Here is a 288,358-nt window from a genome sequence, read left to right as displayed (position 1 = left end):
TCACAAAAATATAATCTAGTCTTAATTTCTAAATTGCAGTCCAAATATTTAGCTATTATATTGTTTCACCAGTTATTATGGTTCAAAATTGTCATGCATGTATAATCGCCTAAATATTCATTTTATTATTTTCTATGTGTTTTTGAAATATTATTTATAATTATTTAACATTGTTTATAATCTTGAAGTCGCTCATGATCATGCTGTTTATGCGACTGTTAAATAAACTAAAATAAAAAAAAAAAAAAAAAAATCTTGAACGTAATCTAAAAAATTTCTTATCGATCTAGTTTATGAAGAGGGTTTTTGAAACATGATAGACTAACATATTTTTATAAGGAATTAAAAATATAAGAATGATATATTTTTTTGAATCACTGTAGTGTATATATCTAAAGATATATCTGTAATATACATTACAGAAATTAACTTAAGAAAATAGATATTTAAAAATTTAAAGTGCATATAATCATAAAAAATTTTTTTAGCACTTTGAGAAGTGTAGAGGCTTTTGACCCAGCAAAAAAAGTTTGGAAAAAAATGCAACCGATGAACATCGCACGTTTTGGACTAGCTGCTACGACGTTCGAGAATTTAATTTGGGTCGCTGGAGGAATAAGTAATTCAATCACAGATCCTCTGTTGAAAGAAGTTGAATGCTATGATCCCTGCAAAAAATCGTAAGCAAATAACTAAATTTATTATACTATAAAAACTGAATGGCTTAAAAAATTTTTTTTATTCTAGATGGACAAAAATAGAGAATATACCATCAGCAAGATGTTACGCATGTCTGTGCGTAATATCTGACAATTTGTTCCTAGTTGGGGGAGCCGGAAAATCTTCAACTGATGACAACATGACGGAAAGTATCCAGACAGTTGACATATGGGTGCCTAGCTCCCGAAATTGGCAACAAATTAGCAAAATGTCCACCGCTAGGCACAACCACTCAGTCAGTTCAATCGGTTAGTACATATTAATTTATTTTTTTCGTCTCTTTAATTCTTGATTCTGCTATCCGATAAAAGATAAAATAAATTTTTGTAGTCAGTTAACATATTTTTTTGATAATCAATACCTAGATAACCAGCTGCTTGTTATTGGCGGCGTTACCACAGTTCACATGAAAACATTGAAGTCCGTCGAGTGTTTTTGCTGCAGACGTAACAAGTGGATCAAAGGTGTGGCTTCGTTACCTTATCCCATTTTGGGTCATTCTAGTGTTTCTTTGCCACCTTTGGATTATTTTTGTAACTCTTGAATCTTGTAAAAAAATAATGCATAGATAGATAGTTTTTTATATAATTATATTTTAAATAAATAAAAAAAAAAAAAATTAGACGTTGTGAAAATTGTTTTGAATTATTAAAAGTTATATTGGACAACTCATGATGCGAAGCATTAGAGAGTGCTTTACGATCGAAAAATTTTTTTTGCCTCATTTCGGCAACTATTATTATTATAGTCTTTTTAGTTCACGGAATCAAGATATTTTGCATACTATCGTCAAGATAATTTAATGGAGATTAATTTGACATTTTTTAAAAATTGATTTAGTGCAATAGAAATGGAAAAAAACATCAAAATAGGTCAAAAATTTTTCCTGTCCGTCATGTATGAAACTCCGGAAACACTGTAACTTGTGAAAAAATGCATTAATTGAATAAAAATTTTTTTTTTTTAATTCTTTGAAAGAATTGTAGGTCACCGAATGCAAATGGCTAGATAATTCAGTGTCGTTTATGTACAGTTAAGGGGGGAAATACGTGTAGAAGGCCGTTTTCATTAATTTTTTTAAGGTATAAAAAATTAATATTATTTATTGAAACTATCAGGTTATTTTATGACTATTTTTTCGTATTAAACAACAATATAAGTTAACAAATAGCGAAAAAATCAGCTGATACACATCGTAGGTTGTCATCCGACTTAGCAGTCTGTGTGCAGTATGGAAGCCACAATTTTTATTTGAAATCAATGGCACAGAAAAGTTACTTCATTTATATGTTTATCTTCCAAATGAACCTCAATTCCAAAAAAAAAAATTATTAAAACGGTTCACCCTAAAGGCCATCCCTGCAACTTCCCGCTAATTCCATACCTGGACGCTTAAAATTGTACTTATGACGTTTTTGAGATTTTTGAGCTCAAAATATAATTTATGTGATATTTTTAGCTCGCTAATCTCAAGGAGGTAGTATTTCTATGCATTTGAGCTCTTCGAGCTCAAAAGTCTGATAGAAGTTTCATAGAACACTACTTTTGGAATTTTCAAACCGCAATAACTTTTGAATGGATTAACCGGTTTTCACGCAGTTGGCGGCATTCGACGCAGTTTTATCATCCTCATAAGTTATTTTCAGGTTTTAATTGATCGAACCAAAAATTTCGGAGTAATTTCGAAAAAACACTTTTTTCGGTTTTCTTTCGTTCACGATATCTCTCGAACAAATTCACCGATTTCGACCAGCTTGGTGGCGATCGACGTGGTTTTTTACTGTCTAGAGCTGATTAGTTTTTGAAATCGATCGGTGGAGCCGTTTAAAAATTATCCAAAAAAAACCACATTTAAAAAATTTTTTTTTCTTAGCTTTTTTAAGATTTCTCAAAATCTACTGATTCGAATCGGTCCAAATTACACTCAAAATCTAAGTTTGGCCAAGCCCTTTCAAATGGCACCAACCGCGATAAAATCGGATGAGCCGTTCAAAAGTTATAAGCGATTCACATACTTTCACACACACATACATACAGTGACAACCTCGCGGGAGTAGTCAGGGAAGCTTCCTATGACCTTCAAACGTCGAGATCTGATGAGAACTCGATTTTTGCAAAACGGGGTGAAAACAATAACTTCCCGATTTTTGAAAATCTTCGATTTTCTTAGCGGGAAGATAAACAAGTAAAAACTTACATTTTTTAGAGGGCTGTAAAATCAAGTCGTGATTTTTTATCACTTTTTCATACATTGTTTATTAAAAAAAAAAATAGTTTAAATAAAAATATCGCTTTCGATTGAGGTTCATACTCAAGGCAATTGTATAAAAAAAATTATAAACCATATTGCAAGATGATTGGCTTAAAACTCTTTGAGCTAGACTGCACACAGTTTTGAAAAAACTCGTTTCGAGAAAAACGCGTTTGAAAAAAAAGTGACAGAAAAAGTTAATGTAAAATAGTATTAAAGTAATTACTAAATCGCTTATAACTTTTGAACGAATAGGAATTTTGACTTGAAATTAAAAATCTATATTTTTGAATAGTTTTACAAGCGATTTATAAAAAAAAAAGAATTTTTTTAAGCCTGTACACGTATTTCCCCCCTTAATAAAATAAAATAAAAACCAGAAGACTGTATATTTACATATATTGTGTACATTTATCCCACTAGAGGCGATTGTGCATTATCGCGCTATTTTAGCTGTTTTATATATTTTCTTTCACACTTTTTATTTTATTAATATTTCATAATTAAATGAGCATGATGAGTCGTTCACTTTTGGATTTTCTAAACTTTTTTTATATTTTATTAATTTAACTAGCTGATACCCACCCGCTTCGCTGGGCATACAATAAAATTTTATGTTGTAACCTAGATGAAAAATATAAACAAAATGATTAATTTCAAAAAGATAATTAATATAAATTTTGAATTAGAGAAAAGTGATTGTTTATGATAACCGGTGTTAGCGAGTATTAAATATATGAGAAAAGTATTTTATTATTAATAATCAATCAATCAATGGGTCAGTTAGTCAGTAAATCTGTCATTAGACAGATTTCCGCATCACCCATGACGTACTGTGTAGTGAGATGCGTTCCCATTATAATAATGTTATCCTAAACATTTAGTCTAGACCGGATAGGTCAAATGGTAGAGTAGCCGACATGTCACCGGAAGGTTCTGGGTTCGAATCCCTGTCCGAGCTATCTGAATTTTTTCTCGCATATTCTGTAAACTCTTATTAAGAAGGTCCTTCCTATTTCTTTCTCAATCTCTTCCTCCTCCAATTATTCTGTTACGTGAATGTTGGAACGATTCACGTAATAATTATCCGTAACTCCTATTCTTTTCCGCTTCATAGTATTATTTAATTTTAAAAATGTCAATAATTTTTTAATTTTAAAAAATGTTAATAATAAAATACTTTTCTCATATATTTAATACTCGCTAACACCGGTCATCACAAACAATCACTTTTCTCTAATTCAAAATTTATATTCATTATCTTTTTGAAATTAACCATTTTGTTTATATTTTTCATCTAGGTTACACCATAAAAATTTATTGTATTCCTATCGAAGCGGGCGGGTATCAGCTAGTTATTAATAAATTCATAACAAATTAAGTGGTATTAAAAATATATTTATTATTACTCATTTTATTAGAAATTATCTTAAATCGACCGTTTTTATAATAATTTAACGATATCGTTGTAAAATTTTAGAGAAGACGCATCAGACACAATTTACCATTTTAATTTTAATCATTAAAATCAGTATAATCATTTAACAATATCAACTTGATAATATTTATGTTTAATTTATCTGTGTTATGATATAATCGAGTTCATCCTTCATGATTATTCCAATACATATAAGTTATTTCAGTTATTAATGATTTAGCTATTCTTTCTTAAAAACGTATGATTATGAATTCCTACTGTCCCAACAGTCAATCGATAAAATTTAAAATCAATCATTTTGACAGTTATTATAGCAACGGTAACCATGATAACGGTAACCATGGTAACGGCAACCATGGTAACGGTAACCATGGCAACGGTAACCACGGCAACGGTAACCATAGCAACGGTAACCATGGCAACGATAACCATGACAATGGTAACCATGGCAACGGTTGATTAGCGTGGGTGGTTGTAGGGGGGTTGAGTTCGATAATTTACGGGTGCCACTGATGGTTTCTTAGATTAGAGGGTCAAAATGATATTTCGCTCCCAAAAAAGAGAGAGATATAGGGAAGGGGAAAGATTATAGGGCACGGAGGGAGGAGAAGAATGAGAGGGAGGGGAGGGAGGGCATATGTGATGGTAGACGAAAAATTCATTTTGGCTAGGAATTGCGTAAAATCCGTTCTTAGTGAGCGTCTACATCACGAATGGAGTAACTATGCTAAATTTCAAGTCAATCGGGCGAATAGTTTCGAGATCTCGTGATGAGTGAGTGGTATTTCGCTTATATATATATAGATTATCTTAAATCGACCGTTTTTATAATAATTTAACGATATCGTTGTAAAATTTTAGAGAAGACGCATCAGACACAATTTACCATTTTAATTTTAATCATTAAAATCAGTATAATCATTTAACAATATCAACTTGATAATATTTATGTTTAATTTATCTGTGTTATGATATAATCGAGTTCATCCTTCATGATTATTCCAATACATATAAGTTATTTCAGTTATTAATGATTTAGCTATTCTTTCTTAAAAACGTATGATTATGAATTCCTACTGTCCCAACAGTCAATCGATAAAATTTAAAATCAATCATTTTGACAGTTATTATAGCAACGGTAACCATGATAACGGTAACCATGGTAACGGCAACCATGGTAACGGTAACCATGGCAACGGTAACCACGGCAACGGTAACCATAGCAACGGTAACCATGGCAACGATAACCATGACAATGGTAACCATGGCAACGGTTGATTAGCGTGGGTGGTTGTAGGGGGGTTGAGTTCGATAATTTACGGGTGCCACTGATGGTTTCTTAGATTAGAGGGTCAAAATGATATTTCGCTCCCAAAAAAAGAGAGAGATATAGGGAAGGGGAAAGATTATAGGGCACGGGAGGGGAGGAGAAGAATGAGAGGGAGGGGAGGGGAGGGCATATGTGATGGTAGACGAAAAATTCATTTTGGCTAGGAATTGCGTAAAATCCGTTCTTAGTGAGCGTCTACATCACGAATGGAGTAACTATGCTAAATTTCAAGTCAATCGGGCGAATAGTTTCGGAGATCTCGTGATGAGTGAGTGGTATTTCGCTTATATATATATAGATAATTGATAATTTTATCTTATTTTAACTATTGAAATAATACTAGAAACAGAGGAAATTATAAATCATATGAATGCCGAAATTATTATACGTAAATTTAACCATTGATGTTTGTCATTGAGGTAATTTTATCAGCGTATTTAAATTAGTTTAATTTGGTCTGTTAATTAAATTATTACTAATTATTCATATCTCTATATATAATTAAATTGTAATTATTATTACCGTCTGTTGTAGTACCTGAGGAAGCTGCAAAAGCGGTAAAACGTTGTATGAAAATTAAATAAACATCAAATATTAAATATCCTTAAAACAAGAACCGATTGAATGAAAAAAAAAAAATTATTGGAATCAAAAATTATTCAGTAATTTATTATTTATTTCAATTAAATTACACTATATTTATTTTGTTTTTAGACTCAAAATTATGTGACATCAAACCTGATTAATTATAATATAATAATACATTAAATAATATAATAAAGTTATAAAAATTAATTATCATTAATTATTTTTATAAAACAAAAATAAAAAAAAAATTACATCCGTTATTGTCTCGCATATGGAGATTTACAATTGTCCTTATCAATACTTATCGTTAGTTAATTAATATTAATTATAACATAATGATACTAATATTAATCATATTAATTAAAAAAAGTGAAGTCACTCAATAAATCGGAAGATATCAAAGAAAATCATCACTCAACTGATCTAAGTTAAAAAAAATATATATACACACATATATTAATTTTATCTATATGTGTGTATATATAAATATTTTTATATATATATTTATAAATGTTTTTTTTTTTTATAATTAGGAAGATATATCAATATATAATGAATGTCAGTATTTACACTTAATATTTAGTCAATAACAAATATTTTAAAATAAAAAACTATCTGCATAATTTATATTTCAAAGACTTAAGAATAAAGTGACTAAAAATTTGGTCACTGTTTTTCATTAGTCCCATCAATAATTCACGGTGAAAAATAAAAATCATTAAGTCAAACTTTTAACTATTTTCATGAATTTTAACGTAGTGAATCTTCATGGCTTTAATATTAGGGTAAGTAACATTACAAACTGGACAGACACGTCCTTCAGCTCCGTGAACTTGATAATTGCTCAAGTCAGTTTTTTTATAAAGGCTTTTTTCAACACTAGACGAGTATTGACCTTTATGCTCAGTAGCAAGGTGCTGAATCATCGCACTGCGCTGGAACATATGACGCGCACAGATAACGCACCTGTATAGAACATTCATGTGCGCTTTTTCATGTAACTGCTTAGCCAAGGGCGAATTGAAGTACTGATTACACCCGTCAGCGCTGCAGTGGTACTTGTTCCCATTACCGTGAACTTTAGTCAAATGCTGCTTCATGTTCGACAGGGTAGAAAATTCTTTGTCACACTCGGTACAAGGAACCCGAGATTTTCCGGGATTTTCTTCCTCGTTCCTAGAAATAGAGTCGTTCCTGCTGTTATCTTCGTTGTTCTCCAACGATTTGTCAAAATTTTTATGGACGTTTTGCCGATGTTTGTACAGCGAGCTCATACTTGGTAATAATTTTTTGCAAATTCCACAAGTAACCGGTTTTTTATTACTATTACTAGTACTATTACTATTATTATTACTATTACTTCCACCAGCGGCGTAACTACTTGGCTCAAGATTGTAAGCCTTGCGAATAATATCAAAATCTAATTTAGGTCTCTTGGGCTTAACTTCACCTTGATTAATCGACTTTCGCGCCACCTTTGTCGTAACAATAGGCGCAGCAATGGTGCGCCGCGCGTAATGCGCAGCCGCTTTGTGTTTCTTCATTGAAGTTTCGTTCCCGAATACTTTCCTGCAAACTGGACAAGGGAACTGCGAAAGCGCAGCTTTTTTAACCGAAGAAAACTTCATAGTAACTCCAGTTTTACTGTGCAGCTTCTTGTGCTTCCACAATGCTTTCATCGAGCTGTAAAATTTCCCACAAACATCGCAAGAAATATCTACAGCCCTCGGCAATCCATCCGACAAAATAGGATTGTCTTTGTGCCACTTCATGTGTTCCTCTAGACTCTTTTCATCCGGTAAAACGTTGGTGCAAAGTTCGCACTGCAGTGAATTTTCTTCCATAAAAGATTTCTCAGATTTGTTCTTCGCACAATGTACATCCCACAAATGCTTCCTTAAATCATGAACATCCGAGAACTTATCATCGCAAACCTGACACTTTAATTCCGAAGTCTTCGGCGAAGACGACCTTCGGTGAGTAGATTTCTTCCGACCAGATCTGGGTGAAGCTATCTCCACTGACTCGTTCATCTCAACCTGAACTTGATCCATAGGATGCGGCATGTTCCGAATACTGAGCCTTGAGTCGCGCCGGAAATGATGTCCTCGATGAATTTTCAACGAAGTTTCATTTCCAAATTGCTTGCCACAAATATCGCAAGCCAAATTAATATCATTGACCCCATGGGCGGTCTGCTGATGCGACTCCAGAGCACGATTATTGGAGAACTTCTTTTTACAGAACTTGCAACGATGGGTAGCCTCAGTATGCGCGTTCTCATTGTGTTCAGCAAGTTCCGCTTCGCTGGTAAACGTCTTGGAACACTTGGAACAATTGAATCTATCATCACCAGCATGAACCGATCTGATGTGTCTCCGGAGATTCGGATAATTCGCGAATACTTTTCCGCAAACAGTGCACTCGGTACTTCGAGCTCCAGGATCTGTGTTAACCGACCAGTTACTGGTGTTTGGAAGTTCATTACTCTGGTCCAGGAAGTCCAACGCCGAAATATTAGGGTCCAATTCCGGAGAATGGTCCTCGCTCATGTGTTCCTTAAGCGCCTGAGAATTACCAAACATTCTTCGGCAAATGCTACAGGAGAAGATCTTAACCTTCAAGTGAGTCGTGCGATGATCAGCCAACTCAGCTTTAGTATCAAACTGCTCCGGACAAACGGCGCAGCCGTATTTCATGGTAACAGTTTTGTTCCAGTGGTTCATCGCATGGGTTTCTGCGGTTTTGTTTATCATCCGATGCTTCTGATGGTGAATTAAAAACTCATTTGCGTACCGAAATTTGCTGTTACAAACGAAGCAAATGAGCTCTTTTTTATTGTGTTCCGCAGCAATATGAGACTGGAACTTCTTAAAAACCAGGAAAGTCATACCGCAGTGAACGCAACGGTAGGAGGTTCGTTCCTCTGGAGGCAATCGCTTGCAAAGGTCCTGGTGCTTTATCATATTTGGCTTGTAGCGGTAAATCATCCCACAGAAATCGCAGGTGTGGTTATGAGCTGGGTCCCCATTCCGGTAGGGTCCAATTGTGGTAGAAACAGCGCTAGAAGTAGTAGACTTTGCTGGAAGTTGACCAGCAGAATTGGAACTGACTGGCTTCAACTTGGGAGGTTTCTTACCGGGTGCGGTCAACTGCTCGTACTGGCGATCCGAATGCTTGGACAAGTGAGCAATCAGCTCCTTGCGGTTCGGCATAGGTCTCAAGCACATGTTGCAGGTGAAGTACTTCTCTGTTCCGTGCTTGGGAACCACCAGGGCGATCTTCATGGCACATTCGAAGGAAGCGCCGCAGTGGAGCTTGTAAATGGAACGATCGGGGAACTCGGTAAGACAGGCAATGCAGGTGTAGGGTCTGAGGTCGGGCATGTGCTGGCGGATGTGGTTCAAAGTGCTGCGACGGTCGTTGAAGGACTGCTGACAGGCGTAGCAGGAAAAGGTCTTAAGCTGGCTGATAATCGACTCCTGGACCTGGGTGAGAGGAGCGTCTTTTTCGAGACTGACCAGCTCGTCTTCGACGTCCTCGATTTCTTCAGCTGCTGACTGCGCGTCTTCGCTCGGGTAGGGGACGCCATTGTGCTGGGAGTTAGGGATAGAATTAGAGAGCTCTGCTGTGGGTCCATCGCGGTGGTACCGGTTTATATGCCGGGCGTAGGAGGATTTTGAGTGGAGAATGTGCTGGCAGTCGGGACAACGACGCTTGAAGGTTCGTGGACCGCGGAAGTGGGTGTGGGGACCGCGGCGTACTTTTTTTCTGACTGCGCGGACGTTGAATTTTTGGGTAGAGTCGGGTTCCATGTTCTTGTTCGCCCCCAGGGCCATTGGGTTCAGTAACAGTTCACTCTCGGTCTCGTTCTCGTTTATTGATTCCACGTCAATGTTACAATCCAGGTCCTCCTCGTCGTCGGTTGGTTCTGCTGTTTTTTAAAGATTTATTGTTAGAATTTTAAATTATTTTTTTGGAGAGGCTTTTTAATTGATTAATACGAAAATTGATAAGGTAAAAGACCCAGTTATTGACACTGGCCTAGTTATTGAGATTTGCAATTTTATTTTAATTAAAAAAAAAAGAAATCAAATCTAATAAATTAATAAATATAATTTTTGATTGATAATTGTTTTTTTGAGAACATTTTATTTTTCTAACTAGAATAAAATTGCAAGTGTCAAACAACTGGGACAGTGTCAATAACTGGGTCTTTTACCTTAGATAGATACTAAAGAATTTTAAGCTTATTAATAAGTTTTTTTTTTGCAAATAATAATTTTTTCAACTCCTGTGAACGATCTCTACAGAAATAAGAGGGTAAGAATTTTTTTTGCTCTAATCACTCTAATAATTTTAGCAATGTAAAAATTTACTGAAAACATAAGATATAAAATTTTTTTGAGACCAAAAAAGTGTACATAAAAATTTTTAATATCATTTTCTAACTTTCTTTTTTAAAAATTTAATATATCGAACTTCTAGCTATGAAAATTGAAAATAAAAAAAAATTACTCTTAGGACACAAGAACGTCAATATTAAAAAAATTTATTTATAAAAATTTGACTGAATTCAGCAATTTTTCGAATTTAAAAAAATTTCCAATCTCTATAGCCAGACGTTCAATTTTTGAAGCAGAAAAACAGAACATAAAACTAAATTTGTTTTAGACCTTTTTTTTTTTTTTTTCCCCACAGATTTATTCATTACACACATTTTTAAGTTGATTGGAACAAAAAAAAAATTTTTCTACAGCCACAAGAACGTATTAAAAATTTTTTGGCTTCCAAAAAAAAACTAATTGATTTTTTAAAAATCCTAATATTAGTGCCTATAACTCTTCAACGAATAAAAAATCAGTACTGAATTTTTAATCTACAGTTATACTTGTAAATTATAGAACTGTATTGAAATTCAAATATTTCATAAAAATTTAAGAGTTAAGAAGTAATTTTACATAATTATTGTTTCGTTTTATACCTGCGTTGTTGTGTAAACTAATGTCCATCCGGTTGCTCGCACGGGTGGCAATTTCCGATGGATTAATATTATCATTTGGTAGTTCGTGGTTTAATTCATCTTCGGACATTTCAACGATCTCGATATTGTCTTCGTATATTTCTATGTCCAGTGGCTCGTTCTTTATTGCTGGCATCTATTTTCATAAATAGCATATTATTATATTTATTTCATAAATATCAATTATTAAAAAAAAATACCTTGAAACTTTCTTTATGCATTATTTGCAAAAAAACCCCCAAAAATTATTTTGAAGTTAGGTAAATTTAATATAAATTTTTATGACACTAAAATCAATTTATTTTGTTTTATTTTATTTTATAAATACCTAACTTTATTATTGTTTCATTAAAAAAATTAATTGATACCAAAAATTGGTTGAAAAAAAAAAAAATTGACACTTATAATTATTTAAAATTTCTACTCATAGAATTTTTTCTTCAACTTCTTTTTTACAATAATTTATTTTTCAAAAAATCTGAAAACTATTCAAGCGTTTATTTTCAGTAGGGTAAACCGTCCAGTCCGTGACCGCCCACCAATGAATGACCGGTAATGAAAATAATGATTATAGAAATCCAAAAATTTAGTTAACAGTCAATGCTCAATCATAATTGTAATCTTACGTATATTTTTCAATATTTAATTACCACGAATTAAAATAATTTAAAAGTGTATTTTCAAAATTCATCAAAATTATATCGAGAATCCGAGAATTTCTACAAAACCATAAAATTTTAACTAAAGTTTGTGAAAACGGCTGCTTAGAAAACTATGAATTTTAATTATAAATAATTACTTTTTGTCCAAAATACAAAATTTATAGATATTTGTGTTGATAAACTAATATTAAAATTGACCTATGATCGATATAATTCAACTTAAAAATTTATTAATATTAATTTGACGTCGATCATTCACTGGCTTATTTGATAAGTGTGAATGACCGTACGTTTATTTTACTGTATCGTCTTAAGTGTCGAGGTTAGGAAAATGGCAAAGTTAAAACTTTCTGCTATAAAAAATAAAAAAATTGCTAATAAAACCGATTTAAGGAAAAATAAAGTGAAAAAACGAAACTCTGTGAACAATTCTAGAAGAAAATACACGAGATTTGCATACACTATTGATGCATTGAAAGAAGCTATTGCCAAAGTGATGAGTAAAGAGTTGAGTGCGAATAGAGCTTCAGTTTTGTATCAAATCCCAAAAGGAACGTTAGATCCTGAAAGTGATGCAATTGTCTTAAATATCGATGACGATGAATTAAGTCAACTACCCGGGAAAAAAGGTTTAGATCTGACCAGATATGGGATTTGAGACATAATCAGATCTAGTCATATCTGATCAGATCTAAACAGGTATAACTATACCTGAGTTGAAAAATACATCAGGCATGATCAGATTTGGTCATATCTGATCAGATCTAAACAGATATAACTATATCTGAGTTGAAAAATACATCAGACATGATCAGATCTAGCCATATATGATCAGATCTAAACAAATATAACTACATCTGCGTTGAAAAACACATCAGACAAAAGAAGATTTTATTATATTTGGCCAGATATAACTATATTTGTTAACTATTAATAAATACTTATAAACTATTTTAATAAATATACTTTCCTTCCAAATAAATATTTATTGAATGTTAAAAAATATTTATTTAAATTTAATAAATTAAATAATTGTCTTCGAATAAATTAATTTGTTAATAGTTAATAAATCTTTCTATCAGCGTATATCGATAATTAATAATTTGCAAATTTGATAAAAAATTTTGTTCATTACGCATCGATCATTCATATATATGTAAACCTTTTAAACGTCAATTATATGTTAAGTTTATGGATACTTTAATTTAAAGTAAATATGTTGAATGTGCTTGATTTATTTTAATTGTACTAAATAAATACAAATTTTATTGTTTTATAAACAATCATTAGTTTATCATTCATGTTAAACAAATCCCTATGAAAAATAATTTTAAAGTTGTAATTTACAAATTTGCACATTGGTCATTCACTGGATTGAGCCTGGTCATTCACTGGGTTTTGTATAATCAGACTCATTTTATTAAATTCGTAAAATATACGAAGACAAAGAAGACAATATTATTATAAAAATCGAAATAAAAATAATTTATGAATACAATTAAAACGATCAAGTTAAGTTTTGAAGTTAATTATGACTACAATAAGCTAAATTATCAGTACCGGCAACAAATCGGTCATTCACTGGTAGGTTTACCCTACCATTAATTTTTAAATTTCTAAATAAACTTCCATTATTAAAACATAATTTTTTCAACTTCTAAAATGTCAATATTATTGAAATAAAATTTTTAAAAAATTGAAATGAAATTTTTTTTCAAATTAATTTTTATAAAACATTTTTAGAGTAAAAAATTATGAAAATTATAAAAAAAATTTTTTTCACAATTATTTACTCATTTAAAAATTTTTTAAATAATTTAATGAACCAATAAATGAAATTTAATAAAAAAAAATTCACGCGTGGAAATATTTAAAAATCATAAACACACTTTTCAAAATTTTTTTTTCACTAATTTTTAAAAATAAAATGATCAAACTTCTGCAACTTTTTCATCATAAAAACAATAAATAACAAAAATAAACTTACAGCGACAGTAACTTCTGCTTGCTTGACAAGCCACCTTTGCAGCTTTTCCTGGGACTTGAGACATGATTCCTTATAATTATGCCACTGATTGACGCTTTTGAGACACTTAAGGCAAATCAGCTTTGAGAATTTGTCAGTCAACAAAATCTGTAAATTTAAAATGTTTGATAACTCAAATAAAAAAAAAAAACGATGGTCGGACTTCATTTTGTAATTGAAGGTGAGACTATAGGTTACAGCACACCACTCGAGACTAGACTCAATACTCACGTTCAGTACCGGATCAAAAAGTACTAAAGAAAATAATACTTATTACACTTGAATAGACTTTAAAAGTTACCTCGATTGATAGACATGCTTGAATTTTATCCGCCAGTGGGACCGACGACTCCTGGAGCCCGAATATCGGAGACTTGGGGTCGTCTGATGATAGACATAGTCTGCAGAGATTTTCAACGTTATTCAGCTCGACCACATCATCATCCATTGTGGATGATCAGACCACCACGATCTACGGTTTTAATATTGTTTTATTAATATTATCAGTTTACTTTACCAGGTACTGTTGTTACGTCAACTTAGTTAACTATTTTTTTAGTCTAACTACTGTTAAATAATTACATACAGCAACAATAACAATAACAACAACCGGGAGCTTTAGCAACACTTGGAAGCAGATATTGGCGGCAGGTTAGGGACGCAACGTTTTGTTTGCAGGCCGACATTTGCCGAGCCGACAGCTTTAGCTACAATTTGTGTTTAAAAGCGACATGATGGACCAATGGTTCTCTTTCACACTATTCCGGGTTTAGAACTAATTTGAGCGCCTCTATCCATGTTTGGAGGTACCAAGTTTAGCTTTGAAAAAACGCGGGAAATTTTTAAATTTTAATAATTCTAATTTTAATAAAGAAGAAATATTTTATTTTTTAAAAATTTTTAGAATTTTTTTTTTTTTTAATGAAAAAATTATAAAAAAATAAAAAAAAATTTTCATTTGTAAAAAACTTGAAAATTTGTAAGTACAATTTTTAAAAAATATTTTTTTGTATTAATTTAATTATTGAATAAAAATCAAAAAATTAAAAACGTCGGCTAACTTAATTTTAATTGTATTTTTATTTATTATTGTGGTTTTTATTATGATGAAGAAATGATAAAAATCAAGAAATTTAATGAAAATTAATTTAGCAGATATTTGATCATTCTAAGTATTTTTTTAATAAACAAATTATAACAAAAAAAAATTGACTTGTAGAAATTTAAAAAAATTAAAAATGCAATTTTTTTTAATTGATTTTTTGGGATAAATTTGTTAAATAAAATTAAAAAATTATCAAGTGCTAACTTTAACGTCATAGAAATTTAGTGCTACGTCTTTACCGACAAGTAATAATGCTTATTTTTAATTCTTGCAGTTAGATGGCGCAAGCTGCTTGGCTTGGATTCGAGAAATATGTGACAATTAAAAACTCATGTCAGATTTAAAAAAATGATTTATTAAAAATACATAATAATAGTATAATACACACCTAGAGAAGTAAAGTAAGAAATGTCTCAGATCACATGTAATTGTTGGCCGAGGCGAAGCCGAGGTCAACAAACATGTGATCTGAGGCTTTCTTATTTACTTCCCGAGGAGTGTATACTATTTTTTTGTCCAACGAAGGCGGAAAGCGGCAACTTAGTTTAGCGCAGCGGGACGAAAGTTGCCACTTTCCGCCCGGAGGGCAAAAAAAAAATTTTAAAGATCAGATTAAATTAGAATTTTTTAACTGAAAACTAATTAGTTACTATAACAACAGAATTTTTGAATAATTCTTTTGTATAATAAAAGAAAAATGGACTTGATTAATGAAAAAACATCTTGGATTAAGAGAATCATGGAAAATTTTTTCATTTTTAATTTTTTTTTTTTGTTAAAGTAAACTTTACTTAGTCCAAAAACTTTTCTGCTTGATTGAAAAGACAAAAAAGTTTTTTTCTTCTGAGTACTTATCAAGTTAAATTTTTTGTCAGAGCATTAATTATGACTTCTTGTATTAATTATTTCTATGATTTTTATTACAATAAGAATCATTTTTTTTGAGTTTCGCCGTCTTGAATCAAGAAAAAAATTTTTTTAATTCAGTAATTTTTCTTAGTGTAAGTAAATTCCTCTTGATGCAATAATTGTTCTTCTCGATTTAAGAAGACCCTGATTCAGAAAGATAATTCGAAATGATTACCGTCTTGTTAATTGTATATCTATATAGTATTAAAATCCGATGCTTTTAAATCATTTCAAATTAGATTTCTTAATCAGGGGATGGAATTCTCAGAAATATATTGTTTTTTTTTTTTTTTTTTATTTAAGACTTTTGTTTTAAAATTAACTATCAAAAGTATTAAAATTTATTTTATAAATGATGATTTATTTATCAAAGTTCTAATCATCTAATTAGCAAATTATCTGACTATATTTTTTAGGAAGTTATTCTTTGAAATTTTTTAGATAGTAATCCAAAAAAATATTATTCGAAAAATCTAGAAAAAAAATATTGTACATAATTTCCTTTTTCTCGCAGAAATGAAAGATCTGCTGAAATCAAAAAACAATTTGCTTATTAGAACTTTGATACATCATAATGATTAAACAACAAATAATATTATAAGGTACAACATAAAAAATATAATTTAAAATAATTATTTTAAAAAACAATAAATTGTACGAAAAAAATTAATTGAAACAAATTTCTTTATTGATATTTTCAATATAAACATTTCGGTAAATTAAATTACAAAATTATTTGATTTGATAAAAAAATTGAATTAAACAATAATCTTATTTATATTTTATTATATTTAAAGCTCATTTTTTATTTTTTAATATTCATTTTGAGATAAAACTACAACATACATATATTCTTTTTTCTAAAGTTATATAATTCTGTTTAAAACTTTTGTTGCTTTTATTAGTGGTAACAAGATAAAATTATTATAAGTTATAATTAATTACAATTTGTGGAAAAATAAACAAAGTTACTTCATTATACTTAAACTTAAGTGAATAAATTTATAATTAGTAACTAACAATTTTAAATTGAAAAATTAAGACAATTTTTCACAAAATTTTAAATCACAAATTATTGAAGTAATAAAGTATATTTTACTAATTATTAATTCACGTGAAATTAACTTCAATTAAAGTACAGCAAATCATTAGAATCCCATTAATCTAATTATAAATCAGTAATTTAATTAATTTTTAATAAAAATTATCTCCATTTATCGGAATATGTTTGATATAATTCCTCGAATTCAACAAAATAGTTGAATAACAGAGTGATAAAATATAAATTTGTTAACAACATAATAAAACGTCCATTTATTATGTCAAATATAAATATATATTATTAAATTAAATATGTGTGCTTTGTTTGTCGTTTCTTTTGTACGCTACGTATTGTATTACTTTATCATCTATAATAATAATAATAATAATTATTATTATTATAATTATTATATTTTTAACATATCTAATATCTCATGACTGTGACAATTGTGATCATTTAAAACAATTATATAAATTTTATTATAAATTATAATGAGAACCTTGTACGCATCTCTTGTTCAAAGAAAAAAATGTGAAATGAAAACTAAAAAGCTCATGAGATATATATTTTCATAATTTGATATTAACTAAAACTAAAATTTACTTATTATGATTTATATATTTCTATTTTTATAGTTAATAATAATTATATTATTAATTTTAATTATTACATATATATATATAAATCCAAGAACCTGTCCCAGATTTAGCCTCCGTATAATTTGAATAATGTTGAGTATATAATATAATTTAATATATATTTGTATATATATTCATATATAGGCATCCTGCACCTTGTAAATTTATGTGTATATACATATACAATTAAAGTCTTGGAGTGTTATATTCATTACAAGCCAATGAATACTAATACGTGATTCCTCGGTTCCTTATATATTTATAACTAATAATTTTTTTTTCTTTTGATAAATGTTCAACAGTTTAAAATTGGATGTCGGGTATTGAAGCGCAGAATTGCAATGCTATTGTTCGCGCGGATGTAAGCACCATTCTTTATTACATATGTGTTCATATATATATATATATATATATATATATATATATATATATATATATAGAGAATGAAATAATTCAGGTCGTCTGGCAATTTGAACTGAAGCAGGTACTTCTTTTTTGTTGCGATTCCTGTCGTACATAATCACGTACATTGAATTTACTGTCGTCTGGATTACCACTTTTGCGGGCTTTTAATTGCCTAGAACATTAGATAAATGTTTTGTTGTATATTTTTGCTGTGTTTGAGTTACTTTTGTTGTCAATAATAGAGAATTGTGATAAATTATCTGGCAGTTGATCGGTTGATATTGATAAGTGTCACAAAATTTACAAAACATCTCATAGGCGGAAATCAGAAAAAAAATTTTTAAATTATTAAATATTGATGAAAAATTTTTTTGTGGTTCAAAAAAAAATTTTTTTTTTTATTTTAATTAAAAAACATTTTAGATTTTTTTAATTTCTTTTTCTAATGAAAAATTAATTTAAAATATTCAGAATTTTTTTTAACCAATAAATTTTTTCTTGATTTTTTACAAAATTTTTATTTTACAACAAAATAAACTTGATAGTTAAATTGTTGACAGTATTAAATAATTATTTAGAATCAATATTTAGACTTATTACATCCAAAAATTGAATTTTCAACTTAATTAATCAAAAAATTTTTTAATTTATTATTTAAAAAAAAATTAAAAGAAAAATGAACTGAAATGTGAATTTCATTTGTTTGATCAATTACACAAATAAAAAAATTTATTCTAAGCTTTATCTCCTTTAGATTGAGTAATTAATAAATAAATAAATAAATAAATAATAATAATAATAATGAAATTACTTAGCAATAGCAAGAAAAGCCAACTCGACATTGAGGCCAGTCTTGGCAGAAGTTTCCATGAATGGAACTTGATACTCGTCCGCTAGCCGCTTGCCATCCTCAATCTTGATTACACGTTCATTACCGCAATCTGACTTATTACCTAAATATTTTTAAAATAAATAACTTGCTCACAAAATTATGCTTTTAAATAAAGTTTAAGTAACATAACGGGAATAGCTGTTTGACCATGCAATTGAATACTTAACTCTAGTTGGAATGAAATTTAAACTTTAACATGTGTAATTAAATTAAAGTTCTCGGGGATAACATTACCAAGTACATGGACCGTACTTATGAACTTTATACTACTTAGTTATGATATTACTATAATTTAAGCCAACGCACTAACCGAGGAGCATTATGACAACGTCATTCTGAGCGTACTCCCGGATCTCGCCAAGCCAGGCTCTGATGTTATCGTAGCTGGTCTTGTTCGTCACGTCATAGAGCAAAAGTAATGCTGGAAAATCATCAATCATCAATCATCAATAATTTATCGTCATATTTATTGATTGTTCAAATTTGTATTTATTAATTTTCTTTTGCGTTACTATTTATAAGACTGAATATCAAGAGTATATCTTTCAAGGAATTATCAAAATTTTTATGAATTAATAAATCTCGGATATAAAATTCTGGGCAAAGAAAGTATTTTACAACCAAAAAATTCCTTGAAACTTTGAAACTCCTAAAGAATTTCTTTTATACATAGATAAAAAAAATTGACTCAAGTAAAAAGTTTTTGAACTAAAAAAATCATTATAAGGAATTTGATCTTGAATTAAAAAAAAATTTTGAATTAAGAAATGTATTCAAACCAAGAAAATTTTTTTTCTTCAAGAATTTTTCTGCTTGATTCTAAATGATCAAATTCTTAAAAATTATTTTCTTGATTCAAAATTTTCGCTTTTAAAATAAATTAATTTTTTATCGATGGATATAATTATTAAAAAAAATGTTTGAAATTACTAAAAAAGTATTTTATATGCTACCAAAAAATTTCTGAAAGCTCTCTAAAATTTAGTTAATAATTACCTTTAAATATTTAAAAGAATATCTACTGCACACTGAAAAAAATTAATGATTCAAGAAAAATAATTCTTGTAGTAAATTTTACTTGAATCAATAATTTTTGACCATTGAAGATAAGGAAACTCTTTAAAATACGGTTCTTGATTCGTAATTTTTTTTCTTGAATCTAATTTATTGTTTTATCAATTCAAAAATTTTTTAGAACTTATTAGGGTCTAAATCTCGAAAGATATATTCAAAATTAAACAAACTTGACATAAAAAAATATTATATTTGAAATTTAAAACTATTTTGCTCAAATCATAATATTTTATCTATGTGATTGCATTTTTTGCCCTTTTAAAATTCAGATCCTGATTTATTATAAATATTTACACTACAGGTTTAATTTTTAAGTACACAGGAAAAAAAGTGTTCTTGAATCAAGTATATAATTTTGAAGAACTTGATATTCTTGATTTAAGCAAATTTTACTTGATTCAAGAATTTTTCTCTTGAATCAAGTTAATTTTTTTTTCAGTGTAGAATTTTAAAATTCAACTCAAAATTCAGTACAATATACATTGCATTGTTTTCTATGATCCATGCAAATGTATATAAATAAACAAATAAATGATAAAAAAAAGTATCTTACCATGGGCGTCTCGATAATACGCGTGGGTGACGCTTCGGAATCTTTCCTGGCCTGCAGTGTCCCATATCTGTAGTTTTATTCTCGTATCACCCACGTTAACCACTTTATTCTGTAATTATGTTTTCATAAGTCAATACATCGCGCACATTAATATTTATTAATTACAACTATAAATCATCATATTATGCGCTGTAATATTTTACAATTAATCAAAATTTAGTATGTACACATAATATGTACCTGACATAAATTAGTGAGCAATGCATTTAAATTTCGTAAAATATAGATCTTACCCTGAAATCAATTCCAACGGTACTAATGTGATTTCCAGATAGAAAACGACCGTCTCGAAATTGTGTAAGTAGGCATGTTTTACCGACTCCGCTATCGCCCAATAGCATTATCTATTGTAATTATAATTAAATTAATGTTTATTACATTAAAGAATATGAGGTATGGATCAATAATTTTCGCTATTACTTAATTTCACGTCCACGAGTAAAAAAGAATAGTTGGATTTAAAAAAATAATTAATTTATTGTTTGGTAAAATTATTGAATATGGAACTTTTTTTTTATCCCATAAAAAAAATGCAAAAATTACATTAACATTGTACCATGGAGCTTCATAAAAAAAAAAAAAAAAGTTAGTTTTAGATTATAATTTTAACAAACCGTAAAAAAATGTAATTTTTGTATTTTTTTTCCGTGCAACTATATTTTCTCTTCTTGATTCGGCTCGTAAATTTCTTGAATCAATTCAAACTAAATACAGTGGACTCTTGATAACTCGAACTTCAAGGGAAGTGATAAAAACTTCGAATTAACGAGCTTTCGACTTAACAAGATGTTCAAAATTTGCAAGTAGATCAAAAAAATTAAAAAAACACTTGATTTGCAAGAAAATAGCTTAGAGAGAAAATATACATTACAAACAAGAATATAAGAAGCATTGAAAATTCTTACAGGAATTCAGATTTGATTGCTATAAGCTTGGACAATTCGGAGAAGAACGTCTTTATATTTTACTAACTTCGACTTATAGTTTCACTTGTAAAATTTGAATTATAGAGTATAAATATCCTTTATCGATACTGGAAGGGAAACGATACTAAGTTCGAGTTACAGAGTCTAAATAATTCGAGTTATCGCGTATTTAAGAGTTCAGCAGAAGAGAATACAAATTTTTTTCGAGTTACTGAGGATTTCGACTTAACAAGGTTCGAGTTACCGAGAATCCACTGTATCTCAAAAAAAGTTTCAAATTTAAAAGCTAATCGACGTTCTAATTAGCAAATTGTTTAACTCCACTTTAGAGAATCTTCCATTTGTACAAAAAAACAATTAGTTCAAGATTTATTATCACTTTAAAAAATAATTTAATATCTAATAGAGGTATAATATGTTGGTTTGGATCATTCAAATAATTAAAAATTGGACTATTGCTACATTAAAAAGTTAAAAAATCATCCTCTAAAAAATAAGGAGTTAGACCAATTGCTAATTAGACCATCGTAATATTTTGCTTGAATTTTTTTTTGGAATTCAATGTTAAACTCAAAAGTTTTACTACCCCACTACACTTAAAATAGGGAAGATTACGATAACTACGACACCACGATTTGAAAGCGGAATCTTATAGATCTTGACGAAAGAAAACGAAAAAAAAAAAAAAAAATTTTTCGATATCTCGCTTAGTTTAAAAAATGTATAAAAACACATTCAAACCATGTTAAAAGGGCGCAACACGATGCCTATATTGGCCTATTGGCGCCGCAGTTATCATAATCTTCCTCTAAAATGTTTTATTTTATTTTTGTTCATAGTAAAAATGATCATTTTTTTTCCAATATTTTAATAACATATCTCCAAATAATTCTTGACATCTAAATCAATAAATAATTTTATTTTCATCACAAATGTCAATCTAAACTGAATATCTCGAAGCAAGAGTAAAATTTTCTTGAATCAACTAATTTTTTTTTTATATCAAATAAATAAATATAAAAACATAATTCAACGCAGTGATAGAGATAAAAAAAATAATTCCTTGAGTTATATAAATGAGTTAAAACTCTGACATAATATCGCGATTGAGTTAAGAAAGATAGGCGATGCAAAAGACTTATAAATCTCGCGGTAACTCTTAAAGCCTTTTCTGAGAAAGGATCATCGTAGAGCGGATAAGTTATTCCCACTTATAAATGTCTCCAATAAACTTTTACTAATCCATCCTTATTAAACGTAAAAAATAATCAAAAGGAAAAAGACATATCCTAACAGATCGATCACAATAAATCATAAATTCTTCTTAAAAGTATATTTAAAGTCTCAGCATAATATAGTTGACTTAAAACCTTTATTCTTTAAAAAGTAACGATAAATAAAACGTCTCGCAAAATTAGAAAGGAATATCAGGAGTGAAGAGAGACCTTGAAGTGAAGCTCATGCGTTGTCTCGGGTTGGGCCTGTGACGAATTGGGCCCATCGTCGACGGTAGATGCCTGTCTATGCACTGACCCGCGAGCCCCCACTCCCGGAGCGATAGCGGTGGGGGTTCCTGGGCCCTGTGAGGCCGACTGGGTCTCTGTAGACGACCAATCAGAAGAAGCTCCTGTTAAGCCGCGGGACCGTGAGCCGCGACTCGAGTCCTCCATTCGACTCATGAGTCCCTGCTACCAGGAGCACCAATTTGCTCTTCTTCTTCTTGGCCACTCCTCGTCGCCGCCGTTGTCGTTGTGCTTCTTTACCGCTTTTGCTCGGGGTCAATCAACTCCAAGCTACTTACAGTTCAAACCATGTCAATCTTATTACATTTAAGGATAAAAAAAAAATTTTTTTTTTTTCAAACGGTGAGTTTTAATTTATAATATTTGGGAGCATCAAAAAAATAAAGTCTTCTATTTACAAATAAATTTGTGATTTTGTTAATAATGAGACAATTACTGGGGGAATGCTGCAAACATATTAATGATTCGAAAGTCGGGGAAATCGGCTAAACGCTGGAGAATTAATTTATTAACGGAAGTGATTAGTAACTTGACTTGTTTTAAGACGCTCGTTTGGAAAACTGATGGAATATTTTGTGATGCAACTAATTAGTTAAATAAATCAATTTTAATTTAACTGACTAACGAATGCAATAATTAGAATTATCATTTTATGTCTGAAGTGAAATGTTAGAGCAGAGTAGAGCAAAAAAAATAATTATTCTTGTTTTTTTAGTCTCCTATTAAAATTACACTGTAAAATAACTAATTTCATTCAATAAATAATTTTAAGCCAAAAAAATCATCTTGTACTTTTTTAAAGTCAAGTAAAATTTATTTTAATCAAAAAAAAAATATAAGCGACTTTGATATTCATTAAAGTCAGACAAAACAATTATTATAACTATATTTAAATTAACAACTATTTATTCGGCATATCTGAAGAAAGTTTTTAAAATTTCGAGCGACCGGTAAAAATTTTTTTATCGAGCTTATTTTTGTAGATGACCCCTAAAGCATCATGATAAACGACACAAAAAACAATTAACGGTTCAAGAAAAAATTTTACTAATCTAAAAAGTAATTTTAAATCAAGCACAAAAGCTCTTGAATTAATTAGGGGTGTCCTGGTAGAAAAAAAATTAAAAAATTTGTTAGTATTGATATTTAAAAGTCGCTCAAAAGAATTTTGAGTTCTCTACTTTGAAAGTTTTTAAAACTTTGAACGACACAAAAAAAAATTTTTAACGCGTTGATTTTTGTTGGCTTTTAAACCACGATAAACTGCCCTACTTTCATAGGAAAGTCAGAAAATAAAAATATTCCTTTTTTTTGCGCCACCCTCAGATCATATATTTAATTTTAAAATTTATGGAAGAAAAATGACAAAAAAAGCGGAAGTCAACGTGATAACAAGCAGGATAGGTTAATTTTAGGGATTCAAGGCGGGACTAACCCGGCGATTTTGGGTCCACCCACGTGACAAACTCACGGAGAAAGGCTGAAAGAGGTTGTTGGAAGATTTTTTAAAGATCAGTGTTGAGTGGATGCTACTGTAGCAAGTATTATAGTACTAGACTGTAGAGTGTAAACTGTAAGGTATATAAGATACTATAGTAGTGGTACAATATAATGATATAACCAAAAAAGAGAATTGACGAAGAAGCGACCCGACTAGTGGCGCCCTGACCCAACGTTTTCGTACAGGACTTTTTATGTCGAGGGCTTTGTACTCGGGCACTGACACCATCTTATCACGTGATTCATGCCTGTAAGAACGTGCTGTTACGTCACACGCTGAAAAATATACCGATCGGAGTATACCACTCTCACCTTTTTTGTTTTCTTGTCTCTTGTTCTTGCAAAGGGAATTCTTTTAAGTTTTTTTTTTTTCACTTTTTTATATATTTTAGGCTATTGATTTTTTGTACTTCTTTTCAGTAATTTTATAAGATCGATGGAATTTTTATTTATGTTAATTAAATAAAACAGTTTTCATCGATCATTTTGATATTTTGCCCCTGAATTTTTTTTACCACATAGAAAAAAATTTATATATGAAAATATATATGCTGAAATAAATTTTTTTTACACAAAATATTTATTGTTTCGAAATATATGCTGGTATATAAGTTTATATCTATATAAGCATTTGTATTGCATACGCGCACATATATGTTAGAATCTATTCAAAGATAAATCGACGATCTAATTAGCAAATTGTCTAACGATTCATTTTAAAGAATTTTCCATTTGTACGAAAAAATAATTAGTTTAAAATTTATTATCACTTTAAAAAACCATTTAATATCTGATAGAGGTGTAATATTTTAGTTTGGATCATTCAAATAATTTATAATCCCCCATGAAAAAAAAAAATATATGTCGAAATATATAAAAAATATATTTTAAATATATTAAAAATCTATAAAAAATATGTAAGGTAAATATATTTTTAATAACTAACTTTTGGCCGATTTTCATATATATTTTATATATTTTAAATGTTTTAGATATATTCGAGATATATCTTAAAATACATAAAAAATACATAGCTAATAATATAAAAAAATATATTTTGAATATATCTAAAATATATTTGAAATATATAAAATATATATGAAAATCGGCCAAAAGTTAGTTAATAAAAATATATTCACTACACATAATTTATATATATTTATATATTTTTTATAGATTTTAAATATATTTTTTATGTATTTCGACATATATTTTTTTTTATATTTTTTTTTCATAGGGGATTAGACTATTGCTACATCAAAATGTTAAAAAATCATTCTCTAAAAAATAAGGAGTTAGACCAATTGCTAATTAAACCGTCGATATTTTTACTTTTATCGGAAAATATATTGGGGCATATATTTATTTTGCAAGTATATTATTTACTATAAATGCCACATAGATATTTCGCTTATATATATTTCCATATGGAATAATCTTGGTTAATCAAATTGTTTTGTTGATATTGTTAGTTTTATTTGATGTAAACTTTGTTATTATTATAGGTGATATTTTAAATTCGTATAAAAGTATATAAATCAATTGTATGTTATTTTAAATCGAAAGTTTATTTTCAATTGCAATTGCGAAACAAAGATGAAGAAACTTTAAATTGACTTTTAGTTCTGTATTTTGTACAAAAGTCCCTTCAAGGATAAAGGAGTTGCGACTTTCGAAGCCCGAGACCGGAATTAATCGGATAAGTAAATTAACCACTAATTACAAACGTGTGTCCGCCATTATGAAAATTAATCACGCCCTTTCAAAGCCCGCTATTGGTTGTTATACACGCATCAAAGTTAGGTCATTAACAATACCATGAATGGCAAAGCTATATGTATACGTACAAGTGTATATATATGTATATACAACCAGCCTGGACGGGGACTCGTCTCTCGTCTCCATAAGTACTTATTCTGACGGACGATGAGATGCAACGACAATGAAAGGATACATGTATAGAGTGGTGTTGAGTACACACACGGTTGCCCGAAACTGCCTTGAAATATGTACAGAAGTGCGACGTATATGGACTAAATATCGAGTCCGTCTGAAACAAGATTGTTTCGCCATCCGACACTCAACTTACTTGCATGTATTAAATTACATGTGTGTTATTTATTATATGTTATAGGTGGATATTATAAGTGTATGATGATTGAATGTAACATACAATTAATTTGAAGATAGCTTTTAATGATATTTTTAATATGTGTAATATATTACGTGTTGTACATATCTGATATTATACATGATACGGTACGAAAAATTACACATGAATCCTATATTCATACAATGTAACACATGTGTGCATATTATACAGCCATACTTGGATGTATTTTTTATATGTCTATGAGTATCAAGATATTGTTTTTTTAACGACACAGTAAAAAATTTTTCTTCAAGTTTAACACAAAAATTTGTGTCGATGACTTTTTTTACACAATTTGTGTTGAAACAACATACTAAAATGTTAAATTCTACACAATAAAATGTTAAATTCTACACTAACATTTTTACACTTTACACAATGACGAAAAATTTTTTACTGTGTAATCATTGTTGAAAGATTTTTAATTTGAGAGATTTCTCAATTTTTTTGTCTATATTAAACGACGCTTATTTGTTATAACTTTAATTATTCACAATTATTCCTAATTTAATGTTTCGAATAATTTTAATATCTTTAATTAGAATTGCCTTAATTGAATTAAGACTCGTCATGATTTTTGAATTTCGTCATTTATTTAAGTGCAAATATAAATTTTTATAAAAATGAGTGAGTTTACATTAATTTTTAAATATTCAGTATTTTTCATATTATGAATTTGTATCTTTGAAATTAAAATATAACAAGTGTTTGTTAAGTATTACTTTTGTTCTATATCAAACGTTTTAGAATCAGTAACTAAACAGAGTTAGAAGTTTAAAAAAAATTGTTTTTTTTTTTTTTTTTTTTTTTTTTTTTTTAGGGAATAAAATTATTCAAATGTTACTTTAACACAGAATTTAATGTGTTAATCTTAATATAGAGCTGTGTAACTTTATGTATTGTGTTGAATTAAGGTAGTTCTTTCCCAACCTATAGTTTATGCTACTGCTGTCTTTTTTATTCGCTAGTGTCGCTTATCTTACAGGCTATCGCTCATTTACTTCCTCGTATGACTTTATTTGTTTACTTTACTAGTTTATCAATGATAAATAGTTTTCTCAAAAACTATGTGGTAAAGAATTCCAGAATTTTTTAAGGTAATTAAACATGTATTAATCTAAGTAATATTAGTTTTTCGTTAAATTCTTAAAATTTATTCAATAAAAAAATAATAAAACTTCGCGGTTTTCTATCTCTTTTCCCATACCGACTGTATAAAAAATGTCATTTTCAATTGCAATTATCTTTGGTTAGAAGTGGTAAATCATCTCCAAATTTTAACAGCATGTGCATTATGCATTTAATTATTTATATATTATAAATTTGGAAGGTTCCTTGAAATTTTGCTCGCACGACCCAACTATCTCAACACGACTTTTGTGTTTAAAAAATCATCAAAATAAATTTTTGTGTTAAATTTAACGAAAAATTTTTTTCTGTCTAGTTACGTCTAAATTTCATAAGTTCTGAAAATATTATTTAGTAAAATTTTTAGTGAGTTATCAGAATCCAAACTTTTTCATTTCGACCGAATAATTGCCAACTGATTGCCAACAAATCAATAACCCCAACTTTATATAAAATGTAATACATTATTTGTGAATAATACACTGTCATAATTGTAATATTACATATTTTACACATGTAATGTTAAATATATGTAATGTGTGAGTGATGTAATTAAATTCGCCATATATATTATTATGCAATAAATTTCACATATATATTTTATACGTAGATCGTGAAATATATATGCTTGCATATTTACAATATACATCATAGTATGACAATTGCATGCAACACAATAAGTTTGTATAGAGTTTGTAACAATATTAACATCATTGTACACAGTAGAATTCTCTTCAATATATATGAGTTGATAATCAACGTACTAATTAACGCGTGATTGTACCGCAAAGTCGACACATTGTCTATACATATTAGTCTAGTTTGAACCGTGGCAATCTATTTGTAGGGCATGCATATACTATATTCCTTACAATGTCTTGTCTTCTGCCTTCTAATCAATTTAATTCTACGTATATAACGGCAATAGTAAATTAACATGCTTCTGATCGAGATAATCATGAAAAATAATTCCACACTCAGAGTAACTATGACAAAGCAGTTTCATAGATCAACTAGATTCAATCAGAACGATTGGAATCATTTGGTGTTAACCTCCGCGATGTTATTAAATCATCATCGTGTGAAAAAATAAATGTCAACAAATAGTAGTCTGCGGTGGGATTCGAACCCACGCTGGAGAGCTGTGTGGTTTCAAATACCAACGCTCCGGTTGTTGCGCCAACCAACTCTTGAAGATAGCTGTATAAATTTAAAATAATATACCCAAGTATATAATATAGTAAAATATCAGAATACACTCATTGCTTTAGAACAAATTTTGCATGCAATCGAAAATTTAATTTTAAATTGTTTTAAAAAATAAATAAAAATTTTAAACAATTTATTGAGTATAACACTCACTAATTTAAATTTTCAGAGTAGATTTTCATAGAACTCTTTCACCGTTAAAAGAAGTGAAAGAGTTTATTAAATTTTGATTGTAAACAGCCTTATAATTTAATTAAATACTGAAAGTATACTAACGAACTTTGATGTATATTTTTGTAGAGACGTTTTAATAAATAATTTACTTCAAGTGTTCACTTTTTTTCGCTTCTATTCATTGTTAATACAGTTTTTTAATCAAAACGCCTTTAAATAAGTTAATTAAAAATTTTCTCAATTAATAATTTGTTTATTTAATATTTAATATTTTTATAAATAAATATATCATAAAAAATAATTCGCGTTTGTATTTAAAGTTAAAAAAGAAACAAGTATTTTTAAATGAATGTTTTATAATTGATCTTTAGCTTGATAAGAGAATTTAATTAACGTAAAAAAATTTCTGACGGCTGATTGGGTAAAATTTAATTACAAAAAAATCAATGCGATTTTATTTTTTTATAACATTCGATCGAATGGATTATTTAAATTAATTTCTTTCCAATTATTATTATTTTATCTTATTCTATTGACATTCTTAGAAGAATTATATACTAGATGTGTATATACGCATGTAAAATTTTTTTTTAAGTCAATTCGAAGTTAATGTAAAAATTTACATTAAAAATAAATACAAATATAATATAAAGATAACTTGAAATGCAAATTTGATAAGTAAGATTTTTATTTATAAATATTTTAGTAATATTTCAAAGAAGCATGATCAAAAAGATTCTCATATTTGCTTAAGTAAAATTTTTTATATTTTATTGGATGAAAAAATTATGTGTTCATTCGTTTCATAAATTTATAAATATAAACATTATAACGACTTCAAAAGAAGTTTTACTTTTTATGTACAATAATATGACATGCAGCTTTATTAATTCTAAAAAATTGGGAGTGAATTCGGAGAGAATTTTCACTCACATCACTTGAAGTATCGGAGTGAAAAAAATCAAACATTCCGCGTACAAAGTAAATCTAGAGTTGTTCTTAATCTGAGTGATTACGGAGTGAATATGGATTTTCATCCGAAAAACACTCAAATAAATTTTATTAAATTTAGCTGAAATAAGTTTTATATAACAAATTGCTAACAAATACTTCAATCAATTTATTTCAAGTTTAAGCGTGTGAATGTTAATTATATTTTTCTTAAAATTTGACTTTTTAAAAAAATTGTACGAAATTTTCATAAAGATTATTTTATTTTTGAGACTTACTGATAAATCTTAATGCAAAAAAGTAAAAAATTATCAATTATTATCATTACTACGTTTGATTAAATAAAATGAATTAACTTAATTATACAAAAATTAACCGACATATGGTGAAGTTTATGATTTCTTATAAATTGTTGTAGAGAAAATTCAAAAATGCTACTTGCAGAAATTAGAAAAAATAGTATTTAATTTAATTTAAATATTAAAATTCATTTGTTAAAACAAATTGTATTAATTTTTAAATTTCTAATTATGCATTTTGTAATTTTTAAACGAATAAAACTTATTTTTTTAATTTTATGCAAAAAAAAAAACAATAAAGAATTCACTCAGGGCCGTTTGTTTTTATTAATAATAAAATAAAATCCTTCTTGAAATAAATTTCACTTCAAAAGGATTGAAACAATTAAAAATTATCCACTTTGTATTTAATTCGCAAACTTTTTACAATGCAATAATAATAATAAGAATATTTACGCACTTGTTTTAAATATAAACATATATGTCAAGCTTTAGAAGCGCCTCACTTAAATCTTTACACAGAAAAAAGGGTTCACTTGAGCCAAGAAAATATTTTTCTTCCTAATTATTTTTTTGGGCGAAAAAAAAAATATTTTTTTTGACATAAGAAATTTCACTTATTTCAACAAAATTAATTCTCTTGCTTTAAGAAATACGTATCTTGATCCAAGAAAATTTACAAGATACAAGGTCATTTCTTAATTATGTATCTAGGGATAGAGCATTTTTGAATGCACCCTAAGTACTTATCATCATAAATTGACTATTGGTGAGAATGATATGAAACCATGAAAAGGCCCAACTCCAGGTCAAGACTTTTCCAACGATACCAAATTTAATCATAAAAACCCATTTTATCATATAAATACACTGGCCACAAAATTTTGCTTATTCTCTTAAAAATATAGATAATTCGACTATCATTTTTGAGAAATAATAAAAATTTAATCATTAACATATGTATACATAAATATTATTAATTGTGTTTGAATAAAAAATGACAACGACCTCTTTTACAATATAAAAAAATTTTTTGATAACAGAATGTTTAGCAACATTAAATATTTTCTGATGTAACTTTATACAACCGTTTCTAGATTATTAAAATTACATACCAAAGTATATTTGACTATTTGTTTAGATGTTGAAATAGAATAACTAAATACCACGTGAATAGAATTTTTAATCATAAAATACGCACACGTACTAATTATTTCATTTACACTTACTCAAATAATTACTCTACGCAATTAAAAAAACCGTAAGGTTTATTTAAGACAAACTTTTGCCTGTTATCTAACAACTACAAGCAATATTTGACAATTATAAAATTAATGTTAGTGTGAATATGTCTAATCTAATATTAGAAATAAATCTAATATTCATTATTATAGTTATATGTATCTCAATGCTTTTTACTTTCTATGGTTTGCAGAATCGAACAATTATTTTATGTGACTTAATTTTTTTACCTAATTTTTTCAGTTAAAACTTTAATTTTTAGAATATTTATTTGTTTATTGTTTACATTTCACGAAATAAGAAATTCTTACTCATAACTAACAAGTTCAATTATTGTTTTAACATAAATTTCACTTTTTTTTTTTTTTTAAGTGAATTTCACATTTTTTTAATGTCATTATTACATTGAAAAACTGTAAAATTAACATTTTTAGATTGACAGTTTTCACAATGTGAAAATAACATTTTTAACTTTGTAAAATTGACATTTTTGGGTTGACAGCGGTAAATCTGTAAATTTGACAGTTTTTTCTGTAATTTTGACAGTCTTTTTTTCCGTGAAGTATTTATGATAATTTGAATTAAGAAAAAATTACTTCCACCAAGAATAGAATTTTAAGAAAAATTTTTACTTCAGCCAACACAACTTCGGTCTTCCTTCAGGCACCCAAAAATTTTCTTGAGCCAAGAATTTTGTTCTCCAGTCAAGAAATTTTTCTTTCTATGTAGATATTAAGCAAACAAATAAGACTGCACGTCCCCTATTGATGCTTAAAATAATACTTAAAAACAATAGTTTTCTTATCATAATAATAAAATAATTAAAAACAGTAAAAACTAGCTTTGCATTTATAATATAATAATATATTTTATATGTCAATTTATTTCCGCACTGTTTGACTATATTATGTATCATAAACACCCATTTATTTTGCAGTGTATAAAATGTATAAAGTTATAATATTCACGATAGATTTTTTTAAACGTTTTTTTTTTCTTTAATCTCTTATGATGCGAGAAACGTTCCACCCTCTATAAATAAATGATAAAGGGCGATATTCACCCTTAGGGGATATTATATGTATATATGTATATATAGACAAGGGGAAGGGTTTATATTACAGAATACTGGTATTATCAAATGTACTCTAATATATAACAATCAAAAAAGTTAAAAAAAAGTTAGCTTCTGACAAAAAATGTATTCGTTGTTATTATTATATTTCTCATCAGTAGAGATAAATATAAATATTCATATTTATTTACAAATATCCGTTCAAATAGAAAATATCGATGATGAACATAAATATTTACTCATTTCATTGTACACGGGAGCGAGATTTTTTTTATTTTACCTTCGGGTATTTGAAGCAATTAGTACAATTTTTTTTATTAAAATTGTCAGAGCATCTACATGATATATGATAAATAAATATTAGTCTTGTACGTCAAATAATAAAGAAAAAAAGTTCAAAATAGAGAAATAACATTAAAATTTTAATTATTTAACGAGTTAAAAATTTCTAATATTGAATCAATTTTCATATATAATTTTTTAAAAATTAGTTATTAATGTTCAGAGTTCAACTAAATTTATTTTCACATGTATAAGCTTTCCCCTCACGCAACGTGTAGCGAACCGTGGTAGTATATTGCGTGAAATACGTGTCTATCACGAAAAGTTTGCACATCAACGGTTACCGCGGGACAACGATAATTCATGTAAGGAAAAATAATGTTATTAACGTAAATTTATAATTGGAAGCTATTCATAATATAAGATAAGCTCTTGTTCTGTTCTTAATTCCATTAAATTATATAAAATTTATTTTAAGTAACAACCTGCAGTAACCATATAACTACCCAGAATAGTAAATTATGAATAACAAACTTTTGCTTATCGATTTCTCGATATTTTCAATAACAGTATACATAATTTGGATACTTGGAAAATAAATTTTTAAAATAATAATGATATAACTGATACATTTACCAATAATTAAAAATACGACAGAACAAACTTATAGAACCACAAAATTATCAAAAACTCCAAAAACTTGATATAAAAAATTAACTATTACAAAAAAAAAATATAATCGGAAAAAAGTACAAATTCATGTCATGACCTTTCTTATAATAGCAAATTTAAATGTAAAAATTTCTTTCAAAATAAAAATATGCCCGTTGCAAAATTTTACTTACTCTATTGATTATGTGAATTAATTGATATTAATATTTGACATACAACGAAATTGACATGTACAAAGCAAAATAAATAATACTTCATGTGTAACTGTTGTATATAGAAACTACGTTGGGAAAAATATTGAGTGAGTTATTTTGATTGAAAAAATTTATTATTAATAATGAATTTTAACAAATTTCGTGTACCTTGCATTGATTTGCAGAGTGTATTACAATTTAATGTTTATTGTGCTGAAGTTTAGATAAGTGAAGTTTAAATAAAGATATACTGCACTAAAAGAAATTTTCTTTCAAAATTACCGTTAAATTTACGGTAATTGTGGGACGGATAGCACGACCTAATGATTTGTCGGTAAGTGAGATAATTTTAAAATTTTTTTCAACAAATTTTACCGTAGTCTGTTGTAAATTTTATTAGGTTTTCGATCAATTTTATGATCCACCATAAAATAAATAAATTTTATCGTAATTTTTATTTCAAAAATGGTAATAAATGAAAGGGCCACATTATGTCCGACAATTGCAGTGAATTTAACGGTAATTTTTAAAGAAAATTTCTTTCCGTATGAAAAATAAAAATTTTATTGTATATGTCTGCATTTCTGTTATAATTTTAAAAATAAATAAATTTTATCTGGTGTAAAATTCAAATCAATTTATAACTATTTCAAAAGTTTATTATAATAAATTAACTATAGGTGAAAAACATATAAAACCTTGAAAAAGCACAAATTCCGATCAACACCTTTACAATGATACTAAATTTAATTAGAAAAAAAAAAAAAAAAAAAAAACGATTTAATTACATAAATATTTCGGAGACAAAATTTTCAGAGTTCTCTTAATTATACAAATTATTTTTTATTATTGTGATAAAACACTAATAAAATGTGACCAGAAACGTCAAATTATAAAATTGAAAAATGTCAAAATAAAGTTTAAAAAGTTTTTCACAGAAGTCAGGTGATCTATAGTTTGGATGTACGTGAAAAAAATTTTCAATATTGGTCGAACATTCCCATACATCCAAATATAACTTTTATAATGTGTACAAAAGAATGTTTAATATGAAATCGGTGAAGATAATAGGAAATACGAGTATCGCTGGTTTCGTTCGAGTGAAGAAAAATGCAATTCCCAAAGGCGGTCACGTGGAAATTGTATTATATAAATGAAAGATCACTTTTTGTGTCAAGAATTTATGAAATAAAAGGCTGGAGATGAGTGAAAAAAAAAATTAATAATGTATGAATTATTTATCAATTTTTAATTAAAATTTTAGCGACTTTGAAATTTAAGCTTGAATAAAAAACAAAATTAGTTATATGATTTATATATAATTTACCCCATCAAAAATTAAATTTCACATAATTACACATTTCACTTTTTTACTAAATTTTAATTAAGTAAATTAATGTTTTGTTTGTTGTTAATTATAATTATAGTTGTTTTCAATTATTAACAAATGAAATAATTTAACAATTTGTCGACTGTTGTCCAACATTCACTCGCGCTCGGGCTCGAGTTATATCGTTTACATTAAACAAAATAAGGTTGTAAAGTTTACGAAGGAAGTAGCGATAACGATGAGCCGGAAGTTTGTATTCGTTGTGTGTGTACAGAAGAAATAAAATTAATTAGTTTTGAGCGGAGAAGAATAAACTTAAACTTTTAGCCCGGGCGGAAAGTGGCAACTTTCGTCCCGCTGCGCTAAACAAAGTTGCCGCTTTCCGCCTTCGTCGAGCAAAATAGTATACACTCCACGGGAAGTAAAAGCCTCAGATCACATGAGTCAACTCGGCTTCGCCTTCGGCCGACAATTACATGTGATCTGAGACATTTCTTACTTTACTTCCCTAGGGTGTAATATACTTTTAATATAGTTAGTAAAGTATAAATTATTATCAATATTACATATTCAATATTAACATAATAAAAACAACTATCGCGTCAGTTTTTACATAGAAAAAAATTTTCTGTTAAATTCAAGAGACAAATTATCGGACTGTGTATTATAATAGGAGACTGTAAAAAAATTTTTTTTTTCGCGTCTATAGACATTATGAGAATATTTATCAACTACATTAATTTTCTTTGTTTAAGTAAATTTTGCTTGATTTAAAATAGTAAATTTTGCACGACTCATGATGCGAAGCATCAGAGAGTGCTTTACGATCGAAAAATTTTTTTCGCCTCATTTCGACAACTATTTTTATTATTATAGCCTTGTTAGTTCACGGAATCAAGATATTTTGCATACTATTATCAAAATAATTTAATGGAGATTAATTTCATAATAAAAATTTATTAAGTACAATAAAAACGAAAAAAAAAACATCAAAATAGTTTAAAAAATTATCCTGTCCGTCATGTATGAAATCCTGTAACTTACGAAAAAATCCATGGATTGAGTCAAATTTTTTTTTTTTTAATTCTTTGAAAGTATTGTAGGTCACCGTATGCGAATGGTTAGGTAACTCAGAGTCGTTTATTTGCAATTAATGAAATTAAAAAAAAAAAAACCAAAAGACTGCACTGAAAAAGAAATTAACTTGAATCAAGAGAAACATTTTTGAACCAAGAAAATAATTTTAAAGAGTTTCATTGTCTTGAATCAAGACGAAAAATTCTTGAATTAAATAAAATTTACTTACACCATTCTTAGTTTAAGAATTTTTCTACTCAAAACAAGAAGATGAAATTCTATAAAATTACTTACTTGATTCAAGTTTTTTTTTTTCTGTGTATATCTATAAATATTGTGTACATTTATTTCACTAGAAGAGCTTGCGCATTATCGTCTTATTTCAACTGTTTCATATTTTTTTTTCACATTCGCTTTTGCACGACTTATGATGCGGAGTATTACGATGGAAAATTTTATTTTATTATTTCATAATTAATTAAGCATTATGAGTCATGTACTTTTGGAATTTCCAAATTTTTTTAAATAATCTCAACACCAAAAAAATAATTCTTAAGTATAGAAAAAAAATTTCTTGGTTCAAGAAAATTTTTATAAAGATAAGAATTATTTTAGATAGAGTCGAATTTTTTTTTTTTTTGTCGAGAAAAGTTTTACTTGCACTAAAACTATTTTGATGTTACTTATCAATTTTTTTCGCTCAAATGAACCTGTTTTTTCTGTGTATCAGAAATTTTTATGAACATCTTGCGAATTCGTATTAAACAATCGCTATAGTCACTAGTCAATTGTCGTAAAAGCTTCATATCCACACAAATTACCTCCGGAAACAATAACCCGAGAAAGTGTCATAAATTACAAATTATATGGGGATTCACAGAGTGTTTCTAAATGGTATATGCTCTGTATGTATAATAGCATAGGATACAGTTATTCTAGTGAGAGAATTGTCGAGTGTAACGAATTACACATTGCCATCCAACATCCAACATCCAACATACAGTCCAAACCATATTATATTTAGAGCGAAGCTTGTATAACATAAAAATTATAAAATAATTTATTATTTATTCTGGAATGAAATTCTTGCACAAAAATAATTTTATGACTGAAAAATTTATGTAAAATAAATTTTAATTAAACTAAAAAAAAAATTTTTTACCAACAACATTAATTTATTAGATTATTCGACGAGTTAAAAGACAAATTTTACTGAGTTATCATTTTTTGTTTTATTAAAAAAAAAAAATACGCTCTACCAGAGGGAATTAGTGGACATATGAAATAAAGGTTTTGCATATGTTACATTTATGTTTATCCAAACTTTGTAGAAAAATTATAAAAATTACAAAAGTAGGTAATCTCTGGGCACCCACTATACGTTTAACTATGTAATGACATGACTATTCCAACATTTACGTTTCTCAAGTGGTTGTATAAAATAAAAGGAATAATCAGTGTGCTTGAAATAGTTAGAATATAATCCTGTCTTTCAGGTAAATTCTTAAACTTATTACGAGAAATTTAGTCCACTACAGAAAAAAAAACTTTTTAAATAATGGGAAATATTCTTGATTTTTAGCGAAGAAATTCGAAATCCATATAAAGATATAAAAAAACATCATGAATCCGAGTATTTTTGGTTGTATAGACTTGAAATAAGTCGGTTACATTTTGAATCAATATTACTGCCTAACTTAATTTGAGAGAACGAAATTCTTTAGTGAAATTTATCATATTTTGTTTGAAAATAATTAAGTGGTTGATTGAATTTCAAAAATTCTTGAATTAAGAAGTTTTTCTCTTTATTCAAGAGTTTTATTTTCTTGATCTGTAGATCTCATAAATACACAGAAAAAAAAACTTACTTGAATCAAGTAAATAATTTTGAAGAACTTTATCTTCTTGATTTGAGTAGAAAAATTCTTTATCTAAGAAATTTTTCTTAATTTAAGTAAATTTTACTTAATTCAAGAATTTTTCTCTTGATTTAATGTAATTTTTTTATCTGTGTATATACAATAAACAAATTTTTTGAATTTATTATAACTGATTATCTCGAAAGAAAAGTTAAATTTTAAAGAGAATTTTTTTTTTAATCAAGTAGTTTTTTTCAGTATAGATTATTTGAAGCCGAAAAAATTTTTTTTTCCAATTGAATGTAAATGTTATCATCAAAAATTAATTTCACACATAAAAAACTTAATTGTTAATTATTAATTGTTAAGAAACTTCTACTGATTTTGAAAAACACGATGAAATTGTAAACTAATAAAGGTATAATGGTAAAATTATCTCTGGTCGTTCTGTTCTACTTAAGTGTCATTAAATTTATCAGTATACTATTATAATGATTGAAATAAGTTTTTTTTGTTCGATAGTTATACGGTACCAAACCTACATATAATTTTTTATAAAATTCATTTCGATTAAAAAATTTATACGAATCGACATATTGTAAAAAATTTGACAAAAATGTCGAGTATAATGATATTGTTATTTGTAATTTTTGGTTTAAGTCATGCTAATGTGTTACATGGTATCGACCGATGTATTACTCATTTGGATTTCGTAAGTATAATATTTTTATATTAATAAATATTTTAAAACTTTAGAAAATATGTATTTAAAAAATATAAGACCTAATACATGCATCAAAAATAAAAATTATTATTTTTTTATTTGTGTACAGTTTATTTTTTCTCAAAAATATTGACTAATAAATCATTTTTATAATTATTTTTCTAATTACTTATAATTTTTTTTCATTATTTTCTAAATCTTAATTTTTTTTCAGTGTGATGTTACGTTTGATAACCAATGTTGTAGTGGATACGAATGCAGACCAATTATCAATGAAACTAAATCTCTCACAATATGTTTAAAGAAAGGTATTTTCTATTCTCATGAAAAAGTTAACTTGACTTGGAAAAAAAAAATCTTGAATGTAGAACATTATTGAGAAGATATTAATTACTTTGAATCAAGACAAAAAAGTCTTAACCTAAGAAATTTTTCTTGGTTCTAGAAATTTTTCTAATTAAAGAGTATTTATAATGATATTTAATTTACTTAAAGTTTCAGCATATCTTGGAGAGGAATGTATAGACAACCAAGATTGCTTGGAACCCGACTACGCATATTGCAGTAGAAACAAAACATGCCAATGTAAAAATGGTTACACTCGATCCTATGAGATACTGTGTTCGTCGCTGTATTTGGGCGCACATTGCTCTATAGACATCCATTGCAAAGTTGATAATTCTGCATGTATTAATTTCGAATGTAAATGCGCTGAAGGCTTCCAACCGTTGTCTAACAATCAATGTATTTCCAGTAAGTACATTGACTTGTTTCTTTTATAATAAAATCTTATACTTAAGCATAAAAATATACCCGTAATAAAGTTTTGATTATTCTCTTAATTATTTGATGATAAATTGATTATCACCTAAAAAAATATCAAGCCGTGCAAAGACATTGATTCGGATTACGATCTTCCGATGGTATCAAATTTCACAATAGAAACCCATTTTATAATAAGGATATGCCAGTCAAGAAATTTTCCTTAGTCTTTTAATTAATTATATGAATTAATAATTTTTGCACTCCAGCGCGAAGCATTTGAAATTGTGCTTTATTTTCATTTTGTCAAGGGAGAGCAATTTTCTTAGCGCAATTCCATCTTCACTGAGAGAAAGAAAAATTATTGCCAAGAGAAAGATTTCTACTTGGTTCAAGAATTTATTGAAATGAACTATTAAAATTAATTAATTTTTTTAACAAAAAAATATTAATATCTTTATTATGAAATATTTTTCTTCCTTATGATGCGCGAAGAGATTTTGTAGAAATTTAATGTTTTAAGTCAAGCATAAAAATTTTTGAACTAAGTAAATTTTATTTAAATCAAGAGAAACTTCTAACATTTCTGCTTGCATTAAAACAATAAAATTTTTCAAAATTAGTTTCTGGGTTTAAAATTTTCTCTTGAATCGAGATTGATTTTTTTTATCAGTGCATATGCTGACAAGAGCTATTCGCTATATGTTGATTTAAACAAATGAGTCATTAATTCAGATAACCGGATTGTTATTTTGACGAAATGTTATTTTAGGTTCCGTTGAGTGGTCATTTTACCAAAATATTTCTCTTTCCTTGTATAGATAAATATTCTCAATAATTTTTAATAATATAATATGTTTATGTGTCAAGAAAATTTTCTTAATAGTATTTTTTTTCTCAGTGTATTAATGCATGTAATTTTATTGTTTTTAAAGAGTTTTTAAAAAAATCTTGCGAGCACGACGAAGATTACGGGAATCCGATGCATGTAAAATGTTCGGAAATAGACTGGATGAGTTAAATACACTGTTTTAACAAATAACTCAACGTGTCACTCATTATTGGGCTGGTTCTGCGAAGATGATAACCAGTGTGCAGTTAAAGATTCTGTTTGTGTGAATAATGTTTGCCAATGTGGACATGATAATATACCTTTATCTAACGACAGATGTGGACCTTGTGAGTGCTATAAATTTTTAGCCTACACAATAAAATATATAATTTTTAAAAACTTTATCATTTCAGACCCTCTTGGAAAAGCATGCCGTCTGAATAAAGATTGCGAAAATTTAGTGTTCCATTCGAGATGTTCTAAGGAATATTTGTGTACTTATGAATCGTGCAAGGGAATGTATTAAATATCATTATGTACGGAAAAATTAATATTTTTATTTTGAACTTATATGTTTTTTGAACTTATTGATGTTTTTTCAAAATTTTATTAAATGTAACGCAGTGAAAAATTTTGAAAATATTTGTCTAAAATAAAAGAAGTACCTTAACAAAAAATTTTTTTGTATGATAACTTATGCTTGTATTTTTCAATATTAGGATTAAGGAAAGGATAAAGAAATGAAGGATAAAGTACATATTATATTAAGGCACTGATATGAAAAAAAAGGAATGATTTGAGGGTGAGAGCGTGCCCCGAGGGTGGTTCGAGATAATACTTTAGGCCGTTTAAATTTCATAAACCAGATACTAAGTTCAGAGCTGTTTTAGATAGTTATATATAACGATCAAAGGTCGTCGGTCTTATCTTTACTTACTCAAGTAATATAAAGGAAGGTCAAACTTTACGACGTGCGAAGAATGATACCCTAACTATCGAACGGGTGCACAAACATGCTTACACTGGATATTTGCAATTTTTATTGGAAATTATTTTGTAGAAAAATTTATCAAAACGTTTGCTAATTGTTGTTATTATTATTATGATTATTGGAAATATGCACTTGTGAATATTGTATTTATTTGGGAATTAATATCGTAACCTTTTAATTATTTCATTACCTCTCATCCATTGGCACGAATTAATTGATACGCAATTATAAATAATTGATTGCAATTAGAGGTGATGTATTTTACAGATCAAGTATTATTTTTATGTATTTATTATTATTATTTTTTAAATAAATTAATGAATTGAAAAAAAAAATTTTTTTAATACTCTTAAATTATTTGACTCAAAAAAAATTTTTTTGACAAAAATTTCACTAGAAAATAAAATTAGTAAAAATTCAAAAATTTTTTGACAAAATTGTCATTTAAAATTAAATAAATAACTAAAATTTTAACAATTTTTTAATAAAAAAAATTTTTTTCCTAAAATTTCACTTTTATAAAAAATTAATATCCACTTAGTTCATCACTAAAAATTTCTATGAAAGGAAAAACTTTTTCATGCAGTAAAAGAAAAAAATGTTCCGCGTTAAAAGGAAAGTAATATACTGAAAGACAAGATATTAATTCAAACACTATGTGGTTAGTATGAAGCACGCGGTTCGGAGAAACGGTTGAGACTGCGTGACGAGAGCGATGAGAGTGTTTTCCAACCCCCGACTCACTGCTCTACCTGAAAGCAAAGCAGCAGCAGTAGCACCAGGGGATCTCGACTATTACTGTACTATATACTACCACATAACAACCCTCCGCGTCTGCTATATATAAAATCGCACACTTCTGCAGGGTATTCCATCTCGCCTGCGTTCTCGAAGCGGCAATTAATGCCATGAAAATCCGCGCGTGCCAACTTACTCGCGCATGTCCATTATTTCGAATAATATCTGTCTTTTTTCGATAATTATTTCTGTCATCTTTGTAAGGTGAAAATATAATTGTTTAATAAATTATTCTTCTTTTGTTCAATATATGATCGATTACCAATACTGTTATTATATTTATATTGTTTTATAAAAACAAAAGACCATTCTTTCTCTGTCAATAAAGTGAATACATCTTGTGGAGTATGGAAATATTAAAAAGACTCGAGAAAAAGATTTCTGGTGAGACACTATAGTATACAGAAAATCTCAAGGGAGGAAATTCCTTAAGACGGCTTATTAGAATTAGTCTTTTTTCATGAGTGTTGTTATAGATGATAAAATAATGATGTGATATTATTGTCAGAATTTCTCAAAAATAAACCGATCTTATTGAAATTTTATCGACTTCTTCAACATAACATATCTTGTACTTGAATAAAAGATTTTTTTTTCATCACAAGTAATTTTACAAGGCAGTGATGCAAATCTTACTAAAAAAATGGGGCTTTTTGTTCACAACTCAGCCAAAAATTCAAATTTCTATTTTTTTTCCTTCGTCCAAACATAAACTATACATTAGGGTGGCCCAAAAAACTGACTATTTTTTTTTAGTCTCGAGTGAAAAAATGTTAGTTTTTTATGTTTTAAGAGCCCTCTCCAAAGGACAGCTTAAAAAAAAATTTTTAAGAGGTCACTCCAAATTTTTTTAAATTTCAAAAATCATCAAAAATCGAATTTTTTTTTTTTTAATTTTTTTTCTTGTTACGGTATAATTTTATAGACTAAAGAAAAATAAGTTTCTGAAAGTTTCAGTTCAAAATTTAAATTTTGAAAGGTCGCTCATAAATTATTTTTTCTATATTGCACGGAGAAAAAAGTGTTGCTATTATCACGATACAGTATAGTGATGATCACGATCCACGTATGACTATACTTTAGATGCGCATATGTCCAATCTAGTGGATCGTAATTATCACGATCCACATGGATTCGGATATCGAATGTCTATATTACTACGGTTTATAGATGATTATTAGTTGTTTTTGATTAAATGTTAATTATATGTTATTGCAGATGATTTTTTTTTTTAGTTTTTTCGTATATTATTGTTATAAACATAAATACGAATTCCTTGTATAGCTTGATTAGTTAAAAATTTTTGTGTAGTTTATATTACAGTCAAGAATTAGGTTAGGTTTAAAAATGTTTAAATAATGCCTGACAGCAGTTGGAATTTATTTTATATGACTTTTTTTTTTGATTTTTAAAAATATTAGCCTAGAAATTTGTATTATTGATATATTCATTAAAAATACGCAATTATTTTTATCATAAGAAAAATATTTTTTAATGGAATTTTTACTTCTTTATTACTCCATGTACTTTATAAAAAAAATAACATATTTTTGCGTAAAGTAGTATAGGATCAAATTATTTATGCTAAAAAGACCTTTTACGAAAACACAAATGTTATTTATTTAATACAATATATAATGTTCATTGTTTTTCTTTATCAACGCAGTAGAATTATATACAATAACAACGGACACAGCATTAAAAATTAACACAGTTAACATAGGAAGATTTGTTTCTTTACTAGACCTTCAAAAAACGATACGAGTTTTTCAAGATTCTGGATCGCTATAATAGCAATACTTTTTTCTCCGTGTGTGCTTGATTTTTAGTTTATCTCATAGTGTATTTTTATCGATTATTGTACTAATCAAAAAAAAAAAAAATGCATAGAATTTTAATTTGAATAGTAAAAGGTCGCTCGAAAAAATCTAAACTAATGCACTAATAAATTGAAAAAAATTATGAGCAACCTTTCAAAATTAAAATTTTGAACTGAAATTTTCAGAAACTTATTTTTTCTTAGTCTATAAAATTATACCATAACGAGAAAAAAAATTAAAAAAAAAAAGTTTGATTTTTGACGATTTTTGAAATTTTAAAAAATTTGGAGTGATCTCTTAAAAATGTTTTTTTAAGCTGTCTTTTGGAGAGGGTTCTTAAAACATCAAAAACTAAAATTTTTTCACTCAAGAATAAAAAAAAAATAGTCGGTTTTTTTGGGCCACCCTACTATACCTACTATACACATATGGACTAAAAGATAAGATTTAGTTTTTTACTTACATACAAATCCATCATGAAATCTTGACAACGTCAAGAAAACTTTCTTTTGAAGGTTCCAGGGGAATGAAATCCCAATTGGTGAATTCTCAAAGTTTTTAAATAAAAATTTTACAAATTACCTGTCGAGTATGTATTTTTCATATGCTAAATAGTTTGATTAAAACGTTTCGTTCAATACAATAGAAAAAAGATTGATAAAAATATGTTTTTTTTTAACCTTCGAAACCCATCTATAAATTTCTCGACAAGTTTCTGTTAATAAGGGTTGATATTTGCAGTATAAAAAATAAAAAAAAAGAATTTCAATTTTTTTTTTAGCGGGAAGTTAAAAACTTTGGAGAAAGAAATTTCCTGCGAAACAATTAATAAAAGTTAAAAAATTTTTAAAATGCACCGTTTATATATTGAGAGAATTTATGAACCGTTAATCTGCGCTATATTGGTTCTCAAAAAACATAAATTGAACTTTTTTCCAATCGAGCTAAAAAAACTAGTTAATAAAAATAATAGTGCACTGAAAAATTTAAAAATACAACTCTGTATTTTTTTATATGCGCGAAAAATTTAGCAACGCTTTTATTAATAAAATATTATTTGTAAATGTTTTATCAAAGGGTACTTACTAGTACGAGAACATATGACTTTATAATGAGGAATAACAGTATGTAACACGTGTAACGTGTAGAGTAAATTAAGAGCTTTGAAGTTGTAGTTTTAAACAAAGAACAAAACGGAATAACTGTGCGGTAATTATGAAGTAGCACACAAAGAGACATACGATATACTTTTGGAAATTATGCTTGTTTCTATGTTAAAGTATATACTAATTATAATCATTAATTATAGTCGACGTTTAACATTCTCAGAACAACGAAATATTTTTGTCATCCAAGTTCCTAATTTACAAATTCATCAACAAAGAGATATTTGTTTATTTTTTTTTTTTTCTTAATTTACAGTGAATAATAATTAGTTAATTAAAAAGAAATATTATTGATTCATTATAAAGAACTAATTGTCTTGACTTAACAAAACAATGTTAATTATTTTTTCATTGAAATTGAATCCCCAATGTTTAAAATTTATAAAAAGTCAAAATGTTTAGTGGCTGTTTTAATTAATAAAAATTAAAAACTAAGGACTTTTTTCATTTTATTTTTTAGATTAATTTTTTCGATTAAATTAATAAATTTCTTGAATCAATTTGAATTAAATATCTCGAAGCAAAAAATAAATTTTGAAAAAATTTTTTTTCTTAAATCAAGTAATTTTTTTATTCAGTACCAGATTTTGTATTCTAATGAATTATCAACTCAGAAATTTAAAGTCTACTTGTACTTTGAACAAAGATAGAGATGGAAAATTTGAAGAAGCACGAGAAAGGTACTTTATCTGACATATATTTAATTACATTCGCACAAGTTTCGCTTTGACAAACGACTGAATATATGTCAAAGATATTATATTCTCTATAACTTCACGAGAGTTAGTAATGTTGTAGTTTGGAAAATTACATTCTGTACAATGGTGTTCAAATGACATTTAATTAATGACCTCGTACCAAAATTGGCTGTCGCCATCAAAGTTTCGATTTTTTGATGAAATTTTCACATCACTGTAATCATTTACTCATCATGCATATTATTAACTACCCATCGATTAACCCAACATATAAAATTAAAACTTAAGTCTTATCAGTTATGACTTTTTCGCTCTAGTCTACTCAGTACATACTATTTTTTCCTGCAAAATATAAGCACTTATGACATAAGTCATAATCATCAAAGTAATAACATGTAGCATAACGGCAGTATCGCGTGTGGATTGTTCACTACAATTAGAATATATATTTTAGAACATATACATATTAAATATTAAACACGTTTCTTATTTCTAATTCTCTTTAAAACTCAACTTTCTTAGCGTATTTCTTGTTCATACCAACTTTTATGCACCGAGCTCCATCCATCACATACTCACACACATATGGATATATGTAACATATAACATATCAGTCGATTGTACACGGAAAGAAAACTGAAGGAGTTTTTACTATTTTACTATTGTAATTTTTACTAAATAAAATAGTAACGGTGGACTATACTTCTAGACTAGCAAGAGTCTTAAAAAGTCGAATACTATAGAGCAAATTATACAATATGTGTTTGTGAACTTTACAATTCAACTATTGTAAAAATTCACAGTTGGTTTTTTTTAAAAGAAATATTAGGGAGGGAGAGAGATAGAAGGTTGGACTAATTGGTACCTGAACAGTAATCGAAAAAAGAAGCCGACTTTTTCGTGCTATCTGGGAATCGAACCCAGAACTCTGTGTTGGGAGCCAGAGACTCTCCCTCTACGCTATCCGATGTAAACTAAAACCCACATCCTCTAACATTTACATAAGCTCGGAGTCTAGCGCTGTGCACGGCCATCACTCACACTAATTAAGAAACATTCCAATTCGACTATTGTAAAATTTGCTAAAGCTCTATTGGATAGATACAGAGGCAGCACTGGAAATTTTCATCTCTTACTTTTTACAATAGTAATATCGTATTTTTTCATGAATAAATAGTATTTTTTCTTCTAAAATATTTGAAAATTAATAGTAATAAAAGTATAGTCCAGCTTTACAATAGTATCGTAAATTTTCCCAGAAATTTTTTTCCGTATACTCAATGATAACTTTTAATAACTTTAAGCTAACTTCCAAAGTTGCTGCTACTTGTTACTTAGAGAACATAAATCGAACAATACAGCGCATATCTGTAGAAATGAGTGCAAAGTGTAATCCACATGAAAGACCTACACAACATATGTAGTTCGATAATAAACGGACCCTGGAGCCCGGAACTGAGTTTATTAGCTGAAACCCTCTGCTCTATATATTGCATATTGCATTAGGAAAGTTATCGAGTCTGTGATTCATCCGAACGTCAAACAACCCTTTTACGCTCGAATTAATCCATTAACACCACATTGGCGCTCAAGTTGACAATAGAGATCCATCTATACATTCAAGATTCATCTAGTTTATCTTGTGATTGTTTAAAATTGAATTTTTTTGCACGAGGTTATTCGATGGATTTCGATTAGGTTATGTAATATTCAACCCTCAATACAACTAGATTCCGAACGGTGTGGTTGATGTTTTGATTGACCAAAATTCAATTTTTTATCATATTTCGAAGTTTATTTTTTTTTGCACTGATAAAAAATTTAAGTCGACTGAGAGAAAAAAATTTTTTCAAGAAATTGATGATCTTAGATAAAGTAGAAAAATTTTTCACTCAAGTAAAATTCACTTTTTGTTATACTCGCTCCAAAAGTTCAACTTTTGAGCGCTGGGTGGCATCCGAAAAGATACTCATTTCTAGAGACTCTACCATGCCGCCTTTTTTCCGCGGCCTAGGCCGCAAAGTTTACTTCCCCCTTTTTTTCCGTACTGTCCTTGTGCAATCGGATGAACTTTAGAATGAAATAAATCAAATTCTAGTATACCGACCGATGATTTTGAGTAAATTTTAAACTTAGTTACTATTGAGTGGCGCTAATTATTTCTCTGCTGGCAGTTTATTACGAAGCGGACCTAATGTTAATAAAATAACAACCACGCCGTAATTCAATATTAATAAAAAGACAATTAAAATAAAATTAAGTTTTTTTGCCCTTGTGAAACTTCATAAAATTTGAATACGTTATTATTTGCCTCCTATCCCTCAAAAGTTAAACTTATGGAGCAATAATAACAAAAAATATTGTATGTCATTTGGCCACTAAGTGGTGATTTTGACAACGACGATTTTACGATATTCACTTTAAAGTTTGTGACGCGAATGTACGAAAACGAGCGAAAATTTCCGTTAAAATTACGCCCGTTTTCGTACATTCCCACCACGAACCTTAAGCTCATATCGCAACATCGTCGTTGTCAGAAAATCGTCACTTTGCAGCCATATGACATAAATTACTATTAATTAAGAGACATTTCTTGGCTCCAAAATTTTCTAGCTATACTCAAATTAACTTTTTTATCAGTGTGAGAAACTAGATATTTTATACTCAATCCCATTTATTTGATAGAAATTTAAAAAAAGTTTTCTTTTCAGATATTTAGATGGAATTTGCAAAGAATTATGTAACGTGATAACTTTATGCGAGCTCACAACTGTTGAGTTATCGAAAATTTTCACTTTTCATTAAATATTGAAGCTTTGAATTTCATTTTTATATAATTAAAAATAAGTAGAATTGAGTAGAACTTAAGTATTTATTTGATAGAAATTTCAACAGTTTTTTTTATTCGTAGAGTTTTGGCAACGAGAGGACTTTTAACGACTTGGTTGCCTAAAATTTCAACTTTTATTTAATATTGAAGCTTCAATTCCATTTTTCCTAAAGAATATCGAAAATATGACGATGCTGATAGCTCATTAGTTCTTCAAAATTCCGAGCATAAAAAAAAAGTTTACCGGGAATATTTACGAATATATAAACGACAAATATATTTAATAAAATTAAATGCCTCCCAATAAAATAAAAAAATTTTGGAGAAGGGAGTCTTATTTGTAAATATAATTTATAATTCATAATTCTAGGATATGTACATGGGATTGAATAAGATAAAGCGGCTAAGGATTAATGTATGGCGCCATACCAAAAGATAAGAGGAAAATGTTCAAAGCATGAATGCATAATAGTGAAAAGAGATTTCAATTCAGAATATAAACTAAATACATATAAATAATAATGTACGTGCAAAGAGAAATCATAGAAATACGAATATTTCACTCCATATATATAATATGTATAATGTATTATGCGATATATGCTTTGACTCTCTCGTCCTGTTCTACTAATTAACTAGAGAAATATCCAGAAAAATTTCATTCAAGTATATAGGCACTCGCGATGTATTTAATCAACGTCCGTTTAATTAAGTCGTACGCAGAGGCATTCCGATCGACTTAACCAGTACAATCTAGCAAATTAATTCACTTGATGGTTTAATATAAACGCATTCATTTATAAAGACTGTTGAAGAAATTAACTTGACCAGAAAAAAAAAAATATTTTTAAGAATTTGATCATTTTGAATCAAGCAAAAAAATTTTTTAACTAACATTCAAAATTTAAGAATTCAATTATTTAAAATAAAAAGTTATTGATTTTAATCAAGTTATTGATTAAGAAAGTACCATGTTTAGATTTTTTAGCTTTTTTTCACAGAAAAAATGAACGTGTGGCAAAAAAAATTTTGGGAAGACTAAAGTTATTTTTGAGTAAAAACAAATTTTTTTGGGTCAAGAAAATTTGACTTTATTCAAGAAATATTTAATCTTCCTTAATATTTTCTTAACACAAGAAAATTTACCCTCGACTCAATAATTTTTTTTCTGTGTAAGCGCTCAAAAATTAACTACAGTTTAAACTCTGCACGCAGAAAAAAATTTTGTTAAAATAACTTAAGATATGTTCTAGTAACAAATGCATTTGTTAACATAGGGATAACAAATTATATGTTAAAATAACAAAATTTAGATTATAGCAAGTTATTAATATGTTATAACAACAAAACAATTTGGTTACTATAGCAAAATCTTTAAGTAGATTCGACCAAATAATTCAGTTAGTATAACAAATTTTTTTGTTGAAACAGCAAAATTATTCTATTAAAATAACAAATAAATTTACATTAAATGTTACATTAAATTTTATAAGAATCCATGATTTAAGAATATGCTATAATCAGTGATATCTGATTTGGAAAATATTTTAGCAACAAATTAGTTTTGTTATTGCAATAAAATGATTTCGTTAGGACAACAAATTGATTTGGTAATTTAACAGACTGGTTTGTTAGTACAACTTGAAACATTTTGTTAATGCGATTAATGGATTTGTTACTATAACTAAACTCATTTGTTACCAGAACATATTTTTTAGTTATCCCGTCTTTTGTTATTTCAACAAAATCATTTTTATGCGTGTGTACAGCGAAATTGAAGAGACATCAGTATTTCTATACATTATAGAGAGTTTTCGTTAAACGAGTGGTTTTTATTCTGACAAAATCAAGTTATAAAATTGTAATCCGTTATTTTTATTTTTACTTTAGAAGTATTTTTAATTACATTTTTAGTTCTATATTATTTATATTTTGGGATATAGTGGGATCATTTTTGTTGAATAAAAAAATATTTTTCATAGAATCATTTACATCGTCTTATTTCTCCTCATTTTTCTTCACTAAATCACACAAATTTTTCTGTCGTCGCTTTTATGATCAGCTCTAGGCTTAAATTTAAATCTTTAAATTTAGATTTTTTATTATTCAAAGAATTTTCTTTAATCTCAACCTGTAGAAATTTTTCTTTGTTTTTTTAAATAATAGATATAGCTGAAAATTTTATTATGGGTGCGAAATATTGACGACTCTGTATATAAGTATATACTAGACATAAGTATTATGTTTTATAGTGTTTTAGTGTAGGATTGCCAATGCAAACAATCTTAAGCAATTATAAATTATGGGTTGTTTTTCGTGTAATTAGTAAATTTTCGAGAGGATTAACAGTTTTTCAAGATTTTCCTCTAGAAACAGAAATTTATTCATCAGTTTTATGAAAAAAATGAATAAAAAATGTAGGTATTATTTTAATGGAAGATTTTCATTCGAAATAATGATGATTGAATCTCGGGTCTTATTATCTTGGAGGAAAGATATATAAAGAAAAAAATATTATAAAAAAGGTGAAAAGAAGCCTGCTAGCCACTAGTCCACTTGCTACTGTCAGACTCAACTTGATTTATTACCCATCGCGCCCTTTTTGCTTTTGTACCTCTATTTTTCTTTCGAAGATCTCAACATGTCTCTTTCTTCTCTATCCTCCACACGACCATACCTTATATTGTCAATCCTAAGGAAAGATGTATTAAAACTTGAGGAATCGATTTTCGTTCGATGTTCGATGCTCGATGCGGTATTGAAAAAATGTAATTAACGTTCAGATATCTTCTTTAGAGATTGCTCTTTTATTAATTTTTTTCCACTGATGGAAAAATTTAATTGATTTAAAAAAATTTTTTTAAAGCAAAGATACATAAAATTTATTTATAATATTACGAAATATTTTTTTATTAAATTGGTCGAAAATTTCATAAATGCATTGCTCACATTTTTGTATTATGATAAAAATGACCAAAAATTTCAATGTAAATGACGAATATTTGTTATACGAGGGTTGCGAAAAAAAATCCGACTATGTTTATTTTCCGAGTCTACAGTGAAAATATTTTCGTTATAAATATTTAAAAATCTCTCTGTAAAAATCAAATCAATAAAAACTTTATTAGGGGTCGCTCCAGTTTTTTTAAATTTATAAAATCGTCAGAAATTGAATTTTCTTTTAATTTTGTCTATCGGAATTCTATTTTTTTATAGGTTAAAAATTATGTGCACTCTGAAAATTTCAAGCTGAAAATTTTGTTTATAGAAGTCGCTCAAACTTTAAACGATTTTTTTCAGATGCCGGATAAATATTTGTTGGTTAAAGTACAATAGTGATAATTGTTTTGTCTGACTTTTATAAGTGTGTCAACTTGATAAATAATTTTGAGTTCGTTGATATTAATATTAAAAAGTCGCTTGAAAGAGTTGTAAGCACTTAACTTTTAAAAGTATAAAAATTTAAAACGACCCCTATAAATTTTTCATCAAGCTTAAAATATGATAAACTACCATATTTTAATAGAATACATAAAAAATAAAAATAGTCCTATTTTTTGCGCCACCCTAATGTTTATTTATTACAGAGTTTTGAATAATGAATTACTCTGCATTAGTATTTTTACTAATTATTAAATTAAATTGTTCAGTGGATCATTCTGTTTCATTAATTATTAAATTCATTTTTTTAATAAAAAATAAATGCATTAACTCACTAAAAATTAATGCATTTGCTCATAAAAATAAATTTTGTAATGTAATTATATTTTTATTAAACATTAACTTTAATTTGTTCGTATTAAACATTAACTTTAATTTGTTCGTATTAAACATTAACTTTAATTTGTTCGTATTAAACATTAACTTTAATTTGTTCGTTTTCCATTAAAAATTTCATTATCTTGATCTATTATTGATGGAAAATATATAAAAGCAAATAAAATAATAAAATGTACTCACCGTGAATCCGATCCCAACTGTAGCAGCGAAATTCCCCGAGAAACTTCCAGTGTCGAATTGAACTAGCAGCGATGTTTTTCCTACACCACTATCCCCGAGAAGTATGGTCTGGAAATGAAGAATATTTTTAAATGAACTCAAATTTGAATCTGATTAATTATCTGAGTAACTGAAAACTGAACATACGACCAGTGATAATAGACAGTAGATAGAATGAAACAAAGAAAACCTCATACGGCAGGTGCGCTCTGTTTGTAAAAACAACAAATTTATAGACGTACATAGTGAAAAACAAACATAAAATAGTACATAAGAGTTTTAGTGTTCGGACGAAAGAAATAAAAACAAAAAGAACGAGATCTCATTTTCTCGGGGTTTAAATTACCCAATCAGTCTTAAAGAATAAGTACTGTCGATTGCCCCGATACAGATGAATTGACGGTATTCGTACCCGTCAAGGTTAGAGTAGGTTAAAGCTCAATCTACTTTACCAGTTAATAGTACGGCTCACTGCTCACTAGAGACTCAACACTAAGAGTAAACTAAAGTTTTTCTTCTATTCCTTGATTAAGAGTTTTGTTTGCTAAGTTTGTTTACGTTTCAAAATTAACTGTAAATCGATGGTTCTAAAACGACAATAGATAAATGAAAATTTAGTGGGAAGTTTGTGGAATTCATCGTCTTTTAGTTCTCATTTCGAGGGACGTGCGGGAGCAGCGAAAAGACCGTTGACTTCCGGTTTTATCGTCGCGCGACGCGTAATATGTAATGCCAACGAGGTCACTAACCGCGTACCAGGAAGTCGCAAACTCTGTATTCTATGGAAATATGTGATATATGACATTTTTATCTTGTATATATCATTCAAAATCGTACTTTGTGGCAGTTTGGTCGCGAGACGATCTTTTATCGGTAATTTTTTTTATTTTATTAAAAAAAAGCAGTATAAGGTACCCATGGGTAATCAAGCTCTAGTGAAGAAATATTTGTAATAATAAAAAAAAAAAAAAATTAGAAAAACGGTAGACCCTGAAGGCCATCCGTGCAACTCCCCGCTCATTTCATACCTAGGTGCTTAAAATTGCACTAATGATGTTTTTGAGCTCTCCGAGCTCAAAAATACCATTTCTGTGTTATTTAGAGCTCTCTGAGTTTAAAGAGATAACTTTTTTATGCTTTTGAGCTCTCCGAGCTCAAAAATCTGATAGAAATTTGATGAAACACAATTTTTCAAATTTTCAAACCGCAATAACTTTTGAATGAATGAACCGATTTTTACACGGTTGGCGGCGATAGACGTGGTTTTTTTTATGTTGAGAGCTAATTAATTTTTGGAATTGATCAGTAGAGGCGTTTAAAAGTTATTCCAAAAAATGTCGGAGTTATGTTGAAAAAACACTTGTTTCCAAATATTTCGTCGAGGATATCTCTCGAACCAATCAACCGATTTTCACGTTCTTGACGGCGATCAACGCAATTTTTTGAGCTCCAAAAATTATTCTGTCATCAAAAACGATCCGATAATAAATGTCGAATATATGTCAAAAAAACAATTTTCTCGATTTTCTTTCGTTCACGATATCTCTCGAACGAATTAACCGATTTTGACCGAATTACCGGCGATCCATGTGGTTTTTCAAGCTTAAGGGCGGATAAGTTTTTAAAGTTGATCGATAAAGCCGTTTAAAAGTTGTTCCAAAAAAACCACTTAAAAAAAAAATTTTTTTCTTATTTTTTTGAGATTTTTCAAAATTTCTCAAATTCTATCGGTCCGAATCGGTTCAAATTCACAGGAAAATCAAGTTTGAGGGAACTCTTTAGAACGCCGTTTGGTTGGTTCCGATCGGTTCAGTCATTCAAAAGTTATAAGCGAGTCACATAGTCACACACACACAACCTTCTCCTGACCCAGCAATCAGCCAAGTCGTGAAGAAAAAGGATTTGAAGAAAAGCCCTCCGCAAGGAGCGGCAGTACGAAGCGACGAACAGGAAAAAGCGTCGGTTTGGCAAAAAGTTCAGTCCAAGAAAGAGCTAAAGCGACAGAAGAAAGAGGTGCTCTCAAAACAGATGACAAAGGAGCCCCGATCTGAACCCAAGCGAAAGAAACCGCGGAAAGGGATCAGACCGGATGCCCTCATCATCCGGCTGACAGAGAAAGCAAAGTACGCTGAGATCCTGCGCCGAATAAAACAGGACGTCCCTGATGATCAGGTCCGCAGTACGGTAGAGAAGATCCATAAGACCAATGCTGGAGATATGCTGATAACTCTTTCGAGGAAGAACACCGACAAAGGCCAAACATTGAGAAAGACCATTGCAGACATACTGAAAGAAGACGCAAGAGTAACCTGCAAAGGACCACAGGAGGTAATTGAGATCCGAGACGTCGATGATGACACAACGAAGGACGACATCCAGGGTGCACTACAAAAGGAAGCTGGAGATGGCTGTGAGATACCACTAGAGGCAATCAAGATCCGTAAGGCCTATAGAGGTACTCAAATTGCCACAGTAATTCTACCAGCAGTAACAGCACAGAAACTACTGGATGGAAGTAGCAAAATCCGGATTGGTTGGGTTCATTGCCGAATAAGGGCAACGAAGAGACCTATTCAATGCTTTAAATTCTGGCATTTCGGACATCATGGATCCCAGTGCAGAAGCAAGGTGGACCGGTCGAAGCTTTGCATCAGGTACGGACAAGAAGGGCACAAGATTGCTGATTGTAAAAATCCAGCCAAATGTGCATTATATGCTGAGATTGAAAGTGCAGAGAATGTTGCCCACCATGCCGGTACTTATAAGTGCCCGTTATTTCAGGAGGCACTCCAGAAGTTGACGAACAAACAAACATGAGGATACTGCAGCTCAATCTCAACCATTGTGAGGCAGCGCATGACCTGCTCATGCAATCCGTGCGAGAACTAGAGCTTGACTTGGTACTGATAGCAGAGCCATATAAACACCTGAGTACCCAACCCTGGGAATCTGACAGCACATCCAAAGCTGTCATCTGGTCATGTGGCAAGCTCCCTTTCCAAAATGCATTTGACAACAGCAATGCCGGCTTTGTAGCAGTATCAGTAGAGGGCATCCGCTTCTATAGCTGTTACGCACCACCTAGCCTCTCTACTGTCGAATTCACCGCATTTCTGGATCGACTTACCGAGGACGCGAAGCATTACCACCCAGTGGCAATAGCCGGGGACTTCAACGCCTGGGCAGTAGACTGGGGCAGCAAGCATACAAACGCGCGAGGAAAGGAACTACTAGAAGCCTTTTCTACATTAGATGTAGTACTGCTCAACAGTGGTGATACACCAACCTACACCAAAGGAGACGCAAGTTCTATTGTAGATCTCACTTTCGTCAGTAGCAGCCTCACCAGAGGTAATATCAACTGGAAGGTGATGGATATCTACACAGCCAGCGACGAAAATGCGATTCTCTGGGAAATATCAAACATCCAGAGCCCGAGAAGACCTAAAAAGCAACTTAACACCATTGGTTGGAAGGTAAAAACTCTTGACCCAAGTGCATTGTTAGTAGCTCTCAATAGTGACCAGATTATCGCGGGCTGCGCAGAAGAGAAGACCAAGGACCTGATGAAAAGAGTGACCCAGGCTTGTGACGCCAGTATGTCTCGTAGACGTGGCATGAACACAAGACCTTCCGTTCACTGGTGGAACGACCACATCAGCGCCCTTCGTAAAGAGTGTCATCAGAAGAGAAGAATATCTCAGCGTGGCTACCGACGACCTAACCCTGCGGAGCTGGTCGCAGAGTACAAAAAAGCCCGTCGATCCCTGAACAAAGCCATCAAAGATAGCAAAAGAAAATGCTGCAAGGAGCTCATCAACGAGGTGGACAGAGATCTGTGGGGTAGGCCGTATAAGGTGGTCATGACCCATCTGAAAAACCAGCTAATGCCATCACCCACGTGTCCTCAACTCCTACAGAAGATCGTAAACGCGTTGTTCCCCGAACAAAGCGAGTTTAACTACCTATTAGCGCAGAATGAAATGGATGACATTCCATCTGTCACGGAGGAAGAACTGATGGAGGCTTGTAATCGTGTAGGGAACAATAAAGCGCCGGGATTGGACGGGGTCCCCAATATTGCTTTAAAAACAACTATAAAAGCAGTGCCATCATTGTTCCTGGACATCTATGACACATGTCTCAAGAAAGGGATTTTCCCTCGGAAGTGGAAGCAGCAACAACTAGTACTACTTCCAAAAGGGAAAAAGCCACCAGAAGAACCGTCATCTTATCGACCACTTTGTATGTTAGACACGGCAGGTAAGATATTTGAGCGTATAATCCACCAAAGAATAGAAGCAGTTGTCGATCCACTCCTGGCAGATAACCAGTATGGTTTTCGAAAAGGACGATCAACTCTGGACACAATCAATCTGGTTGTTGCAACGGCCAAGGAGGCAATCGAAGGGATCAGATGGAAGGGTGGAGCGAAGAAGTACTGCCTGGTGGCCACTTTGGACATCAAAAATGCCTTCAACTCCGCCAACTGGGACTGCATTATGCAAGCCCTTGAAGAGAAAAACGTACCAGGATACCTACGTAGGATAGTGGCTAGCTACTTCACGGACAGAATCCTGAGATACGACACGAAGAATGGTCCAAAAGAGTATGATATTACCGGAAGTGTACCCCATGGTTCCGTTCTGAGTCCACTTCTGTGGAATGTCATGTATGATGGCCTGCTGAGACTCTCTTCCAAGAAGTGTCAAGCTTGTTGCATATGCAGATGATGTAGCTGTCGTAACCGTTGCTAAACACCTAGATGAGATAAACCACATATTCGGTATCACCTTTGAGAAAGTTAACCGGTGGATGGACTCAATGAATCTACAACTGGCTAAACAGAAGACTGAGGCTGTGCTTATTACCAGCAGAAAAGTGATAGAGACCATAAAGCTGAAAGTCGGATACCAAGAAATCACATCACAACCATATATCCGATATCTGGGAGTGATGCTTGTTGCCCGACTCAACTTTAAGCAGCAAGTCGAACACGTGAGTGCAAAAGCATCAGCAGTGGTAGCTAGCTTGGCACGACTGATGCCAAACGTCGGAGGCCCAAAGCAGAGCAGAAGACTACTGCTATCATCTGTAGTCACATCAATGCTCACTTACGGAATATCTATCTGGGCGGACGCACTAGAGAAGCAAGAATCATGGAGAAAGGCTAGACCAGTCTACCGTCTGAGAGCCTTAAGAGTAGCAAGCGCCTTCCGCACAATATCTATGGAAGCAGTGTGTGTAATTTCTGGAACTTTGTCTCTCAGAGTCTCAGCTGAGGAAAGACGGATCCTTTACCAACGAAAGAAGTCAACCACACTAAGCGCTGAGGAGCTTAGAACAAAAGAACGGCAGAAGAGCATAAGTCGATGGCAACTACAGTGGGATGCCATAGTGAAGGGTAGGTGGACGCATCGTCTCATATCAAGGATCAACGTTTGGCTAAACCGGAGTCACGGTGAGGTCAACTATTATCTTACGCAGATATTATCAGGATACGGCTGTTTCCGGGCGTATCTCCACCGCTTTAAGCATGATAATTCCCCAGAGTGCCCGTCCTGCCTAGGAGTCAATGAAGATGCAGAGCACGTCTTCTTTGAGTGCCCACGATTTTATCCACAGCGAGATGAGCTGGAGAATATCCTGAAGAGTAAAATCCAACCAGAGACAATAGTAGAAGCAATGCTGTCATCAGAGGCTGCCTGGAACGCCACAAACACGTTTGTCATGGGAGTCCTCTCAGATCTGCGGTCCATAGAAAGAAGAAGAACGAATGACGCCAATTAGAAGGAGGAAAGAATAACACCTTAGCCACCAGAAGAAAGAGCAGTAGCTAGATCCTCCCCTCACGAAGTAATGCTTGACGGCGGTTTCCATGAGGGATTAGGGGAAAGAGGAAAAGGGGTTTAGGGTTTAGTGGGTAAGGGCGCTAGCGTCGTGTTTTAGTATGACACTGCGTCGAGTCGCCACATATCCAGGCCAAACAGCTATGCCTAGAATCCGTAAAAAGGATTCCCCCCCCCTTAAAAAAAAACACACACACACACAGACATAGTGACAACCTCGTGGGGATAGTCAGGGAAGCTTCCTGTGACCTTCAAACGTCGAGATCTGATGAAAACTCGATTTTTGCAAAACGGGATGAAAACAATAACTTCCCGATTTTTGAAAATCTTCGATTTTCTTAGCGGGAAGTTAAAAAAACGAAAAAATTTATCAAGACTCGCTAATAAAAATATTTAATTCATTTACAAGAGAAATTCTAGAAATTATTCATGATTTAAAAATTTTTTTTCTTGATTCAAGACGATCAAGCCCTCCAAAATGATAATCTTGGTTCAAGAATTTTTCACTAAAATTTGATTAATTTTTTTAATAGTGTCTTCAGAATTATTTAAGTGCCGATCCCGTCTTTTTCTCGCATCGCACTTATGGCGAGAAACGGTACTATCCTTGTTGCACTCGTGATGATAAAGCTAATTGCAGTTTTATGTTTTTCTCTTAAACAAATGAGAATTTCGAAAAAAACGCTCAGCTATAAAATAGATAATTAAAAAATCTATTACGTAGCTGAGCGTTTTTTTCGAAAATCTTCTTTGTTTAGACGAGAAATGAAAAGCTGCAATCATAGGGACCGGCTCTTAATGACATTTTCTATTTTATATTCTAGAACATATTCTACGAATAAACATTTAAGATTATTTTTTTTACTGTTTTAAAAAAATTCCCAAAGTTGAAAATAGGACGCAAAAAAATACCTTTTTAACTTCCCGCTAAGAAAATTGAAAATTTTCAAAAATCGGGAAGTAATTGGATTTAGCCCGTTTTCCGAAAATCGAGTTTTTATCAGATCTCGACGTTTTGAGGTCCAAGGAAGCTTTCCTGACTATTTCCGCGAGGGTGTCACTATGTGTGTGTGTGTGTGAGTGTGTGTGTGTGAGTGTGTGTGTGTGAGTGTGTGTGTGTGTGTGTGTGTGTGCATGCGTGCGTGTGTGTGTGTGTGTGTGTGTGTGTGTGTGTGTGTGTGTGTGTGTGTGTGTGTGTGTGTGTGTGTGTGTGTGTGTGTGTGTGTGTGTGTAAGTATGTAAACCTCATAACTTTTGAACGGTTGAACCGATTTCATCGCGGTTGGTGCCATTCGAAAGGGCTTCGCCAAACTTAGATTTTCTGTGAATTTGAATCGATTCGGACCGATAGATTTTGAGAAATTTAGAGAAATCTAAAAAAAAATAGGAAAAAAAATTTTTTCAAAAGTGGTTTTTTTGGGATAACTTTTAAACGGCTTTACCGATCGATTCCAAAAACTAATCAGTTCTCAACCTTAAAAAACCACGTCGATCGCCGCCAATCCGGTCAAAATCGGTTGATTTGTTCGAGAGAGATCGTGAACGAAAGAAAACCGAAAAAAGTGTTTTTTCGGAGTTACTCCGAAATTTCCAATTTGACCAATTGAAACTTTAAAATTCTTTATGAGGCTTAAAAAACTGCGTAGAATGCTGCTAACCGCGTAAAAATCGGTTCATTTATTCAAAAGTTATTGCGGTTTGAAAAAATAGTGTTCTATGAAACCTCCATCAGACTTTTGAGCTCAAAGAGCTCAAAAGCATAGAAAAGGTATCTTTTTGAGCTCGGAGAGCTCAAAACAACACATAGATTGTATTTTTGAGCTCGAAGAGCTCAGAAATTTCGTACGTGCAATTTTAAGCGCCCAGGTATTAACGAAATTAGCGGGAAGTTGCAGGGATGGCCTTTAGGGTCAACCGTTTTCCTAATTTTTTTTTACATTAACGCCATTTTTCTTTTCTAAGAATAAATTATAACAAATTGATTTAATTATATTTTTATTTATGGAAAAATTAACCAATTTTTATTTCCTTTTCTAAAAAGTTGACTGCGAATATTAAGCCGTTTTACGTCACTTCTGGACCTTTTTTACCTGGTTGTTGATTGGTCAACTGAGATAATCGCAAGATTTTTGAAAAAATGATGGCGAGCGAACCGAGCATGATATGTTTTTATTTATTTATTTATTAGATTTAAATGCCACGGCACGAAGCCGAATGGCAAAAATGATATATATAAAATTACAATTCACAATTGTACTGTAAGTACAGCCAATACATACATACACACATATTAATAATATAGAATTTACATGATAACTTAAAATATAAAATTTACATAATATTTCAATGGACGTAATGTTTTTAGATATTATAAAGTAATCATTTTAACCAGCTCACTATTTTTCTATTATTTGAGATTTATAAGAAAATCGAATACTCTTATCTTAAAAGATTCTAAACCAAAAGAATTTGAAATTTCAGGAGGTAAATCTTGCCAAAACCGTATAGCATATAACAAATGAATGCTCGTAGGTTGTAGTGACAAAGTTTGATATTTTGAAAGTGATGTTGTTATTTTTGTTTGCAATTCTGTGCGATCGTCTGATGGTAGGGTCTTCTTCAATAAATAGACCCCACAAAAATTTTGGTTCACCTGTTGACAGCAGTTTAAAGAATAATCAGGCTAAAAAGTATAGCCTTCTTGACTTTACATCGAACTAATTTAATGACCGTCGATATGGTGTGATGTGTTCACCTCGCCTTAGATTATAAATAAATCGAATAGCATTGTTAACAAGTTGCTGCAATTTGCAGTCAAGTTCATTCGGTAAGTTGAGAAACACTAATGAGCAATAGTCAATAATGTCTACATGGAGAGAAAAATATGGAAATCATTCCTATAATTTTAATGAAATGTTTTTCTATACCATTTTAGGAGCGATTACTTAAATTGTGGGAATTGTACCCATAATAATTGTACCCTAATAATTGTACCCATAATAATATTGAGATATTTATCATTATAACTCAAGTTATTTGTGACTTCAATGACCACTTTGAAGCATTTGAAATTATTAATAATTTCGATAATTTTACTTGCTTCCCAATAACATCATTTGAAAAATGTAAAATAAGTAATATTGTTCATATATAAATAATAAAAGTTACATGCCCAAAAGGTGGGTTTAATAAATATTCAACGTATGTATTGTAAATAAATAATTTGTTTTAAAAATCAAATGAAATTGTAAAAATAAACAATGAATTTCCATATCTACTTTGCTCCTCTAATTGTATAGTGAGAAAATATCCCTTTTATTATAGAGAAACTTTAGAATTGCTACAATATTTTTCAATATTATCTAACACGATAATAACTGAGTTGGAATAAACAATTTAAGATTAAGTACACACGTGAATAAAAATTATAAAAAAGAAATTTTTTCACTCTAGTGAAAGATCAATTTTTATTTACAAAAAAAAAATTTATTAGCAAAAAAATATATAATAATTATACTTTATATTTTTGATGTGATTGCTTCATTATTATGAACATAAACATTTTTCTATTATTATGTGCGTCATTCCCATAATATTATAGGAACCATTCCTATAATATTATAGGGACCATTCCTATAATATTATAGGAACCATTCCCATAATATATTGAAGCTATTCCATTATTGTATAGGAATATTTCCAATAAACTATGGGTATGGTTCTCATAATGAGCATAGGATTGATACCTATAATGATCATTTTATTATAGGAACCATTCCCATAATTTTTGGAAAGGTTCCTATAAATTTTTCTCCGTGTAGTGTTTTTAAAAGAAAATTTACTTGAATAATCATTGAAATGAAAACGTGTTGATTAAATTGGATATTTTTCATTTTATCAAAAATATTGTTTATATAACTAAGTCTTGTTGTCTTCCTGTCAATTAGTACAATTTGAAAGCTTAAGATAAGATTATTTTATTATAAACAAACTTTGTTATTCCGTCTCAGGTTACATTACAAATAAAGTACTTTTATTTATGTTTTGTTAATTAATTAATAAACATAATATCTTATGTTTATTGTAATGGTAAAAACAAAAAATAAAAGAATAAACTATTGAGAAAACTAGATATGCAACAACATTACAAGACAAGAGACATCCTGTATACTTTATACAAGGCCGTGATAATTTGTATGCTAATCGCAACTACCAAGTTTTGATCCACGCGCGTAAATGTTTGAAAAATAAAGCTTTTAAAATATTCATGCGGTAAATATATAATAATGATAATCAATGTTTTATTTTGTTTTACTTTTATTACTTACAAAACTTTATCAAAGACAAAAATAACATTATGAATTTAATTGTGTAACTGATATGAGTAGAAAGATAAAATATAAAATATATACGGTTGTATTATCTATTAAATGAGTGTTTTCCTATCAGAGTGTGGATATATACTCACTGTTTGTACGAAAGATTAAAAAATAATAATAATAACTCTGTAATTTATGGCAATATTATTGCGTAGAAATAATTTTTGAACTGAAAAAAAATCTGTTGGATTTAAAATAGAGTTATGACACTATAAATATTAATATTTATTATTATTATTATTATTATTATTATTATTTTTTTTTTTATTTATTTTATGAGTGTATGTAGGTAAAACAAAAGGTTAATTTTAGAAAAAAAAAAAGAAAGAGGAGGAGGAGGAGGTGGAGGAAGAAGCTACCAACAAATATAATAAATGATTAAAAGTATATATAGTAGAGTGATCTTTCCTTTGGACATTATGACGAGGACGCTAACTCAATTTGTATGCGGGTATGCAACTCTGCCAGATGCTTGCTTAAAACCAGACAGCCTTGCTCGAACCGATATACGATATATATACGAGTGTATATGTGTGTAAATACACGGTACACCTTTACAAAATGTTACTTGATGTATAATGGATTATTCTATTATAACAATGCCTCGATAATGGATTTTGAAAATTTTAGTTAGATGATAATAAGATTAATATTCAAGATAATCAATACTTGAATGTAATTAATTATTTTTTTTATTAGAAAGAAACTTAAGTAAAATACAATGTTTTTTATAGATAAACTTGCGGAAGTTTAAAAGAAGTTAATAAACTAAAAGTAATGTGGATCTTAAATTCAATGATCCTTACAGAAGAAACAAGTAGTTCCATTAACTAAAATTGAATTACGTGTTATGAATATTAATTTAGAATGGAGATATAGATAATAAGTTGCTATCAAATGATGTTTCATATTCTGATGTTTCTTGTTTCATATTCGGTGCGTCTGAAGAACAATGGGGCTAAACTAATGTGTATTAATATTGATGATCAGCGCTCAACCTACGGACTTATCAAATGCAAATAGACTTATTGGAGGTAAACCGTCTGGAATATCGGGAATACGGTAATAGGCTGACATGAGGTTATATAGATTGAGCGGAGGTAGAGTACATACTATTATATTACAGTGATATAGGCCATCATCAAAGATATTTTGCAGTTAACAGAAACGTTTGATGACCATAATCAGATTCCAATGGAGGTATTGGGCGTTATAGCCTGCTTAACACCCGTGTGTTTATCACCTCTTTATACTCAGCTGTTGAAGAATAGTTGTCATTCTTTGAATTGGTATCAGCAATTGAGTTAGGGAGAAAATTTGATGGGTTTGAAGTTTGTACATTTCGTAATATGATAGGAAAGTTTGGACAGCAAATATTTTGTTAAAAATATCATTTCTGAAATATCATTTTAAAAATATAATATGAAAAATACTTTATCAAATATATCATAACAAAAATATCGTATTAAAATTATCCTATCAAATTATATCATTGCAGTTATATTTTACCGAAAATAATATCATTTTAGAAAAAATTTTGCTGAAAATATCACATCAGAAATATGTTGCCAAAAATATCATATCAATCATATTCAGTCAAAAATATCATTTTGAAAATATGATATGAAAAATACTTTATCAAAAAAATCATAACAAAAATATCATACTAAAATTATCCTATCAAATATATTATTGCAGGTGTATTTTACCGAAAATATCATTTCAAAAAAAATTTTCCTGAAAATATCATATCAATAATATGTTGCCAAAACTATCATATCAATAATATTCAGTCAAAAATATTATTTTAGGAATATTTCAAAAATATCATTTTAAAAATATAATATGAAAAATACATTATCAAGTATATCATAACAAAAATATCATATTAAAATTATCTTATCAAATATATCATTGCAGTTATATTTTACTGAAAATATCATTTTAAAAAAAAATTTGCTGAAAATATTATATCAAAAATATAATATTAATAATATGTTGCCAAAAATATCATATCAATAATATTATTTTAGGAATATTTCAAAAATATCATTTTAAAAATATAATATGAAAAATACTTTATCAAGTATATCGTAACAAAAATATCATATTAAAATTATCTTATCAAATATATCATTGCAGTTATATTTTACCGAAAATATCATTTTAGAAAAAAATTTGCTGAAAATATCATATTAAAAATATGTTGCCAAAAATATAATATTAATAATATGTTGCCAAAAATATATCAATAATATTCAGTCAAAAATATTATTTTAGAAATATTTCAAAAATATCATTTTAAAAATATCCGTATCAAAATTATTTTGAAGTATATTTTTTTAAAACAATATTTTTTCACGAGATCTTCAGTTACACGACCAAAAAATTAATAACTCCAAACTATAAAAAAAAAACATTCCTTATAATAAATAATAATAATAATCTACCAGCGATTAATTATCACATATGAATCTGTCTTATTAATATGTAAATGATCAAAACCTCAGATATATTAAGTCGAGCAGCCAAGTACGCAATTACTGCTTATAAAACATCGGTGTAATACCCAGTTTTCTGTATCTAGCCAATAAGGAATACAGGATTGGACGATTGGAATTATATGGGCAGTCAGCGAGCAAAAGAGCAAGCCTTGTTATAAGTATAAAAGTACTATATTCAATACTGGTAATCTGTTACTGGGAGAGAGTGAGTACTAAGGATCAAAGAAGAGCAAATGAAAGAAAGCTTAGTAAAAACCGGCTCGTGACGATAAGGGACCCCCTACCGGTTCTATGCGCCAGGTACCCACTTTGGATCGTTCCGAAGAAGTCAGGATTTAGCGGCTTACGCCTCTCGCCTCTCTTTTTATCTGCTTTATTTCTCGGTCCGTATTTGTATGTTGTATATGTTGTATTAGTTGAAAGTTGAGATCCTTTGCTCGCTCGATCGTTCGCTGGTACAAACACACACTGGATAAAAAATGAACATGCGTGTGTTTTTAAAATATCGTAGTAAAGAGGAACCGACCGAGCGGCGCCCCTTGCCGAGGAAGGCCAAGGGAGCAGTACATAATCTCGATGAAATTATAGACGACAAGCCAAGAAAAAGGTATGTATGTATGTATATATGGTAAAGTAAGAAAATAAATGAAAAATAAGATAAAGAGTGAAGAATGGAAAAAGAAGAAGAAGAAGACGAAGAAGAAGAAATCGTTTACCGTGGAAACGTGCTGCGTTGTCAGACAACAAGGCGAAAGGCGAGGCTAAGGACCGACAAGGACAGAGATTCTAAGTGTGGAGTAGGAATTATACATACACACATTTATACAGAAGTTCAAGTATATGTGAAGGGAATTCAAGAAAAAGAATGAGAAAGAAGCAACACAAGGGAGAAGAAACAACTTAGGGGCCGTACCGGACGATCATGCCAAGTATTCGCGATCATTATTCCACTTGTTTCGCTCTATAACACCAGAGGGAATAACCTTGAAAGCTCGGAGAACAACAAAAAATGCTAAGCTGCAAGAATTTTCGTACATCAAGTCTTTGTTTTATTTTTATTTCATTCGCTTCAAGATCTTACGCGGAATATTCTTCCTTTCATATTAATTTCACATCGATGATAACATAATCTTCAATACGATATTCCAAATTACACAGCGAAAAAAGAATCGTTATCTTTCGAATGTTTACTGATAAAGAAGTAAACTTGATTTAAAAAGAAAAATCTTGAATCAAGAACATTATTTTAAAGAGTTTGGTTATTTTAAATTAAGTAAGGAAGTTCTTTAACTAAGAATTTTTTTTGGTTGAAGTAAATTTTACTTGATCAAAGAATTTTTCTTGATTAAAAATGATATATTTTTTCTGGGTTTGAAATTTTTGCTCTTATATCAAGTTAATTTTTTTAACAGTGTTTAAAATTGTTATCATTAATACACAGAGAAAATTAAATAGCAATAATTATCATCTACTTATTGTAAAGTTCATTTTATTTTGTTCAATAGAAATGAATAATTCTTAGGATATAAAATAAACAATGTGATTTAAAGTATCTACCAACTGTATGGATAGTCAAATTTAAAATCTTTGATATTAATATAGGAGTTGATAAATTTTATTTTAAAAAATATTTATAAACATCATTTATATTATAAACGTTATTATCTAATATTAACATTGTTTCTTAGAATTTACTCTTTAAATTCTTTGTATCTCGAAAATCTCGTTAAAATAAAAATTCATTAGCTGGATATTTTTAACCTTTCCCTTGAAATTTCTGTCATTAAAATCCCAAAGTGGCAATTATAATTTTCGGTGAGAAGAATACTTATAACAATCCAACTTATCCCTATTCTACAAATAGCTTCATTCTTCATTTTCTACATAGGGGAGGGTGAGGTAAAACGGGGTACTGAAGAAAGTACTAAGTTTTTGAAAACTTGGAAAAAGTTTTTAAGAAATGCGCTAAATCTTCTTTTTTTTTTAATTATCTCCAGAGTAAATAATAAAAACTTTCAATTGCTGCCAAAAAATTTTTTTTATTTCTTGCGGAAGAAATAAGATATTCCTTGAAAAAGTAAAATAACAAATTTATTTTCCAAAAATTAAATAAAATCAAAAGGAAAAATATTTTTTATCAATATAATTTAATTAATACACTGTAAACATTATTCTCGAAAACAACACGGTCATTTAAATTGGCGGTATGAAATTTTTCTGGTGTAAAAATTGTATTTGTGTATTTTTAACGAGGTGTTGTCACCGTTTTAACACTTTTTTGTGTCACTATATATTATTTTATTCATAATATTTTATGTAGAGGTCGCGAAGCCGAATTTTCATTTCCTAATAAAATGACATGGGAAAAAATTTTTTTCAAACATTGACAATTTATATCTCTTTCCACAAGCAACATACCGTGATAAGTATGCAAAATTTTTATTAAAAATTGAATAATCTGCAAAAAAAGTCTCTTATAATTTTTCGATAAACTTGCAACGATAAAGTCGTACATATTCTCATGAGGAAAAAAGTAAACTGTAATAAATAATAGTCGATTTATAAGTAGTGATCAACTGCTAAAAATTACCGTTTCAAACTAAGAATTTTGACTTCAATATTTATCATTTCGTACCTAAAAAATGATCGCATGATATGTAAAAAGTATAAAATAAAGTTACTAATTTTCTCATACAAGCAACGTCAATATTTACAAAGTAAAACGGTAAATTTTAAACGCAACGCTAAAAATGAAACTATAATTATTGACTTGCTGGGACTGGTAAAATGTATATTTTAAAAGTAGAATTTTTACTGTTTCAAATGTTAAATTCTCCCAGAGTGAGACCCCCTTCTCCTCATCTGAGTTCCCCTTCTCCTCATAGTATGGACAATATATTGAAATGACAATTTTTACTGTTTAAAACTGTAATTTTTTAGGATGGGAGAGTCGTTATTTACTACAGTGACAGCTACTAATCACTTATTTTCGATCACATGTTTATGAGAGGTCTTTCAAGCTAGTATGGACTCGTTCATCATACATTGACTTATTATTCAAGCAACAAAATTTATTTATGGTGATAAATTTGTTGCTTTTTTATTGCTAATTAGTTGCTCCATTTAGAATTTTGTTGCTTGTTTAGATTCCGAGAAATCAATAATAATATCAATCCATGATGGACGAGTCCATGCTAGCTTGACAGACCTGTTTATGAGTTAGCTGTTTTATGACATTAGCAAATTTTTTGTACATTTACATAAAATCGAATGAAAATTTTCAATATTTGTGAAAGTAAAAAAAAATTTGGATGATTCATTAAATACCTTGTGTGCAATATCTTCAATATCTCTGCCAAATTCACGTCTAGGACTGATATTTTTCGTAAAACCAATGTTTCTCTGATAACCACCACTCAGAACCTCAGCAGGGGGCTTGTAATCTCTGTACCCTGTTGGAGATGGCGTTGCTTCGGGGAGCTGGTCTCTCGGATTCAAAGAATGTGCGTTTGATTCATCCATTTCCAGCACTTCGTCGGTGATATCCTGAGTCATGATCTATTTTTATAAACAGAAAGAGAAAGATACAAAATATCAGTTGGTATTTTTCACGATGCAGGACAAGGGAAAGTTGGTCCTTGAAAAAACGATAAACTTCGTATTTTCGTTATTTAAGCTTTTGAAATAATGATGGATATATCCGTATATGTTTGTATGATCATATCGAGAAAAATGGGAATAATATAAGGAGCTTTGCATAGGATGTGAAGAGCCAGAATGTTGAATGCATAAACCGATAAACTTTTTTCCTCAGTACAGACTTAGATTGTTCTCTGGATTTTGCATTTTTCTTTTTCGACAGATTACACTGGATTTATTCAACGTCTTTCCAGAATCTATATAAATATATAAGTACAACCGACAAAAAATATACGATCATAAAACATATATTTTCCCGTCACCGTATAGTTTAATCATTGCATACAAATTTTTTGATCAATTCGGAGATCTCCATAACTCAATTTTATTTCCATAATCTGAAGAAGTAAAAATATTAATTGTACCGCGTAATTTTTTATACTTTCTAATGTTTTATTTAAAAAAGTAAACAAAGCTCTCTTTTAACCTATAGAACGCCATTTTCATACATAGTTCTATAGTATTTTCAATAAGGCAAAGATTTTATGTACAACTAGATGATTCTCGCCGACTTATCCGCTGAATGCATTATAAAATTGAATTTTAAAATCTAGACTTGAAATATTTCTTTTAATGAATAAGTTCTTTTACAAATTTTATGGAAACGTAAATTCAAATTTTTCCATCTGCAGATAAGAATATATTGAGGAAAAAAACTATAAAGAACAAACTTCATTCATTTGTGGATAGAGGAATTAATAAAATATTCATGAGATTTGAAAAAAATTTTTTCATCTACAGCTTCGCATATTAAGGAAAAAGTTCATGAAATTTAGATAAAAAATTTCTTTATCTGCAGATGAGAAGGTATCAAAAAAAAATTCATTAAAACTTTTAATCTGTAGAAATTTTAGTTTACAAAATTAAATTTTTCATAACTGATATCCTCGCAATTTTTTTTGAAGTCAGATTTCATAAAATCCATTTTTAGCTGATTTCTACATATGAGAGGTATTATTCCTGCCAAAATTTGATTTGAAATAGCTTTTTACCATGTCAATAATAATTTTTATCTATAAAAATTTATCCAATAAAAGCATGCTGGGCTCGTAACCTATTGAAAGGCTTATAAATTTGTTTTTAATGTATCTTATAAGTTTCATTAAGGGGTTACATGGGTTTCACGGTTTCAAAAAATCGACTTTTTTTGTCTTATTAAATTCTACAACATCTCTAGAATATTGTCCTAAAATTTCAAATCGATCTGAATAATAGTTTCGAAGATACAATTTTGAAAAGTTGCGCCCTCAAGGCGCTATTGTATTGTCACTCAAAACTTTAAACGCGTTTTTCTCAAAACTATGTTTTCAAAAACGGTACCCACGATTCCTCGAGAACTACTCAACTGATCTTGATGAAATTTTAGACAGGTCTTCGAAATATAATTTACAAGGTCTTGAACGGAAGATTTTTTTTTTCAATTACAACTATTAAAAAAAAAAAAAATTCCGCGAAATTTTAGCCAAATTTTCAATTTTTTTGTAAAAACCTCTGCCAAAAATCCAATTTTCATTTTTTTTTCTTCCATTCAAGACCTAGTTTGAAGTCTTAAGGTAGTACCCCCACGAAAAGCATATATATTTTTTTTGCACTTTAGATGATCCTACTAAGAGTTCTACTGATCACGCGAAAGCATATTTTTTCCGAAGGTTCGCCGGAAATGACGTCACATTAACAGAGTTTTTAATATTTTTTTTTCAAAATTTCAGTAATTTCTTATTAAACATGTATCTTCAAGATAGTAAAAAGTTCGAATAGAATAATTCATTTTTTCTATTAAAAAAAAATTGTTGAAAATAGGCCATTTTTTCCGGGAGGAAACCCATGTAACCCCTTAATGAAAAAACTCTCTCTCATATTTATATTTATACATTAAAATCATTGAATTTTTAACAACTTTTCTCGAGAATACATAATCCGTTTATCGTTCTTTAAATGAACGGATTTTTTTAGATTTTTAACTAAAAGTAAAGCTTTAAGTTTGAGACATGCAAATAATTTTTAAGTATCTATCAGCCGGCGAAACCGATCCTTCAGTGTGAACAAAAGATTTGCTTCTTAAAAGTGTGAAAAAAAGAAAGATGACTTATTTAGTCTTTATACGAAATCTGAGATACAGCACGCCACCGCCCTCCATTTCATTTCGCCCTTCAGACCGCCCCATAAAACCCCGGGGAAAATACAGGGGTGGCCCCACCTCTCTAAAAATATAAAACCTCGAGTATACTATAGTCGCTCTCACATTTATTTCTCAATTGCACTCTCCTGGCCTAACAATAAAAGTCAATTAACGACGGAGGGCATTCCTCCAACCTCCAATTAACTGTTCAAAAAAATTTCTCTCACTTGTAATTATGTATTTTTTTTATTTTTTTCTTTTCAAGCCACTGCATAGCTGGTTGGAGCTTCTGAACAATCGCAAGTGCACGATTTTTTTATTCGCGATAAATTATGCTGAAAATAGAACCTCAATACGAAGTACGTGATTGAAAAATCTAAATATCTCTCAATGGATGTATTTGCGACAATACTTTATTTGATGCATAATATATAATGTATGTAACATAAATTCATTTTATACATCCGTGAGGAATACAAAGATCGATGGATTGGGAATTTATTCACAAGAGATGAATGGAAAAAGACAAGCAAATATATATTTTTTTTAAACATATATGTTTATTTCATATTACGCTTTTGTCAATATTATGACGTAATATTCTATGGCAAATTTTCCGCATCGCTAAATGTTATTTTATTATTATCATTAACATTAAATAATGCGATTCGAAATAAATTTTTTTTTTTTTTTGAATGTCAGTTAATTTTATACGTATAATAAACCAATATGTAAATTGTTCGAGGGTTTGCGATAATGTTTTTTATAAATATCATTCATTTTTTTGCGAGATCGAGGTAAATTTAATTTGAGAGAAAAAATGAAATATCAATGAAGAAAAAACTCAATGATAATGGTTAAACTTTTATTTTAGACAGAATTAATTAATTTTTTTTTAAACTTACATCAGCATTTGCCTGCAATTGCATTCTTAAGGGCTTTTGTAAACGTTTTTAATTTTTTATTGGTAAGGATAAATGTTGTCAATATTATAGAAATTCCTTATTATTAGTTAATTTTCGAAAATAAATATGATTTTTATAGTAAAAAATTTTCCGTCAGTGCGTCAAAAAAAATTTGTGCATGAATTTTTTTTTGTGTCTATTAATACATCAGTAAGCGTTTATCAATAAACTATACAAAAATATATAGTCGTCATGCTACACACAAAAATTTTTTACAAAAAAGGTATTTGAAATGAAAAGGTTCAATTTACAGCCTATATTAAATTAAAACATTAACTAAGTCAATTTAAAGGATAAAAAGTATGAATTACTACTGATGAATAAAAAACTGAAAATATCTGTTGATGAAAATACTGACCCAGTGCAAGTAAAAATAAGTAAAGTGAATTTAATTAATCGATCATTTGATAACCGATATATCGTAAACTACAAAGGGAGCCACAAAATACATCGAGTAATATCACGTTTATGAACGTCAGAAACGTTTATCCAAAACCCGTCGATATTCACTGGGGTCGGATATTCGGATATTCGGATATATCTCGGATCTTGGACGGAATCGACCGCCTGTTGGTATCCAGGATTATCGGCATTTCCGGGCTGCGTTCACTCTCTTCTGTACTAGCTCACTCGGCATGATGGGATAAATTCTAAAGGGACAAAGGCTATAGAGGAGATAAAAAGAAAAAAACAAGTTAAAATACAACGTCGAAAAACGGACAACAGAGGACCCATGAAAAAAATGAAACAACCGGTGTAATTCCTTGTTCAATTAGTCTTTTTCATTTTCTTTGGCCTTCGGTCACCTTCGACCTAGTTTATTGTTCCCTCATAAAATAACCCTAGATCAAATTAAATTTTATTGTTGTTATTTAGAGATGAGGGAAATCTATCATGAGTTTTAAGTTTATAAATAAATTATTGCTTTACATTGCAGTCTCTACGTGGAAAAAAAATATAGAAACTTTTCCTATACATATACATTATGGAAATGGTTTTTATAATCATTTTCACGAATATACGTTCCGTGTCAAGAACATAAATTTTTAAGGGAAGTATTTTTTTTTTTCAGGGTAATATTTTTTCGAATGTTAAAAACAAATTCTAGAATTTTTTAACTATTATAAATTTTTTATAATGCTTCTAGCATGCTCATCTACAAATTACTGGAGACCGGAGAACCGAAATTCCTTCGCTGCATGTTCATAAATTAAGATTCTGATATTAGACGGTCTGATCGGCTTGCAGCTAAGAACAATTACATCTCTTTCAAAATGCCTAATTTCGCCACTGCCACCTTTGAGCACTCTTTTATTGTATCCAGTATTCGTTTATAGCAAAAATTACCAAAAGTGATATTATTAAGTTCTATTCCCTTGAAAGCTTCAAAAATAAAGCGTTTGAATTTTTTCCGAATCTTGAAGTATCAAGCAGTTTGTAATTCTATTAAATTTTTTCCAATTTGGCTTATTTTAAGTTACTAATATGTTACTCATATAAGTTATTGTATCGCATCTTATTATACTGTTTCTGTTTTATTACTCAATTACACCTCTTAGTTATTACTCATTATTTCATTAATTATACTAGACATTGTACAATTTGCCACCCGGCTAAGCCTTGGCATATAAATCCAATAAATAAATAAAATAATGTTTAGAAAATTCATAACATTTTGCAGTGATCAATTTTTAGTCAAATTTAAAACCAAAAGTTGTGTTGATGATTTTTTTTTACACAAATTTCATGTTAATTCAACACAATCCATGGGTAACAATGAAGTAACGCAGCTCTGTGTTTAAGTAACATTGAAAAAGTGATAACTTGGATGTTTTGGGGCCGGAAAATATCGTACATAGTAAAAATTTTTAAAAAGCTTGTATAGGGTGCGTCGTGGATTAAAATTGGAAAACCGAGACTAAGTTAGTTGCTGTTAGGTCTTAGTCCAATCAAGACGCGACTAGCAGCCCAATTGTCCTTCAACGTGACATTATATAGTCCAAAATGCCATTTATGTGTTTATAAGAAGAATTGAAGGTCACAGAAGAATAGAAAATTTTTATTAACGGTCATATTGACTTCGTTTTTTATTTTTAACGTTAAATTTAGGTCCAATATTTTGACTCGGGTAAACAATAAAAATTTAGTAATGTCCAAAAAGTAAAAGAGAAATAAATTTTTGTACAAAGTGGAGGTCTACGTGTTCCTATGACACGTATTGGAGACTTACACGGACACTTACATTAAACATGAGCACAGTATGATGGGTGCATAGCATTGTATCGATGCATTGGTATATAAAATAGTGTTAGTGGTTGCCTGCTTGGTTGATGCTCGTGGGCGGGCGACTCGGCTAAATATAGAGAGCGCTTTGATGGCGAGCTCCATGCGCTTGCAAGAGACGAAAGCGGAAAGGAAGAGACTCTATGCTATGTGCTATACTATAACGTCTGTGGCTATGCTGGTAGTTATATATGTGTATGTACACTGGACTCAACTGAAGCTTTATGTTACCGCTTCATGTTGCAGTCATGCATTCGAAGCTCGTTAGCCTTTTTTGTCATTGATCTTTCAACATACATACACACATTCGTATATCCACATATATACATACAGATACGTGTATGTCTGTAAAATGTATAAATTTATTTAAAGCAATAATGTTGCACTGGAAAAAAAAAGTACTTGATTCAAAAAAATATTTATCGATATTGACGTTATAATCTGATATTGAAAATCAGAGTTATTTTTTTTTACACATATTAGATAAAATAAACTAAATGAACAAATGTGTGCTTGAAGTATCATTGGCGTTGAACGATAGCTCTTTCGTTTCGATATTCGAAATTAAAATATGCATGCAGCCTGTCAAAAAGCCAATCGCGAATGCTTGAACCACGGAGGTATAACTTTTCAACCCGCACATATAAACTCGGATTATGAGATTTCATTTTAGTTTTGTTGATGTATATGTATATCCATATCATATATCACATGTGACATTTCGATGATATAAGCTTCTGAATAGTTAACGTGATATCATTCGCAGCCAATGAATATAAGTGACATATTGTTATTCGTTCTGTGAAATATAAAATCACAGAACTGATTTTATCTATTGAAATTTTTTTGGAAGACCTAAGCTGTTTTTGAGCTGAAAGAAATTTTGTCAAGATAAGAAAATTTTGATAGCTCGCAAGAAAAATTTACTTCAGCCAAAAGAAATTTATATTTTCCTTATTATGTTAACATTATTGAATCAAAAAAATCGTCTTCTATGAAAAAAAAACTTAATAATGAAATTAACTCACTGGTTACTTTTTAGTGTTTTAAATGATACATCGGAATCCGGGATAACATAATATTATTTATTACTAAATTATAATGTGAGAAGGAATAAAAATTTGAAATTTAATGGAAATTAAATTTTAATTGCGTTAATAGGAATATTTTACCTACATAATGTTTAATAATTTATTACAAAGATACATACATTTTTATTTTATATTATATTAATAATTACAACTTCCATGTCGAACATTTTGGAATTAATTTATCATAAACTATAAGCTGTGTTATAATAATAATAATAATAATAATAAATAATTAACAAGACTGTTTAGTTTCAATTAATTATCCACCCATTAGTTGGTGATCATAACCCTCTAATGAATATTACATATGTCGATTGTCATCAAACCATAAACATAATCCTTAATAATAAAAATTAAAATCTGTTTCATTTGCGCGACAATGTACAACCCAATTTGGCTTTCAATATAAATCATATAGTCGCTACTAATTAAAATTGAATCAATTATTCTATTTGAGCCACTAATCTCGACTATGGCGGTACCATACACCCAATTCATACAGGAATAATCCGTGCATATATTGGATTAATATTCTATGTCAAAGCTCAACAGATTCACATGATTCTATTCTATTCAATATTCTGATTTTGGATTACAAGATTATTCACGATTACCACGAGTGTTTTGTGTGATGATGTTCACGGGCTATTATATATAATATTCAGATTATTTCAGGTAATTATTAACATCTAATAAATTCATTGATAATTTCTGTTTATAGATAGGGATTTTTTCTAATAAAAAATTTTAGTAAAATTCTATGACGATGTAGTATATTGCATACTTAGGCCAGTAAAATAAAAAAAAAAGTCTCAGATCACATATCGACGTTCTAATTAGCAAATTGTCTAACTCCATTTTATAGAATCTTTCACTTGTACGAAAAAACAATTAGTTCAAAATTTATTATCACTTTAAAAAACAATTTAATATCTTATAGAGGTATAATATTTTGGTTTGGATCGTTCAAATAATTTATAATTGGACTATTGCTACATCAAAATGTTAAAAATCACTCTCTAAAAAATTAGGAATTAGATCAATTGCTAAATTAGACCGTCGATGTAATTGTTGGCCGAGGCGAAGCCGAGGTTGACAAACGTGTGGTCTGAGGCTTTACTTTTTACTGGCCAAGGTAATGAAGAGCTCAAAAGCATAGAATAGCTAACTCTTTGAGCTTGCAATGAAAGAGGGATTTCTTATTATTTATGAAGATTTCTTTGTATCTAAGAAATCATTTCTTGAACATCATTTCTTATACTGAAAAAAAATTTAATTTGAATCAAGATGAAAATTCTTGAACCAAGAAAATGATTTTGAAGAGTTTCATTGTCTTCAATCAAGACGAAAAATTCTTCAATCAAGTAAGATTTTCTTAAGTCAAGAAAAATTTCTTGGTTTAAGAATTTTTCTACTCAATTTAAGAAGATGAAATTCTTCAAAATTATTTGCTTGATTCAACTAAATTTTTTTTTCTGTGTAGTATTTAAAAAATATTTCTTAATATTTAAGAAATATTTCTTAAATACGAAGAAATATTTTGTAAACACTAAGAAATATTTTTTATATACTAAGAAATGATTTCTTAAGAGCGGTTTATAGTTGATTTTCAAACGTGTTTTTCTCATGTATGTGATAAAATTTCGAAAAAAAACGCTTCGCTCTTCGATAGATAATTAAATTATCTATCGAAGAGCGAAGCGCTTTTTTGGAAAATTTTCATTTATTTATGCATAAAATGCGTTTTAAGATTCCATTTGTTGTACAAGTATGACAGAGATACTTTCGTTTGTCCAATAGAGGGCGAGAGAGAGGAAAAATATAAACCCTTCTTTTAAATACAAAGAAATCTTCTTAAATGCTAAGAAATCCTTCTATCAATGTGGAGAGCTCAAAATAATACATAAATTATATCTTGAGCTTAAAAAATATTTTTGAAGAGCTCAAAAACGTCACAAATGCAATTTTAAGCGTTTAGGTACACTGAGAAAATAGTATATTACACCCCTTGGGAAGGAAAATAAGAAAAGCCTTAGATCACATGTAATTGTTGGCCGAGGCGAAACCGAGGTCAACAAACATACGATCTGAGACATTTCTTACTTTACTTCCCTAGGTGTGTAATATACTATTGCACAATTAACAATTTCTTGGCTCAAGAAACTCGCTGACGATCAAATATTCTATTATTATTAATTATTAATTTCTGAAGAGAAGAACATCAATATCTATCTTTGGATAGTAATTAAACAAAAGAATAGCTTTATTTAAATTAAGTAAAAATTATTTCAATCAATTTAACAATTTCTTGAACTAAGAATATATAGTCTTGAAAATTTTCAAGAACATAAATTCTTGTATCAAGAAAATTTTCTTAATGAAAATATTTTTTTTTCTCAGAGTACACAGTAAAAAAATTTTCGTCAAATTTAACACAAATATTTGTATTACTAACTGTTTTTACACATTGACAGAAAGATTTGTTTATAGTTAAAAATATTTATTAATATTTAACAAATCATTTATGAGAGACCACTTTTTAGTCAACAAATATTTCTTAGTATTTAAAAAGATTTATTAATATTTAATAATTGAATATCAGATTTATTAAATATAAACAAATCATTTTAAATACTAAGAAATATTTAATACTAAAAAGTGGTCTCTAATAAATGATTTGTTAACTGTTAACAAATATTTTTTAATACAAATAAATCCTTCTATCAGTGCACAAACTAATGTTAATTCCACATTCTAGTGTGTTAAATCAATACATAAGAATGTAAAACTATACACACTAAAGTGTAATATTCTACACAAAAATTTGTACACTTTTACACAATGACGAAAAATTTTTCACTGTGTATGGAATTAGCGGGAAGTTGCAGGGATGGCCATTAGGGTTAACCGTTTTCCTAATTTTTTTCCTTCATATAGTTCTTCAAAATGATCTTTTTATATAAAATTAATTTTTTAATCAGTCTACAAGTCAACAAGTCAGTTAAAACGATCATTAGCATTTATACAAAAAGCTAAACTAATAGGACATGAAATTATCTACCCTCAAACAGTATTTTAAACCGCAAGCATGCGGTTTATTAGTCTACCACGTTGATCCAATAAAACTCGGTCGGCAAGCTCATCAGCGCGAAATTGGATCGATGGAATTCTCTGTTTTTTCTTTTTTCCTTCCATATCCAGTGTACCAACGTATACTACACACCGCGCCTCTCTCAATGTCATTCGTATAATAAAATGTACAATTCATGTTAATAAAAATAAAATAAAAAAAAATCTCACAAATTAAAAAATGAAAATTAATAACTAATTTGGTTTTTTTTTATTATTTTGTAATACATTTTTAACCTCTATGCTTACAAAGTAATAAATGATAATAGTAATTGAGAAAACCACAAATCTACTCAACCGCAAAACTTGAAGGCAATTTTCATAATTTAGATAGGTTTTAAATGGGATAAAAATATTTACCTAAATATACCGTTCTATGGAATTCGGAGTACAGAAAATATAGGTCGAGGTTGCCTTCCGTCTCTTTCTCCTATGTCGGTCACGTGACACCAAACCCACTCACAATATACGTACACTTGACTGCAATGTTACTTTAAATTAATAGAAGAATGTACTGCTAAACTAAATCTGAATAAATATCACAGCGAAGGAAGCGAACCCTTCAATAATAAGTAAGGAGCTTATCGAGTAACAATAGCTGAGAAGCATGTCTTTGTTTAGTTCCCCAGATATTTAATATATTTATTTCTATAAAATAAGCTTTCGTGCTACTGAAGCTTGCGGCTTATTCTATCTCTATATTCACACAATCCGCGAAGGACGAATTGCAGGCATGCGCAGAATCCGCGAAACCTTAACCATCTAGTCATAGTATAACTCGATAGTCCGGCTCCTGCGTCACCGTTTGTTGCGTCATTTATTCCGTCACCAATTGCGCACGTGTTCCATGGGCGGGAAATTTATTTTCTTCGTTTGAATTTCAATTATTTTTTAAGATTAATTCTTACGGAGAAATTTACTAGAGGTTATGAATTATTCGTTAAAATTGACCTCTAACAATTCAATAATTTTCATGAGAAATTATGTAACTTTTTTTTTCAATCGAAAGATTTTTTTTTTCACGGAATAAAAATAAGATTTTATCATAAATTTTATTTCAGAATTTTTTAACTCTAAGTATACAAGATTATTAATTACAAAGTTGGCAATTTTTTGAACCATTTCCTATTTGAAGCATGTAAAACTCTATGCCCGCTTAACTATTCTCGACTATCTTATAAAAATGACTCGGCAGCATTAAATAGAAAGTAGTAGTAGAAAAGGATTTATTAAAAATAAATGAGAAAAAAAAGTTATGCTTCATTGTTTTGTTTCTAATCTAGAATAAAGAGCAGGAACATAAACCTTTTATAAGAACTATAAATTAGGGAGGTACAAGAAAACCAACTATTCAAGTTTCTTATGAAAATATGTTAGTTTAATATGTTTTAAAAGCCTTCTTCATAAATCAGATCGATAAAAATTTTTTAGAGGTGGCTGAAGATTTAAAAAAAATTTCTCAAATCGACAGATATTGAATTTTCTTTTGAATAAATATTTTTTCTCGTCATGCTATTATTTTCCAGATTCAAAATTATGTAAATTGAAAATTTAACATAGAAGTTTATTTATATAGGTCGCTGAGAATTTTAAAAATTTTCTTTAGATGCCGGATAAATATCTGTTTATTAAAATAATGTAGTAATAATTGTTTTGTCTGACTGTTATTAATGTCAAAGTTGTTTATTTAAATTCTGGAGTGTATCAAATTGATAAAAAAAATTTGAAGTTCGTATACTAATATTCAAAAATCACTCGAATGGATTTTAAGTACTCTACTTAAAAAGTTTTAATAATCTTGAGCGACCCCTAAAAAATTTCTTATCGAACTGATTTTTGAAAAGGGCTGTTAGAACATGATATACTAACACATTCTCATAGACACGAAAAACAAAAATACTCTTTTTTTTTGCGCCACCTTACTAAAAATATTTGATAGTATCGTGAAGCCGATTCTCTTCAATAACGACAATAGTGAATTTTCTGCCCATACTATATATATATATATATAATATATATATATATATATATATATATATATATATACCACACCGTCTACCTTAATAAAGTAAAAAATGACTGCAACAACGTATATTTCGATTATCATAATCATCACTTGACATCTATTGATGACCATTAACGATAAATAACTGATGATTAGTACAGAGTAGTTTAAAAAGTGATAACGATATCATTATCATTGACAGCAAAGCAGAGCGTTGGTAACCCTTCCGTGAAATATTGGCAACAGAGAACAGCCTGAAAGGGAAGACATGCAGATAATAAAGCTTTGCAGCCGATAAAATCACACTCCGTGACGTTGAATTACCAACCTTCAGCGCTGAGCGTCTGTAAGGGTGAGGGAAAACGCAAGTAGCGTGTGATAAGGATAGTTATAGTTTGCTGAAGTGAAACGGAAGCATGTATGTGGGCGGTTTAATGATTTTGACCTGCGCGATTCCATCAGAAATCAGATCCAGGTTCGCAAGCTCGACGGAAGATGGCAACTGTGCTTGCGTCGCCTCGACTCTTTGTTCGATCATCGTGGCCCTTTTTTCTCCAATGTTCCATAAAACTGTTATCTATTTCCGTTTTCCATTCGGTGAATTAAAACAATCAATCTTCATTACGCCTATCTGTTATCTTCTATCTCCCATCACTCATGAGGCATTGTCCATTTCCATTGTTCAATAAAACTATCGCACACATTTCAATCTCATGAATCACTTAATTTGTTTATACATTACAAAATACACCTATGTCTCTTCAAAGTTCACCCCAGTTCAGTCTCTAGCTTCTAACACAGTCTGGACTTGGAATTCCAGACATTAATGCAGGTTTAGAATGTTCGAGAAGCTCCGTCCACCTTCTCTAACAGCTCCTGATACCCGTAGAAATGGCGTCTCTGCTATACGCAAGCTTAGAGACATTTCAAGCCTGATCATTTATCATCAAGCACAATGATCCTTATCATTTCTGATGATCCATCAATCAAGCCTAAGATTTTCTGATGAATTCCGTCCAAATTCTAGTAAGCTTGATCACCAAACTTCTTCTGAAGGCGATTTACAGGAATAATGACTATCAAACTGCCAGAAAAAGATTTGCGATAATGAAATATTCATAGCAACCAAAAAATAATAAATTTTGACATAAAACTCGTCGATTATCAAAGGAGGTATTTCTGAAGAGGTAAATTTGGGTCCCCGCCCTCGAATCTCCTGGTTCTTCTCCCCTCGGCAAAAGTTCCCCTATTTCATCCAATATCGTTCCAACAAAGAGGTATCCAGCTCCTGGTGCCGCTTAATAACTTTCGATTCGCTGGATATCCGACAAATTAAACCTTTGGCTGACTGAATTACGAATCTGAGGCGCAAATCGGTTAATTGGAGCCCAATTAGGCCTAGAAAACTCTGCCTGAATTAACAGAAGCATCAAATCATTAGGATTTAAATATTGATTGTCATCATCATCATTAATGATTGCTTCACAAGAAACTGTTTTCTATCAAAAGACAGTGTCTTTTGATGTCAGACACGGTTCCTGATACTTCTATGCGGTTTTTTAGCGGGAGGTCTCCAGTAGAGCGTATATCATTGCAGAAAACATAGAACAGAATATTGGGCTTGAAACAGAATGCCCTGATACATTCTCCGGGGAAATCAAAGACAGAGCATAGAATGTGTTTTACAGAATGGAATAAAAGCAAGAGTTGGGTGATACCTCCTATATTAGGAGGGATTAAAACCGTGGGGCCTTGATACTTAAGCGGGGAACATACAAACAACGGCAACAGACGGCGTCTGCGTTAGTCATTTGTTGTAAAACGACGCGCCATCTTGCACGTCTGCGTCTCGCCGCCCATGTAACCAGGACAACATGATACTTCTGTGATGCGACTTGAGGGGCGCAGGTGGCGGCAGTGTTTCAAACTATCTTCGCTGGATATTTTTGTACAGTTTCGTCTGTACGCTTATGTTACTTGAATTATACTATATATAACGTCACTTTGTTAATCCGCTGTACGGTTTATTTTGTCCTTTTCTATCCTCGGGTTTCTTTTTTTTTTGTACTGGGAGCGACTCGTATCCACTCCAACCATTCTTTAAGTATATATGTATGGATATATATATATGTATATTTTTTTTTTTTAGTACATGGAGAGACGGTGAATTCTCGTGAGAAGCGACAGTTGGGTGCAAAGGAGAGATCCGCAAGCCATTTATGGAAGAAACGAGGAGAAGGCTTCGTAAGTACTCGGGTATCATGACGATGAGAAAGTTGTCTTTTCAATTTAAACGAATTGATATAGCAATTTAATCTCATAGAACCCACGATTTTATTCAAGGACAATTTAGTTAATACAACTAACTATGATTACTGTTATTTATTGCTGTTTTGTTGTTTTTATTTTGTTGTAGCGAGAGAATATTGTATATTGGATCGGGTTTTTATTTTAATGATATTTAACGTTTTCTCTTAGATTGTGCTGCTAAAGATGAAAATGAGAACTCGAGTTAAGTCACGATTCATGAATACACTCTGAGAAACCACGTGCGGGTAGATAATCGTGAGTTCTCCGCGGTACGCCGCGGGATTCTCAGCGGATGTCAGTGAACTCTGGATAGCAGATATATAGAAGTTTGTAGAGGGAAACCAAGGCCCGGTCTGATGGAATATCGATTTGTCTATTTGAGAAAAAACGCTTGCTTCTCGTTCTCGTCAAGTGCAAGCTTGCATTCTGGAAATTATATTTAAGTAAATTTTATTGTGGTAATTGATTTTCAATTCGTCAATTTAATGTTGTATTGTATTTATAGAACAAAATAATTAATTTCTATCGAAAAAAATGGCCAAAAAATGTGGCTACATTACATTCATGCATGGGAAAAACAAAAGTATAACAAATAATGATGGTTTTATAGTAAATAGTACTAAATAATAATAAATTTCGAGATATAAAGAGTTTTATTGCTCGAATTTCAACTCAAAAAGACAATTACAAAGTGCATTTTTCGGATCGTAAAGTAAAGTCATAGTTAAATAGAAATTTAACTAAAGTTTAACTATACAAATTTTTTAAAACAAATTACATCCTGCATTGACAAAAAACATTTACTTGATCCTTAAAAATTAAGTAAAATGTATTAAAATCAAAAAAAATTTCTCAGCTAAAGAATTCTCGTCTCGAATTAAGTTAATTTTATTTCAGTGATTTATTGCAAAGTAAACAGTATAATTACAAGAAATCTGTTATCTTCATTTGATTCAAGAAGCAATGAGCTCAAACAGCAAATAACATTCCTTCTGAATTCTTCGCATTCATAGTAGATACTGTAAGGAATACACCCTCATTATACACACACGGAAAAAACTAAACTATGAAAAATAATAATAGATACATAAAAAATAATAATCGATAATAAATATTATTTTAAACAGTAAAATTGTAATTTTAAAAGTTAATTTATGATATTTATTATACAAATAATGTTATAATTTAATAATTATATAAAAAAAGATAACTTCAAACAGTAATAACAGCTATATAAATGGCTAAAAAGTTTAAGTACAATAATTAATAAATTCAACTTCAATGTTAATCATAATAAGTAGAAAAATATCAAGAAAAGTTACATTAAAAAGAAAAGTAAAACAATAAATTTTAAACCCACCGATAAAATCGAAACTATAATTACTGACCTTGCGCTTTTAACCGTTTGAAACGATAATTTTTGAATAATAAGTCGTTATTTACTATAGTAACCGCTACAAATCACTTTTTTCAATATTAGATTATAAATTTTTATCCTTTTTCACAGTAAATTTGATAATAATCAATATTATACCACCCTGGCGTTCGATTTACCATTTGAAACACGAGAAAGTATAATCGGAATTTGAGTAAATTTTACTATTTAGTTTTTTCTGAGTGGACATAATCACTGGGATATATCATTGTTTTCATTTTGATACTTCATCGTCGAAAGTAAAATGATAAAAAAATTAACTTGATTCAAGAGAAAATATCTCGAACCAAGAACATCATTTTGAAGACTTGATCGTCATAAATCAAGCAGAAAAATTCTTAAAGTCATCAAAATAATCTTTAACAATAAATCATCAAGCTTCAAAATAATATTATTGGTTTAAGATTTTTCTTGAGTCAAATTAGTCTTTTTTATCAGTGTCGTAAGTTAAAATTGTGATTAAAATCCTTCAACAATTTTATAATAAAGAGATTTGTTCTACAAGCTAAATTTATTTTATTAAAACTACTATTTTTGGTAGTTAACTTCCAGAAATACGACATGGTAATCGAACCGTATTTTGTAGGATACCATTTAAAATTGGATGTCATCCAAAGTGAGTCTTTCCAAGTGATTACGTTCTGGAATATCGTCAAAATCCATAAATCTGTCAATACTTAACCTTCATAGATGAAGATATCTTACCACAATTATTAGAATTTAGATGTTTTGATAGCTCTAAATTCTAAATTCAAAAGAAGAGATGTTACAGAACAAAACTTTTTTACTTTTTTTTTATTGTTAATTTTTAACCATATTTGAGTGTATATACAAGTAAACCAGTAGCTTGAGATATCGATTCGCAGGTGGCTACTATGGCCCTTGAGAACTGCTTACAATACGATTTATTATGTGGAACCACCTGCTTGCTACTACTCTTTTCGAAATCTCAATCGACGCCGACATGGGACACAACTAACCTCCATTACATATATACGAACATTTGAAGATGAACTGGTATCATTTACAATACACATATTTCTTCTTTCTTTTTATGTTTGCATAGATTTTTGGTTTTTTTTTTTTTTTTTTTTTAATCTAAGGTAGTAATAATTAAGTTGCAGTCTTGCGACGTGAAAATTTAGAGTTAAAAATGTAGACTTTACTACTGAGAATAAAAAAAACATTTTCGACGAAAATACATTGAAACTAGATATATAAATGGATTCATACATTGTTTTTGGTTTCTGAATTCTTGCTTCAATCGTATAAGCTTTAAGATTTGAATATTAGAAAGGGTGTTAGCAAACGACAGCTAAATTACTAATGACATTGGTAAATTTTTTTTTTTCCAGTAGTAATTTTAAGTTTTTATTCTTGACGCGTTTAAAGACGCGTAAAAGACGCGTTTAATTATTTTTACAATTTTTATTAAATTAAATTTTAATATAATAAATAATGACTAGATGTAGAGATTTATTATTAGAGGTTAATAATTTATATTAAAGGTTAATAATAAAAAATATATAGATATATTTTTAAGCCGAGTAAAATAATAACCTGACTCAAAAAAGTAGAAAATTTTCCGTCAACATATGAATTAAAAAAAACTTGTGTAAAAAATGTTTATGGTTAATATTCAACACTTTTGCGTTGATTTAAAACAATTATATCAAAATAACGCACGAATGTGTTAAATATTGAATATAAAATTTTTTTAATACAATGACGGAAATCTATTAATTGTAAATCACTACATTAACATCTAAAAATAATAATAATAATAGATTTACAATTGTGTAGTAACATAAAAATTCATGAATAAATTCATCGCCTACTAAGGGGATTTAACGGTTAATTATTCCTCAGCACTCATTTTTATTTTTCCCTTTCTCATCTTAGAATCTTGAGAGGTACATACAAATATATTGTATATAATAGTGATCTTTAAGCTTTAATAAACGCATCTTTTGACTCATTTCCGGTAGGTTTATTCAAAGGACAAATCACTTGAACAATTTATTTCCTATGTAACACATTTTGGGATTATCTATCAAGAATAATTTAAATAAATTATCGTTATTTTTAACTTACTTTGTATCCGACTGAAAAGTGGTTCACGGCATCTGAGAAAGACTTGCTGAACTTATATTGGCACGGTAAATTCTGAGAAAACCTCAAAAATTCGAGTTTTAACCGTCAAAAAATGACGTCGATTGCCGTGAAACGCATCAAAGTCGGTTGATTCGTGCAATAAAGACATTGTTGTCGAAAGAAATCTCAAGAAAGTGTTTTTTCAAAATAACTTGAAAAATTTACTTAAAATGTTCAATTAATTTTTTCGTCATATTTCTTTATTAAGCTTAGAAAACGGTGTTAATTGCCGCAAACCGCATCAAAATCGATTCATTTTTTCGAGAAATATTTCATTTTTTTCAAATCAACAAAACATGGTTTTTCAATATAATTTTTTAATTATTTGTCAGAACGGATTTTTAACTTCCCACTAAGAAAATCGAAGATTTTCAAAAATCGGGAAGTTATTGTTTTCACCCCGTTTTGCAAAAATCGAGTTTTCATCAGATTTCGACGTTTTAAGGTCATAGGAAGCTTCCCTGACTACTCCCGCGATGTTGTCACTATGTCTGCATGTGTGTGTGTGTGTGTGTGTGTCTGTGTGTGTGTGTGTGTGTGACTCGCTTATAACTTTTGAACGACTAAACCGATCGGAATCTAATAAACGGCGTTCTAAAGAGTTCCCTCAAACTTAGAATTCCTGTGAGTTTGAACCGATTCGGAACGATAGATTTTGAGAAGTTTTGAAAAATCTCAACAAAAATAAGAAAAAAATTTTTTTTGAAAGTGGTTTTTTTGGAATAACTTTTAAACGGCTTCATCGATCAACTTCAAAAACGAATCCGCCCTTAAGCTCGAAAAACCACGTCGATCGCCACCGAGCTGGTCGAAATCGGTTGATTCGTTCGAGAGATATCGTGAACGAAAGAAAACCGAAAAAATTGTTTTTTCGAGATTACTCCGAAATTTTTGGTTCGATCAATTAAAACCTAAAAATAACTTATGAGGGTGATAAAATTGCATCGAATGCCGCCAATCGCGTAAAAATTGGTTGATCCATTCAAAAGTTATTGCGGTTTGAAAATTCCAAAAATAGTGTTCTACGAAACTTCTATCAGACTTTTAAGCTGGGAGAGCTCAAATGCATAGAAATATTATTTCTTCGAACTCAGCGAGCTCAAAATATCACATTAATCATATTTTGAGCTCAAAAATCTCAAAAATGTCATAAGTACAATTTTAAGCGCCCAGGAATGGAATTAGCGGGAAGTTGCAGGGATGGCCTTTAGGGTGAACCGTTTTTCTAATTTTTTTCTAAGAATTTTAGTAAAGCTCTCTTAACCACGCTAAATGCCGCTAAGTATTCTGAAATCAGATAATTTGTCCGAAAGTTATTGTACACTGAGAAAAAAAAAAAAATTTTTGTCCAGAAAAAAATTTCTTGGCTTAAGATGATAAAATTCAAGGCAAAAAATTGTTGAAACAAAAAAACTAGCTGTCTTCTGAATAATTTTCTTCGATCCAGATTATCTCTTTAAAATACAAGAAAATTTCTTGATAATCTTGACAAAGTACAATAAAAATAAGCTTTTTGCAGGGCCAGTGCAATTTAATTATTGGACCTAGTTCATATACTTTAATTGAGAACATTTAATGTTCTTAATTAAATTGCACTGGCCCTGCAAAAAGCTTATTTTTATTGTACTTTGTCAAGATAATTAAGAAATTTTTTTGTATTTTAAAGAGATAATCTGGCTCGAAGAAAATTATTTTAAAGACAGCTAGTTGTTTTGTTTTAACAATTTTTTGTCTTGAATTTTATCATCTTGACTTAAGAATCGTTTAAAAGAAATTTTCGTTTTTTGACAAAAGAATATCAATATCTATCATGATAATAAAATATTGGCATTAATTTTGATAAATTAACAAACGAATACGTTCACTTGAATTAAACAAAAAATAATTTGATTAATTCGACCAATTCTTGAAACAAGAAAATATATTCTTGAAAATTATCAAAAATATATATTCTTGTGACAAGAAAATTTTGTCAAGAGTAGTATTTTTTTTTTTTCTCTGTGTAGCTTGAATACTTTGAAAAAAGTGTTTCATTAAATACAAACTAGACGTTTGAGCTCTAAGAGTTCAAAAACGTCGTAACAGGTTAAATTTGGAGTGCTTTGCATTTGAAATTAGCAAGTTGCAGGGATCACTTGTAAGGTCAACCGTTTTACTAATTTTTTTTTACATAATGTGCATAGTTGCGAAGAAATCGTGGCACTAAATAAATGATACATACAATGAATTTAAAATTTAGTAGGATGCAATATGGCACGTAAGATAATAGTAGTTGGCCGAGTAGGCAGTCACCAAAATAGCTTCGTGATTTATTTTATGCGAGAGCTGCGCGCGCGTTACTTGGTAGACCTTGGAGGCTTTTTCAAATGATTTACTAAAATAAACCATATATTAACGCTTTTATTCCTCGGGATATACATTAAAATATTTATAATATTATTATCACATCTAATGTCCAATATGGACAAAAACATAAACATCTAAGCTTGCTAAACATAATGCACAGTATATTATTATTATAAATAAAGACAAAGCTTAAAAACGTATTTAAAAGTTAAAACATTTTAATACCAGTAAGAATATAAAATTCTAATGATGTAAAGAAATAGGATGAGTTGAAATCAGTAAAAGCGTGGGAACAAATCGTATAGGTGAATAAATAACTTAAATCTTAAATCGTGTGATACATCGATATAAGTAAGATGTGGACGAGTCGATATATTTATATGATTTAAATTTAACTATATATAGGATACTGACAGGTAACTATGTAGGTAGGTTAAAAGATATTTGTGATAAAATGAAAAATATCCAATTTAATCAAAGAGTTTTTATGTTAATTCCTATTCAAGGATATTTTTTTTTTAATGTTTGCAAAAAAAAGCTACTCTTACAATAAAAAAAATTAAATTGAACATTTAAAAAAATTTAATAACTAAAACTTAATTTAATGCAGTCGGATGATAACCCGTAAAAATTTGTTCATACATGTTCATATATATGGCGTGATTTAGTCATATACAGCCATAGCCATATTGGGCTATGTACAAAAATAAAAAAGTAATTTATTATAATTTTTTGTTTCATCTAAAAATGTGCATTAGTTCAGTTAACATGTTTTAACAGACAAAATTGGTTTAGTCATTAATTAAACTAAAAATCACATCAGATAAGCTCCTAAGAAGAGTCAACAAAATTTTCGTTTTCAAATTATTTTCATTTATTAATATCCATTTTTCACATTTTCATCATATATAGATATAATTTTACAATAATATTATATTATTGTGATTCCTGCTCTAAGGACTGAACTCACATTTACATTACATTCTTTTTATTATGATTTATTACTTTTATTTAATGAAAAATAACATGGATTCATTGAAAACAAGAAAAATTTACAAAACCTAATGATGTGTATTTTAGTTTCGTTAATAACATAAGTTTTATTTTAGAACTTAACCAGTCAGGGTTGTCTTTTGTAGGGAGACAATTTCCCGATCATATGCCATCTATCCGAGATTTCTAACACTAGCTTTGGTCAAAAAAATTATATTTTGGCTTTATATGTCTTTAATCTAGCAAAAAAGTTTTTTAACCATGAAATTTTTCTTACACTGAAAAAAAGTTTTCTGCTCTGCACTATACGAGATCACTACTGTCACGATTTACACGTTTACTATCTAGAAGAGAGTGAGGTTAGGAAAACTACACTAACGGAAGCAATAGTATCGTGAATGACACCCGAATGGGTCCTTACGGTCACTATTCAGACTGCTACTCGTAGCTGTACAGATTGGACCGGTAACGATTCACTCTTTACTATAGAGTATATGGTGCCGAGCAGAAAACTTTTTTTTCAGTGTAATTTAAGTAATTTTACTTGACTCGAAATTTTCTTTTTTTAATTCACAACAAAGTACTTCTTCAGAATAATTTTTTTAGTTCAAGATTTTTTCTCTTTACTGAAGTTAATTTTTTTTTTTTAGTTATTCTTCAAGGACTTATACTACTTAAAAAAACCATTATGTGAAATCTTTAAATGTAACTTTAACTCAAACGAATAATTCGAGAAAATCGAAGAAGAATTGTCGATTTTCATTATCATTTAATGCGATAATATGTAAGGGTGGCCGTTGAAACAAGCGCCGGCGCCAATTGGAGTAAAGAGAGTATAGAGAGTATATATATATATATTATATAGCTATATTATATGTATAGACAGTCGATAAACACTTGGAACCCCCTTTTACACAATCGACTGCAGTCGCCTGACTTACTCCCCTCGACTTGTTCGCTTATGAAATGAAAAAACTTGTCACCCCCGTGAAGCCTAATGACATCAAGCGCTGCGGGGGTGTGTGATGTGTTCTGCCCGCAGCATTCTTGATACATACACACATTTGCACTGATGAAATGCTTAATAATATGATAATTTATTTTTTTTTTAATTTATAAAATGGAATAAAATAAAATGTAAAGCAAGCAGTAAATCGATGTCATCAGAAATGTTAAATGCTAGAGCAGAAAAAAAGCAGAGTCGACATTGGTGCGATTTGAGAGAGAGTACCAGGACTTTGAAGTACTTGGTAACATACCTGTTTCTCGGGAACTCGAGCGCCAGGATATACCAGGAAAGTATGTGCAGAAGGACATCCTTGAGTGAGAAGGATGTTCAAGCTTGATGCTCGAGTGGTGTTTAATTCTACGGAGATAATGTTAAATATCAACAAGTGGGGAGAACACGTTTTCAGGACGACAAGGACTAGCGGTGGCGCCAACCGTAGCCTTTGAGGCGCGTAGGACAATGGAGTCCTCGAATAAGGAGCAGAGTAACAGAAAATCCGGGTAGTGTACGTGCAGAATCGCGTGCGCTACACTCTCTTTCTTTGCCCCCACGGTGATTTTATTGTGGGAGTTGAGGCGAGTAGAGGACGTGAGTGCGGTACCCAAGACACGCGACCGAATCATTGCATGCAAACAGACAAATCAAAATGTATATGATATATGTTCTGGGTAAGTTTAAAATGTTAGACTTTTAATTTAAACCCAGTAGCAACCTTCAGTAATATGTAACTGCCGAGAATTACGAATTGTCAATAAAAGAACTTTATCTGAATGATTTTTTTTAATTTTTAATCACAATATATGTAGTTTGGGTACTTTATAGATCATTTTAAAAAAGAATATTGCTATAACGGGATTCTTCATCAACAATGTAACGGACAAATGTCAAATAATAAACTTATGAGACCAACAAACTTTTCAAAACTTCTTTTAAAATTTAATTTCAAAAATTGACTATCACAAAAAAAATATAAATTCGTGAAAAAGCACAAATTTACGTTAAGAACTTTCTGATAATATCAAATTTAACTATAAAAATTCCTTTAGAAATAAAAATGCGCTAATAAAATCTTCTTGGTTTTCTTCAATACATGGATTTATATTTGACATGTATAAAACAAAATAAATAAAGAAACAAATTTTATGTAGCTAAAAATTCTAATCCATTTAAAACTACTCCGAAAACTTATCATTTATTATAATACTAAGAATTCAAATTGCGCGGATACGCGCGCGCTCTAATCCTGAACCAATAAGGAATCAGGGTCCATGTTTTTGAGTTATTTCGATACTAAGCTAACTTCAATCAACCATCAATTTTAATATATAGGAAATAAACTATTGCTAAAATCTATATAAAACTTTGATATCATCGGATATATTTTTTCAGTTCATAGAACTCAGATTTGAAAATTTGTTTTGGAAAATGTTATACCAAATTATAGAGAAAACGAAAATCTAACACAAACAATTGCACCAACAAAGAATCCAGGGCCCATAACCTGTTGACTCATACCTTTTTTAAAATAAAATGTTTCTACTCTGTACATATCACAATCGCATACCAGAAATGAAATAATTGTTAAGCTTGACACTTGTCGACTCCTGTCGATGAGAGATATAATCAAGGTGACACGACAGATAAATCACCGTCTTTTTAGATCTGATGCGAGTAAAGCCTTGGAGTATTGTTTGAGTTTGCTGATCCATGATATAAAAAATAGAACGCTAATTATGTAAAATTTAATTATGAATATGTAATATCTGTAATATCGAAGTGTTACGAGCGCAACTTCGTACACAGAAAATAGACCATTCAGTAACTAAAATGGAAGTAGATTTTTCGAAGTTACGCAGAAATTGCAGAATCATAAAAACAAATGCAATAGCAAAATTTTATCAAGTAATATGAGATAAATAGGTAATTATCTGTCTAAGAAATAATAATTTATGAAAAATGAAGCTTACTTAATAAGTTATCACATCTAAAATTTATTTTAAGAAAAACTGACAGAAGTGACTTATAAAAAATTAACAGTTCTTTAAAAATAACATTTACCAATTGCATTTTGTCAAATACCTACTACACTAATTATTATTGATTTTATTTTATTTTTTTTTTTTGGTTATGCATTAATAGTTATAAATACGAATTTTCCAGTTAAAATTTTGACCTTCAAATATCGTACGTGATTGCGTTAAGAAACCCTCGTCAATGTTATCGTTATTGATATCTCATTTTATTGGTCCCAATTTTTATAATAATAGTTAATTTGCTCTACATAGAATACAATCCTCAATACAAAGAAAAATTTATTAAGATTACTTAGTATATCACTATAGATAATAAGATTAAACACAATTATATTTAGAAATTTACAAATGATTGACTTGGAATCATACATGATCTATGTTTCTATTGTTAAATTGTTTCTTAGTGATAATATGACTTTAAAAGGCAAAATATTTTTATTGATCCCAATTGTTAGTAATTTTTAATCGATTGCAAATGATGATGTATGAAAAAACTATAAAAAACTACTATAAATGTTCGGGTGTGACTAACGTCTGTCAAAAATGTATCACCTTCCGAGGGGTCTATTGTGATAGATGTTTCTATATATATACTCATGGTCCTATATTGTCCATATTGTGTACGTCTATTTCTACTTTTATAATATACGGATGCTTCGCACGGTTCAGAAAAAAGTGGGGCTGGCTTTTAGAGTGTGAAAAATTAATGAGAAACTTTGAGACTTAAATAAAGTGGAAAAATTCTATAAATATTTTTGAAAGTTTTCTTAATCTATACTCACAATATTTTTCGAAAAAATTTTAATCATCAAAAATAATTATTTTATAACTATAAATAAAGAATAAAAAGAATAATTTTTAAAATAATAAAAAATGTTTCAAAATAATTTTTAAAATTTTTAATCCAATTAAAAAAAACATTTGTAAATTTTTTATAAAAGTGAGTGAACATTTTTAATAAATTTTTCTATATTTAGCCTGTATGTATATTAAAGAATCCGCGAGTCACGCGAAAGTGTCCAGGCATTGTATATAGAACCCAGCGAAGAAACTTTCTCAACGCTTTCACGTGACTAAAAATGTCGATCTCTACACTAATGTATATAAGTTTTACTATGTTGCAGTAAAACTTTTTTTTCGCACCAAGTATTACTAACTCATAAAAACTCTTTAAAAATAAATGTTAACATCAAATACTTATAAAACAGTTGGGGTATAAATAAACTTAGATATGCACAGTATAAAAAAATTTATTGATATATAATAGACTATTAATAGTGCAGCCTATAGCCTCGGGGGAGTGAAAACAATTAGTCGATCATAAGTAATTCATCGAACAATTCAATTCACGTGAATGTAAGTCATTGATTATCATCATCGTCATGTTTTAACGTATTGTGAATGTAAAATAGTCTTCTATAGTAGTATTAGTGTTATGCCGTGGATTCCAATCGGCAAATTGTCAGTTTTATCTGATTGAACGCGTGATTATCACGAGACAACCTCAATATAGGTGTTGCGATGACGATAACCACGGAATCAAGATACATATGTGTACAAACACATTATATATTACATGTTACATGTTATATATTAATTATTCATACCCGATTGTACGTACATTGATAGATTATATCGAGGATTATTCAAGTGACTGGCAATCTTTTGCATGGATAGTACGGGTATTTAACGATCAAGAGTAGAGGCTGCACTCGAGACTTGCATATAAATGAGGCGCCTATCGGAAAAAAGATGAAAGCTGGTTTTATGTTTTTAAATATAAAAAAATATTATTCATATCATTATCGACTATAACTTTTTATATATAACTTTTTCATTTGGGTTAATATTTTTATACAGAAAAAAAATTAGTTAAACGGTTCACCCTAAAGGCCATCCCTGCAACTTCCCGCTAATTCCATTCCTGGGCGTTTAAAATTGTACTTATGACATTTTTGAGATTTTTGAGCTCAAAATATAATTTATGTGATATTTTGAGCTCGCTGAGTTCAAAGAGATAGTATTTCTATGCATTTGAGCTTTTCGAGCTCAAAAGTCTGATAGAAGTTTCATAGAACATTACTTTTGGAATTTTCAAACCGCAATAACTTTTAGAATGGATTAACCGGTTTTCACGCAGTTGGCGGCATTCGACGCAGTTTTATCAGCCCCATGAAAAATTTCCAGGTTTTAATTGATCGAACCAAAAATTTCGGAGTAATTTCGAAAAAACACTTTTTTCGGTTTTCTTTCGTTCACGATATCTCTCGAACGAATTAACCGATTTCGACCAGCTTGGTGGCGATCGACGTGGTTTTTTATTGTCTAGAGCTGATTAGTTTTTGGAATCGATCGGTAGAGCCGTTTAAAAGTTATCCAAAAAAACCACATTTGAAAAAATTTTTTTTCTTAGGTTTTTTAAGATTTCTCAAAATCTACTGATCCGAATCGGTCCAAATTATACTCAAAATCTAAGTTTGGCCAAGCCCTTTCAAATAGCACCAACCGCGATATAATCGGATGAGCCGTTCAAAAGTTATAAGCGGTTCAAATACTCTCTCTCTCTCACACACACACACACACACACACACACACACACACACACACACACACACACACACACACACACACACACCGTGACAACCTCGTGGGAGTAGTCAGGGAAGCTTTCTATGACCTTCAAACGTCGAGATCTGATGAAAACTCGATTTTTGCAAAACGGGGTGAAAACAATAACTTCCCGATTTTTTAAAATCTTCGATTTTCTTAGTTAAAAATTAACTTGAATCAAGAAATTAATTTTGAAGAACTTTATCATCTTGATTTGAGTTGAAAAATTTTTAATTTTTATTAATTTAAGTAAATTTTACTTAATTCAAGAATTTTTCCTCTTCATTCAAGACAATAAAAATTTTCTTGGTTCAAGAATTAATTTCTTGATTCAAGTTAATTTTTTTTTCTGTGTATAAATTACTATTCGGCTGTCGAATTCCAAAACACACTGAAAGAAATTTTATTAAACAATTAACTTGGAAATTACAGTAATTGGGAAACATTCCGCAATCCCTGATCGAATTACAATTCTTTTAAAAATTATAAAGAAATACTCTATTACTGTGTTTTAAAATGAGGCAGCCGAATTGTTTATAACATGTTTTTCTATCCTCCCTATAGCCGCGTAAAATTCTAAATCATTTCTTCCCTGGGAATCATTTCAACAGAAATATATTATTTATTTTTTTTAATAGTATGTAAATAACTCCCATAATTATATTGAAAAGTTCCTGTATATAATATTACATTTTATCCTTTATATTCCCATATGGGAACAGAAACTTACATATAAACTTCTGCAATTATCCTCTAGAATAATGATAGGTAACCCTCGACACCAGATTGTTACCATAAATTATTCAAAGTCGGTATATTTTAACTTACAACTACGAGAAACAATGTACTTAATAGGCACTGCCTATTTCCCTATTCTTCACATGTGTATACTGATTTTCATTGTATTTACTTCTTAACCCTTCAAATGTTTTTAATCCCTATATAAGTGTATTCAAATGGTTCATTACAATTCACAATGTACTAGAAATTTAAGTAATATGTCATTATAGTATCATTGCTATATGCAAATAAAGGGGTAATGATCGATGAAATGATCTCTATTTAATCTACTCTCTTACTGTTTAAGTTATTGGTCATTCAAATTTACATATTGATAAAAAAATGAACTTGATTCAAAAAAAAAAATTCTTGAAACAAGAATATGAAAGTTTTAAGTAAATTTGACTTAATTTAAGAATTTTTAGGCTTGATTTAATATTATATCAGAAAATTTGACACCAGTATGTGACTTTATGACCATATCAGGACATATCTGGCTTGATGCATACCAATGTGACTTAATATACCCATGACAGACTTGATATACCCATATTTAATTTTTCGACCAAATCTAGTATTGAAAATATTCGATAGGAGGCGCATGGTTGCTGAACTGTCTCCCTACAAGAGAGTTCATTTTGGGGTATTGAGTTATAATATGAAAATCATCTTTGAACTTTCCTGAGGAGCTTATCTGACATTAGTTTTTAGTTTAATTAACCACTGAACCAATTTTTTTTGTTAAAACATTTCAATTTATTGACACGTCTAGAAAATATGGAAAATTATCGTATGTCAATGATTTATCTTAATATATAACCTGATACGGTCATACTTAAAGATTCTTTAACGGGAAGAAAAAATACTAGTAATTTATTTTTTGGTTGAAGGTTCCTCCTCTTGAATCAATTTCATTATTTATCAGTGCATTAACTTCGAAGAAGAATCTGCTTCTGTTTTAAAATATGGAAAAAAATTTTGAATTCTAATTTTACACACTTAAAGAAAGTAATCAAATAAAAAACGGAACTTTCAATAAATTCCAGCTTAGTTATTAACACGAAATGAGAAAAAAAATGAATCATACTTTAAAGTTCAGCGGATTATACAAAGCGTGCATCTCAAAAATAGACAATCAGTTCTCCGTGTGATGCTCACGTCATTCAAACTCGGTAAAAATTCTCCCCTCGTTTTTTTCCATCCACGCCGCGCAATTACAAATTCCCACAGTGCCAAGGGGGATTTTTGGCCCCATACATATTCTTAGCACATATATATTTATATTCATATATATATGTCTACACAGACAGACCCTTTGCACACCCTTGGCCATGCATGAAACGGGCAATCCGTTGTCCCGGGACCTGCTGATGTATAATGCAACCTCTAAAACTCGTACTCTAACTTAATCTTTCAGTTTTTCCTCCCTTATTTATGCTTGTCAAACGTTTTTAATATCGAGCACATAGCAAGCAGGTGTCAGGACACAATTAAATAACAATTAATTTAAATTGTTTCCCTAGGCGATCTTCACACTCGAAAATATACAAAAAAACTAAAGGTACTTTTATTTACCCAAAAAAAAAAATAATTATGGATAATTACTCCCGAATTTTTCATCTAAATAAATTCGTACTTGAGACTAAAAGAATTAAATTTTTATCAAAATTTTTTCAGCTCAAATTAAATTGACTTTTTTTTAATAAATCCAATAAAAGTCTTGTTTCTTCATGAAGAAAAGAGGGTGATGTGATATTTTTTAACAAGCTAATAATTAGAAACAAATATGAAAAAAACAGTGTTTTATGTACTCTCTCCGACTCCCTAGTTCTCATAAATTGATGGAGGGAAGGCGTAACCTAGATTACTGTTCACTGGACTATAATATCACGTGAATAGATCGTTTGGTTTGTGTAACGGGTGTCCGCAAAATAAAATAAGATTTATAAATATGTGCACAAAAAATAGTATAAGTACTTTTATTTAAGAATAGTTACATGGATGTATTTAAAAAATGAATTAAAAATATGTATTTTAAATTGCAAATTAATTAATAAATTGGTTGTACACAAAAAATTATTTTTGTTATTAAAGTATTTTTAAGAAAATTTCAGTAAAGATTTATTATACAATCCGCTTAATGTACAATTAATATTTACATAGGAATTTCGAAGTGACTTAATAGAACAACTTTGTGAAAGAAAAGTGAATTGATAAATATAGTATATTTCTTACCTAGGGCAGGAAAATAAGAAATGTCTCAGATTACATGTAATTGTTGACCGAGGCGAAGCCGAGGTCGACAAACACGTGATCTGAGGCTTTCTTATTTCCTGCCCGTGGTGAGAATACTATTTTTCTCCTCGACGGAGGCGGAAAGCGGCATTTTCATTTAGCGCAGCGGGCGGAAAATTTACGCTTTCTGCCCGGAAGGGAGAAAAATTTTTTAAGCATCTAACTTTGACCCGATAATTCGTGTTTTCTTATATGGATTCCGATAAATATTTAATTTTTAGTTTTATGGATAATTTTAATCAATTTTAGTAAAAATTTTCTTATATTTTATAATAAATCTGAATTTTCACTTTTTCTAACATTACAATAGTTGAAATTGAGAACGTCTGAAATTTCTAATATCTACTATCACTGAAAATTTGATAGAAATTTCACTAACTGTTAAGAATTGGTCTCATCTTTTCTCTTTTTGCACTCATCGAGAGAAACCGTAATATTTATGTGAAAATTACGAAAAAAATGCTCTGTTAGAAAATAGATTATTATAAACTATGCTGAGTAGAGGAGCGTTTTTTCTAAAATTTCCGCTTAACTCGAAGATACAGCAAATAGCTCCTGGTAAACATATACTGTTTGTCAAACAGGCAACTGTTTTGGCAACGTGAAGATCTGTATATAGCTGAATGTAAATAAATTTAACGTCTAAAATATTAATAATATTGTGCATAAAAATAATATTATTTTGTCAAAAAATGATTTAATTTAAATGGTTAATTTCAACAAATTCTAGAACCAAGCAAAAATATTTCTGTACTCTTTAAAAATAAAATAGCGAAATTTTCACTGATTTCAAGAATGAGTCAATTTTCACTATTAATTCAGTTATTTTTCAAAATGAATAAATAAACATTTCACTAATTGAATCAGTGAATTTCGATCTCTACAAATCTAGGGTTTTTCACCGTAAAATCCGCGGGAATTTACTAATTCGTTAATATTTTTAATATTAACTGGTGTTAAAATAATGATTTTCACTATGAACCCCGCGAACTAGCAAATTTTATTTCACTGATAAACATAGTAATTTTATTTTTAATTCAAGTAATGTTATAAATTAAAAAAAAAAAATCTAAGACCTTAAAATACAATTGTTTCTAATGATAATAATAATTTCAATGTAGCTGATTTGTCTTATCTTCATTTATTCTTTGAAACTAATGACAATAATTTTTCTTTCTCTCAGAGAAGGTGGAATTGAGCTGAGAAAATTGCATCTGTTAATAAGTTAAGAATAAACCATAATTTCAAATGTATTGCGTTGGAGCCGTAAGATTATTAATTTTTTATTATTTTTAATTGTTAAAACATTTTTGCTAAAAGTAAATTATTTAACAGTGGTCATATCGTTCAAGATTTATAAGTTGAAAATCAATGATTATTTAATTTTTTTCATATCGTTTTTTAATTACAACGGGTCTAATATATATTTCACATATAACTAGACGTCAACTAATGCAGTAAGATTCTCTGCAAAGTAGATAGGATTTCAGGTAGAAGGTAACCGTGCGGGGTGGGAACCCTCGAAGGTCTCGATTCCCAACCTCGCATACTTTTTAAACTGTTGGGTCTTTAAAATTTCCAATATTTCAATGGCAAAAAATTTCTTTTTATTCTTATATTATTATGCTTGTTATTATATGGATATGTATGGATGTATTTATATATCGTAAAGTGCACTGTGTGAACACATGAAGCATTTATGAAACAGACTTGTAAAAAATTCTCGTTGTCGAAGATGAGGGTCACGTTCTCGACCCAGATACTGTTCGAGTGGACATTCAGTATTCAGAAAAATATTTCATGTTTTAAGTGATTAACTTTATGTTTAATGGACCATATTATATTTAAATATTTTACTATAAAATAAAATCCAAATTTAAATATTTTTTTTACCGGTGAAAATTTTATAAAGCAATGTTGAAGGTTCAAAACAAATTTAATCATTTTATGATTAAAAAAAATTGTTTACAAATAAAAGAAAAATTGAAAAATAAAAATTTTGAAAATATAAAAACGCCTGAGTTCCCGAGTTAAAATTTAAATCTTAAATTCAACGTGTTGGACGTTAAAATCGTTATTTGAACGTATTGAATGTTAAAAACGTTAGATGAAGGTTTTCAAGATATTGTGAGTGTAAATAAAACCCATAAGGAGTGAAAATAAGTAATATCAAAACTATTCAGATAACTATGCTTTTAAACAAAAGTACAATAAAAAATGTTTCAATTCTATTAAGGAGAATTTCAGTTTTTTGGTTGAAATTTTACCATCAGTTCGATAAAAATACTCAGTCCGAATTTTTTACTGGTGGTATGATTTCCAAAATATTTTTTTTTTTTCGAAGGTATATGGCTGTTTGAGAAGACTAGCTAGTGTTTAATTAAAAATCAGTGGTACTTAGGGTATCTTTGAATTTATTCTTTTTTAAAAATGTTGAATCTATATTTTTTACGTCCAATACGTTAAACTGAAGTTTTAAACGTTCAAAACGTTAAATTTACGACTTGAACGTTTGTAACGTTCAACTAACGTTTTTAACGTTCAATACATCGAATTTACGGTTTGAACGTTCGAAACGTTGAATCTTCGACTTAAATTTCGACACGGGTCGTAATGCTAATTGAATTTTTAATTAAAAACATATTATATTGCTAATTGATAGAGCAATGTGCAAAACAAAGGAAATTAATTATTGTCAATTATTGAAGTAATTTAAATATTTTGCGATATTTTCCTGACTCAACTCGACTCCAGCTGCTATTATAACACGCATGCGCTTTAAGAACCAAATTTACCATGTATATTTTAATATAAGACTATAAATTTGAATAGCGCGCTACGCGCACACCTTAATTTTAACCAATAATGAATCGTGGCCCGTTTTTTGCGAGTTTCGATCTATGACTAACTTCAAGTCTTTCATGTATTTTAATTTAGAAGAACAAAGAGAGTACCAGTTTATTTTTCCATTAATAATAATTAAGCAACACCCAGTTAAATAGCAATTTGAGGTACCAATGTCTGAAATGAACAAAACAAGTCCATTAAAAAAATAATTATGTAAATAATAGAACTTTTATAAAATTATCGTGTTTCCAAGCTACGAACATTTTTCTATTGATTTGAAGAAGAACTAATTAGTCAATTTATTTTAACAATTTTTTCATGCCTATATTACACAATATACATTTTTGGAAATTGTTAAATGAATCTTCACTTAATTGTATTTTTGATTGCACACAAATTATTTTGGTTCCGCACAGAAAGAATAATTTACTTGAATCAAGTAAATAATTTTAAAAAACTTCTTTATTTTGATTTGAGTAGAACAAATAAGAAATTTTTCTTGGTTTAAATAAATTTTACTTGATTCAAGAATTTTTTTCTTCATTCGAGTTGATTTTTTTTTTGTGCGTGAACTGACAAAGAGTATAAATATAAAAATATTCATAAAGAGATGGTAGAGAAAAATTTTTCGATCATAAAGTAATTCCGAATGTTTCGTATTATGAGTCGTGCTGAAAATATTTTCCAAAAAAGCTACACAAAGATGTGATATGTTATGATATTGTGATTCTTGTGATGTTGGTAAATCAAGTTAGAGTCAATCAGAGTCGACATACGATAACATTAGACATATATGAAGGGAGAAGCGATTCGAAATGAGAGAAGCTTACACGCACTCATCTCTCATCTCTCATCTCTCGGCATCAGGGATGAAATGGGGCGGGTTTCTATTTAAACAGATTTATCGTGCTCGTTCTCATCTCTTCTCGTTTCCTCTGTCCTTTTTGGCGCTCTTCTCCGACATGCTTCCTTCTTCCTCTTGGTTGTGTATATAGTGTAAGCCATTATGTATATAATACGAGTGGGCTCTGATGTACAGCTACAGCTGTAGGAGAGTGACACGCACCAGCGCTTTGCTAATTCCATTAGTCGGATATGTATGTGACGATCTCCCCGCGCATCTAATGAAACCAAATAACCGTGCAATTATTACTTTTTTAAATCTTTTGTTCTCTCTTCGCTCCTTTTTCTATTTTCTCTTCGGTTTTTATATAAATATGTTTCTTAATACTTTTTTAGATTTAACACATCCTCAATAGAAAAAAATCTGGAAAACGGTTGACCCTAAAGGCCATCCCTGCAACTTCCCGCCAATTCCATACCTAAACGCTTGAAATTGCACTTATGACATTTCTGAGCTCTTCGAGCTCAAAAATACAATTTGTGTGTTATTTTGAGCTCTCCGAGTTCAAAGAAATAGCTTTTGTATGCTTTTGAGCTCTTCGAGCTCAAAAGGCTGATAGCAGTTTAATAAAACAGTATTTTTTGAATTTTCAAACTGCAATAATTTCTAAATTAATGAATCGATTTTCACGCGGTTGGCAGTATTCCACGCACTTTTTTAGAATCTATGATATACTTTTGAACACAAACTGATCGAACCGAAAATCTTAGAGAAATTTGAAAAATTCACTTTTTCCGAATTTTTTCGACAACGATAACTCATGAACCGATCAACCAGTTTTCACGTTCTTGGTGGCGATCGACGTGATTTTTTGGGCTCCAATAATTATTCCATTTTGTCAAAAATGATCCAAAAAGAAATCTCGAAGTTATGTGAAAAAACACTTTTTTCGAAATTTTTCGTTTTCGATAACTCTCGAACGAATCAACCGATTTTGATGGGACTGGTAGCAATCAACGTGATTTTTTAAGCTTAAAAGCTGATTAGTTTTTGGAATTGATCGGTAAAGCCGCTTAGAAGTTATTCCAAGAAAACGATTTTTTCAAAATTTTATTTTTAAGATTTCTCAAAATCTAGCGAACCGAATCGATTCAAATTTTCACGAAATTTAATGGCAATGATACTCTTTGGATCGCCACCTATTTCGATCCGATCGGCTGAGCCGTTCAAAAGTTATAGGAGGTTTACATACACACACACACACACACACACACACACACACACACACAGCCGCACGGACACCATCGCGGGAATAGTCAGGAAAGCTTCCTCGGACCTCAAAACGTCGAGATCTGATAAAAAATCCATTTTCGAAAAACGGGGTAATAACAATAACTTCCCGATTTTTGAAAATTTTCAATTTTCTTAGCGGGAAGTTAAAAAGAATCATTCGACAACACCCGCAATGGAAAGGTGGGTTTCTTAATTGTTCTAAATATTTTTTTCTTAAAATTTTAAATGATAATATATTGTAAGCATTAATTTGAGTACATTAAATTTTTCATGATACTTTTGAGCATCTTAATTAATAGATTTGAGAAAAATTACAATTTGAGGAAACTTACACATTCAATAGTGGAATTTGCAACTTTTTTGATTAGTTCTTATACACGGATTTTATGGAATTGCGATATGATGAGTTAGATCCAAAAGTTATGCCATAATAGTATTTTTCATATTATTGCTGATTTTAAAAACTGTAAAAAAAAAAAATAAAAAATTATCAGATAAAAAAATAAGATAACCTAATGTTGAAGATAATTATATGAACTTTAAGACAATTAATAAAACTAAATAATCACTTATAGTCTTACGTGAAAAAATTTTTCAACATAGGCTGATATACATATATGTATGAGGGTGCGGTCGTTAAAAATTGAATTTTTTCCGGCGTTCAAAAAAATCCTTCCTTTTGACGAAAAACTACGGGAAAAATTTTGCTTTTTGATTTTAAACAAAAAGAACACGTGCCGACGGTCAATTGAAGTTCATTTTTCAATAAAATTATATAATTTTTTGAAACATTTGTCACAATATTTAAATTTGGACAAAAAATCATGAAAACAGGCTTGTAGGAAATTAAATTCTCTACAAAACAGTTACTTTCGTTTTAGATGAAGTTCATATCCATCCAGATAATCTTATCAGTAAACTTATAAACTCTATTAAGTCGGTCATTTTAGCATTAAAAACTTTATTTTTCCGGAAATATGAACCATTCTCTCAAAATATTTTGAATTTTAGATATTTTCTTCATATTTTGACATGGGTAAATGATTCATGAAAAGGGTTCATTTTTAACATTGATTCAATGGGATTCGACCGATAAAAATATTTATTCAAAAATAGTTATTGAACTATTTAATTTAACCTTTAAATTTTTAATATGAATTGCATAATATTGTTATGATTCTATTTTTCAAAAAAAGTCAATTTGTCAAATTTTATGGGATATGACGTATTAGAATGGCAGTATCAATATCTCAACATAATTTGATATGTCCATATTGAATCTGATAAAATCTATCATTCCCAAATTTGATTTTTCGTTTAAAAGTAGTGTTAAAAATTTCCGATGGAAGGCACAATGATCGCTCAATTATCCCTTTACAAGAGAGTTAAGTTTTAGAAATTGAGTCATTGAGTAAAAATTACTTTTTTTAGTCTCTTATTTCATATTTGTTAATAGTTTAATCAACTACTAGGCCAATTTTCATTTAATCCAACGTGTAAAGTGAGATACACAATTCTAAAAAGATGAAAAATTATCATAAACTATTATTATTTTCTTACATGAAACCTGATATGACCATACATGATCAGATCAGGCTATATAGCCATATCATATATATAGCTATATATAGCCATATCAGAAAATTGTTTCATGGTTGAAATTTTTGCTTATAGAATAAATAAGTTTCATCAAGGTCCGTCGAGAATCGCGGCTGTAATCTTGTAGACACAACTGGTTATATCACACATAACTACATATAAACTTTCGAACTGATTCTATTTATCGGCACAACTCGAGAAAATAGAAATATCTTTGCAATAGGCAGATTTATAAAAAAAAAATTAGGAAAACGGTTGACCCTAAAGGTTATCCCTGCAACTTCCCGCTACCTCCATACCTAAGTGCTCAACAATTCACTTATTTTTTAAGCTCTTCAAGCTCAAAAATATAATTTTTGTGTAATTTTGAGCTCTCCGAGCTCAAATAAAACGCTGTTCTGTGCTTTTGAGCTCTTCGAGCTCAAAAGACTAATGCAAGTTTAATAGAACACTATTTTTTGAATTTTCAATCCGCAATAACTTTTGAATGAATTAACCGATTTTCTCGCGGTTTACGGCATACAACGCAGTTTTGGAGTTCTTTGAAAAATCTTCAAGCGTAAACTGGTCAGACTAAAAATTTTATAGAAATTCTGAAAAAAACATTTTTTTCAATTTTTTTCGACAACAATATCTCACGAACAAATCAACCGATTTTGACCGGGCTGGTGGCAATTGACGTGGTTTTTTGAGGTGAAGAGCTGATTAGTTTTTGGAATTGATCGGTTAAGCCGTTTAAAAGATATTTCAAAAAAACGAATTTTTGGAAATTTTATTTTTGAGACTTCTCAAAATTGATCGACTCAAATTTTGTAAATTAGTATCAGAATTCTAGGGGCGAAGGAATTCTTCAGAACGCCGCTTATTTCGATCGAATCGGATGATCCGTTCAAAAGTTATGAGAGATTTACACACACACACACACACACACATACAGACACGGTGACATCACCGCGGAAATAGTCAGGAAAGCTTCCTACGACCTCAAAACGTCGAGATCTGATGAAAACTCGATTTTCGAAAAACGGGGTGAAAACAATAACTTCCCGATTTTTGAAAATTTTTTTAGCGGGAAGTTAAAAATTATCCCAAAATACAAGATCTAAAAAATTGAAGAAAAGTAAAAAAAATTGGTTGTAAGGATATATAAAATAGAATATAGACTAGAATTAAACGGCGTCATAATACAAGAAAGTCTCGCACGGTTTAATTACGATTCAAGCCGGAGGGAGGATTAGCTCATGCAAGTATAATTCTCCACCCAGATACAGATATACAGCACAGAGTAAAGTAGAGACTAGGCTGCATAAGCATCATCCTTTGCCTGATATTACTTTACTCTCATATATATTCTTCTTCCTTTTTTTCTCTTCTCTTTAACTTTTGAATTCTTATACATATTATGTATACTTCTTTCTTGGCCCCCATCTCTATCTTTGCATCTATCTCACTTCATTTCATTTGCTGTATTATACATCCGTCTCTGTTGCTGTGTCGGTTTTTATTCCCAACATAAAAATCCGTCTTTCCGACTGCCTGACTGCCTGACTCCCAGACTCTTCTCCACCATTCAAATCATCTCAAGCTCCGGGTCCGCCCACGCGTCATTTCTCGCTTTTACACTCTCAACCTTTTGTTGATTACTATATACAATTATAGTCTCTTTGTTGGGTGATACACCGAAAACAATTCATTCGTTTCTTATTTATCACCTTGTCTTATTCGGAATAAAAACTCCCTTCGTCTTGTTAAACATGTTTATTTTAAATTAAGAGACCATAATCTTATGATTGTCTTCGATTCAATAATATTTTGGGTTTCTTTTTAAGCCTATCTTACTTTTGTTATCTTCTTTCGTGAAAACTAATATTTTGAAAATAAATAATATGTTTTCTATGTGTTTAAATACAATACCTAAGTCGAAATTTTGAACATATTCTAATCTTGCACTGAAAAAAATTCTAGATTAAAGAAAATTTCGATCTTGCTTTGAGATATTTAGTTTGAATTAATTCAAAAAATTCACGAACGAAATTAAAAAAAATATTATTAGTTCTTACACGGGAAAAAGATGATTTAAAAATTGCATCACTAATGATGTAAAAATCCGACTGTACGAGTGGCGTTAGTTTTGGTTTGAGGTGATACAAATATTGTATCACCGTGATATAGATTCCACATCACAGTGAAGTAAATTTTGAGTGCGCTTCACGCATGCGCCTGAATATTGTATAGGTTATATTTGTTGTTGATGTTTTGTGTCGTATGTATTTTTTTATTTATTAAGAATTTGTTATAAAAAAACGTGAAAATAACATGGCAGTTGACCTTGTATGTTCAATGCTAAAAGAATAATGTCTTGAAAAATTTATTTCAAGGTTTGAGGGTACGAATATTTCCGTCAAATTAGTCCCATTTAAAATACATTAGATACAAAAATTGTATCACCGGGTGATGTAAATTTAGGTTCACCTCTGTTGACTTCACAGGTGATACAATTTTTGTATCACCTGATGAGATTTTAAAGCCACTTTTTTCCGTGTAGATGACAAATTTTAATTAATTTTACTAATCTTACTAAGATGATAATCTTGGATGAAGATAACCGGCTCTTTTCAAAATAATTTCGTTCTTGGAACAAGAATATATCTCTTGAATCAAAAATAGTTTTTTTTTAGTGCGCAAAAATTATTTAAAGTTTTGAAGGATTTTAGACGGATTTGGGCAGCTGTAAGAAATTACTTGAACACTATTGGAGATTTCTGATTATTAAAAATTTGTGAGCACTATTATAGATTATTTTGGGCGAATGTAGGGATTCATAAAAATTATTTAGATAATTTTGATGTATACGTTAATCGAGGTTCTCTTCAAAATGATTTCTTCGATTCATGAATATTTTATTTTTTTAGTGTAAAATGAATATTTGCTACTGTTACCAAATTTCATTATCTATACTAATATTATAAAGAGGAAAGATTTGATTGTTTGTTTGTTTGTTTGTTTGTTTGCATCGAATAGACTTCGAAACTAGTGAACTGATTTGAAAAATTTTTTCACTGTTGGGAAGCTACACTATCCCCGGGTGACATAGGCTATATTACATCATAATTAATGTTGAAATTTTTGTTAAATACGCGTGTGAAGCCGGGGTGGACTGCTAGTTGTTTGTAAAATTCACTCGAAATTTTCAAAAAACTAAAAAATGTGTCTAGTCTATGTGTTAAAAAATTGATCTCCAATCGCTTATGACTTCCAGAAATCGACAAAGATTCTTACTCTGAAGGAAGAGAATCACGTTAAATTTTTTACCCTCAGATTTGACACACAAAAAAGAGATAACCGGGAGAGAAGGTATATAAGAAAGAGTAAAAAGATTCTTAAATATTGAAAAAGTCCAAAAGAGTTGTATTTACAAAAAAAGAGATAACCGGGACATTTGAGTGTACTCTAGCCCTCCTGTTGCGGTGTTGGATGCCGCGCGTGGGTTCAATGATGTGCGGAACGGGCCGACCAATGCGGAGGCACCAGACTGTGAAGACCTACACTGTTGTTGTACTTGTTGATTTATAGCCATCTACACCCGCGGAGTGCTTTGTGTACTTGAACGTACCTTGGTCATTATGTTCAGAATTCTCCAATCTCAAAGAACAAAATAACGGGCTCCTATTTAATTTTCAAAATACCAGACAGACATCAGACATCAGACGCTGGATTATTAATTCCCACATAAGAACAATCGGTATCAATAAATTATCAGGATAATTATTTTTAGAATGAAAAAAAGAATCTCGCCGGATTATTTGAATGACAAAATCAGTTTAAGTAAGAGTGTATACAACGCTAAAAATTAAAATTTGCTAAAGATCGCACATACTACACAAAAAGCATTTTTTTTTTTTTTAATTAACTGTTAAATTCACCAGAAAAGTTACTGTATACACAGTAAAGTATTTTTCGTCATTGTGTAGAGTGTAATACAAGAGTCTCTTGTGTGTAGAATTTCACATTCTAGTGTGTTAAATCATTAAATCAACACATGAGAATGTTAAATTTTACACAATGACGAAAAAATTTTTACTGTGTAGTGTATGTAATCGTGGGACTTCATGACTTGGCTTTACTGTTTGTTGGTGACTAAAATAGTCTTTAACGTTCTTTCAACAAATTTGACCAGAATCAACCGTAAAATTTTAATGTAGACCATAAAATAAACTTACTTTTTCGTAATTTTTATTAATAAAACGATACGAAGTTCAAGCGTTGATGCATAATGACTTACGATTACTATGATTTAATGGTAATTTTTAAAGAAAATTTATTTCATCAGAAAAGCATAATGAAGACTCTATATACCAAAATTTGAGCCCTTATTATTGATATTTAGAAGTTGTGATTCAAAATTGTCAAATTTCTACTTGATGAATAACATGGAAAAAAAATATTTCCAAACCACGGAATTCTATATCTTGTATTTAAAGCAACATAGTGGCTGCTTAATATATATTCATGCAGGAAATTAAACTGTGTGCAAAGAAAGTCTCTTATTATTTTTCGATAATTTTTGATTAATTTTACTTTAAACAATAATAATTTTGCAAAAAATGGAAGACAAACTGACAATTTAGGATATGTCAAACTTTAATCTCGAATAACTTTTTCAAAAGTAAATTCATCGAAAAATCATAAGAAACCTTTTTTGTAGATCGTTTAATTTTCTACTGACATATATTACGCACCCAAAAATTAGCTTGCAAGAGAAATGTAAAATTCCAAGGTTTAAAAATATTTTTCCTGTAATATTCAAATTGAAAAAAGTCAATTTTGACTTGCGATCTATAAATATCGATATTAAGAGCTCAAATTTTGACAAGGTATTTATTTAGGAAAAAAAAAATTATCCGGCTTTTTGTGCACCCTAATTAAAAATAATATTGATCACTTATATCTTAATCCCGTGAAATTTGATAAAATTAAATGCATTAAGATTGATGTAAATAACAGCTTATGCTAAATAATAAACCATTAGATTACCAAGTAAAAAGTGTGTACTAGAGCATTAAATAAAGTGTCTTCGTCTCGGTATAGTATCTCGTGATTCAAGTTCGTAGATATCAGGTATCCTGAGCCAGAATAAAAAGTAAAAAAGCAAAAAATAAAACGAGTTGGAATCGACACGACTCTGTCGTGTATCGAAACCGCATCGAGAGTTGGAGTTAGAAGACCAAGACCGTGCGGTTGGCGTACGTGCGAGTCTTAAGATGTTACGATCCGATAAGCGGGTCCCCTTCTCCTCCTCCCATTCCTTTCTCCTCTCTTCTCCTACTTCGAAGGAACGATCCTACTTGTTTGCCTGATGTTTGTCCGCCTTGCCGCTGGCGACGCTCAGCGTCAACTTTCTTCTCTTATTATTTCATTTTCTTTCTTCCTCTCACACGTTATTTCTCAGCGTACATGCACTATAGAGTGTTTACTCGAAACCCACGGTTAGAAGTTGGAAGACAAGAGTCCAGTCTTGGTCTCGATGGTCCACTCTTGGCCCCTTTCTACCGCAGAACTCATTCACTCCTTCTCTGTCTTTGTCTTTATCTCTATCTCTATCTCTGTTGCTCACTATCTATCCAACGACTACAAGCAGTAGTCACTTGAGAAGTAAGAAGAGGCTAAGACGAATGAAAAAGATTGAGAATAAGAAGAGATGCATGAATTCCCGTGAAGAACTAACCGGGCGGTTTTATACAAAGGCATCGAGAAATCACGCGACTCTCTTTGCTGCTATTATCAACGTTCCTCCAACGCTTAATTGCATCAAATGAATGGAATGGAAGGAAAATAATGTTTGAGATTTTTAACACACACGTTGTGTAGTTTGATGTTTAAAAAGCTTCGACTATTATATTCAAAATGCTATGCTGAAAAAAAATTAAGAAAAATATTCTTGATCCAAGAATTAAATTATTTTCAAGATAATTTTACATCTTACTTTATGAATTTTTCAGCTTGAAGTCAGTTTTCTTAGCGGAAAGAGATTCTGTACCTAAAGATAAAGATTATGCCATCAAATTCGACATTGAACAAACAATAGAATACATTTTTGATTCAAGATAAAGCAATTCTTCAAAATTGTTCTTTTAGTTCAAGATTCCTTATCTTGAAGCAGTATCAATTATTTCCAAAGTATCAATTGACATCTATTCAAAGACATGTCAGTTTAACATGAAAAATTGTTTACACTTGTTTAATAAGACCAATACAATAGTTTCCCTGCAATACCCAAAAATTAGTCAAATTTACGACAAATCAAAATTTGACCTTCAACAACTTAGAACGAGTGGACTTACCAGAATATGATACAGAACTTGTCTTTGTAGAGCGTCCAATTTCTTGCGAAAATATGTTTAGAAATTTTTTTTGTGAAAGAGTGTTAACTGGTAACACTTATGGAATATAAACAATTGACAGTGCGATGAGGGGTATTTTAGTGTCAAAATTAAAAGCTCATACTTTCACAGAATTTTTTTGGGACCTAAATGAAACTTTTACAGTTGTTTGTTAGAAATAAATCATCTTGATACATATATGCACGGATAAAAAAATTAATTTGATTCAAGAGAAAAATTCTTTAACCAAAAATATAATTTTGAAAAGTTTATCATCTTGAATCAAGTAGAAAAATTCTTAAATCTCCTGAATGAAATTAACTTTTCTATTAGTTCGATCCAACAACCGAAAATAAGAGCAATTGTAGCATTTTTAGTATCGCTGAAAAAAGTTGGAAATATCTTGAATGAATGAACCTCTATGAAAAAATTACATATAAAAATATGTGTTAAAACATGTATATAGTTTATGTTCTCATATACATCTTATTTATGTGCATGTGGAATCTATCTGTTCATAAATGAAAAAAAACAATTATTGGTATCGAAAACGGACTAAAACTGTCAAGCTTGAATTACCGCTATATATATTTATCACTTACCAAGTTTTTTTTCTCAGATATAAATTTTTCATGTTTTCATATCATATCTTGTTTGAAAATATAAAAATGCTTTAATAAATAGATAAAATAAGAAATTTGGTTCTGTTTATCCTCTTTGTTTAATTTTCTTGATTCAATTTGTGATGAATGTGATAGACGGAAATGTAATACTAAATACGAATTCCACTAAATATCTAGGAGTCCATCTCTCAAATAATCTTTCCTAAGATACACACATCTCATAGATATGACGCAAAGTTTATGGCTCACTAAATAGTTTAAAACATAGGAAAAATTTTCTGTCAACACAGACCCGCAAATTATTAGTTACTGCCACGATCCTTCCTATTATTGACTACTGCTCAGTAGTGTTTCTAAACTTATCAAATGAACTTGATTCCAAGCTTCAGCGACTTGTAAATAATGCCATTCGATTCATTTATAACTTGAAGCGTAATGAACGAATTACACCATATCGACGGTCATTAAATTGGTTAAATGTAAAGTCACGAAGGTTATACTTTTTAAACTGCTGTCAACAAGTGAACCAAAATTTTTGCGTGTTCTATTTATTGATGAAGACCCTATCATCAGACGATCACACATAATAGCGACCAAAAATAACAAAATCACTTTCAAGATACCAAATTTTGTCACTGCAACCTACGAACATTTGTTTCTCATATCAGCTATACGGTTTTGGCAAGATTTTTGCCTCCAGAAATTTCAAATTCTCTTGGTTTAGAATCTTTTAAGACGAGAGTATTCGATTTTCTTAAAAATCTTGAAGAACAATAAAATAGTGAGCTGGTAAAAATTGATCATTCCAAAATATTTAAAAAACAATATATTCCCTTGTGTATTATGTAAATCTTATATCTTAAGCTATTATGTAAATTTTATACACTGTAAAAAAAACGGTGTTAAAATGGACTCATTTTAACACCGCTATGTAACACCTGTGTGTTAACACCGGTGTAGCGGTGTTAAAAATCCGGTGTAATATCAGTGTAACCGGTGTAATACCGGTGTAACAGTAGAATAAATTTAGACCGTATCAGAATATGAATATTACATGATCCATAAAACACAATTAATATTCAATATTTATCAAAATGAGACAAGTAACATTTATTTAAGAATTTTCAACTTATAAAATTACGCAGAAATCGATTTAATGAATGTTATACAACAAGTTGAATAGTATTTACAATATTAAATGTTTAGGAACAATATAATAATTATTTTTATCGTAACCATGATGTTTCTCATAATATAATGGATGTTTTAAACATGACAAATCTACGGATGTGCAAAAATAAATTATCTATATGAAAATCATTTAAAAAACGTTCAAAATTGTTGTAAAATTGCTCTAAAAATATTTCAAATTTTTTGTAAAAACACTATAAAACTGTCCAAAAAATGTTCCAAAATTGTTTCAAAAATATCCGAAAAATGTCTCAAATGTATTCAAAATTTGTTCTCAAATAGTTAAAAAAATGTTTTAAGATTATTCAAAAAAGGTTCCACATAAGATTTAAGGACAAAATTTCAACTAAATTGCTTCAAATAAATTGCATTGATTCTAAAATTATCTTAGAAGTATTCCGAAAATCTTAAAAAAAATACTTAAAAATTATGAAATAATTACTAAAATCCACTATTTTAGAGTTTCCGATTATCTATATGATGTCCTAAAATTGTCCTTTAATAATGGTGTTAAAGTAACACGGATCGAAAATTTACACCGAGAGAATTTCACACCATTATTTCACACCACACGGCCATGTAAAGTACTCTGGGTCCATTTTTACATCGAAATTTTTTACAGTGTATTTATTTTAATCAAAAACTTTTATCTTTTTTATATTTTATTATTTTAAACTTTCTAAATTAAGTATTAACTTTTTTTTTATTATTTATTTTTAATTATTAAACATAAAAAGTTTAATTATAAAAATTGTGTTACTTAAAATATTATCAACACCGGAAAATTTATAACACCGATTTAACACCGAAAAAAAAATATTTACACCGCGACCGGTGTTGCTGCTACACCGATTTCGGTGTTGAATTTAACACCGGAATTTTTAACACCGTACACCGCATGGACTCACACCGGTTTTTTTTTACAGTGTATTTTAATATGTATGTATTAACAGTACTTATGTGAAGTATAACTTTGTACATAAAATTTGGCATTTAAACTTAATAAATAAATAAATAAATTTATTAAATTTATTTTAACTGAATATCTCGAAGCAAAAGTCAAATTTTCAAAAAATATTCTTCATGAATCAAATGAATTATTTTCAATGTATTCACTAATGACCCAAATCTCTACTAGAACCTAAACAATAATCTAAATCGGCCGACATTAACCGTGAAATCTCATTGTCGATAATCAGCGGCAATAGTCTATAGTGAGTCTTTTATGGAGTTACGACCGGAAAGAGGGCTACAAGCATAACTACTTACACTATTATCCAACGTTTTGGGTTTGGGTCGGGTTGGTTTACGCCCTTAGAAGTTAAGGACAAAGAAGACACCACAGGAAGGTCGAGTACGAGGTGGTCCCAAAACTCTTACTCGAGACCGGACTGACGAGACTTCTGAACCCTGATTGAGAATGAGAATGAGAATGAGAATGAGAATGGGAATGAGAATGAGCAAACAAAGAAAGAGCGTTAAGTAGAAAGAGACAGATAAGTATAAGACCAAAAGCACAAGGTCTATACTATATGTGCTAAGAACAGATGCAGTCATTCGATCCTAAGCTGTGTGACAGTTCTCTCATTTGCATAACTACCGCAGTCGAAATTCAACAAAACGCTTTCAATGTTACACTTCGTAGAATTTAACATTATGTTTTTGGTTTTGGCAACAATTTTAAACATCCATTCTTTATACTTTTACGTCATCATCGATTGCTATCATTTACTCCGGTAAAAAAAAGTTTTTTGGTATGGACTAATAAGACCAATTTTTATGGTAGACCATATCAGCTAAATGTTTTTAATTTTTAATTTTTAGACATTCCTATAAAATGTGTAGATTAATTATCATATCGTATAAGATAAAACTTAGATTGGTAGTTGATTAAACTAAAAACTATTGTTAGATAAGCTTTTTAAAATAGTGAAAAAAAAAAAATTATCTTTTCTTTATAACTTAAAAACGGAAGAAAAATTTTAGGAAAAATCATAATATTCACATCATCATCCAGAACCAAACTTCTAATATATTCATTTTCATAATTTGAGATTTAAAAATTTATGATGTTACATTGTAAAAATGTTACATCATAAAAGTATTGAAAGTCTGGTTCTGGATTAAAACGTGACAATTGTAACTTTTTCTACAATTTTTTTTTTCCGTGTACTAATGTGATCTATGATTAGGGAAAATATGCTAAGAATATTTGTATTGTGATACGATCGCGAATGAGTTAGATTTTAAAGCAAACTTGAGTATTAAAATAAAAATCAGGCTATTAAGCCACAGGTGTCCTGATGGGGTCTAATATGACAAATTTTCATATAAGGACCTATCTGAACCTTTTAAATCATATAAGAAAATTTCTTCACGGAGTACTTTTAACAATCTATAAACTATTAGCACATTGCTCGCAAATACCTTAATTTAAGTCTTATAGTCTATCAATAGTCAATAGTCAGTAATCTAGTGATTCAATTGTTGATTTGACGTATTAATATAACTTTTACCCTCAGGTTAAAACGGAGGTGGAGCTTACTAAAGACTTCCCCTGATTCCCTTTTATTTATATACATGAACCTCATATGTATATGTATATGTATATGTATATGTATATATATATATATATATATATATATATATATATATATATATATATATATATATATATATATATATATATTATATTCGGACCTCCTCTTTTATTGTTGAATCGATAGGGGAAACATTGGATGTTATCACCACCAGTACACATAATTAAATACTTTACATTATAATGAACATGACTCCTAGTAACAAGGTTGAATTTTAATGCAGTGTCAAAACAGCGGATCAAAAGTTTCATGATTATGGATAATTTGGTCTTAGGCCAACGATTTACGGTTTGTATTATGTTAATGGTATATAATACAAAGTTTACCACCTGTATTCATAGTTCTTTAGTTTCTTTCCGAGACCACGCAAAAACTCGTCGCGTGCTTAGCTAAACGTTTCTCGGCCTTGAAATATAAGTTCTCGATTTATTTCTGTTTCTTCAGGCTAATTTCCGATTTGGATTATTGTAAATATTTTTTATCATAACGTAATTGTGTATAGCAAATTTCGAACTTCGGGTCATATGAAAATTTTCAAATTTGTATTCTCTATAGATTTCATACATGTTTATCTGATTTTCGGTATTTACATTTTCTAAAATGAAACTTTCTGATGGTGGTTTTGGCTGAGAGGAATCGTGGATCTTTGGTGGGCTGTTATAAAAATTCCCAGGCAATAAAAAGTCTAGCGGTCGTAATTTAAAATATAAGATCGTAAAATTCAATCCAAAATGGCGGGCAACCAATTAGCAAGCGAATATAGCGATATAAAAAGTTGGACACTGCCTTGATCGTTAAATTTTTTTCTGTTACCAGAAGCTTTTTATTATAGTTGATGTTCGATATATTTTTGTGTTAGACTCCCCATGCGTAATGTTTGAAAATGTTTATACACAACAAAGAAAAGTAGGTTTTCATTCCTAGAAAAACGGTCTTTTGAAACCGTCATTGCTTGTATTATAGTCATCCGAAGGATAAGGTCTGGTAGACGTGTTGAAGTGAACGAATTTCTGGACATTTTTAGACTGAATTAGCTCGGAAGTAGTATTAGGAAAGGGAAGGGTGAGACGGAGCACTTAAGAAAATACTGAGTGTTTGGGAACTCACATGCGCTGAATCTTATTTTTTTTTTTTTTTTTAATTATCTTCAGAGTAAATAATAAAATTTGTTAGTTGCAACCAAAAAATTTTTTTATTATTTGGGAGAAAATTTGGATACCTCCTTAAAAAAAAAGAGTAATATTTTTTATCAATAATTCAACTAATACAGTTCAAAATCTTTAACCAAAAACATCATTTTGAAGAAGTTCTTCATTCTGGATTAAGCTAAAAATTTTTGGATGAAGTAAAATTTACTTTAACTAAAAAAAGTTTCTTTTTCAGTAATGGATTTTAAAATGAGATAATCAATTTAGTCGATCTAATTATCAGATACGATAAAAAATATCTCAAAAATAAATAGTAATTGCACAGTAAAAAATATTGTGTATTTGCGTCAAAAACGGTCTGTGTTAAAAAATTGTGTGTTAATTTGACACTTTTTGTGTGTTACTAGATAAAATGACACAAAATTAGTGTCAAGCGGGAAATATTAACACTAAGTTTGTGTTGTTGGCGCGTCCTTTCTTCAGTTTACGCGCCAAACGCATTGTTTTACCGGACAGCTACTTAACCACTCGGGCGTATAAATTATAGTGTCTAATTTTATGAAAAATAGTTTATTTAATTATATTTGATAAAAAAAAACCAGTTTGTTCACAATTAAAAAAAAGAAAAATTGATATTAATTAAAGTAAGTAAAAGTTTACTATATTTATAATTATATAAAATGCTCAACTAACCTCACTTTCTTATAATAAATTTGCTACATAAATTATTATTTAACGTTAAAATTTATAATATTTATTAAAAATGAAAGACTTTGAACAATTTCTCTGTTAGTTTAACAAATTCATAAAAAAAATATGAACAAATTTATTGATTTTATGTTTTTCTTTTGCAATTTTACTTTACATTTTCTGACACTAGTTTTATTTTTTTTTTGTAGATGACAGATAGTTCACAAGGGAATATTATGTTTATTTTTCATTGGCTAAATAATAAAGTTTGGGCGAAATTACAACTACCTGTTACATTAAATGATTTCATTTTCAAAGGTTAATTTCTATACTTTTTGACATTTATTTATCAAACTCATTCTTTATGTATGTTGTAAAAAATAATTATTTATTACAGCTCGTGAAGTCTTTCCCAGTTTGATTGAAACAGAGTTTTATTTCACTGATTCAGATGATGCTAGGTTGGATGATATTTTGGTCGACTACGTTCTCTCCAGTCAATTTAATTTAATTATTACCTTAATGTGCGTATTTAACGCTAAATATAAAATTAAAAAATTCATTGTACCTAAGGCGTGTCTACGTGATTTAAACCACATCAAATCGGCTTTTAATTTAAATATTTATTAACATTATAAAATAAGCCTGATCATTATTTAATCACAAGTACAATTTTAGTTTTATTGTATTTCATTTTTTTTTCATTGTCATTTTTTTTATATCTTTTATGTAAAAATTACAATTAAGAGCAATTACAAATTATTTTTGCTCATTCATTTTTATTTACTCAAATATTTTTTTCTCTTATTTTATTTATAAATTTAATTATTACCTTAATGTCCGTATTTAACGCTAAATATAAAATTAAAGAAATTAAATAAACTAATTTTCTTGATAAGCGTGAAGATTTATTTATTTTTAATTGATTTCCTAACCTTTATATTCAATAAACTTAAATAATAAGTGAGTTAACACTTTTTTGGTGTAAAATCAACACAATTCTAGTGTTAGATACAGTCGACACAAAATTAATGTTAATTTTAACACAATATTTGTGTTCAAAATTCAACACTATTTTTTGTGTTGAAAATTAACACTAAAATTGTGTCGACGGATTCTAACACTAGGATTGTGTTGATTTTACACAAAATTTTTTACTGTGTGTTACACTTCCGGAATGTGTCATACTTATTAGTAAAAGTATGCAGTGGGATCAAAGGCATAACACAAAAGCTCTAGGGTTTCGCCCGGTGATCCCTTTATTTAGTCCCACGAGGGTAAGGGTGAGAACTCCACCCTCGATTGGCGTCCCCCGGTTAACATATCTGGCGAATGCGAGATGAGCTTTACCACAAATGTTTATCATCTTCATCAATGCATTTTTTTATCGTTGAAATCCTCCACTCTCGATATTTCATATTTTCATCTCCTCTCTAAAAAGAGATCCAAGCTTAGCGAAGAGATATTTGAGTCAAATAAAAAACACAAAGAAGAAGACCCGCATCGATAATCATTCAGAGATCCTTCATCGTGATGATGCATCTTTTCTACAAACTTAAATTTGTTTAATTTTTTATTCATGCTTCTTAACACGACTATTCACTTATTCGAAACGTGATTTGTGATTTCCTCTATCATACCGTCTAAATCAATCATCATTTTTAATATTTATATTAAACAAGAGGTTGTGATAATCTCTGTGATTAATGTCGCATCTCCAATCATACAAAAACAAAATTACTTTTGCTGCGAATGCGAAAGATTAATCGCACAAATCAGAAACTGCTTTTTCGTAAATCATCCTGCTTCAAATTAATCATTATTGGTAATGTTTTAATAACAAAGTCGCCTAAAAAGGCGTATCAGTTTCAAATATCAAATTATCAAGGTATGCATTTTTCTTGCTTTGTTATTAAATTATTATCGAAAAAGCTGTGCTAATGCATTATGGAATTTTTATTATGATCAATATTTCTTCATATTTCACATATCCGACCGGTTTTATCGCAAATTGTTAATAAATTTCGATACTTATTGTTCTGCATTTTTTCCCGTGATGTAAAATTTGCTATTTTTTACACGAAGAGATTAATATAGAAATTGCAATAATTACATCGTAAACCAAGACTAGTCTTTCAATATCTTAACTTTTCTAATGTAAATTAATAAATTACATACATTAAACATGATACATTTTGTGAAATGTACACCTACTATTCCAAACAATAAAATATAGTCTGCATATATTTCTTAAAATCTCACAAAAATATCTTTCATTATTAATTGTTCTACAATGTGAGTGTAACATTTTTTGCGTAAGAAAGTAGAATTCTTTGCTTAAGGTAGTACTACCGTTACCACAAGAGTCAAATACCAAAACCTAACCTTATTTGATTAACGTAGTAAATTTACCCTATACTAAATCACGTTGGAGAAAGAGAGACAGAGATAAATTTTGAATGTTTTTTATTAATAAATATTCTCATATTCTTGAAAACCATACTGATTGTTATTAAATATGTTTTAGATGTTATTTTCTCTCGTTGTCTTGATTTTTATAAGAATCTGAACGTCCAGTTTTGTGAAATAAAATAAAGCCTGTGATTCTCCATAAGGATCAATGGTAAAAGCAAAAATATGTAGATATTAATATCTTTTTTTCAGGACTTGTCAGGCTTCCAAAAATTTTACTGCTTAATTATGATATTATAAAGTACCAACATGCCAAATTTCATCAAATTCTGAACGTAAATTCCAAAACCGGTAGTACTACCTTAACCAAGTGACATTTTTCACTAAAGAACCAATCTCATATTTCTCTCTGCTTGTACTCATTGAGAGAAACCGTACTTTTTTTTTACACTCGTACAGTAAGTGGAAACTTAGAACTCAAATTTCTCACTATCAAATGAACATTTTTCTTGATTAATCGATTTTTTATTTTATAAAATAAATTTCTTAGTTCCAAAATTTTTCTCTTAATTCAAATTAATGTGTTGTTTCAGTATTTAAAGAAAAGAAAAGTTTTTGAATCAAATAATTTCTCTTGGATTGAGTAAACTTTACTCGGTTCAATTTTTTCTCAATTTAAGACCAAGAAACCCTTTAAAATAATCTTATTGGTCTTGGTTCAAATTTTTTTTCTTTAATCAACTCCATTCATCTATCAGTGTACCTAGGCATTTTTTTGTTCAATTTAAAACTAACACTTAGCGAGTAAATAAAAAACGCATAAGCAGGAACCGAATTATATCCACACAAATGATAAATCGAAGTACTGTGTGTTAGCATCATATAAAGGAAGTGAATACTACGAATGTAGTATACCAGAATATATATATATATATATATCTATCTATAATTTGAGCATTTCTGTCCATTATATGCCTCCCCGGGGAACGTTTTCTCGTTTTATTCCTTTTCCTTTTTTTTTATATTCACGGCACAATAACTACGAACTTGCCAGCTGCCCCCCGTGACACGCGCCGTCGACGCTCACAGCTTGTCAAAATCGTTATGCAGGTATATGTATATAATATAATATATATAACATATAATATATATAAATTGAACATAACATATAACATATTTCCCTCTCTAATATTTACATTCTATTCTAGACACACACATACAGGATATATCTTTATGCTTCCTATAAGTTATACATATAAGCCAGAATGAGCCATTCGTCTTTCTATCGGGAACCGACGTCGCGTGCGCGCCATCACAGACAAAGGGATCCTAGATGTAGACCAAAGACGCACCTTGAGTAATCAAATGCTCTATGCAGTATATACACATATAACGTATAAGGTATACTGTTGGGTCTACGTTGAAAAAAACACCCCACATAGAACGAAACCAAGTTCCTATAAGCTCTGGATACAGCGAAGGTTCTAAAAGCTTAAGGACTACCTTGAATCTAAGATTAATGTCAACGACTGTATAAATCCCATACATCGGTTGATTTTGTAGGTATTATATATGAGCAAAATTGAAGGGAGACAGCAAAAAAAGACGAGCAAGTTAATCGGAAAGGAGTCAATGCAAAAAACTTACTCAACTGGTCTTCTTTAAACTTCAACGTTATTACCAGGAAGGACGATTTAGAATATTCATAATGATTAAATGGGATGTAAAAGGCAAAATTAATTGTGTATTGTGTCATTTATTTTTCATTCACTATTACAACGTAGCATTTTTTTCGGATTACCACGTATATATAAAATAAAAAAGTAATATCAGTTACGATTATTATAATAGTTGATCCAAAAAGAAATATCATAGCAATGCATACATAGTCCGCGTTTGTAAAAAAAAATTTTCAAAAAAATTAAAAAATACAGTTACTTAAAAAAAAAATTAGGAAAACGGTTGACCCGAGTCATGAATATTTCGAAAATCGGCGATTTTGATTCTATTAACATTGAAAAAAAATTAAGAAAACGGTTGACCTTAAAGACCATCCTTGCAACTTCCCGCTAATTTCATACTTCAGCGCTCAAAATTGCACTTATTACGTTTTTGAGCTCTTGAAGCTCAAAAATATAATTTTCTTGTCATTTTGAGCTCTCCGAGCTCAAAAGTCTGCCAGAAGTTTAATAAAACACTATTTTTTGAATTTTCAAACCGAAATAACTTTTGAATGAATGAACCGATTTTCACGCAGTTGGCAGCATTCGACGCAGTTTTTGAAGCCTTATAAAGAATCTTCAAGTTTAAATTGATCGAAATAGAAATTTCGAAGTAAATCCGAAAAAACACTTTTTTCGGTTTTCTTTCGACAACGATAACTCATGAACAAATCAACCGATTCCGACCGGGTTGGCGGCAATCGACGGGGTTTTTTGATATTGAGAGCTTATCAGTTTTTGGAATTGATCGGTAGTGCCGTTTAAAAGTTATTCCAAAAAAACCACATTTGAAAAAATTTTTAATTTCCCACTAAGAAAATTAAAAATATTTAGTTTAAAACTCAAAAATTACATGTGTTTTAAATAAAATATATGACATATTAAATAATTTTTTATAAAAAGTAAATAAAAAGCAAAGATTTTGCAAAATAAGTTCTGATCAGACGTTAAAGAGTTTCATAGTTTTGAACCAAGTGATAACTTTTCTGCCTGATTTAAAATAAAACTTTTTAAAATGATTTTTGAGTTCAAAAGTTATTTATTTTAAATAAACAAAGTTTATTTTTTCTCTTTTAGTGTATGTATATATATCTATTAGCTTTTCCAAAAAATGCTTTAAAAAGTTAAGTCTTTAATGTGTAACTCACATTTTTTTTCTAAAGATTTTTTTGAGAAAACGAAAATTTATTAATTTTAAAACCATATAGTTTCTTCGATATAAAGAGAAACAAACAAATTTTTTCGGTTGCCAAGTATAAAAATTAGACAGATTAATCATAAGATCAAAAAAAGTGAAACAATAACTGATTTTCCAACATTGAGTATGAATCATCAGTGAAAATTTTCAAGTGATACCTAAAATTCTAACTAGACAAAAATATTACGGATGTTTTCTTAAAACCTTTTGCTTCCAGGTACAATCTTAGTACCTTTAAAAGCATGAGTGACACCCTAAATCATATTTCTGTGAAAATATTAGTATAATCTCTTTCAATTTGTAAAAGATTACAAGGTTGTAATTTAGGATAATATATAATAAAAAAAAAAAAAATACTCAATAAAAAAGAAGTCTACAACGATATTTATTTATATTCTGAAATTTTCTACGACAATTTTGGCGCTCTAATTTGGTTTTAATTGAAACATCATTAAATTTACATTTTTAGTTCACCTGTGACTCATGACTTTTCAAAAATAATCTTAAAAAACACTTATTATATACTAAATACCTGTAACATATATAAATATCAGATTTATTTATACCCGGTTTTATTAGGTCATCCCAAGTATATGATCATTAATATCCAATAATAATGGCATTTCCATAATAATGGTCCTTAAATTCCTTTTCTTATCGAGAACCCAAAATAAATGAAAAGTAATAATAACGACCGGATAATAAAGTATAAATAAAATAAAATTACAAGGGAACATCTCACGTGGCATCATTATCACTTATAAAATCATTAAAATTTATTAACTTGATAAAAAGTTTTCTAGATTTTTATTAGTATGCGATGATTTATATGATTATATATCAAAATTTTAATGACTTACTCAATTAGTTACGCACATGACTTTTTTACACATATGTATGTGTTTATACATCATCACCGAAATTTAAAAATGTTTTTTAACATCTTATAATAGATATGTATTTAGAGAGAAGAAAACATAACACGTCGATGGTCATTTAAAATTCAATTTCTGTGGCATTTTATCTTCGGCGACCACTGAATCGATTCCGGACGACACACGTGACGCCCACGTGATCAGACCACAGAGGCACTTGTCCTCGGTAGCACACACACCGAACAACGAGTTAGAACCGTATATAGAGAAAGCATTATTTAGAGTCCTACATTGTATTTGTACATGATAACACATTGTCATATTAACCAGTCGAACTCCTCGACCCAGGATTTTCGGATACAGAGGTTGAGGTTAGCGCGTAGACACGTGCCACTGTTTTTTTATGTCTTAATAACATATGTATTCATGTGTTATGTTACATATGTGTGTATATATGCGTGTGAAGTTGGATTTCTCATTCAAAAACATGCGAGTTATATTTTTCGTCCTTGTCATTATTCTTCTCGCTTCGCATATGCACCCCCACTTCCCACTATTAGTAACGTATATGTTACATACATGTATTTATACACATATAGTAGCGACATGAGTGTAATAGACTCGAGCAAGGCCGCACCAGTCTATAGATACTGATCGACCGACTGAGACGTAATTTTCGTGGCAGGTACGTGCCACGAGGGAAAAGCCCATTGGCTAATTGTAGAAACATGTAAACACTGATCAAAACATGTTGTTGTTTATTTTTTTGGTACAAAATTTATAATTTTGAAATTACAAAAACCGTAAATGCATTTTTGTAGCAATCGAAAAGATTCTTGTCATTTTTGCGTAGCTTAATTCTTTGGCGAATATTTCGAACTTTACAGTTAAATGGTTAAAAATATGGTTGGCAAAATTTTGAAGCTCGATTCTGGGTCAAATATTGAAGATATCGTGAAATTGATAAAAAAAACTTTATTGAAAGAAATTTAATGAACAATCGAAAAGATTTTTCTCATATTTTTTCCGTATTTTTCTTCCTTGGCGAAAATTTTAAATTTTGAAATGAAATCACACACTGAAAAAAAATTAGGTTGATTCAAGAGAAAAATTATTGAATCAAAAAAATTGTTTTTGAGAGCTTCATCGTTTTGATTTAAGTAGAAAAATCCGTAAACGAATTAATTTTCCTCGGTTCAAATAAATCTTACTTGATTCAAGAATTACTCACCTTGATTTAAAAAAATGAAACTTTTTAAAATAATTTTCTTGATTCAAGAATTTTTCTTTTGAATCAAGTTAATTTTTTTTCAGTTTATGATCTACAAAACTTCAAAGCTCAATTCTGGATTGAATATCATAGATATGGAATAATCGATAAGAATCCTCTTCGTAGAACGTAAGATTTTCTATAAAAAAAGTTTCTATCAATTTCTTCGTATCTCGCTAAAAGTTTAAATTAAAATTACGTGAAAACTTAACAGTGAAAATTTTTTTTATTTAGACATTTGGTAACTTTAAAAGCACAATATGCATTGGAGAAACAAAGGAATAATAGAATAGAAGTAAAACTTTTTACGAAGTGAATTTGACACCACCTGTTGCGACTGAAAGAGAATTACGGCGCAAAAGAAACGTAGATTATTGTGGATAGTGGTTACCACTTACTTCGAGCTGTTCCAAGAATAACTTTTAAAATAATATTTGTTTTTTCTAAGAAAATGAGACAATATGTTGTTTTATATGAAATATTGTTAAGCTGCTTTAAAGTTTAAAAATTAACTCTATACTTTGGTATTATTCTCACATACGTTAGATACATACATTTGTCATGTATATGTACATAAAAGTACACTACAATATGATAAGCTGAGTTGTAAAGATATGCATAGTGATAAATTTATGACTAAAAAAATATTCTTTGTGCTGCGGATATATATATCACTGTGCTGCACTAGCAGTAGAAATATGAGGCCTTGATTTGATGATAAGCTGTGCATATATTGAAGTCTATATCTATACATATATATACGTATGCAGTATAAACATTAGTACATTTATGAACATATTGCAATATATTTATGAATTCAGTGTGAAGTAAAATAAAATGAATATGCAGTACAGAAGGAATACTATTCAATTAAAAAATCTTATCTAAGCTAAAGCGTGCAATGATAAGAGCGTTGTTCGATAAGCTGCACAAAATGGTAGTCTAATATAGTTTTAAGTGTTATACATTTACATGATAAAAGTGCGTGAACAATTGCTAGCTTGTGATTTTTCTAAAAATTTTGGAGACGCCAAAATTAAAAGAACTTATCTTCGCGCAAAAAATAAATATGTTATCCAATTTAAAAATCTACTTTTCATCGTTCATAAAAATTATACTTTGAAACTGTGATTTTTCCAGTTTTTCGGGAATCTACCCGAGTCAAAGTATCAGACATCAATTGAACGTTTTCAACGTTAAGAACGTATTGAACATTAAAAATGAAAAATGGAGTAATAATGACCGACAATAAAAAATTTTCTAGCCTTCTGTGACTTTTGGTTCTTCCTAGAATTACATATATGGTATCATCTTGGACCATGTAATGTCGTGTGGAAAGAAAAGTATTGAACTTTCCATTCGCGTCTTGATGAAATTTGCCCAAAAGCTAACACCAGCTAACTAAGTCATTGGTTTTACAATTTTATACGCATCCTATATACTATCTGGAAAAGATAATTTTCTTGACAATTGTAACGCATTTTAACGTTCAATACGCTTTTAACGTTAGAAACGTCCATTTTAAATTCAAAACGTTAAATACCTTCAATTTACGTTTAAAACGTTGAAAACTACTAAAACCTACACTATAAACTACAACCGTTCAATAATTTTTTTTTTCTTTCATGAAATCTCGTAATTTAATAAAAAGTTAAATCCGTTAAGTTAGAAATTATAAATGTCAAAAAGTGTTCAATAAGAAGCTTGGAAATGCCCGAAAAAAAGCATATCAAAGAAGTTTAGAAAGAAACAGGTATGAGGTTGGGTATGTATATTCATTGTGGGCAATATGATCGTAAAGAAAAGAAGCGGTACGATTGCCAGGTCCAGCTACTCGGGTTTCTCCGGTCGCCGTGTTTTTAATCCCTGTCGTTGATGCCATTCCTTGAGGGCCTAAAAGGCGTTGCAGGTCTACCATATACATATATACTATATATATTGTTGGATGATCGCACCAGCAGCTGCTTGCACGTTTGAGGATGAGAGACCAGATGGTTACGGCTCATTCCTTATAGACTTTTGCCCAAAGTAAAAGAAACCACCGACCAATGTTGCCAACGTACTTAGATACGAATTGCTTTAGGACTTGGTTTTTTAGTCCTGGAAGATTGGGCCTCTTGGTATAGCCAAAACCGAAGAACATACTATAAAGAATATACTATATAGACACTATATTATATGATCAAGAAAGAAGAGTGTAGTTGTGTTTATATTGTAGAATAAAGGAGATTAAAAGGAATAAAAGTTGAAGCTCAAGTCCCAAGTGGGCTGTTCTCCAAATAGCTCCACCTGCGCCTTCTTATTCTCATTTTTGTATTCTTCTACCACTTCTGACTTTTCGACACTCACTCCAAGCCCATTATGTATTTTCTTTACAATATTTATTGCGCTTAAATTCGCTTACTTATTCGGACGATATGTTTTGTACTTTTAGAAATAATAAATTTACATATGTTAACATTAGGTCGAAATCGCAATGTTTAGGGCGGTGGTTGATTACTGACTGATTGACGGTATTATGATGATAAATCGGTTATTAATAAGCAGTATTTTTATACAAGGTACAGTTTGACGTTTATTACATTAGATTCGTGGTGTAGAAAAAAATTTAAAGTCATAACTGCATGTCGTAAGAAAGTAACAACCGTCAAATCGAAAACGACACAATTTTGATGAATGGCCGCAAGAAAAATGACATGTGGATAGCACGTGCCGTGTGGTTTATATAGTTTAACCTTAACCTGAGGAAAAAACTTCTTTTTTCTGTAGTCGGTTCTTCATATATATTTAATGAAAGTATATTAAAATATCTTTGGCATAAAATAAAAAATTTAATTTAAGCGAAATCACTTTTTTTTTTTGAGACAGAAGTTGCACAAATATAGGAAAAAAATTGAAGAAAACACGAAAATTTTTCAAGTCAGGGAATTGACGAAATTAACAGTTAGAAAAAATAAATCACAAAGAAGAAAAATTTTAATAAATAATTATAACCAAATGATCACTTGACAGAAGTTCCTGGAATTTTTCTTTTAATAGGTTCGGTCTTGCAATATTAACGAATCCAGCGTGAAGAAGTTTTCAATAAAAATGAAATTTTCCGCTCCTAATTTGTTGACTCCATGGATTTTGAATGGAGAAACGTCAATGACATTAGGGTGATATGTCACCCTTGAGAGTTTTATAAAGTTAGGGGGTGTCATTGAGAGTGATCTCAAAGCGTTACGAATTAAAGGGGTACGGAGGGGAACGCAAAGCCACGCCCTCCCTTCTCTTAAGTTAAACACTCTCAAGCTCATATCAAGAGTTATCCACATATAATATGAGTACTAAATAAAACTTAACTCGACTGCATTCAGATTCATCGATAGCCAGCAGAGAGCACAGATCTCTCAGCACGGAAAGTTAATTAGTTCACAATCGTGACTGGTGAATGAGTCAAAGGCTCTTGAAGATTATCGTAGAATCCCGTAGCTTGCACGATGTAACAAAAATATATGCACTCGGTTCAGTTTAGTTTTGCTTAAATACTATATACATGTATAATGCTACACTTATTTTGTATATCGCCCAATCTTGAACTCTCGCTCCTTTGTAGGAGAAAGAACCTCAACACAATTCTATATCTCAATGTTTATTCTTATGTTTGCTTTCAGAACAAAACAACTCCTGTTATTAATTGGCCACGGCATTTTCATTCTTGTCCACTTCAAGTTCTCAATTCCCAGCTCTCAAGCCTCACAATAATGGCCCACGGATAACGCGACGAGTTATGCTAATAAGCCTCTTTACTTTAAAACTCTCTCGACACATGCGTTTCATACTATGAATATTCAAATTCTCTCATCTGATTACGTCAAGCTTGTAGTGTCGTTGACATATCGCGGCCTTTCCAGGCTACAAACACTTTGATGAGACTAAATTAGAAACTTTGAGCTTCAGTTCGGCTGCATTATTTCAAAACAAGATAACTAACAAGTTTTAGATTTTATAAGTTTATCTTGAAAAAAAAATTTAATAGCAGATATATTTGATACAGAGATTTATAAGGAAAAAAAAACTGGTTCAGTACTAAAAGAATCAAAAATGCAACAATTCAAACGGAATTTCATTAAGTTTCAAAATTTATCACTCAAGTGCTGTAAAATATGAACTGATAAAAATCAAATCTTACAAACACAACTTAGTGTAATGATTTTCCAAATTATAACACAAATATTAAAACAAGGTCCATGCATCGGGATATGTATTATTTTCCAGAAATTTTTCTGAAATATCTTCATTTCAAATAATTCGTAACCTGATTCGTAAACACCCAATTCGAAGCAAACAAAACAAAGATACTTAAAATCATATCATGTTTGCTTCATCACAATGAAATATTATTTAGAACAAAATGAAGTCCTCGAGACAAGAAATTAGTATCGTTCTAGATTCCAAAAGTAAAATAAAACGCTTTATGCTCCACACTCATACATTTGACATAACTTATTGCTATTAGAAAAAATATTAATTAGAAATTGAAGTAACACAACAAAAAGTCTACATAGAATGAGCTGATAGATTTTTAAATTAAGTATAGAACTAATCATTAGAAGTGAAAACTTTAGATTTTTAAAAAGTGATAAGTGAATTTTGATGTAAATTTTCATTTTTACATTGTAAAATTTAAGAAAAAAATGAAACAAATTACTCAATGAAAGTCCGATATGTAGCATAATTCGAAATCAGCCGGAAAAACAGTGTTTCAATAAAATTCAGTATAAACTTGACTAGACACAGAATAGAGTAAAATATTTCAATGATATATCGCTTAGAAATAGTGAACCTTCCATTTGACGATAAGAATCTCCAATAGATGTGCTACTAGACTAGCGATAACTCAACGCTATAATGTCACGATTCAGTGTAACATGCATTTGTATAAAACATTCACGCTACATACAAAATGTAATATTTTATATTACTATACTGAATTATGATATTTGTTCGCTTTCTCGAGTCAAAATTACTTCCGAATCTTGATCATTCCATCACAATTACAAATTCAATAGTGGTTTTAATTAATTAATAAAAGGATATGTCACGCATGTTATTAGTAATATTAAATCTGGCTAATCATGAATTCAATTCTGTCGATAAGTCAATTTTTTTGTTATCAATATTTTTATATGAAACGTGGTAGTTAATAATTGTCACTGACGTGCTGATAAGTACACACCACAAAGTATGTCCAATATCACAACTTAGTGGAGAGTAGTGACAAAATACAAGTCTCATTGGTAATTCAGTCTCCATGTAATAGTGGATATGATGGTATAGGGACCACCGGAAGCAACCCATCACTGCCCCACGCTCACGACTTCCGTTCCGGTGACTGACTTCTGGTCACGATCATACACTACAGTAGTAACTTCTTCAGAACTGGTTTCTGCTCCTAAAACTTTTAAATAATCCAAGTAAATAGTGTCTGTTAGTTATAACTTTTAAGTTATTCATAAGCATAAGTTTAACAACTCCAAACTCCAATCATCACTGGATCTACCTTATCCTTATCAGTCTCTAAAAGTGTTACTAAAACTTATTCACTTGTAGTATACACTTTGGTAGAACACTAACATTTCGAACTTGGAACGTCTCCAGGTGATTCCATTCGTTTTCCGGGAAGTTTCAGACTAAAAAAGAATCACTCTAATTTTGGACACGAAGAATATTTCGCTGCAACGAATAACTATCTCCAGGAATAATAAAGATATTTTGGTGAATTTGTATGCTTCAGACTATAATTCATGAATGCTTTTGGTTTTGGGTTTTGTTTAGATTCCGAATTCAAGCAATTCTGCTTGATTCAAGACGATGAAACTCGTAAAAATAATCTTCTTGGTTCAATATTTTTTTCTTTTGTTGAAATTCATTTTTTTATGAGTACAAGAACATCGATTTGAAAAGTTTGATCATCTTAAATCAAGCAGAAACATTTTTGAATCAAATAAAATTTATTTGAACTAAGAACTATTTCTTATATCAAGAAATTTGTTTTTCTTGATCAAAGTAAACTCTTCAAAAATACATTAATGGCTCAAAATTATTTTTCTTGAATCAAGAATTTTTCAATCAGTATATAACTTTCTATCCGATTGTGCAAGGTCTATGTTATTTCCAAGAACCATATTTCAAATTCTTCAAAAATGGCCGATTGTACTGTTGAATTAAACTTTGTTGAGTAAGTATTTCCTGTTTCTATATAATGCGCAACCATGAAATATTAAACTTCACGCTGCAAGAGTGTATAATATGCTATTATTAGATGAAAAATTTAAAGCAAATTTTCGCCAAGAAATCACGAAGAAATGCAACAAACTCGATAAATAATTCTTCTCTTCAATCTGCGTAAGCAATAAACTTTTATTATTTCGAATAAGTTTAATGTTTGTAACTTTATTACTAATAGAAGAGAAGTTTGTTAATTTAAAACTTTTCGTTAAAGTTAGCAACAGATGTTTGAATATGTAAATGTACATTTAAATCAAAAGAGTGAATCTACATTTTCGAAACCAATTCGCTGACCCGAATACTCCTTCTTAGCCATCTAAAGTCTATATTGAGATTCAATCATAAATAGAGATTATCTACTTCGGTTATGTATAATGATTTCTGAAGTTCGAAAATGTATCTTCGAAAGTGATAACATACATTGAATCCCGAAATTTTTGGTCCTCCTGCTCGAGAGACCAATGTTTTGCTCTGTTATTATAATTTCACAACTTCTTCTACAAATTGTAATTAACGAAAACCAAAAAAGTGTTTTAGAGGTTGTTGACTTTATGAAGATAAAAAATCTTGCCGCTTTCGACCAAACACTTTAAATTCTAAATAGTTTCTTCAGAAGTTTACTAATGATATTTACATCAAAGACGTGTCAGTCAGGCTTTCTTCTTGCTCTAGATCTTTAAATGGGAGAAAAGATAACATTTTGGTAAGATCTATCTTTTGGTAAACTATGCATACAGTACATAACTTTCAAGTCAAGTCTGCAACTTATAACTCTGGTGAACAAAATTAGTAGTAGCATCTTCAAATTTTGTGAAATACTTCGTACATTTCCGCAGAAAACACACATATATATATATATATATATATATATAGTTATATATATATATATATATATATATATATATATATATATTTATATATATAGATAAATATGTTTGACATATAAATAAAAACATAAAAAAATTGATATCCATTTTTTTTTGCTTGTCTATATGTTAGACACATATTTTACCGTGAGGGCGAAAAGGTAAAAGTTGATTATAAGTATTTTCTACGCAAATATTGACAATGGAATTACAGATATTAATGATTCTACTAGTATTTAAAATATTGTATTTATTTACCATTAAACTTAAGTTATTCTGTAAGTTCATAATCTTGCAGTACAGTAATTGCAATTACGACCGCGGTTCTGAGCATAAAAGCACAATTTATATATGATCTCGAATAAAAACCACAGTCATGAATCATTTCGTAGCATTAAAACTAATGAATACATATATATATTATTTCTTTAACATTTATCGATATTTTTTATAGCGTCTAATTTTAGAAACTACATTATGCCTACTAAAAAATTAAAAAAAAAACATTTATAAATTACAGTCTGTAGATAAACTTTTTTTTAGCTTATCGGAGCAAACTATTGAGAAACTAGCACGTCGGGTCGAAGAAACTATTCAATACTTCAATAGTTATCTGCCTATAGACCATGTGAATACAAGACCCGCAATTACAGAGTTCAATTATCCTAAATACAGACTAAAAGTGGTGTGTAAAGATAAGTAATATCTGTTCACAAACAAAACGGGATTGATTGTGTTGTGTGAAAACAACAAAATGAAAAATAAAGCTCTAAATCTTGAAATTCGACATTCAATACCTTTCCTATAATTTTCATGCCAGTTTTGTTAAAAATATAAGATGTATAATACTTATAACACTTATTGTCTAAAATAAAAGTGATTTCTCACCTTTATGCGCTGATTTTGATACCGTTATGCTCCCTGCAAACTACAACTGTATCATAAACGATATTATACATGTATAGACCTATCTCGATACTGGACTAAGCTACCCACAAGTATATATTAATATATACATATTGTGTGCTGTACATATATACTAAACCTAATACTGCAAGTGGAAAATGGAATACTCGCACTTCAGTGCATTCTACACTCGCAGCTGGTTCGCGTTTATTACCAATTATTTATCCGCGAGCTGAATGCATACAGGCATCAGTTCATTACCTTCACAAAACGATGCTCTCTTCTGTTCGTTATATTCGTTCTTATGACCTCTTATGAAGGAATATATTCATTTTAAATTTATTTTCAACTCTTTTTATTCATGTTTTTCTGCTATACGTGAAGTATTATAAATTATTTAGTATACCTTTAAACACGTCTTCCTAAGAATCGCTATCATGGAAAATTTCTTTTCGATCCATTAATAGCCATAGCATAGAAGTAATTTTCATAAAATGATGTACGAAATATCTTAGATTAAGACCAAAAAATTCTTAAGCTAAAAGTATTGAACGTCAGTGATCAAATTCTGATCGGGTCGAAATTCTATGATCTGATGTGAAGGATAAAGTTCAAAATTTTAAATTGTATTTTGGTTGTAGGATATGAATATTATCCAACGTTTAGGCAAACATAATAATGTGAATGTTTCATATAGTCGTAGTTCATCTTGAAAGTTGGTATTAAACACTAAACTTTCCAACACTTTATATATTGATCTTACTTATATGTTCTATATATCTTTGTCATATTTAGCCAAAAATTTTATTTCCTGACAGATTTTACACAAAATTTGAGTTTCGTTCAATTTCTAAGCAGTCCAAAAAATATTCTATTACGCCACAGTAATCAAAGAAAGTCTACATTATTTTTGCAGATTTGATATGAGATAAAATTGAAAATAAATTAAATTTTACAAGTTTTCATAAATATCTAAGGCTATAAAGATCATGAGGAATTCCGAGTCGAAACTCTCAAAATATTGTTCCGATTCTGATACTAAAACGAATCACTATTCTTCTCTTCATCTTTACTTTTGAAAAATCTTTATTGATCATTTATTTATAGTTGTACAAAATAAGTTTTGATGGAATAGTTACTTCATGATTCCTGATCATGATACACATCATTGTGTAATTTTATTGATAAATTTATATCTTTCCATAATTACGATATCTTTAAATTTGTTAAAAAAAATTTATAAGACTTAATCAGAGCTTTTCATCTAATAGATACAATGAAATGAACTTGGTCTCATCTTAAAATTCCATTTCAGTCGAAATTTGATAAAATTAAGTAATGATTGGAACTCAATAAAAAAGAAATATAATAATTTCTTGATGAAACGTGAAATGTTGTAGGCATAATTTTCGCGATTAAACCTAAAAAGCTCTAAAATTGTAGAAATATATTTTTGCAATAAAACTTTTTTCATAAAAGCAGACTCGTGAAATTCTTTTCTCATAGCAAATTTATTTTTTTACATAACTGCGAGTTAAGTCTTCACTTACATAACGTATCACGTAACCAGTGATTGACACGCTCTGCCTAATCCAGCGATATGCATCGCCCGAGGGACTACTACCAAATTATTACCCACAATTATTACCCATTACAATAAAATAAAAGACAACGACGAGATTTAATCGAGCACTAAGTACACCCTCAAAATTCCGAACTAACATATTTCTCATGTTTCATATGTACGCTCATCTTAAAATATATAAATAATTATCATCAACAATGACAACGGTAAAAATCGTTAATTAGTTGTATTATGGCGATATTGATTTTCATACAAAGCAAAAAGAGCTTTATACACATACAGTTGGCAGGAAAATCGCCGCGGGAAGCCGTCCGGGAGTCTGGTAGCACTCGCGGGTGCTCATCGTGCGGTGAAAGCGATAGAGGAAGAGCCTGAGTAAGAGCAAGGGGATAAATGAGAAAGAAAGAGAGAGCGATATAGAGAGAGAAGTAACACTCAAAAGAGAACGATAGGACGTGACGCGCCGCTAGAGACCCGAAGGCCTTTACTTCTCTTTCCATTCTCCATTCTTTCATCCACTACCACTAATATAAATCTTACCAATACCAATACAACGTCAGACTTTAACTCTACACTTACAATATATCTACACGACTTACACAGGCATCGCTACATTCCTCTATACTACATTTTCTTGTCGAGTCGCCACGGTATACTTCCATATGGATGGTACTAACACCAGCCAACCTCAAAGCCTTTATTTGTTGCACGACTCTAAGTAAAGGCTCTTACTCTTGTATTGTATCTGTATTGTATAGTAAAAACGCTCAAAGAACTGCAGGTACCGCGCATACTATACGACCAAATATATATGCATGTGTTTTAACGCCTCGTGCGTATTTGTACCCTCTTCTTACAATAATTTCTTCTTCATAAAACTCTCTTTTAACGTTTATGTTTTTAGAGCCATTGTTTTTTCAAAATTTGCGTCATTTACATATACGCACTATGTGTCCGACGAATGACAAACCCACAAGATTTATGTCTGCATGCGGGTCAATTTTTACTTTATGTCGACCGCAGACTAAACATTAACTTTGGCATACAATCGAAAACTGCCGGAGTTTGTTGAAAAAAAACTTCTTATTCTTTTTCTTGAAGGAAATCAATTCTTTGTGGAGAATAAAATTTTCTTAAACAAAAAAAAAATTTCAAGAAAAATTTTACTCAACCCAAAACTATTTGGATCTTTCTCGTTAATTTTCCTGGTTCTGAGCAGTAATGTGAGAATTTACACGATGATGGAGAATATGCAGGGAAAGGGAATAAAGCGAACGAGAGAGTAAAAAAGGAGTGTGGAAAAGAAAGAGGAAGAGGAAGGAAGAGTAAGGTAAAACGGGAGGTAAATGAGATCCTGTTGTCAGTAGCGCTCGGTAGGTATTTTACATCGTCGTCGTCATCGTCGTCGGCGGCGTCGTCGTCGTCTTTTGGATCGATACCATCCACGGTTGGACTTGGGGTGGACGCAGCGCGGGGGTGGCACAACCAAGGGGCGCCTCAGGGTGTTACCATGACAACCGAATTACCCGCGAGGGGTTACGGGGGTTTTGTCTTTATATTTTTCCTTACCCACTCATATTTATATATTACGTGTTGCATATGAAAAACTAATGTATTCGTACATTTGTATATGTATGTGTATATAAGGTATGTATTTTTTTGTATGTGTTGAGATTCTCTTGCTCTCTCTTGGCACATTGAACATGCCGGCTGAATTTTGTATAACTCTGAACTCTGTTTGCTCTCTCAGCTGCACTGATATGAGCAGAGCCTTTCCCTTTGCTTCGAGGCTTTACTTAAGAACGAACTGACTCGATCGACCGGTGGAGAACACCAACAGCCTCCAGAGACACTCCTGGTAGGCTTTACTTCTATATGAGGACATCATATCGTTCATTTCATTTATACGTTTGGGACTTGACTTTGGCTATAAGTTGATTTTATGATCTACCATATATCTATATCTATATATATATATAATATGCGTATTATATATTGTATATATATGCGTATGGAATTTTTTGTTTTATATACCTGGTACACTATATTACAAGATTTTACTCGCTGCAAGTGCTTTGTTTTCAACAGAGTGAGAATATTGTATTAGGCAGCCAGAAAGGTTAAGCAGACTCTGGTAAAGTTCCCAGGATATCGTCCGAAAGATTTTGCTTGTACCATTTGTTATATAAGAAATATTTCAAGAAATTTTTTCTTGTAAAAGTTAGATTATACATCTAATTTTAGATCCAAAAAAGATAAATTAACTATAGATAAACATTTGCTTTGAAAAGTTATTACTAGCAAATTTTTTAAGAAAAATATTTATACAATTGACAAATTGATTAATAAAGATAAAGCGTTTAAGATTTAATATTGGGCCAGAGATATTACAATATCTTTGATCCGCTACAGCGTCAGAATCGATAAATTTTTGAGAAAGTTTTAAATCGATAATTCCGATAATTACGTTCAGCAATACCAAGATGTGAAAAAGTGAAAAGTCATCAGTTTTCCATCGAGCGAACACAAGAATTTATCAAGGTAACTGATGAAAAATCCAAGTTTTAACTCGTTGTAATATTGATTCGAATGCTACGAAAGTAATATATTGGCTCAGGCTTCAAGAACGGAAAGTTCCACTGGCGTGAGAGGCGGCCAAGCTGCGCACGAGCTACACTAAAACGCGTCTGGTACCGCGCAAGAAAATATCGCTATTTTATAACTCCTCTCCTAATTGACGAATTTCAAAAATTGTTTTTTTATAGTAATCTGCACCATTTCGCAGTCCTACATTAATTTTTTCAAGAAAAAACACCGATAACTTTGCAAGTTATTGTCGATTGTTAGTTGGCAAAGTTTGACCGAGGTTCAACTGAAAAAACTTGTTTATTTAATAAACTATTTGTGGTATTAAAAAACTATTCAAAGTTTTGGATATAACAGTTAAGAAGTTTTTCGAAACTGATAAAATATTTTCTATGGAATTTTGTTAATATTGAATAACAACATAGTCGTTTTTGCAAGCCACGCCCTACTTTTTGGGGTGATGCAATTTCGAAAATTTTAACGATCACACTTTGGTAGAATATTTATGAAGGTACTTTGGAAACTGTACAGGGAAATTTACAAGTATTTCTTCCTTTTTGTGATGATTCAAGGTAGCGCGTCGCTTCTTTATTTCTCGAGGTATTTGCCGCTTTCAACTTAAAAATTCATTTATTTCGGAAGTTTCGGTGGTATTTTGAATCTAATAAGTGAAGAATCATTAACAAGTATTGAAATAATGAAAAATGATCAACTTTGCACAAAAGAGTTATCACAAATGCGGTAAGATTATCATAAGAGAGCGGTACATTTAAAAATATTTCGAGCGTATATACAGGGATAAGATAAAAGTAATATTTATCAGACGAAATCGTAACCAGCCTATTCTTCTCAATGTAAAATGGTAATAATTACTATCTTAGCATAGCCAGAGTCGTTATTAAGAATTGGAAAAATAACTCTGACAAGTAACTCATCGCTAAAAAATCCTTGTTATCATTGAACATATTAATGATTACTATTTCATATTGATAATATAACTACACTGATAAAAAAATTGACTTGACTCAAGAGTCAAACTCTTGAACCAAGAATTCCATTTTGAAGAAAATGATTTTCTTGAGTCAAGAGAATAAATTCTTGACTCAAGAAAATTTTCTTAGACCAAGAATAATTTCTTAGCTCAAGAATTTATTCTCTTGACTCAAGAAAATCATTTTCTTCAAAATGGTATTCTTGGTTCAAGAGTTTGGGTCTTGAGTCAAGTCAATTTTTTTATCAGTGTATTATCTTCTCTCTGTTCTCGTACTCGCACGAGAAACTGTTTTAAGACAATCAGACATCACGAAACTATCCAAAAATTGTTCTGGTACACTCTAAAAGATGTATTCAACAAAATGGCGGTTTTTGAAGAGAAAAATTCGGTAAATAAATACTTCGAAAGGACAATAAGTGATGCCTGAGGATTATTGATACAGAATGTGAATGACCAAGCTTTTAGTTGCGGCATACAAAATGGAAGGACCCAACCAGCCGGGTTTGTGAAAGATCTCAAGACCCAAGTCACTAAATTAGTTATAGCCCGAGTATACTATAGTAACGTCATAAAGTCATAACTCACAGTTCACAATCAGCTTAACCTTTCAAATCTGAGTACTTCTGGAACAATAGAGTTACTTTTTCCGAGAATTATTTAGGTACTTGTTAAAACACGCTCTGTAGGCGTTAATGAAACTATTTGAGTTGAGAATTCTTGCATTGCATTGTAGTTTGTGTTTAACTGCTGGAAGTAAATAAGTAGATGTAATTGTGGGTATATTAATGTAGGCTTTCTAGCTCAGCGTTTGTTAGCTCGTGCTATTATGCTACTAATAACACTGAGTAAAAGATATATACTGGGCTATATATGCCACAATAATTCGAGTTTAACGATAGTGCAAACAGCGTGCGATAACTATAATATACGGACCAAGTACTGTACGCAGTAAACATTTTCAATCGTGCATACAACCGTATTCTCTGCTTTGTTTTTATTGGATATATACATCCCTATGCCAGAGCACTTTTATAGAATGTTTTATAAAGTGATCGCTCGGTCCCGATATTTAGTATTGATACTAAGCGCGTGATTGTGTGTACTGTTTTTAATGTATCTGTAAACAAAGTTACAAAAAAATTTTTTGTAAAAATATTCTTGTCTTCTATATGATCATCTCAATGCAATATCAGTTCTCTCCTCTGTAAAAATCTTTAAAATTTATCCTCCGGAATATGGTCCTTAAATTTCCGTGAGAAATACGTGAGACAATGTCAGTTATTCTTTTAGATCTCGTTCAACATATTTATCCAAAGAAGAAGTGTTCCAAGTTTCATAAAGATCTCTCAAGAATTGCGAGAGCTATCGTGATAACAAGCTACGTTATATGCAAATGCAACAATTAAATTTTTAAAGAAATTTATTAAAATTGACCAATATTTTAACATTGCCAATTTTAAAATGTAAAATTATGAAAGTATAGATATTGAAAATATGATCCTGGATTACGGTGTGACAATTGTGATTTGTCCTATAATTTTTTTTTTTTTTTTCGTGTATCATTATACAAATTGGATGCTTCGAACAAAAAATTGGATGAATTGTAATTTGAATTTTTGCAAATTCGGAAGAAGTACATTTCAAAAACATAAAATTACATTTGAAGCCGTAAAAATTATTCCTTGGAATTTTATTTTATAAAAATATAATTTTTTCAATTTTTTGTTCGAAGTTTCTCTTATTACTACAGAAACTCTGATTTTTCAATGGTTCTTTTTGTAAACCAAACATTGTTTACAATAAATATTCAAGTACAAAAGCCGCAACTGTTAATGCAGATGCTAAAGATTAAAGACTAAAGACTTTTACCTCTAGTTTTCTAGAAAAAACGAATGTATCTTTAGTAAGATTATATTCACAACAGACGTGAGCGTGCAGTATCTTGCAGAGACGTTACCCGAAGATACACACGATACACCGAGCGCATAAATACATTGGCTGCATGTTAATACTCACACTCGCGGTCGTGCCTCAAGATCCAAAGGATAGCAAAATATCTACTCTTATTATGTATTATGGATGTGTATACGAATAAGTATATCAACCTGCAAACTGAAACCCATATACTTATACTTTACGAGCCACTTTTATGTGATCAATGATCATAATTACACTGAATTTCAAGGTTTCTTCTTCTAAAAGAAAGGTTTTATCGGTAAAAATAACAAAAAAAAATAAATAAACAAAAATAAAAATGAAATAATACCATTATTATTGTATATTGAATGTATTCTCAGAATTACGTCAATAGATCGATAAGTCAATGATTACGCCGGCGGAACTGAGATATACAGGCTTCATTGACGGAGCGAGAGAGACAGAATGTAGACAGCCGCCACAGTGGCGCGCGCTTAGCTCGGATATTTCGTCGTTTATTTCTCGCGCCTAGTTGCTCCCTCTTTATGAGCGTATGCATGTATATGTATTAGAGTCGTGTTCACGCGACGGTATCATACATATGTACGTACAATGCTGGCAAGGTACAGTCCCCACAAACAACCCATCCGTTCTTGTTATCGTTCCACTCCACTCTCCAACTCTTCGTTTATCAATAGTCCTGCTATATGCTACAAACAACTGTTAATATAACATATAACGCTAAAAGCGCTTACTTATTTTTTTTACTTGTTCTATTTCTTTTGTTTTATGGAATGTAAATTTAAGATGATTTTTTAATTCTACATTTCGCAAAACAAAAATGATACGTAGAATTTTTTTTGAATAATCACACATTTTTTCTCAACATTCTTAAAAAAATAAAATTTCACATTTTTGAAAAATTTATTTTTATAAATAATAAGCGGAAAATGTAGACGAATTTTATTGACGATTATTTGGTAGATATTTTAAAAATTTTTGCTAACATGAAAGGTGTGAAATAGAATAATTAGAAAATAAAAAAGGTTTCAAATTGTTGATTTTGCGATTTTGCAAAAAAAAAAAAGCAATGATTATGATTACTAAAAAATTACCAAATTAAAAAAAATTGATGATTTTGGTACCATAAATATAAATATGTATAAATTCAAACTAATTTCCAGATATCTAGATTTAAAATTTTTGATATAAAGATTAAATAGATAGCATATATAAAATGAGAACGTCTTATATGATTATTATCAGCAATAATTTGTGATAACGTTCTATAACTAAAATCTAATTTTCGATGTGTAAGGACGGTAATTCCAAGTTTTTTATTGAATCTAAACGTTGACAAATGATGGTCTATGTTCGTTTTATAATTAGAAAATTTATTACCGAATTATTTTAGAAGCCGTGACACGAAATCGGAGAGTCATAAAAACATTTGATAATTGTTTAAAAGCTAGATATAACTATGACGTTAACGCAGTAGGAATATAGTTATGTGTAATAGTGTAAAATAATGAAATATAAACATACATGCCTGACTCTATAAAACCATATATTTACTACATAACTAAATTGAATAGCAATTTAATCATATTAAATAATAATCTTCAGTAAATATGTAATGTATTTTTTTCTTGGTAAATAAAAATTATACATTCGTTTTTAAGAAACAATATTGCATCACTGTTGTTGGTACCGCATCATAGAGTCGTTTATTATATTGCTTCGGAGTTGTGAGCATAGTATGTGTGGGTCCAAACGGAATTTTCTTATTATGACGATATCGTTTGAATAAATTGAATTAATCTGTACACAGTAAAAAATTTTGCGTCATTGCGTCAAAAAATTTTGTGTTAAAAATTTAACACTTTTTTGTGTAAATTTAACATTTATTGTGTTAAATTAACACAGAAAAATGTTGAATTAACACAAAAAAGTGTTAAATATTTAACATAAAAATTTTTGACACAAAATTTTTTGACGCAATGACGCAAAATTTTTTACTGTGTACCAAAATCAAATAGCTTATACACTAAATAAACGAAAATATATTATGGATATCATGATTGAATTCAGAATTTAGAGCAAAAAAAATCAAGACAATTTTGACTGGAATGTATATATTTTTGTAATTGGATCCAAAGGTTGTCTTAAATCTTACATAAACCAAGATTTTTTCTTTTGAGTCAAGTTAATATTTATATTAGCGTTCTACTGTACATATAGTAATTGTTATCGAAAATCGTGTCTAGTGATCAGTATTACGTTTTGACAAAAATATAACATCTCTTGAAAGTTTGACTATTTTCAAGAAAACTCACATTATAAATATTTTATATTATTTGAAAGAAGAAAAAGGATGATGAAGTACCTATAACAAAGTTAGATCAAACGACAATAGATAAAAGTATATCAACATATAAAAACATAAAGAAAATCGTATATATATATCAGTAGCTTAAAACCTAATCAGTATTGAGTTGGTCAACATTTACTTAATAATACTGATATTGTTATGAATTCAATCACGCATATTGTGAATCACGTATTACAATTACTAAGCGACTTCCTAAAAAATTACAACGCGTTATTGTTAAATTGGGTCGATTTCAACGATTTTACAAAACATTAATTTAATATTGTCAAATATATAAATGTCATAAAAGCTGTTAAACACACAATTAAAACAAAGATATTAATGTGAATAACCGTATACAAATGATATGAATTAACTACTATACATTTAGCAGGTGTTTAATGTCACCTTCAAACAGACAACAAAGAAATCAGACGATTTTTGGCAAACACAAGTCTGCCAGAAATTAGATATTCGAATAGATAATCATCTAAAACATAGTTATTTAACGGTGTCAGCTGGTTCTTAAACTTTTGCATGTTTTTCAGCTTGGATTATAGTATCCCAAAGCTTAAAAAGATTTTATTCCATGCAATAATAGCATGTTATTGTATGAGTAAACAAAAAAATATTTCGAAAATCGGCGATTTTGATTCCATTTACATTAAAAAAAATTAAGAAAACGGTTGACCCTAGAGGCCATCCCTGCAACTTCCCGCTAATTCCATGTCTAAGCGGTTAAAATTGCACTAATGACGTTTTTGAGCTGAAAATGAGCTCTTCGAGCTCAATAGTCTAATAGAAGTTTCATAGAACACTATTTTTTGAATTTTCAAACCGCAATAACTTTCGAACGAATCAACCGATTTTCTCGCAGTTTACGGCATTAAACGCAGTTTTTTTATCTTGTTAAAGAACCTTAGAGCGCGAACTGGCCAGACTGAAAATTCCATAGAAATTCTGAAAAAAAAAAATTTATTTCAATTTTTTTCGACAACGATAACTCACGAACGAATTAACCGATTTTGTCCGGGCTGGTGGCGATCGACGTGGTTTTTTGAGGTTAAGAGCTGATTAGTTTTTAGAATCGATCGGTCAAGCCGTTCAGAAGATATTTAAAAAAAAACGAATTTTTGGAAATTTAATTTTTGAGATTTCATAAAATTTATTGACTCGAATTCTTAGAACTAGTATCAAAAATCTAAGGGCATCGGAACTCTTTTGAACACCGCTTATTTCGATCAAATCGGATAAGCCGTTCAAAAGTTATAAGAGATTTACAAACACAAACACACACACATACATACAGACATACAGACACCATCGCAAGAATAATCAGGGAAGCTTTCTAGGACCTCAAAACGTCGAGATCTGATGAAAACTCGTTTTTTGCAAAACTTGGGGTAAAACCAATAACTTTCCGATTTTCTTAGCGAGAAATTAAAAAAATTAACTCGAAGAGATATTCTACAACAAAGAATATCATTTTGAAGAATTACTTTGTCGTGAATCAAGAAAACATTTACGAATCGAGTGATATTTACTTAAGCCAAGAAAATTTCGTTAAAGAATTTTTTTATTGATTCAAAACGATAACTCTCTTCAAAAAGATTTTCTCGGTACAAAAATTTTTTTTTCGGAATTAAGTTAATTTTTACTTCTGTTCACTTTCACTTTTTCTCAATTTTTTGACTTGATTGATTTGTTTTAGTCGTTAAGTTGCGTTAACGAATCAGTAAGAGGGTGTCGAAACTAAAAGACCTGAAATTTAACAGTGAAAAATTCTTACAGCACCCACTGAGGTTCGAACTTACGCGTTTGCGCCTGACCAGCGATCGAGTTGAAGAGATAAAATCTTATCCTCTAAAGTCTTCTCAGCCATAATCTCCCGTTTGTTAAATATTACCACAAACAAAAAAACGAGAATTTTAATTCTCTCTTTTCTTTAGTTCAGCGTATTACAAAAAGTAAATAATACATCTCAACGTTTTAATATTTACTTATCCGTTTTAATTTTTCTGAGTCTCTACATCTCAAATTTTGTTGTAGTTATACTTGGTTTTCAACTGAATAAAATGAACTTTTAAACATGGTCATTTTTTATACAATGAAACTTTCTACTTGATGATATTCTTTGTCCATTTTCCGGGTTGGATGATTCAAAAAATTTTAACCAGATGATTTACTCAAGGAAATTTCCGAGTCTCAAATAAAATTCTTTTATACCCTAGCAAGGACAGCATTTATACACAAAACTGTTCAGGCCGAAAGATCGTCGGTCTGACACAATATACACGTGTAAAATCCGTCCATTCTGGTTACAGCAAACGGTAGGGGTTCATTAAACAAAGAAAGCTGTTGCCGATGTTATTTACTTAGGATGATTTCCGACATTGCTGAAAAGTTAAAGCAATAAAAACTAATTGACGGTCTATAATAGGGCTTAAGCATTTTTAATTTGAATGCGGATACACTAATAGACTTTTACGACTTTAAGGATTCTCATTAATAAGATTGCTTATTATTTTTAAAGTGAAAAAGTCATTAGTGTTTCGTTTATTATTAATCTTCACCAACATCTTAGAAAATATTTACTTATAATTTTAAAGTGTTGTATTTGAGTAAAACATTGCAATTATCGAACCTATATTATTACTCGACGATTTGCTCAAGCGACTAGTGCTTTAAACAAAAACTTTAAAACTTTATTTGTAAAATACCATCTGTTTAAAATTATGGGCTTAAACTCTAAAGCTGAAAGTGAGATTGCCAATTTTAATTTTACGATTGCCCATCAAGCATTCGGGTGTGGTTTTTTGTGTTCAATAATACTAATACCTTTCTAGCAAGTGACTCTCGTATACTTATATTATTTTTTAGCAAAAAAAATATAATTCTATAGCACACTTGTAGTATTTTTATGCATAAAAAACATGTTGTAGTATTTTTTTTTAATTTTATAATAATTATCTATTATATTTCCACTTAAGAGTTTCCATAATTATTTTTTTAATTAATAGTTCAAAAGAACGGAATTCCTAATGATTCTTTAGTGACGAAATCCCTTAATAGAAATTATTTTCTGCTATGTATTTTGATATTTTGTCTTAAAGTCTTCTATCGTTAAAATTCATTTAAAAGTAAGAATTCTCGGCTTATTTTCATTTCATATTATCGCAGTCGAAACCGAGACCATTGGATTTGCCGAAAAATCTCTCAAGGTAATTTAGGTATAATGTACAATGGTTATCGTAGGCTAGACGGACCTTGATCAGGGTCAAGCTTAAGTTTGTATTAAATTGTACGCCGTCGTAATTTATATACTATACTAAGAATATGTGTCATAAATTATGTATTCTTGCATTACGATTTACAGTTATGAAAAAAGAATTATGTATTTTAATTTTTTGACGTTGTTATATACTAGGGGATGCAAATAAACCGTATACTTTTATTTTTTGAGTTTCCTCTGAAAATAAGTTTTAAAAGACTTCTACAAAAAATTATTAGGGTTCACTCATGATTTTTAAAACTTTCAAAGTTGTACACTTAAAATCCTTTAAGTGACTTTTAAAAATATTATAGTCAACGATCTTTACACGGTGAGAAATTTCCATTATTTTTTATTCTGCATGGATTTTAGATATTACAATGGTGCATATTACTAGTGAACCTTATTGACTCAGAATAAAATTTTACAATGGCCCATAGTAATTTCCGAAACAAATGAAATCAGACATAGTAAATGGTAGAAATTGAAATGTATCATAGTAAAATGAAATATGCAATAATTTAAATTTCCGAATGTACTATAGCAAAAAAAATAAGAAAACGTTTGTAAAAAATAAAAAATTTTAGAGTAAAAAATGTTTTTAGCAATCAAAAAAAATATCAAACCAAACAAGATTTTTTTGTTTGCAATAATTTTAAAAATATTTTTTAAAATATAGTTTTTATTTTTTTTTTCATTTTTAACAATGAACGTAGGATTTATTTTGGCAGTTAATTTTATTATGAATAATTATAAACACAATATATAACTTTTAAATTATTTTTTATTATTATTAGAAGTGTCGGTTGCAGGTTAACCATCAAATGTGTGTTTTCATTTTAATTTTTCACGGTAAATTATTAAATATTTTATTATTTATGAATCTTACAAATTTTCATTAACTATTCATGTGTTGATGGATTTATAAACTAATATTTATTTAAAACTTAATGTTAATTGCAATTTTCATAACACCGTTAACCACTACTGATAGCGTCTGTAGACTTATGTTGACAAAACAAAGCAGCACGAAAAAATGAAAGAGCGCGCGTCGCGACTGACGCACATACGTTTACTATGGGACATTTGAAAATTTCCTAGTCACAATTTTAAATTTAAACCGAGTACACGTGACTAAATGTGAAACTTTTTTATAAATTTTTATTGTCGACTGAGCAACAGAAATTTTACTATGGAACTATAATGAAAAGTTTTAAGCACACTAACAGTTTTTGTTCTGTCAGTTTACGAAAATTTTTTATATATGTTTATGTAACAGTTGCATGGTCAAATTTACTATGGTCCCTGATAAATATTGATTGGTACAATATGATATTCTTAAATTTTTATGGTAATATTTTGAATTGAGTCATTAAGGTTCAGTCTTATTATGTATGCATAGTAAATTTCTACAGAAATTTCTCACCGTGTACATTTTTTTTATCAAGTTGGCTCACTTAAGAATATAATAAATAATTTCCTTTAATTACTTCCCTTTAATTCCGGTTAATTCACTTTGACCGTAATAAAAGTTAGACGAAACAATTATTACTACTATAATTTAATTAACAAATATTTATCCGGCATATCTGAAGAAAGTTTTAAATATCTTCAGCAATTTTTAAAATAAAAATCTCTACTTTAAATGTTCAGTTTTCGTAACTTTCAACATAAAAATTAAAAGAACAACAAGAATTTTTAAAATCTCGAGCGATTCCGAAAAAAAATTTTTATTGAAATTATATTTAGAGAAGGCTCTTAAAACATAATCACCTAACATATTTTCATAGGACACTCAAAAAATAACAATAAATTTTGGCGCCACCCTATTATATACTGATTGAAACAAATTAAAATCTCAACAATGACCAATAGTGAAAAAAAAAAATACAAAAATATAAATAATTTCACCCTGCAGATGTGATTAAAAAATAGACAAAGAATCAACATGACCTTTTAGAAAAATTGATATTGACATGAATCAATAATGTATAAATAAAAGTAGACCGGTGTCAGATTAAAGTTTGTACTCGGTTGAAGTCAATATTTATTTAATATCATAAGAAATGAATATAAATCAAAAATAAATTGAATCTCTCACTAAATAAATTACTTAACACCCATTAAATTATTCATAAATCTATCGATTAACCGAAAAAAACAATACAAAAATAATTTCTACAAGCAGTGTCTTAATAAATTATCAATTGCAGCGATCACATTTCATAGCTGTCGAGATAATCGAAAAATTCCGCCTAGAAGCGTCGAAACTCTCTCAGAAAAGAGCGAAAAACTACTAACTTAAAACTTCAATTATCTCGAAAACTACTGAAGATAAAAATCTGAAATTTTAAAGTTAAGCATGACAAATGGTTTATAACAATTTGCAAAAAACATTACATCGATATCTCAAGTAGTTTCTGAGTTATAACAAGCCCGTTTTTGCCAAGGAAGTATCATTATGTTCAAATACTAGCGCGGTATAAACTGCGCGCGCACGCGTCCCTTTTTCATCATTCTGTTCACTTTCATACCACATATACATAAAAATAATACACTTGTGAAATACATATGAGCTTATAATGTAATATACTGTACTTATCATCATACTGAATTTTTTTCTCGGTATTTATCAAGCGAGATGATTTCGAACCGACAATCGCGTCATTTTTTCAGGATAAAAGTTACGACTTATGACGAATCGGTCAATCGAGAACAAGGAAAACAACTGATTGTATATTACGATTATTATTACGACTTACAGCTTTTAAATCTAATCTATTATTAAAATCAAGTATGTAATAAGTATTAGCAACAAAGATTGTATGCATATAAGCGTGCAAAAAGAGCCACGCCCTGTAAATCTTACGATGGACGCTACGCATCGATATAAATCGCGACTGAGATATTAATCCATCGATCCTCGAACTCAATTGACCTTTCATCAGCATTACCTCATCTGTTAAACTTTTCATCAGTAAATTTCGAAGCTATTTCAAGACTGCGTTGATGTTCCTAGAGTCAAACTAGTCCATGATCATCGATCTATATCTTACATTAAATTATCATCTTCACCGCGGATAAAATTCTTTGCAGACAACTTACTGCTGTACAGACAACTCAGTATAAGTATAAAAGTCTTAGCGTCTATTGTTGCGTGACGATTCGGATGTTCGGCAATTTGCAGAGCTATTTTAAGAACGTCATCGACACTATTCACTCGAGCATTCGAATGTAAAGACGTCAATTTTTTATTATTGGTAGTATTTAATTCGTCTAGATAATTATGGATTGTTATTTGTGATGTTTTGCACGTACTTATTCTTTCACAGCTATGCAAACATACGTACATTTTCAATACCAAATTGGTTAACCATTGTGGATATGCATATATTGTAATTATTGTAAACGAAAAAGGCATTGGAATTCAAGATAATATAAAAAAAAAAAAAAAAAAAAAAAAAAAAACACGATAACGCTCATCAGTATTTTTATAAAACAAATAAAAGGAATTCTCGTTGTTTTTTGCTGACATCAAGCATTGAAAAACGAAGAGTTTACTGATAAAAATATAAACTCGGTGATTAAAGAAAAGAATTCTTGAATTAAAAGAATCATTATAAAGAGTTTGATTGCCTTGAAAAAGATTTTCTTGGTCCAAATTTTATGATCTTTAATCTCCGAGTTAATTTTTTTATCAGTATAGTTTCAGTTCAAAGAAATAACTTCAAGAAACAGCAAAAACGTGCAGACAATATACATGTATTCGAAGGCCGATTATTTCACGGTACGTGATTCGTGATGTGGTCCTTGAGGTCACGCAATATTTTTTTTTAAAACAACTGACTCAAAGAATGAGAGGCATACTGAAAAATTGACATCATTAAACCAAAGTTGCTTATAAATATCATTCTAATGTATAGATTTATCAAATAATAATCAAAACGTGGGATATTTTTCAATTAAAAAATGGCCAAAGCTCAAGAATCCGAGCACAAAAGCCATAAATCTAAAAGAGCAAGAGGACTTTGGGTTTAATTTTAAGAAGATACGATTGATTGTCCATCGAGAAGGCAGAGAAGAATACTTCAGCGATAATTTGCCGAAAGGTATCGAAGAAAAGAGTAGGAGGTACAAGAGATCAGAAGAAAAACAGGCGGGATGAGATACTAGAACGGTTGTAAACGTCGCTGGTGGGATACTTCATTTAGGAAGCGTAGAGGGGCTACACACCCAGAATCCGAAGGACTCGAACAAATATCCTCATGTTTCACATTTACACACACATCTATGTCTATATATCTTTGTACGTACAGTATATACAGTACTTATATAGCAGTAGGTAGAAGCCTTTCATGGAGAGTAGAGAAGAGACGCAAACCCCAACACTCTTGGGAGAGGTGAAGAAATAAAAAGAATGAGAAAAAAAATGACGAGAGAGTAGACCTGATATGAGAGCCGTGGTCGTATCATTCTCAGGGTATTGGGGGAAAGCAAGCGCAACAGAGACGAAATGAACTGCGTAGTGTTCAGTTGTAGAGAAGCGGCATCGTCGCACGAAGCTCCGGGGCCAGGATATTTCAATACCGACAGTCGGAAGAGGGGAAAGGCTCCCTTCTCTCGCTCTCTCGATCGTATCCTTCTCTTTTACTCTTATTAACTCAACTATCTTTATATATATATATATATACATATATATATACATATATATATATATATATATATATATATATATATATATATATATATTATACAAGTTCCCCTCCCGCAGAGAGCGCCCGAGGCCGACAGAACCCTCGAGCCGCTACGACATACGTTAAAACGTTGCGCCAGAACACGAGACCAGACCTGTAGCACACAACTCCGTTGTTATTCGGGTTCGTGCTCGTTATGTACTCACATATATGTCTGTAAGTGTGTGTGAGTGTGTGAGCAGTATATAACTACACACTACTTCACTATATATAATATGCTGCACATCGAGCCAAATATACCTATACTGGCACAAATATATAAGTGAAGTGGAATGAAGAGAGAAGGGAGCGGGAATGAATTCTAAGGGTATATGTCGAGGACGTCGAGGTCGTTAAAGGGAGAATGGGGAAGAAAACTTAGAGTAGCATACGTGAACGCCTACTCTCAGCCGTCGACGTGGGTTGTCGCTCTTCTGTCATTGGCTGGCTTCCTCGAAGAGGGGATAAATTGGCGGGACGCAGCACCCCGACAGCCAATAAAATAGCTTCTAGCCGATTTTTACAAAAGTAGATTTATGACGAAGAGCGGGACGTTGCTCGAAACTGAGGACACTCTCGTTTCGGGTTCCGTCGAGGTTACACGTACTTATGCTGTTCGCTCCGTATTTTAACAAATTGTACGCAAAGTGCTAAGGGATTTATCGTTACGGTCGCGCGCGCAGTTATCCGCTCGCGCAGACTCTTGGGATTTGCTCTTGCTCAGTAAGTACATACACAAGTACATATTTAACCGAGTGAGTGAGAGTGAGAGAAACTGAGGAGTTAATGTGATATGCGTACAAGTGTCATGTCACATACGACCTGATTGAGCGGTCTACCTTAACGCGGTACCGTCTCACCTCACTGTTACTATTACTATCATAGTTATAATTATAATCACAATCAGTAAAGTTATTTACTGTTACCGTGTGTTGTATCACGGCCTCGTCGCAGTGCAGTGCAGTGTTTATCGTGGAGGTTACCACAGTTTCTCTGTATCTGTACAGTATATAATATTAACATCTATATCTCTGTATATCTATGTATTATATCTGTACGTGAGCAGTGTACTCAATAGAGTTCTTCTGTGTCTGTGCTTGGTTACACACTAATGTTTAAGTGTAAGTATCTCTGAAAGTGTGAGTGAGTGTGACAGAAGACTGCAGACTCACGGTTGAGGATACGCAGTGTTGCCAGCTTAAGCGTAGCGATTCTACCCGTAATACGGCGTTGGATTTGTATGTGTATGTGTATGTGTGCGTACACGCGCATCACATAATATTCCGTGCGTGTTACACACATGGATGTTGACGATCGATCGATCCGTTGTTGGGAAACTAAAACTATACACAAGTATCAGGATACCTTGTGATCACGAATTTCATTTTGGATTTAAACGTGAGCATACGACTCTAAAATTTCATTATTTAGATTAGAACAAATGTAAATAAAAAAAAATAAATAAATTACCATACATATGTGTGTATTAAAAGTTGACTGTGTGTCAACCAACGTATGTGTGTGTTATATGTATATTACAATAGATTATAGATGGATATGAATATGAATATCGCAGCGACTTACGAGTAGACTGGTGACATTTGGTGGGACTATTGACTGGAACTTGGCAACCTCGCAACATCAGCTTGCTCTCACACACAAGGGGACTTGGCCAGCCGGTAGACCCGAGTTTTGTCTCGCTTTAACACACTCCAGCTATCGGGTGTCATCTTCCTTCACCACTACTACAAATAAAATACATATATATAGAAATATAGTATAGAAATACAGCACACTGAACTATACTATACTATAGACCATTACCATTACTGACATCTTCGTCCCTCGTCCCTCGTTTCACCCCGCTTCGCACGGCTTTGTACCAAGACTTGCCCCTCTCTGGAGCTCAGCGTCGGTCTTTGTCTAGCCCCCCAAGCGTATCCCAGTCCCTTGAACATAATATCCCCACGCAACCGGGTCGGGCGAGTCTACGACGAGTTTCCGAGGGGAGTTTGGTAGAATTCGAGACCAGTCCGCCGTGAACCGGAGTATTAACTAGACGTAAAAGTATTATCGCTCGGTGGTTACTTATTGAGAGACATTCTGATGGTTTAACGTTGGTTGTTAAGCCTCCGAACGATAACCTGAAAGTGTTATTAATTATTCGGTTGTTTTTAGTTAATTTTTTATTAATTTAACTCTTTTGAGGTACTTACCAGTGTATTTATCCGCGGCCATGTTTGGTGTTTACGAGACAAGGGGAAGCTGTTACTCTGACGTCACTATACTAGACTGATTTCACGGCAGAGGGCGGCACTTTAACGGCTAAAAACATACACATCAATACTCTTTACCATCGGGTGTTATTTGTTCGGCAGTTTATACTGTACATACTATACCAAATATTTATATTATAGTAATAATAATTTAAATTATTTTTTATTGATACTGAAAACAGCAGAGAGGATATTGTGTGGGTTTATTTTTATGTTATGTTAATTATATTTAGGTACAATTTATTATTTTTAGAATTTTTTTAACAAATACATTTTTAATAAAAACATTTTAATAATTTATTTGTTGAATTAAATTCAAGAATCGTCAAGTGTCTGTTGAGCTCCATGTCATTTTGTTTATAAAAAATTATCTAAAAATTTTTTTAATTTTGATTTTTTTTAACAAATAAATTATTGCAAAAAAAAATTATTTTGAATTTTAAGTTTTTTAATTTTAGGAGTGAGTTTTTCATAAAAAAATTTTTAATAAAATATTGAGTGCTTTCAGTATTATAAACATTAATATTAATAATAGTAATAGACATATTAATAACAGTAAAATTTTTCAGGTACAAAGATCCATGTGAAAGTTCAAAAAGCTGGAGAACAACACTACAAGACTTGCACTACTTACCAGTTATAAATTAAAGTGTAGTGCAAAAACTAAAGCGTGAGACACGCGGATTGGATATTGGATAACGCGCAGCATTGCTGCGTTAAATAAACGTCCCGATGGGACGTGCGTGTACGACTCTGGTTGTACTTGCCGGTTTAACTGGCCGTATTGTTATTGCAATTGAAAATACTACTACTACTATTGGAATAAATACTATTTCTGGTACTCCTGGTACTGCAACAACAACTACAGTAAGTACAGACCGTTCTGAAAATATAAACCGTTACGACGACGACGACGCAGTCGTCGCGCTGGTGAAATAACCGCTCTCTCTAATCATTGGCCCCGGTGGTGCGGCACGACCTGAGGCCAGTGCAAAAAACATTCAAATAATGTTTTAGTATTATCGCAAGATAAGGGCCGCACGTGTTAAAGTTTTATTTAATTCAATTAATTTATCATCATTATTGCTGTTATTAATTTTTAAAAATTACTATTTTAGACAGTGAAATTTTAAATTACAAGTCTATTAATAACACCACTGTTTACTGTGTGTTTGTTTTTACGTTGACAATCAGTGAAACGTACACTCACTTGGATTACGCGTGTGCTTGTGTATTTTCAGTTGTGTGCCTATATATGCATATGGTGTTTAAATAACCAGTGGTTAAATACATCAATGTGTGGATTAAATAATTGGATATACAGTGCTACATCAATGTGACGTTTGTGAGTTAAATTACTTTTTCGGCGGTAAAATTTTCATAAAAACAATCGAGTTTACTCGGTACTAACAGTTGTAAATTAATATATATTTATATTTATTAATTAATATAATTAAAGAAGTCATAAAAATGGATTTAGGAGACAGAGTTTACGCTGCTGAACGGATCACTAAGAAGAGAGAAAAGCGGGTAAGAATAATTATTACTGTTAACATTAGATGGCAGTAGCGGATAGAATGTGTGCTGCTTGTATGTGTTTTTTATTTGTAGGCTTATCGTTTTATAACTCCCACCAGCGGGTTATCAGGAGGAGCTACGAGAATACCTCCTCGAGTACGAGTATATTCCCCTCCTTTTCAGATATTGCTCTCGAGAATCTACTACTTGACTCGTTAAATGCTAACGGGGACGCTCGTTTTTTTTTTATCTTTTTATTGTCTTTTATATTTTATTTAGCTTCGTTCCATAACTTGATCCACGAATGGCAGAAAAAATGTCTGGGCCAGTTACATCACACGATTTATTGCGTGACGCGATGTTGTTTCTTCTTTTTTTTTTTTTTTTTTAATAACGATTGTTATAAATGTATGGATGCATGGACTCAGAAAGAAAAAATTATCTTGGTTGAAAAATAATTTTTTTGAGCTAAAAAAAATCTTTTACTTTGAGAGAATTTGATTTTCGATAAGAAAAATTCGTGAGTCAAGAGAAGAAATCTTTAATCAAGATTATTTTTACGAGTTTGATTATAAAATTTACTTGAAACAAGAAGAAACTATAAGACCAAGAATTTTTCTCATTGATTCAAGCTTGATAATTATGTTTTTGCCTCAAGTTGTTTTGTGTGTCTACACTGATAAAAAAATTAACTTGATTCAAGAGAAAAAAAAATTTTAAATCAAGCAAAATTTACTTAAAATAAGAATAACTTTTTCAAAAAATTTTCTACTCAATTCAAGATGATAAAACTCTTAAAAGTAATTTTCTTGTCTTGAATTAAATTAATTTATTATCAGCGTATGAATATATGTACACTAAAAAAAAAAATTAAATTCAATCAAAAGGAAAATTCTTGAATTAAATCAAATTTACTTAAACCAAGAAAAATTTCTTAGTTCAAGAATTTTTATACTCGAATCAAGAAGATGAAATTCTTCAAAATTATTTACTTGATTCAAGTAAATTTTTTTTTCTGTGTATAAAAATAAATGAGAACAATATATAATTAGATACTATTTAGTGAAAAATGAATTGTTATGATTGCAGGGGAAAATCGAGTACTTTGTCAAATGGAAGGGTTGGAGCAAGAAATACAATACATGGGAGCCAGAAGAGAATATATTGGATGTAAGGCTGATAGAGCTTTACGAAGAGAGTCAACGAGGAGGCGACGTTGTTACAAGAAGACCCAGACGGCGTGACACAAGATACAACGTAAGATACTGCTCTTTGTTGGATGATGAGATAGATGAAAAAGAAACAAGTACCAACGTGACTACTTTACATCAACAGGAGCAGGTTTTGGCTAGTTTGGTGGTCGAAGAGGAGCCTGGTGGTGACGAAAGAGCCGGCGAGGATAGTCAAGATGAAACTGGTAGTACTTCGGCAGTATCAGCGGCACCAAGTCGTTTAAATTCAGTAACAACCGCTGCTGCTGCTGCTACTGCTGATGATGACACATTACCTAGTTCACTTGATGGTCATGATTCTCCATCACCACCAAAGTTGCTGCCAGCGGCCGGAGCAGCTACTTCCTTTGGCGTCGACTCTGACAGCTCTAACAGCAGCGTTGACATTCCACTGTTGCCCAGAAGAGAGCCCGCTGGTACAAAGAGGAAAGCCGAGGTATTGAGTAAGGAATCAGGTAAAATCGGCGTCACCATCACCACCAGTCCAAGCAGCGGAGGCGGCAGTCCACCACCACCGGCTAATAAAATACCAAGGCTACTTCCTATAAAATCTAATTCAGCACCTTATCACGTGAGCTTTTTTATCTTTTGGTAGTTTTTCGGGGGATCTTTATTGAAATGGTTTTGGAATGTTTTTTTTTTTTTTTTTTATTTTGATAGTTAAAGTCTTTTAAATTATGATCTTGGTTCAAAATTTCTTCTTATGAATCGATATAATTTGGAGTATGCTTTTATTAGCTTGAACTTTATCTATCTATTTATGTAACAGAATCTTTCATTGTCATTTTTACCGACTTTGAAACGTCTAATTAATTTTAAAATTTGCACACGTATTTAAAGATCAATGACGATAATACTATTATTAAGTAACTTTATCCTATACTGAGAAAAAAAAAATACTTTTATTAAGAAAATTTCTTGATACAAAAATTCATGTTCTTGAAAATTTTCAAGAATATATATTCTTAGCTCAAGAACTTGTTAAATTGATTGAAATAATTTTTACTTAATTTAAATAAAGCTATTCTCTTGTTTATCTATTATTCATAAATAAATATTGATGTTCTTTTCTTCAGAAATTAATAATTAATAATAATAGAATATTTGATTGTCATCGAATTTCTTGAACCAAGAAATTGTTAATTGATCAAAGTATTTTTTTTTCTCAGTATAATGTTCTTACTAGAATCATTAAGATAAAATTGTGATAAATTTTACAGGTTAAATATATATAACATCTAAGGTAAAAGACCCAGTTATTGACACTTACAATTTTATTTTAATTAAAAAAAAAAATCAATTCTAATAAACTAATAAATATAATTTTTGTATTATAAATTTTAAGATAATTGTTTTTTTTCCAGAACATTTTTATTTTTTTGATTAGAATAAAATTGCAATTATCAAAAAATTAGGGCAGTGTCAATAACTAGGTATTTTACCTTATATAATGACAGTAAATATCGTTCTTTTTTTAATTAAGTAATAGTATATTACACACCTGTGGCAAGAAAATGAGAAATGTCTCAGAACACATATATGTTGCCCGAGGCGAAGCCGAGGTCGACATATATGTGATCTGAGATATTTATTATTTTCCTGCCATAGGTTTGTATACTATTTTTCTGTCCGACAAAGGCGGAAAGCGGCAATTTCGTTTAGCGCAGCGGGCCGAAAGTTGCCACTTTCCGCCTGGAGGGCAGAAAAATATTATAATCTAACTTATGATTTTGTTACACTAAAAAACTTGAAAATATATTATAGTTTGAAAAAGTAAATAATTCAGTTTAATAGAATCTTATATAAATCATTTAATACTTTTTAGTTTGATTTGCTATTAAACCGCATTTTAAAATTTTTTTTAAACACCCAAGCGGCACAAAAATTTTTTTGGTAATATTTTGTTGAATTTAAATTGACAATTTTCAAAAAGCCAAAAATTTTTTATTTGACGCTTGGGTATTTAATTTATTCAATAAATATAAAAAACAGTATTAAATCTATAAAAAATATGAAAATTTTAACATTTTTTTTAAGTTATTATAACATCCTCAATTTAAAAAAAAAAAAAAAACAATTATTTTTCTAACTACATTTACATTACTGCAATGTTAATAATTAATTAAAATTGATAATTTTTTAATAATTTAAAAATTGAAACTTTCAGCTGCTAAAACGGTAAAACTATAATTTATTTATAAGTCCAGCAAAAACTTCCAAAATCATCAAACTAAAGAGTGACCCATGATTGATGTAAAAGATTTAGCTCTTACAATCTAACAATTATTAATGAATTTTATAGAATCACAAATTAAATGGTAGAAGACCCTCGTCTTCGAGTGTAAAGTCGACACCAGAAGAACCTCTACCGGCAGTACCAACGACTCCAGCACCAGCAGTGCAGGATAAAAAGCGGCCAGAGGCTGACGTACCTCATGGTCCACCTCCGTCACTACCTCGGGCACAACCTGCCCCGCTATCACCAAGAATAGACACTCCTCTGGAGCAAGTTGAACACAAACCCAAGAAAAGGCCTCTGGAGAAAACAGATAAGTCTAATGGTACTGTCACCAACGGTGCCAATGGACATAAATCGCCCAGTCCCACAGATGCGTATACTAATAACAACAGGTTAACGTCTGTCGTAAACGGTCATCATGGTCATATTAATAATAACAATAACAGTAATCATAATAATAATAATAATAATAATAATAATAATCATAGTAACAATAACAACAATATCAATACTAGTAATAATAATATTAATAACAACAACAACAATAATTTAAGTAACATAAATAATAATAACAATATTATGAGTATGAAACAACCGGACATAATAAAATCAGATTTGTATATTCCATTGAGTAGTCCGGGTACTGATTACTGGCACGCGAGAAACCCCGTTGCTGATCAGGTATTTATTACTGACGTTACGGTTAATTTAAAAACCGTGACTATCAGGGAATGCAAGACTGAAAAAGGATTTTTTCGTGAACGAGATCCTAAGAGCGATATTTATTAACTGAGAAAAAAAAAACAAAATAATTAATAAATATAGTTAAAGATACAGTCTTATTGTAAATATAAATTATTTTCACACAGATATACTTGATCATTGAACAAAGTGACGGCTATGATAAAATAATAATATTACTATTTATTTTGTCAATTGATTTAAGTATTGTAACAAATATGTGGCCAGATATTAACGAAACCGAAGTATGTAATTGTTTTACACAATTGTTTCACTTGGTTTGAGTGATTGGAGACCTGGTTTAATCAGAATTGTAAATATCTGTAAGCTTGTTAGTCTTTAGAGGCGGGTGATTTGGTAAATATAGATTGTAATTTATAAAATTATCAATTGTATTTACTATTAATATTAATGTTACTATTATTGTAAAAATATTTTTAAGTTTTTTTTTTTTTAACAGTTGATACAATTTTCTTTAAACGGGCAAATTATTAATGTAATTTTCTAATTATTATTTGGGCTGTTAAGAAGGATAACTATTCAATTGGTTTCAATTAATTAACCAGCTAATAGATTTATTCATAAATTAGGAGTTGGATTCGTTGATTTTATTCGTATAATCAATAGTTTTTTTTTTTTTTTTCTTTTTTTGTTAAAATTTAAACGGTATCCGTCTAAATATATGTTAAATGAAAAATAGTTATCGTTTGTATATTTTTTAAAAATAATTCAAGTTATTTTCTTCACTTATTAAAGTTTGTTAGTGTTTTTTTGAATTAGAAGAATTTGAGATAAAGGAGCGATAATTAAAATAATAAAAACGTATTAATTGTTCCTTTTAATTACGTTATGTTTATTTTTAAACAATTTTTATATTGCACAATTCAGTTTTGTTTTGTTCAGTAATTGAAGCGACAAAAGGCGTAGGAGCTTAAAAAAAAATAAAACTAATAATTATTGTAATAAAAATAATTATTTATTTCTTTATATTGTTATTAATTTAACTGATTTATTGATCGTTGTGATCAGAATATAAGTCTTCATAAAATTTTTATTATTAAGTGAATCTTAAAGTTTTAATACAATAACCAAATTGTTATCAACTATATATTCAGAATATTATTATTATTATTACTATGATTATGTTTATAATTATTGCTATTTTATTTATAAAAAATGTAATATACACATGCAGAACCAGTGAATCCGTGATATAGATGATTATAGATAAATATTTTACATGCTAACAAAACAAAAAGCAACTATGCATACTGCTTATTTATTATTGAAAGGTTTTAGATTTATCAGTATATATTGTAATTTAATTATTAATCTCTAATACCAGAAGTTGATGATTTTTACACTTTTTTCATTATAATTTACTAATGCATTTATTTTTTGAATACTTTTTTCTAAAGCTCATAGATTTTTTTTTTTTTTATAATTAGACTATGGAAAGTCGATGAAAGTATCGATGAAAAAATATTTTGTAAAATTGTGTAAAAAGTCCGACATTAATCAAAAGAAGTTTTATTTTATAAAAATATTTCACTGTTAACAATTTTACTTAATGATTTGTATTGATAAAATTTGTATTTTGAATTTGTAAATTGTTATAATTAAGTTTTAAAATTATCAACTTCGAAAATTAATATCAATCTACGTCATCTAACACGAGAAAAATTTATTTAATTACAAATTTATTTTTATAATTTATAATTTTAAAACTATTGAATTTTCTAAGATTCGTAGTCGAATTTATTGAAACAAAGATTTATCATTTATTTTATTTTATAATTATTTTTTTTTTTTTTTTTTTTTTGTAAAACTTCTTTCCTCGTGTTATGATTAACTAACGACAATTATTTACATGTAAAAAGTAATAAATAAAAAATTAATTAATATATATTATACATAAAGATATACATAAGAATCTAATGTAAATAATTGTCATCTATTGTCAAGTAAATAATTATAAAACAGTGGATTGTACAGAGATAATTAACGATTAAAGAAAATCAAGCAACTGTTTTAATGTATAATTTATAATATTGTACATTTAAAAAAATGATAAATTGTATATAAAGTGTAAATAAGTTATGAATGAAATTCTCATATTCCTTATTGTAATTATAAGTGAGGGTAGATAAAATCGAGAGTAGTTGCAAAAAAGATAATTAATTTTTTTTTTATTATAAACTTTGTACATAAAAAATAAAATGAAAAAAAAAAAGATAAGTAGTTAAACGAAACTATCACATTATGTTGTATAATTCTGAAAAAAATTTTTTTTAGATTTAGATTTTGAAATAGACTGTGCGCGTACCTTGGATATTTTTTTCTGTACTTATTGAAGAAACAAAACAGTTAATGAAAATAATTTCATTATTATTACGTATATATGATGAAAAGTTGATAACAGAAGCGAAAAATATCGCAAGTGACTACGCAAGGTATATATATATATACATTATATGTGATATATATGAACCCCAGTAGTACCAAATCCATCAGTAATTTTAGTTCTGTCTGGTACAGATTCCTTATATTTCAATAAAAATCATTACTTGAATTAATTATGTATTTATTCATTTACCTTTTTGATTTTCAACGATTGATTTGCAAATTTTCTATGTAAATAATTAAAAAATTATTTTAAGGGTTAAGCATCATTTTCCATAGAATTTATTTGAAAAATAAAATCAGTGTTTTTCATTTTTAGATAAATGATTTTTTTTTAATTGTAGAATAGCATGATAAGTTAAAAATTTACTGCCAATCAAGTATAATAAAAAAATCAAAAAGTGATCTCTTGTTAAATTGTGGTAGATTAATATCGACCAGGGTCGAAATTAATAAGAAAAATAATTTTTATTTAATTCAGGTCCTGAATTAAAAACTTCATTAAATATCACTACGTGATACATACCAAGTGGACGAAAAAATAGGACAACCTTTAATTCAACTTTTTATTAAAAGATTTCCATCTTCTAACTGCCCATATATTGCATAATGAAAAATTATAAAAAAAAATTCTCATCTAAATAACCAGAAAGAAAATTTTGTAAGACTGTCTGAAATATGATAAAGTCTAATAAAAAACTTGAAGTGAATAACTGGATTGGAAGTGACCTACTTCATCTTTTATCTACGACTTGACTATCTGAATAATTGTAAAAATTAGTTCAGGTCATTTAATCTCTATGGAATTTTTAGCACAGTTTTCTTCGATCCCGAAGAATCTTGATAAAATATTTGAAGTGGATAGCCGGAACAGAAAGATTCCACTTTATCTCTCATTTACTAATTGGCAATATTGCCGTGGACAGCTCGGAATACTTTTTTTAGACCGTCCACGCAATTGGTGGCATTATTAAGGAAATGAAGGTAATTATTGAAAAAAAAGGTCATCGGTCCATTTTTAAGGTTCACAGCAATTTATCTATAAAAGAAGTTTATTTTAATAATTTCAATTAGTTACTTCTATTCAACTACGTTGAGCTCCTGTGACTTTAAGATAGTCTAAGCGCGTGTGATTTAAATCTCTATATTTATAATAAATATTTCATTTAGCCTCTAATTAGAAAAAAAATTTTAAGCAATTGATAATATTTATTTTCTTAAGAGAAAGAATTCAAACGTATTGAAAATATTTAGGAGTATTTAAAAGAATTCAAATTTCGTTATTTCCAGTTTTTTTTAATTCGTTTTTTTCATCATCGTCATGACAATTCGGCTCAACAAATTCGAGTTCTTAATTTTGTTAACTTACTAAATAATATTCTGATTAATAGAAACCCTTTCCACTAAACACCCTAATTACTTATTTACTAATACTAATAACTATAATCGGAAAGTTAATGAAATATTTGTTGCCGCAAAATTCTATAATTGGTTGTTTTTTACATCGCTACAGGGTACTGATGCTCCAGGATAAACTAATTAGTGATTATCTTTCAGATATAAAATTGTCACAGGGTTTTTATTCCTCGTGTGCGTCCGTCCCTGCGCCTAAATTTGGTAACAGATCCACACTCTGTGTGTCTCTCAATTTTATTATTTTGTATTGATTTATTAATTTATTTATTGAATTTATTATTATTATTTATATTTGAAATTGATGATATTATTGTTATTAGTTTAAGCATTAATTATTGGTAATAAATCATAGCCCTTACTCGCACGGGTAAAACCCTATTCTATCGATCGCGAGCGAAAGGACTAGTAAATTTTGGCAAACGGCTTGAGAGGCCCTCGTGATCGTAGACGAAGCCTCATGGTTTTTCGCGAAAATAAAATCGGCAAACACGCGGGAGCCCGCATAGTGCGAGGAGTGTGGATCTAGCGTCTTGGTTCAAGTCTTTTTTTTGGTAAGTACTCACAAGTTGAGCTGAATTAATATCCGCACGTCGCGTTGTCTTTTGGCTCATATAATTTGTTGTTAGAGAACATTATCTTTATCGAGTCGATCCCGTAGCGAGTAAGGGATATCGTAGAGAAATACCTGTCACCATTGTAGAGAAAGTCACGCGTTGGGTCCTCGAATTAGCCAGTGATCTTTTAATTTAAAATATTACGTCATTATTAATTATTATTACGTGGAAAATTAATACTTAAAATTATTATTTATATTATTTCACCTGTTAGAAACTTACAACGATTTAATTGGTTTATTTGACCTTTTTATAATTATTATTATTATCGAAGTTATGTTGTTAAGAACGATAATTAAAATTTATAAATTATAATTGAATTATAAAATCAAAATTTGTATCGAAGCTCAGAAAAATTCTGAGGAAAGTTATAACATATTTGTGAGTAAGAACTACGTAGCCCTCGTAGGAATTTGGTGATTGGCTATAATAAATTCTTGTTTTATTTTATTACACGCTTTATATTAGCTTCACTTGTATGTCAGTTTGTCAGTATGTCAGTAACTCTCCGTGGGTAATCTGCGCGCCTGCGGCCTTCCTTGGTTCTGGTAGCCGTTTCTCAGGCTCGCTCTCCGAAATCGAACTCTGATTCCCCGTATTTATAATATTTATAAATAATTATTTTTTATTAGCTTCACTTGTATGTCAGTATGTCAGTATGTCAGTATGTAACTCTCAGTGGGTAATTTGCGCGCCTGAATATTTTTGATAATCAACAAATAATAGTTTAAAAAAACTAAAAAATCACGCTTTTATAAATAAACCAAACTAAAAAGTAAAAAATAAATAATAGTTTAAAAAAACTAAAAACACGCTTTTTATAGAAAACCAAACTAAAAAATAGAAAATAAATTTAAATTAAGAATAGTGTTAAAAATTTCAATAAATATAAATTAATAATAGTCTAAATAAAAATGTATTTTATTTTAAAACGCGTGGGGTGCTTTTTAAGATATTATCAAAATGATAATCACTCTACTCATATCTGTCAATAAAATATTTATAACTATTGACACCATGCACCTCACGCTTTTTTTAAAATAAAATACATTTTTTTTATTTACACTATTATTAATTTATATTTATTGAAATTTTTAACACTATTCTTAATTTAAATTTATTTTCTATTTTTTAGTTTGGTTTTCTATAAAAAGCGTGTTTTTAGTTTTTTTAAACTATTATTTATTTGCTTTTCTTTTGGTAAATCTTTTGTGCCCGTTGCCTCAATTTACCTTAATCCTTTTCCTGTATTATATTATTTTATATTGAGTAAAATATTTATTAGATAGATTTAATATTATTTTTGTTTAATAATTAATTCTGTTTCCATTCTTATTTTTATTTTCATTTTTAATACTTATTCGCATAACATTTGAATCACTAATTGATTACTCGGCGCGGCCTCTGGACAATTTTGGAATTTTGGTAAATTTTATAAAATTATCTGGCGCCTAACGGGATTTCTAAACCAGCATGTGTGTCATCGGGTTAATTTGTTTATTTTCAGGGCAATCGTACTTTATTCTACCCGGCCAGTCATTTTGAATGAAAAAAAAATCAGTCATCTTGACCCCAAGCCGGATGGACCTACAAATAACAAATTTCATAATTTCATAAGAAGTACTCGATACAACCAAAATACTAGAAAACCAGCAGCAACAAACTTAATCATCATTATCAACTTAAGTTGACATGTCGCTACAAAATTTTCTAAATTTAAAGAGCTCTAACGATTGGAAGCCTCTAAGAACAATAAAAGTCACCTTACTCCAGAATTTCACGGATTCTCAGGGATAAAGCTGTGGGATCTTGAAAAATTCGGATGATTTTGTAGCGACGCATATAAAAACTCGTTCGAGACACCTTAATAAAGAATTCTAGATGGGTGTCGCTACAAAATTTTTTAAATTTTCAAGTGCAATTATTGACTCACCAACCTTTGCTAACATAAAATTTACTTATAGACTTATGAAAATTTATCCGGAGTCTAAAACAGAAAAAACATGGAAATAGATGAAAAAGTGTTTTAAAAAACAATGATTTCATATTATATACATTTTGTTTACCTCAAAACAACTCTTAACTTAACAGATGTTTTTTTTTTGTTTTTTCGTGTCGTTTATTTTCGAAATCCTGATATATCCTTGATCAATGAAAAAAATGAAAATTAAATGAAAATGCGAGTTTCAATGCCTGTTGAGCCAACCGAAACTAGACAATTTCAGAAGAATGCGACTGTGCCGGGCAGGAATCAATTATTTCTTCCCGGCGGACAGAAAATGACGATTTTCTGCCCGCGCGATGAAGTTGCAGCTTTATTTTCAATCCTATCAATTGTTTGTTTATTTTATACCTTAATAATTGTCATTCTAACCGTTAAATGTACTGACATATTATAATTCTGTTATTAAGCATAAATAAGAATGACAAAAGAAAACTATTCAATTTACGAATAATGTTTGATAAAAAATAAACCATTACTTTCTATTTTATTATAAGTTTTATAATAAAATGGTATTTTCGCTATTCGTCTGAAACTATCTAGTTCTGGTTGGCTCCAGACATTGAAACTAGCATTTTTAATGCAACTTATATGAAATAGTATATTACACCCCTTGGGAAGGAAAATAAGAAAAGCCTCAGATCACATGTAATTGTTGGCCGAGGCGAAGCCGAGGTGAACAAACATGTGATCTGAGGTTTTCTTTTTTACTTCCCAAGGGCTGTATAATATTTTTTTGTCCGAGGAAGGAGGAAAGCGGCAACTTTGTTTAGCGCAGTGAGACCAAAGCTGCCACTTTCCGCCCAGAGGGCAAAAAAATATAATGTGTGACGCGGGATGAAACACGATTTCAGACCGAGTGATGCCAGGCCCTCGCTTCGCTCGGGCAGGCAACTTCACTCTGGTCTGAAATCGTTTTGTTTCATCCCTAGTCACACAATATACTATTATGCACAATATAATATTATGCACAACTTAAAAATAGTATATTATTTTTACTCAGCTTCATAAAAACAGATTTTTCATTTCTTCATATCTTTGGAGCAGGTTCTTGTTATAATCCGTTAGAGGTTTTTGATTTATCCAATTTAATAAGACACTCACTATCAAGCATGTTCATCATTCACCTAAACGCGACATAATTGAACAATAGTTTTTATAAAATGTCGAATATCTAAAACGCAACCTAATAGAAATTTTAAAACACCATGAAAATTGATGAACCGAACATCTATCAACACCAACTTCTTTAATTAAAGGAATTTCTATAACTCTGCAAGCTGGCTAACATAACATAGTATGTACTCATTGACAATTTATATTTTCTCAATAATTTATGTCAAAGAATATTATATGGTTGATTAAAATAAAAACTATATCAACAAATTAAATGGAATGTCGACCGTTATAACTATATTCCCGGCTTTTTGTGCGGTGTATATAGAAAATGGCGTCACTTGGGCTTACTCGGCGCGCGAGAGCTGAGAAGAAAATTCGAATTTCTATTCAACTTTCATTTCCGATTCACACTAACATAATAATAGTGAAAAAAAATTTTTGACTTTTTGAAAAATTACATTCAATGAGAAGTCAAGAATTAAAAATTATCAACTTAACTTCAACAAAATCTAACATAAAAACTTTTTTGTACCGTTTGGGAAGTTAACATGCAATTGATTATAGAAAAAGTTTCATAAAAAATTCTGCTTGTCTTAATTTTAAAAAGACTATTAATGATTTTTTTTCTATAATGAATTATTTGGTAAAAAAAATAAAAAAAATCTTCAGCTGTCAAATAGTTTCAGTAAAGTTTTTTTTTACTATATCTGGTAGTTAATATTTAATAACTTCAATGGTAAAAATGTAGATAATAATAAATATTACAAAAAATTTTTTTTAATGAATTTAATCACAATAAATTAAAAAAAATAATATTAAATTTTTCTTGACGTCCCAATAATTGCTTTAATAAGATTTTTTTATTTAGAAGTGTCTATTCACACACAAAAAAGTCCTGATAAATCTACGTCGCGTGAATGTAAGGGCCTTAAATCCACGCTGCATGAATGTAAAAGCCCTTACATTCACGCGGCGTGGATTTATCAGGACTTTTTTGAGTGTGAATAGATATGTCCTTTTTATTTTTCAATTTATAAATAATTCCTTGTAGGAGCCCAGATAGCACAAGCGAAACAAAGTTCGCGTAAACCTGCGGCCGGGATTTCACATAAAGTTTACGCTAACAGTAGAGCAACAGTTGTACTTAATTGTATTCAGAATCTAAATTTAGCCGAACCCGGTCCGAATTGGTTCAAATTAACAGGAATATTAAGTTTGGCGAAGCCCTTTCGAATGGCACCAACCGCGATAAAATCGGTTCAACCGTTCAAAAGTTATAAGAGGTTTACATACTTACACACACACACACACATACAGACATAGTGACACCCTCGCGGGAATAGTCAGGAAAGCTTCCTAGGACCTCAACACGTCGAGATCTGATGAAAACTCGATTTTCGAAAAACGGGGTAAAACCAATAACTTCCCGACTTTTGAAAATTTTCAATTTTCTTAGCTGGAAGTTAAAAATTTTTTTCTCTGAAAAAATGAATAAAAATCGAAAAATTGCTCACAATATGGTGATTTTTGCGAAAACAAAGAATTTGAAGCTTCGGGGCACTATGAAAAAAAAATCGCAGCGCTTTAAATTTTTCAGGGATTTCAGAGGACACTATAAGGTTAAAAAATTACCCACGATATCCTTCGTTCATTCATTTTATCCAAAGTTATACCAAGTTATCCAAATATCCTTAATTATGCGAATTTTTGAGTTTTTTTCAGTCAAAATTTTCAATTCAAAAAAAAATTTTTTTCGTTAAAAGCCATCTATAGTTTCTTATAGAAAATATTGTGTCGTTTTCAAAACCTTCTTTTGATTTCCTATAAGATCATTATTCCCAGAGTTATTGATTATCAAAGTCAAAAAGAACTTTTTTATTTTGATTGACGATAACTCCGCGGCAAATCATCGTACAGGCGTTTTGATTACGTCAAATGAAAAGGTATTAAATTTTCTGAAAGATCTTTCAAAGGAAACAATAAAAAAAAATTTTTGAAATCCGTAGACCTTTTTTTAGATGAGAAAAATTTTGGAAATTTTTTTTTGGTAGCTTTCTTAGGATTACTCCAGACCTAAACATGATAAAAAATTTTCATGGTCATATCTGAAATCTATAGATACTTGGAGCTACAATTTACTTTTTTTTTTGCCGTCCCTAGCGGTATCGACGACTCAGAGTAAACTCGGAGTTTACACGGAGTTACTATGGAGTATACTCCCTCTTGGAGTTTAATCGGGGTATAAGCGGAGTTTACGCGGAGTTTTAGAGGTGTATGCAAGGAGTATTGTGTGCAGTTACGACACGGAGTCACAAAAGTGTATTATTGGAGTTTTTGAGAAGTTTTAGACGAGTTTTTTCGGAGTCGCTATGGAGTTTTCCTCGCGTTTTTGTCGAATATTTTCGGAGTTACAGTGGAGTTTTTTTGACGTTTTCGTCGAGTTTTTGTTGAGTATTTTCGGAGTTGCTAGGGAGTTTTTGTCGAGTTTTTTTCAATGTTTTGCGGAGCTTTATAAGAGTTTCGCTGGTGTTTTTTCGGAGTTTTGGTAGTGTTATTGTGGAGTTTACTCGCAATTAATAATACTTCACGGCATGAAAATTAATTTTAATTTCACAAAGATGACTATAAATAAATCATTTTTCAATTACGGTGTACTTTTTATTAATTAATTTATTTATTTACAAGTTGAAATATATTTATCTACATAGAATATGTTATTTAATAAATATATTATGAAGTTTATAAGTAAAATATATGATATATAAAAAAAATGACATCATAATGAAATTGTCAAAAGTTTACAGTTGTTACACTGAATCAATATTATCATAACTAAAATTAGAATATTATCAATACATAAAGCGATTCAAAACTTTTTCGGTTTTCGTAAGATAGACAGTGTTGTTTATTACTTGGTGGGTCTTATTATGTGACTAAATAGTTAATACTGATAATGTCTAAGATAGCTTGACCGATTGAGCCCTTGGCTAGAAATCAAATAGTCCGGGTTCGAGTCCCGGTCTGTACGAATTATTTTTTTCGGTTTTTCATTCATTATCCATCAAAAACTCCGATGAAACTCGCAAAATACTCTTGGAAAGCTCCACAATAGCTCGGTAAAGACGCTGACTAAACTCGACAGAAAACCCGTAAAAACACTGATAAAACTCGGGGAAAACTTCATGAGAACACCAGCAAAATTCCAACCAAACTCCGTAACGATCTCAATTAAACACCTATTAACCACTATCGTCTTTATGTGTCACAACTGCACACAATACTCCGAGTTTACTCCCCATATGCGCTGACTATACTCCGTCGTTACGCTGAGTTTCGGACGAGTTTCTACAGAGTTTTATCGGTGGCACCGAAACCGCTAGGGGTACGATTATTTTCGTCGGAGTTACAGCTCGTTGAAAATCACCTAAAAATTTGGAATTTTTTTTATATCCCTTAATTTTTGTGACTAGTGTATTAATTTGTTTAATAATTATAATTTTAGATGCAAAGAAGGAGTGCACCCAGCACGATTGCTTGATGTTGATCGTCATGAGTCACGGCGCGGGAAAGAATATGGTGCACGCTTATGATGCGGCGTATCATATTTTTCGATTATGGTCTCCATTTATACCGGACAAGTGTCCTACTTTAGCTGGAAAACCGAAAAATTTTTGTTTCCAAGTCTGTCGAGGTAAGACCCACGACGCGGGGACTTGGATTAATTCTCACATACAGTCCGATGGTGGTTGCGACGATTCAAATTGGATTCCACGCCTCAAAGATTTCTTATTTGCATATTCGTCAGGGTAAGGTTTCTATTCCATTATAATTATAAATTATTAAATAGAAAATACACTAGTTAGAAATTTAGGGATATAAAAAAAATTCCAAATTTTTTTTGAGTGATTTTCAACGAGCTGTAACTCCGAGGATAATGATCGTACATCAAAATAAAAAAAAAGCTAATTGTAGCTCCAAATGTATAATTTTTAGAAATGACCATAAAAATTTGGAATTTTTTTCATATCCCTTAATTTTTATGACTAGTGTATTAATTTATTTAATAATTATAATTTTAGCTGCAGAGGAAGACCACTCTCAGCACGATTGCTTGATGGTGATCGCGATGAGTCACGGCGAAGCAAAGAGTTTGGTGATCGCTCGAGATGCGGCGTATCGTATTAATCGATTGTGGTCTTTATTTACACCGGACAAGTGTCCAAGTTTGGCTGGAAAGCCAAAGATATTTATTTTGCAAACCTGTCGAGGTGACATCAACGACGAGGAGATATTAATTAATTCTAAAATACAGTCCGATGGTGGTTATAACGAATCATATCGGATTCTAGGACAAGCAGACTTCCTATTCGCATATGCAGCACCGCAAGGTTTCTATTCAATTATAATTATAAATTATTAAATAGAAAATACACTAGTCAGAAATTAAGGGATATAAAAAAAAGTCCAAATTTTTGGGTGATTTTCAACGAGCTGTAACTCCGAGGACAATGATCGTACATCAAAATAAAAAAAGCTAATATCATGATCAAAATGTAGCTACTAATAATTTAATTAATAAAATACAAAATATGGTTAAAAAGAGTATGATGAAAATTAGAGATTACAAGAAAAATAAGCCACGAAAAAATTGGATTACTGCAGGCATTATCAAATCTTGTAGAACTAAAGAAAAACTATATAATATTTGGAAAAAGAATGAAAATAATTGTGAACTAAAACTAAAATACACCAACTATCGAAAGATGTTGGACAAATTGATAAAGTCTGCAAAATTCAATTATGAGCGGAATGAAATAAATAATAGGCGTTGTAACAGTAAGAAAATGTGGCAATATATTAATGGAAAAATAGGCAAAAACCTAAAAAAAAATGATGATATTGATTATTTGATTAAAGAAGGAAGGAATGTCACGGACACACAAGAGGTAGCTAATGTATTTATAGGCTTCTTTAGTACTATAGGTACTAACTTAGCTTTAAAAATAGGAAATAATAGGGTAAGATCTGATGATAACATAAGTCTGAATCCTGAGGCTATCTACCTGTATTCGACGGATCACTGGGAAGTAGAAAAGACTATTAATAACCTAAAAGACAAAGCGGGGGGTTCAGACGGTATAACACCAAAGTACTAAAAGTTATTAGTCAATACATAAGCAAGCCACTTGAGCATATTATTAATAAACGTATTTCTACTGGTGTATGGCCACAAGCTCTAAAATGTGCCGAAATTATTCCCATATTTAAATCAGGCGACAAACATCAGGCAACAAACTATCGTCCTATTTCGCTTATCTCTAATATAGCTAAAATTTTTGAAAAAATTATCCATGAGCGCATGTATAATTTTGTCGCAGAATGTTAATTAATTACTAACGAACAATTCGGTTTTCTCAGGAAAAAAGGTACCAAGGATGCCTTAGCATCCATAACTGACTTTATATACTCCAATATGGATAAAAATAATCCTACGGTAATAGCTTTCCTTGATCTAGCTAAGGCTTTTGACACCGTTAACCATAGGATATTATTAGACAAATTACATAAATATAGAATTAGAGGAATTGCTTATGATTTAATTAAGAACTACCTAACTGATAGACTGCAACATGTTAGGATAAACTCTGTGAAAAGCAATAGTAGGAAAGTAAAAATAGGGGTTTCTCAGTGGACAATCTTAGGACCACTGCTTTTTATCCTCTACATAAATGATATCTTCGACATATTACCTAAAAATTCCGTGGCTGCTTATGCGGATGATACTGTCATTAAGGGTGTGGGTAAAACTTGGGCGGAAGTCCAGCAGAATATGGAGGTATATTTAGATAAAGTAGGTAAATGGTTATATAATAATTACTTAACACTTAATGTAGATAAAAGTTCTTACATAACTTTCGGATGTTACAGAGATAGTGTTCCTACTAACTTCGAACTATCGATATACAATCAAACAATTAATAGAGTGAGTAGCTGTAAATATTTAGGGCTAATATTCGACTGAAACATGAAGTGGGACTTACATGTAAAAGATCTCATAAAAAAAACCAAATTTTTCCTATTTATCTTTTACAAGCTAAAGCGGATAGCAGATAAGAAAACACTGGAAGTAATTTATAACACACTCTTTGAAAGTATAATAAATTATGGAATAATTGCGTGGGGAGGATGCTATAAAATTGCTATAAATAAACTAGTGGTAATACAAAATAAACTAATCAATGTGATAAACGAGCAAAACATTTCTAAAATACTAGGAGTAAAAGATTATTTTATAATTGAGTCAATGTGTTACCACTACTCAAAATGCAAAAATGTATATTCTAATTACCAGGGTAAGACAAGAGGTAGAGGAATAAGCATGCCAAAGGTCAATAAAAATATAGCTCTTAAAAACTCTAATTTAGTGGCAATAAAGAATTATAATAATTTACCAATCTAAAAAACTTACACCTACCAAACAAAAAAATTAGGATAAAGATAAGAAATTGGTTAGCATCTCAAAGATAGATAAGACCTTGATCTAAATATCACTAGTTACAATTTTTTTTTTTCTCTACTATTATAAGTTTAGATTAACTTTATATATTTATTACTCGTAAGAGTTTCTGTACTTTACTTAAAGTACATTACTATTACTACTAGTAATAGTAATGTACTTTATACTTGTAAGTGTTGTGAGATGGACAGATGTCAAGTTATGTACAGTTGAAAATATTGATATTGTATAGAATAATGTACTACCAGGCCTATGCACAGATGCTTAAGCATCTCTATAGGTATATATGTATGTATATATTTATGTATTTATATATGTTATAACCTGGTAAATAAATAAATAATTGTAGCTCCAAGTGTATCATTTTTAGAAATGACCATAAAAATTTTGTATCATGTTTGAGTCTGGAGAAATCCTAAGGGTTTTGAAACTACACGATATTCTCTATAAAAAATAATAAATGGCTTTTGGAGAGAAAAATTTTTTTGAATTGAAAACTCGGACTAAAAAAAAAAGACAAAAATTCGCATAATTAAGGATATTTGGATAACTTGGTATAACTTTGGATAAAATAAATGAACGAAGGATATCGTCGGTAATTTTTCAACCTCAAAGTGTCCCCTAAATCTCTGAGAAATTCAAAGCGCTGCGATTTTTTTTTCATAGTGCTCCGAAGCTTCAAATTCTTTGTTATCGCAAAAATCACCATACTGTAAATCCAAGTGTTTTAACAAAACACACGTAAAGTGTTTTGTTCCTATCTTGAAGCATTGTAGTCACTTTTAAAACACTTCCAGGTGTTTTAATTTCCTATGTTAAATGCCTATTTGTAGTCACTTTTAAAACACTTGAATTTACAGTGCATTATGAGCAATTTTACGATTTTTCTTCATTTATTTGATGAAAAAAAATTTTTCTCAAAATTCTTTATTTTTTTCTCAAAAATCTTTATTTTTTCGATTAAGGAAATTGATTTTTTAAGAAATTTGAAAAAAAAAAATTTTTAATTGGAGTATTCAATCAAAATTAAAATAACAAAATGACACTTCAAAAATTTTTTTTTTATCATTTTTTATCAAATGGCATGGGCCAGACTTAAAAATTAACTATGGCCCAGTTCTGGTTACCAGGCATGGGCCGGGCTTGAAAATGAACTGTGGCCCAACCCTGGTAGCCAGGCATGGGCCAGTCCTGGTAACCAGGCTTGGGCCAGCGTTATCATTCCAGACTTAAACCAAGACTGGGCCAACTCTGGTTTACAAGCCTGGCTCAGAGTTGTACAGAGTTGGGCCAGGCCTGGGCCCGCCATACTTTCCTATATGGGTATGTACAAAGCGAGAACTAAAAGGAAAATTTTGAAGTATATAGGTAAAAGAAAGGAGGGTAATAAAACAAATATAACAGAGCAATAAACAGAAGGCACGTTGTCTGGCCTGTTGATAGTTGGTGCACTCTCTATCAGGAGATGTCTAATAGTTAACGGCATGTTGTAGCTTTGGCACAAGTTTCGAAGCTTCTTAGAGATGAGAAAAGAGTGGGTCAGGTTTGTGTGGCCTATGCGGATTCGATATAAGATACACTGCTCTCGTCTACCAAAGGTTGGCACGTCTTCGTAGATATCTTTCCTAACATCGTGAAGTTTGGTTGGTGATTGCAGCCAATGGATGTTCCAATATTTTTTAACCACATTAGTAATCACAGTTTTAGCTTCATGAGGTGTCAGAAGAACTCCAGGGGGGTATTCTTGTGTCGTTGCAGTTTTCGCAGCTTGGTCTGCTCTTTCCTTCCCTTAAATTCCTGTGTGAGCAGGTGTCCACACGAAGCTGACCTGTTTATGGAGTAGATCAAGCTGGTCCAGTTTGTGATGTATGCGTTGAATGATAGGACTCACAGTGAACTGATTTTGAATGGCCCTTAAACAAGACAACGAGTTTGAAAAGATGGTACTGTTTAATGTGTCTTGGCGTATTTGGATTAGCTCTAGAGTGCCCCCATGGAAATAATATATATTTTGGATATATTAAAAATATATGTCATTTTATATTTTGAATATAAATAAAATATATTTATTATATACGTGAAATGTATAAAATATATTTCACATATATTTCAAATATATTCGAATTACAGTACTTTTGGCCGTTTTTTGTATATAAAAAATATATTTCTAATATAAGAAAAATATACGCAAAATATATTTTTTTTTTGTATGATAAATATAAATGTCGAATATATAAAAAACATACTCAGAATGTATTTTAAATATAAGCAGCTTTATATAATGAAAATATTTTCCAGACTATATTTTTTATATATTTTAAATATAATTAAAATATACGTAAAATATACTTAAAGTCTATAGGACAAAATTGACAGCCCGAGATTTTGAACCGTACAAGAAACTGGCCTAGTTTAAAGTTTTCCGGAACAAAAATTATAACCATGCACTGGAAAATGTTCTCAAGTTAACAAAATCCAAAATCTCGGGCTGTCAATTTTGTTCTATAGAACAAAAGGCGTAAATTGAATTCATGTGTTAGATTTATCTATAAAGTACCAAAATATGAACGTGTTACTCCATATTTCAAAATGTTAGGTTGGCTAAAGCTTGCAGCGAGAAGAGATTATTTCATTTCTTGTCTGTTTTATAAGAAAATTCGACTAAATTATCGGCAGCTATTCGGCTCAAAACTAGACTTTTTGCCTGTAGCACTGCGTAGAGGTGATGTCCGACAAGACTATCTTCGTATACCGCAGGCTAATTGTGTCATGTATGATAATTCATTCTTAATTCATGGCATACATATCTGGAATGCACTACCAGCTGAGACTGTGGCTGTAGATAATTTGGTTGAATTTAAAAATGCTTGCTTCAATCACTTTTTTGAACGTGACAATTAACAATTGCAATCTTTATTTTGAATCTTATTTAAATATTTTTTCTTGTAGAATTATTATGACTTTAAATTAAGTTATTTGTTTGTATTAAATAATCTATTTGGATTTTATAACATTTGAAATTAAATCTAATTGTAAACCTTTAATTAGTTAAGTAATCTTGTAACCTATGTAAACCAATGTAATTTAAATATTGATGGCTTTGAGGGAGCTTAGGTTCCAGAGCCAAATAAATTTTTTATCTATCTATCTATCTATAGACTTTAAGTATATTTTACGTATATTTTAGTTATATTTAAAATATATAAAAAATATAGCCTGGAAAATATTTTCATTATACATATCGATACTGCCATTCTAATACGTCGTATCCCACAAAATTTGATGAATTGACTTTTTTGCACGCCTCAGAGCGCGAAGCGCGTGAGGTTGTGCTTTATACTCGACTCATCAAGGTCAAGCAATTTTGTGATCTTTAAATGCCTCTAACGCAACCATATTACACTTATACAATGATATAAGTAGATGTACACCGAAAAAACACTTAAATTAAACCATCTCTTACTTTCTAAAATCATTTCATGTTGCTATTTTGAAAAAAAAAACGTTTTGAAAAAAATTTTACGTGGACGTCCGGATGTCACCCCATTTTGGATGTACCAACGATTACTCCCGAACAAATTGATATTTCAAGACCGGACCTTTTTTATTAGTTTAAGAATTCGATGAACTGGGTCCGTATTTCATATCAGTGGCCTAGCTGACGTACTTTTTTTTTAATTGAATTTTTATTAAAATTCACTACGATACAACCGTACAAAGCCAAACGAACTTTCTTATTTGTCACGTGAAAACTATGGCGCCACTTGATCAAGCTAGATTTTTTAAGATTGCGTGCGCATATGACAAGAAAAAACGGCGCCGATATTTAAAAAAAAAAATAAAAAATACTTTGTAAGAAATTACTTCATTATAATTTTTTTTTTTCTTTAATAAATTACACAGTTAATTTTTTTCTTAAAAAATGAATGAGCGTTATGAGGCGTGCACTTTTGGATTTTCCAAACTTTTTGAAAAATGGAATCATAACAATATTATACAAATCATATAAAAATTTTTTAAGGTCAAATAAATTTAATAACTATTTTTAAATAAATATTTTCATCTGTCAAATCCCATTTAATCAATTTTAAAAATGAATCATTCTTACCGTCTGCTATAAAATTTTCTAAACGTGGGATACGAAGTATTAGAATGGCAGTATCTCTCTGGCTTCAGCGTTTGGTTATTATTATTATTATTATTATTATTATTATTATTATTATTATTATTATTATTATTATTATTATTATTATTATTATTATTATTATTATTATTATTATTATTATTATTATTATTATTATTATTATTATTATTATTATTATTATTATTATTATTATTATTATTATTATTATTATTATTATTATTATTATTATTATTATTATTATTATTATTATTATTATTATTATTATTATTATTATTATTATTATTATTATTATTATTATTATTATTATTATTATTATTATTATTATTATTATTATTATTATTATTATTATTATTATTATTATTATTATTATTATTATTATTATTATTATTATTATTATTATTATTATTATTATTATTATTATTATTATTATTATTATTATTGTAGAGATATGAACTTAAAAAAAAATATTACTAAGTTGGCAGCACTGTCAAGATAAATCTTGAGTGAAAACTTGTTGTACAGTTCGCGCTGGTTTACTGTACACATCCGTGAAGTATTATAAATAAATATTGTGTTTTTTTTTATCGAATAGAATAGTTCTCTCTTACTAGCAGTTGATTTTAATAAATAGTATATAAAAAAATAAATAAACTGGCAAGGAATGTGTTAGTGACATATGTGCTGTACTAATCCCCGACAATATGTGGATAAAACCACAAGAAGTATTACTGGCAAATGCATTTTGGTAAAAAATAATATTAAATAAAATAATTCAATTGTACATACTTATGTTAGGATATAAGTAACATAATATACATTTCATTGTTATTTATCATAACATATCATTAGCATAATTTCAAACTGTTTACATTGCCATCTCTCATCAGCTGTCAAATACAGCTGACCACAATTTTTCAATATTTTTTTCTTTCCAGATTTATTTTCATTTTTTTTTCACCAATCGACATTTCTTCAGTCGACTATTTTATAAAATCACTTGTTAATATTTTTTTACTCTTTTATTGCTGATAAGTCTCGTTAGGTGTTACGAAATAAATTATTATACATTACTTACAATTCTTATTACATACATTTGAACTCCAAATCACGGAAGAACTCGGTCATTTTATCAACAATTTTTTTTATCATTTATTACTATTAGATTAACAATTCCAACTTAATATTGTTTTGTGAATCAATTATTATTTATTTTTTATACCAGCCTATTATTAGAGTTCAAGGACTTTATTTTTTCATTTCCACTGCTTTAATGATATCTAATAGTAATTAATTATTAATTGTCAAGTCTTATCTTCTGAGCAATTTTAAATTTTAAAAGTATATTTTCATTTACTTTATTTTTAACATACAATTAATTTTATAAATCACTATATAAAATTCAGATTAACGGCGTTACATTAAAAAAATCTATTAAAAAAATGTATAATGAATTTTTTAATATAATTTAAAATAGTAATTATAAATTATCAATTATTAAAAATTTTTATCTTTTTGTTTTTCTCTTCTTTTAGATCTCAGATATCTTAAATCTTAAATCTATCTTCTTTTTACAGATGCTATTTATTGTATAAAAACATTACTAAACATTCTGCACATGAAAATGTAACATATTTTTGTAAATTGCCGAGGGCGTTTCTTTACAAATAAAAAAATAATTTTATTTGGTGCAAAGCGCAAAATAACGAAATAGAGAGTTTGAGAAAAAATTTAATTTTATTGCTAAGATTTAACTACTAATAAAATAAAATTTTAATATTTTCAGGGTCACAGAGCAAGCAACAGTTTATTTTGTATTACAACGGCGTAAAGGACATGGAAAAAGTAAAGGACTGTCGTCAATATTGGTGGGAACGATTGACAGTGTTTTCGACACAAAACCACCGCCTTTTAGAATACTCCACCAAACACCGTCTTCAGAAGTCTATTGGGGTATTTAAATTAGTATTTTTTAATTTAAAATTTATTGATGTTAATCATTTATATTTAACGGTAATAAAAGTCATTAATAATCCATTGTTTTTTTTATCATTTGATAACGAATAGATAGTCTATCAATAATATTTTTATACGACAGCTGCTCTGGTGAAAATAAAAATAAATTTAATCTCGACCGTGTCTGGAGAATAAAAAAATAAATATTTATTTCAGCTGTCGCATGTTCCTTGACACATGAAGAAATATTGCAGAATTGGGACTGGTTACATTCGAACCTTATGGACACCTTGAAGAGTTTTGATAGCGAGGAAGAAATAACTGAGTTTGTTTGTTGTAAAATCCAGTCTATTATTGCTAATAATGTGCCAGATTGTCAGTTTGCGGAAGGTAATCAAATTTTTCTAAGAAATAATTTTATAATTATCGCTTTTTTGTAGATGTAAATTTTTTTATTGATTAATTTTTTTTTTAATTAATTATAGAAGAAGATCCACAGTCATTCAAAACAGCGTCATATAAATTTCACCAACTATTTAATTTACCGAGTGAAGACAAGCTTGTTAATTACTACTCATGTAGTTATTGGAAAGCTAAATTGCCTCGACAAGGGTGGCTGTATTTATCAGTTAACCAATTATGTTTTTATGCATATATACTTGCTAAGGAAACAAAATTAATAATAAGATGGGCTGATATTATTGCTTTGGACAAGACTAATTCTTTAGTATTTCCTGACAGTATTCGTGTCGTAACGCGAGACAATAAAGAGCATTATTTTTCAATGTTTTTGCATAAATCTGAGACCTACTCGTTGATGGAGCAACTTACGAATATTGCAATGAAACGGTATGAATAAATGTTTAATCTTTAATAATTTTATTTTTTTTTATCTATTATTAATCCGTAAATATTTTTTATTTTTTAGTCTGATTGATGAAAAGAGTGGTTTTAATGAAGACAGAGAGTTGTTAAATAAATTAAGGTATTCTTATGAGCCTAAAAATTTCATATTTAATAAAGTATTTATATTTTATTTATTTATTTTAAAATAGTAAAAATGTACCGAAGAAGCCTTCATTTTTAAAACGTGATCTTGATGCAAGAGCACATTCCGAGTCATATAGATTACAGTTTAGATTACCCGGAAACGAAAAATTAGATGGTAGTATTGACGCAACTTTGTGGACACCGTATAATAAACGTCATGTCTGGGGGAAAATTTTTTTATCACAAAATTACCTTTGTTTTGAAAGTCGTGTAAGTATTGTTTATTATTTAATTTAATATTATATAATGGTATTATAAAGGTGTGTCAGAATTTATTTTTAATTAAAATTATCAAAATTATTAATCAAAAAAAATATTTATTAATTAAACAAAATTAAAAAATATATTTACATTTTTTAATTAACTATATTTATAATTAGGTAAGACAATTAGTAAGCCTAGTAATTCCATTACGTGAAGTAAGACTAGTCGAACCAGCGGATCAATCACCAAACTCATCGACGTCAACGGACAAATCAATTCTCGTGACGACACCTCGTTCATCATTTTTATTTGCTCAAATTCACGATCGGGATTTTGTCGTCCAAAAAATATCGGAACTCTTGGCAAAAACTAAATCAGTTCAATTGTAAGTGTCACAAATAGATAAAATAAAACAAAAATTTTTAAAAAATCATTTAACAATTAAATTAGAAAATAAAAAATAGTTTTTATAGGAGTTCGAATCATGTATCGAATTATCAATCAAAGGAGGAAAACGATAAAAAAAATAGTTGGTCACCACAGCCACCACTGATGACACTATTCAAAGCGCCGTTGAGTACAGAAGCTGCTGTAAAGCAAGAGTCTAAAGAAAAACAATGGGAATTGCATTTTGCTGAGTACGGCCGTGGGATAACTATTTATCGGACTGTAGAAACCGCGAAACTAGTGATTCAAGGTGTACCACAAACTCTTCGCGGTGAAGTTTGGTTGACATTTTCCGGCGCTATTAACGAGATGGCGATGAATCCTGGTTTGTATCAATCATTAGTGAACCAGTCGCTTGGGAAATCGTGTCAAGCTAATGAAGAAATAGAACGTGATTTACATCGATCATTACCAGAGCATCCAGCTTTTCAATCTGATACGGGAATAAGCGCTTTGAGACGAGTATTGTCTGCTTACGCCTGTAGAAATCCTCAAATAGGTGAAAAAAATTTTTTTTTGTTTAAAAAGGGTTATATACACATAGAAGACCAAAAAAAACGGTTTTGCCTTTTTTAGTTTTGAATTTTGAAAAAAAGGTGTTTAAAATTGTTTTATCTCAGCTCAATTTTCATGCGACATGCTTTGAGACCGCTTTAGGTGTGCCAAATTTAAACTTCAGTGATGGACCTCTTAAAATTGGAATTTTGAGTTTTGCTTCTAACAGGCGTTGTGTTTGGACATTTCCTGAAATATTTTGAGCGTAAGGAATTTATTTGATTATCATAGAATTTTTTAACAAGAATTTTGTTTAGGCATTTTTGCTGAAATTAAAAAATTAAAAAATTTGGCCAAACAAAACTCCTGTTAAAAAATTATATGCGAATCAAATAAGTTCCTTACGCTCAAAATATCTCAGGATATGCCCAAACACAACTCCTGTTTAAAGCGGAACTCAAAATTTTAATTTTAAGAGGTCCATCACTGAAGTTTAAATTTGGCACACCCTAATGTGCATGTGCTTAAATAAGGTAAAAGACCCAGTTATTGACACTGGCCTAGTTATTGACACTTGCAATTTTATTTTAAATACTAGCAATCCGCCCCGGCTTCGCACGGGTATTTAACAAAAATTTCAAAATCAATTATAGTATAATATAGCCTATGCCATCCAAAGATAGTGTACTTCCCAACAGTGAAAAAATTTTTCAAATCGGTTCAGTAGTTTCGGAGCTTATTCGATGCAAACAAACAAAAAAACGAATACACAATCGAATCTTTTCTCTTTATAATATTAGTATAGAAAAAAAAAAAAAAAACAATTCAACTCTAATAAATTAATAAATACTAGCAACCTTGCAGTCACTGTGTGACTGCCGTGACTTGTGAACTATAAATAAATAAAATTTTGCTTTATTAAATAATGACTTTTGTTAAATTGCATTGTACTTTCTTAACTATTGGCGTTTTTAAAGATATAAGCTCATCCCGATGTTACATTCATCAAGAGCTTTCATTTGAGTACCCACATGCATTTTAATATATATTTTTCATATATACATATATAAATATATATAAATATATGAAAAATTGATGTGGGTACTCAAATGAAAGGTCTCGATGAGTCTAATGTCGGGGTGAGCTTATATCTTTAAAAATGTCAATAGTTCACGAGATACAAGGTCATTTCTTAATTATGTATCTAGAGATAGAGCATTTTTAAATGCAGCCTAAATACTTATCATCATAAATTGACTATTGGTGAGAATGATATAAAACTATGAAAAGGCACAACTCCAGGTCAAGACTTTTCCAACAATACCAAATTTAACCATGATTTTTTGAGAATATTTCAATTTTTCAATTAGAATAAAATTGCAAGTGTCTAACAACTAGGCCAGTGTCAATAACTGGATCTTTTACCTTATACGTTAATTAAAAAATGAATTTTTTTGTTAATTTTAAGTGCGTATAATCTTTTAATAAATCAATGAATAATTTTATATTATAAATAATCCAACAGGATACTGTCAAGCGATGAACATTGTAGCGTCAGTTCTACTGATCTACTGTTCAGAAGAATCAGCCTTTTGGCAACTATGTAACGTCTGTGAATCTTTACTTCCCGACTACTACGACAGACGAGTAGTAGGTGCTTTAGTAGACCAAGGGCTTTTGGAAGAATTAGCCGCCGAGCAGTTACCAACTCTTCACGCGAAGCTCCAAGAACTTGGCTTAATACGAGTGATATCACTGTCATGGTTTTTGACAATATTTCTAAGTGTGATGCCAACAAGCAGCGCAGTAAATATAATGGACTGTTTCTTCTACGACGGTGCTAAAGTAATATTCCAGATAGCACTCATGGTGCTGGAGTGGAATCAAGATAAATTACTGGAGTGTCGCGATGACGGAGAAGCCATGCAATTGCTGACAGACTATCTCGGTGGAGTTTACAATGACGAGGGGCCTGTTTTGCCACGACCAGTTGACAGCGCTGTTCCCCCAAGAAGTATATCAGTCCAGACTTTGATATTCGAATCGTATTCACGGTACGGGACACTGTCAATTGGCAGGATAGAGCGACTGAGATTGAAGCACAGATTGCGCGTCGTTCAGCATCTAGAGGAAGGTATAGAGAAAAATGTGATAAGAAGCGTCGTTGTAGATAAATTTATGACGAGCGAGGAGCTACAAGAACTGCTTAGTTTAGTCCGGGAAGAGTTGATGAGTCAACGTAAATCCGAGCCTGAGAGATACGATCCGACCCAGCCGCCTTACGAGGCATACAAAGTTGACTTTGAGCTATTTCGAATCCTCTTTGGCGGTTTATCGCCCTGGGGAAAGTGTTCGCAGGCTGAATCGCTCGCTGCGAGATTGTTCCGTCTGATGGATCGCAATCATGATGGGTATCTAAATTTCCGTGAAACTGTACAGGCTATTGGTATTACCGCGACTGCTGATGCTGCTCAACGATTAAAATTACTTTATACACTCCATTTACCGCCCCTGTTGACCCCAGTCGACATAGATTCGCCTACGCACTCTGATGGTGCTGAAATAGCTGCTGAGGCTACGGATTTTTTTGATACCATGGAACAGAGTGTTGCGTCGTTAGATTTGTCCATTAGTCTGGCTGAGGAGCCGTCTCCTAGTGGATTGTCACGCTCGGTTAGCCTCAATAGTCAACAAGGTGATCAGTCTTGGGAAAGTCAGAGTATGGGAAGCTTGAGGTCGATGCTAGATTCTAAAGAAAGTCCGTTGGAGCTGAGAAATGTTCCGAAAATGTCCCAGAGGCACTTCATTGCGCTTTGGAAAACTCTTTATGACATGTTTCCCACGCAGCCGGAAGACCAAGATATTTATCATTCAATTGCATCAATTGGTAATTTATGATATCAGATAGTAAATATCCACCAATTTTTTAGTTCCTTGATTTTAATATTTAATTGGTAATTGGGTAATTATATAGATGTGAAGCTTTATCGTTTTTTGGCCATAAAACATTAAAAAATTGAAGTATTGACGAATTTCTTTTTACGAATCATTCATTGTAAGCTTACAAAGTTATATATATATTTTTTTTTTCATAGTTTGAAAATCAAAAAAATGGAATTTGTCTTATTTTTCACTGATATTTTTCAAATATCAGTTTGTAGAGTAGCATAATACTTTTTTTTTTCTAAAAGAACATTAAAAAATGAAAAACTTGTAGAAAAAAAGTCATGATTTAAACATTTTTTTATTAATTTTTGAGAAATTTGTAGATTTTGACTTTCGATAAACTATTTAAAGGTGATGTAATAATTTTTTTACATTCTGCATTAAGAATAAAATAAATTTTTAAGAAATTATCAAAATCTAAAGTTCAATAATTTTCAAAATTTTGTAGAATTGATAAAAATTGGACCTGAAATTATGAAAATTAAAAAATGAACATATTGACTATGTTTTTTTTTAAAACTATTATATTTTTACTGTAAAGTTTGAAAAAAATAAGACTCGTTTACGGAAAGAACAAGATAACACTGGATGTCATCCCAGATTATACTGAGTGAAAAAAAATTTCAGATAGTAGCTAGTATAATCCAGATATCACGCGGTATAATCTGGATTTTTCGAGCTAATATCTGAAATTTTTTTTCACCACAGATATCACTGAGTATATTCTGGGACGATATCCAGTGTCATCTTGTTCTTCCCATGTATGCACTTTTTTTTACTTTCAAATTGAAAAATGCAAAAAAAAATTTTTTTTTTCAAAATTTTTCGAACCATATTCGTAAACCCACTGTAAAAATAAACAAAATACTTGAATAACTTAATTTTTTGATATTTTATGGTCAAAAAACGGTGGATCCTCACACATCTTAATATTTATCATTTGATTCAAAGCCACGATAATTTTTTATTATGTTTCAATCATAAAATTTGATAACATTCAATTTAATTAATAAAAAAATTATTTTATTAGGTACGTTATTGCTGCAGCTAGGAGATGTTGGTAAAAAATTTTATGTTGATCGTGAAGAATCTGAGGATAGTTTATTACTAACTGCTGATAGTCAAACAAAAGCGACTCGAATTGAAAGAGTAAGTTTTTTCTATAACTTCATTTCGGGTGATAAAATTTTCATACTCTGTTTTTTAAATATAATTTAAACAATTGATTTTTTTATCAGTCTCCAGACCGTAATGGAAACCCCTCGACGAGTATCTCATCAGCAGATCCAGACTGGTCAATAACTGTCGAGCAATTTCTCGCCTCGGCATTAAATGGTGCACCTATAACTGAATTTTTTAGCAAACGTGCTAACTTGAGTGAAGCTATTGCGACACTTCGTAATAGAAGATTTAACCGAGTACATTCATTGTCAGATACGCCCGTACTACATGTATAGAGTTACGAATTGATAATTTTAAAGAAACGAGAAAATTATTGAGAGATTTTTTGATAAACTTTGTATAAGGTTACATTAATCGTAATGCATGCAATGAATTAGTCCTATTGCAATCAAAAATAGGAATATTATCTAGTAAATAATTAAATTATTTAGCATTTTTTATATTTGAATATTAAGTATTATGAATTGTCAATGTAATGGGGCAGTGTAGTCATAAAAATTGGATTTTTTCAAAATTTTTATTTGCGAGAATACTCAGGGTAACATGATCATTGATGAAAAAGTAATAAGTGATTGATTTTATTTGAGAAACTAAAAGATTTAAAAATATTTTTTTCAAGTATCGTATTATTTAAATTCTTTGACTTTCTTTATCAATTTTTAAGTATAAATATATAATAATAATTGCAATGATAAGATAAAAATTTAAAATAGTTTTCCATGAGCCTCAGATTTTGAATAAATTTATAAAAAAAAATTTTTTTTTTCAATACTTTTTAAGTAATTAAATTATAGAATGTAATTCAATTTATTTTCACAAATATTGTATTTTCTAGACGAGTTTTATTTTTATATCGACGGTCTTGAGCAATTGTAATTACCACTATTTTTAACTCGATGCATAATTTTTTTGTTATAAGTTGATTATTGATGTATATATTTATGAAATATTAAATTCATTTCATTTACATTGCGTTGTGTTTATTAAATGTACTTTATGTTTAAATCTAATTAAATGGTTTATATCTAGAAAATTTTTTGTTGAATAGGGATTTGCTTAAATGAGAGTAACACAGAAATAATTAAGTTTTTGTTGATCTTTATTTTTTCATTAAGAAAAATTATCAAACGGGTGAGATAAATTAATAATTTTTAGCAATAATTCCATCTTTTTTGGCCAATCGGACGATGCAGTCATCAGATTCACCCTGTAAGGAGATTTAATTATTAAAATTAGAAATTTTGTATTCAATGATTAAAAGAAAAAGTAAAATATTTATTAAAAATAATTACCATACGACGAATAGATCCACAGATTGCGTACATCTTGTGTGTGTCAGTCATACGTCCAGTTATGGGATCAACGTCAGCCAAAGTGAGTTGGATAGACGCGTGATCTTTAGCATGAATAATTCTGTTGCTCGAGGAGCTGTCAAAAGAATGATTAATGATTATACGGACAGTTAATAACAGTTAAAATAAAGAATTGATTGTAAATTTATTTAAAGCTCTTAACATCTAATGATTATGTCAAAAAAAATGATTGTATTCTGAACCGCCAACTAAAAATTCTAACCTCAAATTCTTTTAAAGTAAATATTCAAAAAATTCACTTATAAAAAATAATAACTTAATTATGAAATCAGAAAAAAAAACTAAATAGTAATAAGTAACAATAATAAATACTATAAATTGTTGATAATTATCATTATTTAAAACATATTTATTGACAGAAAACACGTGTTACTAACCATTTCCTCGGCCAGTAAAGATCAACGAATTCTTTTTGGTCGTTTTCCATGTTATTTACCTAAAAAATAAAAACAAAGGATTTAACATCAATAATTTAATTATTTACTGTGATTAATATAGTTATTTAGATTATTTTTTATAAAATTTACTCACAATGGACACTCTATAAAGTCGAGTCTTAAAAGAAAAGAATTCGGGTTCAGCGTAGAGGAAACGCGTCGATTTTTCTCAGCAGCGCCAAAGTAATTTTTTGTAAACTCCACAGATGGCAGTATAAGTTACTGGAAAGATTTAAATTACGATTATATCATATGTTATAGCAAAAAATTTCAACAGTAGTTAATTGGGTTGTTTCTAATTGCTATTTATTTAATAATCTATTATTTTTAAATTAATAATTTATGGATAATAATTAAAATTATCAGTCGTAGATCAGATTTTGTTGATGTGACTAATTATATATGTTTTAGTTTTGTAACAACACAATTTTTTAAAAGAGCGGACCAATCCCAGTCAGCATCCAAGTCAGAAAGATTTCAGTATGAAGTCTTTTAAAAAACTTCTTATAGAAGTCCTAATGTGACGTCTTAAGGAGCTCTTTTTTAGGAGGTCAGAACTAAGAGCTCTTAATGAACTCATAAGTTTGGAGTCAATTTTCTGACATCTAACTGAGTCCCTTTTTTGGACTTCTTTTTGAGTTGCGTATAATAAGCTTATAGACATTATAAACAAAAACACAAATTTCTTTTTAATATAAAGCTGTCAAAATCTTATTCATTTTTCATTTATTACTTTCCTGATTGAGAAATTAAATTGAAAATGATTAAAAATAATTTGAATTAAATGATTTAAAACAATTTGAATAGATTAATATATAGATATACACTTGGCATAGGTTAACTCATTTCTCTTAATCCAGGTTAATTAAATTTTTCAAAAATTTTAAATTATATTATGAAGTAATAGGCAATAATGTTAAAATCTGGTTCGTAATCAAACTAATTTAGATAAAATAATAAAATTGGATTCTAATCTGAAAAAATTATGTGAACTTTCTAGATTTAAGGAGTACTTTGCATGTATCAATTTTAAACATTTTATTCGAATCTAACGATATCTTATAACTATATACTTATTAATTATTGTTGAATTTTTAATATTCATTAATTTATCTATTAGATTTTATATTGTGAAAAGTAAACAAAATTTATATAGACTATTTAAAAAAATATTACAGGTAGACTTTTGAATATTTTTTAGTATATAAATATTCGTAAAAGTTACTTTTTCTCTATCGATACACAGTATCAAATAGAATAAATAATATAGACAATGATCGCAACATTTCATCACTATATAAACTTAGCTTATAAGAATAATGAGATGTATGACGTCATATCGTTTGAACAGTGTAGGGGGTTAGGTATCGATCTAGCACGCGCGCGACTCGGGTTCGAATCTTAGTTACGGCAATTGCGATTTTCACTTTCTCTCTTTAAACCGACAATATTAGGTCTAACTAAAATAATAAACATTCGAAATCAGCATCGGCGCTTCATGAAACTCTGAATTATTTTTCATAATTTACTTTTATTATTATTATTATTATTATTAATATTATTTTTGTTGTATTCTTATTATTGTTATCATTATAATAGCGTATAGAGATAAAAAATCATTCATTTGTGCGAGTTCAGAAAAAGGAGCTCTTTAAGAGCTCGTTTTGATGAGTTCTTAAAGTCTACAATAAGCGGCGCATTCGACCTCTTCAGAAGGTCTTAAAGACGTCTTTTAGACGTAGACTCTGACGTCCAAATCAGAAATCTGAGCTCATTCGGAATAACTTAATACGTCATTTTGCTATCTGGGAATGTGATTCTGATAATCAATATAGTTACAATCGATATGTATTATCATGTTTTGATTTTAAGTATTACATACGCCTACGTGCGTTAATATCTCCGAACAAAATACCCCCCGATTTAATGGTGGGTTATCATCATCAACATCATATGATTCGTCCCTTTTTCCAGGAAAATACATTGACTATATTACACATTTGATAAGTAATTTGTGATACTTCGATAATACTGTAATTAGCGGACTTCTTACAATTCTTGATATTTTTGTAAAAAATTAGTTATTGTAAAACTAAATTTTTTTTAAATTTGAATTTATAACTTTTTAAAATTTCTGCATCCGGAATTTTTTTGCGAAACTTCGTTTAGTATAATTTAATTGTTATACAAATTTGTAAAATTTTTAAATATCTGTTAAATTCAGTATCATATATTTTTCACTATAAAATTGTTTAGAGCTTATTATGCAGAAACTTTTTTTTTCGAATTAAAAATTATTTATTAAGTAAAAAATTATAATTATTTATTTGTTAAAAAATAAAATTAAACTATTGTAAAATTTTGTTTGGTGATATTAACGCTCGTCATACACAGTAAAAAATTTTGTGTAAAATTAACACGATTTTTATGTTAAAAACGGTCCACACAATATTTGTGTTGAATTTCAACACAAAAAAAATATGTTAAATCTTTAACAGAAATTTTGTGTCAGAATTTTACTCTAGAGAAAAGCAAATAATCTAACACAATTTAAGTGTTAACAGTAACACAAAATAAATGTTAACTTATGAATGTTAATTAATCAACGCTAATTTCTATAAACAGTCCAATATCATAAAAAATGAAAGTTTTTTTGATAACAATTGATATGAATGCCGGTTTTAATTGAAAACGAAGATTAGGTGAATAATTTAAAATACAGAAATTCACAATATTTACTGCAAAATTAGATTTATTGGTAGAGTTAGTATAAGAACTTAATTATTATCATCACATATTGTTTAGTTATAAAAAATAGTTTGTAATTATAACTAAAGTATTTGCATATTGATATAGTTCCCAGCTTTTAGTATACGGTAAATCCATCACATTGACAATAAACGTTTCACATGATGGTTCAATAGAGTAACCAAAACAAGACGGTAGAATATTTTTAGTTTTCCAAGATTCACATATTATAAAATATTCGGAGTCGTTATTAAAGAACGCTAAAGTTTTACTAAAAACTGGTAAATCATCTGCGAAAGACGTGCAAATAAATTTATTAATTATTAATTTAGTTCCTCTGAACTCGATACTATTTCCAACAGTAAAAAACTTATTTGTAATATCAATACCATAAAAAAGATTTTTAATAATAGTTTTAAACTGGAAATTTTCAATCTCTTGTTTCTTAGCATTTAAAAGAGTAGGTTTTTTTTCAAAGGATGTCAACTGATCATTCCAGTATGACAATGTATGTTTTTGATGCCTTTCTGCCAAAGTGTAAGCAATGTCTTTAAAGTTTTTCAGTTTGTCGGCTAAACTTGTGAAAAAACCGTTTTTACTTTCATACCTCATTGTCCATTGTATTTTCGGGGGGCCCATTTTCAATATTACCAGGAAATAGTGCAGTGCAATATGATTTTTTGGCGTAAGATTAACTGAGTACTCTATTGGTAAAAGTTTATGATGCTCTTCGATAAGATAAGGTAATGTATTCAACATTGTTTGATTAATTTTAGGCGCAAGAACAATCTTTAATATGTTTAACAGTAGTAAAATAAGCTTCCACTTGTTATAATTTTTTTTTTCAATTTTCAAAACTAAATCAGCCAAAATTAAGGGTAAAAAAATGATTAAGCAAAGCGTTTGAGCAGCGTGTTGACCAATACTATTCGAAGCTTTATTCAAAAATATGGCACTTGGTTTGTTTGTACGGTTCTCTAAGCCATAATTAAACGCCTGCACTCGGTTGTTAATATCGTCTACGTCAGTCAATTTAGATTCTACACAATAGTTCAAAAATAGTTTAATATCCCTTTGACAAAGGCCTTCAAGAAAATCATGCATCACGTCTATGCTATAATTTTCGCAAATTTTAAAATTTGAAAGATCACAAAAAGGACTAACACGTTTAATGCCGAAAAAATTGAGTGTATCGCGGTTGGCACAACAAAGTCTTCTCGATAAGTATTTGAAACTTTCGGAAGTTCTCAGTTTACATTTATTAATTTCATACGTTTTTTGAGCATCACTTTTGTGAAGCGTGCAAATTCGACAATAATAATTAGAGGCAAAAGATTCGTTCATTCCCAATAATAAAGCACCGCCTAAATTATCGAATGATAAAGATACAAGTGTTCCTTTTATGCTAGAGTTTAAAGATTGTATAAATATCCCCTCAGTCTCTAAAATTTTGATGTCATGCAAAATGACATTCAAAACCGGATCAATGCCAAATTTTTTCACATCAAGGTTATAACACAATGCTAATAAATGAATGTGGTTTAAATTAGAGTTAACATATGATGGTAAATTCAAAATAGTGAAATAAAAAGCTCCAATTTTATGAACTCCAGATCTACTACCTAGAGGGTTGCAGACCTCGAATTCATCAAAATATAATTCATCGAAATAATGCTCCTAAAAATATTCCTTAATAGCATCAAACTTTGTTTAAAAATTAGCCGAAATATTGCATACATTCAAATCTGTTGAGAATGACTCAAACAATATACCAGCAAATATTCAATGATTCATACTTACGTATCCCAGATCTGTTTTCGAATTTCGCAGTTTTGGAAACAATTCAACAATTGCTGATGCATATTGACATTTCTCTGCCGCATAAAGGGATCTTTTTACTTGGTCTTTGTATTCTAACAGATGATTCACAACCAACGTAACAATAATTTTACGACTCGCATCTGTCAAAATACCAAATTGTTCATACTCATTTATTAAATCCTCACCATGTGGACTGTCAGAGATAACTTTTTTTAGTTTCTAAAACAAAATTCGGTATTAAATTATTATATAATAGCTTTACTCTATATACATAAAAATATTAAATTTTAATGCTACAAAAATTATCCAATTTCAAACGTAAAATATTGAAAAGATAAAAAAAATTCTTTGTGTTAGTTACCTCTTTCGTAAAAATATCGAATCTTTTGCACGGTTGTAGATTTGTTTTTTTAGAAGGAAGCTCGACTGTTTCTTCGTCAGGTAGATGAACAATTTCTTGAGAAGATGAGGCAGTAATCTCAATCAGTGGAAAAGAAAATTCAACTGAATCTACTGGATTTATATTTGTAAATTTGTACTATTCATTAGATTATAATTTATTAAAAGGAAAAAAAAAAAAAAAAACGATTTCAAAAAGCTTACGGGTTTTTGGTTGACTATCAACAGTTTTAATTTTTAAAGTGACCCCTGCAGGTTTGGAAAGAACATAGTCAATTAGAATCTCATCAAGTCTCGCACCATCCAAGTCAGTGAAATAGAACTTCGTGTTGAGTAATTGAGGAAATATTTCTCTAGCTGTAATAATAAATAACTTTATTAACGAACACAAAAAAAAAAAAACAGATTTTTGACCCTTTCTGAAGATGAAAATTAACCTTTTTGATCAAAATCAGCTGGAATTACGGGTAATTGTAATTTGGTCCATACTTTATCACTCTCCAATTCCATAATGAACAAAATATTCTTTTTTTTCTCAGAATCATTTGATTGAGAATCAAAGTTTCCAAGTGAATAATCATTCATCTACAAAAAATTTTTATTAAAAATATAACTAATGTCAACAAAAAAATTCAGACGAAATTTTACTAAATAAAAATTCGAAGTTGAATTTTTCTTTTAAATTTTATATTTCAATTTTTTTTTTTTTTTTTTCAAAGAAAAAAAAATATAAATTATTCAAAGGTTGACATGTTTGATTTTTTTTAATAAAAATGTGACAAACAGATTTTTTTATTTTATAGGAATAATGTGAAAAAGTAAGGTTATATGGAAGCATTAAATATTATGTAATTATTGCAAGCTACAACTTACTGTATTAAAAATGCGAACAAAAACAGTTTCACTGTAAAAAAAGTCGCGCCAAGTCCACGTTCATAAGACTATTAGGAAAAAAAATTTTTTTTTTCTTTACAAAAAGATACAAAATAAAAAAATAAAAAAATCCGAGTAACCGATATGATTGTTTATGATTTTCGGAAATTAAAAAAAATTTTTTTGTAAATTTAAAAATTAAAAAAAAAATTTTAGAACGTATTTAGTGTGCGCGGTTGCAAAATATTTTACTTTTAATGAAATTCGTAAAATCTATTTACTAGGACTTTAAAAAAATTGAAATACACAATGATGCACACCAAGTACGTTCTAAAATTTTTTTAAAATTTTTAAATTTACAAAAAATTTTTTAATTTCCGAAAATCATAAACAATCATATCGGTTACTCGGATTTTTATTTTTTATTTTGTATCTTTGTAAAGAAAAATTTTTTTTCCTAATAGTCTTATGAACGTGGACTTGGCGCGACTTTTTTTACAGTGAAACTGTTTTTGTTCGGATTTTAGTATTTTTTGTAATTATAATGAAAATTTACAATTGATAACAACTTAAATCTCGTGTTGACTGCATTTTTTACTGCAAACTATCCCCTTGAAGCTACAGTTTATGTAGATGTAATTCCAGTGCACCCTGGCGGCCATAGATGCAAGCTATGAATCACTTTTTTTTACTGTAGTTGCGTGTCTATAAGAAGGATTACTACACATTTTTATTTTATCTAGTCTGTGGCGCTGATATTCCCCATCGAAAAAAAGTCAGGATCGAAATTTCTGGGCTTACTATAGTTTGTGCTGATAAAATTTAATAATTTTAAGTGAATTAAGTGTTATAATTGATTATAATTAATTAATATCAGTAAAATAAAGTATAAATTACTTTTATAATATATCATTTTGGAAAAAGGAGAACCATATAATTAAATAAAATTTTGCAACCTCGAAATACCGTTCTGCTTACAGTAAACACAGTCGGTAGTCTGGCGCTCCGTTTACAACGGATTTGAACAGAACTTGGCGCCAGATTCTACCGAATCTGTGGATAAAATTTTGCAACCTCGAAATACCGTTCTGCTTACAGTAAACACAGTCGGTAGTCTGGCGCTCCGTTTACAACGGATTTGAACAGAACTTGGCGCCAGATTCTACCGAATCTGTGGATTTTTTTCTTCAGTAGTTATCTTCACTAAATTTCTTTTCTTCACACTAGTCAAAACTTTATTTTAAATAATTATACCAATAAATTAGATGGAGACTTTAACGAACGAAAATAAAGTAACAATTGTAATGGAAACGCTAACTAACCGTTTGCCGCAAATAAAACAAACACAAATAAAAGTGTCAAGTTAACATAAAAAAATCAACATAATCATTTCTAACACAGACCGTTTTTACACGCTTTATTACACGCTTTATATTAGCTTCACTTGTATGTCAGTTTGTCAGTATGTCAGTATGTAACTCTCCGTGGGTAATCTGCGCGCCTGCGGCCTTCCTTGGTTCTGGTAGCCGTTTCTCAGGCTCGCTCTCCGAAATCGAACTCTGATTCTCCGTATTTATAATATTTATAAATAATTATTTTTTATTAGCTTCACTTGTATGTCAGTATGTAAGTATGTCAGTATGTAACTCTCCGTGGGTAATTTGCGCGCCTGAATATTTTTGATAATCAACAAATAATAGTTTAAAAAAACTAAAAACACGCTTTTATAAATAAACCAAACTAAAAGTAAAAATAAATAATAGTTTAAAAACAAAAACACGCTTTTTATAGAAAACCAAACTAAAAAATAGAAAATAAATTTAAATTAAGAATAGTGTTAAAAATTTCAATAAATATAAATTAATAATAGTGTAAATAAAAAAAATGTATTTTATTTTAAAAAAAGCGTGGGGTGCTTTTTAAGATATTATCAAAATTATAATCACTCTACTCATATCTGTCAATAAAATATTTATAACTATTGACACCATGCACCTCACGCTTTTTTTAAAATAAAATACATTTTTTTTAACATAAATACTAAAAATTTTTTACTGTGTAATTTTATCAGTTTTTCATGCAACATACGTGTCCATAACTTTTTAACGATCGTAATATTACCACAAATTTTTTTTGTAATACAAATGATGATGATTCATGAAAATAAGGTAAAGGTAATTTGTATAAGTTAACAATTATTACTTACAACAATATTGCATGATAAAAATCAGATAAATGAACACACCTGTTGAAACAATAATGGCTTTAAGCAAAATCATGACATGATTGTGACGTTATATCTGATTTTTTCTCGCTTTATAAGCCCGCTCTGAAAATGCTCATATCATTACAAAGTGTATTCTTGACAAGTACAACATTACGTGAATGTGGAACGCTTTACGTAATAATTACCGTAACTCCTATTCTTTCCCGCTTCACAGCATTATTTATATTTGTAAAATGTGGAACGCTTCACGATTTTGCGTGTCATCCTTGCGCAGGGGCCATGCTAATCTGTCGGTAATATACTTATTAGATTACGTTACGTTGTCAACGTAATCCGAGCCCGGAAAGAAGAAATAACCATGAAGATTGCTTACTTCATTACTTTCTTCGTTCTGCTGATGCTGAGTGTGTCATCAGGTAAATTATCGCAGTTCTATTTTAAAACACAGTAACTGCTAAATTTTTAGCCTGTTTTTTTTTTATATTGTTAAATTTTTTTGTTTCTCAAGTAAGCAATATCATGTTTTTTTTTTTTGTTCAAAATGTTTTTGTTAATATATTTTCTATTGTTTAAAAAAAAAATTAGGAAAACGGTTGACCCTGAAGGCCATACCTGCAACTTCCTACTACTTTCGTAATTAAGCGCTCAAAATTGCACTTATGACGTTTTTGAGTTCGAAGAGCTCAAAAAAATAATTTTCGTGTAGTTTTCAGTTATCCGAGCTCAAAAGTCTGATAGAAGTTTAATAAAACACTATTTTTTTAATTTTCAAACCGCAATAAATTTTGAATAGATGAACCGATTTTCACGCGGTCGGCGTGAACAATAACTTCCCGATTTTTAAAAATTTCCAATTTTCTTTGCGGGAAGTTAAAAATTTATTCATCTAGAGTATTTTTTTTCTTTAATAAAACAAATTTGAAAAAATCTAAAAAATTTAAGTTACCGTGTTTGAAATACGCAGACCAATTATTTCAATTTATTTAAATTAATTTTTACATTATTTCTTATTTTTCTGTTATTAAGTGTATTTTTAATTCCATTAAATTGAATGTTGGCAGTATTCATAAATTATTATTTATACTAATTGAATTTTTGTTTAAAAATTGCAAGTAAGTTGATTTATTAATTACTGATTTACTTCTTTAGGTTTTGATTTACCCGCGGGTATATATCATCGCGATGATACTCAGTTTACAAATGGAAATGATATTACTGAAGGTAGAACAGAAATATTATTAAAAATAATCAAATAATATAATAACATAAATTATTAAAAATTTTACAATTTATTTAGGCAATTCACCATCGGCTGGCTTAAGTCTCATAAGATCAAAAATAAGTAGTCGCTGGCTTCGTTTGTGTGGGAGCTGGGGTAAATGATTTTATGAAATAAATATAATTGCTAAGCATTTATGTTTACCTGTTACAATCTTCAGTTCATAACACAGCAAAAATAAAAGTTTAAATTATACAAGATTTCATAAAATGTTTATAAATTCTAACTTGATTAATTTATTTTTCAAATTTCTTCTTTTGTTGTTACTAAGAAAAAACTTTTTATTGTTAAAAATCGAATTTTCGAGCAAAATATGTCAAGTAATTTAAATAACTTAATATTTTAATTTAAAAAAAAATGTATAACTTATTGATTTATAATATTTATTAAATTAAACAATAGGGGAACCTGGGGCACGACGGCCCCCCTCAAAAATTAGGTAAAAGATTTTTTTTTTCAATTTCCCTCAATTTATGACCTCTATAATGTTCTTATGATATTTTGGGCCAATATGTGATATATGGGGCATAATGGACCACTCGACAAAAAAATTTTAACGAAAAAAAATTTTTAAATTGTGATAAATTTGTGGTAAAATGAATTAGAAAAAATTTAATTGAAGTAAAAAAGTTAAAAAAAAATTGAATCATACAGGGGAGAGAGGTACACGACGGTTCCGGGGATAACGGCCCCTCTCATAAATTAAGTAAAAATTTTTTTTTCCATTTTCCGTCAAGTTATGGCCTCTATGATGTTTTTAGATATTTCGGGCCAAAATGTGATAAGTGGGGCATAATGGACCACTCGAAAAAAAAAAAAAATGACAAATTTAAAGAATTCATTATTTTAGGCCTTTTCAGGTCAATGAATCAGAATGAATTTAATTGAACTGAAAAATTTAATGAAAAGTTGAATTATATAGCTTATAAAAAATTGAAAACAGTTTTTTAAAATTAAAACAGTAATAATTATATTGTGAATTATTGATCACGGTATCCTCTGCACCAGACAGAAATCTAATCTCAAAGTTTTATTTGAATTCCTCCAAGGATGTCTTACTCTACGCAATTCATATTTCTAATTTTGACTTGATACTAATATATAAAAAAAAGGTCTGGTTCAAGATATTACGTATTTAAAAAGCTCAATCTGAAAACTCAACCTGTGATTTCAATCAATGTAAACTAATGTTACCAATTCATTGCTAAATAACATCTCTGTATTTTTTCTTGTATACGTAGGTTTAAAACCTCTGAGTGCAATAAAAGAAATTAATTATATTTTTAATTATTATCTATTTAAAACTAATTAACAGCTTAACAATAAAATTTATAATAATTTTTTAAGACGTTAACAAAAATTACACTTTGAATAAACCATGAAATATAAATGTTCGATGATTAGGAAATCACATCGAGATACTTTAATGAATATACGATTATTCGCAATGATCATAAACATATTCGTCAGAATAATCTTCGCCTATTCCTGCGGAAGAATCATAAGACCATTTATTACAATTTTTACATTGAATCCATGACTCTGAGGACTCTGAGGAAAGTCCATTGCAATACAGATAATGGCAATCATCATTTTTATATTTAAAATGTTTTTTTTTTTTCAAATTTTTTGGTTTTGATTTTTTTTTTTTTTTTTTTTTGTTTAATTGAGGTCTTTTATTTTTGCTTCATGTTGATTTTTTTTTCTGTGAGTTCTTGGCAATACTCAAGACTCGTAAGAATCGTGGTTTTCCCTCGACAACGTTTTCTGGGAGGAAAATCTCTAGATTTTGATGGTTATAGATTTAGTAAAAAAAAATTTATTTTATATGATTTTTTGAGGAGGGGGCCGTGTGTCCCAGAAAAAAAAAATTTTTTTTCGATTTTTTGCAAAATTTCGACTGATTCGTTCGAAGTAGATGGAAAATAAATGAATTTGATGGTTAAAAGCCACAAAAAGGAAAAATCGGCTTAAGGGGGCCGTCGTGCCTCAGGCTCCCCTACTTTAGAAAAAAATCATCATTTTTTCTTTATTATGACAATGCCGGCATTCGTATTATAAAATGTATCATATAAATTATTAATTAAATCCTTATGTAAGTTATAAAAAAAACATAATCGTTAAAATTTGTGTTATTTGCAGTCCTTTAAAGTTAAATTTAAATCCAAACTTAAGTCTGACATTCAACATTAAAAATACAAATTCTTGTTTACTTTTACTCATCTTACTTTTATTGATTGTAAACAGTTGATTACATTATTCAAACTCTTCATTGTTTTCATTGTTCAATTAGTCATAAGTCATAATCCTAACACTGTTAAATATCTATGTAAATCTGTTTATATTCTTATATGTACTTTTTACTCTTTTATTTTGTATCATTTGCCATTCGGCCATGCCTTGGCATTTAAATTAAATAAATAAATATTTCATTACATTTATTTATTTATTTATTAAAATTTAATTTTCATAATTTTATATCTATATTTACATATAAACACAAAAATATGAGATATTCCAGATTTTTTTGATTTTTAAATTTTCGCGGTTTTTAAAGGAAAAAGCGCCAGAAGATAAAGCAGAATATTTATAAGACAGTGGTGCTAGCTTTAGGAAAGCAAACAAAGCTGATCAACGAGATATTAACGTGTGTGATCACGTCGATGTAAAAAAAAAAAAAATAAAGTAAAAAAGTCTCTCGACTCATGAGCATCAGAACGTATCGAGCATAATTCAGTGACACGAAGTCATCCGACGGTTGAGTGTCTGTGTTTTTCATGTCACTAGAGAAGTTAAATCTTCGAGAAACGAGTATGTTCTGAGTGACTAAAAATGAATCTCATCAATAAAGACAAATTTATTGTTAATCACTTTTATTTTTTAGACCAAAATTTGATAATATCTACAGAAATTAATTATTAAACAATAATGTTTCAGAATTTTTATACTACAAACATTTTGCACAGGATCAAGCGTGTCAGTGCATAACAATGTGTAGTTAAAAATTACAATTTTTATTAAAAAAAAATTTTTGCTCGTTAAATAATCGGTTGGATCAAAAATTCACTGTCAAAATGTCTATGAAGGTAAATTTTTTTTATTGCTATGAAAAATTAATGTAAATTATCATTATATGTGTTAAGCGTCACTTCCACTTAGCAATAATTTTATTTGTATACAAAAAATATTGAGGTCGTGTCATTGACAACTCGTAAATAATAATACTTCAAAACACGTGTTAACATGTCAAAAGCATTTAACAATACAAGCTTTACATTTTACATTTTTTTGAATTATTACGCATATAAATTTACATAAGTAATAATACGAATTACTTTTTTATTAACAATGATACTTATTTATTTTTTTTTTGTTTTTTTTTTAGGTGACAAATCTATAAATAATGATACTGAAGAGAGACATTTTTTTTTACTCATATTATAAAAACATACTTTGAAACTTGTCATTTTTTTAAATTTTATTTTTGCACTTACAGTTATTTTTATTTTTATTTATAATAATTATCAAAAGATAAAAACTTGAATATCATATGTCAACTTTTTTCTGCAACAACAATAAAAGTTTGAATTTTAGACGCCGCAAATTTGCTTGACATTAATACTAATCCAACTATAATAATAAATTATTGTGATCAACATATTTTGACCTTTTTGATTTTATGTTAAATATTATATACTAATTATTAAATGTCAATACTATTTTTAAATCATAAAAATTTTGATTAGATTTTTGTTAAAAATTTTAAGCTAAGAGATTTTACTTTATTTTAATAATTTATAAGTTATAATTGATACGGCATATATTATAATGAAAACTATTTATAAAACGAAATAGATAATCTTATCAATAAGTTTACTGTTTTTTTAATTACATTTAACTGAGTAATTATAAAAATTAGATGAATCATTTTATTATAAATTGATGAAACAAATTTAGTGTTATGAAAAACAAATGTTAATATGATTGATAAATTTAATTTGAATTTAATGAAATTAATAATCTTTATAATTAAGAGCATAAGAAAAAAATTTTGACGAGCGTATATTTATTATTTAGTTGACTTCTACAGGTAAATTTAGTATCAACAGAAAGGTCTTGACCTGAATTTGAGCCTTTTCATTGTTTGTATATTTTTTGATGACAGTCAATTTTTTATGTTAATTTTTTGAGAAAGTTTTGAATAATTTAATAATTTTATAAATTAGTTCCGTAACATATTTTCCATTAAATTTTTGATAATTAATCTTTTCATTGCAAAATTATTTTTTTTTATTTATTTAAAAAGTACCTAAATTATGAATATTATGAAAAAAAAATCATTGAACTTAAATTTTTTTATCATAATTTATAATTCTCGGCAGTTAATAATTAAATTCTGAAATTCAATAACAAAGTTCGAGATCGAAATAAAAATTCAATCTGTTGAATTTAATTAATTTAAATTTATCAAGATGATTAACTTTTAAATTTACATACTATCAAAGATAGTTTAGCGGCTATTGTACTGAAGTAAAATGAAACGAAATAAACTTTTCGATCTTTTTTTAGAAAGAATCGCCGTGGGATGTAGAATTGCATCTTTCAGCGGCTCGCGGTGATGCGAAACGACTTCAAGTTCTCTTAGACTCGGGACGCGTTCATGTCGATTGTAAAGACAAGGTCAGTATTTAACGCGATGCCGCACTTTTAGCGATAAAATAAAAACTAAACGTATGCATGCATAAAAGTTCATAAATTGCATAATAAATCATTTTGCAGTGTGTATAACTTATCTAATACATAAGTAATACATAATAGATGTAGCATGTAACTACCAGTAACTAGCAACAGTGCAGAGTGCAATAATACAACATGTATGACGTCATAACAAGCTCAGCAATTCAATTTAACATTGTAATTAAAACTTGAGGAAATTTATTTAACTCTAATTTTAATCTATCGCATTTATAGACTTGCGTATTTTACTTAACGATAAACCTCTAGTTTATGACTCTAGTTGAAGTTGATGATCAATCTTCTGTAATTTTATTTTGATTGAGTATTAGTTTATTTTATATTATATTATTTTTTATTAGATTAGATTCGCAAATATTGTACATGTTTTTTGATACTAAATATTAAAAGAATATGTTTGTTTTAGGACGGAACGACCCCACTTATATTAGCGGCTGCTGGGGGCCATATTGAAGCTGTTACCGAGCTATTACAACAAGGGGCGGACCCGAATGCCAAAAGGCTGGTAAGTTTTGACCCAGGGCTACTTACTTGGTGTGGGTTTAGGGTCCTCGATGAATGGACGGTCAATGAATGAAAACGCTACGCTGTACTATGTATATATGTATATACACGTGTGTGCTATGTATACTGGCTTTGGTAGGTATATGTGCGCCTTTTGTCACGAGAACAGAGCGCCAGTACTTTTTATCTTTTGTACCTAGTTTTTTTTCATTGGTTGAAAGATTTTCTTTTGTTACCTTGTGGGTGGATTGCATAATGGAAAGCTTTAGTGTAAAAATACCGGAGATAAATAGAACATGCACTTGTAAGATAATTGTTTCGAGCACTAAAAATTTTATGAAAAAAATTGCAATATAAGAAAATTTTAGGAAAGTTTGAAATAAAGCAGTACAATTTTTAAAATAAGTTTTTATTATTGCCATTGATGATTATTTGTTAGAGAATTTTTGTGATTTGGGTAAAAAAATTTAATTGGCTCTAATAATGTAGTTAAAATTATCTATCATTTATTATTAGTAACAAATATCGATTTGTAAGTGATATAATAATAATAGTATACAATTTTTTTATTGTGTTAATAGAAATATTTTTTCACTTTACAATTGTTGATCAAAAATTTTATTTTGAGGATTTTTTACATTTTAAAATCTTATTGAAGTTCGATTTTTTGGAAAATCAAAAACATTTTTATATTTAATTTGCCAAAAAGTAAAAGTTGAAAAAAAAAATTTTTTTTTTTAATTTTTGAATATTATCATTTTTTTATTTCTATATAATAATCAAATATTCATCTAAAATTTATTTTCAAACAATAAAATATACTTCTTGGGAAAAATTTTATTTTTAATGATTTATAAAAAAAAAAATTAGTTTTTAAAAAATATCCATTAACATAAAAATATGTGTAGTAATTTATATTTATTAATACATTATTAATAATATCTTATCTATCATTGCTATCAATACCATGTAATAACTAGTTCACTTATAATTACAATTGAAAAAAAGTTTTATCTATGTAAATGTAACTATTATTAATTGTAAGGTGTATATCATATTCTTACATATTCAAAATTTCAATTCATTCCATGACAAAAGCTCCAGACATTTAATTAAAATTAACATATTCATTCAAATTTAACAAATCAAAAAACGCTTTATAAAAAATTTATGAAACCCAAATTAAAAGAGGTATAATTTAAGACATTTATATTGAATTAAAAAGGCGTATGATACTTGAAGACACCGCACTTGACGTGAAACATTCTCATATGTATACATATATATTTGTACCGTAGTTGTTTCATTTCTCCAGATTGAATCTCTCATGCTAATGTCATTGACCTCAGTGAGCGGGAATTACGTAAAATTTACTTGATCGTGCAGCGTTAAATTCATTATTTAATCACTTAAAAATAACTATCGCATTTTCGATAATCCATCAAGTATAAATCATTACTCAAAAATTGTAACTAAATTTTTTTTTAACCGTGTAAAATATCTACTGTGTACTTGAAAGTAAATCTGTGTTTTTAATACTAAAAAAATTAAATTATAAACAAGTCTAAAATTTACGTAATATTTTTTAGTTTTACTAAAATAACAAGGGTTAAAAATCTTTATTTATTCAAAAGTAAGGTTTAATACAAGTAATTTATATCCATCCGATGCATGTCGTACATACTTATAAATGTTTGTATAATATAAAGTTGAATGAAAAAAGTAAACTTTAGTAGAATAAAATATTAACTCTAACTGTTATGAATTTGAATGTATGTGTTATATTATAAATACAAATTACTCGGTGCATATAGAGTATAGACACGTTAAAAATAAACGTGACAATTATTTGCATGATCTTGAGTATCTATGTGGTATATGATGCATAAAAAGCACGAACTAGTGGAATACTTACTCTACGTAATGTAAATGTGAAATCGATTTGCACTGGTTTGTTTGTCATCGTTAGAAATAAATTTATAAATTTACAATTTTATTTGTTATTTACTTATTGTTAAATAAAATTGTAGTTGATAATTTATCTTTTCATAATATATAATGTAATGTAACTAATCGGCGTAAGAACTTGCGTGAGAACAAATTGAACTGTACACGCAGAGGTGTTAATGTAATTTTTAAAAATAATTAACGGGTAGATTTCCTTGAGCCGGTGATTATGTTATTCTTGCTTGGGATCACTCGCTTAATTGATTAGTCATGAACATGAACTTGTTTCTTCTTTGAATTAAAAATTATTTCAGGTATATAATATAATTAGTTTTCTGTATAGATAGTTTCATATATTTGTTTGTATTAATTATGATTCTTATTATTGTTATTATTATTATTAAAGTTTTAATAATAATAATAATAATAATGTAAATAAGTAAGTACACAGAAAAAAAAATTTATTTGTATCAAGTAAATAATTTTGAAGAATTTCATCTTCTTGATTTGAATAGAAAAATTCTTAAACTAAGAAATTTTTCTTAGTTTAAGTAAATTTTACTTAATTCAAGAATTTTTCTCTTGATTAAAGTTAATTTTTTTTTCAGTGTAGATATAAAAAAAAATTGAGTGATCTAGAATTTCAGTGGTTTGAAATACGAGTAGAATATATATTTTATATATAAAAAAAAATAATATATATAAGTAAAATAAATCTCTATTGCGAACACTAACAAGGTGTAAAAACCGCAATCATATAAATATTTCTTTACCTGTAAAACCAGTAATTAAAATACTTTTTTCTTCTTCAATAATTTATAATTACGATTAGATAGTTTCTCAACGAGTTCTCTGAAAATAAACCGCCTATAAATATACTTGGAGACTTGAAGGTTGAGTCAAAAAAACACATTTTTCATATAATTCACCACAAACCATTATTCTCAATTCTTTAGTCTTAGCTTTAGCTGTACAAATATTACTTCTCGTAAAATATATTACTGGAAGATAAATTAAGTACTTTATTATTGACAGTCGAAATGTATGACAGAATATAACAGATGTACAAAAGATACCTTGATCTTAATAGAATAAATTTAAAGTTAAAAATAATAATAGAAATTTTTTTAATTAAAACTAAATAGCTAATTTATAAAATAAATAATTAACTTTAATTATCTTGCAAATATCTAAACTTTCATTTCAAATTACAGTTAAATCTTAATTAAATTTTTTATATATTACTTATTGCTTACTACATTTACCTTAATCTTATTCATGTATATATATTGTATGTATCATGTATATATATATTAGTATTTATGATTAAATGTTGTATGGCAGCAGACAGAAATAATTCTAGAAGAAAACTAAAACTAAAAAAAGTACAACTCTGTTCATTATATAGTGCTTGTATTATACGTTCTCTTCTCTATCAATACGATGTAATAAAAGTATTAACGCCTCAATTTAACACTTCGGCACTCGACTAAAATAAAATAACCGAAACAGATAGAGCCGCCAGAACTCGATTATCCGAGTACATACATATTATACATGTATATAAATATAATAAGTACTTACATACTTAACTGCTTCATATAAGTTATTAATCATCGTTATTTTACAGACTGGAACGACTTCTTTATTTTTCGCTGCTCAAGGCGGTTTCGTGGACATTGTTACACTTCTCATCGAGCATGGTGCCATTGTAGACTCTTGCAGCATTGTATGATTTATTTACTATCTTTTTTTTTGGTTTTAATGAAATAATAATAATAATTTTTTATGAGAAATTACTAAGATAATTTTTTTTTTTTAGGATGGTGGAACGCCACTTTTTGTCGCCTGTCAGTGCGGTCATTTGGAAGTTGTCCTGGAATTGATTGAAAGAGGTGCAAATGTTAACGCTCATATGAAGGTAATTTTTTTAAATTTAATTATTGTTGAGAACTTTGAAAAAATTTTGAAAATCCAAAAATGCATGACTTATAATTTTTATTGAATTTTTAACACAAAAATATAATATATTTTTAATTAATAAAATAAAGTAGAAAAGAAGAAATTTATTATTGTAAATTATTTTGCATAATTTTTATTTCAAATATTTCGCGGTATTTTCTTTAAATTAACTCAGCTCTAGCTATTATACACTGAGAAAAAAAAATACTTTTACTCAATTAACAATTTCTTGGTTCAAGAAATTCGATGACGATCAAATATTCTATTATTATTTATTATTAATTATTAATTACTGAAGAGAAGAGCATCATTATTTATCTTTGAATAATAGATAAACAAGAGAATAGCTTTAGTTAAATTAAGTAAAAATTATTTCAATCAATTTAATAAGTTCTTGAGCTAAGAAGAAGAAAAGAAAATATATTTCTTAATAAAAGAATATATATTCTTGAAAATTTTCAAGAACACGAATTCTTGTATCAAGAAAATTTTCTTAATAAAAGTATTTTTTTTTCTTAGTGTAACATGCGCATGCGTAGCAAAATTTACCGTGAATGTTCTATGCATAGTAACAAAGAGAATACCAGTTTAGTTTTTCATTAATAATAATTAAACAATATCAAATTAGATAGCCATTTGAAATATTAAATTTTTTAAGGAGAAAACAAATCTATTGAAAAAAAAAATAATCTTAATAGTGAATTTTTTTTTGAGTTATCGTGTTTCCAAGTTACAGAAATTTTTCTTTTGTTATCCGAGAACAAATTTTTAGTTTATTTTAATGAATTTCTAGTTTCTATTACATTAAATAAATTTTTTAAAATTGCAGAATTAATCTTCATTGAATTATATATTTGATGGTACAAAAATTATTTTTATTCCGTGAACTAACCAGACTGTAATAATAAAAATAGTTTTAAAAAAGAGGCGAAAAAAAAATTTTATTGTAAAGCGCTCTATAGTACTTTGCATAATGAGTCGTGCAAAAATGTAAAAGAAGTAAAACACAACAACCCAAGCGACACAAAAATTTTTTGGTGATGTTTTGTTTAATTTAAGTTGACAATTATAAATTTCTGACTTCTTGTTAAATAAAATCTCCCAAAAAATCAACATTTTTTTTGTAACGCTTGGGACGTGTTTCTAAAATTTTTAAAATTTTAAATTTCAAACATAAAGTTTTTTTTTTCACAATGATAATGTCTAGAGAATTATTATTGATATTAATTTATTATTTTAACTATAGGACGGTGCGACAGCGCTATTCATAGCAGCTCAAAATGGTCACATACGAATATTAGACATATTACTATCTCAGGGAGCGAAAACTGATGCAGCAAGAACGGATGGAGCGACTCCACTCTGGATAGCCGCTCAAATGGGGCACGATCATGTCGTAAGAAGACTCTTGAAGGCCGGAGCCAAGGTCGATGCTACCAGACACGTAAGCCAGTACACTTTGTTATTATTATTATCATCATTTTTTACTTGCAATTCATCAAGTCAATGACACGCTGTTTTTACTTTTGTATTTACTTAGGACGGCGCCACTCCGCTTTTCAAAGCCGCTCATAAAGGTCATACTGCGGTCATCGGGGAGTTGTTAAAGTACCGGCCATCTCTTGGTATTCTTCCAGTAAGTTTTTTATAAAACTCCCCTATCATCGATTAATTTTTCTATAAAAAGCGACCAGCATTTATTTTTCTTCTTTTTTTTTTTATTTGAAGAAATACATACCTTTTTATATTTATATATTTAAAGTAAAAGTTTAAAATAAAAAAAGAGTCAATTGAAGTTTGAAAGTTAGTAGACCGGAAGAGAATCTACTGGCGCATTATAATTAATAATTGTTTGTATGTGGTTGTAGAACGGTGAAAGTCCATTGCACGCAGCAGCCTTGACTGGACATATGACGGTCGCGAGGCAATTAGTCGGAGCTGGTGCTGATCCTCTGCTTGTTAATCAAGAGGGTGTTACACCACTTCAGGTTGCTATCAGGCATTCGCAAACTCAAGTTGCTAATTATCTAAAGGATAAAATTACCACTCGTACTGCATTTCGTTAATTATTACTTAAGTTAATACTTGACATAGTTTATCACGAAAAAAAAAAACAATTTAAAAATTAGTTTCATAATAAAATTTTTAAAATTAATGTACAAAATGTAACTTTTCAATTTTAAAACATAATATTATTTTGACAGCAAAAAAATTTTAACGTAGAATTTACTTTTTTGTGGATAAAATTAACGAAACAATCCAGTATTTTAAATTATTTTTCTTCTAGTTAATAATTAGTACTATATTTATAAAAATATTTTTACACAAATATTTACCTTGAACTAATAGGTAAATGGCCGGGTGTTGCATTATTACTATATAAAAATTAACATATTTAATTACTAGTTATTAAAATAATTAAATATTTATAAATGAAAATTATTTTTAATAATTCGGCAGCAATCCAAATAATTAAATAATTATAGTTACTTAATTAAATTTATTTAGTTTCTATTATTATTATTATTTAGTACCGTCCAGGTTTTTTAATATTTAGTCAGTCTTGATTAATAATAATGTGAATAAAAAGACTGACTAATTTGCCTTGATATGCATTTCAAATCAACAATGCTATCAAAAATTTTAGGTAATTTTTTATTTATAATTAATAATTAAAAAAAAAGAGAGATAGTGTGATCTTAATAATTTTATTTGACTAAATAATTAATTAGTGTAGTGTACTTATAATATATTGAAGAATATGTTGTAATCGTTTCCTGTATATTACTTATAAAAACAACTATTTTCTTAGTCTTCCTACACTGTCAATGTGTTGATTAATAAAATAATAAATAATTGTTATTGTTAAGACTTACAGAACTATAATAAATAACTACAAAGCCTTAATCGTTAATTCGTTTATTCTGTGTCTAAAATCTGATACAAATAATTCAAATTAATTACAATAATAATTGTTTCTGATAAAAATTTTGTACAATTTTTAATTTGATAATTTTATCACAGGTTTTTAAAAATATATATTATAAAAGGTAACATTTGTATATATTAAATCTTGTAATATTATAATCCGGTTTTAATAATTAATTCATAAGATTTATCATTTATTTGCTAAAATTAAAAATTCATTTTCAATTATTTTTTGTTTGTTATAAAAAAATAATTCTAAATGCTCTCTTGGACTCAAAGCTTTTTATGTATGTAACATCATAAGTAATAACTAACAACAATCTAAAGTACAAAGTGACAATGAGCGGTATAAAAAATAGTAATAGTTAATAAATAATAAAAAAAAAGCTGATGATGCATGAATTTTAAATGGCGAAAAATTAAATTCGGCCTTGCAGAAACCAACTGACAAGTACTTATTTCCTTTTGTATTATGTATGCAAAGTGTTCTCGTTTCTTAAAGCGAAGTAGTTGACATTAAAAAGTGGATGGAACTTAAAGTAATAAGAAGTATCTTTACAAGACGTTTTAGTAACATATACATCAACTGTACATATCATATGTATACATTCTACATGTTATAAAGATCGCTCGGTGAAAAATGTGATAGTAAGATAATGTTTGCTTCGTTTTAACAGTGTATTATCATTATCATTGATAACCAGGCGTGTCTTGATAAGAAAGTGACTTATAATAATATTAAGAAAAAGTATAAATACCAATATTTTATTTTTTAAGTCAGTTTTAAGTTTTTCGACACTGTCTACCATGGTTCGAGATCGTTTAGCTGAATTGTGTGCTGTTAGTGCAAGTTATTTATTTATTTGTAGCTATTTTATGTTAATTCAAGTTATTATTAAGTTATATACATTAATCTATTTTACTTTAATTGTTATTTTTTAGAACAAACGGAATGATTGTAAGAGTTTTTTGCCAGAAATAAGCCAGAAGCTTTCTAACAAAAAAGTTAAAGATGTGTTAGATGAAGTAAGTTATGAATTATGTAGCAAGTGACATGCTGCAATTCTAACAGATGGCAGTTTTAATAATTTACAGCAAAATTAATTATAATAAATATTTTTATTTCTTTTTTAATTCAATATTTAATGTAGAATTCAGAGCTATAGAAAAGCTTTAGAAAAAAATAAACAAACTGTTAGTATTGCAGCTCATTATTTGTAATATTCTAGTGATGAAAAAAATTTTTAATCAAGAAGACAATTTTTAAGAATTTTTTTGTCTTGAATTAAACAGAAAGTTTTTTTTGGTATGAAATTTTTTTTTTGCTTAATTTCATACAAATAAATTCTCTAAAATAATCTTCTTGATTCAAGAATTTTTCTTTTAGATAAAATTAATTTTTCCATCATTAGAGAGATGTTTTTGAAATTCACATTTTTTTTAAAAAAGAAAATATAGTATTTAAAATTTTCAGGCGGAAAAAATACGTGATATGGTAAGAATATTGCAAGATAATATTAATATTGTTAAAGATTTACACAACAATGTTTTATCCCACACAGATTTAGGTAAATATACTTTTTTATAAAAATTAGTACTGTTAATTATTAAGAAAAATATTTATTTTACCATAATAAATATTTTAGGAATTCAAAATGAATTGGAAAGTAGAACCTTTATAATATCACAAACAGCATTTAGAATCCGTACTAGTTTAAAAGGTAAGTTAATTATCTGTAAAAATAAATATTCTCTAATATTAAAAATTTATAACAATAACACGGTAACACAGTAATAATTATTTGGTTGTTAGTATTTTTAAAAACCAACAAAAAATTTTTAATTGCCAAGATCCATGAAATTTATTGACAAAATTTCAAAATCTTGGCCACACACCGAAAACTTTCGTATCAAATCCGTCGATACTTATTGTCCCGTTTCTTCGGACTACTCACTTTACTCATGGCCTCCAAATTAGTAATAGCCACCACGGTAGTATTTTTATTCTTCTTTGCCTCAACCGCTTCATCACCAATCAAATTCTCGGTCTCTTCATCATTGCAACTGAGATTCGTCAACTTCTCAATAACAATCCTTGGAATTCGGTTGTTATCCAACAGTGGATGAACAGCCTCTCCAGCTTGAGAAGTAAATTCCTGCTCAGCTGATCCATCAACTCCTTTCTTACCGTACCTCCTGAAATTCAACAGTTTTAACCAGTTTTCACAAATATTATTTTGTCAGATAATTTACCGTATGTCAAATTCCATTTCTTTTTCAATCTCCGGCCACTCATTGTACAGACTCGACAACTGTTCTTTATTGAACTCAGTACCAATCCTAGCAATAGACTTGGAGATATCTTCCACCAGTTTAGATTTATCGTTCAACTTCTTCAACTTTATCTTCAGCTTCATCATCGTCGGTAGCAAATGATTCAAGCCATGTTTCTTAATACCATCCGCAATAACATTACCAGCATGACTGGCCCCCGTATTGCTGGAACTATTCACTGTACTATCATCAGCATCATCATCATTGTGCTTACTGGTACACGATGATGGCTGCAACTGGTCGCTGGCAATAATATAAAACGTATCTTGCAAAACACACCGACCTTTTTCATCATTGACATTTATTTTATCGCTCAACGCGCGATGAAGCACTTGGGTAGTCAACCTGACTAACAACTTGAGCTTTCCTGGAGGGTCAAGATGCTCGAGCATAAAATCATAAATAATCCTCCGTTTGCTGGCATTAATATTACCGGCTAAGGTCAGCGCTTTCCTCTCAGCAGAACCCATTTTTCTCTCCAAATACTTTTCATCAAGCTCGTAGTCGTTGTAGTGGAAGATACCCTCTAAAAACTGCTGGGATATCAGAGTTTTATTTTTAACCAGCAATCTTTCTTTGATAAGAAACACCGTCATCTCACGTATCGTGTCATCGGGATCGGATAGCATGGTGAGAATGTGAAAGAAAAATGAACCTTTTACCTTGATATAATCCTCAACAAGTAATTGGATAAAAATAACTACAATAGCTTCTCTTACTGTTTTATTATCGCCTTTCATACTGACACACATGTCAGGCAAGTACGGCTCAACAAGAGCCGTAAACCTAGTACAAACATCAGCAAGCGCCTTAGCAGCATTCACTCGAACTGCAGCGTCTGCATCAGCATCACGCTGGTTGATACGAGCATCAGAATTCACACCAGCGCTGAGCAGTCGACCAAATATCGGCATCATTTCATGGGCTATTTTTTCTTCTCTCATCGCCTGCTGTCCCAGGGCTACTATCGCTGTTGCTTGAAGTTCTCGGGCGTTTTGTAGAGACAAGGGCATTCTTTCCCACTCAATAAGCATACCCTGTAGAGTTCTAATACAATTCAACCGAATTGTGTTGGTACTAAACAGCGACGCATGTCCTAGAGTACAGATAGCTTTTGTGTAGTTATTAACGTCAACCGGGGTATGCTTGATATCTTGGTTCATTATCAGCTCAATTATCTTCTCCGAGGACTGCATCAGATCAATCATTCTAGACTCTATTTGAGAGTCACCTGAATTTAAATGCTTGAGAATACCGTATAGTATGTCCATTGAAATGCTTATTAACACCGGATTAATCGTCGCTTTTTTTAGTGACTGATAGATCTCTTCGGACAATTTTTCTAGAAAATTACTATCAAAAGTCGGCCAGCAACAGCGCAACACCTCCATTGCTAAAAACTCAAAGAAACCTTGACCTTTTAAAATATCTTGGTAGTTTTCAAAATACTCACGCATTCCTGGAATCGTTTCATTCTCGGCAATTGCGGATAAAAGTATCCAGGCAGCTATGTTGTGCTCGGTGTTGATATAAGACTGAATTTTTCTTATCGTTGAATTAGTAATGATTTCACTGTGCAGCCAAGCATCGCAAGCGCGAGTCAAATGCTTTCGCATTTTCATCACCGTCAATTCATCAAGAATTTTCCAAGGCAGATTGTCATTTTTCTTTAATTTATCAACGCGCTCGATTATCAATGCCTCCATAGTCTCGAGCACTTTTTCCTGAACCTTGACTTCAATATCAAAAACCTGAGGCACCACAGCCTTAACCCAGACTTTGTAGAGAGTTTTGTGATTAGGATAAGACTCCAACAAAGTCGTGAGCACCTGGATAGCGAACTTCCTTACAATCATCGCTGGATCGCGACAGTGCTCGCTGACAACCGGTACAACAGTGTCCAGCAGATCTGGAGCATTCAGCACAGCATTCTGGAATATCTGCATCGAACTGCGACGCACCAAAGCGCGTTCATCTTCTGCGCGAGTCTTCAGCATCGAAATAAAATTGTTGACATTTGGAAGCAGGCTATCAACTGTATCAGAATCGAACGTTTCTAGCAGAGTTTCCAGTGTCGGTAACTGGCGTTCTGATTCTGAAAAACTGAACAGATTAATAACAAACGGGTTGTTGCTGGTGTCTGTGTACTCCACCAGGGTGGCCATCGCTCTTCCACGAACCATGCTTGACACATCCGTACAGCGACTTAAAACAGTGCTGAATAAAATACACTTGTATTTGCTAGTCGCAGCAGCTCGTTCAGAGTTCTGTTCATCTTTCATCGGGTCCAACAAAAACTTCCCGATGATTTCTTGGGCAAATATCCTGCAAGGAATTTTATTATTATGCGCAAACAGAACAAGGTCTTTAATTATCTTAGCATAGAGGGTGTTACAGCAGATATTTATCAGCTTGACAATAACACTCGCTTGCTTCTGCCTCGTCTCCAGTCTCTCTGGACAGTTCACCATCAGATGCTGGATCAATATCATCACCCCAGTCTCTGCATTCTTCTGGTGCTTCAAAAGAAGAGTCTTGAGAAAGTATATCGCCGTATCACGTACGACAGTCAGCGACCTCAGTGGTATGCTCGTGTAATTGTACAGCATGTGAGGCAGGATGTTCTTGGCGATCAGCTTGATAGTCACTTCAACATGTCCATGACGAGGATCACACAGCTGTCCAAGCGCTGCGTAGGCGTTGTGAACTAAAGAGACCACGGAGCCTTCGGATACCTTTTTAGGTGACTTGAAATCACTTACCTCGGTTCCAAGTTTGGTTACCTCGATCAGGGAGTCAACTGTCTGCTCTAACGAGCGAACGTAGTCGCGCATGTGCCAGGAGTTCAGCATAAGAATCATGTTGTACATTATGACGTTGAGGCTCTTGGTGAGGGTTATCTTCTCGGTTTGGAGTAAGGTAGATGGTTCCTCGTCTTGGATGTAGAGACTCTCGAGGTCCAGGTTCTTCACCGACTTTTTTACTACTGGCATCAGGTGCTGGGACAGCTCCAGAGATTTTACCACGCTGTAGTACAGGTTCTCGTGGAAGATCTGGTACGCGCTGCTGCCTGGAATCGCTAGAAGGGTTAAGTACAGACTGGTAGCATGAAGACAAGCTTGCCGGGAGTCTTCGTCGGCGTCCATACCCTGTCCGGTTTTTATTAAGTACCCCAAGAGGGCCAAAAGCGCTCTCGGGTCGACGTTCAGAGCACACAGCGTTTGCCAGGACACCTCTGACTGGTCACTGTTGGAGCTCTCGTTTTTATTTGTGTCGATCCAGTTTTTTAAAACGATACTCGTGTCTTTTAGCAGGATCTCTATGTCTTCGCTCTCGGCAAATAATGCATAGTCACCAGGTATTTTGTTAATAACGATGAATTGGTTGTTCCAGACTGATTCGGTCCAAGATTTGTCCAAGTTGTCTAACTTGAACTTTTCAAATATTCTTAGTGGCTCCATTGTTGTTGTTTAGGTTTTGTTGATGTAAACATAACCTCACTCTGGCGGTTGAAATGGAACTTTATGAAAAAAAAAAATTATTCAATTTTAAATAGATATTTTTAAAAATAATTAAATTAAGTTTTAGAGTTTATTTTTAGTTGGTTTTATTAATTTATAATTACTTACAGAGTTGGGAAAAGATGTGTCGAGTGTTGATGAACTGACGTTGGAGAGCGCGAGAGATGGTCCCGTTTATATGCGAATTAAATTTTTGCAGTGTGCAACTATACTGAGGATGTTTTCAGATATTATGCATGCTTATAATGAATCGTTATTGAGATATCATGATAAGTGCTCGTCGTTGTTACACCAGCAAAGGATATTACGTATGTTTTTGTTAAGTAAACAAATGGTTTTTGGCTTTGGTGAGCGCGCTAAAGATGGCGGCAAAGCGCGAAAAATTTAAACTTGCTTTTGCTCAGCTGCATTGGGTTACCAAAGGATGATATGAAAATTAAGTTAGCCGACATCTAAAAATTTTTAGAACTTCTTTTTATTAAAAAAATTATTGCAAAATAAAAAAAAAATTCCATAGGTATGTAAAAAACTTGAAAACTCTAAGTGAAATTTTTAAAAAATATTTTTTAATTCTAATTTAATAATTAAAAAAAAATCAAAAAATTAAAAACGTCGGCTAACTTTAGTGTTATACGGATGATACTGAGCAAGATCACGTCAACTGGACCCCCTATTTTCCACTTGATTATGAAAATTAAATTCATGTATTTTTTTTATAAGTATATACCAAGATAAAATGATCCCCGAAACGATTTTTAAAAATTTCGATTTTAACAATAATTTTTTTTACAATGAAAAAATCGAAATTCAAAAAAATTTTGTGTAATTGTGTTAAAATCAATCAGGTGCTAATTGAAATATGTCATTATAATAACGTTTTAATAATAATTTTCATCAAAACGGTCCAAACTGTAACAGCTCATTCAAATAAACTTGAAATTTTTTAATTTAAGACGTGTGTACAAGAAAACGTCTGTCTGGTCCGCTAGTAATAATATAGTAATATATTACTATATTATTAATAATAATATAATAATGTGTCGGAAAATAAAAAAGTTTTTATTAACCAAGTTTAAAAAAAAAAATAAAATAAAGTTAACAAATGTCTACAAAATTTAATATTTATTACTAGTTCGTTTTTTCTATTTTTCTTTAATAATAGATAATTTACTTATTTTATTAGTCATAATATTGATCATAATAATAATAAAATTTGTTTGATAGTTATATTTTTAATTGTTATTTTTAATTATAATTAATCGAAGCTATAACATAGTCTGACGTTCGACGGCGCGGTATTCTGACAGCGCCTGGCGCTCTGCGCGCTGTGATAAATAAATTTATATTGTTTAAACAAATCGCGAGCAGTGAAATTTTTTTCTGAAATCTTAAACTTTAATAAATAACGCATGTAACCATAAAAATTCATTTTTTCACCGAGAAGTCAGTGAAATTTTCATTTGTTAACTTAAAAGTTAATTAACAATATGATAATAAACAAATAATTTTGAGTTATTAATATTTTATTAAAATACAAACATTTTAAAAACAAATCCTTCAAGTCACATTAATTTGACTTTAACGGTTGATTTACAATCCATTTTTTAATTAAAAGTACCTAAAATTTTCATTGTAAAAAAAATTATTGTTAAAATCGAAATTTTTAAAAATCGTTTCGGGGATCATTTTATCTTGGTATGTACTTATAAAAAAGATACATGAACTTAATTTTCATGATCAAGTGGAAAATAGGGGGTCCAGTTGACGTGATCTTGCTCTACTGAAATTAGCAGAAGTCTAAAAATTCTTCAAATTTTTAAAACAATCAATTATTATAAAAAAAAATTATTTTCAAAAATTCGTACTTAGAAATTTTTTTTAATTTTTACATGTGAAATTTTTTTGCTAAATTTTTTTCATATTAATTTAATTGCTATAAAAATCTAAAAAATTGTTAGAGGTCTGTTAAATTTAGATGAAAATTAAATTAGCCCACGTTTTTAATTTTTTGATTTTTTTTTTCATTAATTAAATTAGAACAAAAAAAACATTTTTTTTAAATTGCACTTACAGTTTTTTAAGTTTTTTACAAATGAAATTTTTTTTTATTTTTTTTATAATAATTTTTTCAATAAAAAAAAATTTTTTTTATTTTTAGATGTCGACTAACTTAAGTTTCATTAAATGTAGTATCATTACCTAAGGCTGTTAAGTAAAAAAAAATTGCTTTCACTTAAAATAATCAATTGCAGTCAAATAATCAGACTGACAATAATCCGAATTATCAAAATAATAAAAAATTTCTGTATGTTTAAAGTTTATAAATCCATCCAATAATACCGAAAAATTTCTAATTTCAAAACTATATTATTTTTACAAATTTTTCTTTTGTTGATCAATTCATCAGGAATTTTTTACAAATAAAATCAATCAATTCAATTAATTTAATAAACTATTTTTTACTTTTGTTTCTCTTTTTAAAACTTTCGGATAAATTATGATTCGTTTGTTTGTTAATTTGGAATTAACATTTTTTTCCTTATACTAATATAATAATTATTAAGACTGAGTTTAATAAATTTTTATTAAAATAACCTTGACGATTTTTTAGTCAAAAATTTTTTTTTCCGGTACTTAAAAATACATTCTAATCAAAGTTTAAAATAATATAATTAAATATTGAATCTATCTTGTATTTTTTTAATTCGGAAAATTGTTAAATCAAATCTAACTAGTTGACTGCAACTCAAAATAATATTTAATAAATTTATTTTTAGTTAGAAAAGAAACAGCAAGTCAAATATTCGATCAATCCGATAATGATGAAGAAAAAACAAATCTTTTTGTGGATAACGTCAGTATTTATTATTAATTATTTTAATTATCATAAATATATAAATTACACATGTAAGCATTTATTTAGAAAATAATTATTTTTATTTAATAACTAGATACTAGAAGAAAGTAGATTAGCTAAATTACAACTTACAGAAATACAATTTAGACATAATGAAATAATAAAATTAGAAAAATCAATAAAGGAAATAAGAGATATGTTTTTAGAAATAGCCTTTTCTGTTGAAAAACAGGTAAAATATCTTATGAAATAAATTAATATATTTTAATATTTAATACTTAACGTTTTCTTTATTATATTATAATATACATATTTTAGGGTGAGCAACTAAATTGTGTTGAATATTTTGCTTGTAAAGCAACAGACGACGTAGAAGGTGGCCGTTGTGATCTTACAAAAGCCGAAAAAAGACGTCGCAGAAATCGAAAAGTAACATAAATTATTAGTTAAATAATTGAAAAAACTAATTACTAATTCCTAATTTTTTTTTTTTCAGAGAAAAACAAAGTTACTTATCATACTCGGCATTATAATTATTATTCTACTGCTAATTGCTATTTTCTTATAAATATTGTCATACAAGGCTACTGATAAATTCTTCAAAAAATACCTTAAGATAGTAATAAAAAATAAACGTGTTCAAAACTTATTTACTGCCACTGGAAGGCTTGAAAATCGAATTCTGAAAATACATGACAACACCTCTTGCACTCGGACGAGTTTTGTGGTCTTGGTCAGTGCATAAAGTAAATATTTCAAGTATGTGATCGTATTCTGGTCCAATGTAAATCGCTGGCAAAGCTGGTCGTGTTCCTAAATAATTTTAAAAAGTCAATATAATATTAATAACAATACCTTCTAATAAAATTGTACTAAAAAATAATGTCTACAATGATTATGATTAGTAATACTTGCCTAAATTTTCATTGACTTTTATATCTTGAAGCAAACTACTGTCAAGCAGCTCACTATTATTGGGATTTGTGTTCTCGTCACCAATCACAGAATCCATTGAATTGTTCAATATAGATTCACTCAACTCTTCTCCAGTGTCAACATGTGGAGGCGACAAGGCAATCATTTCCCAGAGTATTAGTCCATATGCCCACATGTCTGTTTTATTTGTGATTGGGCCTTCCTCTGCAATGATCAAATCATTTTAATAAATATTAAGGCATACATTTTTATAAATAATTACATGAAAATAAATTGTAAGTTTAGTTCAAAAGATAAGTTAATTTATTCAATTTTTCATTATATGACCATCTAATTCAAAAGATTCCTTCGATAATTCATTACTCTCAAAGTCTGAGTAACAGTAAGATAATATAATATGTTTTACTCCGAAGCACACTTATAAAAATTTTTAAAAGTACAGATATTTTTATTTTGTTAATGCTTAAGTAAAATTTTAATTTAATAAATATTTTTCTATTACCACCCACGTTATTAAGTTGAAACGAAGTTTGACTGAATTGGATTATTTTAAATAAATTTTCAACGCATAAAAATAATGTTTAGCCTGTTGAAATTGAGTTCGTTTACAAAAAACATCCTCTTTTAAGATATTATATTTTAAGTTGGTTTTATTCTGAAAGTAAAAGTTATCCTTTTTAAGTAACATTTGGTAAACACATTTTTACCCTTGAAAAAGGTTTTACTTTATTATTTCGGAAAAGTATAGTTTAAAGTACTCGAACTACGAGTCATAAAAACTAGGTACAATTCGAGCATTGTATAGACTGCATAAATACTAAATGTTATACGATGTAAAAAGGACAACTGTAGTAATATAGTTATAAGAAGTTAGTTCTCTCTGATCCTTGATGGTGTTAAGACACACTTCCGAAAACTCTATTTTAATAAATGAAAATCTTCATTCATTCTAAAATAATACACCGTCACTTTTATCCATAATCCCAGCATAGCCGATACTATTTAGTTAAACAATTTTTTTTAACTGAGTAGAAAATTTTTTTATTCCAAAATTTTTATCACAAAAAAATTAATAAAAAAATGAATCAAGTAACTTAATATATATCAATTAAAATTGCACAAATGTTAATATATTTTTTTGCCCTCCGGGCGGAAAGTGGCAACTTTCGTCCCGCTGCGCTAAACTAAGTTGCCGCTTTCCGCCTTCGTCGGACAAAAAAATAGTATACACTCCTCGGGAAGTAAATAAGAAAGCCTCAGATCACATGTTTGTTGACCTCGGCTTCGCCTCGGCCAACAATTACATGTGATCTGAGACATTTCTTACTTTACTTCCCTAGGTGTGTAATATACTATTTAGAATAGTTAAAAAAAACAAGTTTTTTGTAAGTAAAAATTTTGGAGTAAATTATCATTATACTCCATCATAACGCCTCAAAATTTGATAGAAAATTTTTTTTTTGAAAATTCTATAAAAATAGAAAAAAAATTTGGCAGCGGTGGGATTCGAACCCACGCCTCCGAAGAGACTGGTGCCTTAAACCAGCGCCTTAGACCGCTCGGCCACGCTACCGCCGACAGGCGGAATTTACAAAACACACTTCAGCTATACGGATTTCAACACAATTTTAATACAAATAATTACCACTTATGACTTCTGGAGCATTCCAACACTCAGTTCCAGTGTAAATAAACCCATCGTTCATGACCATATTCTTGTCAATTGGCACTGATACTCCAAAATCACAAATTTTTATTATCTTCATATTGTTCCTAATTAAAATATTGTAGCTCTTGAGGTCACCGTGCAAAATATTAACAGTATGATGCAAATAATCCAAGCCTTTGGCTATTTCGTAACCAACAAACTCAATATCTTCGGCTTTGAACGGATCTTGTTCAGTGTCAACTCTTTCTTCAATCAAATCTCCTACAAAAAATAAATATTAATGTCTATTTATATCATATGAATGACAATAATAATAATAATAATAATAGATAAATTAATTAACTTACCTAAAGATTGATCTAATTTTTCCATAGCAAGACATGGAATTCCCGTCTCCGACAAAGTTAAAGCACGAAATCCAACAATATTCGGGTGATTTAAACTCCTGAGAATATCAGCTTCAAATTTTATTCTCAAATCATACTTAATATCTTTCGATAAATTTGCGTTTCTTTTTTTTATTGCCCACGGTGATCGCGCGAATCCGACCTTGGGTGATCTTTCAAGTGTAAATACATTGACACCTAAAAAAAAATATAATTAATTAAACTAAAATATAAATTAACGATTGTCAGATGTCTTTTAATTTCATTGTCATGAAAAATAACTATTGAAATTCGAATAGTAAAAAGAATAATTATTTACCACATCCATAACCTATTTGTTTCAAAAAAGGCGTCGCAGGTATTTTTAATGGACTTAAATTGTCTACATCAAACCGACTGCGAAATCTTTTGCTTGTTGGTGTTTTAAACTCTTCCATTTTATTAATAATTAATTTTCACTTTTTTTATATTTAATATAAAAACTTTTATTTGTTTTATAAGATCAACAGACGCCAAACACCTGTAAACTTGTTTAAACCTGTCGATTCGACCGTTAACTGTTTAATTTTCAAAATAAATAACAAGAGCTTGCACGCCATCTGTCATGATCTTAAAGTCACTAGAAAATTACTAAATTTAAAATGCACCGTCCGTGATTTTAAGAAATAACATATCGAACACGGAGTTTTATTGCAAAAAAAATGCGCGTTTTTATTTTTAAAATTAACATAATTAATGTTGATAATAATAATTAATTTAAAGGTGTTATGTTGATACTAAAAATGAAAAAAAAATAAATTTAACTTTTAAAGCGGTTATGTGTCATAAAATTTATAAATTTATTTTTACTGATTAAAGATCGTCTGTAGATAATCAAAAAAGTTTTATTGCCGATAATTAAGTAGGAATTGATTGTTACCATTTATATATTTTTTTTCCATTTTATTATTCATTCACAAAAATAAAAATGTCGACACCCGTACGGGCTGTTCGTCAAGTAAAGCCAGTTTTATCATTATCTAAAGCTGAAGCTCATAGAAGAGTCTTAAATTTATACAGATCATGGTACCGACAAATACCTTATATTCGTAAGTAGTCATAAAAAATTTCTTACATATCTTGTTGATTATTTATACTCTAAAAAAAATTTATAACCTATTACCTAGTCACTGATTTTTGTTTTTTTTTTTTGATTATGTAAACATGTCATTTGATAATTATTTGAAATTTTTTTCTAGTATTGGATTATCATATTCCCAAGAGTGAAGATGACTTGAAAGCCAAAATTCGAGAAAAGTTTTACGAAAACAAAAATGTCACTGATATACGTATAATTGATCTTCTTGTCGTTAAGGTACTCAATGAGATATTGATAGTCTTAGGACCAGTTTTTTTAATCAGGAATAAAATTTTATCCAAGATAAAATTATTATTGTCAGTATATTTATATACATAAAATACAAAGATGACATTAAAGTTAGCAGTCACTTAACAATTTTTTAATTTTATTTTTCAAAAAAATCATTCTTAAAAAATTGCATTTTTTATTCTTTTAAATTTCTACATGTCAATTTTTTTCTCTAATTTTTTTTGCCACAATTTATTTGCTATAAAATTTTTAAAATTATTAAATACATGCTAAATTAATTTTCATAATACATAGACATATTTTAGCATTGGATAAACTTTTATCTTGGATTGAACAATTGGCTCTTAAAAGTTTGCTGCTGTTTTGATGATCAGTGATTAATTTAAGCGTAATTGGTGTTGTAGGGTCAGATGGAGCTGAAAGAAACGTCAGAGAAGTGGAAAAATAAAGGAACTTTAATGAATTACTTCAATGATACTGTCGAAAAAAAGCCAACTGGTTTTATGGCAAAGTTTTTGAATGGTCAAGATTAATTTTGAACTGTTAAAAGTAGTTTAAGAATTATTAAAAAATTTTCGTTATTAACTAAGCTCTTCTCTAGTAATTTAAGATGAAGATAATAAACTGTATATAAGAGATTAGATCACAAGTTTTTTTTTTAATCTTTACTGTAAATTGAACATGATTAGTCAGTGCATTTCGTCACCATATACAATATAAATATTTCATTGTTTCAGTATAATGAAAAAAATTGTCTTTTGTTTCTTAACACTTCTTAATCATGAATAATTATTTATTGATCTAAATAATGAGTTATCATTTGTCATTAAGATATTAATTTTTTACACTAACACAATTCTCGTTTCAAAGTAATCTAAATTAATTGAATGATGAAATAAATAACATAATTGCGATAGTTTATAAATAGATTGAATAATTAGATTCAAAATTGTTATTCATAGAACGTTAATAAATTTAAATAATTAAAATATTAAAATAGCTTCAACAAAAAAACATTTTCAACTTATAAATTCTAAAGTGATAATTTTTTTTTTTAAATTAACAAAGACAACAATTAAATCTTAGGATAAACTGGTTTTTATTACAAGAAGAATATATCAATAGATCGTAGTGTACATTTATAAAATTAATTAGACATTTATTAATTATATATAGCTTTAGTGTCTGTATATTTTATTTTCTTGTTTATTTATTTTTAATTTATACATTTGTTTTTACATATATTATCAGTTATTTCAGTATAACTATTAATAATATTATTTATCATTATTATATTTATATATCATCATATCATAATTATTATAATTATTCAGTTATATACATTTGACATAATTGATATTATAATTTCTTACGCTAGCACCTTAGGTACAATCCAGTTCACTTTTCACAGCCATACAGATAATTTGCTTTCCTTCAGTGAACAAAAAAATTAATACATATTAATTAATTGGTTAATTAATTAATTAATATATATTATATACTCAGACAATTATATAATTATGTAAATAATAGATTACACAACAATTAATAATTAATAATCCATCTGTCAAAGTATTAACACAAAAAAATATTTTTTATTTGTTTTATTTGTCAATTTTTAAACTTTGGTTGCGACGAAGCGCCTTCATTAAAAAATATAAAGTTTATCGCACTCTCTAGGCCGCGAAAATAAATTTTATTAACATAGTAATAGTCATAATTATAGTAATCATCAATTAATAAATTGATGATAATATTAAATTAAATTAATTATTCAAAAATCTAAATATAAACATATCCATAAACATTTTAACGGTACAAATTATAAAATCTAAAAAATATACACTTGTCGGTAACTTTCATATACATAAATTGCACATACTTAAAATCTATACTATACTTTAATTAATAATTATAATCAATAAATTTAATAATAATGATTGAATAAAAATAAACAGAATTATAAATGGCAACAATTAAACAAGCGTTTCATCCGCTTGGAAAGTTTACAGAAAAAAAAATAACTAATTATTAATTAATATATTATTCAATAATGTAAAATAAAAAAAAAAAAGGAAAAAAAAACAAATTTACACGATACTCTCACGTTCAGATTGTATGTCATAACCAGCGATAACTCCGCGTCTTAATGAAACGTCACTATTTCTAAGTCCATTACCATTGAATAAATTAACAAGCCAACTTCTTATTGAATTTCTAGTGGAAGTTTTTTTATCCGTGACATTGTCGTTGGTTGACGCTTGAGTAACTTGATCAAGGGATCTCCAGGGTTTGTTAGCAATAGCTATTTCCCCGGTGCAAATAGTATCATCGCCGAGTAATGGAGAATCTACTTCTTCATTTGACGAGTGATGATGATGATGATGATGATGATCGTTACGTGTCACCGTTAACAAATCGCCATTAGGATAGTTATTATTAATAACCTTATCAATGATGCTATCTCGCATACCACCACCACACCTATCACAACTTTCGAAAGACTTGTATATGTGTCTTAGATCCTTGCTACTGAGACGAAACGATTCGCTCCCAGTTAACACTACAGGAAACAGGTCTAGCGATCGCGTTTCACGAAGTAGCTGAGTCGGATAATCGCTGGTTGTCGACGAAGAAGCTATCGTAGACAGTACTCGTGGAGTTTTTTCCTTAGGATCTGAAAAGAAGTTTGCGATTGCTTCTTTTACGTTTGCCTTACGGATGTCTGATTCTTCTTTTACGGTCGTGTTTACTAAAGTACTTCTGGAAATGTTGTCCAGGAAAACTGAGCGGTCTAGGTTTCCCAGGCGAAGAGCACGTGGAACTGGACTCGAGTTTCCACATTGTGAGACTGAGTCTTCAGTGGGTCGCGGAACGGTGGATTGTCTTCTGCTACCAGCGCCCAGTCCTGCGAGTAGTGAAGGTTGTCGTGAGTCTGAATTTAATTTTGGGCTGCGTCGTGGACGACAGAACAGTGGTGGTAAATCATTTATGTCAACCTGAAAAAAATTAGTGTAAGAAATAAAATTTGTTTTTTAAAATTATCTATATTATTAAGAGAATAAGCAAAATTTTGTGGTCAGTGTATTTATATGATAAAATGGGTTTTTATGGCTAAATTTAGTATCGTTGGAAAAGTCTTAGCCTGGAGTTATGCCTTTTCATGGTTTTGTATCATTCTCACCAATGGTAAATTTATGATGATAAGTATTTAGGCTGAACTATTCACATTTTTAAAAATATAAGCTCATTCCGACATTATACTCATCGAGACCTTTCATTTGAGTACCCACATCAATATTTTATATATTTATATATATTATATATTTGTATATATGAAAAATATATCAAAATGCATGTGGGTACTCAAATGAAAGCTATTAATGAGTGTAACATCGGGATGAGCTTATATCTTTAAAAATGTCAATTGTTAAACAAGTACAGTGCAATTTAATAAAAATCATTATTAAATAAAGAAAAATTTAATTTATTTATAGTTCACAAGTCACGGCAGTTACATAGTGACTGCAAGGTTGCTAGTTACATTGAAAGAAATATAAAATTTAATTTTACCTCGCGTTTTTGGACAGCTTTTTCAGTAGCGCCGACTAACCAGTAAGTTTTCACGTCACCTTTTCCTTTCATGTGCACAAATCCGCGTTCTTCGATAATATATCCTCCAATTTTGTCTAGAACGTCTTTGCATTGGGCACTTATGTGGATTTTTAGAGGTTCACCGGTTGACTCCAAACGTGATGCTGTGTTTACTGTATCTCCAAAAAGACAATAACGTGGCATTGTCAATCCTACAACTCCCGCTACTACTGGACCTAAAAGTTAAATTTTTATTTAGAAAAATTGCAAATACGGTCATAAAAAAATTTCTCAATCTAAATATCTAATTAAAAAATAAATATAAATTTAAGTTTAAAATAATTAGAGATCTTAGATAATGTATAAAAATAATAAATAAATTTTCCATACCCGTATGAATTCCTATTCGTAATTTTAACGTATCATTCGGCCGATGAGCAATCGAGTGCTGTTTAACTACGTTAAGAAGCTCTAATGACATTGAAGCTATTTCTCCTGCATGCCAATTAGAATTTTTTATCGGTAACCCCGATACCTAATAAAATTAATAATAGTTACTAAATTAATTAGAAATAAATAAATAGATTTTTTTTTGTTATAAATTACATACCACCATGTACGCATCACCGATAGTTTCGACTTTATAAACATCGTAGCCTTTAATTATACGATCGAATAAAGTATAAAGATCATTAAGAAAATTGACAACCTGGAACAATTGATCAATTAATTCAGTTATTAAATATCAAGCAATTTCTGGTAAATAAAAAAAATATATGTACTTGGAAAGGAGTACTCTCAGCAGACATAGAAGTAAATCCAACGATATCACTGAAATAGATCGTCACTGAATCAAAAGCTTCTGGTTCAACACCGATTCCATTAGTCAAACAATTCGCAACAGGTCTGTAATAAATAAAAAAAAAAAAATGTAAATAATTTTGAAAAGCGTCAAACATATTAAAAAAAAATATATATTGATTAAAAACTAACTTAGGTAACATCCTATGAAGTAAATCCTCAGTTTTTTGTTTCTCCTCGAAGAGAAGGCGCGTACGCTCACTGACTAGATCCTCGAGGTTGTTGGCATACGTCTCCATCATATCCATCATCTGGTCCATAATATTACGATGTCTACCGGCTTTCATTTTCTTTAAGCGCGTTCTAATTGTCTTGAAATCCGGTCTTAATTCAGGACACTCGGCCCAGCAGTCTGTTATCGTGTTCACGACGTAGTCAGGACAATCCGCGTCAGACTCGGAAAGAATTTCAATGTTGGGTCTAAATGGATGTTCATCATCTTCTGGATATTTTTTTACTCTGTCTATTATTTCTGTGAATTATTAAGATTTATTAACTGATTGTAATTTATTTCGACAGTTTATTTATTTATTTATTAGATCTATATACCAAGGCTTAACCGGATGGCAATAATACAAAGTTTAGATATAATAGATGAGTAATAACTAAATGATGTAGTTAAATAATGAAACAGAAACATTATAATACAATGCAATACAATAAATTATATAAGTAACATATGAGTAAATTCTTAAATGAGTTTATAGATGATGATATGATAATAGTGTCGGGATTTAATATAAATACCTTTGGGTTCCAAACTAACTCCACCGAATGGTCCTTTTCTACCGACTATTTCAAAAAGTATTATGGCAAAAGAATAAATATCACCTTCTTGAGTACCTCTAATAGGTGCATTGGGGTCTCTTAATAATTCTGGTGCTTTCCAAAATAAATCTGTAATTAATAAAAAAATTAAATAATCATTATTTATTTAAAAGATTTAATAATAAAAATATTTTTATTCTATTAGCAATAATAAGATATTTGTAAATGTCAGTATTAAATTAAAGTAATCTTACTTCGATTGTACTGATGTTCTCCAATACTTTCAGATTCAGCACAATGTCGCATATCATGAAGACCAAAATCAGAAACTTGAAGTACCCATCGAGAAGTTACAACACAATTTGAAGACTTTAAATTACCATGACAGACTAGCACGGACGATTCGTGAATATACAACATACCCTACAATCATAAATCACATCGTACATATATAATTAAAATTTTTTTATAAAATAAAAAATTACAAACTGATAAAAAAATTGTCACTTGACGTAAAGAATTTTTCTTCTTGATTTAAAATGATCAATTTCTTAAAAATAATTTTTTTGATTCAAGATTTTTTCTCTTGTATTAAAGTACATTTTTTTATCAGAGCTATAAAAATATATTTACCTTAATGAGATCATGAACTAGTGATGCAATGAACATATCATCTAACTTAATATCTTCATTCTCAATTATATCCTGCAAAAGGAATAGAACTTAGTATAGTAATCTAATTAAGTGACTGTTTAAATAAAAATAATAATCATAATCAATGACAATGATTTACATACGTAAAGACTTCCTTTGGCACAATAATCGGTAATTAATAATATTCTTGTCGGCTCAACACAAGCACCGATAAATGAATTAAGATTACCGTGTCTTATTTCACGCAAAACACGCATTTCTTTCATCACGTCACGTGATATATCTTTTTTCTTGGTAAATTTTAGTTCTTTTATTCGCACAATAACTCCATGATAATGCCCTGTTTGTGCAAATACTTGACCACCACATTTTGATTCATAAGACATCGCGCTAACTAAACTTAACTGAAAAAAATAACATTTAATTATAAGCAACAATTAATAATAATATTAATATATCAATAAAAAAAAGCGATATGAAACTTGTCCGATAAAGAATTTTTAAAATAAACTATTGATGGAATATTGAAAAAAAAAAAAAAAAAACTAAAATAGATCTGTAATAAAATACCGGTATTAAGTCCCCCTTGACTTACTAATGAAATTATAATTTAATTGATTGGAAATAACTGGTTTAGAAATGCAGGGAAGCTTAATATACATAGGGGACTGGCTCGGGTACTTAACCCGTGATTTTAATTTCTATACTAAGAAAATTATTTATATTTTAATCTATATTAATAAGAAAATAAGAAAAATTTTGTGTCCAGGATAGTCATATGATAAAATCGTTTTTTTTTTTTAGTGAAATTTAATGTCATTGCAAAGGTCTTGACTTGAATTTGTGCCTTTTCAAGATTTCATATCATTCTTATCGATAGTCAATTTATTATGATAAGTATTTAGGCTGCATTTGAAAACTCTATCTCTAGATACATAATTAAGAAATGACCCTGTATCTTGAGAACTATTGAAATTTTTAAAGATATAAGCTCATCCCGATGTTACACTCGTCAAGATCTTTCATTTGAGTACCCACATCAATTTTTCATATATTTATATATATATATATACATACTAGTATACGTTGCGCGCGCAAGCGCGCGTGTGAATTTAGTATGGAATTATCTATATTTTCATACTTATGATATATTTGACCAATCACGTTACGAATAGTTTGTCTAATTGTGTATATTTTCATATTTTTCATCTAAATTATAAGAGTGGATATGTATACGTAAAAATATATCAAAATACATGTGGGTACTCACATGAAAGCTCTTGATGAGTGTAACATCAGGATGAGCTTATATCTTTAAAAACATCAATAGTTAAGAAAGTACAGTGCAATTTTACATAATTAAGAAACTGTCTTGTATCTTGCGAACTAATGACATTTTTAAAGATATAAGCTCACCCCGACATTACACTCATTGAGACCTTTCATTTGAGTACCCACATCAATTTTTCATATCTATATCTATATATATATATAAAAATGAATCCCTATTTCCCTTGGTCATGCCATCACGCGTTAACGGCTGGACCGATTTCACTAATTCTTTTTTTGATGAGTTTGTTATTGTCAGGAGAAGGTTCATTATGAAAGAAAAAATTAAGAAGATTGCGCGGGAAATTAGAAAATTTAAGAATACTCAACCACCGTATAAAATCTATATCTATATTTATAAAAATGAATTGCTGGACCGATTTTGATAATTTTCCTTTGTACGTTATAGTTAAAAAATGGTTTATAAAAAAAAAACATTTGAAAAAAAATCGTAAATATTAAAAAATAGAAAAATTAAAAATTAAAGTGCAGCCAACATGTAATCGGGAGGTTCTGGGTTTAAATCCCAATCCGAGCTATCTGGATTTTCTCACATCTTTATATATATATATATATATATATATATATATATATATATATATATATATATATATATATATATATATATATATATATATTTCTTCTGTGCGTGGGTTTGTTACTGAACTCCTCCTAAACGGCTGGACCGATTTCAATGGAATTTTTTGTGTGTCTTCCGGTGGATTCCAGAATGGTTTATATTCACAATTCAGTCCACGGGAAAATGTTTATTTAATAGATTTTTTATTTATAAATAGTTGTTGACCTTGAGTACCCACATGCACTTTTCATATATTTTATAGATATCATATATATATATAAGATATATGAAAAAATTCATGTGGGTACTCAAATAAAAGCTCTCGATGAGTATAAAATCAGAATGGGCTTATATTTACGAAAATGTTAATTATTGAGGAATTCCCATTGCATATTGTTAACTAATGATGTTTTTAACTATACAAGCTCATTCCTAAAATTTTTAAATTTAAGACGTGTGTACAGGACAACGTCTGTCGGGTCTGCTAGTATTTATATATATTATGTATATGTATATATGAAAAATATATCAAAAATGCATGTGGGTATTCAAATGAAAGCTCTTGATGAGTGTAACATAGGGATGAGCTTATATCTTGAACATATATGTCATATATGTATGTATATGAATATATGAAAAATATATCAAAAACGCATGTGGGTACTCAAATGAAAGCTCTTGATGAATGTAATATCAGGATGAGCTTATATCTTTAAAAACGTCAATAGTTAAGAAAGTACAGTGCAGTTTAACATAAGTCAATATTTAATAAAGCAAAATTTTATTTATTGATAGTTCACAAGTCACGGCGGTAACATAGTAACAGTAAGGTTGCTAGTATTATATTAAAATTTTTACTATCTTGAAAAGTAAAAAAAAAATAAAATTTTTACTCGTAAGAAAAATAATAAGATACGAGATGAATAAATATTTACCTTACTAGGTGAAGACATAAGATTATCATGGTGGGGATAACCATGTATATCACTAGGATCTATTTTCCATAAAAGACCCTCTATTTCCTGTTCTATTTTCCATCTTCTGTAGATACTCATTGTTATAACAGCAACGCAGAACAATATAATAGCAAGTATTGCTGCTGCGATAATACTGTGACCATGAGTATCATCTTTAGGACAGTGTTCATTGAGAAAACCACAACCGGGTTCAGCTTCTGGTTTATTTTTTCCAGGCCATTCCATCGATTCTGACGGTCTGTACACCTGAGTGATAAGTAACAAGTATTATTAACAATTATTATTAACTTTTTTAGTATTACAGATTACTGGCTTAATAAATTAATTACTAATTACACAAACTACGAGATAATAAAATAAAATAGGTAATAAATGCACACGCGCACCATAATATTTAGACAACTCACTCACTAGAGCTTCACCCTGCTGAAATAGTCCCACTGGTTTCATTTGATAGTCACACGTAAAATTGACAGGTAACGAATTCAAAGCATCTATGAAATGAAAGTGTTCTTTTTTTAGTGCAAGAACTGAAAAGTTTCCTTCCGAATCACCTTGATAGTCGAGTTTTATTGTCTGTCCACTGACACCTTAAATAGCAAATATTTACATCAATTTTTAAAATAAATTTATTATGATAATAGTGAATAATAATTAATAACTTACTTTGATACGTGTGCCGTCTAATTATTGTTTGAATAATTAGCGTACCATTACTAACTATTTCGTCGATCTCACGCTCTGGTTGTTCCCGTAATAATTGGTCAAGTGCTGTTGCGTATAGTTTTACAGAATCATACAAATACGCCGCATAAATAGATATATATTTTTCAAAATTCGAATAGTTAAATAATTCGGGTACCGTAAATTTGAACGGCTCTTTTCTTGTATACTCTTGAACTTTTTCTGTAAAATTTTCATAACTTTGAAGAGGTGGTGTTAATGCTACCACCAGTAAAGAACGGGCTCGTTTCAAAAAATGATTTATATCCAGACAATTCTTTAGCGTATTCAATTCACTTGGTCCTAAAAAATTATTGTTACTAATGTTAATATTGAAAATTAAATAATAAACATTTTTGATTATTTAATAAGAAATCCATAAATTTATTACAGTTAATATTTTTATTTCACGGTGAATTTATTAATAAAAATTTGTAAAAATAAATTTATCAATTATTTTAAAAGCTTTTAATGTTGAAAAAAATTTTTATTAAAAATCAAACAATTCAAAAAAATGTTTTTTTGTTGAATATGTCAATTCTAAACGTTTTAAAATTTATAATTTTTTTTTTTGTTGAAAAATTGAGATTTTTTTTAACTATTCTTGATGAACTTTATGAAAAAAAATATGTGACTGTCCGAAAAAAATTACAAATATAATTTTTTATGGATTCAAGAATTGTGAACTGTGAGGCTAAATAATTATGAAAATTAATTTACTAGATATTTGATCATTTTTTTAGAACAAATAAATAATGTTAAAAAAATGAGAAAAAAAATAGACATGTAGAAATTTTATGAAATTAAAAATACAGTTTTTTAAAAATATTTTTTTAGAACAATTTTTTTTGTTAAATGAAATAAAAAAATGGTAAAGTGATTGCTAACTTTAATGCCATTAACAATTACTTGAATGTCTTATTAATTATTGTTTATAGTAGATAATATATAGAACAAAGTATAATACTAACTCCATAAGTACTTGCTAGCTTCTTTCTGCGAATACGTCATCATGTCAATATAGATCACCATGTACTCGCCATTGTCTAACAATCTTTGATTCTGCATCGCGTACATTAATTCTATGAGTGAAGGTGACGGGCCCATAAAGACATAAACTGAAACAAATAATTACAATAAACTTATTTAATAAGACGTTTGATAGAAATATTATGTACAATTGAATATAAGTAAAAATAAAAAAAAAGAATACAAACTTCTCGTCATATTTTTAGTTTCTTGAATCAATTGAAACCAGACATTCTGACAGCAAACAAGTTTATCCTCGCAACATTTGTGTCGATCCTCAACAATTTTGAAGTGATTTATTGTTAAATTATTATTAACAGCCTGGGTCACCAATTGGTCAGCAACAAGCGACCAGTCCTTTTCCGTGATAATTGAAAATTTAGTCCACCCGTAGTGCAGGAGAAGTGCTATTACTGATTTAGACGCCTGTCTGTCTGGTGGCTCTGTTCTCGCAAAAGTTGGTATGTTTGAAGCTCTGTAATCGGAACATTTCTGAAACAGTAAACATAAACAATACATTATTTTGATTGAAAGATTAATTTATTTTATTTTTTGGATATACTGAACTTTAAAAATCTATATTAATTAAGAGGCTTTTTTTTGTTTAACTGAAAAAATTAATTAACTAAGAAGAATATGTCAAATTTCAATTAATTCAAAACGAAAAATTTTCTACCGAGGATACTAATTTAAATTTGATATGAAATAAAATTTGAATTGATGATTTTAAAACTTTATTTTATATCAAGTTAAAACTAAGTGAGTATTTTCATGAGTTTTCATAATAGTATTTCAATTTTTGGATTAGCTGTCCTAAAAATAAACTAAATAAATATCTTCAATGATCTATATCTTTATTAATGAATGAAGAGATGTTTTGTTGGCATTCCTAACAGAACAAAACTGTTAAGCTTACAGACAAAATTAATACCATAATATGCAGTTTTTCAGTTGATGATATTTTGTGGCTATTTTTTTAGTTGAAAATTTAATAAGTTTTTAATTAAAAATTGCTTCTTTTTTTATTTTATTTGAGTAAATAAACGTAATGATTATATTGTTGATTGACTAATTTCATATTTTTCAAGTTCAGTAGAATTTTAATTACGATCATAGAGATATCAATATATAAAACTAAAAATAATTTTTATTTTTAAAAATCAACTTATAAAGAATTGAGATACTATTGTTGCTATTTATCATTGCAAATAAAAAATTATAAACGTTTACAAAATTTCTTAAAAATATAATTGCGGATAAATAATGATACTGAAGTCAGGAGGCTTTTAAATATTTCTGAGATTTTTATAACAATTTAATTTATTATAAAAAAAAATATTTTTAAAAATTCGCACTTGTAATTTTTTCAAATTTTCATATGTGGAATTTTTTACTGAATTTTTTTTCATTATAATTAAATTTTTATAGATAAAAAAAATATCACTTAATTATTCTTATAAATATTTAACATATTCTGAAAAAAAAGTAAGAAACAAATAAATCTTAACTAGAACCATTTTTTTTTTTTTTTTTTTTTTTTCAAATAAATTTCTTCTCTAACAATTATTCCAGATAACAGACAACAACAATTGATCAAAATGAAATCTCAATATTGTACCGAGGACATTAAGGGACTTCCAGCAGTGCCTGTGAAATACCACACGTGGCTTATTAACATACAAATTAAAAGAGCAATCACCAGAGAGGAATTTATTCTTCTTTGAGTGCGGAGCATACAGCTCAAGAGATTGAAACTGAATTGAATTGAATTGAATATAAAATAATAGAATAGAGTTTTAACATTGTGATAATATCTATCTCTCGAGACTTTGATTACAATTTAACAAACAACTTAAACGCATTGTATATAAATTATCGTATATTATTATTTTATGCATGTAGAGTTGAGTCTGGAGTCTAGAGTCATGATCGCTCAACATTCAACAGACAATATATGCACAAATTTATTTATCATGGATCATGACAGCATCAGAAGAGTACAACGAAGAGAAGAACACAGCAACTTTAAATAAAACAAAGTATAAATAATCATATAACCCTGATAATGACAAATTTCTCAGACAAGTGGAGCAGAAACAAGTTGACCATGAAGTTTTAATAATTATTAATAAATAAAGTTTATTTGAAATTAAAAATAAGGATCTACACTCTACACTCCAACTCGGCTACACGGTAATAATTTACAAAATTATTTAAATATATAGTTAACCTAAAAATAACGTTTGAGATATTGTAAAAATTGACTGTAAAAGAGATTTAAGATTAAGATGATGATGATGAAGAACAAGAAGAAGAATAAGAAGATGAAGAAGAACAAGGCGTGGTGTGCAAGATGCTTTGGTCATTGCCGGCTAGCTGGTTGGTGTTATTCCTGGCGGCGGTCGGCTATATTTAGACGAGACCACCTTGAGAGAGTCCGAGAAAGAGTTGGTTGTGCAACGAGAACGAGAACGACAACGACTACGACAACCAAGACGACTACCAGCGGGTATATGACTACCAAGTGCTTAAAACCCACGATACGATAATTAAGTAAAAAGAGAAGGTAACTATATATTTATATTAATGTATAATAGTCTTGGTTTATTGCAGCTCGGTTTATTGCTAACAAATGACAAAATACTTTAATGTTACAGACGTTAAGACTTTATTACACTCCTATCATCGCGATCCTCATCTTGATCATAGCGTTCTCAAGATCAGTTATGTGACATGACACAATGGCAAATTAAGTACTTAACAATGACTTTGTCGGTTACAAGTTGTAAGTTACATACAAGAGTTACGAGTTTTATTAAATTAATGTTATGTTATAACGTCAAGTTTTATGGAGGTTATTACAACTGGTGCATGGTATAATTGTCATGGAATTTTATTTAATAGCGGTATAGGTTATAGATGTGGGTATTATGAGATTAAGATAATACGGATAAGTATATGCTGGTAATAGATACGTGGATCAAGTATTATATATGGGTGTATTTGTTGGTTATTGCACTGTTTTCATGTTTTTATTTGCTCAGGAATTATGTTAAGTATTGAAAATTTATTATTATCACTTTTATAGAATGATAGAATATATTTTCTATTTATTTGTTATGTTTTAGGAATAAAAATAGAAATAACCTGTAGTTAAGCTGATTAACGACTGCGCATGCGCGAATATTGTTCCAAATGTTCGATAGTCCCAAATTCACATAAGAATCAATTAATTGGTAAATTTATTTATGAATATGTATAACTACTTATATTTTAGGGAGACAAAAAAAACAAAAATAACGTAGAATATAACCTATAGTTAAGCTGAGAAACTACTGCGCATGCACGAAGATTGTTCCAAATGTTCCATAGTCTCAAATTTATATCAAAGATCAATTTATCAGTAAATTTATAGACAAAAATATTAAATTTCTTATGTTTTAGGAATAAATAAAGAAATATGACTGTAAATTCAACCTGTAGTGGAGCTGAAAAATAACTGTGCATGCGCGAAGACTGTTCCAAATGTTCCATAGTCCCAAATTCATATAAGAATCAATTAATAGATAAATTTATTTGTAAATAAACATGATTACTTATGTTTTAGGGAGACAAAAAATAAAAATGACGTAGTTCATTTTTACAAATATAACTTATAGTTAAGCTGAGAAACTACTTTGCATGCGCAAAGACTGTTCCAAGTGTTCCAGAGTCCCAAATCCGTAAAAAAAATCATTTTACAGGTAAATTTATCAAATTCGGTGTCAATTGTTCGGTTATTCCTGAATTTTTAACTCCAATTGTATCTGTTAGTTGTTTTTTGTTCCATTTCATCAATTTCGTTAGAATGAAGACTATAAATTGTTATTAATTGTCTGTTTTAGGTTTGCTAACATCTAGCACACTGGTTGTTGGTTGTAGCTGGTGAAGGAGCTAAAATCTAAAGTAAATGCAAAGCGTTGGAGTGGTATAGCGCGCGTGGACAACTCTCAGGGGACTTACGCCAACATACTTAACGATATCCTGGACACACGCGCGTGTCTCGCAAAGTGAGATAGCACTTGTGACCGGCTAGTTAACTATTGAGTACCCGGCCGATACAAGTGTGGAAAAAGAGCGAGAGAGAGGACAGAGATGGCCAAGTAATATAAATAAAGATAAAAAGAATACAAGTAATATAAGTGAAGTGAATAAGCTAATGTAATGTAACCACGCATACTCACAACGGCTTTCATTTATTCGTAAATCAACAGCGAGATGCTATTTATAGACAGCGGACAAATAGCGATAGTAGTCGACGTGCTACTCTCTGTTATACGTTATGTTGTGTCTTTCCATGTCCATGCGTATATTACATATTATGTTATATATTGTATATTATACATAGATATATTTATATCCTTGAATGGCAAAATGCGAAACGCCCGAATAGAATAATGCCCGTGTGCATTAAAACCGGATGAAAAATTTATTACTGTTTTCATTTAAATTAATTGTTTATTTATATTTATTTGCTTAGATGTGTATGTATACATACGGCGAGTAATTGTTGTAATTAATGATTATTGAATAATTAATGCACGGATATTTTCCGCAATCGTTAAATGATAATTAATGTTTAATGGCATTTTTATGACCATTGCATTTAAATTATTATTTTTATATTTATATTTATCATCAATCAGTTGAACTTATGTATTACAATTTTCTACAGACGTTTATTGTACTAATAAATGAGATAATTATTTAAATAATTGTAAAATTAGAATTAAAAATACTTATCGTTTATTATTGATGACACTAGGGTAAGAAAAATTTTAGATAAGGATTTTAATAGATAAAATTCGCGGATTTTTTTATTTTAGACGGAAAATGTTAACGTTGAGTATTTTTTTGTTTAAATAGTAATGTACTTCGTGTTGAAATAGTAAATTATAACGAAACTGTCAATACTATCAAAATATAATAAATAAGTAGGTGATTTGTTTTATAAAAGTTGAATTATAATGAAAAAAAATTGAGTGAAAAATTCCACATGTGAAAATTTGAAAAAATTACAAGAGCAAATTTTTAAAAATATTTTTTTTTATAATAAATTGTTTATAATAAATATTCAGAAGCCTCCTGATTTCAGTATCATTATTTATCCGCAATTATATTTTTAAGAAATTTTGTAAACGTTTATAATTTTTTATTTGCAATGATAAATAGCAACAATAGTATCTCAATGTTTTATAAGTTGATTAAAATTAAAAACTATTTTTAGTTTTATATATTGTCATCTCTATAATCATAATCAAAATTCTACTGAACTTAAAAAATATGAAATTAGTCAATCAACAATATAATCATTACGTTTTATTTACTCAAATAAAATTCAAAAAGAAGTAATTTGTAATGAAAACTTATTAAATTTTCAACTAAAAAAATAGCCACAAAATATTATCAACTTAAAACATTAACTGAAAAACTGCATATTATGGTATTAATTTTGTCTGTAAGCTTAACAGTTTTTTGTTCTGTTAGGAATGCCAACAAAACATCTCTTCATTTATTAATAAAGATATAGGGTAGAAGTACCATTTTTGGCCACCTTAGCACCGTTTTTGGCCAGTAAACATTTGAATTAATTTATAAAAAATTATAATAGTATAACCATATTTTTGCTGAGTTTTAAAAAATTTATATTAAAACAAATTGAGTTTGTAATGATTTATTAATATAAATTCATTTCTATCGTTTATTTGAACAATAAATGGCCATAAACGGCACAGTGGTCACAAACGGTACTTCTACCTTAGACCATTGAAGATATATATTTATATTATTTTTATGACAGCTAATTCAAAAATTGAAATACTTTTATGAAAACTCACGAAAATACTCACTTAGTTTTAGCTTGATATAAAACAAAGTTTTTCAATTACCATTCCAAATTTTAGTTAATATCGTTAAATTTCTTAAAAAAAATTCATTGTTTCTTTTGAAACAGACAATTTTTGCGACAAATTTTCTTTATTATGGAATCACTGAGTTTGCAGTGATTTCTGAAGAATAATTAAGTTTTATTAAAAATGATATTCTAAAATAGCGCTAGTAAAATAATTTCAGCATATATTCATATTAAGTAACCGATAAAATGATCAGCGTGTGTATAAATTAGCAAAAAAACGGCGAGTTTAATAATAATTCAGTTCCCACAACGTTGGAACCACGTCATTTTCACGGCAACTCCCACGGTCTAACGTCACGCCATATCCTGAGATCATTATCTTGGAGAATCTCCTGGTTTAGGACCACCCTCCGCGAATCTTATGATCGAAAACTCTTCCTTGTTTTTATTATCTTTTTATACAATATTATCCATTCGAAAGCTCGTTTAGAATACGCATCTGTAAATATCTAACCCACCACACGTTAATTAATTAATTATATTACGGTTAATTTAGTCGATTATACTTATCAATATTTTGTATTTGGTATTTATAAATTCATTTACATTAATATGTATATTTAACGTATCAAGGATACTGTATAATGTTAAGGATAAATTAATTATGTTATAGAACACTTAACTCGGTAAATATGAGAATATCAGTCTTTTATAACTGGCAAAACACGACGCTTTTTGACCACCTGGCATCTGTCCCACCTACGTGAAAGTTTGCATCGGGATGTCACCGCCGAGCTCTCTCTATCTCTTTCGATATTTGCTTTTAAATTTTTATGTTGCATTAATGTTTTTTTATAAATATCTTTGGTTTACTTATTCAAAAAATTTTCCGCAGATTTGTTTATGTGAAGAAAAAGTAATACTAACCAATCTTTGTATTATTTCACTTATCTTCACTAAAATTAAAAAAAAATAAATTGCCCTAATTAGGATTCGAACCTAGATCTTTACTATTAACCATCAAGTTCATCCGTGAAAAATTTCTTGAAAGAAGAAATATTATTTATTTTCTTTATCCATTTATTTTGATCAAATTTTTCACAATCTTCATTTTAAATTATACAATAGCTCATAATTATGTAAATTTGTTGCATTACCACTAGAGATGTACAATTTTTTAATTTTTAATGCAATGAAGCTTATGTATAAATATATAAAATTTCTTATATTTTAAAAACAGACAGAGAAATACAAATAAATATGACAGAGGATATAACCTATAGTTAAGCTGACCAACGACCCTAATTTATATCAAAGTTCAATTTATAGGTAAATTTGTAAGCAAATATATTAAATTTGGTTTTAATGAAATTTTATTCTTGAATTTTCAGCACCAGTTGTAACTATAAGGTGTTTCCCGTCCCATATCATCAATTTTTTATTTTTCACGTAATGAAACTTGATCTATGAGTAAGTGTATACCAATAAGATAATAAGGGTCGTGGTTAATTAGACCGACAACAATCTGAATTAGCGAAATAATAAGAAATTTTAGATTCCTGTATGTTTAAGGTTTATAAAATGCAGTACTAATAAAATAAATATCGGAACCATTTATTTAACATATAAAGCGGTGAATACTAAAGTGTAGATAATGATGAAACTTGAACTCTTTGAAATTTCAAAAGAAGTTTAGTTTAAAAGAGAAAAATTTTTAATTTTAGAACATTATTTTTATAAATTTCTCTATTGTTGATGAATTAATTAGAAATAGAATTTTTGTAAATTAATTGAAAATTCGAATCAATGTGATAAACTTCTTCTAACTTTTGCACAGAAAAAAAATTTACTCGAATCAAGTAAATAAATATAAAGAATTTCATCTTGATTTGAGTACAAAAATTCTTAGAATAAGAAATTTTTCTTGGTTTAAATAAATTTAACTTGATTCAAGACAATGAAACTCTTCAAAATGATTTTCTTGGATCAAGAATTTTTTTCTTTAAAAAACATGTTTTTTTTTTTTAAACTTTTGGATAAATAATAATTCGTCTGTTTGTTCATTAGGAGTTAAAATTTGTGTTGTTATTTTAATTTAATTATTGAAACAATAAGTTTAAAAAACTTTCGCTATAATAATCTCGAAATTTTTTATTTAATAACTTTTATTTAACTACTTTAAAACTCGTAGAAATTAAAATTAAAAAAATTAAAATTTTCTATTTTTTAGTTTGAAATATTGTTAAATAAAATCTGACTAATTGACTGCAACCCAATGATAACTGTTGCTATCTAACCTAATTAACGCATAACCACAGACAATTATTCCCTCCTCGACCAATTAGTATCTTTCCTAATAACTAGGCTCGTTAAATAAATCCCCAATGAGGATTATAAAAAATGTATTTATAAAACGGAAAAATACATAAAAGTAGGGCTGGTTTGGTTGAGATAGTGGAGTTACATTAGGGAGTGTGTACCGTAGTGAATATCAGAAGTTGATCCTTAAGTCTGGAGACTTGACAAAGACAGTCGATAGGAAGTGTCCGAAGAAAAGAGAAAGGATTAAGCAGAGAAAAAGATAAAGCGGGGCAAGCATGGTGGTAGCCCCCATGGTGGACCGTACCGGACACCGTGGGATCTCTTGAGATCGTTCTCGACCGGTCGTCGCTGGGAGCGATCAGTTGGGCTAAATATATCCGAGATAAAGACCGCCAGTTAGCGAGCCAGTTCGACGCCGTTATCCTACTCTATACTAAATATCATACTATATACTGTACTACAATCATCGGTATTGGCATTACACACTAGCGCTCTTCTCTTTATACCGATTATCCGCGAGATGCGACTACTACTAAGCACCAGAGAAGGGGTTAAGGTATAGTATAGGCATAGCTTCTTTCTATGCTATATTGTACGCAATAAAAAGAGGGAGAATTTACGGTAGTACTGTGAAGTATATATAGTTTATTATATTATGTTGTTGTTGTTGTTGTTGTTGTAGTTTTTATTGTTTGTCGGTGGTGTAGTATAGTACTATGAGTAGCGTAGTAGTAAAGAGAGTTAAAATGAAAAATAAAGAAGAAGATGATGGTGAAAAGAGAAAGAGTAAGCCAGGGTGGTCGAAGGCATATCTTCACGGGCACCGTGGGATTTCTTCATGGATTCGCCATTCAATTTTTTTATTTCTTTAAATATCTATATATATATATATATATATATATTTATATCTTTCTCTTTTTAGCGACCACCAGGTTGATTCGGCCATCGGCAATGGGGAAAAATAAATGAAAAAACAAGCCAAGTGAGTGAACCAGTGAGTGAGTGAGTGAGATAGAAAGCGATTAATAACGAGTGGCCAATCTTCCATGGTGGTCGGGGATAAACCAGGCGGCATCGACGACGCAGATTAATTCCGTGGCCGAACCCCCATGGTGGTCGGGTGGACCCTCAAGTAGAAGCCAAACAGATTTACCGAATGACTTTGTCTCTTTTATTATTATTGTGGTATATGTGTGTTACCTTCTTATTCTTATTCTTATATAGTTATATTTATATTTATAGTTATGTGTTTATTTTGTATTGGTATTGGTATGTGAGGATGGATCCGCGATACACAAATTATAAATATATTTATTATATCGTGGGTACTTGGTTTCTCAATCACGTCTTCGATAAGTCTTATTGATATTTCAAGCTCATTTCAAGGGTTGAGTTATTATTATTCTCTTTTATTACTTCATTTTTTTATTTATTTGTTGTTATGAGGTTTATTTATAGATTTTTTTATGCTAAATTTTAAATTGGTGTGATTGATCAAGAAATATTTGTTTCCGTGTTGTAAGAAGTTATTTTTAATAGTTAATTATTGGAAATTTAATTTTTACCGTAGTTTAAACTTGTCGTTTTTTAAATTGAAATTAATTGTTTAAGTGAAGCGTAAGTTTTTGAGTAGACGTAAATAAAATATGAATGTTTGTAAGGTAAAAGCCCCAATAGATGATCACGTACCAGTATATGATCACTCCATGTATCTGTATATCTATATTCACAAATATAGGTATACAAATACATGGAGTGATCATATACTGGTACATGATCATCTATTGGGGCTTTTACCTTATGTTCAAAGTTGATTTTTGAATTTACCGCTTTTTTACTTTATAAACGTCATTTTTTTTATATATTGTAGTTTTTGAGAGTAACGACATCTAGTGTAAGTAATTTCAAGTTATTTAATTCTCTAGAGGTGTTAGTTTTTATATTTTCTTTTTATTTCATGAAAGAAAAATTAATTTTTTTGCTCGACGGGCAGAAAGCGTCAACTTTCGGCCCGCTGCGCTAAACGAAGTTACCCCTTTCTGCCTTCGTTGAGCAAAAAAATAGTATACACTCCACGGGAAGTAAATAAGAAAGCCTCAGATCACATGTGATCTGAGACATTTCTTACTTTACTTCCCTAGGTGTGTAATATACTATTGCACTATTGCTGAATTACATTGAAACGAAACAAAATTATATTATTCTTATTGTATAATTATAATTTATTCATCAGAGTTGCAAAAAATGTATTTTTTTGATGATTTATTTTATATTTAATCAATAATTAAATTATTAATGTTTAATAAAAAATTATTTGAACGCAAAATTCAAGGTATTTTATCAGAAATTTTTAATTAAAATATTTTGTACAAAATTAAAAATTAAAATATAAAATTTGGAAAGTAATGGCTAGCGAGTGAGCGAATAGAAATATTTAAGTTTAATAAATTTTATTTAAATAAGTCTAACTATTAATACACGCGTGTAACTTAAAATACGAGGTGAAGCTAATGGGTTTCCAGGACTAACTGATTTTCTCAAAGTGTCCATCTCAGCCTCTGACCTCTCAGGAGGTAGGGGTATTCGAGGGAAGTATTGAGAAAATATATAGGATAGGAGTACTTATTTGTACGTAAGTATGGAACTAGGTACAAGTAAGTCTAGGTATAGGATAGATTCTGAAAGTATGTAAAAATGATAGAAGTAGAAGTATAGAGATATAGAAGTATAGAAGTATATGTACAGAGGTACAGGTATAGAGCAATTACTGAGCTCATGGGTCCGATCGCTGGCCAGGCGACAAGAGTTTTTAATCCCTTAATTGCTTCTTAGAAAAATATTTGGGAAAAACCCTTAAGCTTCTTACAACAAACTTATACATATTTTTAATCTTATAACAATACATTTTATTAGGGTCTCGCCAGCTGCAAATGTGAATTTTATTATATTGCACTAAAATTATAATAAACTAAAATTTCCCAAAAATGCTCTTGCAGCAGACGAGACTTATCAATTGTTTTGCATCACCAAGTAAATTATAATCTAGTATAATTTATGGTGATGAGACACAATTGAAACTTTTCTAACAAAATTTTAATACCGTTGTAAAAAATCTACAACTTAAGTAATTACTATATTAATTACCTATTACTAATAAATAATAATAATTATTATTAACTAAATAATTATATGCTAATAATAATAATTAAATAATGTTAATAAATATAAATAATATTAATAATCATAACTGATAATGAATTAAAATTAATAATTATAAATAATAATAATTAAATTAATTTACAAAAGAGTGGTGGAAGATATGACCCCCACAAAAAAAAAAAAAAAAAAAAAAACAAGAACGAAATAAAAAATTTTCAAATTCAATAATTTGCAATCTTTGATATTATTGTCTTCAATAATTTAAAATGAAATTATTTAAAATTTGTTCCACAAAATAAATCATTATTTATGATGTTTATCATAAGTTAATAATAAAAAATTTTCTTATCTAACAAAACAAATATTTCCGAAAACTCTCAAAATAATGTTGTATATTTATATATCTATTAACGCCATTAAAATTGTAAAATCTGCTGATCTAAAATTTCTTCTTTATAATTAGACTATTTTAAAAATTTCGAGCATTTTAAGTACTTAAACTATCTATGATTATTAAACTAGTAATAATTATTACATATCAATATTTAATAATAAATAATTAATAATAGCAATCATATTATTTGAGGGTAATAAACACTTGTTCTTTAAATAGCTCAGAATGTGTCGTTACCAGAAACTGTCTACATGTATTCATGTAGGAATTAAATAATATAATATGTTTTAATACTTTTCAGCACAGTTCAGATGTATAAGTATTAGTATTATAGAGCTAAGCGACTGATGAATATTTGTATATCACGAAAACGAAATTAATGTATAGTATGTAGTATATATATTTAATATAAGTAGAGTGAGAAAAAGAAAAAGATAATGAAAATATATAAAATGTATGATATGAGTGTTTGATCACTATGCGAATGCGTGTTGCTTTAACGAACCTTGGCTTCAAAGCTAATCGCCTTAATTTGTCGTCGCTACCATAGACTAGTGTGGTGTTAAACTTAATGTCATGTTCTAAATATAGTTCTCTTAATGTTTTCATTAAAAATACTTAATAATTCCACTCCGTTTCATTTCACTTCTTGTTTTCTTTTGTTCGCAAGACTTTACTTATCTTTACTTTATTTTGATTAAGCGGAAAATACAAATATAATTATAAACACAAGTATGTATACCTATTTTTATGTCATTACTGTATTCAGTTGAAGAAATAATTATAAAAATAAGTTTCATTGCAAAGTTTAAGATCATTGCCCGCGATGTTGTATATTAAGTGGTTCTTTTTTGCAAGAAATTTATGAAGATCAAATTAAACGTAGGCTGGGTATGAAACTAATAAGTTAAAATAAGATATTTTTCCCAAGGAAATAAGATATTGTTGTCTTAAATATTAGCGAGGAGATTCTTTCCTCATCTCTCGCTTTTTTATTAGTGGGAATGAATGCGCGTTACTTTGCGAGTTAGCCAGCCAACAGTTGCTCCAATTGAGGGTTAATTGAACGTATTTTAGCTGAAACTTACTGCACACGCGAGACACTTTACTTGTACATATATGCTTCTTATATTTCTTCTTTCATTTTAGGGACATTTGTGAGAGTGTGTTAGATGAGTGATTACTTCTTCAAAAGTTTAAAATCATATAATACATTTTTTTTTAAATCACTAGTTCTATAAAATAATATTGTGATTTATAAATTTTCTCTAATCAAAACGTTTTTGGGCAATTTTGGTTATTATTTGAGCATAATTTGATTTTTATTGTAATAAATAGAAACTGATTGTAGAAATTATATAATTTATCTTCGTAATAATATTGGTGCGGTAAAATTTTTATGATTACTACTTTGTTTGATAAAATTTTAGTATATTATAAAAAAAAAGATTTTAAAGAATTTAAGAATAGATTAATTTTTTTAATTTTATTTTTTTTACACGCTCATATTAAAATGATATGTATGCATGTCATTTTTACCGATTTTAAACGTATAATTAATTTTTAAATTTGTATATGTATAATCAAAGACCGTTCTAGTGTCCTTAACAGGATCACCAGGATAAAAAAAAATTACAAATTTTCCAGGTTAAACATATACCATCCATAAAATTACAATAAATATGCCCTTCTTTTAATTAAATAAAATATTACAATCCACCGTCTCTGTTTTTTAATCACGCTAAAAAGTAGTAAGATAATTTTGAATGATTTTCAGAAAACTTAAAATAAGATAGTAATTAACAAAAAAAAAATCATTTTATTGTAAAATAATCGTAAAGTGTCTTTTAAGGTACTTTTGTAATGATTTTACTTTTAAAAATGTCTACCAGTAAAATAATTACAACAATCTCATCAAGAAACCTACGCTTTCGAGAGATAGTGTTAAAATTTCTTCAAACTACAGTGAAAAAAAAATTAATTTGATTCGAGAGAAAAATTCTTGAACTAAAAAAATAATTTTGAAGAGGGTAATTATCTTGAATCAAGACGAAAAATTCTTGAATCAAGTAAAATTTTCTTAAATCAAGAAAAATTTATTAGTTCAAGAATTTTTCTATTCAAATCAAGAAGATTAAGTTCTTCAAAATTATATACTTGATTCAAGAACATTTTTTTTTCTGTGTAAGAATTGAATATACAGAAAATTAGTATCAATAAAGGTTTTTAGAAAAATTTTTTTTTCATTTTCAAAAATAAAGAAAGCAAAAGTAACTACAGAAGGCCTACGACTGGAACAAACTTAGAATTTGTTGATAAGTTAGTAGTTTGTGGTAAAAAATTTTCAAAAAAATCAAAATATACGCTTAAGGTAAAAGACCCCATTAGTGGCACCTTTAAGCTCTATTAGTGGCACTTTTTCTTTCAATGAAAAAAGTTCTACTTGGAATAAAAATTAAAAATTTTTTTGATCTAAAGGTCTTAAAGATTAGAAATAATATATTCATTATTGAAATCAATGATTTCATTAATTGAATAAGTACCAAAATCAAAGAAAATGTCAGTAATGGGGTCCCCGTCACTAATGGAGTCTTTTACCCTACTTGAGAATAAAAATTTGAAGATTAAAAATTAAAAATCTTGTATGTTAGCACTTAAAATAATTATTTTGAATTCTATTTTTCTAAAAAGTATAAAGAATATGGACTATTATTAAAGAAGTTATGACTGGAAAAAGTTATGAGTCTAAAACAAGAAGGGTTTATTGAAGAGTACTATAAAATTTCAAAAATTGAGAGAATCAAAAATAAAAATCTTTGAAGCCGTGTGATTTGGTGTAGAGTGCCCCAGCAAAAAATACCCACGACGAGGAAAGTTTTCCGTACTACTACACGGGAAAAAATTTCTGGAAAAATTTACGACACAACTATTGTAAAGCTGGACTATACTTTTATTATTATTAATTGTCAAATATTTTAGAAGAAAAAATACTATTTATTCATGAAAAAATACGATATTACTATTGTAAAAAGTAAGAGATGAAAATTTTCAGTGCTGCCTCTGTATCTTTCCAATGGAACTATAGCAAATTTTACAATAGTTGAATTGGAATGTTTCTCAATTAGTGTGAGTGATGGCCGTGCACAGCGCTAGACTCCGAGTTTATGTAAATGTTAAAGGATATGGGTCTTAGTTTACCTCGGATAGCGTTTACCTACGGCTGCCCTATTTGGTTTAATATTCCACCTAAAGAAATGGAAAAATTAAGAAAATTTGAAAGGCAATGCTTAAGAGCCTGCCTCAACATGTACAAAATACCCGAATCGAATTATATAAAATTCTATCACAATCTAACTATACTAAATACAGCAAACATTGGACGTATTGACAACCACATTATCCGTCTTTGCCGCAATCATTTTGCTAATGCATCCTCTTCTACTGAAAATAGTTTAATATCAGGTCCCTTTTACCCACAACCACAATACTTCAATCAAGTAATGACATCGGGGTACACACCTCCCGAAATATTCACATACCTGGACAGCCTAGGTCTCATTCAAGACCCTCAGTTCATACCGTTAATATACCACGTCAAAAGAGGCCCAAACGCCAAAGCTATTAATTATGACTCAAAAATATTATCAAATACCGACATACAATACTGCACTTCAGTCCCACAAAAAGACAAATTGGTTAATCCCCACAATTGTAAGGAATACTGGTGGTTTACCTAATCTGCTCCTTTTCCTCCTTTATTATTTATTATCTTCTCTTTCTCCCGTTTTCTTTATTTGTTGCTGTATATATATATCTATATTTTGTTGTATCTGTTTTTCTTTTTAATACGATAAGCCTTTTTAATATACATCGTTTTTTTTAGGCTAACTCATTACTAACCATATACTATTAATCTCTACAATATTCATATGTATAAAAGACTAAGACTAAAATTAAACAAAAAACAAAATATGTATTGCCCATTGAGGCATCTCAGGTACCAAACCATTATATGTAAGCTTCTATGAGAGCCATGCAGGCCAGGTAGAATAAGATAAGTTTTTCAAATATTGTAATAGGTCATGTACGTTTATACCTATATATCATTTACCTTGTAAATCTATGTATCAATAAATTCAAAATAAACGATTAAAAAAAAAAAAAAACCTCGGATAGCGTAGAGGGAGAGTCTCTGGCTGCCAACACAGAGTTTCTGAGTTCGATTCCCAGATAGCACGAAAATGTCGGTTTCTTTTTTCGATTACTGTACAGGTACCAATTAGTCCAACCTTCTATCTCTCTCCCCCCCCTAATATTTCTTTTAAAAAAACCAACTGTGAATTTTTACAATAGTTGAATTGTAAAGTTCACAAACACATATTGTATAATTTTCTCTATGGTATTCGACTTTTTAAGAAGGGTTTATATTTTTTCTCTCTCTCGCTCTCTATTGGACAAACGAGAGTATCTCTGTCATACTTGTACAACTTATGGAATCTTAAAACGGATTTTATACATAAATAAATGAAAATTTTCCAAAAAAGCGCTTCGCTCTTCGATGGATAATTTAATTATCTATCGAAGAGCGAAGCGTTTTTTTCAAAATTTTATCTTATTCATGAGCAAAACTCGTTTGAAAAACTATCAACCGCTCTTAAGACTCTTGCTAGTCTTATTTGTTGGACAAAATTTACAATAGTAGATCGTAAAAATTGCTAAATGAGAAGTATAGTCCACCGTTACTATTTTATTTAGTAAAAATTACAATAGTAAAATAGTAAAAACTCCTTCAATTTTCTTTCCGTGTACCCTCGCGCTGGTGGTTAATTTTCCGTGTAGTAAAGTTAGATTTTCTCCCTTGACGTACAATTCACCATTCTAGATTAGATGCAAAGTATTCAAAGTTAAAACAACGAGCGTTCTATGTTCTATATATCTAGCGAGCCAATAAAAGAACTCGTTAACTAGTTACTGGTTACTAGTTAAGATAAAAAAATAATTGGCTAACGAATTTTTTCAGCAGCAGCAGCTGATACTTAAAGAGCTAACACGATACAAGATATTATTCTATCGACAAGGCATTTGCATGAAAACTGCTGATTCCTCTGACCTTCGCGATCTATTTATAGTTTGCTGTGGCTGTCGATGCCCCACGCGGTCTGTTGGAAGTGTTCATAGCCTCTTAACCATTACATCCACACTTACACTACTATACAGTCCCTTACTTATACACCTGAATATCAACAACAATCCAGCATCCGTGGGCGAAGAGCTGATAGAGTTTGTTTTCGTGTTTTTCCAAGAAAATTAAGATATAATTAAAAAAAAAAAAACTACTAATTAACAGATCAATTGGTTATAAAATACAATTTAATCGGTAAACTTAAAATTTCGTTTGATCTAACTTGAAAATTGACGAAATAAAATTAATATATAAATATAAATATTCATCCGGAGTGGTACTAATGTATGACGAGTTTGCGCGGTTAAAATGTACGCTCTATATAGTTGACAACGAAATAAATGCCTTAGGTCCGATTACTGGTCGTTTACGATCATTACAATTATTTAAGTGTGACTGTTACTGGGTATAGTGTCCCTGGGACGTTGGTATCGTTTCCTCTGTTAAGTAACAAAGATAAAAGTATATATTTTTAATACATAAAACTAATGTGTTCGAAGTCCAACTTACATTTTTGCAACGCTTAAACTCGAGCAAAAACAATTTATTAACTTGCCTTTTTTTTGAGTAATAAATTAATTGTTGTTGTTGGAAAAAAATAGGAGAAAAAATTTGAATATTCATATAATGAACGGTTGAGAAAAACTATGTGCTAATTGTATTTTATTGAATTGATTGAAGAAGTGGGTGTTTTTTTTTTTTAATATTTTAATTTGTTCAAAAATATTATTTATGATTTTGTTGATAGAAAAAATATTTTTATTCAAAAGGAAAAATCTTTAAGCAATAAAATTATTTTTAAACTTTAATAAATAGAGAAATTAAAAACTGACAAATTTTTCAAAATGATTTTTTTTTCTGAATGTAATTAATTTTTTTATCAATGTTCAAAACAGAAAATAAATAATAAATAATTAGTACTTTTATCAACTTATTAGAAAATTTTCCAATTCCAAAAAAGAATCAAAAGTGTAAAAAATATAAAAATTGATAAATAAATTATCACCTGAGTTAAGTTCAATAAGGTATTTAATATTTATTTTAAGTGAATCAATCATTTTTATAATTCCAGCAACCTTGTGGAATTTTTGTTAAATCTGAATATCTGAATTAAATTTCGCGACAATCATAACGACAAATGATATAAATTAAATCATCATGATTTCCTTCGAGAGAATGTAATGGAGAAACTGGAAACTGAGTGAAAGTATTACTGGCGTTGCAGGTGTAGGTAATCCAAAAAAATAAAAATAATGTTATAAGATTATTTATCATGGGACAAATTTAAGTCCTTCTTTTATCATGTTAAACTTGAAATAACTCCCCTTCCGCCTTTAGTCGGTACAAACCTTTTTTAACTCCCTTTAAACATCATACAATCTTTAATCTTTTTTTATTTTCTTTTCATCGGGTTGCCGATTAATGGCGTTACATCGGTCGAGCCATTAATTCTGGCCGCTTTATACAAACTTGAGGGAAACTGGTTTGCACCCAACCGAACCATTTCATTGGATCCACAAGGGCGATATCATATTTATATATTTATATATATTCGTATCACGGGGCCATGGGAGGTTTATTTTAACTCCTTAATTCTTATTCTTACAATTTTTGATATTTTATACCCTAACTCAATCATTAACGACTTCTGAATTTGGTAAATAATTATTTACCATTTATTGCTTGCCCTACTTATGTACGAGACTGATTATGTGATTATTAATTGATTAATTTATTAATAACCAGCAACCTTGCAGTCACTATGTAACTGTCGTGACTTGTGAACTATAAATAAAGAAAATTTTGCTTTATTTAATAAAGACTTTTGTTAAATTGCACTGTACTTTTTTAACTATTCACGTTTTTAAAGATATAAGTTCATTCCGATGATACACTCATCAAGAGCTTTTATTTAAGTACCCACATGCATTTTATATATATATATATATATATATATATATATATATATATATATATATATACATATATATAATATATATTTTAAAGATATAAGCTCATCCCGATGTTACACTCATCAAGAGCTTTCATTTGAGTACCCACATGCATTTTGATATATTTTTCATATATACATATATATATAATATATATAAATATATGAAAAATTGATGTGGGTATTCAAATGAAAGGTCTCGATGAGTGTAATATCGGGATGAGCTTATATCTTTAGAAATGTCAATAGTTCACGAGATACAATGACATTTATTAACTATTGACATTTTTAAACATACAAGCTCATCCCGATGTTACACTCATCAAGAGCTTTCATTTGAGTACCCACATGCATTTTTGATATATTTTTGATATATATATATATATATATATATATATATATATATATATATATATATATATATATATATATATGTATATTAGGGTGTGCCAAAATGTAACTCCTGTGGAGAACCTTTTAAAATTGGAATTTTCAGTTTTGCTTTTAACAGGGGCTGCGTTTGGGCATTTCCTGATATATTTTGGTGTGAGACAATGTATTTGATTTTCATAGAATTTTTTAACAGAAGCTTAGTTTAAGTATTTCCGGTGAAAATTCCAAATCCCGTTTAACGGGCTATAACTTCGAAAATAGTGGTTCTACAGTCTTCGTCCAAAGAGATATTTTTGTAGAGAATTTAATTTTCTACAAAAGCCATAAGAAGGTTTTTCGAAAAAAAAAATTTTTAATAACGAAAAGTCCACTTGAAACAAAAAAAAGTTTTTCCTGTGTTATTGAAATGGGAAATCGAATTTTTTGATGAGCTAAGCCGCTATTGGACTTAAAACCTTTAGCTCAGCGGCATAATTTTTTATTTTCTATATACTACCAGATTTTCTGGTATAGCAGTAAAAAAAAAAAAATATCGCCTAAATATGATACACCCTAATATATATAATATCTACAAATATATAGAATATATGAAAAATTGATGTGGGTACTCAAATGAAAGGTCTTGATGAGTGTAACATCGGGATGGACTTATATCTTTAAAAATGTCAATAGTTCACGAGATACAAGGTCATTTCTTAATTATGTGTCTAGAGATAGAGCATTTTCAAATGCAGCCTAAATACTTATCATAAATTGACTATTGGTGCGAGAATGATATGAAACCATGAAAAGGCACAACTCCAGGTCAAGACTTCGGTCCAACGATACTAAATTTAACTATAAAAACCCATTTATCATATAAATGCACTGACCACAAAATTTTGCTTATTCTCTTAATAATATAGATGATAATAATAATAATAAATTAATAATGATAAGAAATAAATATAATTAATAATAACTTACATAACTAATCATAGGAATATTCCTGGACTGAGCTACTATTGCCTCAACGTAGCAATTTCCTTCGGGTCCAAAAAAAGCCGCAACTCCCTCGCAAATCATGTCGATCATCGCCTTTGTTGCCTCAACGGTTTCTCCCTTTGTGTCGTTCCATCGCATCACCAGTTTGACATTTGGTAAAAGGTTTGGATCATTGTTAATCTGAAAAAAAAAAAAAAAAATAAACTCATTAGTTAACTGATTGATCATATATGATTAATTTTACAATTTATTAAAGTTTTGTCTTGTGAGATGGAAGCCGAAAGCCGAAAAAAATAAAAACGGCATTCTATTTTAAAATATTCGCGGCCGTCCCCTGTCTAACATTATGCGACACGCACTGCCTTCACTCAGACTCGCGTATTATGTAATTTAATGGGAATAAAATGTGTTAAACCTGAGCATACGCGAGTGGCATGCAAATGGTCCGCGTGCCATACGTGCCCCACGCTATACTTAGACGTCTTTCTACATTATTAAATATATACTACAAAAATGTATAATAAATCTAAGTGTAAGAGTTAATAAAAGGGTGAATTGTAATATGGATTATTTTTATCTGACATAAAAATAGAAAATATTAATAAGTTTTACTGAAATTAATTGGATGGAAAAATTAACTTTTCAAGAGAAGAAATCTTTAACCAAGATTATTTTTAAGAATTTTATTATTTTGAAAAGTTTTTGGATAAGTAAAATTTACTGGAATCAAGAACAATTTTTTTATTCCAAAATTTTCCTACTTGAATCTAATTTTTAAAAATAATTTCCTTAGTTATAGATTTTTTTTTTAATCCAATCAATTTTTTTATCAGTTTACATATTTTTTTTAAATGAAAAGTGAAAAATCTCAAGTTAAAAATGGGAGAAAACAGATTTTTATCGACCCTAAAATACACTAATAAAAAAATTAACTTGATTTAATAGAAAAAAATCTGGAAAACGGTTGACCCTAAAGGCCATCCCTGCAACTTCCCGCCAATTCCATACCTAAACGCTTGAAATTGCACTTATGACGTTTCTGAGCTCTTCGAGCTCAAAAATACAATTTGTGTGTTATTTTGAGCTCTCCAAGCTCAAAGAAATAGCTTTTGTATGCTTTTGAGCTCTTCGAGCTCAAAAGGCCGATAGAAGTTTAATAAAACAGTATTTTTTTAATTTTCAAACTGCAATAATTTCTAAATTAATGAATAGATTTTCACGCGATTGGCAGTATTCCACGCACTTTTTCAGAATCTATGATATACTTTTGAACACAAACTGATCGAACCGAAAATCTTAGAGAAATTTGAAAAATTCACTTTTTCCGAATTTTTTCGACAACGATAACTCACGAACCAATCAACCAATTTTCACGTTCTTGGTGGCGATCGACGTGATTTTTTGGGCTCTAATAATAATTTCATTTCGTCAAAAATGATCCAAAAAGCAATCTCGAAGTTATGTTAAAAAAACACTTTTTTCGAAATTTTTCGTTTTCGATAACTCTCGAAAGAATCAACCGATTTTGATGGGACTGGTGGCAATCGACGTGGTTTTTTAAGCTTAAGAGCTGATTAGTTTTTGGAATTGATCGGAAAAGCCGTTTAGAAGTTATTCCAAGAAAACGATTTTTTGAAAATTTTATTTTTGAGATTTCTCAAAATCTAGCGAACCAAATCGATTCAAATTTTTACGAAATTTAATGGCAATGATACTCTTTGGATCGCCACCTATTTCGATCCGATCGGCCGAGCCGTTCAAAAGTTATAAGAGGTTTACATACATACACACAAATACACACATACACACATACACACATACACACACACACACACACACACACACACACACAGCCGCACGGACACCATCGCGGGAATAGTCAGGGAAGCTTCCTAGGACCTCAAAACGTCGAGATCTGATGAAAACTCGATTTTCGAAAAACGGGGTAAAAACAATAACTTCCTGATTTTTGAAAATTTTCAATTTTCTTAGCGGGAAGTTAAAAATCATCAATCAAGAAAATATTTTTGAAAAATTCGATTTTGAATTTAACAAAAAATTTCTTATAAGTATTAAGTAAAATTTACTCAAGCAAGAACAATCTTTTAGTTCGAGAATTTTTCTGTTTTTTTCAAGAAGATAAAATTTCTTCTTTTGAATTAATTTTTTCTAACAATGTATTATCTTTAAATAAAAAGTTAAAAGTACCTCATTAATAAAAAAACTTAACTTAAAACGAATAAAATTTTCTTAAAATCCAAAAGAAATGTCTTCATTCAATAATTTTTTTGCTCCGTTAAAAATAATAAAATTTTTCAAAATAATCATCTGGGTCAAAATTTTCTTATCTTGAACCAAGTAAATTTTCTGTATGTTTTTTACACAAAAAAAATTTATAAACCTCAAAGTTTTTGAAAAATCAAATTCAAAAGTTTGAATTTCTGAAAGCAATAAGTTTTAAGAGAACTATCGGTACTATTAAATACATAACACGGATAGAGTTTAAAATGATGTCGACACAAATGCCGAGTGTACTTTCCCTTGGGCTCACCCGTTACGTCCGGCTCGTGCATAGATATCACTACCGGTCGGTTATTATGCAAATCCGAATTCCAACAAACAATATTTTTTTATTTCTCTCTTTCTCTGCGTTACTCATATTCTTTGGCGGTAAGCCCTTTTCTGCCCTCTCTCCCGCTAAATTTTATCATTTTCCCCCTCGTCTCCTGCTCCATCCTCCATCCTCCTCCCTTCTCCCTCTATCCACCCTCTCTCTTTTATCTCTGGGCTTTGGCGGTATACACAAGACTCGCTTGTTACGTTCTCACACGACCGATGCAATTTACATTTCGCGGCTTTCTGACTCTGTACTCTCGTGCCTTACCTCCAACAGGAAATTACTTGAGAAGATAAAGCCAAATAAGAATGAAAACCCGGATTTTTAAATATTGCTTCAAACAAAAACAAATAAAAATTACAATAACTTCTATTTTTATTAAACTTTTAGATTGAAACCATTTATTTAATAATTATGTAAGATAAAGACGCGTAAAATAAAGTACGGAGATGGATATTTAAATTTAAAACTTCGGAATATTAAAAAAATAAAATGCACGGAATGTTGATGACACTTTGCCACAAGAGGAATGTCGTCGATTGCGATGACGATCCTTAACAACAGATGTTGTATTAAAGTCAATGTGGTGATTATTATCCACTAAGATTACATGTGGTACTGTTATTTATTTTTTTTACCCCAACTATCCTTTTGTTCTTTGTTTTGTTTAATTTGTGATTAACGATTTATTTGTGATTATGATTAATGTTAATTTTTTAGAATATTAATTAAATTTTTTTTTAAGTAAATCATGATTAAATATGAACTGAGAACTAAGTTAAGGTCAATTTTTCAATCTAGGTTTTTTTGTTGAGAAAAAGTTTTTCTCTTTTGTGAATAAATGAAAAAAAAAAATTATAAAAAAATAAATTATAAATGCAAAAAAATATATAACCCCGCAAGATGCTGACCTGATTTTTACACTAACACACTGACAGAAGGATTTATTAAGTTGTAATAAATTTATTATTTATTTATTTGGAAACAACTTCGTTTATTAAATGTAGCTTATTATTTTTAACCTTTTAATAAATATTTTTCTAAAGAAAAGTATATTTATTAACAGTTAATATATTTTTTAACTTTCCGTGATGAAAATCAACAATTACGTAACTTAGAAATTTCTGGTCAGACCGTTTTTTAAGTAAGTTATCTTTTGGTACTAAAAAAAAGAATACCGAAAATCGGATTAAAATTGGTTGATTTATTCAACAGATATCGAAATAAAAAAGTTTTTTACCAATACAATTACTAGCTGAAAAAGCTCGAAAAAATGGTGCTCTGAAAAAAAAATTAACTTGATTCGAGAAAAAAATTGTTGAACCAAGAAAATTATTTTAAAGATTTTTATTGTCTTGAATCAATGAGAAAAATTCTTGAATTAAATAAAATTTCTTAATTCGAGAATTTTTTACTTGAATTAGGTTAATTTTTTTTTTTTTTTTTAATGTGAACTCAAAACTTTATAATAGAAAAATTTTCTAGCGTTTTTATATAAGAAAAGTGCTAATCTACCTGATCTAATGAGATTCTATCATCTATTGAAATTATGCAGTTATAAAAAATCAAAGTAGAATTTTTATACTCACATTTTACTCAAGGATCTAAACAAATAGTCGTTAACGGTTAATAAATTTTATGTAATAAATGATTTATAAACGGTTAATAAATATTTATTAAATTATTCAATGTTAAAAAAATAATTTATAAACAGTTAATGCTTATTAAATTACAACAAATCTTTATGTTATTACGCGATAAATATGCAGTTTAGCAAAACGTTGAAATTTTTTATTTTTATCAACTTAAGAAAATATGAAGCTTAGTAAGATACTGAGCTGATTTTTACCCAAACGTAAAAAAATATGCAGCTCAGCAGTGCTGATTTTTGATAAGCGCAAAAAATTATGCAGTTTATCAAAACGCTCAAATGATTTTTTTTATAAAAAATAAGAAAATATGCAGCTTAGCAAAATACTGAGCTGATTTTTTACAATATAATATTCTAAAGAAAATAAAGATCGAAAGTTATCAAAATTAAAGTATCATAGCACTGACTTATGAAGTTAAGTATAAAAAAATATTGTTTATTTTTTTTGAGACAAACGAGTCGATTGTATAATGAAGTATATAAATAAAAGTTGATCGTCACGAGTGTTGTCTGTCAGTGCCAAGGTTGAATTGCGACTAATAGAGTCAAGACAGCTGGTTAGACAGATACCAATAGCAATACCACAGGCAAGCCAAGGTTCAATGGTTTTCCTCAATATTTAACAACATTTTTATTCGTTTATTTGCTTAAATATTTACGATCCAGCGATAAAGTTTATTGCCAAAATGTGGAGTGGAGAAGATTGGATAGGTGAAGATTGATCAGAAGAATAAGAATAAGAAGAAGAAAAAGAAAACAAGCTGAGTTAAGTGTATCAATTCTATTTATAGAGTTGGGGGATATTATGCGTTTATTATTATATTTTTTGGAGGGTAGACCACGCATTAATATAAACGAAAACGAATAAGATAAAGAACGTGTCAGTGAAGAGTGGGAACGAGCCAGGGGGCATGCGTGCAGCTTGGCGAATCATCAACTGAGTAAAAGGTATTCAGTATTCAGTATTCAGTATGTATATGATAGAAGTATGGGTTGGTAGTTGGTAGGGTTCCTGATCTCGGTCTCAGTCTCAGGACCGATTTCTTCTCACGGTCTTGGGGTTTCGGGCGTGGGCGGACCAGCACGAGAATAAAAACAAGACCGAGAAAAATAAGTAAGTTAAAGAGGAGAGGAAAGAGGATAAAAAGAAGTTAAATCACGTAAGGAAGAGCTGCAGAAGCTCGGAATTAAAATAAAAGGAAGCCCAAGTAAAGGTCTCTTTGGTTTTTGCCGCTTCCCGATCACCGATCCCACCGATACCACTCACTACAAGGTTCTCTGTTTCTCAAGCTGTTGGCTACTTAAATTATATTGATTAAAAATCTTTTTACTTTAACTTTTATGTTTAAATCAACACTGCCCTCTCCCGCTGAGTACGGCGCCAATTTTTTTTTCTCACGGAAGTACCGAGTCCAAAGAAAGAGAACTTTAAGTTCTTTTCAGGTTACTTCTCATATTTTCTGTCATTTTTCCTGACATTTTTCACGTAGAAGTTGACTGGGCTCATAACCTGTTGGAATTTGTCTTAAATTAAAGTTGTCTATATTAAATAAATTTCTAGTCCTAGTAGAGTCCTAAAGAGCAAAAATCAAAATATTAAATCTTTATCGGATTATTGCACATATTCAAGAGCATCTGAGTTCTAATTATTTTTCGTTCTGAAACTTTAAACGCGCTTTTATCGAAAGGGTATTTTAAAAAGTTGTTCGGACTGAAACTCAAAAAGTTATTTATCGATTTGACTGACATTTTGATTTTCTCAATATCATTTTCAGAAGGATATTCCTTAAGTTTTAAAAATTTCGTATAAATGAACTACTTATTTGGTGTGAACAAATGTCGAAAAAAATAGTAAAAAAATGTGAAATTTTTTTTTAATGAACTTAATATTTAATTTTATATCATTTTATAGTTTTATTTTTTCTGTGCATTTGTCAAAAACAAAAAGCAATTTTTTTGGTTTTACATCTATGAAAAAAAAGTGACAAATGCAGCACTATTGGACCTTACGTCAGAGTAGTCCAAAAAAAAAATTCACTAAGTTGCAGTTTTGTAGAATGAAATTATTTTTTTACTCCTCAAAGTTCAAATAAAATCATGCTGAAATGCCAAAATAATATGATTATTTTATCATTTTATTATTATCAAACTAAATTATAATCAATTAGATCATTTAGATCAAAATAAGAATTTCTGCCGATTGCATTAAGAAGAGGCGATGTCAGGCATGACTATCTGCGTTTACCAAGAAGTAATTCTGCTATTTACGAAAACTCTTTCCTGATTCATGGCATAAAAATTTGGAATTCATTACCGGCTGATATTACAGTAATTGACAACTTCGAAGGTTTTGAACAAACTTGTCATAATTTCTTCTTGCAATCAATATAATTACCATAAATACTATGGTTTAATATGTTAGTGCAATTAATAAACATCGATCATTCAAATTATATTGCAAACAATGTATTTAATGTATGCTTGTAGAATATTAAATTAATGTATTGTTGATGGTCCTGAAGGAGCTTAGAACTCCAGGATCAAATAAAATTTTTTATCTATCTATCTATCATCTATACACAATAAAAAATTTTGTGTATGAACAATTATTTAAAATGAATACTTTTGAGTCGTTTAGAAGAATTTCTTCTCAAATATCGATGGTCAATATAATAACAAAAAAAGAAAACTAGAATAATATACCTCATCAATAGCCATAGACATAGCTCCAGATATTGCCAGCCCCTGTCTGTCTTTGAGACCACCCTTGATGGCAGTAAGATACCCGACGGTAAGATTCTGCGGCTTTCGACTGGCGAGTCTTCTGCTGGTGACTGGAGCACCCGACTGCAAAGACAGGCCAGAAGAGCTCGAGCTGGTGGACACAGATAGGGGCGCCAGGGTATTGTTCTGGAAGAGCGCCTTGTCCCCCACGACATCCATCTCCACTTGGGCGACGCAAGAATCGAAGACCAGCAGCAGCAGAAGCAAGATCGCTCTTGCACTTTGGCGAGCACCTGATATTTGAAGGCGGTGTTGGTGATGCTGATAGTAGTGGTGATGACGATTGTGATGACGGTGATGATGATGATGATGGGTCCTTGAGTAGTCAGGCAAATGCTTCTGGCGACGGGGAGGCCTGCGGCGGCTCGGTGATGGCGGGCCGGGGCGCATGGCCGCCGCCGCCACCGGTCAGCGCCTCCCTTCTGCTCACCTGAAACATTTAAGATTATTATTGCAACGATTATTGGGTGGAAATATCAAAGTTGTTAAAGCCTTGATTTATGAGATCTTGGATTGAGACTTTGTATTTCCGATCGGTAACTACTGTGACGCAATTTTAAATTAAGAATCTTCAATCGATACATTTTCAAAATCCACGCTTGGTTCAAGATGTTCAATTTAAGTAACTAGAAAATTGAACGCGCTTTGCGCGCTTCTGTCAAAATGTTTATTATCGACTATTTAATTAATCAATATTTTTACAAATTGAACTCATTAATATTTAACCGTTGCCATAGTAACCGTTACTATGGTAACCACTGCCAAAGTGGTCACTATAGCAATGAAAGGCGACAATAATGAAAACGTCACATCAACTTTTTAATAAAGGATTTAAGGAGATCCTAGTAAAATTGTTATTAATTTAACAATGAAGAAAGTTTTAAATATATGATGGAAGTTTTATTGAATTTTATTATTTAAAAGTAACAAAAAGCCAGGTTATACATGGAACGAAGTGAACATTATAATGGACTAATAATTATTAGTCAATGTTTCTTAAAGATAGTTTGGGAAATTGCACCAAAAATTTTTAGAGAATAATAATTATTAATTATTTAAACTTTCATAATTAAGAGATATTTAGATGTATGCATAAATCTTAAAATATCTGTTCATTTTTTTTGGAGAATCTTAGTATATGCTGGCATTTATACCGAGGATATATATTTTTTCGGTGGGATCAAAAGCGAACACACTCTCGTCCTCTGGTCATCTATCGGTAGCATCACGAACTAAAATCTTCAAAAATGTAGGATTTCTCTTCACCAAGGAAATAAGTTTTAATCCGAAAAATTCCTTAATCATATGACAGCTTCTTTTTAAAATAAGTTTCATTTTACTAGCCTTCTTTTCAAGTTAACCGGTATATAATCAAACTCTATCCAAAAACAATTCTTAAGAATTAAAAATAATTTCGCTTTTTTAAAGAACTTAATATTTTTTTTTTTTCAAGTAGCAATTTATTTGGTAAAAACGTCACGTTATAAGCTAAAAAATCCTTTCAGTCAAGAATTTATTAATGTTCGACTTAATGAAGAACTAAATAAACTAAAATTTATAGTGTTATGCCAGAGCAATATAATTATTGTTATTATCGACCTTGAACCGTGGATTACTTAGTTGATTTATCCTTTATATTTAGTTAACAATGATTACTGTTTTGCCTACTTATTTCATGTTTATATATATATATATATATATATATATATATATATATATATATATATATATATATATATATATATATATATATATATATATATATATATATATATAAACATAAATTATATTCTAAGTTTTCTTTTTGTTATTCTCTATTGTCCGTTTATTCGCTTAACTTGAAGCCTACATACTTATTAAGAAAATCATAAATCATTTCTTACGTGAACTTGAGTAATTATTTTGTATTCTCCTTGGAATTTTGTATTTCCTAGTTGTTAGTTTTTACCTAGACCCATTATAGTTATCTGTTATGTTATCAAAAACTCGATTACCAAATTAACTACATCGTCAACCAATGATATCCGCCTTTGAAATCTTCCGATGTTCTAAATTTAAGCTTTTATGTAGTTACTAATTCAATTGACGGCTATAAATAACTATCTTAATTTCTATAATTTAGATGAACTATGATTTCTTCAGTTAGCTTCGTTTATGATATCAAGTTCCAAGTATTTATTTAACTTTCAGAATAGTCAAATATAATGAATCACCGACAATTATTCGACCATTACTCTCAATAGAATTACATTAAAATTTTTTTCGAAAATCACTCGAAATAATAAAAAATTATTAATATTGAGCTAAAATTAACATCGTTGTCTGTAATTCTGTACGAACATTTGTAAAGACTTTTATTATTGATATAATGACATATGTTTAGCAATTTTTTTGGCGGGTTGCCATTAAAAGCCTACAAAAAATCAACTGTTTATTTTATCACACAGTCGTACTACACACACACAATTATACACTAAGTATATACATATGCATATCTACAGATACTTCAAGATATAAATAGCAATAAGTAATAAGTAATCAGTAATAATAAATCCCAAGTCACGCACTAGTTCAATACACCAAACACCAACTAATCCAAGTGTGAAATGAAATTAAAAGTGATATGATTGATGATCGTTGCGATATTTATAAAATATACAGTACATTTAATAGTTAATCATTTTTTGCACGGTTATCTTATAAATTTTTAAAACTCGCTTATTTATGATTTTTTTTTTTTTTTTCAATGGAAAATTACATTTTTTATAAGAATTCGAGGGAAGGTGTTACAATTTTATCAAAAATTTTATTTTTATAAATTTATTACAGTTTAAATTTTTTAAATAAATTTATATAAATATTAAGCTAAACTTTAAAAAAATATACATATTAAAATGGTAATCGGAAAAAATAGACCCGAAAAAAATTTTTAAGTTATGGATAATTCATATTATTTTATTAAAATTATTATAAAATAATAATTATAATATCCACCCCCACAATTTTCCTGAAAAACAAGCACCCCCGGAATAATCGCTCCATTTTTTCTTATGAATTTTAATGAAATTCCAGATCTATTTTTTCCGGGATTGATTAAAACACAACTTTATCTTAACAGAGATCAATATGGCGACGAAAGCGCCTACTAGTTATACATGAATTCTTAACCATATAAAAACGAACTTTTACTAAACTATATCGTAAAAATTCGTATGTAACTAGTAAATTTTAAAATTCGTACTGTAATTTTTTTTCCGTGTCACTTTTTTGATATTTTTTTAACCTTGAAATAATATGAAATTTAATACAAAAAAATTCGATTATAATTGCCATGAAAAGAAAAAATTTTAAATTACACTTACAAATATACGATATTAACCTCACACATTGATAAAATTTTCATAAGTTGAAAATCCCGCTACTGAAATAATCTCACTTTCTTCGTTAAAACAGTAGAAATTAGTAATATTCCTCTAAAAGCTGGTCGAATGAATAGTAATTACATCTAATCGGTAAATAGAGCACCCGAATGTTTATTTAAGGACCGACCACATGGTATCAGGGTGCGTAAAATGGATGTGAGTATGTGCATGAATATGTAAGTTGTTAACTTAAGATAAACAGCTAACCTTGAACCAGCCCCTTTTGCCTAAGTTATATATACTTACACCCAGCAGACCCTATGCTAACATCTAACATTATATATTAAGCATTATTAATAGATCCCAGTAAATACAAGTGTTACATTACGTAATTACTCGTTTTAATTTACGTACCACAGGTGACAAGTTAATGACCACCTCCATAATTGTTATTGTCATTGCTATAACTTTTGCACTAAAACAAACTTACTAATTTTCCACTTCTGTATTTACTATTACTCTAATTAATCTCCAAACATAATTAGCTCTGTTGACAAAAATTTATCTCCGCAAAAATAACTGCAAATATTTTGTAAAATATTATAGACACTAGCAATGTAATGTAATACAATATAATATAATAATAAGTAATATAATTTTAATTATAATTACAGTTAAGTAAGCAAACATGTGACGATTTAACGGTGATAAGGTTTGAGAGTCAAGTGTACATAGTACAAGTTTTAAAAAACAAGTAGGATGTACGAATGTTTGTAGATGTAATGATGTAAGTACACATGTGCTCATACGTGAGTATAGAGCGTGTCAGTGTGTGTTAAAGTTTGACTTTATACGTTAGATATAGAGTTATATTAGGAAAGACGTTTGAACACACACTGCGATCATTTGTGTTGCAATTAGATCGGTAATTAAGACGACGGGCGTGTAAGCAGGCATCGTGGTCACGCCCTTATTTGCCAAACGACTATATGCTAAGGCGATCCTATTTCTCGGTTCTCGGTTCCCAGATCGGACGACTAAGACGTGCCGTGACCAATTTGCGACCTCGAGCACCTAACTGGGAATCTCTTTTTATTCCTCTCTCTCTTTCTGTTTCTTCCTTTTCGATTTATTTCCTTCTCGCTCTTTTTCTTTATCTTTTTTAGTTGTTAACTATATATAATACGTCTTATCTCAAACACGTGGCTAATGTGTAGGTGGATACATTCTGACAAATCTATTCCGTCCAATTTATTTTTTGACATATTTTTTCACTCGTATTATGTACATCTGTTGGCGTTTTTTTATTATTATTTTTTTTTTTTTTTTTTTTTTTTTATAGACTAGAAGTCTATTAGTTAATGAGATTGAAGGTTGTTGAGCTTAAAATTTCAAACAGATATTTTTTCAAATCATTTGTCTTCCGTCTGTTTCTTTAAATCATAAAGATTTATTAACAATCAAAATAAAAAATATATGTTAATAATAAACTTCAGACCGAACCAATAAATTCTGCTGAGTAATTATTACACGGAAAAAAGAAAAATCGAAAAATTATATTATAAATAGTAATAAGCGTCGCTTCGTATAAAAAACTAAAAAAATTGCAGTTCAAAATAACATTTTTCTAAATTCATACTTTGAATGTTAATTTTCAGAGCTCTCAGTGTAATATTTACATTTTACAATGTAATTCTAACAAAATCTGTAATGATTACAATCTGAAACAGTAATTTTTTCAGTTTTTGATATGAAGTGCCACGTTACATTATATAATGTATAATTTTTCTATTTCTTTTTTTCCGTGTAAAAAATGTCTAATTCTCAATATGTTTTTTAGAGAACAAAAACTATTTTTTGATTTTGTAAACTGAGATTTTTTTAATTATGATAGCTTGTTTTTATTGCTAATAAATAATAAACCAAACTAACAAATAACTCCATGGTGGCTATAAAAAAAAATCAACTATTTGTACAATTTAGAATATTAAATAAAAATAAATATCTTCTGAATTATTCTTTCCGTAATTTGTAAAAAAACTTTTTTTCATTATAGCGCTTCTTAGACTGTATCCATTGAGCGACGAATAGCATGTGAAGCAAAGAAGAGAATAAAAGTCTCCCACCATATTCAGTGCGGCGGCGCAGTAGTCTGAAATAGTCAACAAAACATTCATCTATAATCCACTGACATCTTTGGTAGCAAATGTTAACTCGAAAAATAATTTCTTGGCTGAAAAATTTCTTTCCTTGGCTCAAGGAAAGAAACATTTTTTTCAAAATTTTCTTCTTAGCTTGAAAAAAATTTTTCTTTTAATTAAGTTTAGGGGGTTTATTGGTTTGAGGGTCCGATTTTTAAGCATTAGATTTGAAAAACAAACGATAGAACTTTGAATTTTTCATCATTTATTTATTGTCACTTCAAGATTATGTGATGTTTATTTGATGTAAAAATTTTCATTAGAATGGAAGTTATACTACTCTGAAGACGCCCGCCTCGAAAAAAAAGGACTATCTTCCTTTACGATTTCGACTGGTAGGCTTATGTGAATGGAAAAAAGGCATTTTAATCTAGAAGCCTAAATGCATGGAATGAATTAGAATCCGTCGAAAATATTGAAAATTGGATTTTTGGCAGACTGCTGAAAAAAAAATTTCAAATTTCATGATTTCTTCTTTTTTTTTCGTTAGAGAAACAATAGAAATACTCGGAACTTTTGGATGATTCGAAGGGGAAGAGGAAAAGAAAAAAGAAAAATTTTTTGGAATTGATATTTTATGGAAGCTTACGAAAATTTTACATGTAATTTGACCATGTTTGGTTATTTATAATACGATACATCATTATATACAATGTCATGTATAATTATGTTTGATAGCGTATGACTATATGTATTTATAATATATGAAGCAAATAATTGTTTTGAATATCAATAACATGATTATCAGTCTAAAAACTGCTATATTTCAATGTTGATAAAATTAAAAAATATTTTCCTGCAGCACAATCGAATTATTTATAGCAGAATATAATTAAAAATAAATCAAAGTATTTATCCTAAGACGTGTATAATAATATTCAACAGCATTTATCCTTCGTTTTAATTTCGATAATTTAGTATATAAATAACACGTTGATATAAAAGAGTTTGACGTGGAAACATGCCATACGTCAGAACGTTAAACATTTGCATAAGAATTTTCCGTGACTTGTATATATGTGCGTACATGTTGTTGTCTTTTTAACTTAAGTCACACTTTATTTTAATATATGTAGTTCATTACCAAGTTTTAAATCATTGATCATTATCATATATTTATTCATATAATTTTTCATTAGCAATAAAGACACTACTAATTATCCACGAGTTTTCCAAATCAAGTAAAATTGACAAAGGGAGTGGGTAAATACAATGATAGTACAGCGTATTGTTTATGTTTGGTAAACTGCCAAGAATGTACGTAAAAGAAAACTCAATACAAGCATTCTCCTCTTTTTCCATCTTCCATCTCTTCACGAGAAACTTCTTGTTTGTCAGTGTACTCTTTACTTCTTCAGTGTTTGAAAAACAAATCAAAGCATTTTATAATGTGCAGAGAAGCGACTGGCGATTAATTTTGGTATAATGCCAAGCGTTTTCGCGGAAATTCATACAAACATTCGGGTCGCAGTCTTCGACGTTAGTTTATCCCTGTCTCTTTGGATTACTCGTGGATTTCACGTGTGTTAGGTTTCTGAACTATTTTCTGCACAAGACTGATAAGCTCAAATTAAACAAACAAACGTTTTCAAATAAAAGCTTTCAATTTTATGAGCTAAATTAAATTTATCGCACTTTTAATCATTTTTTCTCTTTGCGGTTTTTTGAACCCTGTAGTACTAAAAAACAGTTTATTATATACTGTTATGAATTCTTAACAATTTTTTCTAGTGTAAAAAAGTTATTTTGATTTAAAATTTTGAATTTTCCCGCATTTTAAGGAATTATCCGCCACGTCACCTGTCATCTATAACATTTAAGCAAACAAATTTTGAAACTTTTCTCTATTGTACTTACAATTACTGTTTTTATACATCTATTCTTCTGTATATTTTTATTTTATTTGTAAATTTGCCATTCGGCCTGTGCCCTAGCATAAATAAAGATTAATCTAATCTAATCTAATCCTCGATTTGCAGTAATAGAAACGAATTTAATAGAAGTCAGAATCTTTATTTTGTTCATTTTTAGCTGTAATTTATAACAAAATGAAGAGATTTTCTTCGTAATTTATGAAATAAACATAATTTAAAATAAAATTTAAGCAATTATTAATTCTAAATCTTTATTTTAAATGTCAAACTAAAATTACGTTAGCACTTTCATGAGTTTTTGTAACAGTCTTTCAATTTTTGAAATTGGTCATTTGTTAAGTTCAATAGAATCTTAAATACAATTATGAAGATTTCAATATACAAAGCTAAAAATCATTTTTATTTTAAAAAATCAACTCATACGGTATTTCAATAATACTGCCATCATTTATCTTTGCAAAACAAAATCATGAACATTTACAAAAGATTTTTAAGAAAAAAATAGAGTCAATGGTGATGTAAAGTTAAAAAATGTTTTACTAAAAAACATAAACTAATTTAAACGCAGCTAAACAAAGTGGGATAAAAGTAGCTAACTTTAAACACTTTTTATAACAAAACAAATACCGCTTTTAATAGTTTTTTTTTTTTTTGACAGATAAATATTTGTTACATCTTCAATTAATAATCCATAATTTTTCAAAACGAACATAAGAAAAATTACTATTGTCATTAAATAAAACATTTGTTTGAGCATCGATCAAGATAGGGTTCGCGTATGTTAAATAGACAAAAAGAAGAAATTCTTGATTTAAGGGTAAATTTTCTTGGTTCAAAAAAATATTAAAAAAGACCAAAAATTCCTTGTATGAAGTCAACTTCACTTGAGCCAAAGCCTCAAAATTTTTTTGGTGGAAAAAATTATTTTTTTCTGTCTGTGCAACATCTATTGAAAAAAAATTCCTTCCTATACAAGATGAAAATAAGTATGTGTATTCAAAATTTCAGAAAGATATATTAAGAAAACTGATTTTCTTGGGAACGTTCTTAATGAAACATACAAAGAAAAGGAAATAAATAAAATAAAATCTTTGCATATATATACCGAACCTTAACTCTTAACTGTGGTTTCACACCTGCGATCGTCATTAAACCGCGTTATCCGTTAAGGTCACAATCGAGTGATCGGCGGAAGAACTAAGCGCGAAATTCAGTACAATATCAGACCAGAGAAGTTAGAATTCTAGACAAAGAATTTTCAAATCGGTTGTCTTAAAAATAATTTTTTTGCTTAATTAAATCGCGTGCCTAAAGGTAAAAGGGCTTATAACAATTTATACGCCCTTTTACCTTTGCAAAGGTAAAAGGGCGCATACACGGAAAGAAAATTGTACGAAAAATTACAATGAAAACATCGTAATTTTTACTGTAGGATATTGCAGTGCCGGACCAGAACTCAAACATCGTAGTTTATACGATGCAACATCGTAAATTTCTATCACTCAAATTAAAAAGAAGTTTAGGTCACCGAAAAAATAATTCTGTATCATCCAGGAATCGAACCCGGTGTCCTTTCCGCCTCAAGTCTAAGGTTTATCCTCACGCTATCGGAGGGATTATCTAAAGTTTCTGTTCAGTCGCATAATAAGACCCTCATTACAGTAGTTGGTCATCTTTCGGTGGTGGCGTCGCAAACTACTAGACTCTGTCTCTCTTTTATTAAAACATATAGTATGCATCCTTATTCACTTGCTCTTACGGAAAAAAAATTTACTAAATAACATCGTAATTTTCAATAATTCAAATTGTATTCTGTAGACGGCAGCATCGTAAAAATCGAGATACTGAAAGTCTAGTCCTGGATTACGATGTTACTATAGTAATTTTTCATAGGATTTTTTTTCCGTGTATTTTTTTTTATTGCCAATCGAGTAGTAGACACATTCTGCGTTTAAAATTGAAAGAAAAAATATAAAGGTAAAAGGGCGTATGTCTTTAATTATACGCCCTTTTACTTTTAAGAATTCGAAATTTTGGTGATCTAAAGGTAAAAAGGCGTATAATTTTTTTTCGACCAGTTTACAAAAGAACATATTCGTAGTTCAAAAATGTTAAAAAAAAACTTTCTGTGGTAGTAAAACCTCAACTATACAATTTTTTTAAAGTTAAAAAAGAAAATATATCAAAAAAACGCCATTCGGCCTAACCCGAAATGGAAGGTAGATTTCACTGAATGATATTCTTGATCAAATAACGTACATAAGTCAGTTGTACTACTCATTGCCTGAAAATAGTTCAATTGAAATCTTAACTTTGAAAAAATAACTAAAAATGGTCAAAATGTCAATGCTATAAACGTCAAATTATTTATTTTAAGAAATAGTTATTATAAAATTTGAATTCTGGATGCATGATCATGATGAAACAGCTGTTCTATGAACGGCACCAGTAGTTATATTCAATAGGGCGATTAAAACGGGAAATTTCAAAATATTTTAATGTTATCTGTCATTGTGATTTTTTTTTATTACTTAATTTTTATGTAATTTGTTTTTGATTGGTTGATTTTCTATTTTTTTATATCAAATTTTGTATATGAGGCTGTTATTTGAGTATAACCTGTCTTGTGAAACTATTATTTAACATTTGGTATAAAAAATACAATTCTTTTTTATGCGCCCTTTTACCTTTAAGTAGTACTTTTCTTAAAAAGGGTGTAATGTACTTTTCTTAAAAAGGGCGTATGTCTTGATACGCCCTTTCAGCTTTAGGATACCAACTTTTTTTTTTTACAGATTTTTACGTTTCAGACAATTTCAAACCGAATGGCAAAAAAAAATTTTTTATACGCCCTTTCAGCACAAATCCCTATTAACCCTTAGCTATAAGTCCTTTTACCTTTAAGCACGCGAAATAAATTTTAGTTATTATATTAATGTAATAGAGACAATGTTATTTGTTGATTTTTTATTTAACTTATTTCATTGTATCAGAAATTGAAAAACGAGCATCGCTATTATTTGCTTAGTTAATTTAAATTGCAAAGAAATCATTAGTTTTTTTTGTATCTTTATAAAAATAGTACTTTACTGATTTCATATTTACTTATTGCTTAGCTAAGGATAAGGATATTAAGTGGTTGGAATCACGTGTCAAGAGAAAAGAAAATAAAATACCGTAGAAGAGTAATAAAAAATAATAATAAAAAAATGAGGCCGATGCAACAGGTGGCTTGTTATGAAACTCCAGACTTTAGTGACTCACTTTTAGTATACGTCTATATATATTTAATTATATTTCCAGTAGTTTGTTTTTTCGATATAATTAATCACTTTAGTGTTAGTTTTTAAATATTATTGTTTGTTTTGTAAATAATTATACTTTGTAAATATTTTGTAAATATTTTTGTTATTTTTGGTTAATTACCAAAATTTATAGGTAGTATACATAAATATTTTAATGTATTTTAACGGAACATGTTATGTTAAATAAATTGTTTAATAAAGTTAGTGTACGTAAATCATGCAGTTTCTCTTATTAATGTTTTGCGGTTCCGTGCGATGGACGTTTAATGAGATAACGTCGTTAAAATAGTATGTCGCGATAAGAATGTATTTATAAGTCTCTTATTGCTTATAATTTCATTTAATAACAAGTTAGTTATTTATTATTTATTACAATTACACTTACGAATAATTTTTTAATTTATAAAAGGATGGATATTTTTTTTTTTTTTTAAATATATTGAATATTAATTACCTGAACAACATGACAGGTTGACTTCTACAAGAAGATGATTGGATTCTTTTGGCTATTTCGAGCACATATCGCGGCCAATTTTTTTCTGGCTTTGGAATAGACTTAACGTCTAACTGCAGCCACCTTGAACATAAATTTTTTTTTGATTAGTAATCAATAAAATAATTTATACTGCAATAAAAAATTTTTTGAATTTTCAACTTTCATCGATTTGATACAAAAAAATGATTTTTTCTAAGTAGAGTACTTAAGAAAAAATCCTTTCAAACTACTTTTGAATATTGAGATCAACGAGCTTTAAATTATTTTTTATCAAGTTGACATACTCAAAAATATAAATAAAACACTTTAACATTAATAAAAGTCTAACAAAACAATTATTACTACTATATGTTATTTCAAAAATATTCATACGGTATCTGAAGAAAGTTTTTAAAATTTTGAACTCCTATAAATATAAATTTTTAAAGTATACCTTATTTTTAACCTAGAAAATAAGTGAATGACGGAAAACTTATTGAAAACTAAGAAAAATTCAATTTCTTACCGTTATTTTCAAAATTTTTAAGCATTCAAAAAAGCAAAGGAAATAAACTGAAAACAATGATTTAAATTTTTGCAAATTTTTTTAGCGGAAAATTTCAAAAGATTAAGACAATATTCAATTCATCTGCTCTGAGGATAAAAAATTAGGGCTTAAGGTAAAAATTTGGAGTAATTTATTCTCAATAAATTGCATATAATTGTCTATACGTCGTAATTTTCAGCTAAAAAGACAGAACTTTGAGACCGATTAATTTTGAATAGTAATATTATCATTTCGCCGGCCGAAACGAAAATAGGTTTTTTATTGTCACTAAAAAATTAGTAAAATTTTATTTAAAATATGAAAAATTTTTACCCTAAAAAATTGCAAATATTCATAAATTGTATGGTTTGTTTTTCAAGCTTTCACATACTTTATTAAAAAAAAAACCACTGAAAGAATAAATACCTTCCGAAAATATGAACATTTTTTAATAGTTTCGTCACGAGAAAAAATACAATAGTTAGACTTATATGAAATCTATTAATAGACTTTTAGACGTTCGGAATTCCCAAATAAACGATTCACACGTTAGTTATGATTGTTTACTCATATACTCAATGATAATACTGTCACATGTCGTACATTGATCCACCAGTTGTTGTTTGTTATTGATTTTTAATCGGATTAAAAGTAGTGAATCACGTACCATGACAGTAGGTAAACATTTTTTTATCATTTCTCATATACATGTTTGTATTAAATTTTTTTTCGGGAAACATCAAGATTAAGATATAATACCATATAAATTTATTATTTCATCATTCTTTATTCTTTTAACGGCGGTTTTTATTGAAATTTAATGTTATTGTGAAGATCATTTGGGATTTTTGTGGTTGAATATATTATTTCAGGATGTTTATGTCTTGTGGATATTTTGGGAACTGCCTGCTATTTATAGAAACAATTTTCGAGTCATAAAATAAATGTAAAGTCAATAAAAAAATTTTCGAAGAAGCATATTGTTGTGAAAATTAAATTGATCAATAATTAAATTATAAAAAAGTTGAATTTATCAATTTAAAAAAATAAAAACTCAATCAGATTTAAATGAAAATGTCAGTTTAAATGATTGATATAAAATAAAACTGACACTAACTAAATAGAGAAGTGCCTTTTGATTAGAACTAATAAATCAGCCGCCGATCTTTGACTTGTACTGTTAACAATAACTCAATCTGTGACTCGTAAATTGATTTCAATGAACTTTAGAAAACTTAATTGTGTTTGCATGTCGTTAAATGAAATTCAATTGATATATTTATGTATTGTATATGATATAATAATATATAATCGTAATAAATCTGATCTGATAAACTATAAATAAAAAAAAAAAATTATACAATTAAATTACTCGTAAAAAAAGGTTAAAAGACTAGTGGTTTAAAAATTGAATTCGTCACGTTTACATCATACACGATGATTTAATAATTTGAGCTTATGAAAAGGAAGAAAACAAAATATAAGGATTGGCAAGCAAAAAAATGAAAGAAGGAAGTAAAGTAAAGGAAGAAACAGTATTTCGCGTGTTAAATTTACGCGTCAATGATCTAAAAGGATAACTCTACTCGGAAGGGTCGTATACATATTCTCATCTCGGTTACTAAACGGATAGGAAGAAAAAAGAGAGAATCAGAGCCGTCAATGGGCATCTCTTTTATTTCTTATTGCCGTTTATTCTTTCTTTAGTCTTGTCTGAACCGAAACGAGCAAGAAAAAGGAGTTGAGTCGTTCTATATACTGTATACTATAGATATACACTAATGTAAGCTCAAGAAGAAGAATACCAGGGATAAGAAAAAGGATCGGAGGTGGAAGCAAACGATCAGGAATAAAAAGATAGTAAATAAATAAATAAACAAAAATAAAAAGGAGATTAAAGGCTATTCCGGGAGCATGAGAACATCAGCAGGAAAAAGACGATGAGGATTAAAGAGTGGAAGAAAGGAAGAAGCTACGGATCCATGTAGGACTAACCGGCTCTCTTCCATTCCATTCTTTTATGTTTTCACATATATATAAAAGATATATATATATATATTGGACCGAACCATTCTCAATATATACAAGTAAAACAAGACGAATATCTTTCTCGTGCTTATTTTCAGGTACATTTGTGTTCTTTTGGTTTGTTTATTTTTTTTTTTTTATTTTTTTATTTCTTTTCATTGCTTACTCTCACTCGCTCTTTCTTTCTTTCTTCAATTGCACACGAGGTTTGAGTGTTACATTCATTTTCGCGCGGCCACCGGAGCGTGCGAACGCGCGATCCCGTCGGCTCTCGCCGCTTCTCTTCCGTCCTCGATCGATGATCCATACCGGTTTCGATCGAGTCCTCTTTTTCTCTTAATCTTAATATTATACTTATTTTTAAATTTATTCCTGCTTTTTCACTTAATTTAGGATAATAGAGCTAAAAATTCGCTACCAGACCCATTAGTGCTTGGTTTAGCCGCTAGATGGCGAGTTCTACGTGTTTCTCGCATGTAGAAGTTCAATTTATTGAAATTACAAGTGTTTTTAGGACAAGACACTTAGGATGGGAAAAACTTAATAGCTTGAATTCTCAGAAGAGTCAAATTTAAATAGACTAGAATTTTTGTTAAATATTTATATAATTGTTGAGTCAGGCTTACAAAAATTATTTGGAGAGAAAATTAACAAGAAATTCATAAAATTGCGTTAATAGTTGAGAGATAGAATTTCTATTGTTGAAACGTGACTATAAATACAGAATGTAGTTGAATAAAATTAGAATGGCAATAAAAATTGGTTTGAAATTATAATTAAAGCCATAAAAAAATAAGATTTAACGAAAAAAAAAATCTAAAATCCAGTATCTGTAATCAAAAAGTTTAAAACTAAAATCCCGTGATTCAGTGTGTCCTGTTGAAGCGGAGTATTTTATCATCGAATCGAATCAGTTTGTGAGATCGTAGACCTCAGCGTTACGCGTTGAATTATTAATAAGAATCCGGAGTTCCCTCGGGTTCTACATGATCGAGAAAGCCGATCCAGAAGGTAAATGTCTATACTCTTATATATATTATATCTATACGACTACTGTGTGCATATAGCGACTAGTAATGGCTTATGATATAATAAAAGTAATAACAATACAAAAAAAAAATTGATCTTACAGAGAAAAAAAGAGAGAGAAAAAGCGACTGAAGCAAAAGGCAGTTCAATATAATAAGATGCAAAACGAGCAATATAAATTTAATACCGGGCCAAACAAAGTTTCTCTTGGGAAGAAAATCAAAGAGAACGATTAGCTTAGATTGAAAAATAAAAATATAAATAAATAGTGGGCGTGTTGAGGTATTTTGGACAGCCTGGTATTATAATAAATTATATTAGAGTGTATCATCGTTATAATCGGTAGACAAAAGCATCATTTATATAATATGAGTGAGTTGAGAGCTTTACTCTTGTTTTTAGTTTAAAAATAAAATTACTCTTTTATTTTTATTTAAGATTTTATTTATCCTGGGCCAAAGCTGGTATCATCTTTATTCTGGTTTCTGGTGCCGGAATACCGGCCCCAAAGGGCACAACCAACCCTTTCATCCACTTTATATCTTGGATCTTATTTTACACTCAAAGCCCTTTATTTTTTTTATTTTTTACGGGATTTTGTTTACTGACAGGTTCGTTAACGCCGAACAATTTATTGTTTAATAATTTTGTTGCTTAAATAATTGAATATATTTTTATTTGATTTAATGTAATCGTGAGATATACATGTGTATGTATGTATGTATATTTTTACTTTAAATGATAATTAAGTCAGCAGAAGAATTTTTTATCTACACATCAGTGTTTAGATATCGATCGCTGTGTCAAGAGTTGTCGATTTACAACTACAGATAAGTTAAAAAGACTTTAAGACTTATCTCTAGTGTTTAATTCTTACTTAATTCACTTTAAAGAATCTAAATTTAACTCTCTTATCACTCATTTTTACCACTAAATGTTTCCATACGGTTTTTTTTTAAACATTCTTCCCAGTCTATGTTGGTGTATTTATTTCGTCATTTTTATCTACTTGAATTTTTACTGTTTATGAGCACGATTTTATAATGAATTTTTAGATTTTTAATTGTTAATGACTGATTTTTAGTTATTAATACTTATAAAAATACTTTAAAGAAGAAAAACCTAGTTTTATTCCTACATTAGGCCTTTTTCATAATTTTATTCAAAACTTTTTTGGTTTATTCTAAACATAAATTATTACTGAAGAAATATTTTTTAAAATTTTCTTTTGCAGTTTTCTTAAATTTCTATGAGGAGATATAAAAAAGTTTTTAGTAATTTATTTTTAAAGAAAATAAAAAATTTATCGTCAGTAATTTTAGTACTTATTAGTGAAAAATGTTAAACAAAATTTATTGTGTAATCTACAAATTTTTACTACCAATATTAATCCCTAAACTGGTGAAAAAAAACTAACTTGACTTGAAAAATCTTGAACCAAAAAAATCATTTTGAAAAATGTAAGTATCATGAATGAAGTGACAAAGTTCTTTTTGTAAGAAATTTTTAACTTTCCGCTAAGAAAATCGAAGATTTTCAAAAATCGGGAAGTTATTGGTTTTACCCCGTTTTTCGAAAATCGAGTTTTCATCAGATCTCGACGTTTTGAGGTCTTAGGAAGCTTCCCTGACTACTCCCGCGAGGTTGTCACTATGCCTGTGTGTGTGTGTGTGTGTGTGTGTGTGTGTTTGTGTGTGTGTGTGAAAGTATGTGAACCGCTTATAACTTTTGAACGGCTGATTCGATTTTATCGCGGTTGGTGCCATTTGAAAGGGCTTGGCCAAACTTAGATTTTGAGTATAATTTGGACCGATTCGAATCAGTAAATTTTGAGAAATCTTAAAAAAACTAAGAAAAACAATTTTTTCAAATGTGGTTTTTTTTTGATAACTTTTAAACGGCTTCACCGATCGATTCCAAAAACTAATCAGCTCTAGACAATAAAAAACCACGTCGATCGCCACCAAGTTGGTCGAAATCGGTTGATTCGTTCGAGAGATATCGTGAACAAAAGAAAACCGAAAAAAGTGTTTTTTCGGGATTACTCCGAAATTTTTGGTTCGATCAATTAAAACCTGAAAATAACTTATGAAGATGATAAAACTGCGTCGAATGCCACCAACCGCGTGAAAATCAGTTGCTCCATTCAAAAGTTATTGCGGTTTGAAAATTCCAAAAATAGTGTTCTATGAAACTTCTATTAGACTTTTGAGCTGGGAGAGCTCAAATGCATAGAAATATTATCTCTTTGAACTCAGCGAGCTCAAAATATCACATAAATTATATTTTGAGCTCAAAAATCTCAAAAATGTCATAAGTACAATTTTAAGCGCCCAGGTGTGGAATTAGCGGGAAATTGCAGGGATGGCCTTTAGGGTGAACCGTTTTTCTAATTTTTTTTTTTAATATCAAGTACATTTTTTTGCTTGATTCAAAATAATTAAGTTTTTAAAATGATCAGATTTGTTAAATATTTCTTTTTTTAAATCAGATTAATTATTTATTAACAAAGAAGAAAAGTTTTTTAACTAAATAAAATTTCTGTAAATCGACAAAATTTTTCTTTTTTTATAAAAAATGATTAACTTGTTTGAAATAATTTTCTTTGATAGTTCTTCCTTTGAAATATTTCTTCTTTTGAACCAATTTAATGTTCAAATCGGTATATTTCTTAATTTACCATAAAAAAAATAATTTTACAACTAATTTTTAATGATAAAAAATTAATCTGATTGAGGAGATTCACTTGATTGAAAATAATCAAACTCTTTAAAAAAAATATTTACAGTTTGAAAATTTATCTCTTCAATCAAGTTAATTTTTTCATCAATGTACTTCATCAAAATTTAGATAACCAAATTTTTAACGTATCTACTTTACAAAATATAAAAAGATAATCTAAACCAGCGGCATGCTTATTGCTGTTACCCGTTTACTGTTCTCACTGTTAGTCTTAGGAAAGTGCCGTAATATTCAGTAGCTATTTTCGTCCGAGAAAAATAAGTAAAGAGTAAAGAGTAGAAGTATAAGTATAGTAAAGAAGAACAAGAAGATATATAATAGTGAAGAGAGTGTACTTATACTGCATAAAGAAGGTGCGGGTACTGTTCTGTTCTTCTTATCTAGTATCCAACAAATAAAAGTAACCTCTGGAACTGGTATCGGATCTCGAGCATGGATATGGAATTATAAATATGGAATAGTAAAGTAAATCCAAACCCGGCTGTTTTATTTCTTATGAACGTTCTTCACTAAGATTCTTTGTTGTAGATTAAAATTTTTAAACTTATTTCTCTCATCCGCTTACTGTCTATGAACCGATCTTTTGTGCTCGGGGCCCTAAGCATTGTTCCGATCGGAGCCCTTTACTGTTTACATTGCACTCGGTTGCTCCCAGTGCACTGAAACAGCTGCAAGGAGTTCTTTTTTTAAACCTTGTGATTGCTTCTTTTTAATTATTTCCTTCTAAGCATTCATTTTCACTTCAAATCTTGCACTGAGATTTTTTTGTTCTGTCCAATAGAATTTATTTTTAATGATTTTAAGTTTATTTTATTTTAAAAAAATATTTATAACAAGAAAATTTAAAAATTAAATTTACATTCTCTTGTAATTTGTTTAGAGTTTACCTCGAGAAAATTTATCGACACATTGATCCTTAGTCAAGGACAGCGCCAAGTTCTCCTTGGAGCGGTGATAGTATTTTTTTATCAGTTAATTAAGTTAATAATTGTAATTGTAACTTTAATATAAGTTTGAGGAGTTTATTTTGCTGGATAAAAAATAATTATAAGTGCATTTTTCTAGGTTTTTAGGTTGAATATCGGTATACAATAAATTGCGTTATCGGTAGATAATATTGGTATTTAATCTTCGTACGTATTTAGTTGAAATAAATTGCACAAGTATTTTAAAAGTGAGCTTTTTGTTCAAGTATTTGATATTTTTTAAAGCAAAAAATATTGGTAAAATTTTGAATCTTAATTTGAAAAGAAATTGTTGAATAAAATATCTAATAGAAAAATTAAATTGAGTAAAAAGAAATTTTGACGTTACAGTTATGAATTATCAATTTTAGAAAATTAAAAAAAATACAGAGCAATTTAATCATAGAATTTTTAAAATGTGTTATTAAATTACAAATAACATAAATGATATAATTTTTTATTTTGACAATACACTTGAAAAATGGATTAAAAATAAGCTAACAAAAAAACTATCTTTGAAAAATTTATTTGTCTTAAATCAAGTTTTTAAATGAAGAAAATTTCATTTGAATAAGAATTTTTTTACTTAATTAAAAACAAAAATTATTTTCTTGGTTCAAAATTTTTTCTTTCTAATTAAGTTAATTAATTAACATTTTTTAAATAAGGACTACTAATTGTAAAAAGTAAAAAAAGAAAAGCAATTAAATGATAAAATTATAAAAATATACAATAAAATTACAAGAACCATAAATAAAATCATTTACTATTTTTATAACTTCTTCGCACTTTTTTATTGATAAACTTTCTACGCACCCATCAAAAATAGACCAAAAATAATCTACAAATAAACTAAAAAATTAAATTACCGATAATAATTTACGTTTATATCTTAAAAAAACACTAAAATTACAGTTATAAAAAATGATATAAATTTTTAACAATGAAATATAATAGAAAAGATTTTTACTATCGGCATCAAATTTTCTGTATTAATAGCACAAATTACTTAAAATTATGACAAATAATGACATTGTTTAAAAAAATGATAAAAATTTTCGATCATAAATAACAGCTTACATGTACCTGAAGTTCCGAACGTTCGTGAAACGAAATCGTTTTTCATTCATAATTTCAACGATATTCAAAAGATCACGCCAAATATTTCTGAAAAGCGTTTTTTTGGGGTCTCAAAGGTATAAAAAAAATTTGAATCCTCTCCGACTTCCGGAACACCCCCTAAAGCCCACCCTTAACTTTAAAAAATTCATTACTACGTGTCTATTAAAAAGCTTACGCAATTTTTAAATAAAAATGAATCTTTATAAACATGTTTGATAATAGATATTTAAAAATTTGTAATGTTATTAGTGGAAATAAATTTTATTTGTGGAAATTTTATCTCTGATTTACTTGGGCTTCTTCTCGTCTAGTGTAGTCAAGTCTGGGTTGGGTGAATTTGAGATATAGTAACTTGATCGGATGCACTTTGTTGACTCGAGTTACTTTTATTGTTATAGACGATAAATTGTAAATTATTTTCAATCATAATGTGCTTTAATTTTGGAGTTTTAGTGTAAGTCATTAAAGTTTAAAATTTAACTCTCGTACAAATAAAATTTAAGGATCACTATGATTATGATGATGACGATGATGATGATAATGACGAAAATGATGATGATTATCGTCACATGATATCTAGTCTTTTAAAGTGCAATCTTGTGCTTATTGAGTCGAGAGAAATCATTAGTGGCACGAAGCTGTAGTAACGGTGGTTGAGTAATAAGTAACAAGCGGTACGCCTTCCTAAGTACGCAGTAAATAGCTGTGGGTGCTACTGTTGATCACGCCCAAACTCAAGTTACCCGTATTATCAAATTGAGAACGAGAGACGGATAAAAATAATTTATTTATCTTGTGTGTTTGCTAGTTTTTAATGGAATACTATTTGCACGCCTTTAAACGACTAGACAGAAAAAAAAACTTGCACCAAAAAAAATTTAAGGAAGACAAAAGTTATTTTGGAGCTAGAAGAAATTTTCTTGGCTCAAGAAACTTTGACTGAATTCAAGGAGTTTTCTAACATTTTATCTAGAAATACATTTCCTGTCATATATTTCATAGATTTAAAGAATAATAACATTACCGTCGAGCAAACAAAAATTACTTTTTAATTTATAGACTTTTAATTTTATTGTGATAACTGTTTCATTTCACGGTCACCCTTTTTTTGTTCATGAAAAATAAAAAAGTTAATGGTTCTCAAAGTGTTTATGGTTGTCATTATTACAGTGAATTAAATATAAAAGCTACACAAAAGGAAATCATTTTCTTGAGTCAAGAGAAAAAATTCTTAAGTCGAGAAATTATTCTCAATTTAAGAATTTTTACTCTTGACTCAAGAAAATTTTCTTCAAAATGGTATTCTTGATTCTAGATTTTTTTTTTGAATCAAGGTAAAATTTTTATCAGTGTACTAAATTATTTTTTAATATTGAAAAGATAAATTTGTTTAAAACCAACAAAATGTTTCTTCGCTAAGAAAGCAAAATAATAATTAATAAATACAACACAGAAAAAACAACCAAGAAAATTTTAAGGAAGACAAAAGTTATTTTGAAGCAAGAAGAAATTTTCGTGGCTTAAGAAACTTTGGCTTCATTCAAGAAATTTTCAATCTTCCTTAATATTTTCTTGAGCCAAGAAAATTTACCCTCTAGTCAAGAATTTTTTTTTCAATGTACCTTTTACAAGCAAAAAAAATGAACTTTTTCTAAATTTAAAAAATCTTTTATGAATGATGATTTTTTGAAAAATTTGATTATTTTTAACTAAAAAGTTTTTTTGGCTTAGATTTTACTTGACTTAAAATTTTCTCTGCTTGATTTAAAATAAAGAAAATTTTCAAAATCTTAATTTCAGTTTTTTTGAAGATATAATTATAAATAATTGTTTTGTTCGTTTATTTGTAAGTTATTTGTCGGCCTATTTTTAATGAACGTTTAAAAAATTTATCAATAAAAAAGTGCGCAGTAATTCTAAAAATAATAATTTTATTTATTTATGTTACTTGTAATTTCATCATATATTTTTAAAGTTATATCATTAAACTGTTTTTTTTTTTTTTTTTTAATTGGAAGTTCACAATTATGTACTGTTAAAAAATTAACTTGATTTAAGATGAAAATCAAAGAGACATTTTTGAACGAAGAAAATTTTCTGGGTTCAAGAATGTCTTATCTCGAATTAAAACAATTAAATAATTGTTTAACAATGGATCTTTCAGATTGAAAAATGTATTAAAAATTATCAGTAAGTATATTTAATTTGTCTCTGAAGCTAAAAAAAATTTCCAGACATTGTATTAAATATTTAAAAAAACAAACTGACCGTAAAACATAAATTATATAATTTGCACCAATTAAAAAAAAAATTAAATACAAATAAAATAATGAAAAAATTTCACGGATTAGTGAAAAAATATCAAATGTATAATGTGTAGATAATAAATCCTGATGTATTTTATATAAATACGTTAGTGTGTTGTTTTTTTTTTTACCGTAAATCCGTGTCACGTGTTTCTGACCGCAACTCATTCGTTTAATGAACATGCAAATAGCCCTTTGCTCAGTTTCATCCTCTCTCTTTTACACTCTCTTCTTTTATTCTTATTCTTATTTCTTCAAATATTACTTCTTGCTCTTTCTCCATCTCACTCGATGACCACGTGCAGCCTCTTTATAAAACATTGCAACAGAAAATGTGTACACATCTTTCTCGCTTTTGCCCCCGATAAATAAATTCAGCTGCGCATAGATTAATTTATCAAAGATATACTTTAACTACATTAGTATAAAATAAAATAACATACCTCATACATACATATTAAATCAACACATATTCTGCATACGTATAACGTGTAAGTATACACGTACATAAATAAACAATACATATTATGAGCATACTTATTTTGTTGTAAAAATTATCAAGTCTACTTAATAATATTCAACTGCGCGTGAGTCATTTAGATATTTGACTGATGTAGACTACGCAATTAATAACATTTTTTCATTTACTTCTATTAACTATTAATCCTATTTTTTGTTTTTTTAGTAAATTTTCTTTTTTGAAAAATTAATTGTCAAATTTTTTATTTATTCAATATTATAAAGCAATAAATATCTGACAACTCTTATGATTTTTATAAAATTTTTCAAATTTTTCATTTAATTTACTAATTATAATTTCACAATTGTAGAATTTCTTATAATTGATAAAAATTGCAAACAATGTCAGGCATTTTTAAGGTCAGATTTTTAATAGAAGAAATATTATAAAAAAAAATTTCAACAATTAACTTCTTCAATTTCCGATAAGCTGTCATTTCTTTCTATAAACACTGTACCGAAGTTGATAAGAATCTGACAGTATTTTTTGGTTATGATTATATTTTCAATATGCACAGTAAAATTATCACACAATTTAAAATATTGCACTCAGTAGAAACTTGAACATTTTTTGATTAAAAAAATAAATTATGAAAATTAATTTAGTAGATATTTAATAATTTTTAGAACTTTTGTTAACAGATAAATTATGGCAGAAAAAATAAAAAAAAAAAATTGACATTTAGAAATTTTAAAAAATTAAAAATGCAATTTTTTAAAAATAATTTTTTAGAATTAATTTCATTGTTAAATAAAATTAAAAATTTTTCGTGACAGCTAACTTGAATGTCATAAATGAATTAGGAGTACAAAAATACTTTTGAAAATTTGCATTCACAGTGTGTAAAAATTTTACATGATACTAAAATCAGCTGAGATTTGACACTTTTTTGGACTTTTTTAACAAATCAAATTATTATAAAAAAAAATTCGTACTTAAGTTTACAATCGTGATTTTTTTTTTATTTCTATACATGGAAAAATAAAAATAAAATTCTCAGATCTCTTAATTTAAGTGTCATAAATTACAAAATTTTTTAACAATTCTTTTAATAATAATTATTATTTATTTATAAAAAAAAATTCAAAAATTGTCACTTATATCTTATTAATTTTTATTATTTATGAAAAAAAAAAATAATCAAAAAATTAATGATAATAATTCTGGAATTTGCAGATAATTTTGAAATTTTTCTAAATTAATCAAATACTTTACGGTAAAAAATTTTATAAACTTTTCAAAAATATTTTCTCACTGCTAATTAACTCTTAAAAAAACAAAAAATCTTCCAACATCAACTGACTTCAGAATCAAAACCAAAACCCAAAATACTGTTAGATATCCGGTAGTTAAAAAAGAGAAAAACAAAAGTAAAGCTTACCTGTGACATGTGGCCGCGTCCAGCATGGTAATCCAATCCACAATTAGAATGATGTTCAGCACATCATTATTATACAAACATAAATACAGATATAAATATGCATATATATTTATACAGATTTTAAAAACTTGCACTGTTGTTCCTTTAACCTCTACTCGACACTAAAAAACTGTCAGTTGTCAATACATATAATAGAATCTTATCGATTCCGCATAACTATTCCTTTTTTATTTATTTTTTTTTTTTTACTATTATTATTATTACTCAACTCATGCACAAAACTTATTTGGAATAAAACTTTTCGTCACTAGTATCGATAAATTCGTCAATTATAATGACCATTATACATCGATGTACGCAAAAGTAAAAAACAAAACATACTTATCCAGATAATGATATATAATATAGCGCAGATATAAGTGAAACGGTTGAAATCGCGCGATCGACGACGCACTTTACTCCTTATTTGTTTTTTTTATTATTATTATCCTATATATATAATGAATATATTTATATTTATTTTATTTTAATCTCCCTCTTTTTTTGTTGCCTTTCCCCAGCACTCGTACCCACTTCCGCGCCAATTCGTCAAAACAACTTCCCTTTCTCAACAATTATTGTTTCTTCTTTTCTTCTTTCATGTGTTGTTAATTATTTAATTATCAAATGCTAAATATTTCTTCTTCACTTGTTTAATTTTTTTAATTATCTAGACTAATAAATTGTCACAAAAAAGCAAACTCACTTGCCCGATAAATATCTTATATTATATAATAATAACAATCGGTGACAAAAATGATAAATATTTATTTAAGGCAATGATGTTTAAATCTAAGTGGACGTATTTATATTTTTTCCACGGCAGAGTATATCCGGATTGCACGAAAACGCGACAAAAATATATATCCTCGATTTATTGACTGTGCGATTGCGGGGATCGCGACGATACTGAGCCAGCACATGATTTTTAGGATCTTTAGTACAACAGATCGTCGCTCAGGGCGCACCACTACAGCGACGACACTGATAGGAAGCTCGGTTTACCTCGTCTGAGTTCGGTAATCTCCGCTCGGAGCTATTCGGGGACACTCGGCCGCGAATTACGCTGATCGATTCAAATCCGCGCAGTAGATCCCAATTATTCGTGCGCTAGTCTTCTTATTTTATGAATTTATTATATTTTTGTTGAAGATTATTAATTACTAGGGCCCGATTTTTTAATTATTTTCTTCGGAAGAAAACAAATATGGCGCAGCACTGAATTATTAAATAATAAACTCGAGTTTATAAAGTCTAATAAATATTAGAAATCTTTTATTTCTTCATTTAGCTACCAGAGGCGCTGAAACTTGAGTTAATATTAATTTAGAGTTGTAGGTTTTTAAGTAATTAATTAATTTTTATATTTATTTTTTAAAGGAGTTATACGCACTTAGAAGGCTAAAAAAAGGTATTTTTTAATGATTTCTGCTTTTATAATATTTCTTCTTTTAATTTATAAATATCAAAATGCATTTGTATATAGAAGTGACTTTGAACTTTATAAAAATGATCTTTTTTTTAGCAAATAATGATTTTTATTTTTATAGCTTCTGTAGACGAAGTTGTGGTAAGCACAATATCTTGTTTGAAAGAAGAAATAATGAAAATATTTACTCTTAACAAAATGGCAGGTTAACAAAAAAAAATTATCAATGAAATTTTTAAGTTGCTCAAAAAAATATAAAATATTTATCGGAATTATTAATCATTAGATCAATTACTAAGAAAAAAAAAATAGTTAAGAAAATTTGGTGAAGATTAAACTTTGTAAAGAGATTTAAATAAACAAATACCTTGAAAATTTCCATTACTCGTGTCTAAAAGTTGTAGTTAATTTACCGAATAGGATTAATTGTTACTGAAGAAATACTTTCACTGATTATAAAGTTAGATTATAAATAATCTTTGTCAAAGAAGATAAAAAAAATTGAGTAAAATAAAAAAACTAGAAAGTCAATTGTATGAATTAAATATAAAAAATGTAAATAGTTGACGTTAAACATAAGGCTTTAGTTTTTATCTTATCTATTCGGGCAGTGTAAATATACGACGTCTTGTCGTATGCAATAGAGATAGATAGAAAATATCAAAATAAGGTATTTTGGTATGGTACTAAATATAGACACAGATATTTTATTTAATAAATCCGAGACAGCGATTGGTTTTTTTAAATCTAATAGAAGTTAGGTATAGGTAAATAATTTTATAAATAAAATGAAAATTGTATTGTGAGTTTATGTGATAGTTTAATAGTACTAAGTGTTTGTAGGTAAATATAAAGTGATAAATAAATTAAACTATATTTTATGATAATTGATAATATACTATTTTATTTTAGAGTTATGTATGTAGATAATGAAATCTCAAGTGAAGATTTTTTTAATTGTATAATAAGATTGTATAATAAGACACGGGCAGAGAATTAAAACACTAACGAGTAAGCATTTAAGACACAGGTGTAAGTCAGAGATATTGAGATATTTTATCTAAGACAAAGCGCAAAACACTTTATAAAATATTTAATTGATACTCTATTTAAATTATTTCTTCTTTTGTCTGTCTTTTTTAATTTTTTTTAATGAAAATTAATTAATAGAAAATTTTTTGGTAAACTTTTCTTCTTAAAGTTAATCTTGGAAGAAAATAATAATAATAATAATAAAATTGAGTATGTGTGTATTTTGAACATCCGGTCTCGGCGCCGCTATCCATGCAAACTATATACAAATAAACTGAGTGTACATGCATACTTATTCGTCATACACTCTCAACACTTTTGAAGACGACCATATATCTTTATATAAATATAAATGTGTATTTATGGATCTATACACACATATAAAAGAAGACTATGTGTCTAATACATAAGTATGTAATAAATGTAAGTAAAGTATATAGTTGTCTTAGGGGATCAGACAAAGAAAGTGAAGCTAAACCGAGAGCAGAGCCAGAGACCGGCGTTTATCCACACTGTAATGGTTTATACGATAATCGCTCCTGACGTCAAATATCAAATGATTTCGCAGCGTGAATCGGGCTGCCCCGTGAATTATCCCCGAGCTAGATTGAATGATGGCAGTGAAGCTAAGTTGGCCGACAACCACTTCAACATAAATAAGACGGCACTCACTACTCTACTACTGTATGCTATATACTCGTGAGCGGTGCTTTTCTCTCGTTGTGAGACACATGTTGTAATATAACACATCACCCTGTGTATACACCACATACCATACTCTAAATCACCAGCAATATATCATAAGCCACCGTCGCATCACATTCGATATGAAGTGAAGTCACAGACATTGCTATCATCATTTGTTTCACTGTCTATGCTACATCATCATTATCATTAAGTAAAACGCAAGGGAAGAGTACATTTGTACATCGAAGGATGTAAGAAGTATCCCGAATTATTAATTTTATCTTTTACATCATTAAATTTGAGGATTTCAATTTTAGAACATCAATTTTAGAGATTATTTTATGATCACATTTTATCAAGTTATATTTTTATCAAATTACAGTTAATAAATAAAATACAGTAATATAATTTAATTACATTGAATTTTTAATGCTATTTCATTAATATAACAATAACAAATTATAAATTAATTTTTCTTAGGAATGTGAATGGTAACTGAATATAAAATCACTATTACATTGTTTTGAAAGTAAATCTTCATGTACACGGAGAAAAGTAATATTTATCATTATATACGGTAACCAGCCTCATTTTTAATAAAATTGTTAATTATACAATCTATGATAATATTCATTACTATTTTATGGTAATTAATTATTATGTTACACTATAACTAAGTAAAGAGTAAACATTACTATTACAACATTTCTAGGAATTGAAGCTATGTAGAATACCACTCAGTCCTATATTACATAGATTTCATTGATTTAAATAAATGAGCTACAATATAACTAAAAAATATTGATAATTATCGAAGTATTGGTATTGATCATGACACTAGCATAAAAGCCAACAATAATATTTAAGTAAATATTTTAATTAGATATTAAGTAGCTATCGAGTTCTTATTGCGATAATTTACAGTAAATTTTTCATTTTCTTCAGTTTGCTTTCATTTAATAATAAACTTTATTACTTTACAATTTTTTTAAACTGAAATTGTTTTTATAAAAATGTATAATTTGCTTTTTTATAAAAGTAAAAAAAACTATTTATTACATTTTGATTTAATGAGTTTAAGATTGTTTTTAGTTTTTTTTTTTTTTTCAATTTGTTCACTTATTGATTGAATTTTTATAAATATCCAATCCATAATAAATTTATTTATTTATTGATGCATAACCTTACTGATTGAATTATAAATATATAGGAGATAATTAATGAAACTATGTAGAACAGGGATGAGTTGGATTGTTATAATATTCTTCTCAATGTAGAATGATAATAATTACTATGTTAACATAGCTTGAGTCACTATCAAGAATTGAGAAAATTGAGAAAATCTGTCAAGGAATTTTCGCGTTTAAAAAATTCTCATTACTATCTTAAATAGTAATAGTTACCAATTTACATTGAAAATATAACTATTATTTCTTCTTTTCGAGTTAAGTAATGAAAAAGAGTTTAATTTCGATTTTAATTGCGCTAAAAAGTTCAAATTAAAAAGCTCAATTTTTAAATCAATAAATCACTAAC

General features: G+C 29.2%; 12 protein-coding genes, 4 long non-coding RNA genes and 2 other non-coding genes across 34 annotated transcripts in view; 10 read left to right on the top strand and 8 right to left on the bottom strand.

Annotated features, from left to right (window-relative positions):
- Positions 1 to 1,300, top strand: part of LOC123266197 — a 29,616-nt gene extending 28,316 nt beyond the window's left edge. For all 3 annotated transcript variants that reach the window (XM_044730269.1, XM_044730268.1, XM_044730267.1), the window contains 3 exons: positions 489 to 680; positions 748 to 968; positions 1,086 to 1,300. In XM_044730269.1, the coding sequence (XP_044586204.1) occupies positions 489 to 680; positions 748 to 968; positions 1,086 to 1,264 (592 nt within the window). In that variant the 3' untranslated portion in view covers positions 1,265 to 1,300. The remainder of the gene's footprint in view (positions 1 to 488; positions 681 to 747; positions 969 to 1,085) is intronic.
- A 5,671-nt stretch (positions 1,301 to 6,971) lies between these two features.
- LOC123266200 (zinc finger protein 62 homolog) lies at positions 6,972 to 14,783 on the bottom strand. Its single transcript, XM_044730274.1, has 5 exons — positions 14,625 to 14,783; positions 14,340 to 14,510; positions 14,000 to 14,146; positions 11,312 to 11,486; positions 6,972 to 10,261 (listed from the first exon to the last, which is right to left on the bottom strand). The coding sequence occupies exons 2-5, from the start codon at positions 14,484 to 14,486 to the stop codon at positions 7,059 to 7,061; spliced, it is 3,672 nt and encodes a 1,223-aa protein (XP_044586209.1). The 5' UTR covers positions 14,487 to 14,510; positions 14,625 to 14,783; the 3' UTR covers positions 6,972 to 7,058.
- A 3,240-nt stretch (positions 14,784 to 18,023) lies between these two features.
- On the bottom strand, positions 18,024 to 152,806 carry LOC123266211 (ras-related protein Rab-37). Of its 5 annotated transcripts, none has more exons than XM_044730305.1 (8): positions 152,695 to 152,806; positions 68,989 to 69,219; positions 52,891 to 52,998; positions 20,657 to 20,765; positions 19,340 to 19,450; positions 18,949 to 19,090; positions 18,171 to 18,309; positions 18,024 to 18,138 (listed from the first exon to the last, which is right to left on the bottom strand). In XM_044730305.1, the coding sequence occupies exons 2-7, from the start codon at positions 69,214 to 69,216 to the stop codon at positions 18,186 to 18,188; spliced, it is 822 nt and encodes a 273-aa protein (XP_044586240.1). In that variant the 5' UTR covers positions 69,217 to 69,219; positions 152,695 to 152,806; the 3' UTR covers positions 18,024 to 18,138; positions 18,171 to 18,185. The 5 variants fall into 5 exon arrangements, with proteins under 5 accessions (XP_044586240.1, XP_044586239.1, XP_044586235.1 ...); XM_044730304.1 differs by lacking the exon at positions 152,695 to 152,806 and adding an exon at positions 79,308 to 79,650; XM_044730300.1 differs by lacking the exons at positions 52,891 to 52,998; positions 68,989 to 69,219; positions 152,695 to 152,806 and adding exons at positions 20,950 to 21,060; positions 23,088 to 23,435; positions 41,809 to 41,944.
- On the top strand, positions 82,567 to 83,819 carry LOC123266221. The gene is made up of 2 exons (XR_006509728.1): positions 82,567 to 83,196; positions 83,431 to 83,819. It is a non-coding gene; the product is annotated as an uncharacterized LOC123266221 (long non-coding RNA).
- Positions 124,252 to 126,007, top strand: LOC123266222. The gene is made up of 3 exons (XR_006509729.1): positions 124,252 to 125,023; positions 125,653 to 125,737; positions 125,843 to 126,007. It is a non-coding gene; the product is annotated as an uncharacterized LOC123266222 (long non-coding RNA).
- Positions 152,807 to 154,317: 1,511 nt separating the features above from the next.
- On the top strand, positions 154,318 to 160,363 carry LOC123266207 (polycomb group protein Pc). Of its 3 annotated transcripts, none has more exons than XM_044730292.1 (4): positions 154,318 to 154,916; positions 155,994 to 156,707; positions 158,439 to 158,856; positions 158,938 to 160,363. In XM_044730292.1, the coding sequence occupies exons 1-4, from the start codon at positions 154,857 to 154,859 to the stop codon at positions 159,162 to 159,164; spliced, it is 1,419 nt and encodes a 472-aa protein (XP_044586227.1). In that variant the 5' UTR covers positions 154,318 to 154,856; the 3' UTR covers positions 159,165 to 160,363. The 3 variants fall into 3 exon arrangements, with proteins under 3 accessions (XP_044586227.1, XP_044586225.1, XP_044586226.1); XM_044730291.1 differs by having other exon boundaries at positions 154,481 to 154,916; positions 155,994 to 156,161; positions 156,240 to 156,707; positions 158,439 to 160,363; XM_044730290.1 differs by having other exon boundaries at positions 158,439 to 160,363.
- Positions 160,364 to 177,818: 17,455 nt separating this feature from the next.
- On the top strand, positions 177,819 to 186,194 carry LOC123266201 (TBC1 domain family member 9). Of its 3 annotated transcripts, none has more exons than XM_044730275.1 (11): positions 177,821 to 178,076; positions 179,115 to 179,281; positions 179,501 to 179,674; positions 179,770 to 180,133; positions 180,213 to 180,269; positions 180,340 to 180,544; positions 180,715 to 180,923; positions 181,003 to 181,484; positions 183,006 to 184,367; positions 185,457 to 185,575; positions 185,665 to 186,194. In XM_044730275.1, exons 1-11 carry the CDS (start codon positions 178,033 to 178,035, stop codon positions 185,881 to 185,883), a joined length of 3,402 nt encoding a protein of 1,133 aa, XP_044586210.1. In that variant the 5' UTR covers positions 177,821 to 178,032; the 3' UTR covers positions 185,884 to 186,194. The 3 variants fall into 3 exon arrangements, with proteins under 3 accessions (XP_044586212.1, XP_044586210.1, XP_044586211.1); XM_044730276.1 differs by having other exon boundaries at positions 177,822 to 178,076; positions 181,012 to 181,484; XM_044730277.1 differs by lacking the exon at positions 185,665 to 186,194 and having other exon boundaries at positions 177,819 to 178,076; positions 183,006 to 184,387.
- A 495-nt stretch (positions 186,195 to 186,689) lies between these two features.
- LOC123266215 (40S ribosomal protein S21) lies at positions 186,690 to 187,633 on the bottom strand. Its single transcript, XM_044730310.1, has 4 exons — positions 187,513 to 187,633; positions 187,359 to 187,417; positions 186,901 to 187,036; positions 186,690 to 186,815 (listed from the first exon to the last, which is right to left on the bottom strand). The coding sequence occupies exons 2-4, from the start codon at positions 187,406 to 187,408 to the stop codon at positions 186,750 to 186,752; spliced, it is 252 nt and encodes an 83-aa protein (XP_044586245.1). The 5' UTR covers positions 187,409 to 187,417; positions 187,513 to 187,633; the 3' UTR covers positions 186,690 to 186,749.
- Positions 187,634 to 195,715: 8,082 nt separating this feature from the next.
- LOC123266404 lies at positions 195,716 to 195,817 on the bottom strand. The gene has a single exon (XR_006509773.1). It is a non-coding gene; the product is annotated as a U6 spliceosomal RNA (small nuclear RNA).
- An 811-nt stretch (positions 195,818 to 196,628) lies between these two features.
- Positions 196,629 to 196,955, top strand: LOC123266217. Its single transcript, XR_006509722.1, has 2 exons — positions 196,629 to 196,707; positions 196,784 to 196,955. It is a non-coding gene; the product is annotated as an uncharacterized LOC123266217 (long non-coding RNA).
- Positions 196,956 to 199,480: 2,525 nt separating this feature from the next.
- Positions 199,481 to 208,032, top strand: LOC123266209 (ankyrin repeat domain-containing protein 29). Of its 3 annotated transcripts, XM_044730296.1 has the most exons (9): positions 199,481 to 199,576; positions 199,703 to 199,851; positions 201,335 to 201,445; positions 201,927 to 202,025; positions 205,602 to 205,700; positions 205,794 to 205,892; positions 207,180 to 207,377; positions 207,474 to 207,569; positions 207,802 to 208,032. In XM_044730296.1, exons 2-9 carry the CDS (start codon positions 199,840 to 199,842, stop codon positions 207,997 to 207,999), a joined length of 912 nt encoding a protein of 303 aa, XP_044586231.1. In that variant the 5' UTR covers positions 199,481 to 199,576; positions 199,703 to 199,839; the 3' UTR covers positions 208,000 to 208,032. The 3 variants fall into 3 exon arrangements, with proteins under 3 accessions (XP_044586231.1, XP_044586232.1, XP_044586230.1); XM_044730295.1 differs by having other exon boundaries at positions 199,483 to 199,851; XM_044730297.1 differs by lacking the exon at positions 201,335 to 201,445 and having other exon boundaries at positions 199,481 to 199,851.
- Positions 208,033 to 209,102: 1,070 nt separating this feature from the next.
- Positions 209,103 to 218,201, top strand: LOC123266210 (syntaxin-like). 2 transcript variants are annotated; one of them, XM_044730298.1, is made up of 9 exons: positions 209,106 to 209,701; positions 209,804 to 209,887; positions 210,336 to 210,429; positions 210,508 to 210,582; positions 214,827 to 215,024; positions 217,494 to 217,570; positions 217,668 to 217,805; positions 217,892 to 218,002; positions 218,070 to 218,201. In XM_044730298.1, the coding sequence occupies exons 1-9, from the start codon at positions 209,669 to 209,671 to the stop codon at positions 218,139 to 218,141; spliced, it is 882 nt and encodes a 293-aa protein (XP_044586233.1). In that variant the 5' UTR covers positions 209,106 to 209,668; the 3' UTR covers positions 218,142 to 218,201. The 2 variants fall into 2 exon arrangements, with proteins under 2 accessions (XP_044586234.1, XP_044586233.1); XM_044730299.1 differs by lacking the exon at positions 217,668 to 217,805 and having other exon boundaries at positions 209,103 to 209,701.
- LOC123266198 (condensin-2 complex subunit D3-like) lies at positions 210,305 to 215,012 on the bottom strand. The gene is made up of 3 exons (XM_044730270.1): positions 214,825 to 215,012; positions 211,115 to 214,715; positions 210,305 to 211,057 (listed from the first exon to the last, which is right to left on the bottom strand). The coding sequence occupies exons 2-3, from the start codon at positions 214,654 to 214,656 to the stop codon at positions 210,772 to 210,774; spliced, it is 3,828 nt and encodes a 1,275-aa protein (XP_044586205.1). The 5' UTR covers positions 214,657 to 214,715; positions 214,825 to 215,012; the 3' UTR covers positions 210,305 to 210,771.
- LOC123266208 (lymphokine-activated killer T-cell-originated protein kinase) lies at positions 217,844 to 221,129 on the bottom strand. Its single transcript, XM_044730294.1, has 5 exons — positions 220,884 to 221,129; positions 220,526 to 220,762; positions 220,155 to 220,439; positions 218,489 to 218,713; positions 217,844 to 218,386 (listed from the first exon to the last, which is right to left on the bottom strand). Exons 1-5 carry the CDS (start codon positions 220,999 to 221,001, stop codon positions 218,220 to 218,222), a joined length of 1,032 nt encoding a protein of 343 aa, XP_044586229.1. The 5' UTR covers positions 221,002 to 221,129; the 3' UTR covers positions 217,844 to 218,219.
- Trnal-aag lies at positions 220,001 to 220,082 on the bottom strand. Its single transcript has one exon. It is a non-coding gene; the product is annotated as a tRNA-Leu (tRNA).
- A 347-nt stretch (positions 221,130 to 221,476) lies between the features above and the next one.
- Positions 221,477 to 222,574, top strand: LOC123266214 (NADH dehydrogenase [ubiquinone] 1 alpha subcomplex subunit 6). Its single transcript, XM_044730308.1, has 3 exons — positions 221,477 to 221,652; positions 221,803 to 221,918; positions 222,338 to 222,574. Exons 1-3 carry the CDS (start codon positions 221,532 to 221,534, stop codon positions 222,464 to 222,466), a joined length of 366 nt encoding a protein of 121 aa, XP_044586243.1. The 5' UTR covers positions 221,477 to 221,531; the 3' UTR covers positions 222,467 to 222,574.
- Positions 222,575 to 222,831: 257 nt separating this feature from the next.
- On the bottom strand, positions 222,832 to 284,595 carry LOC123266196 (receptor-type guanylate cyclase Gyc76C-like). 3 transcript variants are annotated; one of them, XM_044730263.1, is made up of 19 exons: positions 283,636 to 284,595; positions 270,975 to 271,097; positions 259,698 to 260,208; positions 252,709 to 252,906; positions 232,637 to 232,940; positions 232,391 to 232,537; positions 231,363 to 231,722; positions 231,108 to 231,286; positions 230,655 to 230,942; positions 227,954 to 228,214; positions 227,790 to 227,861; positions 227,411 to 227,579; positions 227,136 to 227,285; positions 226,521 to 226,860; positions 226,310 to 226,433; positions 226,138 to 226,236; positions 225,918 to 226,062; positions 225,507 to 225,763; positions 222,832 to 224,932 (listed from the first exon to the last, which is right to left on the bottom strand). In XM_044730263.1, the coding sequence occupies exons 3-19, from the start codon at positions 260,166 to 260,168 to the stop codon at positions 224,024 to 224,026; spliced, it is 4,473 nt and encodes a 1,490-aa protein (XP_044586198.1). In that variant the 5' UTR covers positions 260,169 to 260,208; positions 270,975 to 271,097; positions 283,636 to 284,595; the 3' UTR covers positions 222,832 to 224,023. The 3 variants fall into 3 exon arrangements, with proteins under 3 accessions (XP_044586198.1, XP_044586201.1, XP_044586200.1); XM_044730266.1 differs by having other exon boundaries at positions 231,363 to 231,602; XM_044730265.1 differs by lacking the exons at positions 270,975 to 271,097; positions 283,636 to 284,595 and adding an exon at positions 263,141 to 263,384.
- LOC123266218 lies at positions 234,072 to 236,548 on the top strand. 2 transcript variants are annotated; one of them, XR_006509724.1, is made up of 6 exons: positions 234,072 to 235,014; positions 235,106 to 235,233; positions 235,353 to 235,499; positions 235,577 to 235,684; positions 236,056 to 236,191; positions 236,333 to 236,548. It is a non-coding gene; the product is annotated as an uncharacterized LOC123266218 (long non-coding RNA). The 2 variants fall into 2 exon arrangements; XR_006509723.1 differs by having other exon boundaries at positions 234,073 to 235,014; positions 235,106 to 235,499.
- Positions 284,596 to 288,358: the final 3,763 nt, after the last annotated feature.

This window comes from Cotesia glomerata, linkage group LG5 (assembly GCF_020080835.1).
Source record: "Cotesia glomerata isolate CgM1 linkage group LG5, MPM_Cglom_v2.3, whole genome shotgun sequence".
NCBI classification, from domain to species: Eukaryota; Metazoa; Arthropoda; class Insecta; order Hymenoptera; family Braconidae; genus Cotesia; species Cotesia glomerata.
The sequence above is the reverse complement of the archived record's forward strand: the minus strand, read 5'-3'. Positions and strand labels throughout refer to the sequence as shown.

Excerpts from the sequence above, each read along its gene's own strand:
- LOC123266200 (XM_044730274.1), bottom strand. The coding sequence starts at position 14,486 with ATGGATGATGATGTGGTCGAGCTGAATAACGTTGAAAATCTCTGCAGA. Across the intron at positions 14,147-14,339 it reads AAGCATGTCTATCAATCGAG|ATTTTGTTGACTGACAAATT; the intron begins GTAACTTTTAAA and ends TTAAATTTACAG. Across the intron at positions 10,262-11,311 it reads TAGTTTACACAACAACGCAG|CAGAACCAACCGACGACGAG; the intron begins GTATAAAACGAA and ends TTTAAAAAACAG.
- LOC123266211 (XM_044730300.1), bottom strand. The coding sequence starts at position 23,321 with ATGAGTCGAATGGAGGACTCGAGTCGCGGCTCACGGTCCCGCGGCTTA. Across the intron at positions 21,061-23,087 it reads CGCATGAGCTTCACTTCAAG|ATAATGCTATTGGGCGATAG; the intron begins GTCTCTCTTCAC and ends TAATTACAATAG. Across the intron at positions 20,766-20,949 it reads CCGTTGGAATTGATTTCAGG|AATAAAGTGGTTAACGTGGG; the intron begins GTAAGATCTATA and ends ACATAATTACAG.
- LOC123266207 (XM_044730290.1), top strand. The coding sequence starts at position 154,857 with ATGGATTTAGGAGACAGAGTTTACGCTGCTGAACGGATCACTAAGAAG. Across the intron at positions 154,917-155,993 it reads CTAAGAAGAGAGAAAAGCGG|GGGAAAATCGAGTACTTTGT; the intron begins GTAAGAATAATT and ends TTATGATTGCAG. Across the intron at positions 156,708-158,438 it reads CTAATTCAGCACCTTATCAC|AATCACAAATTAAATGGTAG; the intron begins GTGAGCTTTTTT and ends TGAATTTTATAG.
- LOC123266201 (XM_044730275.1), top strand. The coding sequence starts at position 178,033 with ATGTGGATAAAACCACAAGAAGTATTACTGGCAAATGCATTTTG. Across the intron at positions 179,282-179,500 it reads GTCTTCAGAAGTCTATTGGG|CTGTCGCATGTTCCTTGACA; the intron begins GTATTTAAATTA and ends TATTTATTTCAG. Across the intron at positions 181,485-183,005 it reads CTGTAGAAATCCTCAAATAG|GATACTGTCAAGCGATGAAC; the intron begins GTGAAAAAAATT and ends ATAATCCAACAG.
- LOC123266215 (XM_044730310.1), bottom strand. The coding sequence starts at position 187,408 with ATGGAAAACGACCAAAAAGAATTCGTTGATCTTTACTGGCCGAGGAAA. Across the intron at positions 187,037-187,358 it reads CTTTACTGGCCGAGGAAATG|CTCCTCGAGCAACAGAATTA; the intron begins GTTAGTAACACG and ends TTCTTTTGACAG. Across the intron at positions 186,816-186,900 it reads GTGGATCTATTCGTCGTATG|GGTGAATCTGATGACTGCAT; the intron begins GTAATTATTTTT and ends ATCTCCTTACAG.
- LOC123266209 (XM_044730296.1), top strand. Across the intron at positions 202,026-205,601 it reads ACCCGAATGCCAAAAGGCTG|ACTGGAACGACTTCTTTATT; the intron begins GTAAGTTTTGAC and ends GTTATTTTACAG. Across the intron at positions 207,570-207,801 it reads CATCTCTTGGTATTCTTCCA|AACGGTGAAAGTCCATTGCA; the intron begins GTAAGTTTTTTA and ends ATGTGGTTGTAG.
- LOC123266210 (XM_044730298.1), top strand. The coding sequence starts at position 209,669 with ATGGTTCGAGATCGTTTAGCTGAATTGTGTGCT. Across the intron at positions 210,430-210,507 it reads TTTATCCCACACAGATTTAG|GAATTCAAAATGAATTGGAA; the intron begins GTAAATATACTT and ends TAAATATTTTAG. Across the intron at positions 215,025-217,493 it reads ACACCAGCAAAGGATATTAC|TTAGAAAAGAAACAGCAAGT; the intron begins GTATGTTTTTGT and ends ATTTATTTTTAG.
- LOC123266198 (XM_044730270.1), bottom strand. The coding sequence starts at position 214,656 with ATGGAGCCACTAAGAATATTTGAAAAGTTCAAGTTAGACAACTTGGAC. Across the intron at positions 211,058-211,114 it reads GAAATGGAATTTGACATACG|GAGGTACGGTAAGAAAGGAG; the intron begins GTAAATTATCTG and ends GTTGAATTTCAG.
- LOC123266208 (XM_044730294.1), bottom strand. The coding sequence starts at position 221,001 with ATGGAAGAGTTTAAAACACCAACAAGCAAAAGATTTCGCAGTCGGTTT. Across the intron at positions 220,763-220,883 it reads ACAAATAGGTTATGGATGTG|GTGTCAATGTATTTACACTT; the intron begins GTAAATAATTAT and ends ATTTTTTTTTAG. Across the intron at positions 218,714-220,154 it reads TGCTCCAGAAGTCATAAGTG|AGGAAGGCCCAATCACAAAT; the intron begins GTAATTATTTGT and ends TGATCATTGCAG.
- LOC123266214 (XM_044730308.1), top strand. The coding sequence starts at position 221,532 with ATGTCGACACCCGTACGGGCTGTTCGTCAAGTAAAGCCAGTTTTATCA. Across the intron at positions 221,653-221,802 it reads CCGACAAATACCTTATATTC|TATTGGATTATCATATTCCC; the intron begins GTAAGTAGTCAT and ends ATTTTTTTCTAG. Across the intron at positions 221,919-222,337 it reads TTGATCTTCTTGTCGTTAAG|GGTCAGATGGAGCTGAAAGA; the intron begins GTACTCAATGAG and ends TTGGTGTTGTAG.
- LOC123266196 (XM_044730263.1), bottom strand. The coding sequence starts at position 260,168 with ATGCGCCCCGGCCCGCCATCACCGAGCCGCCGCAGGCCTCCCCGTCGC. Across the intron at positions 231,723-232,390 it reads AGCTAGCAAGTACTTATGGA|GACCAAGTGAATTGAATACG; the intron begins GTTAGTATTATA and ends ATAATTTTTTAG. Across the intron at positions 230,943-231,107 it reads TTCAGCAGGGTGAAGCTCTA|GTGTACAGACCGTCAGAATC; the intron begins GTGAGTGAGTTG and ends CTTATCACTCAG.